At 47.1% G+C, this 251296-nt stretch overlaps 7 protein-coding genes, 2 long non-coding RNA genes and 1 other non-coding gene across 26 annotated transcripts; 7 read left to right on the top strand and 3 right to left on the bottom strand.

Moving 5' to 3' along the window:
* Nucleotides 1-8062: 8062 nt before the first annotated feature.
* On the top strand, nt 8063-11595 carry LOC144127607 (uncharacterized). Its single transcript, XR_013313552.1, has 5 exons — nt 8063-8562; nt 10409-10540; nt 10679-10747; nt 10872-10939; nt 11080-11595. It is a non-coding gene; the product is annotated as an uncharacterized LOC144127607 (long non-coding RNA).
* Nucleotides 11596-20780: 9185 nt separating this feature from the next.
* Nucleotides 20781-25511, top strand: LOC144129411 (uncharacterized). The gene is made up of 3 exons (XM_077663554.1): nt 20781-21106; nt 23896-24141; nt 24577-25511. The coding sequence occupies exons 1-3, from the start codon at nt 20861-20863 to the stop codon at nt 25276-25278; spliced, it is 1194 nt and encodes a 397-aa protein (XP_077519680.1). The 5' UTR covers nt 20781-20860; the 3' UTR covers nt 25279-25511.
* Nucleotides 25512-31499: 5988 nt separating this feature from the next.
* LOC144130026 (uncharacterized) lies at nt 31500-58900 on the top strand. Its single transcript, XM_077664067.1, has 12 exons — nt 31500-31622; nt 32270-32352; nt 32703-32823; nt 37801-37886; nt 42944-43075; nt 43730-43823; nt 45485-45743; nt 48360-48510; nt 49040-49175; nt 50871-51094; nt 52601-54082; nt 56922-58900. The coding sequence occupies exons 1-12, from the start codon at nt 31531-31533 to the stop codon at nt 58898-58900; spliced, it is 4839 nt and encodes a 1612-aa protein (XP_077520193.1). The 5' UTR covers nt 31500-31530.
* Nucleotides 58901-76465: 17565 nt separating this feature from the next.
* On the top strand, nt 76466-104108 carry LOC144127605 (neprilysin-1-like). Its single transcript, XM_077660585.1, has 16 exons — nt 76466-76695; nt 77054-77181; nt 78388-78456; nt 78524-78694; nt 79286-79632; nt 79872-80030; nt 80701-80822; nt 87266-87494; nt 87880-88056; nt 92291-92391; nt 92455-92513; nt 98015-98066; nt 98205-98272; nt 98773-99056; nt 102509-102582; nt 103958-104108. Exons 1-16 carry the CDS (start codon nt 76610-76612, stop codon nt 104055-104057), a joined length of 2226 nt encoding a protein of 741 aa, XP_077516711.1. The 5' UTR covers nt 76466-76609; the 3' UTR covers nt 104058-104108.
* Nucleotides 104109-104243: 135 nt separating this feature from the next.
* On the bottom strand, nt 104244-104319 carry TRNAS-UGA (transfer RNA serine (anticodon UGA)). The gene has a single exon. It is a non-coding gene; the product is annotated as a tRNA-Ser (tRNA).
* Nucleotides 104320-122988: 18669 nt separating this feature from the next.
* On the top strand, nt 122989-159308 carry LOC144129410 (uncharacterized). 8 transcript variants are annotated; one of them, XM_077663551.1, is made up of 12 exons: nt 122989-123124; nt 123913-124035; nt 125359-125478; nt 126542-126698; nt 129466-129593; nt 129922-129972; nt 130256-130366; nt 132815-133016; nt 136812-136991; nt 149167-149367; nt 150129-150343; nt 158918-159308. In XM_077663551.1, exons 2-12 carry the CDS (start codon nt 123928-123930, stop codon nt 159113-159115), a joined length of 1671 nt encoding a protein of 556 aa, XP_077519677.1. In that variant the 5' UTR covers nt 122989-123124; nt 123913-123927; the 3' UTR covers nt 159116-159308. The 8 variants fall into 8 exon arrangements, with proteins under 8 accessions (XP_077519677.1, XP_077519675.1, XP_077519674.1 ...); XM_077663549.1 differs by having other exon boundaries at nt 130253-130366; XM_077663548.1 differs by having other exon boundaries at nt 129904-129972.
* A 7900-nt stretch (nt 159309-167208) lies between these two features.
* Nucleotides 167209-205347, top strand: LOC144129405 (cholinephosphotransferase 1-like). Of its 6 annotated transcripts, XM_077663538.1 has the most exons (11): nt 167209-167449; nt 168868-169018; nt 171137-171266; nt 178133-178233; nt 183540-183684; nt 188013-188154; nt 188257-188341; nt 194251-194391; nt 195028-195174; nt 196013-196147; nt 201000-205347. In XM_077663538.1, the coding sequence occupies exons 4-11, from the start codon at nt 178204-178206 to the stop codon at nt 201255-201257; spliced, it is 1083 nt and encodes a 360-aa protein (XP_077519664.1). In that variant the 5' UTR covers nt 167209-167449; nt 168868-169018; nt 171137-171266; nt 178133-178203; the 3' UTR covers nt 201258-205347. The 6 variants fall into 6 exon arrangements, with proteins under 6 accessions (XP_077519664.1, XP_077519659.1, XP_077519660.1 ...); XM_077663533.1 differs by lacking the exon at nt 178133-178233 and having other exon boundaries at nt 167212-167449; XM_077663534.1 differs by lacking the exons at nt 167209-167449; nt 178133-178233 and adding an exon at nt 168211-168545.
* Nucleotides 196159-209190, bottom strand: LOC144129408 (uncharacterized). Its single transcript, XR_013313917.1, has 3 exons — nt 209000-209190; nt 206234-206381; nt 196159-200885 (listed from the first exon to the last, which is right to left on the bottom strand). It is a non-coding gene; the product is annotated as an uncharacterized LOC144129408 (long non-coding RNA).
* Nf-YA (nuclear factor Y-box A) lies at nt 206292-230058 on the top strand. Of its 5 annotated transcripts, XM_077663541.1 has the most exons (10): nt 206292-206310; nt 209413-209477; nt 212699-212911; nt 215977-216114; nt 221236-221283; nt 222834-222945; nt 223050-223168; nt 223960-224199; nt 226864-227052; nt 229703-230058. In XM_077663541.1, exons 3-10 carry the CDS (start codon nt 212750-212752, stop codon nt 229793-229795), a joined length of 1101 nt encoding a protein of 366 aa, XP_077519667.1. In that variant the 5' UTR covers nt 206292-206310; nt 209413-209477; nt 212699-212749; the 3' UTR covers nt 229796-230058. The 5 variants fall into 5 exon arrangements, with proteins under 5 accessions (XP_077519667.1, XP_077519666.1, XP_077519670.1 ...); XM_077663540.1 differs by lacking the exon at nt 206292-206310 and having other exon boundaries at nt 209330-209477; XM_077663544.1 differs by lacking the exons at nt 206292-206310; nt 209413-209477 and adding an exon at nt 209485-211369.
* Nucleotides 230059-232597: 2539 nt separating this feature from the next.
* Nucleotides 232598-236160, bottom strand: JMJD7 (Jumonji domain containing 7). The gene is made up of 2 exons (XM_077663545.1): nt 235278-236160; nt 232598-235044 (listed from the first exon to the last, which is right to left on the bottom strand). Exons 1-2 carry the CDS (start codon nt 235954-235956, stop codon nt 234782-234784), a joined length of 942 nt encoding a protein of 313 aa, XP_077519671.1. The 5' UTR covers nt 235957-236160; the 3' UTR covers nt 232598-234781.
* Nucleotides 236161-251296: the final 15136 nt, after the last annotated feature.

The raw sequence follows: 251296 nt of genomic DNA, 5'->3' as shown, positions 1-251296 counted from the left end.
GCGTTCCATTTCTCGGCGAAGCAGTCTCAGAAGACTGCTGTCTCATAAGACTGCTTCGCCGAAGTCCACATCGATGCAGGCTAACTTGCTGTCTAAAGATGGCGGAGCTGATGTACGCGGATGAGCGAGTCGTGCTCTAGCAGGCGTCGAACTGTACACGGAGTATAGGAAAGGAAAAATGTGAGTCATTCCATTATGTTATTTGGTACGCAAACTAGTGGCTAATTAATCTTCGTGGACGTGCGATTCCTAGCAGTGAATCACGCAGGAGAAAATCGTGCAGTTGAGAGCTTTGCTACAGCAGCGGACGCTGTAGGTCTGTTTACGTGATCCGGCATCTGACGATGCCGGATCTTAATTAGCACCTTGATTTTAGAGAATACTCGTCGCTGTCGTTGGTTTCCTCGACGGGCGTTAAGACGGCTGGCGTGACGGTTAACAAATGTATTCTTCTGTTGCTGTATTAGTTGCATCAACTCTTTCGCGTGCATTCCTTTTTATCTCTACACTCTCAGAACAAATACACCGGCATGTTGCGAATTGATTTTAGTCTTTGCAGGATTAAAGATCGCTACTGTATTTAGGTCTCTCGCTGTCTCCGAGTGCCACGTACGGCAGACAGTAGGTTTCATGTCACGTATGTGTTTTCCTGTTGTAGTGTATATTAGCCGTATCGCATTTCGCGCATATTGATTACAGTCTTTCGTATTCTTTCTTATGTTTACAGGACCGTCTGGACGAGCACGTTCGAGGAGCATGTACAGTTTAGCATCAATAATAAAAGAATAATCGCATATCTCTTTAGCGTCGTCTTCTGAGAGCGGCCCCGTCTGCTACAAGTAGACTGACCGATAGACACATCCACCAGTCCGGTTTACGCGCAAAGTCATTGCAGAAGAAATGTGTAAACTTGTTGAAAATACGTTTTTAATTATCGTTATTGCTCAGTTTGTGAAAAATAGTAGTACAACTGTTCATAAGCTTTAGTTACATTATTATGCCGCGAGGCGGCGTGAGCAGTAGACAATTTTAAAAAATTATATAAAGCGCACTTAGGACAACAGACAAGGGAGACCAAACAACACAAGCGCTTACTCGCAACTGCGCATTTATTCGAGAAACACACAAAAGGAAGAACAAACAAAACAAAAGCCATCGCGCAGGCGTGACAGGAAAAGTGCTCATACAGGTGCGTCAAGATAACAAAACTCTCTTTCATGCAAAACCACCATAGGGTCGGCAACACACGTGTGCTGATTCTTACGGATGTGATAGGCCTCTGAAATCTCTCTGGTTAGCTGATTAGGGTGTTGGAGCTAACCAGAGCTAACCAGAGAGATTTCAGAGGCCTATCACATCCGTAAGAATCAGCACACGTGTTGCCGACCCTATGGTGGTTTTGCATGAAAGAGAGTTTTGTTATCTTGACGCACCTGTATGAGCACTTTTCCTATCACGCCTGCGCGATGGCTTTTGTTTTGCTTGTTCTTCCTTTTGTGTGTTTCTCGAATAAATGCGCAGTTGCGAGTAAGCGCTTGTGTTGTTTGGTCTCCCTTGTCTGTTGTCCTAAGTGCGCTTTATATAATTTTTGAAAATGAAAAACCAACTAGCTCAGATGTCAATTCTGCTTCAGCAGTAGACAAGTTCCAATACATGGACATGTAGACTGCTTCCTAGACGTCACACTAGACGTCTTGTTAGACGTCTAGAGTATTGGAACGCAGCCCAAGAAAGCCATCGGGGGAGAAGAAGGCAGGCACGAAAGGTCCACTGCGCAGTCGTTGACACGTGATCGTTGAACGTACCCGCTTTGTTCCAACCGAGTATATATAGCTGTGTCTCCTTGCCTCTCCGTCCCGCGTGGTGTCCCTTCTTTCCGAAATGTATTCTGGTGGAAATAATCATTGGTCGCGATCAACACCGGCTTTACAATGAAAAATGTTGTGAAGAATTTAGACCTGAGTAAGTACCTGCATATCTGAAGTGTGTCCCATCCTATCGAATTGTTAGCGGATGATACACTTAAATTCCTGGTGTAATTGTTCAAAACAGAACGGGCAGCTAAATTCTGAACCTTTTCTAATTTATCAACATCAATTTTAAATAAATTCCAACATCTTATGCACTCATGTTTCAACAACTAAAAAGGTATTTTTTGAGCGTTCTTTTCTTCCGCCTTGTCTTCTTTTTATTTTATATTTTTTTTTGTACTTCAGCGCATCTTTTCCAGTGTTGTCTTTTTCTTTTTCTAGCGGTGCTGTTATTTATGCTCAAATTTTGCTGTTATGTGCATTGTTGCGACCCTTTCTGTGAATGCCTATTTATGATTAATATTTTGTGATTTCTATTTTATTTTAGTGCAATATCTTTAACCTTATAACAATGCTTTGTACTTACTCCCCCCCCCCCCCATGTAATACCCTCAAATGAGGGCCTTTGGGGTATTTTGAATAAATAATAATAATAAATAAATACATTTTGCCAGCGAGACTGCAGAAGACAAAAGCAACGCTTTTGATAATCCATCAGGTCCAGGGGCTATCGAAGATTTCGGTTCTTTTAGTAACAACAAAATTCTGCGCTAGTCTAAAATAATATCATGCATAGGTTCAGCGCAGAATACATCAAGCCGTGCAGTGTCACGGCAACCAACACGAGTGGAAAACACAGGACCGAAAAGTGCACTCAACAATTTGCTTTATCGGGATTATCATAAACTTAAAAAATATCCTAGTCAAGAGGTGGGATATACAGTTCATCATTTCCATTTCTTTTAAAAAACTGCCACAATATTTTCGGGCATTTTTCAGTACTCCAGTTAAAAGAACTAACTGATACATCCTTCGCTTCATTCAACAACGTTCTCATTTCTTTTGTCAATTGCTGAAGCGTATCCTTACGTATCTGCGAAGGATTCCCTCTCAGAGCTGCATATGCTGGTTTTCTTTTATCATCTCGATGGACACATCCTAGGCGTACGGGCGGAGCGCCTGCGCGCACTGGCGTACGCTGGAGCCTGTCTGCGCATGCGCGAGACGCGTCGCGCGAGCAGGGCGCAGATATCTGTACATGTCAGATGTCCGCTTACGGGGTCCAGTTTACAACAACAGGAGGACCGCGGGGCTCTCGGGGACTCTTTTCTTCATGGCTTGAAGCTCATTCAGGTTCCCACACTTTTCTTCGCGGTTTAAGTTGTCCTTTCAGCGCCCTTCAAATCCCCTTCACGCTTGAAATTCTTTCCGTCGGCTCGAGACGCTCGAGAGGGGGAACGAGCCAGCGCTGGGAGCATGGAGGCAGCACGGCCGGTCTTGAGGAGGCGCGCGCTTTTCTTACGGCCTTCGCAATGCACGGCCGCCTCGATCACGCGCGCGCGGCGGGGCTCGCTCCGGCCGTCACATTCAGCGCGCACCCCATTGGAGAGGTGTAATCGGAGAAGTTCCCTCGCGCGCCGCGGAGCGGCGCTGTCCTCCCACTCCGGACGATGGGTCGGCAAGCTAGGAAAGTTAAGGAGGACAAGGACGGGGAGTTAGTACAGTGCCAGGAGTGCGACCGTTGGTGTTACTTAGATGAGACAGGGTTCGGGAGCTTAGCCGAGGCGGGTGAGGCTAGCTTCGTGTGTAAGATGTGCAAGCGGTTTGGGGACGCCGTTCATGCGTTAAAAGGGGAATGGGAAGCTGGGTTTAATGCAGTTAATGCGGACCGGCAGGTCGAACGAGAGGATCGGATTAAGCTGGAAGCTCAGGTCGCCGATTTGATTAAAAAGGAGGAGAATAATGCCGCCCTGTTGAAGCGAATGGTGGGCGAGATTAAAGAAGAGCGGGAAAAGCGGACCCAGCTAGAAAAACAGGTTGAAGCGCTTAGGTCGCGGCCGGCTGGGCACCCCAGTTCGGAGAAGTTTCAGGTGGAGGACGAGGCTCGTCGATCGTACAGTGCTGTAGTCCAGCGAGCATTGAGTGAGAAAAATGCGAACGAAATGAAAAAGGTTAAAGCGGGCATGGAAACTCGCGACAATAGCGTACAGCGGCAGGAGAGTCAGCTAGAGCGATCCGGAGGCCAACAGATGGAATTAGGAAGCGAACGTTTGGGGCACAGGAGAGTTCTGGTGGTCGGGGACTCGAATGTAGCGAGGGTTGAGGGAGGCGTTCTGACGGCAGTGAAGGCAGACAGGCGGGTGCAGGTGGAGGCTCAGTCGGGAAAGTGCATGGTGGATGCAATGGCCAGAGCCCGGGAGGTGGTGGTGGGTAGCATGGATGGCGAACACCTTGTGGTCATCCATGCTGGTCTCAATGATGTACTGCAGGGGAGGAGCCAGAATCTTGAGACGCAGTTGGAGGTGGGGATGCGTAGGCTTAGAGAGGCCTCTGAGAGTGTGCATGTGACCATATGCACAATCCCAGAGGTCCAGAGGCAGGCTCGCGAAACGGAAAGGAGGGTCGTGGAGACTAATCGGGTAATTAGGCTATTGAGTCGACGACTAAGATACGAGGTGATGGAGGTCAACAGGGAAGTGTACGAGGTTAGGCCCCACCCTTTTGCACAGGATGGCATCCACTACGGTGGTGCCACTGGCAAGAAGGTGGGTAGTAGGATAGGTCGCCAGGCAACAGCTTTTTTGGGGGGACCCAGAGCTCTGAAGGAACCAGTGTAGAGAAGGAAGAATTAAGATCAAACGGACAATGGAACCATAGGGGAAGAAAGAGACGCAAGCGCCAGGGCCAAGTTAATTCAGATATAGGTTTCATTAACATGCAAGGTGGCAGGAATAGACTGAAATGGGAGGAAATAGAAGAACAGTTAAGACAGGAGGAATTAATGGTATATGGTTTAGCGGAAACACATCTTAGAGACATGGAGCAACCACCCTGTAACCCAGACTACGCATGGGAATATTGCAATAGAACAGAGGGCAGCAGAAAGGGAGGTGGAATTGGGGCATTCATTCATAAAAGTATGAATTTTCAAAGGGTTAGACTGGGATGCAGGGAACATTTATGGCTAAAAGGAACAGTGGCAGGCAAGCAAACACTCCTTGGCTTTGTATACCTGTGGACAGGGGTTAATGCCAAAGAGGAAAACAGGAAAATGTTAGAATGTATTGCAAGCGACATTGATGAGCTAGGAGGAAAGGGCGAGATAATTATATTAGGCGACATGAATGCACACATAGAAGACCTGGATGGGTACACGGATTCGACAGGAAGCATGCTGCAGGACATGTGTGACAGGCATGATTTAGTTGTATGCAACAGCACCGAGAAGTGTGAAGGGCTCATAACATGGGAGGCGGGGAGTCTGCACTCGACGATAGATTATGCACTAATGTCACAGAGGATGTATAACAGATTAGGGGTAATGAGCATAGATGAAGATGGTTCCAGAAGTCTAGGTAGTGACCACAAGCGTATCAAGTTGAGCTTCAGAAGAAAAAGCAATGTAGGACTGAATCAAGATAAACAATCAGGGGGAAATTTTTACTCAGAAAAGCAATTGGAAGTAGCAGCCAAACAAATCGAGAAAGTAATTTTTGAGGATAGTGAAACAGAATGGACTTATACCAAATTAACTCGATTACTGGAGCTAGAGCTAGCTAAGGTGGGAGTAAAGCTAAAAGGGAAAAGATGCAAACCCAAGAGTTGGTGGGATGAGGAGGTCAAGAGGGCAATAGAAAAGCGCAAGGAAGCATCCAGGGAACACAGATATTCCAAGAAGAGGGGGGAACCAAAACCCGAAGTAGACAGAAAATGGGATACCTTCATAAAGTGTAGAAGGGACGCATCCTATTTGATTAATGAGAAAATTAGAAGAAAGGGTGCCCAATGGATGTCAAAAGTAAATAAAAAGGATAGAAAAGCAGCCCAAAAATTCTGGAAACATCTAAATGCAATGAGTAATAAAACTAGGCTAGAACAAAGGTTTATTGTTACAGATGAGGGTATTCGACTAGAAGGGGATGAAGCAATAAAACACATAGGAACAAGGATGACGGAAAAATTTTCAGCAAAGCACGTGGTACATAATTTATCGAAGGAGGATAGACCGGTTACAGCAATAGCTTCACTTGAGCAAGGAGAGTGGGAAAGGGCAGAGAAGAAGGTTCCTAGTGGCACATCAACAGGACCAGATGGTATCCCGATTATGTTGATAAAGAAGTTAGGACCAAAATCCAAGCAAACATTAATACAGGTAGTGAACAAAACGATAGTGGATGAGAAAGTCCCCGATGAATGGCGATTAAGTAGAATGAACATGATATATAAGGGAAAGGGGGACAAAGCAGACGTAAGTAACTATCGCCCCATAACAGTGACGTCTGTGGTTTACAGGGTGGTGATGCAAATTATAAAGGATAGACTGCAGGCTTGGGTGGAGAACGAGGGGGTGCTAGGGGAACTACAGAATGGGTTCCGGAAACAAAGGAGGTTGGAGGACAATCTATTTTCATTGACACAGTGTATAGAAATTGCGGAAAAGGAACATAGGCCCTTATTGCTAGCATTTCTGGATATTAGGGGAGCCTATGACAACGTTACTCAGGAGCATTTGTGGGACATATTGGGCACATTGGATGTGGAAAATGGAGTAATTAATCTTTTAAAAGATATATATAGAGGTAACAGAGTGCTCATAAAATGGGAAAAAAATGTATCAGGGCCTGTAGAGATACAGCGGGGGCTTAGACAAGGATGTCCTCTGTCCCCTTTGTTGTTCATGTTGTACCTGCAAGGTTTGGAGGCCAAGCTAGAGGGGAGCGGACTAGGTTTCAACCTATCTTTTTTCAAGCAAGGGGAATTGATTAAACAGACATTACCGGGACTAATATATGCGGACGATATAGTGATAATGGCTGACAACAAGGAAGACCTGCAGAAGTTGTTAGACATATGCAGTACAGAGGGAGATAGATTAGGCTTCAAGTATAGTAAGGAAAAATCTGCAGTCATGACATTTAATGAAGAGGGCGGCGAGCATAGAATACAGGAGTTCGTGCTAAAGGTAGTGAATGAGTACAAGTATCTTGGGGTGTGGATAAATAACAGTGTTGAGTATCTGACAGAGCATGAAAAATATGTAATGAATAAAGCTAGTAGGAATGCAGCTGTCATGAAAAATAGGGCACTGTGGAATTACAATAGGTATGAGGTGGTAAGAGGGATCTGGAAAGGGGTGATGGTCCCTAGCCTGACCTTCGGGAATGCGGTCCTGTGTATGAGGCCAGATGTTCAAGCAAGGCTGGAAATTAGGCAACGGGGAGTAGGGAGGTTAGCTTTGGGAGCACATGGCAATACACCAAATCAGGGGGTACAGGGTGATATGGGATGGGCGTCTTTCGAGAGCAGAGAGGCTAGCAGTAAGATAGCATTTGAGGAACGATTGAGAAGGATGGAGGAAAAGCGGTGGGCTAGGAAAGTTTTCAGATACCTGTATATAAAGAATGTTGACACGAAATGGAGAAAGCGAACTAGAAAATTGACAAGCAAATATCTGGACAGCAGTAAGGGGGCAAATCAGCAATTATCGGTTAAGAAAAAGGTTAAAGGAACAGAGAGAGCTTTGTGGAAAACAGGGATGCTGACGAAATCGGCACTAGAAACATACCGGACCTTTAAACAGGAAATTGTCAAAGAAAATATCTATGATAATTGTAGGGGAAGTTCTTTGTTGTTTGAAGCCAGGACTGGAGTTTTGCGGACTAAGACGTATAGAGTCAGGTACCAGGAGATAGACACTTTGTGCATTGCGTGCGGAGAGGAGGAGGAAACGGCTGAACACTTGATACTTTTCTGTAAAGGGCTTCACCCTACAGTGGAAGGCAGCGGGGCTGACTTACCCAAGGCATTGGGGTTTAGGGATAGTGAAGGGAAAGTGGATTTTAAGAGGTTAGAAGTAACCAAGCGAAGGTTATCTGATTGGTGGCTAAAAGCAAGACAGGAGTAAAATTTCACAAGACATGGCTAGGTGGCTTGAGCCACCGCCCGATGTAAAGGGTTCAGCCGTATCCATCCATCCATCCATGCAGTTGCGCGACTGTTATCCTCGCACCGCTCGTAACACTATTCGCAGAGCGGCGACCACGTGCTCACGCTGACGTAATTTGTTCCAAACCGTGTCTGCTCATACCCAACACATGAGTGGGAGGGGGACAGCCGCTCCCATCTTGAGCACAGTCTCTTTTGTTATCCCACTGAGGGGGTATTGTGAAGCCCCCACTGGGAGGTGGATAGGGCCGGAGGTTCCTCATATTGAGGGCAGTCTGCTTTGTTATCCGACTGAGGGGGTATTGTGAAGCCCCCACAGAGGTGAGGAGGGGTGCTTCTAAACGGCCCTCTCGTGAGGCTCCTGCCACACGAGAAGCAGCTTTCCCGCAGAGCTTGGAACAAAATGGCGGACCTTCGCGCAACTCTGCTCCCTGCGGGAGCATATACAGGAACATTCCTGCCGACGGCGTGGCGGCATGACACATGCTTGGAGAAGCGCATACATCGGAGGGTGCACGTGTGCAATCTGCCGTCAGCTTCGCTCTAAAATGTGTTGACAGCCAGAGGAAACCGCAAGGAAATCAAGGTACGTCTCTGTATATCCTCAAATCAGGTTTACACAGTGCACGTTGTTTTTTGTAGCATAATACGATGCATGACTTGATGTGCCGCATTGCACGTGTATAGAAATATCTATTCTGGCGAGTGAGCTGCCGCTGTGCCTAAACGCTGCCACTACAACGCTCGTCTTCCTTTCTTTTTATCTCTTTTCCCTTGAAAAAAAAAAAAACATTACTGTTTCCGAGCTTTCCTTTCAACGTGGCCCCTGACTGTATTCTGGGCTTGTCTTTTGAAGTACATTTGCTCTAGTTTCCTGCTGGACAAATTATATACTTGGGGCCCTTCCACGCATGGCTTTTATTTTTTTACATTGTGTAGCTTCAAGCGAACTTGAGTGGTGTTGGGAGTAGGCTTCCCAGCCCTCAAGTGCTGCTGCTGAACGGGCAATGCTGCTATCACCCATGGGTTATGTATTATCGCGTTGTTCGAGTCACTTCGATTCAGACAAAACATTATTTTGATAATCAGGGACTTTGACCTCAAGGATAATTTCCAGTATTTTCAGGAACATGCCACATTGCTGCGTGCCGTGCTGCAAATCTAGCACAAAAAAAAAGCTTGGCTTAAGCTTTCATGAATTCCCAGCTGATGAAACTCTTCGGCACGCATGGCTGAAAGCTGTATCGAGGAAAGCTCCGAATGATAAGTCCTTCAGCAGTGTCGTCTGCTCTTTGCACTTCTTGAGCAATGACTACCGTTCTGAGTCCGCAAAGATCCGGCGTCTGAAGCGGACTGCTGTACCCAGTATTTTTCCTGGATACCCGAGCAATATGCAGCCGCAGATAGCAAAAAAAAAAAACGGCGAAAGTTGGAGCGGGAGCAACCACCTTGCGCACTTCCTAAAACAAATGATAATTTCAGTCCAATTAACTGCATTAGTGAGGAAAATTGGAAAACAACCGAGGGCCATGAAGAAAGCAGCCATCTGCTGTAAACAGCCAAACACTGAATTGTGTTCTTCAGGCTAATCCTTAAGACTTTGAAAATCATCGCCCAGCTACTTCAATACTTGAATGTGCTACTCAAACAAGTGATGATATTGTCCCCCATAAACATTCTGATGTAAGAGAAATAAATCGGTTGAGGGTGCAGCTTTTCAGGAAAATAAAGCAATTCGAAAACTTCGCACAGAAAATGAAAGGTTGAAGAAAAAACTCAGTGATTTTAAGTCCAATGCAGTGCAATCTGCATTGAGGAAATGCTTGAAAAAAGTGGGCACAGCAAAGTTTTGCCTGGACGACTGTATAGTTGAGCAGCTAGCAAACGCTTCAAGGCAGCGTCCTTCTTGGTCACCGGATTTTCTGAAGGAGTGTGTAGTCCTATACTACGTATCGCCAAAGACCTACCGTTACATACGTAACCGAGGCCTCCTGAAGCTACCCTAAAAAAATACTTTGCTCCGGTATGTTGGGAAGTCCAACAATAAAAGTGGAGTCACGCCGCTGATGAAAGAGCGTCTCATGCAAGAAGTCAAGCAGCTAAAAGAGCAAGCAAAGATGTGTTCAGTAATTGACGAAATGGCCATAAGCTCAAAATACATATATGACCGCAAAATGAACTGTTTCTTTGGTCATGAAACAACAAAGCCTGACGCCATCAGCCAAGAACATGTAAGCAATGTTGTAGTTGCTAATAAGGTGTTGTGCTTTGTGGCTGCAAAATTAAGTGCATTTCGCTGTATGTCAAGTTCTTGTGGTTTAATTTCACTTGTTCACTAATTGTAGTCTGTGCTGACCATGCAAGAAAATTTTCTTGGCATTTTCTCCTTCTGATGTCATTTCTGTCGTATTCGTTTTTTTTTTGTTCTCCAGCATGTACACTGCTTCTACATCAACCCAATTGAGCAGAGTTGATCCAGCTGTGTCAAGCGGGACATATTCAGGACTGAACGCATCGAGCATTCCTCAGAACACCTTGGCTACAACCAGTAGTGCACTACTCAGGTATGCACATCCGCTGCAGCACCATTTATTAGATGTCAGTTCTTCAAAAAGGACGCACACTTCTTTTGGTTCTTTTACCTCTGTACATCACATATAGTGGTAACCAACTTCTAATTTTTGCACTGTTTTGTTTTTCAGCTTGTCTGAACCACCCGATATTGCGGATGATCAAAGCAGTGTGCCAGCAACTAACGATTCCCAACCTCGGTATGCATAAGCCCCAGCTCCGTTTAAAAAATATGTTTTTGAAGCTGGTGCTGTTTCCCCGTGCTTCTGTACCTTTGTCATGCCGGGCAGTAATATATAGTTTCTGTACCGTTTTGTTTTCTAGCATTTGTGAACCATCGAGTTCCGTGGATGATGTCAACAGTTTGTTGGCGCCCTTGAAAGTGATGCCTTGTAAGTAGGCGGACTAAATGTATTGCGCATTCAGTTTAATAGCCTTTCGAGCTTATTACCTTTTCAAGCCGCGGGATTGGAGCTCCATATTCCATAATTAGTCCTGATATGAGCACTTTGTTCTTACCTTTCTTTTTCAGTGCAGCGGCCACCTTGAACAGTGGAAACCGCTGCAGTAGCATACGTCGCCGGTTTTGTCGTGAAAGCGATAGAAGAACAAAGGATTTGCAGTGCCTGCCCAAGACTGAATGATTCGGGACCATCAATGTCATCAGTGATGGGACTTATTAACCACCAAACTAGAGGGGGTTTGGTGTTCCCAAAGGCTTACTTTGCGGCTGTTCTTGTAAAAGTAAAGAAGGCCATCGACATCGCAGTGCCACATATTGGCAGAAACGATGTGTGCGAGAATATCGCGGCAATGCATCTGGACAGCTGCCCTATTTTTATATGCGACGCAAGAGAAGACCATGCCTCGATCACATCCTGAATAGTGGCAAAAAAAATTCATTAAGCCCCTCCTACCAAACATTGCCGCTGTTGTTACGGACAGAGTGGCTTATCGCAAAAAATTAATCACCAAGCCGCTCAGTCGAAAGGTCTTGCGCGTTTAAACAGCTTGAGCGCGCGCGAGCTGACTAGTTATTGTAAATAAATTCCTGCATACACTGGCTTTGTGATGCTGGTAATTTTTACCACGAATACAGCCATGATATTCAGGTATACAGGTTAATCAGAGCCACTGGACGTTCCTCTCCGCGGCTGTCGACTCAGGTGAGCAGATTCTCTCGTACAGGAGGAACCGCGTGACGAGCTTGCCTGATGAACATAAAATTGACAGCTCAGCGTGCAACATCGCTTGCCCATTTTCATCATATTACAATTGCCATTTTCCTTCTAGGCCGCTTTTTGACCGGTAAACGCGTTCTGACAGAGCTAGTACGTCATGTACGAACGTTCATGAATTTACAGGAAAAAAAATTGATTACTGCGTCGCCTCGTCAGTCGTAAGAAGTAATGCCTTTCCATGCTTTCATTGGCCTGCTGCGCCCAAACCCGCAGATATGATTGTTTTCCGGGGAGCACTCCTTCCGCGTGGCACCATGACTGCCCGCTTAGGGCAACATGCGGCCGTAGCGTCTGGAGCTTAGTAAAAAAAAAATAAAAAAATACCTAGCCTCAGGAGGCATTGGTGTTCTTGTGTAAATTTTCTTCATCGTGGTTCTCCACCACTGTACATCACGCAATGCGTCCAAGGCGCCGCAAATCGCCTCGTGCGAAGCCATAGCAGGGGAGGGGTCGGGCACGAAAGGAGCGGCCACGGACGGCCGGAGAACCCCGCCGTTGGTAGTAGTAGCTCTATGCCCCGCCGCGCGCGCCGATACAGGTGGCCGTGCGCAATGGGGTCTCGTTCCGCCTCCCGCCGCACCTAGGTGGGGTCGCCACTGGCCCACCGCTCCGCCACTGCGACCGCCGTTCACTCCGAAGGAAAACACGCGCTCGCTCCCAGTTCGGCCCGCGTCAGTGGTAACAGTCAAGCCTTTATATTTTTCCGCAAAGACCGCGTAGTCAGCCCCTTTGCCACGGGAGAAACCTGAAACAACGGATTAACGTTTGTGCGCTCTCTCCTTGAGCCCGACTGCGTTTGGTCGAGCGCATGCTTCGAGCACAGATGTCAACATATTTGGCTAAAAAGCAAGGCTTTCAGCTTCTATAGTTCGTCTTCCGGCAGGTTCTTTATGAGTGTGTAGAATAATATGCGGCATGTAATACTTGGATGGCAAGTTTCAAAGAGGGAAGGATTCTGCAGAGCAAATATAGCTCCTGAAATTTCAAGCGCAGCTGCTTTAAGTTTGCACAACAGCGGCATTAGCAAGAATTCATGGTGCTACCCAGGAAAACCCTGGCTGCAGGTGCAGAGCACGTTGCAAGCACGCAACGTCCAATATTTCCTCTTGGAAAGGCATTTTGAAGTTTGGCGGCGTCTCACGACGCCGCCCCCCTTCCCCCCCCGCACACACACACACACACACGACGACGCAAAAGTTAAGTCACTTGTTTACAGCAACTGAAAGCATGAACTGCCAGGAAAGCAAAATTAGTTAAGAACTGCGCTCTGTCTAATAAAATCGGCCTTTACGAGCGAGCAGACATATAGGAAGCAATGACTTTCTTCTGCATATCTGCAGCCTCGTCATCGCTTTCGATAAACCTCCCGTGAGCATGAACTTTCCTCACGTCATTCTGGAAACAAAGTAGCACCACAAAAAGAAGTTTTCCGCAACTTAACGGAGCCCCGCTAAACCTCACAGCAATGCGTGTTATACCAGCCGGCTTAGCTTATAATGTAAGGGACTAAAAATTGAGATTTGCGATGATTACATATTAATAAAAGTCCCTGAATTTGAGAGAATAGAGGGCATTGGGCATTCGACTGCATAATCAGAAATCTTTCACAAATATATTTAAACCAACTATTTTAGGGCGCTTCAGGACACGCCGAAGGTTGAACATACGTGAACAACAATAAATGACGCTCTTTATGCTAGCTGAAGTCACTCATTGTACATACATACTTTCTGAAATTGCAATATTCAGTACGCGTCAATATCCGTGGCAGCATACGCAGATTGTAGTGGTTGCTTCTGTTACGTTTTATTAACGTTAGTCAGGCCATAATGACGGCAAGGAAGCTTTCGTCAAACTCGAAAATCGTTTGTTGGGCTATCTCGTGTCCTCGAACAGAAAACATGCAGTTCGGCAGTGCAGCGATAAAACAAGCGCTCGGTCAACGAAGGTCATAATGACGGTCGCTCTTGGCCTTGCAAACTTAAAGGCGACAAGGAACTTGAAACATTAGATGCCTAATGCGCTTACGACAGTTTTGAAGATGAATAGAGACTTGCACGCGGCTACAGTCATTCCAGATAAGTCTGGTGGCCTCTTGTTTGACAGCAAAAGCGGAAAGGCCGCGTGCCATTGGCTTGGAGCACAGAACAATGCATTACAATGTTTCTTGACACTTGCTCGCACATTAGTAATTAGCATTCTTTTGAGATATCGATACAGGCCTCTCGTTTAAGGAAGTTGTGACGTATATGAGGGTGAAAATAAGTTCATTCAGGACGTGCGAAAAGCGATATCGGCGTAATTAAGTACTATATATATATAGCTTCCAGCAATCCTGTAATTTATTTGACAAGTCAACGACTCAAGTATCGTCTCAAGCCACCAGCCACGGCGCTATCGGATTTACGGCTTTAGATAATTTTTCTTTAGAGAATTTGGAGAATTTTCCCGCGATATAGTACATATTTATGGGACGAGCAGAGAACTTTCGTTCTCTGAGTTTTCACTATCTTCCCCTTCGCATTAACTTGTCACTTAATCACGGACCATGATATATACGGGATGAAATGATAAGAGTATTTCCTTCTGGATTTAAAACCATAAATGCTCGACATAGTTCCGAGGAATGGGAGAGTGATTTCTCATCTTAAGTGTTTTCATCGAGCAAAGTTTGTGACGAAGAATCTGTGCACATGTGGACTTTGTTGCAGATACGCAGCTTAAGCATCTGCAGTTTGTTTTCTTTAATTTCGGTGCTGCGCTCACCATGAACCAGCGGGCTACAGCGCGAAACCAAGGAAAAGCCACTCGCCACCGCAGATGCAGGCGGGGAGCGAGTGGTGGGGTCGTCGCGCCTCTAGCGGGGTCGGGCGGCGTAACTCCCGGCGAAAAACTCGCATTGCTTCCGCTGCGAATGCGAAGACCGTGGATGGATGGATAGAAGGTAGGAGCGTCCCCTTTGAAACGGGGCAGTGGTAGTTGCCACCATGCTCAGTTTTTTTTCCTTAATTTTTGTTTAACTCTGCGGTAAGTTGTTAATAAAATTCGCCATTTTCTTTAAAATACACCTTCCTACACTTTAAAACTTATGTCACCCCTCTGCTTTTGAGCCACCAATCCTCCAATCGCTTTTTACTAATTTCCACCGCAGATTTATTTACATGACTATTGTTATCTCTAAACCCTAAGGCCCCGGGAAGAGTGACTGTGCCTGCATCGACATCGGGATAGATACAATCACATTTTAGAATGAGGTGTTCTATTGTTTCTACCGATTTATCACACACAGCACATGTGTCATCTTCTTCGTTAAGTTTCTTTCTGTAGCTGCGCGTTCTAAGACACCCTGACCTAGCTTCAAAGAGGAGGGCACAGCCTCTTGAGTTATCATAAAACGCTTCCTTCCTGATCTGCCTTTTCCAGCATCGATATAGTTCTACACTATGCTTCTTTTCCATTGAATCTATCCAATTTTTACCTTCGACGTTTTTGACCTGTCGTTTAATGCTCTTTCTTTCTCCTTCCTCGTCTCTGGCAAACTTACTGGCCAGCTTTATAGTTCGTTTCCGCCACTGTGTGTTAACGCTCTTTCTGTACAGGTATTTAAATACCTTAGCTGCCCACCTGTTATCGTCCAATTTCCTCAGGCGTTCTTCGTATAGTACTTTACTCTGAGCTTCCCGTGCTTCGAACGTTGCCCAGCCCATATCCCCTATACTGCCTCGTTCGTGGTTTTCCCGTGGGCACCTAGTGCTAATCTTCCAACAGTTATCTGATTTACTTCTAATCGCGACTGAACTTCAGCCCTTAAGCATAGAACCGCATTCTCGACAGTAAGCCCCAGCACCATTATTCCTTTCTAAATACCTCTGAGGACTTCATACCTGCTGTACCCCCATAATGCCCTATGTTTCATTATTCCGGCATCTCTTCGCCCTTTTGCTATGAGAGACTGTTCGTGCTTTTCCGTGTACATACGTTCTTCGTTTACCCATACCCCGAGATATTTGTATTCGGCCACTCGGGGCATTTCATGGCCTTGTATTGTAAGCTCCTGATCAGTTGTACCGTTGAAAACCATCACACCTGACTTAGTTGCGCTAAAACTGAAACCCAGACTGTCTCCTTCGTCTCCACAGCAATTCACCAAAGTTTCCAAATCTTCCTGGCTATCTGCTAACAGTAAAATATCGTCCGCATACATTAAACCCGGTAGTCGTTGCTCAACAACCTTTCCGCCTAATGTGTATGAAAGATCATAACCTAGATTGCTTCCTTGTAGCCTCCTTTCCATACTTATCATATAAAGCATGAACAGCAGCGGTGATAGAGGACAGTCTTGCCTTAATCCTTTGTGTACCTCGACAGTGGTCGTGCTCTTAATTCCTTCCCATGTTATTTCAACTTTATTTTCTCGATATATTTCCTGTAGAAAATGAATTACCTCATGACCGATACCTTCACCTTTTAATATGTTCTGCAGGAGTTCCCTGTACACGTTGTCGTATGCACCGCTTATGTCCAGGAAGGCTAAATACAGAGGTCTGTTTCCCGCCTTAGCTATTTCCATGCACTGGGTAAGCACGAACAGGCTATCATCTAAGCGCCTACCACTTCTGAACCCGTTCTGAAGTTCTCCGAGCATTCTATTACTTTCTACCCATGACTGCATTTTTATTTTCACTGTCTGCATCGCCAGCATTATGTAACTGATGTTATCGTAATCGGTCGGAAGGATTTTATGTTCGTCTTATTGCCTTTCTCTTTATAAATCAAATTCATTTTACTGTTTTTCCAGCTGTGCGGAATTTGCTGCTTTCTTATGACTGCCTCCAATAGGAGGTATTCACATGACGTCATCCGCAAGGGGCGCTAGTGGCCGGCACGGCATTCGCCATGTTGGTGGTCGCGCGCGCGGCAGCCGCAGCATTTACCTGGCGTGTGATGTGTGAAATGTGAGTGCATTTAGCGTCTCGCCGCAGATCATTTCTGTCCGACCCGTAACACCGTGTGACTGAGTGGATACGGCGTGAACTGCGCGATGCAGAAAGAGCAGGCACGCTGAAAATGTTACATTTTGTGAAAACGTCGAACCGTAGGAATGTGCAGGTGCCGGCGTGGTGTGCGACGTACTACAAGACGGCTGCCGTGCGTTGAATTCATCGATATTGAGGTCCGCCTTGTGCACGGCGTAAGTTTGCCGACAGGCCGAAGAATTAAAGTATGAAAATCTATGAGAGGGGGCAATTGCTTGACAAGCGGTCGAGCCGAACATCCGTGCTGAGGGTGCCGACGGCCGAAGTGCCGTTTTTCACATAGGTGAGTAGTTAAACGTGTATGTTCGTTTAGCTAGCTTAACTTGTCATCTCTGTCTGCTGAAAGTGACATGTTACTACTGAATGTAGCGGAATTGCTGCACATCGCGTTGCTGCGAACCGGCCTACAGATTCCAGGTCTTGTGCACTGGAAGCAAGGCTACGTTTCTTCAATCAAACCTGCAAAACATTCTTGTGTCTGCCATTCGTGCTGCGCGAGTGCATGACAGTATTTGCTCGACCATTTTGTCGCGTAAACAAAGCAGCTATGACACAATATGCCTTTTTGCTGAAACAGTGAGTATTCGGCGGTTCGCGGACTACAGCCGCTGGAAATATGAGTTTCAGCAGCGTCCGCTTAGGAATATGGGTAATTAATCATGTGCTGTGTTATCCACTATGTGTGCTGCATGAGTAGCTGACAGTTATGAACTGATATTAAAAGCTGCAAGTCGTTTACATTCTTGCGTGCAATGCAGCCGGCCAGTTTTGCTGCCGAGTTGCGGCACGCAGCTCAGTTAAATCACGGCACAGAATTCTGCTGGAAACTTTATGCACAATAAGCATTCTACAAAGAAAATTGAACGTTGTCGCATTTAACAACGTGCAAAGATGTTACGGATCACCAACAACACAGGCCGGATACCTCACGGCGCACCGTGACACTGCGCGAGCTTTCGCGAAACGACCACAAACATGGCGCGTTTGCCGCGGCGACGCTTTCGCCGTCTGGTAGCGCGGCCTCAGTGAATACCTCCAATACTTTGAGAGCGCGCGCATCTCGAGACCGGCCGTGAAGGTGGATGCCTTTTCGACGCCCGTCGCGGCGCAGCGCTGGGCGCGCAGGCGCTCCGCACAAACGCCTAGGATGTGTCCATAGAGTGGTGCTTAACGCAAGCCTTTTTATTAAACCAGGGCTTACTTTTGCTGTGCCCTGACGTCCTCACCCAGGACGGAACATACATGATCATTTTCTGAATAAATGCGTTTCATAATTCTATCGTGTCCAGTAGTTGCTGTCAATGTAGCAAAAGAGGGTGCGACCAGCGTCGACAGAGGCGAAAGCCGAACTGGCCGCCCGAAGGACAGAGGGGACGGTGGGGTGTCCACAGGAGGGAGTGGCTTCCCAGAACAAGAGGGCCCGCCGTGGGGGGGCATCTCGCGAAGGGGGGCAAGTGGCCGTTAGAAAAGAACATTGGTGATGCAGAAGAGAACCAAACAAGGGGACACAACAAAATCATTTATACTGAGCGATTCCAATAGTGTTTCAAATAAGCCATAGTAAGCATCCATTTCAAGTGAGATTTCTACTATAGGAGCCTTCTGGCAGTTAAAGATATATCCTATTGCCAATATCGATGTCTTTCACATATTGCAGTTTCATATCAATCAGAACAGCATCGTGATCACTGATGCCGGGTATGGCAATAAGCCAGGCTTTGCTCACATTAGGATGTTAGTCAGCAAGATGTCTAATACGTTATTCCCACGTGTTGGCTGAACAACTAGCTAGGATAATGCGAACGAATTACACCTTTTTAGCATCACCTTGCCTGACGCAGAATTTGCACCGAACATGTAATGTATCGGTACATGGACATGGAGTATACCATAATATACACGGAGTATATATGGCCACGCAAAGTTGGAAAAAACACTGAACAAAAACACTTCACACGACAAATGAAAAAGTGATAACTTTTAGGCTTTGTTTAGGTACTCTTCTATATACCAACGTTCAGAATCATTAGAAACATACAATGCGCGATGTCGACACTGTAGCAGTTTCAGTCCCTCAAATGAGACCCTTGCGCGGGACTCGGCACACAGCAGTGTACGACATGTGTACAAATATTCTTTTCAATGCGAAAGCAATACTGAATGCCTAAATGCGCTTGCGTCTACTCTCGACCACGAGATAGAGCATTCCCTCAGTGGCTGACCGACGGTTGCATCAACCACTAATCAGAGGCGGCCAAGCCTGGACAAGTGTGAACGAGTTGCAGCGAGGCAAGCTTACGCTGGTCGTGTCAGCTCGGCGTCTGTCTTCGGCAGGGCGCCGTTAAAAAGTTTTGGAACAACAGTGAGGAGGAAGCTTTAGCCGCATGAAAACGGTAGCGATATACAATTAAAAAAAGTAAAGAAATTAAAAAATGAGAGAAAAGACGAAACACATCATCATTCATGAAGAATACTCCCAGCTAACATCTTTTGTTGCGCGAGCTACACTCGGCTACCACTCGAGCATTTCGTGGTGCATGGGAGAGGCCAGTTGTGCGCATGCGCCGTTACCATGGCAACCGGAGAGGAGCAGCAGATGCGGCGTGCGCTTCGATCGCCGTCGCCGCGCATCCGCTCCACTGTCGGAATGCGCCGCGCGCTGGGTCGCCGTCTCGCCGCCCTGTCACCCGCGTCGCATGCGCAGCATTGCGTATAAAAGGCGGAGATGTAATGGGATCACAACGTTTGACATGTATGCGGAGAAGGAGAGTCCAGCCGCTGCTAAACCAATGGGAAGAGTAAACTTCCGATCCTGAGGTTGTCGCCTGACACTTGGCTACTCAACAAAGAGAGAATGAGCGTAAGAAGGCGAAAAGAGAAGCGGAGACGCCCGAACAGAGAGAGGAACGCCTTGCCAGACGGAGACGCCAGACTGCTGAGCGTAATAGACGGCGCATAGCCGCCGAGATGGAGCCTATTTGTCTCTCTTTGCTAAACATACAGTCACCACAACAAGATCAGCCAGGGAAACGTAGCTCCTGGCATAGCCGAGCTAAGCCAGTGCCAATTTTTTTCATTGAAGTCGACACCCGCAGACTGAGGCCGACCGCTGCTCTAACTACGTCGCTGCCCACAACGATAGTTTCTGTGATAAAATTGTGGGTAGTGTCGAGAATTATCTTCCCGAGAGCGAAGCACTTTTCCTTTTTTTCTTTGCCACAGTCGCGGTTTTCATCCGCAGTGAGTGCATGATTGAGTACAAATCAGGCTCGTTTCTAGCATCTGCATGCTCTACGCCAGGACTAGCTTCGCTTTTTGCATTATATCTGTAATTTTCTTACTTAATATTTCAGAAAGTAAACTGAGTATGTTCTATGTTGGCTTCCCACTGCTGGCAGCAGGGGCGGCCTCAGGAGATTTGTGGTGGGAGTCAACATTACTTTTAGTAACGTTGGTGGGGGAGAGGGGGAAGGTAGGTAAATGTTGGGTATAGCATGCTGCCATTGTTGAATTTCTTGCCGTTAAAATAAAATAAAGAAACAAGATGCAGTGGGCCCGTGGCGAGGGGCCAAATACGGGGCGCACTATTGTGGCTGCTCTATCGGGCTGCACTATCGTGGGCTCAAGACGTAGGCCCCACCTGGCGGCCACACTCAGCCCGCCTGCCCTAACTACCAACCCTCAAGTGGCAAATAAAGTTGTTTTCTCTCTCTCTCTCTCTCTGTGCACTATCGTGGTCTGAAGAAAGCGCTCGACAGATTTTTCCGTACCCCACAAAATCTTGGGTTGACGACTTGGCCCTTGGCGCCGTCACTGGCTGGCGGTCTGAGAAACCATCGCACCCTTTGAACCAAACTGACGGCTTCTTGCACAGAAGTGGAGTTTCGTACGCGCGCGCACAAAAAGATGGCTTCCGGTTCGAGCCCCAGGGACTTCCGCAAGGGCTCGGCACAAGTTTAACGAGCTGCTGGCGTCCGGTCTCCAAGCGTGTCCGGTGGTGCATGCACGCTGCTGCAGAGTCAACACACTGCACGAGATGTCGACGACCACGGTGGTCCTGCTGCTGTCCGCAGCCCTGTCCCTGGCGGCTGGCTCGTTTTCCTGCCCCAGTCTGGAGCTGTGCAGTTGCGTGGAAGAGCGCGTGGACTGCGCCTGTCCGCTGGGGGACGAAGTGCTCGACCTGTTCGCGCTCTTCGAGCCGGACGTGGAGTACATCGGCGTGAGGCACTGCGGCGCCGTGTACGTGCCGCCGTACCTGGTGGCCAGCCTGTCGCTCCAAGAGGTGCGTGCTCCCTCCCGCTCACTGCGTGGCCGCCGTAGAACCATACTTGACAGATCGCTTACGTAGCTGCATGTATGTGAACGCCAGTGTAAGGTATTCGCGGAAAAAATGCGGAGGGCACTTACGACTGCTTGCGGTCCGTGAAGGCGAATGCCTCATCGTCAGTTTGTAAATATCGTCGCTGGGAACGCCTGTCGCGAGCTGGCCTCTAACATGACCAGCAGCTACGTGCTACGAGGAATGCTGTGCGACGGACGGCCGCGTTACAGTAATTGGGAAACGAAAGTCGGGGAAAGGCGTACAATTAATCATATCATCGGTTGGAATCCCTTTCGCGAGCTAGCCTGCAACTTGTCTAAGGGGCGTCTGCTATGTGCGACGAGATGGCACCACCCAGAACACTGTGTGACGTCACAGTTTTGATACGAATGTCGGGGAAGGTACATCGTCGTCGCACTCGCCGCGTCGATGTAGCTGCAGACGCCGTCCCACCATCTCTGGAGCTCAACAACAACGACGGTCGCCGGCGGCGGAATTTCGCCTAACGGGGCTCGTGAGGCCTTAACAGACATCCAGGGGGCGCTATGCATAGGTGGCGATGCCTGCAGCTGAGAGGCTCAAACTGAAATGCATGGTGGTCTTCCGGGGGGCGCATTATAAGAAAGAAGCAGCAAAGGAGAACATACAGGATTGACACTGACACGCGCAAGCGTATAATAATAAATAATAATAAGCTTCATTAACATAAGATTTCCACATAAGCAATACATGATAGGCCAGTCAGAGCCGCAGTAGGCATGAAGGGCAGGCCGGACGGGCAACGGCAACAAAGTGGAATACCGCGAACAACACGGTTTGTGTTGAAGCATTTCAAGCAGGAATAAATACAAGAAAAGGACTAACAGCAATGAGGAGAGAAATTGTTAAAAAACAAACAAACCACTTAACTTACGCTGAAATATAGTGTGAGGTAGCACTCCTAATACAGAGCAGCCAAACAGGGTCATGTAGTGATATAATACATAAAAACCGTCTATATTCGCGAACAAACCCGCCGCGGTGGCTCAGTGGTTAGGGCGCTCGGCTACTGATCCGGAGTTCCCGGGTTCGAACCCGACCACGGCGGCAGCGTTTCGATGCAGGCGAAACGCTAAGGCGCCCGTGTGCTGTGCGATGTCAGTGCACGTTAAAGATCCCCAGGTGGTCGAAATTATTCCGGAGCCCTCCACTACGGCACCTCTTTCTTCCTTTCTTCTTTCACTCCCTCCTTCATCCCTTCCCTTACGGCGCGGTTCAGGTGTCCAACGATATATGAGACAGATACTGCGCCATTTCCTTTCCCGCAAAAACCAATTAATATTATTATTCGCGAACAAAAGTAAACAATTACATTTGGGATCGAAACGGAAATGGAACAGAAATATTCGCACATCAGCAGGTTACAGGACATCAAAACCACGAATCGCTCTCTTCGCGCTCTATCCTTAAGAGCCAGCACAATAAGTGGCATGACAGTATATCCTCTAAGGCTCCGATCTTATGCAGTTAGGTAGGATTTAAGTGAACTTGAAGAAATAAAAAAGGCTGAAGGCTAGAGTACGAAAGGTTACTGCGACGAATAATTTGTTTCAGTTTGAACTTGGTCTTCACGCGAAAGGCACTTGATGGTAGTTGAGACAAAATGGTTTAAAGTAATCACGAGTGCGCTGACCGTATCTGGTTGAGCAGCGAGGCACCGAAAACGAAATTTAGGCCGGAGGCAACGCGCAGGAACATGTTCAACTTTATACCTAGCTGTGTGACCGGAAATGTCTGAGGATAGCGTTTCAGCGAGAAGGGCGTTGAAATTTGAGCGCCTTAAAGCTTTGAAAAGGTCAGAGCCGGAAGGTAATCCTGAACCGTAGCTAATAACCTTCAGAATAGATCGAAGCATGGAGTTTAATCTATTTTTCCATGGAATCGCGCAGTGACCAAGCACCAATGTCATAACGGAGTATGCTATAACCCAGAGCATGTAAAACCATTTTACGAACTGACAATTGCACAAAATATCTAATACTGTATATGTTCCTGAAACTGCACGAAGCCTTTAACATACGTAAGCCAGGTGGGAATTCCAGGCGAAGTCACTGTCAAGTAAGACGGCCAGGTATTTAACAGATGAGACGTATGGAACGGGCGAACAGGTATACAAGGACTGAGCAAGAAAACGGGTGAACCAGCAGTGGGCGGTTAAACCTAACTTTCTGCAAGGGATTGTGGAAGCAAATAAGCTTTGTTTTGGAGGCATTCACTTTAATTACATTTTTATCGAACCAGTTCATAACGCTAAACGTCGCATCTTGCAAACGGGAGATTACATCTGAAAAACGAGAATCTTGAGACAGGATAACTGTGTCGTCTGCGTACTGAAAAATATGGGTAGGAATAGCAGCGGCGAGGTCATTGACATATAGATTAAAAAGAAGCGGACTTAATACGGATCCCTGAGGTACTCCAGCTTTTATCAAAGTTATATTACTCCGGTACTGTGCAGTGGAGTCCAATTGTGTTCTATCCTCTAAATAGTTGGTGAGCAGTTTTAGAATTTTAGAAAATTCCCACGAAATCCGAATAATGAGAGCTTAGTTAATAAAATAATATATGGCATACACTGTCGAAAGCTTTGCTAACATCAAGAAAGAGAGCGCATGCAACCTGGTTGTCTTAATTTATTAGGTCCGAAACATCCTCCAGGAGAGCCTTTGCCTGCATGGCATAAATAAAGCGTCTCTACCCCGTGCATGCAGTTCACGCTGACCGACATCGATCGCGTGGTGGTCCGGTCGCTGGCCTTCGAGAAGGTGTCCGGGCTGCGGACTCTGCGGCTGCGCCACGTGCGCAACCTCACCATCGAGCACCTGGCGCTGCACGGGCTGCGAGGCACGGAGCTCGTGGAGCTGGACAACGTGACCGCTCCCGAGCTGCCGCCGGCCGCCCTCGCGGGCTTCTCCGACGTCCAAGGCATCACCGTCCGCAACTCGCGCTTCGGACAGGTTGGTGTGCTCTCGGCACGTACTGCCGTGGATCGATACATTGGCAGCAGGCGAGGAACCCAATCGGTTCTCACGAGTCGCTTCGGGACCGCGAATGAAATAATTCTGTGCGGCAAAGTGTGTATCTTTCTGTCAGTGTCACACAGTTTCTCGTTTTCACCTTTTTTATTAGCGTTTACTGCTTGATAATTTTATAAGGGGCTTCCAGAGTGCGTGACACTCTTTATGTGTCCCACACACACACCGTTTAGGTAAGTTTAAGAGAACGCTCAGAGATGTGGATCATCAGTGGCTGTACGTGTGATTTCTTGTGCTGGCCTTTGCAAACGCTGTATCATTTGCTGTAGCCGTTGGTGTAATGGTCGATGTATTGCAGCGCCTCTAAAAGAAAGTGCAGTCATCCAAGTTCACACTCATGGCTGCGCCGGCGTGCAGGTCCACCCTACGGCGCTCCTATTCGCCAAGGGCAAGTCGTTCCGGCTCGTCAACACAACCGTGGACCGGGCGCAGAATGGTTCGCTAGTGTTCGACTCGGTGAGCACGGTCGAGGTGGTGAACTGCTCCTTCAGCAACGTCAGCGGAGCACCGCTCTCGGCCACCAACGTGAGCGCGGTCGCCATAAGAGGGTCCGTGTTCGCCGACCTGAGAGATCGCGGGGCTCTCCTCCTTCTGGGCAGCGCCAATGCGACCAGGGTCATATTCGAAGACAACCGAATAGGGTTCGCCGGAGCCGGAGCGTTGGCGCACCTGTCGGCGGGAAAGAGCGTCTCATTTGCCAGGAACGTCATTCGAGCCATGGGGGAAGGATCGCTTCCTCTGGGACAGAGCGTGCAGTTCGCCAACAACTCGCTGCCGTGCTTTTGCAATGCTTCCTGGATGTGGGGGCAGGAGGGAGCAAGAAGCGGACACCAGGAGGCCATCACTTCGAGCTTCTGCTCGGGTCCGTTGCCAGTGGCTGGGCTCAGGTTCAGCGACGTCGAGCCTGTTCCAGGCAACGGGACCTGCCGACTGGTCAGCCGGAGGCACAAGGTGCTGGCGCGCCTCAGCGGACTGCCCAGTGGATGCCAGAGGCCACGAGCAGCAGACGGCGGACTGGCTCCTTTAGTCCTTCTCGTGGCTATCGTGAGACTGCACTGATCAAAAAGAACGAAGAAGCGTATGTGTCTTGAAGGCAGTATTATTAGCGGTGGTTCGAACTGACTTTATATAGTTCTGGTTGATGTCCTTGTTCACCGAGTTTTATGCATCATTAGCGCGTTCTCTGCGTTTTTGAGATCGCTCTTGGAGTATCGCACATCTGTCTCATCACATCATCTTTCTGCTCTTATTGTGAGGACATGGTGAATAAACCCTCTATTGTATCTTGTGAAGTGGACATGTGTCATGCAGGTGAAGAAGGGAGCCACAGCTTGACTGATATCTTTGATTACAGTGAGAGCTGTATCAGCAACGTCTCCCAGAGACACGTGATGAGTGTTTGCCCGCGAGCACGTGACCACCCCCTGGACGTGCTTCCGCTACGTTTGTGGTACGTGATGGGTGGCGTGCGCACTCACCCATGATCATGAGGCCGTGCACAGATCCCGCTATTGCAGGACCACCCGCTGAGCAGGTGATGTCAAAAGTAAATGGAAGGCAATATAGCAAAAAAATTAATTCCGTCGCCCCCATTTCATGCATCCTTGAACAGATATTTGCAGCCTAATTGTGCTTGCGTGAATTACACTGTGTATCAATAAATCTCTGCCATTCCCGTTTTTCGACACAGTCGCCATTCAAGGAGGAGGAGGAGGAACAACTTTATTCAGTCAACGGTTTCAAAGGCTTTAGCCCTCATGGGCCGGCATGGTCCAGTCATTGACAGTTACGCGCATTTCCTTTCCTCAAAACCAACGAAGGGTTTAGACTGCGAACAAGAGAACACTGGGAACCATAGACTATTTGCTTCGTGCAAGCGGAGTCCATGAAGTGCGCCGGGAACGCGATCGAACCGTGGACCCCAAACAGAAGGTTGAGGTGCACATGAGCGTATAGCCGCCAAAATGAATCTGCTACTCAAGACCTCTAAGCCACTGATGCCAATCAGCTCTCGCTGATTAATGCGCCAAGCCGAAGCTTACATAAATAATATTTTGTCTAGTGCGAAGCCGTAATTTCGTGTCGGTTAATATGGGACAGATTAATCGGTCTCCGTGTGTTCGAATAGGTCTGTGCACCGTTTCTGCGTCGTAGCAACCGCACATCGTAGTTTCTTGCTGCGACTTCCTGCGGCGATGTCAACAAACGATTGTGCGCACATTAAGGGAAAGGCTTGCTTCCTGCGGGAGCTGCCCGATAGCGATACGATAGGGCCGCGTCTAATTGGATCGATTGCCCCATCTTTCTCTGGAGGCGCCGGAACCCCTTTCCGTGTTGCGAGGACTGCCAATTATATACCATCGCCGGCTACGTGTGCGTGCCGCCCCGAAGTTTCCGCCGTGCACATATCTGCACAGTGGCCTAGTCCCGCTAGGCCTTGTGCTAGCCCCAGCCTGCGACGAAATCTGGGAAATTATGAAGATGAGTTTTATGAGAAAAAAAGCTTTACACTTCTGACTTTTGTGCATCTTCCACATTCTACCCGAAATGGTCATACTGCAGTGATACTCAGTTGTACATCCCCGACGAGACCGCCAGTCAACCTGCTTTGGCTTTTTAATAATCACATCGCAGCGGCCAAGGTACGAGCACTGCAGGATCAAGGCCTCCACAGCGATCTTAATGGGCCAACGGCAGCCGCCCTATATATCTCCTGACCTGACTCTTCCTCTTATTGGAATCCACTCCGCTTTGTTCTGTCACAGCGGGAATAACAGAGGGCATGAAGGGCATACGCCATGAGCTTTCATCTCGATCTACCGCGTTTGCTCGCATAACTTGCGCGCTTTTTTTCCCCTGAAATTAAGGCTTCAAAAATGGGGTGTCAAATTACGCTGAGATATCGTGAGCACGTCCTAAAATCTCTACAAAGGTCATAAGGCGCAATGTATACGGTATATTGCCGCATATAAGTCGACCCCGCAACTCGATCGCGCCCTCGCTGGGCAAAAATAAAATTAAGACGCATACGCCTCTCTCCCCGGGCACGCCCCACCCGCGTTATGCAGTTCGAGTGATGGCATGACGGCGCGTGCGCATCTCGAAGCAATGAACGCGGGACGATGTAATCGCAGAGCCCAAGGCGATAAAACGGCGGCAAGCAGAACGGCCAACGCGGTTCGGTAGTTTCGGACTACGTACGCTCCGGAGGTTGCCGTGCTCTCTCTCTCTCTCGCAGCCGTTCGTTCGGGAAAGCGACCGACGGCGCGAGCGAAGCGGCGCTCAGTTGACCTTTCTCCATCCACCGAAGCCAATTTACAGACGAATAACCGATTTTTTGTGACGCCACTCACCGGCCGTGCCGATCTTCCCACACTGAGCGCACCCGCGTGCATGCTGCATGGTGTGCTTGCGCAGCAGGGAGCGCAAAGTATGCTAGTAAATGTCTTTTTTTTTTTGCTTTTTGAAAAATAGAGGTAAAAAGTTGGGGGTAAGCAAATTATGCGAGTTGCGGTGCACAGTCCTTCTCTTGGTGGTCACTTGATTCGTCAAGCGGCAGCTGCCTGTCAACTGGTGCGGTAGTTCAGGTCACTGAGTTGGTCCACGATGACATCAGAGCCAGCATTTTCTGGTGTAACCCGCGTTTTCTTATTGGCCGCCAAAGCCGGACGAATTCGCTGCAGGAAGGTACACGGGATACGGCGGCCGTCGTATAGTGAGCGGTCTTGGGATGCGAGAGTGGGGAAAGGAGGAATAATAATAAAGGAGGAAGAATCGAGTGTAGCCTACATGTGCACGGTTTCGTGTTCTGGCAGGGTCAGAACTCAGGCTATGAGGGAGGCCGTAGTGAAGGGCTCCGGAAATTTCGACCACATGCATGGTGTTCTTTAACGCGCACTCGCACGCACATTACGCGTGCCTCTAGAATTTCGCCTCCATCCCGTAAAAAGCTGGCGGCCCGGTAATGCCCTCGCACGCGCACATGTCGCCAGCTGGCCCGCAAAACGGTAACGTAAACACGGTAAAGATATGTTATAACTCTCTAATGAGCGCTGCGTACGCAAGCTTACTGAGTTATGCCTCTCACTGCATAGAAATGCTTGCAATGCATACGTATTTTTGTTTGCAATAAAGGCTGGGGCATGTGCCATCATCATCACTAGTTTTAGCCTCACGGTAACTTGTTACGGGAGAGAGGGTGTGCTGGCGTGCGCAGCGCCAACCGGAAAGTCCAGCGTCCGGCAACACTGTAAACAGTAGCGTAAACACTGTAACGATATGCTATAACTCTCTAATGCCCGTATATGCGGAATCGGCCATTCTCCACTTTACATTCACATGCCCGTGCCAGTCGTCATACCACTCCTGGCGCAGTGGTAGAGCGGTTGACTACCTGCGATGGCGGGTGCTGCCACCTGTGGGGCTTGTGCGACACAGGTTGCTTGCACTTACGAGCAACCTCTCCCGACCCTTCATTTTTTCATTTCATTTATTTGTCCCTTAAAGGCCCGAAGGCATTACATAAGGGGGGGCGTACATACAGGTTGGAGGGTAGTAGCAGAGAACACAAAAGAAAGAAAGGGGGAAAAATACACGGGGTACCAAAAAAGTGTACAATAATATACAAACTAAAAGCAAGAAATAAACATACAAAAAGAAAACAAGGAACAATTGGCACTTCGGTGTCGCAGTATGAATATGTTTATGAGAAGTGATTAGCCAGTTTCTCGCGGAAAAGGCGGCGATCGGAGCATGTTATTACGTTGTCGGGAAGGCCATTCCAGAGCACTATGGCGTCGGGAAAAAATGAACTGCTCATTGCGGAGGTGCGGGTTTTAATGCGTGCGATTGGGTTACTGTGGTTTAGGCGGGATGAAGTACGTGGGGGTGGCTGCAGCAACAAATGTCTTGGTGAGCGATAAAAGAAAGAGTGAAAGAGGCATAGACGGGAAATAACACGGCGAGTTGCTAGTGTTTGAAGGCCGAGGGATCGTTTTAGTAATGTTACGCTGGTATTTCTTGAGTACTGCGAAGTAATAAAACGGGCGGCGCGATTTTGAATGGCTTCAAGGTCTGAGATGAGATACGATTGTGATGGATGCCAGACAGATGACGCGTACTCCAATTTAGGACGTACGAATGTTATGTATGCCAACTTTTTTACTTCAGGTGATGCAGATTTTAGATTGCGCCGGAGAAAACCAAGTGTGCGTGATGCTTTGGAACAGATGGTCTGAATGTGTGTTGTCCATGACAGTGATGATGTGATGTGTACTCCTAGGTATTTATAAGATGATGTTCTCGTGACGGCGACTGATTTTATGTTGTAAGTGCTATCAATAACTGTGTTTTTGCGAGAGAATGATATGGAGTGGCATTTATTTAGATTAAGAGGCATGTGCCATTTGTCACACCACGCTGAGATAGTGGTTAGATCCTGTTGAAGAGCGGCAATGGCGCTAGCGCCGTGGATGGGGCTGTAAATTACGCAGTCATCTGCGAATAAACGTAGCGTTGATTTTGTGTTGATCGGTAGGTCATTGATGTAGATGAGGAATAAAAGAGGTGATAAGCCTGCACCTTGAGGTACGCCGGATGTTACGTCGGAAAAAGCTGAGCGACAGTTATTAACACAGGTGAACTGCTTACGTCCCTTAAGGAACTGCTCTAGCCAGGAGAGCAAAGTTTGTGGAATGCCGAGCGATGACAACTTAAAAAGAAGAAGATTATGGGAAACACGATCAAATGCTTTTGAAAAGTCGAGAAAGATAGCGTCGATCTGGACAAGGTTATCTAAGTATTGTAGAATGTCGTGGGTGAATTCGGCGAGCTGGGTCTCACATGACAGCTGCTTCCGGAAGCCGTGTTGATTCGGATAGAAAAAGTTCATTGATTCTAGGTGGGTCATAAGATTGGAAAAAATAATGTGCTCAAGTAGTTTAGACGGTATACTAGTGAGGGAAATGGGACGATAGTTGTTAGGGCACGTGCGGTCATCCGCTTTAAATATGGGTGTAATTTGAGCTTTTTTCCAATCGTCAGGGACAATCCCGGTATCTAAGGATTGCGTAAAAATTAGATGCAGTACGTGGCTAGACAACGAAATGGTATTTTTTAGTAGCTTACTGTTAATTTGATCGCAGCCGGCAGATGTAGATATTTTCAGTGAGGCAATAAGCTGTGATACACCATCAGGGTTAATTTCGATTTTAGGCATTTCTGAGAGTGAGATTTCTGGAATGTGTTCATTAGCAGCAACGTTAGCAGCGGAAAAAACTGACGTAAAGTAATTGTTGAGCGCGGTCGCACAGTCATCGCTTTTGATTGGTTCTCCATCAGCATCTAGGAGTTGTACATGGCGATCTTGTGGTTTATTAGATAGCATGCGCCAGAATTTGTTGGGGTTAGAGTGAAGGATTGATAGTAAATCTTGAGAGTAAAACTTATCTTTAGCACTTGTCAGTTCTGTGGTATACTGTTGGGCGCACAAGCGATATTTTTCCCATGCTAAGTGACTATTTTGAAGTTTTGCTGTTCGATACAGGCGCTTCTTTTTGCCAAGGAGAGACTTGAGGCGTTTGTTAAACCATTGATTCTTGGTATCTGATTTAATAAGTAGTGTTGGAACGTGCTTACTTTCCAAATTTATCTGCCACCTGCCACGGTAGCCAGTTCGCTAACTATCCGGTGGGCAGGTTGTGATGACGCCACAAGGTCACGTCACCTTGTGCTTCTCACAATCCGACGACGACGCCGGATTTTTTGCAGATCGGGAGCCTTTGTCGCCATCGCGTTAGAAGGAACTCCTTTACTTCTGAGGGGGGTGGGCTTGTCCCGCATCCGGCATTTTTCTTTGGCCATTTCATTCGGTCTCCTGACCTTTTAATAAAGGATCGAATTAGTCTGTCAGAAAGCTGGACAGTTTCATGAGAGGCCATCCTACACTCCTCCAACAGTGTTCCCGCCCACTGCAAATCTTTCTTACTCTCTTTCTTCCTTTCTTTCTTTTTTTCTTTCTTACGTCCTCTCCTTTTATCTTCACCTTCTTCCTCTCTTCTATCTTACTATATATCCTTATCTCTTTCTATCTTAGGCGGACACACTTTTTCACCCGAACTGAATTTCACGTGGCGCACAAAGGCAAAGCGTCCCCATGCTGGTGCGAGCAAAGAGGAAGAAGGTCACAAGTCCTCACGCCACGCGCACTGCGGGACCCGTGGCGATCAACGCGTCTCGAATTCGGTCCACGTTGGCGGCGGTTCCTTTCTTCAGAAGCAAAAGTGGTCCTCAGCTAGGTTACCTGCGGAGCTGATGACGGCTGCCCCACTGGCGCTCCTCCTTGCGACTGCCGGGGCACTATGCGGGCTTCTGAGACCGGTGGCCGGCCAGTTCGAAGGCATGAAGTGAGTCGCATTTATGCCACCTCTCTGCGCTTCGTCCCAAGCAGGCAATGCACGCGAAAACGCTTTCGGCCAGAGAAGCCCCTTGCAACCCTTAGACACGTGGCGTGCTCTTCGGCGGCTGGTTGGGACGTCCCACCGCTCGGCTTCCAAGACAAGCAGTGCCTAAAGATATGCCTAAAGAAGCATGCGCTGATGCACAACGTGAATACAGTCATCGCGCTCCCTTTGCTTTGTAGCGAAAGCTTCACTACGCTATACGTAAAACCGATTTCGCCGTGCGTTGTCGGTCGACCTTCAAGTGAGCCAGAGGTCAAGTGTGGCTATATAGGCCTTACCATATGTGGCCCACCATGGTGTCGCACCACGTGACCTTGGACCTTTCGATTCGCCGGTAGAGGGCGGTAGAATAGGCCACAGCATTCATTGGGCGACCAACCTCTCGTGATAAAGGCGCGCTGGATAGGCAAGGGCGCTGCCTATCCAGTGTGCGGAACGCACTCAACATTACTGACGCCAAGCCGCATCTACTTGCACGATACACCACAGCTTTCGGTCTCTAACCAGGTTCAGCCGTTGTTAAACCGCAGCTAACGTTTTAGTGCGCCCTTTTGAACGCCTGAACTTTGTTTGTGTGCGTGTATACGTAGCGCCGGGGATCCGTTCAAGTTGATTCAAGTCGCCCATGACATCCACAGCGACGTAGCCACACCTACCAAGAGTCCTGAAGCAGGTACGCAAGGATATAAACTAGAGGCACCACATGCATGCTGCTGGTACGGCGGTTATTTCTTCATATTCTATCCGTACGCTGCTGTCTGCGCATTACAAGGAATAGAATTTGAAGTTATATTGTTGGTATATTATGCGAAAAATGCCAACATCCTGAAGGAGCGCGTACAGCTAAAGCACCACATTCAGAGCTGTCTTTGCTGCTGGAGTTTTTATGCCGGAAAAGGGGAAGCTGATGACAGAATTCTTTCAGGTCAACGGCACCGCTGCGATGACTGTTACGTTCTCTTCTTTAGGGATTTGATTTTTAGGCAAGCGCTTAGAGACTGCTCTTTATTTTCCACGTATCAGGCTCCACCGCCGAGGGCACCAGCAAGGCCTCCAGTGAAGAACCAGTGGCGCTTTATGGTTTCGGATCGCAATGCTTTCGCGACGACCAGTGCAACGCGCTCCTTGGTCTGGCGTGCATCAGGTGAGATACGTCACACGATTGTACAAGAACGCTTCCACGCAGGAACGGAAGGCTTTCTAAAGAGAAGGAAACACGTCTTGGCTGAGGACGCGGGGTCGGATCCCGGCCGCATTTTCGGTGCAGGTGAAATGCAAAAAAGGCCGTCTGCTGTCCGACTTTAGAGAACCCCAGTGTTGAGAGTTAAGACGCAGGCGTAGTTCAACCGTTTACTTCGACGGCAACGATCCGACTACTCGCAAAAAGTGAAACATCGTTTATTCCAGTGTATAGACCAACACCGACCTGTAACGTATATAAGCAAGATGCGGTGGCTCTGCTGTAGCTGGCTGGAACTACTGGGCAGAGGCTGACGAAACCTTATTGAGCATAATGGTAGGAGATTGAGGCAATTTAGCTGTGCAGACCTTTGGCGACGCCGGCCCATTCGACGGCCTTGAACTGAATGTCGGGCCATTGCTGGACCTTAGCTTATCCCAGGCTTCTTTCGAGGGATCAGGCAAGAGCTCTGAGTGAGGCTTACGGGCCTTGCACGCCCAGATCATGTGGTCGAAGTTATCTTTCTCACCACAAAAGCGGCAGGATATACTTATTTATTAATTTATACATGTACAGTTTGGGTTGGGGACGGTCCCCGTCTGTTGTTGTCCCCACATGACTTGTTATTGTCTGGTCAGTGTTTTATGGGGTGGTGGGAGTGCTCTTAATCCTTTGTAACGAAAAACTTGGGGGTGAAAAGTAGGTTTAGCGCCGATAGGAATACATGGAAGCAAACATTTTCAGAGATGTTTTCTGATTTCACAGTGCACCTATGATGTTCCTTCATGAAGAACAACCAAATTCATCCTAGGACATGTTCTGAAAGTATGAAGCGTCATTTCAAAGGCGATTTACATTTAACATCCCTACGCATGGGCCGTGGCGTAAATCCACGCAAATTTCACGGGGGTACACGGCTCCCCTCCCACATGCAGCCGACCTAACAAGCCCGAGATGCAGGTGTAGCCTGGAGTACGGACAAAGCCGCCTCCGTCAGCAGAATTAAGTCTAGCTAGCCGACCGGGGGCGTTACAGAGGAGCAAATTGCGGGGCCGACGAGGGAAGGTTTCAAAACATCCCCTAGCTAAATTAAGGCCCTTACCGCCCAGCTACAAACCCTGCGTAGTGCCCCATGCGCATAGTTAAATGCGGCACGTACGCTGTGCCGCATTGTTTAACGGCGGATGCTTTCCAGTTAAGCATAATGGTATCTATACTTCTACGTTCCTGACCTATGAAAAGCGCACTAATTGAAGACGCTTTGTATTTTCGTACAACCTTTTGCGTAACTCACGCGGATGCGGACTTTGGGGTTGCGAATCGCTCTCTTGGGATCTGCATACAGTGTTTAGACCTTATAAAGCTACCAGCCCTGCTCGACGGAGAGCTTTCTCCTTATCTGAAAAACACACGATTCCACACTTACACGACGCAGTCTCCTCGCCGTGTAAGTAAAGCGAAGTCTGTAACAGTGCGCTATAATGAGGATGACAAATGGAAAGGAGGCGCATCGCAGTCCATGGGGCTTACGAGGGGAAAGCGTTACGCTCGCGCTAAAGCAGTTTTTTTCTTCTAATTTCTCTCCTAAAGTGTTGCCTCACGGACCACTGGAAAGGGTGGCATGCAGTGCTCTTTTTATAACCCGACTTTTTAGGCTGTGCCCAGAATGAGTAGACACGCACTCGTCGCTTACTAACCCGATGTTTCGCTTGTGCAACTTTTTAAGCAGCTGCACAGATGTCTGCCCACTGCTTGTTGTATTTCCCTTTTTTAAGAGCGCGAAGCTTTGTCGTGCAAAGCAAACGGACCTGCACGGGCAAGGCCGAATGAGCACCGTGCCAGGCCGGTTATTAGATATTGACAGCGCGCCCCGGTCATGTTCGGAGCGAAGCAGCGGCGATTAGGGCCGGGCACGGTCTATGTGTAGATACCACTCTCTGCGAATCCTCTAGCACCGAACATATTTTGTAGCTTTCCTCGAATCTAAAGACTGCGCTTATGCATTCCAGTTCAGAGGATGTGCTATTTCTACAGCATTTAACCAGCATCGCTTTCCCGCTCTATAATCAAAGCCCCATGTTCCTTTGTTTTGGCGCATGACGTGGGCCCGAGATGGTTGAAGGGACATTCTCAATTTTCTAATCGGACCGGTACTTTTAAGCAACTGAAAGGACGGCGGTAGACATTGATCAATATGTATTTTACTTATTTGCTTTTTTAAAATAAAGATGGCCAGATGATATGATGTGGTTTTATGCATGCCGCTAAGACGATAGTCGCAGCTGTCGGCGCGTGTCTCGCGCACTATTAAAACATTCGCCAGGTCCGGACAAGAGAAAGACCCCCGAAGAAAGCTTCGATGGTTTGCGCGGTGCCGACCTTCCAACGCGCAGGACTACCCTTTAACATCTTCGTCTTGATCACAGGTAGACTCGTTTCCAGAAAAGCAGAGACTTGAAGTTAAATTAAACACCGAATCACACGTAGTCATGACATGTCCTTTGATTGTTGGCCGATTGTAATCATGGCAGCGCTGTTTGTTGAACATCTGATTGTGCCGATCCTTTCCGTGGAAGAGAAAAGGCCTCCTCGCTCGCATGCCGGTCCCCCCCCCCCCCTCGTGATTTACGCCACTGCGCATGGGAATGACTCCCGTTGCGTATACATATACACACACTAAACACGAATTACACGAGATGGGATGTTTATCGGCGTTCGTCTGCTATATACGGAACGGGAGTGCGGCCCGTACAAACACATGCAAGCAAAACTTTCAGAAATATTTTTCTCGTTCCACAGAGTACGCAAGGAGGTTGCTGTTCAACAGTTGGCGAATGCTTTGAAGAGAGTGTGACAAAGTATGGTTCGTCATTTCAAAGTAATCTTTGTAAAACGCCAGGATAAATGTGTGCTGTGACATAATACCCCAAAAGGCGCACTATCCGCTAGGTGTTTCCCCGAATCGGTCAAGCTTCTCGTGGGCTACGTTTGCTCACTAATAGAATAGTTCCAACTAGATAGCCTATGCAGCATTGCCTGAAAAGGCACTCCTCAAAAGCCGTAGCAAGAAAAGAGAAGCACGTGCCCATTGCAGCAGAGGGCGCCGCAGATGACACACCGGCTGACTCCGGCTGCTGCGTAGCCAGCGCCGCCTATGGGTGTAAACACGGTGTTACTCGTGGTCGATTCCTGTGTCGCACTGTTTGGGGACTGCCCTCAATGTAAACGTATACCTAGAGTGTCTAAACTGAACGACAGTACTTGCGTTGAAACGTAGCCCCGTACATCGGCATACACGAGAAGCTTGCGCCATTTGGGGAAACGCCCAGCGGATAGTGCGCCTTTTGGGGTATGTCACAGCACACATTTATCGTAGCGTTTTACGAAGATTTCTTCGAAATGACGCAGCATACTTTGTCACACTCTTCTTCAAAGCACCCGCCAACTGTTAACAAACAGTCGCCTCCATGACTACGCTGTGGAACGAGAAAGGCATTTATGAAAGTTTTGCTTACATGTGTTTGTACGGGCCGCACTCCCGTTCCGTACACCCAGCCGGGAGTCATTTCAGTGCGAAGGGGTTTTAAATGTACGTCGCCTTTGAAATGACGCTTCATACTTTCAGAACCTTCTGTGGGATGAATTTGGTTGTTTTTCACGAAGGGACGACATCACAGGTGCACTGCAAAATCAGAAAACTGTTTTGAAAACTTTTGCTTCCATGTATTCCTATACGTGATGAGAATACTTTTCACCTCCGGCCAGTCGGAACTGCCTGCCGCGAACCCCCCGCTTTGTTTATAAACACGGTGTCGGTCTGTGCGATAACACTCACATGAGTGCTTCACATAACTGCCGTTGAGTCATGCGCAGCCTAACATAAACACTACAGTCGCATCCGGCGGTGGCTTCACTAGTACAGGGACCATGGCTGAACGAACCAGTTTTCTCGCCTGGCAGCGCCGCTCTCTTGAGTTATATAATAGCGCGTATACAACAGCCGTGCGGTGGGAACTTATCCGGAATTCCCCCACTATATCATAACCCACGTGCAGTTTTGTAGCGCTAAACCCGACCTGGTACAGCATACCGCCCTGATCCACGAAGGCCGGGGCCCTAAAACAGTCCGAATAAAGCTATATGTCGAATAAACAGGTCCAGACATGACTTTATTGAGCCTGTTGGTGTGACAGTGCAGGGAGGGGACTGTCCCCGATCAGCTCATGAGAATCAGCCGACGCCATTAGCTGGAAGGGGGGTCCTTTGACGGGGAGAAGCCGCTTTTATGAAAAGGCTGCAGGCAGCGCTGTTTCAAGTACATTGCCAGAGTGTGTTGTAGATGCGAGATCGACATTCGACGTTTGTTTATTTATAATTGTGGCGTGAACATTCTGGACAAGCGCATCTATGAATGAGAAATTGTTTGTGAATGGAATTTTTTCATAAATCGCAAGACTCCCGGACCACTGTAACATCTATACCCTCGGCAGGTTTGCGTTTTTTTTATTTGCTATCGTCAAAAACGGCCACCATTGCTGTTTTATGGCAGTACTGGACGTAAGCAGTGGATAAAGTTTTTAAAAATTTGCTACGCATCAATGTATACCTTCAATGTTTCCATAACAGTATACATTACAACATTCAACAATTGCCTCACAGTTATCCTGGACTAGATCTGGAGACAACTATTGCCACCATGCATGAGAGATGGGATCACTTTGGTTGGCGAGGCTGCTGGGGCGAAACTTGCCGTCGAGTCCTGTGCCATATATCAGGCTCAGCTCATTTTGACACGACGGAAGCTGTCGGAGATGTTCGACCGCCGAATGCTCTTGCTGGAAGGGGGAGCACTGAGGGCCTTCTCGTTCCTATATCTCTCTGAACCGCCGCCGACTCGATGCATAGCGAACCCGACTGATATCATCTGTTCGCGTGTTCCAGCAACGAGAACCATGCACTGTTCTGCGCATGCGCACCGTCAACACCCGTGTACGTCAACGAGGGCGGCGTCCAGAAGTGCGTGCGAGGTGAGTTCTTCGTCGAGAAGTTTGAGAGCGCTGCACTAGGCGCATTCTGAGGCCCGATCGAGACCAGAGGCTTTAAGCCCCGGCCCGGTCGGGGCCCGCTCACTGCTGAGCCCGGGCTCGGCCAGGACTAAGTGGCCGGCAAAGGCGCTCAAATCGCAATAACGTTTCGTGGACACAAGGACAACACTAGCTAAGGCGGATATCGCCCACTCGGCTTTCTGATCGCGTCTGTGAATAGCTCCGAGAGCCAAGTGAAAAGGGTTGCATATACGCGCAACCTCTTGAGTGCTGTAAGCTTTTCGCGTGCCACAAAAACTGAAAAGAAGCAATGAAAGCGAACGAATAGTAACAAGAATAACGCTAATAAGGGGCGAAACTATCCATTTCGCTTCAAACTTTCTTGGAGGCTGTTGTTCAAACTATAGTGTACTAACCACACCAAGAAGGCAGTAAAAAAAGAAAAGCCTGTGGACATAGCTTCCTTTGTCGAGTAAGTCATCCCTGCCAGGTCTACGGCGGGTACACAGGGGTGGAGGGGAGACGCCGTCAAAACGCATGCGAGCAAACTCAACTTCAGGGGGCGCTGCGAAGTCTGGCAACATGGCATGAGTGGAGGTCCACGTATATCTCGTCTCTTACGACTGTATGGGCATTACTTACTTGTGCCGAAATTTTCGCTGTTTTGTGCGAGGCTAATCGCGTAATCGAGGCTAATCGTAGAAAGTATGAACCAACTAGCCCACATTATAATCCTCTTAGCAACACCATCGCTGCCTGTTCAGTGAAGCTGCTGCTGCTGTTGACGACGGCCCTATGAATGAAAAGGAAAGCGCACGGGCCTGCCCACTGGCTCAAGCCGAGCCACTACCGCTGCCACGTGCCGAAAGTAGGAACAGCAGAGAGTGAGGGAAGCTGGCCTGATAACTCCTTCGCCACGGCAGAGGACCATGACGCTGTTCCGGTTCTCGGTCGACGCTCGCGCGATAACCTTCAAATCGCGCTAGACAGGACTGCTGCCGCGCGTTTAATTCACCGATATCGAGGCCCAGCTTACGTTTTCCGACGGGCCAAGGAATTAAAACATACAAATCTCGGAAAGGTGTCATTGCTCGACAAGCGAGCGAGCCCAAGAGCCGTGCTGAGGGTCCGACGGCCGAGTTGCCGTTTTTGGAGAGGTGAGTAAATGAACGTGTCCGTTCGTTTAGCTAGCTTAACTTGTCTGCTGAAAGTGACGTGCTACTATACTGAACCTATAGCGGAATCGCGTTGCAGCGAACTGGCCTAGATTCCAGGTCCTGTGCATTCGAAGCAGCATTCGAAGAGAGCGCATGACAGTATTTGCTCGGCCGTTCTGCCGCGTGAAGGGCAGCTATGAGGTTTTGCCTTCCTGGTGAAACGCAGTCTGTGAAGCTTCAGCAGTTCGCTGACTAAGGCGCTGGATATATGACTTTCTAAGGCGCCAGTTTTGGAATGTGGGCAATTAATCATGTGCTGTTTATCCACGATGTGTCCTGCATGAGTAGCTAACAGTTATCAACTGATATTAAAAGCTTCAAGTCGTGTACACTCTTTCGTGGAGCGCAGCCGGTCAGTTTTGCTGTCGAGTTGCGGCAGGCAGCTCGGTTATATATCACGCCACAGAAAAGTTCCGTTGCAAACTTGGCACACAATATGCGTTCCACAAAGAAAAGTGGACGTTGGCGCATTTAACGACATGCAAAAGAGATTACTGGCAATTCAGGCGCACCGCGGCACTGCGCGAGGTGACGTGAAACGACCGCCAACATGGCGCGGTGGCCACGACGACAAAGGACCCCCTTCGAGCCAGTGACGTCTGCCGATTCTGATGCTCATGAGAACGGGGTCGACGCCATTGGCTGGAAACCGTGAAAATCCACTTGTTTTTTGAGTTCCTTTTCAATATACCTCGGGAAAACCAGCTTTATGGGCTGTGGGGAAAACATGACAAAGCCTAATCCTCAACTCGCTCCTGTACTATAGGAGCAGCACAGCCCAATCATGGCGGCACCCGTCGACCTCTCTTTGAAAAGGTTGCTTGCTATACGCGCTGCTCGGATAGGTAACGCCCATGTCTCATCACTAGGTTGTCCGATCTTTTTATTTTGTGAGGCTTTTAAGTGGAATAACTTTCTTTTGCATGCTTCGATTTGAGTATCTCTTTTCGCACTGGAACGCACGAGGAATCCATTTAATAAGATTAATCAGCATCGCGGTGCATGCCCCCTTAACAGTTGAATACACGCTCGTAAAAACGAGCCGCGTGTCAATGCGTTACAATTAACGCCCCACTAAGAACGCCGCCGTGGTGCCGAATGTGGCGCTCCTTCTCTCCTGTCGTTCATGGCGTCCGAAGTTACTTGGACGAGAGACGCTCATTGAACGCGAATTGCAAGCGCTCTCATTCTGGGCCAACGAACGCCGGGATTCTTTCAGTTCCGAGGCGTTCCGGGCAACGGTGAAACAAAACTGGGCTGAGGCACTTGAGACTGCTTACGTGTGGGAATGCCATTAATGTCCCCGGGTGCATTGTTGATGTTTGTGCTGCATGCATTAGAGCTCTTCTTTTCTACGAGTTTGCGTGATTGGTTGCGCACCAGACCGCGCCCTGTCGCTGCGCGGCGACGAGGTTGGCCGAGTTTGCATGTCGTTCGTGGACGCGGTTGCGTCACAGTTTTGATCGCAAAGACTTAGGGAAGACATGCAGTTTAAGGTGCATATGTCGTCAGTTCGAATCCCTGTTGCACACTAGCCTCCAACTTGAATATACCACACGTAAGCTATATGCAACGAGAAATCACATGACACCACCTGGAACGCTGACGGTATACGTGTGTCACAATTTTGGCGCGAATGTCGAGGAAACTGACGCTACATGGAGGTCGGCCAGTGGCGAGTGAATATAGACGAGCGACATCTACAGGATTGTCTCAAGTGGTGGTGCTCCGCTTGCTACGTGCGTCGTACGACCACTTGATAACGTCACCCCATTTTTCTGTGCCATCTACACGCGTGCACATACACTCCTCCTGCATGCCGGCGCCGTTGTTTCAGTACAGGACTTCTGGGGCGCTCTCAAAGGGAGCTCTCACTATTGAACAATGAAATTTTGTGTTTTGACGCTACGTTCGTTTGGGACACACATGAGCAGACTCTTAAAAATGACATTGAGATCACGCCTTACGCTATAAGATTTCTGCCTCTGATAAAGGACCTCCGATTTCCATGTGAACTTTACGTGTTAATAGGTCTATTTAGCGTGTCCGAAAGCCACATGATGGATAAACACGCACAACTGCCGCGTTCAACGAGGTTCGCAGAACAGTGCATTTTAGCGCAGGAGGTATATGCTGCACAATTTTAACCTCCTGACCGGTTTCTTGACCTGTGCGCTTTCCGGAATTTTTATGCATGTGCCAGCGAGCACATGTATTTCTGAATTTTCCCCTTTTCTAATCGTTATTTAGTTTTTTCTGAAGTATTCCTAGCGTCATACTACAGCCCGCCTTCCTTTGCTTATTTCCGTCGCGTGCAACAAAGAATGTTCGAATTCTGAAAAAAAAGGTGAACCATTTGATACTTTCTTTTTTCGTAATAATAGTATTACTATCTTGGGTTTAACGTGTCGAAGTGACGCGGAGGCTCTTAGCAACGCTGTTATGGATGACTCCATATAAACGTAGACCAGCTGCGGTTCCTCAACGTGCGCTCAAATCGCACATCACAGGGGCGTTTTCCATTTCGCTGCCATCGAAATGCGGCCTCGCCGCAGGGGTCCAACCCCCAACCTTGGGCACAGCGGCCGAGCGCTACAGCCAATGAGTCATCATTTAGTGTTTGCTTGCTGTCTGAGGAAACGAGTGTTTCCGAAAGCGAATGTTGCACAACGTGGTCGGGTCGTTGCGCCTACGTTTCACATATTTACGGTGCACGACACAAATAAAGGGAACATGACAGAAGCCAATAGTCGCCGGTACCAAGGAGCATAGGGGATTATTTTTATATGGTGTTCATCAACGGGAGATTAAAAGGGTAATTATATGGAGGTTGCCCAGAAAGGCGACCGCGGCCACATTTATTGAGGGCTTCCGGAGAGGAGACAGCAGCGGAGCTACACAGGCGCTGGTGGCAATGCCATTTGAAGCGAAGGGTCATCATCGTCTTTATTAAGGATGTTGGCCAAATGTTTAGGCGAATACCCGTAGGTGGAATAGATTTGTATAAAGGAGTAATTACTCATTGCCATCCACCCAAACGCAGCCATGCGGCTGCAAACTTTAACTAGGAATTTTCTGAGAAAGCTGTATAGCTTTCCTTTGTAACCGCCTGGCTGCGCTTGGGTGGGTTGCAGTGAGTAATTATTACTTCCTCATTATAAAAAAAATTATGCCGTCTTTTTTACACTGCGTATGTTACACCAGCACCTATACCTATAGGTACGTAGTACCTGTACATAAAGTATTTTGCTATTGCAAGGACACAACAGGTTGCCATTGCTAGAAAACGCAACTGCGAATCCTTTTCCTAAAGAAAGTAAAACAAATGCAAGGGAACGCTCTTAGTTCCCGTGCTCCTTTAATGCTCGGTGTTTGGCATGTGAATGATAGCCGCTTATGCGCCTATCATAAAACAGTGAGAGGAGGAAATATATAGGCGGTCGATGTAATGCAGAGGTGCGGAGAATTAACAGATAAAAGATGGCGCGCTATTCTCAGGGAGTGGAAAAGTAGCCGGGGGTGGTAGAGGGTCTTGGTACGCGAGTAAAAAATTTGATGGGCAAGATAGCCAAGGCTGGCGCAGGACTAACTGGAGATTGTTCTGACATGGTAGAGTTGCCGAAAAAAAGCACACACACAAGAAAGGTATTGGGTGTGTACGTCTTGTGTTTTGTGTGTTTTTCGAGCAACTTTACCATGCCAGGAGAAATACATCAACAAGCCCGACAGCATGTTCTACCAACGGTATCAGCGTAGCGAGTCTTTGGCCCGCAGATGTGGACGTGCAGGTGATGTTGTGCCAGCATCCTCGCTCTCTCGCAGCCAAGAAGCTGTACGAGGCGTGCGTCACGAACCACGAGTGCAGCTTCGGCAACCCCAACGTGCAGTGCATCAACTTCTTGTGCAACTGCTCGCCCCCTTTCGAGCTCACGCCGACACACCACTGCCTGCTGCGTGAGTATCGTGGCGCCCGTATACGCCGGCTCTTTCTGTCATTGAGGTACCCGAAAAATCACACAGTGCATGGGACAGAGTGCTGCGATGAGTGACACTCAATTGCCTTCCGGTAATGCATATAAAGAGATCAATATACCAAACTTCGAAGTCGGGAATTATTCTGTAGATTTTGCCTATGTATACAATTGGAGATATCTGTCGTGAGGTGTTCTGTTTAACTGCGCTTTACTTGACTACATGAAAAATGAAGGCTCCAAATAACGGGGACACAACGGTACACGTTCAGGGACTCAACTGCGCCACCACAATTTATAGCGCTTTTTAATCTCGTACAAGCGAGACAAAATTTTACAAAACACTCAAACGGCAATCGAGGCGTATACATCTAGGTCGTGTACGTTCCAATGATCGCTTTATTACAGAAGTGCGCATATTAGAGAAGCCAAATTCCGCCTTCACCTCGCCAAGTGTGATCTTGATTCACCGACTGATAGCGGAGCTGTGCTCTTTGAGACCTTTGACCCCGGCAGCGACGACAAGGATGAGCTTTGGCTGTGCGTGCAAGTTGGAGGTCGCAGACTCGATCGTCAGTTCGAGCACAGACCATGGAAGTCGCGCAGTTTTTTCTCATGTCTCTGCTCTCTTCTCCAGCGTCGGGACAAGGAGGCAGCATTTTCACCGTCGCCCTGACCGTGATGCTGGCATTGGCGCTACTGCTTCTTGCCGGAGGCTACGCTTACCTCAAGTAGGCCTAAGCATCGTCTTGCATGGCGGGGTTTACACGTAGCGCGTATAAAATCAATCAAAGCGACACGCCCAAGCGTGCGTGATCTGCGTGTGGAGGTGGCTTAACGAGACTGTTTTGTAATCACTGCAGGTGCACGCACTGATACAGCGCCGCAGTGTCGGAGCAGACACGAGTGCATGATCAGGGGGACAGTTATGAGAGGCTGTCTGTAATCTCTGGGCGGCCTAGCATAGCATTACTAATTAAGCCTTTCTCGAACGTCCAACCTTTTAAGGCAGCAAGATTTTGCTCGGATTGAAGTTGGATAAAGATGGTGCGAATGGGGCATGGCCGAGCAAATACGTACTCGGCGTTGTTCTCAGTGACGTCGTCATCCTGCCAAGTGGCCGTCTTTCTGGTCGGTGACGTGGGGCGCTGCCAGCCAATCAGGGCTCTCGTGCTTCAACCTATTCTCATGACGTCGTGGCTAACGCCCTTTGACCTAGTGAAAAGGGACTCACCACTTCGTCATGAAAATCGGTCTGCCTAGAGGGCCTCCTTTGAGGGGCATCTGCCGGTTCGTTGTGGAGTTGTATATTCTAGTGCACTATAATCCGACTATTGAACAGTTCTAGTAACGTCACAGGGTGTGGCAGATGAAAAGAGACTAACCACTTCGTCATGAAAATCAGTCTAGGCCATTAACTGGACGGCCTCCTTTGAGGGACATCTGCCGCGTCGTTGTTGAGTTGGATCCGACGTATAGTGTACATGCATTATTCTAGTGCACTATAACACGACTACTGAACCGTCCTAGCTACGTCGCAGGGTGTCCGCACTCTCCCGGTGGTCACTGTTGGCATATTCGTACTCAGAAGTTGACGGCGGAAGGCTGGCCACGTAGACAATTTGGTCTCGAGATTCTCACCGCGTCCGGGCAGCGTCTTCAAGGCTGAAGTACAAGTTCCGCATTTTCGCAGCGTCGTCCCAGCCGTTGAACCACGACTGCACATGATCACAATGCGCAACTCATGATCTCGCTGAAATTTAAAAAAACAATAACGCGACCTGTATCTTGGACCTCCTAACGGACACTTTTCCGAAAATGATTCCAAAATGGTCACTTAGTACATGTGTTGGTACCTGTCTGCAAACCAAATATCACATGAGCGAGATCAGTGGCTAGGGCGCTCAGCTACTGAAGCCGAATTCCCGGCTTCGAGCCCGGTGCTTCGATGGAGGCGAAACGCGAAAGGCGCACTTGTGCTGTGCACTTCCTCCTTTATCCCTTCTCTTATGACGTGGTTCAGGTGTCCGCCGAGTTCTGAGGCAGATACTGCGCCATTTCCTTTCCTCAAAAACTGCCCGAAAACACGTCACAAGCTGGACCCGTCATGATTCACAATCGGCTTATGACGAGCCTCCAAGACCTCGCGCAGAGTCGCCTTGGTGCGCAAGATCGCGCCGTTCGCTCCAGTCTTCGCGCCCGGTTCTATACCGTGGCGCGTATGTGCGACGCTCGGTATGGAGAAAGCAATACGGGGCCATTACCGTCGCTCCTCCTCTGTTGTGTAAGTTGTGTAGAGCGAAAGATTCAGGAGGGTGTTTTCTTTGTCTTCACAGCACACGGACGCAAACTTTAGTGCGGGTGTGTAGGGGACTCCACATATTCCCCGCAGGATGGTGCGCGAGCGTGACAGCGGCACCACCAGCAGCAGCAGCAGCAGCAGCAGCAGCAGCCGCAGAAGATCGAAGCGTCGTCGCCGGACCACGGAGACGTCGTCCACGTCCTCGACGGCGCGCATTCTGGGCAAGGAATTCAGGCCCTGGCCGGAGGACGACGGAGACTACGGGCCGGACGGAGGTGGCGCCGATGAACCGCTGCGCCCGCGGGATCCGTCGCCGCCGCGCCACCCGCCACGCTACATCGCCAGGAAGGTGCGCACCAATGCAGGCTGCAGCTATAGCTAGTCTAGTCTGTTCTAGGAGCACCAATCAAGGGTATAAGCAGGTTCATTAAGACCCACTCGAGTACACCCAAAAGCAGAGCTATGCTGCCTTCTCAAATTTTCGCATTTTAACTAAAATTGCACGGACCATAGCGCATTTATGTTACGAAGATGCGGAAAAACGGTATTGCGTTCCTTTGATGGCAGCGCTCTGGTAGATTTTGATCAGTATTTACGCCATTGTACTTCTATTTAAGGAGTTTCCCATGAAATGCACCTAACGCATATAATTCGGTGGGCTCTAACGCAGTCCCCACCTCCAATTCATGATCTTTCCGGCTTTCCTCCATCTACAAGCTGACCTTGTTAGCGGACCATGGCGGTAAGGTCGGCAATGATCATACGTACGTTGCAGTTATGGATAAGGATGTATTATCAATTGCCACAATTTGAGAACCTGCATATCTAACCATATCTTTCTTTTTATAGCCTGTGGCTGCGTTCATGTGAATCAGTAATGAAAGGTTTTAATGAGTAACAGGATAGAATAACCATTCTGCTTTGTCCTGTCTATCCGGGCTGAAATGGCCCGGAAAAAAATCAGCGGCGCCCAGATATGAGCGCACACGGGCACTGGTCATTGGCATACGCCATTGCAATGGCAGTGCAGGTAGGGGCCCAGGCTGCTTCGCAAAGCTTACAAAGCGACCCTGTAGGTCCCCAAGCGAGCAAATTGGCGGACCTTATCGTAACCAACAGCTACCTTTACTCATTTGCTATAGTGTCCTAGTTCTAGAGCACTATGCCTTACGCCATCCTAGTAATTCCTTGCAGCACTACCAAAGATGCTATGAGTGCACAGGCAACTTTCTGACGATGCGGAATGTAGTGCAGTATAAAGTAGGTATACGGGCATATTGCATAGAATGCTTTAAAGTGTGCATGCGCCAAACGATAGTTCATATCGAGGCTTAACGTACGCTCGCGTTACGTACGCTGTTTTCCGAGTATATATCTTGCGCGACTTGTGCGTGCTCTAAGATATCGTTTCGACAACGGCGGTGCCCTTCGAAGCAGAAATCGTTGCCTCCAACTGATTTCGTCTTTTTTACTGCTGTTTCAAGTACGTTCACTGACCATAAATGGGGCACCGTGCTTTTGCTTCATCTCATTTCGCTCATAACAAAACTTATGAGCGATAAATTTGCGTTTTTTTTTTCATTTAGAGGGACAATTCTGCCGCTTCTAGTAGTTCTTAAGGGGAGCACCGGTTTGATAACAAAATGCTTCCCGTTCTAACACTCAAATGGCACCACTAGGCATAGCTTATCGTTGCGTCTCCGTTATGCAGAACTAAACGTGCGAATGTGAAAAATGTCGTAACGCCCTGAAAAATCTTGCGTTTAGCGTACATAAGCGGGCATACGCTTACGGCACGTAGACAGCGTCAAGTTTTGCTCTTTTTCTAACCATATCTCTACGCCGCGAGTAGACGACACGCAGACGACTGACTGTTTTTGGAGGTCTCTGCCTTTAATAATGCTGAAGTAAAGAACACTAGGAAGCGCATCTAAGCTCCCAAGTTGAACGGCTCCTTCTAACGAAGCCCGGCAGATCTCTACTGGAGAAAACAGGCTGCCAACATTGCTTCGAGAACGTCAAAGAGGTCGTGGACGTCCCGGACGAAATTGCGACGTCCTGCGAGGGCCTCCGGCCTCCACGGCACCCGGAACTGCAGGAGGGAAGCCAAAGGTCTCTAAAAAAGATTGCCGGCATGCGTGGTCTACGCGGACGCTGCTTGCTATGCTGGAAGATGAGCGGCTGCTGGTGGACTCCGCGTACAGAGAAATCGCCATTGCAAGCCTACCGAGGCTCCAGCGATGGCCGTCGGCAACGCACGGGCAATGCCTCGGACCGTGATCGCCGCAGCTTGCACGAATTGCCTGAAAGGAAAGGCCATGCGACTCATTCATCAGCCAGGCCTGGGGCGCAGGTTCCGGAATCAAACATTTACATTATGGGTACCAGGACGCGCGGAGTACTCTGCATGGGAACCGTGCGGCTGACGCCATCGTTTGAGGGGCGTGGCTACCGGAGTCTGTACGCCAATGGTATTGCGTAATACTGGAGCACATTAGGGGCAGTAGGCGACTATATACACACCACCTTATCCTAAGCTGAGCAAACAGGAGGCGACACACTGGCGCCAGCTTCAGACAGGCACCTTTCCGTGCCTATACATACCGAGCAAAATTCATCCCAAAGTGTATGAGGATAGATGTCCACATTGCGAGCACAGGGCGCCACTTTTTCACACCACGTGGGCCTGCCAACGTAACCCTTCCACATTGAAGCAGTGTGATACCATGCAGCACGCTCCTGAAGGGCACTCACCTTTATAGACGGGGCCCGTGCGGCGGCTATCTGCGTGGGGGACCTGCACCAGAAGAAGGTAGTCCATCGAGAATCTCTTCATAATACCGTGTTTTGTTTTGCTGGCACTTATAGGCGGCCTGCACATGTATACATATAACTCTCTTATGCCGAAGGGCGTATTTGCTCAATAAAAAAGACTCATTCGTTCAGGTGTCCCCGAACGTTGCAGATCGCGGGTCTGTCGACGGTGAAGGAGCGCTCTTCGTCCGACAGCGAGCACGCTGCCGAGGCGGCCGGCGGGAGCTGCAGCTGCGACTCCGGCGACCGCAGACGAGCCACGCCGTTGCGTCGGAAGAAACGAAAAGGGGAGCGAAAAACCAGTACGTCGAGCTTCAAGTCATGCATCGCCAGGCCATTAGCTGTTGGGCAAAACACTCAGTCTTAGTGCACTTCGGAAAGCGAGGCTTGGAAATGAACAGCAGCAGAGTAGTAGTCTTTATACGACGTTGCGAATCCAGAACTGCCGCTCGGGCTCCGTGCGATTGTTGAGGAGCGTTAAAAGATGTGGTCTCGTCGTTGGATGTTTTGTACGACTTTTGCAAGACGTTCTTAGCGTTATTCGCGCAGCGCGAGCACGGCATAGACTTAGCCACTGAGATTTTTAAAAAAATTTTTCTGGCGCGGATGATTCTGAATTGCGGATGATTCGGAATGCTCCAAAAAGTTGACGATCTCCAGTCGCCCGTTGCCTTTCGATTACGTCATCGGAAGCTTGCAAGGTGTCTGTGTTGAAGAAATAGGCTCGTTGTAGGCGCTACATGCCTAGTTCACATCAGGGAGATTAGATGCAAAAGTGACGCAGCATGTTCTTGCTTGTCTTTGATGGTGAGACCCGTTTCTTTCATTCAGGAGCCGAGCTGGAGTGCAATGCTGAACTCAGCGGCTCATCCCCCATGCACCTGCTTCGACCCAAGGACGAAAAGATGCAACGGGTCCTCGACAAGCAGCAGGTCGTGGTGACCATCGAGACCCACAAAGGAAGAAGGCAGGCCATCTCAGTGTAGTTTTTGTCGAGCAGTGTCATACATGAGCGAGACAGAACTGAATCTATTTCACGACCACCGAACAGGGCGCAGTTCGCAACCACGATGTGGTTCGTCTATGGTTTCACACGCGGCAACAATAATAATGAAAAGCGCTAAAACCGTTTCAACTCGAGCTGGTCAGTTTTTCTATCATCTGGCATACACCTGCGTCTGTTTAAAAAATAAAAAGCCAACGGAAAGGCGCGGCATGATGCAGGCCTATAGTGGAGCAGACAGGCCCCTTCTATCCAGTAAAAAAAGAGGGTCGATTTGCATACATGATAGTAGTAGTAGTAAGTGGTTTTATTAAAATAATAGTAATTAAAAGGAAGAAGATTTTTGCTGCATCTGCCATCGATACTGAAGCACCTGAGCTGAGGCAGCGGAAATAAAGGATAGCAGGCAGGATGGAGAAATGAGATGGAAGAGTTGAGGGGACAGGAAGAGAGGATAGGGGGAGAGGCAATATACGCAGGCTATTTACACAGTAAGAAATGTGCATACATAGCCCAGATGCGAATTCGGTGCGCTGGCAGTTCCTTTTCCACTTCGTTTCCGGTGGATTCATTGTTCGCAGGTGGAAGTTGTTCGGATAGCGATAATAGTTTGATGCGTGGAATTGGTCACTTTTAGCTTTATATCCCTGGGGCTTCTCATAGCACTCGTGGTGCAGCGCTTAATAAAGTCACGTGACTTTAGAGCTTCCAAACCGGCCGCCTCGCGGACGCTTAGGGTGCCTCGATGCGGCCGTCTGCAGTGAGCGAAAAATGCTAATACGCAATAGATGGCAAGCTATATCAGTCGGACGTTTTGTGCACCGTTCTGCAACTTTCTCATTCAAACTTTTCGCACATATTCGTGCTTGCGAAGTTGGTTAATTAATCTTGACTAATTATGCAATTAAGGACAATACAAAAATAGTGTGACGATCCATACGATCGATAGCCAGCAACACGCATATGGTTGCTTAAAGTTCCGCGGCATATTTTTAAACCACGGCTATTGTTTAGCTGGGACGTCCCGGTGGGCAGAACACACACACACACACACACACACACACACACACACACACACACACACACACACACACACACACACACACACACACACACACACACACACACACACACACACACACACACACACACACACACACACACACACACACACACACACACACGCACACGCACGCACGCACGCACGCACGCACACACGCACGCACACACGCACACGCACACACACACGCGCACACACACACACACACACACACACGCACGCACACGCACGCACACACGCACGCACACGCGCACACACACACACACACACACACACACACACACACACACACACACACACACACGCACGCACGCACGCACACACGCACACACACACGCACGCACACACGCGCGCGCACACACACACACACACACACACACGCACGCACACGCACACACGCACGCGCGCGCGCGCGCGCGTGAATGAAAAATGCGGGAAATGGCTTCTATATATCTAAGTGCTATGGCTCTAAAAATCCCAGACATAGAGCACCTTTCAGAGCTCCTTTAACACTTCACCCTTGGACCAGATGTCATAACTTGTGACAGCGGTCCAACGCAGACAGACAAGGAGAGAAGCAAGCCTGTGGCAACGCGCAGGTCCAGCCTCCTGGGAACGGGGCCGAGTCCTCCGCCCGTCATTTCGCTCCGGAGACGCGAGGCGCCCCCGTCGGAGTCCACCGACGACTCGTTCATGAAGGACTTGAAGCGCCGGCGCAGCCTCAAGGCTCGTCTCAGCGACGACCTCGGAGCGACCACGCCGACGAGGCAGTCGGCGTCCGCGGCTGAGCCACTGGCAGCAGCGACGAGCGGGGCCGCTGCAGGTACTGCATGCGCTAGTTTACCCACCTGTCGGCCCTCGATGTTCACGAGTGAAAAATGTCATTCACGACCACCGACGTCCGGGTTGCGGACAGGCATCAGAGTGAGCACATGGCCGTGGCGCTCGTTGTTTTCTTCGGGCGAGTAAAAATGAAATCACCATCATCAAGGTTTCACGGGACCATTGGCGGACGCTGCGGCATGCAGGGTCTAGGACAGGGGCGAAGGCCTTGTGACGGAATGGCCCAGGTGTTAAAAGGAAGGGCAGAAGTGGAAGAAGTGCGTCCATGCTGGCCGTGAGGTCTGTGTCTGGTCAATCACCGCAGAATTGACACAGAGAAATTTGAGGCCGGTTGCAGGACTCGAGTGTGCGCTGCAGAAAATGCCGGGCTCAGAGACTGTATATATGCAGAACTGTCCGACTGGTCCTGGCCGACGCACTGTTCATACTGCAGTATACCTTGGCTAAGGTGTACCAAAACATTATTTTACTTGACACGGCACGGCAAGTGCCAGCAGACAGCTACTACAACGAAAGAAGGCGACACAGTTCCAAGGAAAACCAATTTTTAATTCTAGCATGATGTCCTTTTGAACAGTTTTTCTCACTTTTTTCATGCGCTTTCTCATGACAAAATCAGGATGCGCGGTTATGGCAGCTTCAGGCTGTAGCTAATGAAGCAGTAGAGTACCATCCTGACCCCGAGAGACTGCCATGACGATCTTTCCTTTCTGCGAAGGCTGTCTTGAACACGAGTAGAGTATAATCCTTGCGCATCTAGTCCATTTTTTCTCACTTGCCTTTGGTGAGGCTGCAGTCACCAACCGCCCGCAAAAGAAGCTATATTATATTGTGGGCATGTCTGTGTATTCACGCACATATCCGAAATAAATTTGATTTCAAGTGAGTACCAAATAATAGCCGACTATTGGGCCGGTACAATGTGCATCCAATGCCGTCATGTTGCTTTGCAGTCGAATTTTGACATTTTGAGCCGCGTTCACAGAGTGGTAATAATGATGCTCGGCTGCTGGTCAGAAAGACGCGGGTTCGATCCCGGCCGCAGCAGTCGAATTTCGATGGAGGCGAAATGATAGAGGCCCGTCTACTATGCGATGTCAGTGCACGTTAAAGAACCCCAGGTGGTCGAAATTGTGCGGAGTCCTCCAGTACGGCGTCCCTCATAGGCGGAGTCTGTTTGGGACGTTAAATCCGAGAAACCGAAACCGAATTTCAATATTAAAAAAGACTGAATGTTCGAATAATCCTAATTTCGAATTAAGAGGAGCCCGGAGAGACTCCCCTAACTCATGCGAAGCTGACGAGAAGCGTAACTTGTATGAAACTAGAGATTGTAATAGCTGAGTTCGGATTGTCTTAATTCTAATAGAATTCCAACTTATTCCACTTCCCTGATATATGGAATCGGTGTCGAATATGACTTCAGGATGGCCGCATTTCACCTGCTTGTCTATGTCACTATTGCATTTCTCGTTTCTTTACTTAGGTGCTATGGTCGGCATCAATGTTCCGGTTCATGTATTCTCCGCGTCAACTAAGACAGTGAAGAAGCCTTACGCGGACGTCCAGAAACGGGATGACGTCCCCTCGCAATCTACCGAGAACGCTGTGACCGTTGACAAGATCTCGCGAGCATGTGGCGAAGCTGAGCCACCTTTGCAGTCCAGAGTGGACGGCGAGCGTCGCAGCATCGAGCCCGACAAACGCTCGCTGACGGCACCCAACACGAAGAGCCGGCGCGCATCATCTCCCGCCGCTGTGCTGATAGCGAGCGGCGGCGACGACGCCCAGCAGAAGCTGTCGCCCGCGGCTGAAACCGCTGCGGGGGGCAGCGTGGTCCAGCAGGGCGTGGTCGTGAGGGGCGCAGTTTTTCAGCAGAGGAGAAACGAGCGCCCGGAAAACAGCAAAGACGACGACGGCCCTGCCGCAGCAAAAGTTTCCCTGAAGGATGCGATGGTTGGCGCTAGCTCGAGTGCACTTACTGGCTTTAAAATCGTGAATCCTGAACCAAAACTTGAGCACCAGCACGTGAAAGCTGATGAGGCGAGAGTGCACCGTAAGCCAAGCGACCAGCTCAGTATAGAACAAGTGGGAGAATTAGCCCGCCTGCTTTCAGGACTCATCAGAAAGCACGAGAAGATGGCGCGCAGCAAAACGGTTGCAGACAATACGACTGGAAAAGGCCAGCGACACCGAAAGCAGGAGCGAGGCGTCAAAAACGCTTGCATCGCCCGAGGTTCTGAACTGCCTCAAAGACAGCGGGCTGAAGAGACCTCAGAGGACCGCACTGAGGTCACAGCCAGCGATATTAAGCAAGAGTCAGTGGCGGAGAAGACCACTGCCCCGCCTGCCCAGGTTGGAAGCAACATGGCAGATCACTCCGAACAACAAATGTCAGCTGCACGCTGCACAAATGAAACGACCATTACGACTACGGAGGGCGCTTTGAACACAACTGCCACACCGAAGCCACCGGAGCTGCCAATCGTCAAAGGGCCCCCGAGGCAGAGTTCATTCGGCCGGGTGAAGTCGCAAGAGAAGCTCACTCTGACGAGGCAGTCCTCGACGCCACTGACGGACATCGAGAACAGCGCCGACGATGAGAAGTACGGCAGCGACAGGATAGGCGGTAAAATACCGCAGCCCATTCCTGTCGGCGTGCCGCAAGACCACCGCGGTTGGGTTCCTATCGGAGCTGCGTACGCGGCCCAGGCGATGCCCGACAGGCAGGCGGCGCATGGACTGCTACTTGGAGATACCAGTGCAGCCAGGGACGTTTCGCTCACTTTCTCAGATGTTCGAGGGTCGGAGACCACGCCGCCACTAACGATGCAAAAACCTTACCAGGAATACATGGCAAAGCAGCTTCAGCCTCCGGTGCACTTCGCCGAGAGGCCTTTCGCGGATATCCTTGCCAGCTTGGAGAGCGACATGACGAGCCTTCGCAAAGACGACGACGACGACAAAGGTTAGCTCAGCTGAGCTTGTTGCGTTATCCACAGGTTGTTGTTTTTTTCTTGGAGCGTGCGAATATTGAATTTTCCTAATACAAATCGAATACGAATATAAAATGTGCCTTGGAATATCGATTATCTGTTTAGTATAAAAATATTCACAAACAATAGCCAGGTTTTCTTAATTTATCGTTAGAGTGAATGGTCTTTGTAAGAAAAAAAAAGCTAGACTGACTCAGTACCATGTTTAAAAAATGCGACGTGCGCAGATATGTGTACTCTTTTGTTAGACAGCACTGCAGTTAATGAAGAATGCCTAAGTAATTTGCAATTCGCTGATGACTGACTTGCTAAATCACTCATGAGATGAGCTGCAAAGCATGATCAATGAGCTAGACGGGCAGAGAAGAAGGGTATGTCTTAAAATTAACATGCAGAAAACCGAAGTAATGTTCAGCAGTCTCTCAAGGAAACAGCAGTTAAAAATAGGTAGCGAGGTGCTGGAAGTGGTAAGGGAATACGTCTACTTAGGGCAGGTAGTGGCCACTGATCCGGACCATGACAGGGAAATAACTGGAAGAATAAGAATGGGGTGGAGCGCATACGGCAGGTTCTCTCAGATCATGTATGGCAGTTTACCAATATCCCTCTAGAGAAAAGTGTACAACAGCTGTATCTTGCCGGTACTCACAAATGGAGCAGAAATGTGGAGCTAACGAAAAGAGTTCAGCTCATGTTAAGGGCAACGCAGCGAGCTATGTAAAGGAAAGAAAGAAAAATGATAGGTGTAACGTTAAAAGACAGGAGGAGGGCAGAGTGGGTGAGGGAACATCACGGGTTAATGACATCCTAGTCGAAATCAAGAGGAGGAAATGGGCTTGGGCAGGGCATGTAATGCGAAGGTAAGATAACCGCTGGTCCTTAAGGGTAACGGAGTGGATCCCAAGAGAAGGCAAGCATAGCAGGGGGAGGCAGAAAGTTAGGTGGCCGGATGAGGTTAAGAAGTTTGCCGGGATACGGTGGCCGCAGCTGGCAAAGGACAGGATTAATTGGAGAGGCGTGGGAGAGACCTTCGCCCTGCAGTGGGCGTAGCCAGGCTGATGATGATATGACAGCATACAACCAATAATGTGGTTTCAAAAAATTAGTAACGTATGCGATCCACGAATTGACACATGATTCGGACTTTAAGGGACCAAAAGAAATGCCCCTATTATCCGAAGGTCGACTTATAAAATGTCCCGCCCCTCTCTGCTGCCTCTTGAAAAAGAAAAAAAAAGAATGGCTGGGCATTCAGCATTGCTAAGCACAAAAATTATGTGAAAGCACAGTTTTTTGCTGGTGGACATCATCGTCATGTACCTGAAAGGTGTCCACTGACCCAGGTTGCCAGTTATGCACGTCTTCTACTTTTTCATCGTCAATGCCAATTTACCCAAGAGAGAGAGGGTTTATTGATATGAAAGGCAGAGGTTGGCCTGAAAAATAAATATCTGGCCTGCTACTCTGCTCTGGGGGACGGGAAGAGGAGATAAAAGAAGGTCACGATGGGGGACGATGATGATGGGAGGAGGCAGATGAAAAACTACTTAAAAAAAAAACAAGGCACACTTTCTGACATTACAAACGCGAGACAAGGTCCGTGAATTTACCCAATGTACACATGCGGCCTATGCTCCAGTGCCGCCTTTCTGCAGCAATTTTGTCAATGCCAAAGCGTATTGGTCTAGTGCTGTGTTCCTGCCACAACGTTGTCCACGCGAACGCATGCAGCGCACATCTCTCTGTCTCTACCGCCACATAGCTCAAAGAGTGAATAACGATTTGACAGTAGCGCTAGTTGACGAAGATGATGAAGTGAAATGCGCAGCGCGACAGTGTTGCAGTTTAACACGAGGCGGGGTCGGCTGCCGCGATAGTTCATCGCTCTCGCGCAGAGGCCAGCGGGGCTGATCTGTTAGCGGATATTTGTTTGAATTACTTTTGTTTATTTATTTCACTTGGCACAAACACAACAACATTGCGAGATCTTGCTCGAGGTTTGCACATCGCTATAGTGCTCTCGCACCAAAAGGAAGCTGCCGTATAAATGCGGTCAGGCGAAAGCCCGTGACGATCGAGGGCGCACTTTAGGCGTCCTGGTTGAACAATGTGGGCGCAAACGAGGGAAACGCACTCTTTCGAAGTACTCATACAGTTAAGAGGTGCCACGGTAGAAAACCGTCGGCGGGCGTCTTGACTGCTTCTAAAAAGAAAGAAATGCCTCCCAGCTGGGTTCGCACGGCGAAGCTCGGAAAAGCGAGAGGCGCCCTAGTCGCGGCCACTGCCCCGGTGTCTGCTTCGGTATGCTTTTATCCGGGCTTTCTCCCGCTGACCAAGACGAGGTGGACAAGTGGGTATATGTAGCACGCGCCTTCGCTTTGCGATTGTTCGATGCGGGTGGTCGGCCGTCTTATCACGCGTGATATGTGAGAAAGCCCACTTCGCATCATGTTCAAGTCTATCAGTGTCCGAATGTACGACTGGTCCACGCGGTAATCGACGGAAAAAAAAGTCAAGTGTACAGGTTTGTGCAGTTCTCCTGACACTTTAAACTTCGGATAATAAGTCCTGGTCTTGCCACGGTCAGATGTATGAAGGTTGGCGCGGTATTCGACCGCTGCGGGATATTGAGAAATTTTAGAAAATTTCTCGGATCGAATATAAACCGAGCAACATAAATAATCGGCTCGTATTCGAATATGCGCACACACTTTGTTTAAGCCCTTTCTTAGGTCTTAAACACGGTGTTTTCTTAGCGTCCGTGCATGGCGGACTCTGTAAACTGCACACGAATTTCCCGCTCTTCTTCAGATGACGTCCAGAGTGGAAAGGCAGTCAACAAGTCACCACTAGACAGCGTCGCACAGAGCTCGACGCAGTCGGGCATGAACGACGATAATAACCTTGACGAGGCAGCCATCAACACTTCCTCAAAAGAGCGGAGCGACTCGGGGACTGCTGCCGCGAGCTCAGACGTTGTCGAGATGTCGGGCAGCGGGAAACCCAATGCGGCGGTTTCCTCTAAGGTCTCTAACGACAGCAGCGAGGCGTCCAGGGAGGTTGCGAGGGCACTGCTCACCTTCTGCGACTCTGACGAAGGCTCTGTGCAGCCGTCGGAGTCCACGTCGTTGTCATTCCTCTCGTCCAACTCGAGCTGCAACGTGCTGCACCGTCTGACCGACTTGGTCGATCTTCCAAGGCTGGAACGGAGCGTGGCGACGCATGAAACAGGGGACGGTGTCGTTCTCAGCATGCCGCCGAGGGTGACGTCATCTTCGGCGGTGCAGACGGAAAACTCGTGGCAGCCTTCAAGGAGCGAGCGCGGCGCCCAGGCACACCTGCTGCCGCCGGGTCGAGCTGGCTTGCCCCAGCTCAGGAAGGCTCGGCGGCGTGACACCGCCGCCCGCGTGGCCACAGATCGCCCCTGGACAGAGGACGTCAAGAAGGTGGTCATGCTGGGAAACAAGCACTACCTGCGGCAGCACGCGGCGCGCTATCCCGTGGCCAAGTCGGCGACCACCTTTGACGAGACGCAGTACTTGCTCTTGCAAATCGACGACCAGGCGCAGCCGGTAGATGGCGCCGCGTCTCGGGCATTCCTGGAAGCTCCCTGCAGGATGAGCCTGTCAGGGGAACTGACCCGGGGAAGCTGCGAATCCACGCTGGAGGCGTTGCTACGGCGCAGCACCGTTTCCTCGTTGAAGGACATCGGACGGTCCGACGACAACTTCGAGCCGCTCAAGCTGAGCGAGTTAATTCTGCTGCAGCACCCGGCCGTTGGTCTAACTGCGGTCGACTTTGCCATAGCGTGGCCTCCGCTGAGAGCGGCTCCCGCTCACGCGGAGCACATTGGCGGGGAGCTGCAAATTCCGGCTGAGAGCAAGGAGGCTGTAGGTTTGAAAGATGAGCCGGCGGTCGAGAAGCGGCAACATAAGGCAGCTACCGAGCCGTTCTCGGTGGCCCACGAAGAGGTTCACAGGAGGCGTCCCAGCCTCACCAAGTCGGCGGCGAAGCTCGGCGTCCCGGAGAACCGGCCGGAGCGAGAACGTGCCCTTGCGAAGAAGGGAGCAGCGGCGACCCGAGCGGTGGAGCCGACGGTTCATTTTGCCGGGCCGCTGTTTTCGCAAGCAGCCGTCGTTTTCTCCGACCGCTCGGTGGCCATACGCCTTCCAGGCAGCGTTTTGCCTGCCACCACTCTGCCCAGGGTTGGTGCAGCGATCCCCAGGAGCCGGCAGCTTCTGCTGGCCAGAACACTGGAGGAGCCCAGCTTCGAGTCCATCTACAACGCCATCCTGCAGCCTCCGCCGCAAGCTCTGGACCCGAGCGCTCCAGGAGACGTGCCGTGCTCGCGGGCAACCTCGTCGTCGCGGGCGGTCTCGTTCGACGACTCGCTGACCGTGGTGCCCCTGGAGGCGGCCGACATGGAGTCTCCGGCGCCTTCGCCCCTGCATTGGCGCCAGCTGAGGGCGCGCCGCCGGTCCAGCCTCTGCCGCTCCTTGTCGGGCTCCCGCCTGCACGCCGCAGAGAGCGCGGATACAGCGCGTAAGATGAGATCTCCCCGGCTGCCATCATGCGCCGCCAGCCCGGTCCCACGAGGCAGCGGCGCGTCGAGGCGGGACATGTCGCCTTTCTATTCGTTCGAGGACACTGGCTCCGAGCTCTCCTTCCCGCCGCCAGACTCGACGAGCAATTTTCGCTGGTCCGGCTCGGGCCCCAACTCGCAGCGCAGCAACGACGACGAGCGCCGCGGCCAAGCCCAGGGCCAAGCTGCGGGCCAGCGGCCCGCTTGAGCCGCGGCCTGGCGCTTGGGCTGCTTTTAATTACGCGTAGTTGTCAATAAATGCTCTGAGCACTATCGTGGTGTGCCGTCTGCGGAGATGGTTCTTCCTGCGGCGTCGATTTTGTCGCCTGTCGTGCAAGCAGCCTGCCGAGAACTCAAGTTTGATCTGTTTAGGTGCACCGCATGACGAGCCGCTGCTTGGATACCTGTGGGGCATAACAGTCAGCAGAAACTAACTGACGCAAACCACAGCGCGAAAACGGAGAAGGAATGCACAAGACAGGACGGGCGCTGAAGAAGGGATCGGTGTCAGTCCTGCTGTCTTGTGTGTTCCCTCTTGCCTTCGTTCTTTGAGCGTTTCCATCAGCTTTATGCCCCGACAAAAGTCCTCATTGAAATGAGCAGAAACATTTGCATATCGCTGTGCAGATGCCAGAAACGACCTTTTTGTTTCTTGTGGCAGGTTTGTCAAATGTTTAGGGGAATCCCCTAAGGTGGACTAAATATGTAATAAGGGAGTAATTATTCATTGGCATCCACCCAAGCGCAGGCCTTTATTGTGAGCAGGATCGCTTACACAGCACCATATCTGAAATGGAAGAAAATCGAGAACAAGTTGGACGTCATAATACGCAAAATATATAAAAGGGCACTTGATATCTCGGTCAATTCAGGAACAGAAAGATTACTACACATGGGCATTCGCAATACTGTAGTTGAAATTATTGAAAGCAATATTCGATATCGCAGACGATACGGCTGTCAGTAAGCAGGACAGGAAGGGACGTACTCGATAGAGTATAGGGCTCACATGCGTTTGGTACACGGAGGACAGAGAGGTCTTGGGTGATCAGCTTAGAAGCAAGATCGAGGTGCAGCCCATTCCGAGAAATATGCACCCCGAATTTCACTATAGTGAACGTCATCAGTAGAACATGGGGCGCGATGGAAGAGGCAATTTATGTGGACGCGGCAGGAAAGGTCAACGGGATATCAACGATAGCATACATGGATGCGCAAGGGAAATTAGTTAATGGGGCATCATTTCGATGCCAGAGAATCTCGCCAGGCTGAGGAAGCGGTGACAGCTCTGACGATGGTTTCCAGGAGGAGGAGGGACTTTGATGGAACAGGAGAGCTCTGTCTGGTTGTAGGCCTGGCATGGAATGTCTCGTGTGTAATATGCGGACTCCGAGACTGCACGTCGTAACTTTACAAGAGGAAGGTAAGCACGCAAGCAGAATACTCAGAACTAAAGAAAACACAGACTTTAAATCGACAGTCACACGGGATCCAGGACGCCGTCTGAGGATGTTGGAAACGAAGGCGCTCACGCCGCTGCCCGCGCGCTACTACCCCGAGTCCCCCAACATTCGCAGGAACATAATTATTGAGAACCGCTATGAACCTAAAGGGATTTACTCCAACTTTTGAGATTAACCAGTAAAATCGAATACTTCCGCCAAATTCTAATATATGTTCCCAAATTCGTACTATCCGCATTGCGCCTTCTGCGGTAAAGTGGCTAACTTATATTCCATATGGTATGGGCATGCCAGAAAAACGCAACTATACCAAGCAAGAAACAATAACCCAACAGCTGAGGACTGGGAGGCGGCGCTGTCCAGCTCACATTCGGAGGACCAGCTTTCGCTGGTGAACCGGGCAAGAGCGGCGGCAAAAGCCAATGGGCTCCTCCATGGACCCAACCATCCTGCATGCATTGAACGCTTCTCTCTCTCTGTCGATGCGAACAACACAGGGGACGAAGAGAAGGGCCCAAAATGCGCAACGCCAATAATTCCCCATTTCAGCTGGGGCTAACATTCACCAGCAGTGCTAAAAAACTGGGACCTATAGATGTCGCAAATACGAGAAATTAGCAAGTGAGCGTTTATGTCTTACATCGTCGCGATCCATTTTTTTTAAGCAACACAAAATGATTAACAAGGGGAAATGCTTTTGAAAAATCTAAAAACAAACCAATTACCATGCATGTTTCTTGACTCAAAATTTTGTAGTATGAGCTATTTCTGAGCGAGAAGATCTAATTCGGCCAGTTTGTTTTCCCGACAGTCGCATTCAGCACCAGTGACAATGTTATACTGATCAGTGAAACCGGAGAGTTGTTTTAGAATAACTTTCTCCGGGCCTTCAGAAAACACAGGTAAGACTGATATCGTGCGATAATTTCCCCATTTCATTTTTGTGTCGTCGTCCATAGGACGCGGGAAAATGCCAGACAGTGAAGAAACATTGAAGATATGCAGTAGAACAGAAGATATGAAGTGGAACAGTACGACATACGCGAGTGCGTTTCATTCCGGCCTGACTGTACTTTCAGAGTACCTGAAATAAACTATATACCGAATAAATAATAATACTAAAAACGCGTTCACGACGTGGTATCTTAGTTCACAAATGTTGTAACGACGCAAAAAATACTAAGCACGATTATGATTCTCTCTAATACGAAATTTGAGCGTAGATCTTTCGGCGTCTCAAGCTCTGTAGACTAATTGTTTTGCTTTGTTGGCTAGTGGCAAATCTGGCGACGATATTAGTTCAATAGCAGTATTAGTTGGAAAAGACGACGATGTACAATGCACAGCGTGCCAGAATGTGTATTAGTTCGACATCAGTATTAGTAGAAGACGAAGACGATGTGCAATGCACGCCGCGAGAGTGCGTTGCAGTTTCACACGAGGCGAGGTCGGCTGCGGCGTTCGCCTATAGTGCTTTCGTGCAGTGGCCATCGAAGCTGATCTGTTCGCGGCGCCGCGAATTTGAATCCCATCGAGGCAATGTTTATTGTTATTTATTTATTGTTCGGCGCCATTACACCGACCGCGGCGACTCGGCTCAATTGACCCCCGAACGGGTGCTGAAGAGCTGCTCTCCAAAAGCACCGAGCAACCCTGGTCCATATATGAATGGCGCATTCTGTGGCGAGCTTGAGCAAATTTAAGCCGCCGGAAGTTTGATGGTTTGTCCCGGAAATGCGAAAGCATTATATGGTAATGTCCCGTCAGCGAAAAAGTGTCCGCAAATTTTGTCCGCATGGTTATGTCGTTCTGTGGAGATAAATGTGCAATAACGCGTTAAGTAGATCATGAATTTAGACAAGTTTGGTCGATGAATTGTAATTAGTCCATTAAATTTAATTAATGAAAATAAACTGTGTTCAAAACAGGTTTTGTGTGACTGATTAGATGAAAAACGATGTAAATGCGTGAAAAGACTTTCTTAGTATAAAAAAATAATAAAATAGAACAAAATAAACACAAATAAAATGAAAATCAAAACGAAAAATTTCAATAAAAAATAAAAAATAAAGAAAAATGAAGTGAGAAAGAGGGAGAGGCTTTTGCATTTCCGCTCTTAAGCAGACTTAAATGGGCTCCGATGAAGTTTCGGAATGCCTGGGACGTGAAAGCACGCCGTTTCTCGAATATTGTCCAGGAAGAATTTTTTAATGCGCTTTGTAGAAGCTGAGTTATCTGTAGTCAAAATTTGAATTTCAGCGTCTTCGCGCCTTTCCCTCTCCTCTCGTCACTTTTACAGACTGGAAGGTCGGCCTCAGGAGTAACTCTGGCGCGATGCGCGTGCCCCTCGCGGCGAAATGGGCAGACCGGGTGGGAGACGCGCGCCGGCCCGCGCCGCTCAGGTGCGGAAAAACTGCCCGGGAGCGCGTCGTATTCTTCCTTCGCTGTCGTTGTTCTGGTGATATTCTGTGGTCACAGATGAATTGCAGCGCAGGAGTCTGCAATAGCACATACTTGAACTCGCCAGGGACAATGTTTTTCACGTCCGCAAACAAGTTCTACGAAGAAAAGCGACAGGAACAGTGGATGGCCCTAAAAGAGAAAAATAAGGCACTCTACAAACCCCTGCATTCGTAATTTTTCTCACCATCTTAAAAGAATCAAGCTATTCCGCAATGTTGCCCTCGTATTTTCTGTTGCCATTTAGCCTACGCGACAGAAGGAAAGGGCCTGCACTAGGAACCGCAGAACGCGTCTGGTGGCGTGCGCCGACGTAGATAGTTATTCCATAACGCTCCGTGGTTTGATCTATATTCTCCAAACGGGTCACTGTCCGCTATAGCATGCGTAAGCACCAGCACCATGTAGAAAAAGTAATGAACTGGCACATTGGCGTTCGCTGCAGTGACCGTGAAATACGGAAACCGCATCACCAGATTCATAGTGTGTATATTGTGTTTGCTTGACATTTAGGTCGCCAATTCAAGTGATTTCTTCCAATATGTGAAAAGAAGTAGCCGGCGCCGCTGTCAGGCACCAATCTTCGCTGTCATATCTGAGCAAATAAAATAAACAACATATACCTTTGAAATTACTGCACAAGAATACGTCATTGTTCCGTCTACCGAGAAATGCCGCTTCTTCAAACCTGGCAAGTTGGCCGATGTAAGGTTTTGATCAGCTTCCCGTATTTCAATGCGTTGTTTTCTGATGTCTCTCTTGCTTAGAATTGTATTTCAATACGTTATTTTTTATTTCTCTTTCTTGAATAAAATAGGTTCATTTGCTTTAGTTTTTTTTTGTGCGTCCTTACACTCCTTGTCCTTGTTCTTTTTTTTTCTCCGCACCTACACCCTTTTCTTCCAGCTCCACCGCCGTTTCCCTTCTCGAGTGGTTTGACAACCGCCCCCTCCCTTTTCTCATTTTTTTCTCTACCCGTCCTTCACTCTCCTCTTCCTGCCTTGTTGCAGTGCTCTCCTCTAATTGTAAAGCAAGTCTTTGTCAGCACTTTTGTTCTCTTTTGATGATTGTAACTTTTTTTTTCCGGGGAAGTGCCCCACAAACACTCGGCTTCGACACAGGCTAAAATGTGTTCATTTTCCAATAATAATTCAGTCTTTGAGTAAAACGATAATAAATTTTATAGTTGCGATGATTTCCTCTCTGACCATACAGACGCGAAAACAAAAATTTTTAAGTCAGGTGTATCTTGACGGCAAGTAAAAAAAAAATTCGAATTCGTATGTTCCAGTCGGAACATTTGTAAGGGTCTGCCTAGTATGCTGAATCAGCGACCTCCTGTGCGCATACCAGTGCGATGTGGAGGGAATGATCAAAGGGCGTCTTGTTGATGTTCGCTGCGGAGACCGCCGCTACATGCCGTCCTTTAAAGACTGTTCTGTCATCAGGAGGAGTGGAATGTGCCCCACAGGAGAGACAATTGAAACCTTTGAAAATAATTCTGCCTGTCTACTACGTGAGTTACCTCAATTATTCGCACAGACAGGGAGATGTCTCTATCTGTGAACCACTTCTCCGTTTCAGCTCCCCGTCCGTTCATTCCTTTTCTTCTTCTTCCGCACCTTTTCCTTCCTCCTCCAGGGGCGCCTTCTTGGCAGCGTTCTTTTTCTTTTCGCTTTCTGAGCTTTTGCCTAAGTACGTCCCCACCTCTCACAACAATCTCCCTCCGGCCGTCCCGTTCGGTCGACGTGCTTGTGGCTGGCTTTGTGTCGCGCTGTACCACACGTGGGGGCTGCCACAAATCTGATTCTGTATTTTTCTACTTCTTTTTTCATCGTATTTTCTTATCCCCTCCCCTTGGTTTTGTTGTGTTTTTCTACTTATTCTTCGGCACCCTTATCCTTGCGTCGTCTGCTCTGTTTCTCGTGCTTTCCTACTTGGAAACACACGCCCAGCATAAAGCCAGGGCTCGTCCTTGTCTCTCTGTCTGGTGTATTCATGTTCCCGCACTGTTTATCCATCGCTGTGTCACTCCAACTAGCCCAAATCGCCGCCACCTTGCTGCAACAATCCCGAAAACCTTCCGAAGGCCGCCCCATACTAGGCGATCGCCCGACCCAGGCGGCCGCGACTCTCCCAGCGGATTTGCTCCGACGGCCACCGGCGGCGCTGCCTGTTCGCCGAGAGTGCTGCCACCTGGGTTCCTGCACGGTGCCCATAGGGGAGAGCTTCCTGACCCGCCGGAGCTACGCGGCTTATTGGCCGCGGCCATTGTAGCTGCCTGACGTCTGAAAGAATCTAACCAATAACCATCGCCCAGCATGTATACGTAGATGCGAGCGACAGAGTAGGGTGTGAGCATGAAAAAGTCGCCGAGAAGGGCTCGACAACTTTCGCACGTGATTGCGGGTCCTCTGCTGCGTGTAGAAGTGTATTATTCGACTCAGTTGTTCATGACAACGCAATGCAGTGAATGAGCAAGTTTATGTCCTCTCCTCGGAAGGTGTTTCAGAGTCCCTTTAAGTGCAATCCTGTATTTTTTTCTTCCCAATGCAAGCAGTCATGTCTTTCGTCCGTAGCTTCTTTGCGTTGCTGTCCTTTAGTATGTGCAGTAATGTCGCAGGAATCGGAAATTTGAACGCGAGAAATGAAAGCATAGCTTGGAGAGCCATGTAATTTCAGACAAACCGAGGGGAAAAAATTCTCCGCCAACACTGTCTAAGTGTTCGACATAAGAGTATTAGCTACGAGAGCTTAAAGTGTTTACATCGGTGTGCTCCGCAAACGTGGAGAAGACAAAATCGAAACATCCCTTGGATGAATGGATGGATGGATGGATGGATGGATGGATGGATGGATGGATGGATGGATGGATGGATGGATGGATGGATGGATGGATGGATGGATGGATGGATGGATGGATGGATGGATGGATGGATGGATGGATGGATGGATGGATGGATGGATGGATGGATGGATGGATGGATGGATGGATGGATGGATGGATGGATGGATGGATGGATGGATGGATGGATGGATGGATGGATGGATGGATGGATGGATGGATGGATGGATGGATGGATGGATGGATGGATGGATGGATGGATGGATGGATGGATGGATGGATGGATGGATGGATGGATGGATGGATGGATGGATGGATGGATGGATGGATGGATGGATGGATGGATACGGCTGAACCCTTTACATCGGGCGGTGGCTCAAGCCAACTAGCCATGTCTTGTGAAATTTTACTCCTGTCTTGCTTTTAGCCACCAATCAGATAACCTTCGCTTGGTTATTTCTAACCTCTTAAAATCCACTTTCCTATCACTATCCCTAAACCCCAATGCCTTGGGTAAGTCAGCCCCGCTGCCTTCCACTGTAGGGTGAAGCCCTTTACAGAAAAGTATCAAGTGTTCAGCCGTTTCCTCCTCCTCTCCGCACGCAATGCACAAAGTGTCTATCTCCGGGTACCTGACTCTATACGTCTTAGTCCGCAAAACTCCAGTCCTGGCCTCAAACAGCAAAGAACTTCCCCTACAATTATCATAGATATTTTCTTTGACAATTTCCTGTTTAAAGGTCCGGTATGTTTCCAGTGCCGATTTCGTCAGCATCCCTGTTTTCCACAACGCTCTCTCTGTTCCTTTAACCTTTTTCTTAACCGATAAATGCTGATTTGCCCCCTTACTGCTGTCCAGATATTTGCTTGTCAATTTTCTAGTTCGCTTTCTCCATTTCGTGTCAACATTTTTTATATACAGGTATCTGAAAACTTTCCTAGCCCACCGCTTTTCCTCCATCCTTCTCAATCGTTCCTCAAATGCTATCTTACTGCTAGCCTCTCTGCTCTCGAAAGACGCCCATCCCATATCCCCCTGTACCCCCTGATTTGGTGTATTGCCATGTGCTCCCAAAGCTAACCTCCCTACTCCCCGTTGCCTAATTTCCAGCCTTGCTTGAACATCTGGCCTCATACACAGGACCGCATTCCCGAAGGTCAGGCTAGGGACCATCACCCCTTTCCAGATCCCTCTTACCACCTCATACCTATTGTAATTCCACAGTGCCCTATTTTTCATGACAGCTGCATTCCTACTAGCTTTATTCATTACATATTTTTCATGCTCTGTCAGATACTCAACACTGTTATTTATCCACACCCCAAGATACTTGTACTCATTCACTACTTTTAGCACGAACTCCTGTATTCTATGCTCGCCGCCCTCTTCATTAAATATCATGACTGCAGATTTTTCCTTACTATACTTGAAGCCTAATCTATCTCCCTCTGTACTGCATATGTCTAACAACTTCTGCCGGTCTTCCTTGTTGTCAGCCATTATCACTATATCGTCCGCGTATATTAGTCCCGGTAATGTCTCTTGAATCAATTCCCCTTGCTTGAAAAAAGATAGGTTGAAGCCTAGTCCACTCCCCTCTAGCTTGGCTTCCAAACCTTGCAGGTACAACATGAACAACAAAGGGGACAGAGGACATCCTTGTCTAAGCCCCCGCTGTATCTCTACAGGCCCTGATACATTTTTTTCCCATTTTATGAGCACTCTGTTACCTCTATATATATCTTTTAAAAGATTAATTACTCCATTTTCCACATCCAATGTGCCCAATATGTCCCACAAATGCTCCTGAGTAACGTTGTCATAGGCTCCCCTAATATCCAGAAATGCTAGCAATAAGGGTCTATGTTCCTTTTCCGCAATTTCTATACACTGTGTCAATGAAAATAGATTGTCCTCCAACCTCCTTTGTTTCCGGAACCCATTCTGTAGTTCCCCTAACACCCCCTCGTTCTCCACCCAAGCCTGCAGTCTATCCTTTATAATTTGCATCACCACCCTGTAAACCACAGATGTCACTGTTATGGGGCGATAGTTACTTACGGTCTGCTTTGTCCCCCTTTCCCTTATATATCATGTTCATTCTACTTAATCGCCATTCATCGGGGACTTTCTCATCCACTATCATTTTGTTCACTACCTGTATTAATGTTTGCTTGGATTTTGGTCCTAACTTCTTTATCAACGTAATCGGGATACCATCTGGTCCTGTTGATGTGCCACTAGGAACCTTCTTCTCTGCCCTTTCCCACTCTCCTTGCTCAAGTGAAGCTATTGCTGTAACCGGTCTATCCTCCTTCGATAAACTATGTACCACGTGCTTTGCTGCAAATTTTTCCGTCATCCTTGTTCCTATGTGTTTTATTGCTTCATCCCCTTCTAGTCGAATACCCTCATCTGTAACAATAAACCTTTGTTCTAGCCTAGTTTTATTACTCATTGCATTTAGATGTTTCCAGAATTTTTGGGCTGCTTTTCTATCCTTTTTATTTACTTTTGACATCCATTGGGCACCCTTTCTTCTAATTTTCTCATTATGCAAATAGGATGCGTCCCTTCTACACTTTATGAAGGTATCCCATTTTCTGTCTACTTCGGGTTTTGGTTCCCCCCTCTTCTTGGAATATCTGTGTTCTCTGGATGCTTCCTTGCGCTTTTCTATTGCCCTCTTGACCTCCTCATCCCACCAACTCTTGGGTTTGCATCTTTTCCCTTTTAATTTTACTCGCACCTCAGCTAGCTTTAGCTCCAGTAATCGAGTTAATTTGGTATAAGTACATTCTGTTTCACTATCCTCAAAAATTACTTTCTCGATTCTTTTGGCTGCTACTTCCAATTGCTTTTCTGAGTAAAAATTTCCCCCTGATTGTTCATCTTGCTTCAGTCCTACATTGCTTTTTCCTCTGAAGCTCAACTTGATACGCTTGTGGTCACTACCTAGACTTCTGGAACCATCTTCATCTATGCTCATTACCCCTAATCTGTTATACATCCTCTGTGACACCAGTGCATAATCTATCGTCGAGTGCAGACTCCCCGCCTCCCATGTTATGAGCCCTTCACATTTCTCGGTGCTGTTGCAGACAACTAAATCATGCCTGTCACACATGTCCTGCAGCATGCTTCCTGTCGAATCCGTGTACCCATCCAGGTCTTCTATGTGTGCATTCATGTCACCTAATATAATTATCTCGCCCTGTCCTCCTAGCTCATCAATGTCGCTTGCAATACATTCTAACATTTTCCTGTTTTCCTCTTTGGCATTGACCCCTGTCCACAGGTATACAAAGCCAAGGAGTGTTAGCTTGCCTGCCACTGTTCCTTTTAGCCATAAATGTTCCCTGCATCCCAGTCTAACCCTTTGAAAATTCATACTTTTATGAATGAATGCCCCAATTCCACCTCCCTTTCTGCTGCCCTCTGTTCTATTGCAATATTCCCATGCGTAGTCTGGGTTACAGGGTGGTTGCTCCATGTTTCTAAGATGTGTTTCCGCTAAACCATATACCATTAATTCCTCCTGTCTTAACTGTTCTTCTATTTCCTCCCATTTCAGTCTATTCCTGCCACCTTGCATGTTAATGAAACCTATATCTGAATTAACTTGGCCCTGGCGCTTGCGTCTCTTTCTTCCCCTATGGTTCCATTGTTCGTTTGATCTTAATTCTTCCTTCTCTACACTGGTTCCTTCAGAGCTCTGGGTCCCCCCAAAAAAGCTGTTGCCTGGCGACCAATCCTACTACCCACCTTCTTGCCAGTGGCACCACCGTAGTGGATGCCATCCTGTGCAAAAGGGTGGGGCCTAACCTCGTACACTTCCCTGTTCACCTCCATCACCTCGTATCTTAGTCGTCGACTCAATAGCCTAATTACCCGATTAGTCTCCACGACCCTCCTTTCCGTTTCGCGAGCCTGTCACTGGGCCTCTGGGATTGTGCATATGGTCACATGCACACTCTCAGAGGCCTCTCTAAGCCTACGCATCCCCACCTCCAACTGCGTCTCAAGATTCTGGCTCCTCCCCTGCAGTACATCATTGAGACCAGCATGGATGACCACAAGGTGTTCGCCATCCATGCTGCCCACCACCACCTCCCGGGCTCTGGCCATTGCATCCACCATGCACTTTCCCGACTGAGCCTCCACCTGCACCCGCCTGTCTGCCTTCACTGCCGTCAGAACGCCTCCCTCAACCCTCGCTACATTCGAGTCCCCGACCACCAGAACTCTCCTGCGCCCCAAACGTTCGCTTCCTAATTCCATCTGTTGGCCTCCGGATCGCTCTAGCTGCCTCTCCTGCCGCTGTACGCTATTGTCGCGAGTTTCCATGCCCGCTTTAACCTTTTTCATTGCGTTCTCATTTTTCTCACTCAATGCTCGCTGCACTACAGCACTGTACGATTGACGAGCCTCGTCCCCCGCCTGACACTTCTCCGAACTGGGGTGCCCAGCCGGCCGCGACCTGAGCGCTTCAACCTGTTTTTCTAGCTGGATCCGCTTTTCCCGCTCTTCTTTAATCTCGCCCACCATTCGCTTCAACAGGGCGGCATTATTCTCCTCCTTTTTAATCAAATCGGCGACCTGAGCTTCCAGCTTAATCCGTGCCTCTCGTTTGACCTGCCAGTCCGCATTAAGTGCATTAAACCCAGCTTCCCATTCCCCTTTTAACGCATGAACGGCGTCCCCAAACCGCTTGCACATCTTACACACGAAGCTAGCCTCATCCGCCTCGGCTAAGCTCCCGAACCCAGTCTCATCTAAGTAACACCAACGGTCGCACTCCTGGCACTGTACTAACTCCCCGTCCTCGTCCTCCTTAACTTTCCTAGCTTGCCGACCCATCGTCCGGCCGGCTACGCCTTGTGAAAGCCCGCCAAAATTCCTATGCCGATAGCCCTCGACCCTGCGCAACGTAAAAACCCGCTAAAAATTATTCTCACACACCTCCGCTGGCCTCCCTACCCTTAACTCGGTTTAAAACTACCGCCCGACAGCATGTATACAAGTGTAAATACCAAAAACACTTAGCTTCGGACGTAGTCGCTGCAGCTCCCAGCCACGTTGCTCCCATGCCCAAGGGGCGCCATCTACCACATGGGTTTTGCACTATTATTGTGATTTATAGCCACCTAGTTTCGCAGTGTCCGGTGTCTTTCCTCGTTATATATGTTAATAAATTTTAGAAACGAGTGCATCACAACACGACGAATCGTTTGACAGCATCCGGAACACCTGGCGACAAACGGTTCGGCCGTAATGGCCGTCTGAAGGTCCTCGGAATGCACGGTTTGGGGGCGGAAAGGTCGTCATTGCGAATACCACACATACCTTGGGCTTCATCTCAATAAGCAGTATTATCCTCAGGAACACGCCAAGTCATTTGACACCACTTCGAGCATTCTGCGTCAAACGGTTAGCCCCCGAATTTTATAAATGGTGGTTCGGGGGGGGGGGGGGGGTCCCACCTTGATGGCCGCTCTACTGCACATATATAACGGATCGAATGTATAGGAATCAGGCAGAGAAACCAGCAGAAGAGGACGCGTACACAAGAAAAGGAAATCACACGGACGACGCTGGAGACACAACTCAAAATTTTTACTTGGTCAAAGAACCGAGCAGAGCAGGGCGCACATGCGCGTGAGCAGACAACGCCGACAAAAGGGAGAAAACAAAATATAAGGTAAGGTCAGTCATTAAACATACTGCTATGTTGGCCGTGGAGACTATGTCCCATTCATGAATGGGTATTCTTTGGAAGAAAATTTGACGTATCACTGACACAGTCAGTGCCGGATTCCAGGATTTCACGTTCTATCTGCTTTTTGCCTGGCCGATGATTTTTACACTCATGGTCAGGGAAGTACAGTTTTTACATTTATTACAATGTTAGACTGGCCGCATTATCCGGTTCCAGTGTTGTGCGATGCCGTTTTAACCACGGTCATTAATGCATTGGCCAGTCTGGCTGATATTGGGCTTACCATATGACAGGGGAAACGAGTAAACAACGTTGGTTGTGCATTGGTTTGATGCTTGACTTTACAATCTTTTCTTGTGGTCTTCGCAGAGATACGTGAACATAATGAAGAAAGTTTGTGGGTGCTGAAAACACAAAGTTCACACCGTATTTCATTGCCGCCTTTTTGATACGATGTGTTGCCCCGCCGCGGTGGCTCAGTGGTTAGGGCGCTCGACTACTGATCCGGAGTTCCCGGGTTCGAACCCGACCGCGGCGGCTGCGTTTTTATGGAGGAAAAACGCTAAAGCGCCCGTGTGCTGTGCGATGTCAGTGCACGTTAAAGATCCCCAGGTGGTCAAAATTATTCCGGAGCCCTCCACTACGGCATCTCTTCTTCCTTTCTTCTTTCACTCCCTACTTTATCCCTTCCATTATGGCGCGGTTCAGGTGTCCAACGATATATGAGACAGATACTGCGCCATTTCCTTTCCCAAAAAAACCAATTATTATTATTATTATTAACTTTGTGCATGTAGGGAATAACAGCAGGCCTCAAATACTGACACGACGCTTCTTCGTTGTGAGGTGCGTGCTGTAACATAAGCTTACGTGACAGTGACTAAGCAACTGAGACAAGGATCAGTTCGGGGTAACCGGCTGACTGGAGACGACCAGCTTGTTCAAAGAAGCTGTTCTGCATAACGTGGGGGCCCACTGCAGTGGCTCAGTGGTTAGGGCACTCGGCTACTGATGCGAACTACCCGGGTTCGAACCCGACCGCGGTGGCAGCGTTTCGATGGAGGCGAAACGCCCCGTGTGCTATACGATGTCAGTTCACGTTAAAAGATCCCCATGTGGTCGAAATTATTCCGGAGCCCTCCACTAAAGGAACCCCTTTCTTCCTTTCTTCTTTAACTCCCTCCTTTATCCCTTCCCTTACGGCGCGGTTCAGGTGTTCGCCGATATATGTGAGACAGATACTGCGCCATTTCCTTTCCCCCAAATCCAAATTCCTTCATAACGTGGGGGCAGCTTTTTCGCAGGGCATTTCCTAGACAGAGATTGGCTATACCCCCTTTCACTAGTTTTGAATGTGACGAGGTGTAGGGTAAAAGGCCTTACTTTGTTCGAGCAGCGTATTTCCAGCAAACGTGGCCATCGTCAGAAAAGGTGAGAAGCAAGTCTAAAAACCGGATGTTGTCGTTAAGTGGCACCTCATGAGTGAAGCTCAGGTCAGTGGAAGTGTGATGAAAGATCGATAAAATGTCATTGGCTGCCGAATCGATGCTGTCAAGAGGAGCAGGTTTTAATAAGATTAAGAAATCATCAACATGTCTAAAAGCCCTAACAATTGCCAGAGCTTCAGTATTAAGCTTGTTAAGCAGCACATTGTCAAAACTAAATAAAAATATTTGGCACAACACAGGAGCTAAGCTCGAGCCAGCAGGAATACCGTGCTTTTGTATGTATCTGCGATCCTCGTGCTCTACAATAGTAGATGACAAATAACACGTTAAAAGTTCCAGAAACGAGTCGACAGATAGGCACGTACTGTTCTGAAAAGGAATCGCACCTCTGCTTTCAATGAGGTGACCCAGAGTCTCAAGTAACTTCTTTTGCGGTACCGAATAAAAGTCCTCGACGCCTATGTATATGGCACAGAAGAGGCATCCATTGGGGTACTGGAGATAAACTCCACTGCGCTCATTGAGCACTGGACTGAAAAAGGGTCGTCAGGTGCGAAGGGGTCCAGTGAGTATTTCAAGAACTGGCCGACAATTTTTTGCCCTCGGTAAAAATGGCCCTGAGGGGTAAGCCGCTCTTGTGCGTTTTTGTGGCAAAGAACATTTTCAGGACATCAGTCTTCTCATATCTGCTCACTTCTTTCAGCATACCTTCTAGATGCAGGTTCTCAGCAAGATCCGGGAGATTTTTCGAGGATCTGCAATCCTGACATGTCCATGCTTCGCACTGAACAGTGGACATTTTTGTGTATGCGCTTGCAGTAACCGCGGAACAGTTTTTCTCTATGTGGTAGTTTCAATTACAACCGGAAGAAGGAACTTGCCCTCAACCGGTGGCGAGGCGCATAGCGAACACAAAGGCAGTGCAGTCAGCGACAAAAATAAGGGATCGGATGATCCGCGGGGTCATTAGGGCCAGTTGCCCGGTCTCGGCGCCTCCCCGCGGCAGCCCCCCTTTGAAACTCTCCGCCCCCCCCCCCTTTTTTCCGGTGACGGGCGGCGGCAGAGCGCGCTGAAAAGGAGCCACCACCCGATTTAAAGGGTTCAGCCGTATCCATCCATCCATCCATCCATCCATCCATCCATCCATCCATCCATCCATCCATCCATCCATCCATCCATCCATCCATCCATCCATCCATCCATCCATCCAACCATCCATCCATCCATCCATCCATCCATCCATCCATCCATCCATCCATCCATCCATCCATCCATCCATCCATCCATCCATCCATCGTCATCGGGTCAAGCACCCCTGACAGCAACAGCCGCGCGCTTTTGTCCTCGCACTGTTTCACGCCGGAAGCCCCCGGTCTTTACAGACACCGGACGCGACGCGACCTTGCGACGGGCATCTCGTGGGAAGATCTTGAAAAGCAGTAGTCTTGTCAAGAGGGGAGCAATGAAAATGACGGATGGGCAGCGGTGGCCATATTTGAAACAACCCCGACGAACGGTGTTGAAGCTAAGCCGCGTATGCTCACGAGGACGCTAATCCCCCCGGGAAAGTCGGGACCGAGCGGACAGTCGCACACAGCGGAAGCACCCCGCGGGAGCCCGATGACAGCTGTAATTGCGGAACGGCGCCAGGGTTGACAAGCTTCGACGAAACCGATTGCACGTGCGGGCACAGTTGTGTGGTTGTTTTTGCTTTTCTCCTTCTGAGGGAGAGTTGGAGTAATACTGTGGAAGTATGGGGCGTGGCACATAAACCTGGTGGGCCAATCTTTTCGAGGGTTCATTCCCGGAATTCTATTTTCTTATAGCAATTTTGATGTTCTTTTCGTGCTGTGTATTTTAGGGAGAGGGTTTAGAACCTTGTCGAAACTGGAAGGCGTGCCATGCAGTTTGTAAACCAATCATGTGCTAGTTTGTTGTGATTGGGTGATGCAAGGGATGGGCCAGGCTCCTAGGTCTTTAGAACCGGGCCCCGGAGCCTGGAAAAAGGGTTCTGAGCTACATTTAGATCCCTTGCATCTTCGGCGATGCCAAGGAGGGAAGATTTTCCCTTAGCCAGTTCCATGTAATCATGCTTGCCGTTTATTGTTGTAAATATGTGAATTCCTGTATAAAGTTTCAGTTTTCCTCCCTTCAGTCAAGTGTGCCGGATCTCGTCTGTTATACCGTCTCGGACGGCGGGGAACCTGTTGTGGAGCCCGAAGGAACTAACCTTAACTGGCAGTTTAAATAACTCACATGCCAAAAAAGAAGCAAAACTTCACTGACACCGGCCGATATTGCCGCTGACTGCACGGGGGACGCAGGGTTTATATACGCTGCGACAGACGCCACGTGGACCGCGTTGAGTTGCTTTGCACCAGGGCATGCTGCGAGGCCACTCGGAGGACCGCTGAAGCCCAGTGCGCATGCACCGAAGAGCGTCCAGCATCTGATGGCAGTGATGGCATGATCCTGGGGATCAGCCTGGACAATCTGCCAAAAAGCGACGCAAAGCTTTAGTGGCACTGAATGAAAAATAAAGAAGGTCCTCAAGGGTAGGCTCCTACTTGCCCTGGAGGCCACGGGCCTGAGCTTCACGGAGAGCTCTGTCCGCTGGCCGCGTTTTATCATTTCGTTGAGCACCCCGCACAGCGGCCTCCCATGAGGAGGGGTATGGGCTGGTTATTGGGGGGGGGGGGGGTAGTAGTTTACGGGAATAGCCTTGGCCGCCCCATATGTGGAGAAGCGTTGGAGGGTCAAGGTAGGGTGGTAAAAATGAAACAGGTAGGGTGAGGTGTAACAGTTTGTCTGCAGTTGTCGCCAGACCGCACAGAATTGTTAATATAATGTGCAGTGAGGTGGCGGGGGGGGGGGGGGGGTTAGGCGGCTGTGTTTGCAACGGGTGGCGGTTTGGTCATATTTGAGTAGAGCCCGCATGGTCTCCTGTCTTGGTGGGTTGGTTGTCCGATCTTCCGAGGCCCTGAGAGATAGTACTCGGGTCAACGCATGAGCACACTGATTGCCCGGCATCGAGACTTGCCCAGGAAACTGCGTTAGGATTCTCTCTGTGTGTCCCGGTGTGAGAATGTGTCGGCTAGTTGGGATGATGATACTTTTGTGGTACTGGCGGTACGCAGTTTCGAAGTCGGCGCAGATTTGTGTGCTATATTGAGGTTTTGGGTAGCGTGTATGAGCGGCAACACGATGGCCGCGCCCTCAGACTCCGTAGGGTTGTGGGCGTGGAAGGTGGCTCCTGTCCCGATTGCCAGTGCCATCCTGACACGCGGTGGCTGCGGTGTAATTAGACGGTTAGGGCGTGTTGGGCCGCTTCCACGTTAAGTATGTTGATTCTGCCTCTGTAGTGCGTGGCATAGCATGCAGGTCGGACCTGGCGTCTGCACCTGTGTAGCTCAGGGCTAATATTTCTGGGTGAAGGTTTGAAGAGTAGTTGGCGCCGGATGTCAGATGAGACAATTTGATAGTTGTGGGCAGGCGATGAAGCAGGTGGTGTTTGTCGGTTCCTGTGTGAGTAAATCGATGTATCCGGTTGCTTCGTTGGGCTTCGAGGAGTTCCGAGATAGTGTTGCTCGTTGCAACTAAGTGATGTGCACGAGGGCGCACTTTGTAAACAGGCACCACGGCCTCGGACGTCCCTGGACCTCGTCCGCAAAACCGGGCACCGCACAGACACTTGCCCGTCCAGGCCTCAGAACCGAAGGCAGTGTGCAGATTTTTGCTCCTTTTTTCGGCCCCATTAAACTGCTGAGCCAAAAGCGGTGCTGCCACTGCGTCCACACCGGTTGCCTTCATCGTCGTCGTCGTCCGTGGCGCTGCGGTGCGCGCGCCATGGCGCAGTGAGGGGGCAGCCGGCATCGCGAGCGCCGCTTCGGAACCACTGCGAGCCTCGCTGAGCCCGTATGGCCTAACGGAGGGACCAGACAAGCTGCCAGGCGCTGCTGCTGCCCGCGCTGAGACGCCACCATGTCCACCTTCACCACCGATCGGCGAACCACCACCACCACTACGCCGAACGCCTCATCGGCGGCTAGGCCGCCGCCTAGGACATGGTGAGCGGCGGCATTCCTGCCCAAAAGAGCCCGCCTGCAAAATCACACGTTCGTGTGGTCCTCGTTTGGGCCATGGAGAAGTTGCATGGCTTCACTCAGTGCATCTGTGCCCAACAGCCGACGCTGCGCACGCGATAAAACTGTGTTGTAACGACGGTAAATAAGGTCTGTGAGGTCGTCGGTAAGAGCACGAACTAACCGCCGCTGTCCAGCTTTTTCGCCAACAGCCCCAGGGCGCATTTTCCCCCTTTTAACCGGAGGCTGTGTTGTTCTACTTCGTGGTTTCGTGTTCATTGCCCTTTTTCGTTGTTTTTGTGTCTAGAGTGGTAGCTCTGGAGAGATTTTCGTGCGACCGCAGGTTGGACATGATCGAGGAGAGCCCCAACCGACGCAAAATCGAGGTCGGACTCATCACCAGCATATGCCTGGTGCTGCTCATCGTCTTGTCCCTCACCCTCTTTGTGGTGCTCACGCTGCAGACTAACCGTGAGTTGGGAGAGCGGACCTGTGCGGTGGGGGCACACGTGCGAGAGTGTAACTACGGGATACTGTCACCTATATATATATATATATATATATATATATATATATATATATATATATATATATATATATATATATATATATATATATATATATGTATGTATGTATGTGTGTGTGTGTATATATATATGTAATAACGTGACAGTCTGTTGGCCTTGTCAGTTAGGGGTGGGAGCCTCGTCAAGCTACTGAGTTTGTGGCTTTTTGCTCCTACCCTAGCATTTTTTTCTGCTCTTCAGGACAAAAAATGCTGAATAAAGTTGATTGATTGATTGATTGATATAATTCTAAGCTAACGATAAGTGTCTGAATTCGATGATCTTAGTTGATAGCTACTAAGGAGTTTTCTAACTGCAGTGAATAAGCGCACAGGTGCTTTGTCAGGACGGACGCAGAAGTACGACCAAAAGCCACTCCTGAATGTGATTGGCCAAGCAACTCGTTCCGTCATGTCGAACAGCGCTGCATGCATTGTACTGAGCGGCAGAATCGACAGCAGCAACGCTATGCGACCGGCAGTGAGGTTAGAGTATACTGCAAGACGAAGCGGATGCAGTCGACAAGGCCAGGCCGGTCAGAGACACGAAGTGAGGCCTTGTAAGCCGAAAGACACGGGCGGTGAGTTTTGTGGGCGATACCGCTGGAAGGATTCCGAAGCAGCGGTTGGTACGTTCTTTGTGTCCGCCCGATATAAACTGGAAAGCTATAAACCAAGATTCAAAACTTCATCCGCACCACCAGCTCCATCACCCGAATTGGATCCAGAAAGATGCCCTTCCAAATAACCTCCAGTCGCTTATTCTGTTCTGCACCCAGCCGCGACCACGTGATTCTGCAGCGAAGCTTTGACACCTTAAGTGAAATAATAATGCGCGCGCTTTGAAACTGAACGTAAGGGCAGTTGATGCAAGCCTTGTTTTTTTTTCCTAGAGGCATCATGCACGATGTGTATCATCTATCACGTCAGTGCAGATTCTGGAATAATTGCTGCGTCAGGTTACTGCAATATTTGCTGTGAACATTGTGAGCCTCAGCCGAAAAATTCGGAAGGAAGGTAAAACGTGTTTCCAAGCCGGCGTTGCACGGACAGGTATACGCATGCCATTCAATCGATCGCGTGCCTTTATGATGTCCTTTCTCTCTCTCCAGCCGTGAACAAGGCGCCGCTAAATCTCCAGAATGCAGTCTTTTGCGAGAACGCAACGTGCTTCGAGCAAGGTATACATGGATTGAAATGAGCTCCGTCGTGCACACGCTGATGGCGCTGCCCTCCCCCTGCTCGCAGCTCGGCGCGTCATGGGCTACGTGGAGTGGAGCCGCGAGCCCTGCGATGACTTCTACACGTACGCGTGCAAGGGTTACCACGTGAGCGTGGCCAATTCGGCCTCCAAGTACCCCATCACTCAGGGGGCCCAGGAGCAGCTCAGAGCAGCCGTCGAAGAGGTGCTCGCCAACTGTGAGTGCGACTTCATTCGCTTGACAACGTCCGCAAATGTTGTCTCCGTGGACGCAGAAATAACTAGCTTGAAATTCAAGCCAGGCGCACGTTGCGCGGGCGCACTGCAGAACTGGTGAAGCACCATGAACGTTGGTCACAAAGTGGTTGGGCGAACATAAAAATGGCGCTCAAAGGACGGTACCATGCAGGGTCAGTGCACTTCGTGTAACTTTCGCTTTTGCCAGAGCGGCATCACCTGCAACCTTAAATCGTTTTGGCGTCGCTCGGCCATATGCGACCAAACGAGTCTCTATCGAGGAGTGCCAGGCAAAGTAATTCTGTTTCTCTGGCTCTTCCTGGCTACGCGAACGTGCATTTAATGCGGAGAGAATTGCATTTTCCTGCCAATCAATTCAAACTCTTTATGTCTACATCGAAAGAGACTCACCGTTTTCAAAACAATGAACGATTCGATGCAGAAAAACTGTCTATGCACCTAAGTTCACTCGAGAAACCGGCCGCCGATGGTGACCTCTGTTTTCAGTGAAGGTGTCCTTATTATGATGCGGTAGTATGTCATTATGCAGTCATCGGCCCGTTTCGTTGCAGGGCATGCCAACATGAGGCCGACGGACAACTTCTACCTCCGGTACGGGGTGAACCTGTTCCAGGAGTGCATGCAGGGGGTGACCGACGCGAAGGAGCAGCTGCAGAGTGTGTTCGCCGACATGACGTACAACCACAAGCCCTTCTTCCTGCCCAAGAGTTTCGACCTGGAGCCGCACACGCTGGCGTCGCGCGTGGGGCGCAACTTCTGGTTCTTCCCCCTCATCACAGTGCGCAAGGACGTGGACCTCGAGAACCGCCAGCGCATGATCGTGCACCTGGACGAGCCGGAGCTGTCGGCTCCCAGGGCGCTCTTCGAGGACTCCGACTTCCAGCGCGAGTACCTGCAGGTGACGAATGAAAATTAATATATATGAAGCCCTCAGAGCAGTCCCGCACAAAGTCTGCCATGCCGAAAAGAGGTAAAAGCCAAGCAGTCCTTGTACAAAATATCTGCAGTTACACGCGTAATCGCGAGAAGAGATGACGTTATGATGGCGCTATCAACGCAAACATCGTGCTTTCGTTGAGTTTCCTCGACATTCGTCTGTGACTCCCTTGCTCACGCGATGTTGCTGCCTACCTCTAGGCGATCCGCGACCTGGCCATTACGCTGGGCTTCGACAACGTGAACGAGACGGCGCGTATCTTCAAGCTGGAGCAGATGCTGTCCAAAGGCACCACCAGCCCGCGTGCTAGAGCACCCTACTACAAGAAGGTCAAGCTTGGCTCACTCTTCCTTGACAAGGTAACAACCTTTGCGGTGCCACCCGCTGGAGAAGCAAATGAGAGTCGTAGCATAACGCGTCCAAGAAAGACAGAAAGAGCCAATCATCTTTAGCGTTTGACGTATGCTAGTAAAGCAATAATGCACTGCCCCCTCTCTTTCTATTGAGAGAGCACCACTCACGGGGCCAAACCCAACCAGTGCAATCCCTGAAGTTGAGGCTGCAGAATATTTCCGCGACTGAGATTTGAGCAGACCACTGCACGCGTGAGCACTATGCTATTGCCGCAGCCAATCACGCCTCGTGTGAAACTGCCGCAAACTCGTGCTGTGCATTGCACGTCGTAGTCAAACTTACACCTGCTGCGCGAACAGATCAGATCAGCTTAGCCTAGATCAAAGCTTAACCTGAGTGTAATATCGTCGCCAGACGTGCCGACAACCCAGCCATGAGCCAACCAGTCCAAACATGTTTCCGCATGTCTCCACTTTTTTTTTCTTTTCAGACGACGCGACAGTCTATGATGTTTCATGTCGCTGCCTTGTTTTGTTTTTCTGTACTGGGGCATTTACACAACTGATATTTTTCTTTGTTTCCTTTTAACAAATTCTTATGTTTTCTTTTAACTGATACCACAGTGACAGTTGTCGCTGCGCCACTAAGCGAAGCCTCCTCATTGGCACCACGCAGTGGAACATCTACATGTACCTGAGCAACGTGCTTGGCGAGAACATGTCTCCCGAGGATGAGGTGGCGCTGCGCTCCGAGAAGTACTTCTCGCGCTTCCTCAAGTCGCTGAAAACCACCGAGTGGTGAGTTGGCACGCCTAAGGCAACAATTGATCGGTAAAGTTTCGCCAGTGCCGTGGTTAGAGACAAACCACTGGCGAAACGGAGGTGTGTTTCGCCTTTGGCGTCGTCTGCCCTTTTCAAACAAGGTGAGGCCCGCTCGCCGTTCTCCGACCACGTGGGATGAGACTACAGCGCCTGCGCTCTGCTACGTCTCCTCGATGGTCAGTGCGAAAGCTAGACGAGGGACAGAAGAGACAGCGCTGCTGCCAACTGTTATTCAAATTGTATTGGAAGCACAAGAAACATACACCCGCCAAAGAAAAATATTTAACACATGACATTTCGAGACCCGTACGGGTCCCTTGTTCACTATGAGGGTGGGCGGAATGGGCCGCTTCTTATAAGCGGACTTGACTGCACAGTGAGTGGGCGTAGATATCGGGGAGATTCCCTCTCGTCCTGTTGATAGCATTCTTGGTCGTCTGTATGTAAAATGATTCGAGAAGTAATCGTGAAGATAAAGGTTTTTTCGTGTCAGAGATTGTGGCCTTCTCCCAGTCAATGGAGTGCTGCATCATTTGGGCATGCTCTGCAAGTGCGTTGGAGGAAGTGCGACCTTTCTTGACGTCATACTTGTGTTCCCTTATTCTTCTTTTAAAATCGCCTGACTCGCCAGTATATGATGCATCGCAATCCTTGCAGGGGATCTTGTATACAACGCCGGGGTAACATGTGCGCTCTAGGCGGTCCTTCACGTGACACAGCTGCTGTTTCAGCTTGCTGGACGGTACGTGCGCAATTCGAACGCCGTATTTGGCAAATATTCGCGCCAGAGCCTCACTTGTACCCCGGGAATACGGGACAGTCGCGCGTTTCTGTTGCCCAACAAACTGGGGCTGAGCAGGTTCCTTACGGCGGCGTTCTTGATTGTTTAGCATCTGACGGGGGTAGCCATTATTTTCAAGATCGACGCGAACTTTCTGCTGCTCGGAAGAGAGAAGGCCAGGACTAGAACATAGACGACCAGCTCGCTTGAACAGAGCGGACACGACGGAGCGTTTGTGGCCTATGGGATGGGCAGATTTTTGTCGATGTTCTCGTTCTCCGCACTCCCGATGGGCACGCCACTACCGTATACCGAAAGCCCACACATACCGGCAAGTACCTCGATAGTGGCGCCGTACCGCGGCCAAACTGTTCTATCTGCCACTTGGAAAGCCTTGGGCATTCTAGGGGCTAGGGGTCTGCCGTCTTTTTCTATTGAGTTCTCTTCTGTCTTGCGCGTCCCAGAACGTCTAAGTAAACCTGCCCTGCGTACGTAAACCGTTTGTCGGTGACATATTTGGCAGAGCAACTGGGTAGCGTCCCATGCACTGTCAGCCGCAAAAGTTTGCGGGACCAGCGATGTGTGGCCGAGCGAAGCAAAGCTAAATCACAGCAAAACTGCATTGCCACGTTACCCGCCACGGTGGCTCAGTGGTTAGGGCGCTCGGCTACTGATCCGGAGTTCCCGGGTTCGAACCCGACCGCGGTGGCTGCGTTTCGATGGAGGCGAAACGCTAAGGCGCCCGTGTGCTATGCGATGTCAGTGCACGTTAAAGATATCCAGGTGGTCGAAATTATTCCGGAGCCCTCCACTACGGCACCTTTTTCTTCCTTTCTTCTCTCAGTCCCTCCTTTATCCCTTCCCTTACGGCGTTGTTAGGTGTCCGCCGATATGTGAGATAGATACCGCGCCATTTCCTTTCCCCAAAAATAAAAAACCGCGCCATCTGCTGTCACAGAGCGTGGTGTCCTGGTTGCTTCATTGTAGGTGGGGAGCGGCTCTATATTCTGCTTCCCTCTGCGGGGATCACTGCTAGCGTGGTGTCGAGGCACGCCTGCTGCAGCAGTACCCTCTAGGGAAAGCTGGCGGCTCCATCCAGAATGGACGCCCGAGGCATGCCGGGAAGGCAGCACCCCGGATTGATATCTAGTGGCTTGTTGGCTGTGCTACGGATTTGATTTTTTTTTTACTGTTCAGCTTCGTTTTCATATATTGTAGCTTTTGCTGATGTTTTGTGCGCTTAGCGATTGTGTAGTGAAGCTACGCAGGCAATTGATTTGAAATCTGAAGCATCCGAAGGCGCTTGACTCGAAGTGAGCTGGGCACAGTGCCCGCTTCCTGCTAGGACTAAAGTGAGTTTGTCCCCTCACTGGGAGCCATTCACGCAGCAAGCTGGATTTTGCTCAGCGGGAACCTGTGCTACTTGTTCACTGAAATGTGAAAGAAGGGAACAAGTTCTTTTTGTTAACTGAGAACTCGGCAGTCTGCAGCCGTGACCACTCTGCACATTTCTCGTAGGACTCTCAGAGACACTTTAAAAGCGCTAAGTACTTCGGCAAGTGCGACTTAGGTTAATCGTGCTCGCCGAGGATTGCGTTTGGTTCATTTCCAAGATTGGCGGTGGCCGCGCATTGGAATAACTTCCACTTCATTCCTGCATGTTGCACTTGTCAGCATGTAGTTAATTGTCAGTGGTAGGAGAAGTTTCCGCTTCCTAATTTGTTTTTCTTGGCAAAATCTGTAATGGCAGCGCCAGGACATGCCGGCATTTAGTGCGTGCTTGCTAACTAGTTCCTCATAGAAAAGCGGGGGCTCGGGCAAGCTTCTCACGGAACGAACATATCCTATGCGCGCATGGACATATAGGACGCGTCCCGCAGTAGCACACTACATGAATGAAACGTTTATATTTTTCACAGTGCGAAAATGTCAGCTTCTAAAGTGTAGCATTTTAAGAACTAAATTTTTTTTTTCCAAAAATATTTGCTTTAACAAGCGTGTCTGTTAAACGCAAAAAAAAACATTTCCCATGGTTCGATATATTTGGCCGAATGAAGAGAAAGCCCTCTCTAGCCATGGGCATATTCGGTTGTCGTTTACGCCTATCTGCTTTCCTGCTAATTTACTGCGATGTACAGTTGCCATATTTTATTACAAGACAATGATTACAAAACAACGCTTTCTTGCAATGTATGTTTTGCAAAAATTTGTATTTCTGCAGTCGTAGTCATGTTTTAGGGCGCAGAAAGACAGCATGGCGTCATGTTCTAGGGCGAAGCCCTAAAACATGACGCCATGCTGTCTTGCCGGCATTCCCACGGTAGACACCCTGCCCACGGTGGATGAAGTGCCACTTAAGAATCTACAAACTCTATTGTGAGCCACGACACCCCGCTTTGTGACGATAGATGGCGCAGCAGTTCAGTTTTGAAAGACAGCAGGGGGTACAGGGTGATATGGGATGGGCGTCTTTCGAGAGCAGAGAGGCTAGCAGTAAGATAGCATTTGAGGAACGATTGAGAAGGATGGAGGAAAAGCGGTGGGCTAGGAAAGTTTTCAGATACCTGTATATAAAGAATGTTGACACGAAATGGAGAAAGCGAACTAGAAAATTGACAAGCAAATATCTGGACAGCAGTAAGGGGGCAAATCAGCAATTATCGGTTAAGAAAAAGGTTAAAGGAACAGAGAGAGCTTTGTGGAAAACAGGGATGCTGACGAAATCGGCACTAGAAACATACCGGACCTTTAAACAGGAAATTGTCAAAGAAAATATCTATGATAATTGTAGGGGAAGTTCTTTGTTGTTTGAGGCCAGGACTGGAGTTTTGCGGACTAAGAAGTATAGAGTCAGGTACCAGGAGATAGACACTTTGTGCATTGCGTGCGGAGAGGAGGAGGAAACGGCTGAACACTTGATACTTTTCTGTAAAGGGCTTCACCCTACAGTGGAAGGCAGCGGGGCTGACTTACCCAAGGCATTGGGGTTTAGGGATAGTGAAGGGAAAGTGGATTTTAAGAGGTTAGAAGTAACCAAGCGAAGGTTATCTGATTGGTGGCTAAAAGCAAGACAGGAGTAAAATTTCACAAGACATGGCTAGGTGGCTTGAGCCACCGCCCGATGTAAAGGGTTCAGCCGTATCCATCCGAAGGGGAGATTTGCAGAAATTGATCGACATCTGCGGTGCAGATGGCGATAGGTCAAGTTTATACTAAAGAAAAATCTGCAGTCATGACATTTAATGATGAAGGTGGCGAGCATAGAATACAGGAGATCACGCTAGAAGTAGTGGATGAGTACAAGTATATTGGGGTGTGGATAAATAACGGTGCTGAGTATCTGACAGAGCATAAAAATATGTAATGAATAAAGCTAGTAGCAATGCAGCTGTCCTGAAAAATAGGGCACTGTGGAATTACAATAGGTATGAAGTAGTAAGAGGGATCTGGAAAGGGGTGATGGTTCCTAGCCTGACTTTCGGTAATGCGGTCCTGTGCATGAGACCAGATGTTCAAGCAAGGTTAGAAATTAAACAACGGGTAGTAGGGAGACTAGCTTTGGGAGCACATGGCAATACACCAAATCAGGGGGTACAGGGTGATATGGGATGGGCGTCGTTCGAGAGCAGAGAAGCTAGCAGTAAGATAGCATTTGAGGAACGATTGAGAAAAAGGGGGGAAAAGCAGTGGGCTAGGAAAGTTTTCAGATACCTGTACATAAGGAATGTTGACACAAAATGGAGAAAGTGAACTAGAAAATTTACAAGCAAATATCTGGACAGCAGGAGGGGGGGGGGGGGAATTAAGCAATTATCGGTTAAGAATAAGTTAAAGAAACAGAGAGAGCTCTGTGGAAAACAGGGATGCTGGTGAAATTGGCACTAGGAACAAATAGAATATTTAAGCAGGAAATGGTGAAAGAAAATATCTATGATAACGAGAGTTTTGCGGATTGAGAAACACTGAGTCAGTTACCACGAGATAGACACGTTATGCCATGCGTGTGGAGAGGAGGAGGAAACTGCTGAGCACTTGATACTCTAAAAGGCTTCACCCTGCAGTGCAAAGCAGCGGGGCTGATGTATTCAAAGCATTGGGGTTTAAGGACAGTGAAGGAAAAGTAGATTTTAAGCGTGTAGAAGTAACCAAGCGAAGGTTATCTGACTGGCGGCTAAAATCAAGACAAGAGTTAAATTTTACGAGTCATGGCTAGGTGGCTTGAGGCACCACCCGATTTAAAGGTTCAGCGTTATCCATCCATCTAGCTTCGCTCGGCCACTCTTTGCCTATCCCGCAAACTTTTTCGGCCGACAGTACGATGACTTGGAAGACACCCTTGACGCTAATTCTCAACGCGTGGATTCAACACCCGTCCACCAGGCAAGTCGCCGCCTGCGAGGCCTACAACCGGAGTTGGGCCAACTGACAACACTGCTGTAAGGACAATGACGTCCGCCAGCAGAGAACTCAGCATTCCGGGAATGCATGCTTCACGCGTCTTGGTCGCCGCCATCGGTCCACGGTGACAAGTTCGAGGACCTCAAAGACTGGTTGGCCAGCTTGAATCGTGCGGCGGGCTTCAAAGAGTGGGACGGCGAGCGCAACTTCTTGGCACTGCAGGACTCGGTCAGGACGTGGTTTGAGGATCACGAAGCTTCCTTCAACTGGGAGGTTTTCCGCCGAGAGCTGTTAGCGACATTCAGTACCAGCGAGAGAAATGAGAAGGCTGAAGTCGCCTTGCACCCGAGGTCACAGCAGCCGAACGAGAGCGTCGCCATGTCCATCGGGCCGGCCCTGCTATGCCCATGTGTAGAGGGGCAGTTGTTTGCTGTGCTGGTCCGCGACCCGCAAAGAACGGGGGCCGACTTCGCCAAGGAGGCTCTCTGCAGGAGCGAGGCGCGCACTATACGGCCGTGCATGCCAGCCGCTCACCTCTCCTGCGAGGCTGCTCGCCGAGGAGCCTTGTCCGTGGAGAACGGGGGCGCTTTGAAGCTCCACAGGCGAGCGTCGCTGCCGTGATGAAGTTGGGCGAGTTGCGCAGCCGCCGGCAGATATACGTGATGACCTGCAGTGGTGCACTACGAAGCCTTTTCCCCCTGTGCCTTCTCTGCGGTACCCACCATGAGTAAAGCGCACATGGGGCTCTGCTATCACTGCGGGGAGCCCTGCCCCTACCGCAGAATGGGCTTGAGGGTGTAAACCCGACGCACCTCGACCGCGCTACGGTGCACGGCCGCGGGATGTCGAGCAGCCGTTGCCATCCCCGAGGCGGTTCTCTTCGTCCTCTGGCCAGTTCAGAGGCACGTCGGAAAAACGGAAGGCGACGTCCTCCGGTGGAAGGGCCGCCGATGGGCTGTGTGTGGGATAGCTGTTACGTTGCGCTGCCATGTTGCTTCCTTTTAGTTACATTGCTTTCACTGCACATCTAAAGTTATGCAGCGTAGCATAAACGTATACCTCAGTTATTTGTTTTCAAGGCTACGCATTGCAGCATCGCGAGCACTAGCTGGGCGCACAGGAACGCGGGCATTGGGTTATCAAAGCAAGGTCGCCACTGACGTCGGTACAGCGAACGCTCCTTTCTTTAAAGTGCGCTGTCGAGCGACGCTGTGGTGGCTTTCCTCGTCTCTGCGCGCAGGGGAACGGTGAACAACTACATCGTGTTCCGGCTGGTGCAGTTCCTCAGCCCACTGCTGATGCCCAAGGAGTCAAAGATCCTGCAGTTCATGTACAGGTACGGCCACGCTCTGCGCCCACCGCCCTCCAAGCGCACCCGGTGCCTGGATATCATGGAGCCGTACTTCAAGCCGCTGCTGCTCACCGCAGCCAAGATCACCTTCAAGGACACCGAGACCAAGCGCGCAGAGGTGAGGCCCTCTTTCGTTGCAATACATTTCTTAATTGCCTTGAACGCGCGTTATTCGATGGAAGTATACTCGTACTTACAAGCACTTCTGTTGTATAGTTACGGAGCACCGCACGCACAAGTGTCGCCTACTATTCAGTTCCTGCCACGTTTACGCAGATTGCAAGGCAGCCTTATCCAACTTCTTTTGTGGAAAAAAATAAAAATGATTGATTAAACTAGCACGCTCGAGAGAGAAATTATTCTGCGGTGATACCGCGTGTTAAATAAAAAATGACCAAAGTAAGGAGTCACTGCATTCCTGCATCCCACTTGGCTCAAACGCCTACACTGCGTCCGACAGCGCCGAGTGACAAACACACCACACTCTCGCCCGCTACACGCAGGCCAGCCGCGCCATCGCCAACCTGAAGGAGTCGTTCAAGCGCATGTCAATCAATTCTTTCTACCCGCACACGGAGCAGAGCACGCTCAACAATAAGCTGCGACGCATGCGCATCTACTACTTCTACCCCTACGAGACCAAGGAGCACCAGTACATGAAGCAGTGGTACCGCTCGTGGGTAAGCTTCCCCGCACAGTCTCTTACAACGCTGTAGTTTCTTTTTTTCAGGATCCGAACATTCTTTGTTGCATGCGACGGAATTAAGCAAAAAAAAAAAACGGTTTGTAGCAGCGGCAGAGATATTTTAGAGGGAAAAATGAAACAGTGATTGCACAAAGGCGCAATACGGAAATGCATGCGCGCTGGCTAGCATGCGATAAGACGCCCAGAAAGGTACCATTGCAATGAAATGTAACTGCGATGAAATCATTATGCTTATGAAAAGGAGGGATGCCAATCGCTACCTAGCGGCTTCGTCACGCTGTTCTCGGACTGCTGTCGCACTTGGCATTATTGATGTCTGAGACAAGAGTATTATACTTGTTGGTGGTGTCTACGGCATTGGTGAACCATTCACAGCAGTCCGCCTCGGTGAGAGGTGAAGGTGGGTGATTGTGCATCTTTACCCGTGAGTGCCCAGATGTGCTCCCACCGGATCCAGGATAGAAGCTGCACACGCACGCGCATGCGCACGCACACGATCACACCGGCTGTTTCTAGAAAAGAAGCAAACTATACGTACTCTAACCCCGAGTGCAATTCGAATCACTATCGGCGCAACAGAGAAGCTTTGTCTACCGATCCCTTAAGCTAACCGGCCTTCTCCGAAGCCCTTCTGTAATGTTGTTGCTTGGAATATCAGGTACTTCCCTGCCCTCCTCACGCCTTACTTCACCGGGTCGAATTACGCACGCGCCACCGTAAGGACTCATTTATCTTCCCGCGCATCAAAATTCCGGAAGGCGCACATGTCAAGCAAGGAGGTTGAACTTGCGCACCACATACGTCTCGTGCTAAAAGACACTGTACGCTGAACAGTGACCTCACTGAATGCAGCAGCTGTGCCTGTTTATCCTTCATGCGGCTTTTCCATTGTTATTAACACAACAAGTTCACATCACAGGCAGAAATCTTTTATTCCCTTTTTTGAGGCTCTGCCGGTGTATGTCCGGAAAGAGCACAGCATCACGACATGACACAAATCATGTCATTGTTTAATAGTTTCTCGTTGCTCGCACAGGAATTCACTGACCAGGGCACAAACGTCCCCTTCGCGCGAAGGCATGACCTCGTGCCTGAGGTCCGAGATTGAAGTCTAAAAAAGGTTTTTGCGGCTGATTGGATCTGCATACGCTGAAATCACTTTAAAACAAAGAAAGGCTGCACGCACAGGCTCGTCCAAAATATGTCCGAACGCGGCTCAGCGTGGCCGCGCTCTACGCAGCGTCAGGGCATCGACACGAATCGGCGCAGGCGCACCGGGGCCCGGAGGCGGCGCTTCGTGTCGTCTGCTCCAGTGCAGAAGCGCACTGTGCTTGCATTGCAGTCAAGCGCACCAGACTGTAGGCTGATAGCGTCCGAGCCGACCGATATGGCGTTGCGGGAAAGCGCACTTCTCTCATTGCAGCGCGTTGTCTATTCTTCGGCTTGCAACTCAGTGGCCTGTTTTCTCAGTGCCACGATGCCGGTTAAATATATGTATTGTCGGAAATTTATAAGCCCTGCTATTGTTCGGTTATGCGGCTTACCATAGCGAATCAGGTTTCTTGGGACGCCGATAGGGCCCCGAGCGATGACGACCGTGGGGGGAGGGGTGTAATTTGCATTGACATCGCGAATTAAACAGCTCCTTCGCGTTTGACTTCCACCCAAACGGGGTCTCTGCAGCTGAAGTCGATCTCAGGTGCCCCGATACTGCAGTCGGACGGTCTCCATTGAGCCAGCTTGTCCAGGCCTCCTCAGAGCTTTACCGCACTATGCAAGTGACGTGGATAGCGGAGGACGACTTCATTTTATGTGCGCGCTGTGTGAGGCGGATGAGATGCTTTGCAGCAGCTACTAATCTCTGTGCAGACCGATAAAATCAATGTCATTCTTCTTGGTCGCAGTTCTCTCGCACGAAAGTGTTCGCAGACTGCGCCGCTGTACATCGAATTTTATTAAAGAACTGATAAACATCATCAACACTTGTAACGAGTTTTAAAGAAATCAGAATACGCTTAACTCAGCACGAATTTTTTTTTTATGGATGTCATTGATGCCCTGAGCACTAAGCAGGCTGTGCGCAACGCATTTGAAAGCTCAGGCGACCACTCACAGGACCTATTCGTAGCGCGTTGTAATAGCCTGCCACGCTGGTCGCTTTTTCTGGTGGTCCGCTCTGATTCCAGACAATATAAAAGCGTGAAGCCAGCAGTCACCAAAACTGAGGTTGCGGATCGGCGCGTGAGTACCGAATTTCGATGGATGATAAAACGCAAGTATCCTTAAGGGCTGTGCGGTGTGCGTGCACGTTAAAGACCCCTCGTGGTTAATAATTATCTGAGGCCCTATCAGCGTCTCAGATAGACTGAATTGCTTTGATAAGCCGCATAACGGAACAATAGCAGGGCTTATAAATTTCCGGCAATACATATATTTTACCGGCATCGTGGCACTGAGAAAACAGGCCACTGAGTTGCAAGCCGAAGAATAGGCAACGCGCTGCAATGAGAGAAGTGCGCTTTCCCGCAACGCCATATCGGTGGGCTCGGACGCTGTCAGCACGCAGTCTGGTGCGCTTCACTGCAATGCAAGCACAGTGCGCTTCTGCGCTGTAGCAGACGACACGAAGCGCCGCCTCCAGGCCCCTGTGCGCCTGCGCCGGATGCGTTAACTCTCCGCAGAGCGCGGCCACGCTGAGCCGTGTTCGCACATATTTTGGACGACCCTGTACATGGGCAGAAGTGTAGTAATAGACCGATCAGAACCGTTGTCATCTGCTTCTGGAAAGGCTGTACAGGTATTCCAAGGAAAAGCGAAGAGAGAGGAATGTGTCAGCGGAAAAATTTCTCGCGACCATATCCAGAAACGACAGATGAGCACAGGTGATGCATGAGAAGGTGTGGCTCGCGGTTTTGAAAAATAAAAACCCTGAAACAAAAGATAATGGAATTTTAAAGTAAACGGCAAAAACAAACCCCTAAATGCTATCGCACTTCCTTCGTTAAGCAAATGATAAGAAGGCCCAAAATTTTGTTATTTGTTTTGCCTCAATGATATTGATGGCGTAATAAATCGGTTTGAAAATCCGCAATTACCTTCGAATACAGTTATTAATCCTACACTTCCAGCCTTATATAAATTTTCTACCCTTGAGCCACCAATCTTCCATTCGCTTTTTGCCAACTCCTACCACTGGTTAATTTATCCCTAAACCCCAGGGCCTCAGGGAGAGCGAATGTGCCTGCATCGACATCCGAATGGGCACCACCGCATTCTAGTATAAGGTGTTGAATTGTTTCTCCAAGTTTACCACGACTGCACGCGTACAGGGGCGGCAGAAAGAAACGCGAACAGTGCGGAACCAAGGCGCTCCGGTGTTCGCATTTCTTTTCATAACGCGTTTTCTTCGGTGGTAGTAAAAAGACGCAGTAGTCGTCCGTGATGCATTCTAACGTCTTTTTCTTACCGCCCAGGTAAAGCACGAACAAAAGAAATTCAAACAGCGGAGCGCGTAGGCATCGCGTTGTTCGCGTTTCTGTCCATTGCGATAGTAGCGCCGCAGTGGGCAGCGCGACATGCTTTCCATGGCTTAGAGTTGGGGAGAAGTTTAGCGACCATAAGGCGCTATTGAAGAACTCTGCAGCAGCACCCTGAAGTGAGCCCGCACACAAGGCGAACCTACGCAGGCGGTGCAGCTAGCTGAGGGCGCTCGCCGGCCGCACGGCCAACCGAAGGGTAACATCGCTCGACATAACATCCAGGAGGACGAGGAATGCGCGCTTGACGACACCGCCAAGGAATGAGAACCTTCGCGACTGTACAGCGTCAGCGCCGCTCAGGCGGGCGACAGGAATGCGTCTGGGCCACGACTCGAACAACACTCCTCTCTCGTGGCACCCTGGCCGGGGCTCTAACGGCGCAACGGGTCGCTCGATCAAGAGGCCCAGTCCCCACAAAGCACCCTCGACTGCCTTCGTAGTCTAATGCGAAGCTGCGCGAGAACGTGCGATACGTGGCAGCGTGTAGGTTTCAAGTCGTAGCAAGGCTCTTCTGCAAAATGCAACTCTCACTGACTGTTCTGCCTGGGAAATGAAGTGCGTCCTGCGCTTGACACGGGAAAGGTTTTGGCGTCGAAAGCTCTTTCTGAGGTCATTCATACTTTGTGCCGTTTCACAAACCTGTCTTTCATTGGCCATTCCGAAACGCAGAAGAAGCTGCAGTACAAGTACGGACAGATTGTCAAGAGTTTCCGGAATGCTGGCTTCGAATTCGCCAAGTCCCAGGCGCACAAGACCATCCAGGATTTCGAGTAAGCATTTATTATAAGCCGGGGGTCCTCAAACCGCAATTTTCTCTCCACTCGCTTGCGCAGGTGGAAAGGTTCCGTATTCCAGCAGGACCCGTTCTACGACGCGGACAACAACGCACTTTGTGAGTCGTCTTCGTTTTGACACTTTTTGTCACACAGGGTCAGTAACTGGTTTTCTGCTTTATAATTGCTGACAGCGTTGTCACGCGGTTGAGGAGGACCATTGGTTCTTTAATGAAAAATTTTATGTTCCCCTTCATTTCCACCTAAACCAGGGGTCTCAAACTCGTGTCCCGTAGAGCTGTGGCCGGAAGCCCGCCGGTCCTCCAAGTTTTATCTCCTATTCCGAAAGCTTGTGCCAGCTGCACGAGTCAGCTTCGTCACCAGACTTGTTTTCCAGCTGAAATAGGCCAGCAAGTTACGTCCGCAGAAGGCACTCATTCCTTGCTCCTTAACCTGGGTTGCTTTCGGGCGGACGTCAGCTGCCTTCAAGAGCACGCAAGCAGCAAGGTGCCGGACAACGCTCTACTTTGTGTATTTTGTAAAAAGTGTACAGAGCTCTCCCCTGTCCTTTCTTGCTATCGATCCCCTCTATACTTCTCCTCGCTATCGTCTCCTTTTCACACCCCCCGGCTCCAGCTCGGGTGCACAAGATATTAGATAGCAATTGCCTCTGCCGGCAACACCATTTTCCTTCACTTTTTTTCTTTTTCTTTAAAATAAACCACCACCACAACCCTTGCTCTTTCACCCCTAAACCAAGTAACAATCTCACTCCCCGACGGCATGGGGATAAAGGCCAGCCTCCTTCCTGTGTAGGCTTCGCTGCAGAGCCACAGAAAGTTGTCCGGGAGTGGACAATTTCCCCACCGGAGTGGAAATGTCTGGCGTGTAAACTTAGCGGCAGTAACCTCCTAACTTTGCCATTATTCCTTACTGTGAATCACTAACTTTCGTCTTTTACGACGCGAAACTATTGAGGTGGTGATGAAAGGCGCGGACGATGCATTTCCCAGTGCCCACTGCACAGGTAATCTGTAAATTGACTCATTACCCGCCTCCCGGGGCGCACCAGCAACAATGCTGTCTTGTTAATTCGGCGAAATTGCATTCCTAAAACGAGACGGGCAACTAATGAAAGATCAGGGGACGCCGAGGGCACACGTACCTCAGATTATTCACAAAGCATGCCAGTGAGAATCGGCCGCCATAGCTGCGTGTTTCCTTTCTTTTTCTTTTGTAGTGGGGGAGGGGGGAGTGGTGCCTGCAGCACTTGTTAAGTTCTCGCACCACCTTACTGAAACGAAAACAAAGCCATTAATTTCTCTTCTTCCATTAAAGCTTCTCTTTATCCGAAAAAATACCCTTTGACCGCAGCGGTGGCCAAGTGGTTGAGCATCCGCTTCGCATGCGGGAGGTGCGGGGTTCGATCCCCAGTGCCGCCGGGTACCCACCGGTGATACAATGGGTACAAGCTTTCCCCTGGTCTGGTGCTCGGCTTATTTAGGGTGAAATGCTTGGGAAATGGGTCTTCGACCCCACCTTGAGAATTTGAAAAATACCTTGTGCCATGGCGCTCTTTGGCCATAGATGCCCTTGCGCCATAAAAATCCATCATCATCATCAACAATTTCTTCCCGCTCAAGCCTCATTCACTCTTCCCGCATTCCTGAAACCGCGCTCTTACCCTTGTGCACATTTCCTCGTTTTAAGCAGTTTAACAGTAAAATTGCGGCTTTGAAATACCACGACAACCAAAGTGGGAAAGTATTAAGGGTTACACGTTTAGCTGGTGGAGATTATCATCTAATAATCTAAGCAACCGGTGACCAAGGAATTCCAGGTGAGTGTTAAGGCACGCGAAATGAAGACAAATTTAAGCTGGGCAGCCCATTTGCTTGTTTCCTTCAGCACATTCAGTGAATAATCGCAGTGTCATACAAGAGTTCCTATAAATGCATAGAGTTTGTGTTGTGGAGTGGCCCTCTTATAGCCAGAAGTTCTTGTTGCATGCACCGTAGCCTACATGCCGCCTGAAGGCTTTGAAATCTACATACCGCGTACTAGACACGCTTTTCTGGGGAGGGTTTTTGCGGTTTTTTCTCTTCCTTTATGACATTATTTAGAAAGCTACATTAGGCGCGTCGCCGTACCGAACGCCACTCGGCGATAGCCTGCTTTAACTTGTTTCACTTTTTCCTAGGCGCGTGCGAATGTTCGGAGACTTTCGAATACCGAATCGAATACCTTCAACGAACGAAATCGTGTCTGTTCCGCCTCCATCGAAAGGCGGCCGCGGCGGCTGCGTTTCGATGGAGGCGAAACGCAAAAGGAGCCCGTGTGCTGTGCGATGTCAGTGCACGTTAAAGATCCCCAGGTGGTCGAAATTATTTTGGAGCCCTCCACTATGGCACCTCTTTCTTCTTTTCTTCTTTCACTCCCTCCTTTATCCCTTCCCTTACGGCGCGGTTCAGGTGTCCAACGATATATGAGACAGATACTGCGCCATTTTCTTCCCACCCCCCCCCCCCCAAAAAAAAAAAACAAATATTATTGTCTGTTCAAAATTATTCGAAACGAATCCAATATGCCCTCAAGCTTTCGAATACTTTTCCAATAATTTATGCCTCATTCGAACAAGGCCTGCCGCATTTCTCATCCACGACTATTCCAGACACGAGGCGACGAATGCCACTATCATGCTGCCGCGATCGGTATGCGCTAGGTTCGGAGCCGCGGTGCGGCCCATTCGCGTGGTGGTGTTCGTAACACATGGCCTCAGAGATTGGACGACGATGCGGCAGGGCGCAGGCAAGTACGCGGCCTTGATGCCTGACCTCGGAGGTCATGCCTCATACATAGCTCTCGGCCGTCTCATGCACTGAGATGTGGCGGTAGTTTGTTATCTTCCCTTATCAACAGCGAGAGGTACTTTTCATGTTCGCATAGCATGACGACGATAAAGTGAATACATCGATTCGTGCTGCAACCACCCAAATGGAACTCTGTGTTGCGTCTTTCAACGGATACAGCTATAACTGCAAAAACAGCGCTTCGCTTTTTATCAAGATTGCTCAAGAATATTCGTACAAGTATAGTGAATATTCGTAAAAAAGGTCGATTCGTATTCGATTTGGTTCTCTTCAGTTGAGATTAGAAGTAAATCAGAGAGCTGTGGGAAGATTAGCACTGGGTGCCCACGGGAAAACCACAAACGAGGCAGTACAGGGGTATATGGGCTGGGCATCGTTCGAAGCACGAAAAGCGTAAAATGCTATACGAAGAACGCCTGAGGAAATTGGACAACAACAGGTGGGCAGCTAAGGTATTTAAATACCTAATGCAGAAAGAGCGTTGACTCACACTGGCGGAAAAGAACTAGAAAGCTAACCAGTAAGTATGCAGGCCACACAAACACGAAGAAAGAGCATTAAACGACAGGTAAGAAACGCGGAAGGTAAAAACAGGATTAATGCAGTAGAAAAGGTGCATAGTAGAGAACTATGTCGATACTGGAAAAGGCAGATCAGAAAGGAAGCGTTGTATGGTACGCCCAGCTACAAACAGAAATTTAATGAATATGACGCTTGTGCTGTGTGGGGTAAATATGTACACACAACTGAACACCTCACACTCGACTGCACAGAGCTATTGCTCGACTGTGATGGCATCCACCCGGATGTCGATGCAGGCAAAGTCACTCTCCCTGATGCCCTGGGGTTTAGAGATAACAATGGTCATGTGAATGAATCTGCGGTGGAAGTTAGCAAACAGTTATTGGTAGATTGGTGGCTCAAAATCAGAGTGAAATGAGGTTAGAGGTGTGGGACTGAGAACGTATTTAAAGAAAATGGCGAATTTCAATGCCAATTTATAACATAGATAAAAATAATGAAAAGTCGAGCATGGTGGCAGCTGCCACCACCCCGTTTCAAAGGGGACGCTCCTATCTTCCATCAATCTATTCATCCTTTCATCCCTTAACCCTTCATCGCATTCCGTTGCTTCGAGTATTCCATCATCCTCATTTCAGCATCCGTAAGTGGACAGCCGGAGAAGTGTTCTTGCTTCATTCGGCAGGGAGACTGACGACCAAGTGTCGATAAGGAGGCTCAGAGCAATATATTAACATTTCCCTGGCAAGCCGTCAGTACTGAGGTTGAGAACATTCCTCGTTTCAGAAGGGTCTTGCTGTCCCAGTTGCCCCGAGTTTCGCACTTGTCTCTTGACCTGCGCACAGAACCCGGCTTTGTCGCTGTTCCGGCATTTTAGCTCGGCGTTCTCTTGAAGTGTCACAATGGTCGGTAGACCCGCAACGGTAGCACGGCGAAAAACCACCCTCGTGCCAACTATTCTCTGCACGACCGAATCAGCTCCTTGAGTTCGTGACGGGTCTGTTCGATGTGTTTGCCAAGCTTCACGGCGCGGCTCAGTGTTCCTTCAAAAAGAAGACGCTTACGTATTCGTTGCGATGCTGTTCCTTCAAGTAGCTGGTAGCCGAAGTCGCAGCTTGCGGAGAGCTTGCTCAGGGCAGTGGTATACGGCCGGCAGCTAGCGACGTTGTCGAAAGCGGTGTCGCTCCATCAGTCCGTTGACGCTCGTGGGGAAATTATTGTCAAACCGTGCAAGTGCCTCGTCGATAACATCGGTGTCGAGCTCGGTGTTGACATTTCCTTTGATGACGCGGTAAGTAGCGCCGAACTGTAATACGTATATCGCTGCCTCTGGTGCATTCAGTAGGATAGCTTTTCTTTGTCTATGCACGAGTCCCTCGCCACCGATTCCTCTAAGTAGGTGAGGAACGCAGGCGTCCACTGTTTCCACCGCACTGATGCGAGACTTGGCGTAGCAAGAAACTGAGGCGGCGGCGAGCTGCAGTGAATAGGGCAGCCATGCGGCGGACGGCACAGGCAGCGCGGCGAGGCCTAACCTGCCATCGTAGCTTCGGGGCGATGCTGGCAGGCGTGTGGCAACTCAGCTTTTCCTCGTCGCCATTTATGCTGAATCGCGGCCCGATGAAAAAGGGCTCGAAAAAGACACCGGCCGGGGAACCTCCACTAACGGCGAACAAACAGAAGACATCGGCCAGCGGGCGCACAGTGTTAATGGCACAAGAACTTAGCTCGAGTGGTTGCCAACACGCAGCCTGGAAGAACTAAATATGGGAACACAGCGGCAAAGAAAGCCGGGCACACGGTCGTTCGTGCAGAAAGGCTAAAACAAGAAAAAGAGGCTGATAAAGACGCTCCCCTGTGCGGCCATCATTGTCTATATGAGCCGTCCTAGATTACGGTACGCCTTTCCTGAATTGCATTTCATGCTCACATCTACTCTGGACGGCGATATAGTTAGTGGATTTTTTTAATTTTTCCTGGGAGACCCTATTACTCAACCACGAAGCTGAACAACGCAAAGTCATCGGTCTCGCCCTGACCGCCGCCGAGTCCCAAGGGATTCCGGCCGACGGGGGTTTAGGCTGAAAGCCTTCTCCCCCGTCATTTCGGAAGGGTGCGAATAAAAGTTATTTCACTCTTGCTTGTTGTCTTTTGATACTTCTTTCAGTGCGATTTCTTTTTTTATCTTGCTAGTCTGCTGCACTTAATTTCCTGCTTTTTTTTTTCAGATATTCCCGCAAGCTTGTTTGAGCCGCCACTCTATTACGGCGACTCGTTCCTGTAAGTTAGCGTCCTGCAATGGCTCAGTGATGTTAACTGCAGCGAGGCCACTATACGGACAGCGTTTTCACTGGTTTTTGTCGGCTGCTCAGAATGTTATGAATCTCAGTTGTATTGCTTTTCTGCATCTGCGCACAGGCCTTTCTCGATCCCCATGTACGGCTGGCGAATCGGTGTAAAGATGTTCCAGGCCATCGACTACCGGGGTAAGACGACAAATTCATTCGAAATGCGATTAGTGGCTGGAACGTTGACTGAACATCCTATAGGGGCTCGTGCACACGGCCTTACCTTACCTCATCCTTCTTTTTTTTTCCGGGCATGCTTGCAGACAAGGAATATTAACTTGAGACCTCAGACTAGCAACGCCAGATGAGATAAATGTGACAATGATTTTGTATGCATTTAAGTGCCTGAAATTCATTAGCTTGGTGATGAAGGGTCCTGGGCCCTCACCAAGCTATACCTTATGCCATGCCTTGGAATTAAAGGAAGAGCACATCTTGCCATTGTTAATACGGCTGAATTTATTCATTATTATCAACTGTACATAAGAACAGCCTCTTGTGTTATGTGACGGAGGTGGTGGGCGCACAAGCTAAGCTGCACCCTGGTATCGTATAGATGTGTTGCTATACATTGTGCTTGTCCCTGCCTGCGGGCATCTGAGGCTTCAGTAAGTGAAATGAAATGAAACGTCACGCAGGCCGCACCATCACGGACAGCGCCCAGTACCGCAACTGGTGGGGCGAGACGCTGATGTCGCGCTACAGCGAGGTGGAGAAGTGCTTCCGCGTCGCACACGACTCGCTCAAGCTGGCCGACGACTCGGAGCTGTACGACCACATCGCCGACAGCGCGGTGGTCATCGTGCTCTTCCGCGAATACAAGCGCATCGTTCAGTCCCGCGTCGGACCCGAAAAAGACATCCGACTGCGCGATATCAAGCACTTCTCCGGAGACAACCTCTTCTTTCTCTCGCTGGCCCACGTGAGTTTGCTTGAGGAAAGAAGTGTGTTCGAGCTGCTCTGCTCGCACAACCACTGGCAGCAGCTCAGAATAAAAGCTGCGCAGCTTGTTCGTTGCTTAGGAGCCCGCGATCGATACCTAGCCTTTATGACGCACCGAGATGGACAATGGCGCGCGCGTATAGCCCTGCAGCGGAAACAACAACGCGTCCCAATCGTGTTCAAGCTTCAAGGGAGAGTTCTCTCTTCTGCTCTTCCTCGCTAGCGGTATATACGCTTTGCATATTCTGTTCGGGCTCGTGCACACGGCCTTATATACCTTGCCTTATCCTTCTTTCTTTTTTTAAACAGTGCTGCGTAGGCGCAATTTCATCACAGATATTTATTTGCGTTGGCACGCCTGCTTCTTTCTTGCGTCATCACCGCTGGCTCTGTGCAGAAGATAAGACTTACTCGCCACCAGCCCGTTCTTTCACGCCTTGCCCCATTTGCAGTCCGCATTAAAGGAGCACGAAAAAGGAACATTGAATCAGGCTAGACTGATCTGATAGCAAAATATTGGTTGGCGTCAGTTTTCTCCAAACTAAATATGTCATTTTTACCGAAAAATACGCTTTTATAAGGCAGAAAATTGCGTAAAAATGATGTACATGACGCGCCGCCACTGGAAGATTCGTGCAACGGCGATCACTGACGTATTCATGAACGAACGCTGTTTCGCCGTCTCGTGGGCAGTTGCCGTCCAACTGCGGGGAGAGCAGCGCGCCGAGCACAGCCGATAGTGCGAGGGGTTAAAACAGAACAAACTAGACGACGGCGAGAATAGTTTGGCTTTATGGTGTTTCACGTCCCGCCGCGACTCAGGCTATGAGGGACGCCGTAGTGAAGGGCTCCGGAAATTTCGACCACCTGGGGTTCTTCAACGTGCACTTACGTCGTACAATACACGGGCCTCTAGCATTTCGCCTCCATCGAAATTCGACCGCCGGGGTCGAACCCGCGTCTTTCGGGTCAGCAGCCGAGCGCCATAACCACTGAGCCACCGCGGCGGCACTTCGGTGAGAATAACTAAGGATGCGGCATTGAGTAGAACAGGTCTTTCTCATGAATTGAAAAAGCGAACCTGGTTTGACGCGAAGTTTCACGTCCAGAAACATATTCAATAACCTCGGCAGAATTTTTTGCCTGAAATGGGTCGTATAAAGGAATCGCACTAAGGTGCCTCTGCATGAACATTCCCCTGTTAGGAAGCGTACTCCGGTACAAAAGCCCTGGACGGCATATAGTACAGACAATCCTTGTGGATTTTCACCGAAATTGTGTTTAAGCGAGTCGGTTTCCATTGTGAAGAAGACACTAAGCCTGTTTTCACGGCAGCGTTTATGACTTTCCTTAATTTTTCCAGGTTAAGCTCTTCGCAAAAGGCCTGTTTTTTTTTTAATTTTTGCCTTGGTTACGAAGGCCGTCTAAGGAACAAAGTTTTTTTGTCTTAGCCTCATTTGCCTTGTTTAGAAGTTAGAAGAGTTCGTAGTTAGAAAACCCGCTTCTTCGCCAAAGCATTGTCAGCGGTGCAGTAGATCAGAATGCAGCTAAGATCTGCTGACTAGCAGACTGTTTGATTAATATTGAATAGTTAACTTTTTAACTATTGCTGATAGGCTCCCTAATTATTGAGAGGCGTGTAGCCCACCGTTAGTAATATCCAAATCAGTTTTTGTAATTTCGAAAATGCTGTTCCCCTTGGCGCTGTGACCCAACAGATTTTGGCTATTTCGACGTGTTACGTGCACTGGAGAGGTTGCTTTGCCTACAAGCTCCTCGAAACCGCATGTATTTTGGCGCGATGTAGGCAATTGCAATCACACTACAAGGTATCCCTGCGCGGGTCATCACACACTGAGTGCGCGCGAGGCTGGGTTTTCCTCGAGAAAAGCGTTCAACCATGCAGATGATGTGTGTCAGTGACGCGCCAATTGCCTGCCGACAGCCACAGCCGGCAGGCGACAGACTGCTGCTTGGCGGAACGCACTCTCGATTCGTTTCCACCGTAGGAAACACAGAAATCGCAACGACCACAGCAGAGTCCATCTCATCTCAGAGGTTGTTTGCGACCATTTACGCTTACTGCGTGCTAGTCAACTAACACGCGATAATCAAGAGCTCAGTGTGCCGCTTGATGAGAAATGCGTGTGCACTTGATTTTTTTTTCATTCAGATGTGGCGTTGAATGAATAGGTTATAGAGAGCACACAACGCCGAAGGCCACACGCTGTCGTTGCCGATGTATACATGTGCGTCCTGCCCTCGGCAATCTCCCTCTTTTCGCACCCACCGAGCTTGCAACGTTGATTCAGTCTTCTGACGTTTCCTTCCCCGCGCAAATGCTTCATTGGCAATGTACTCTATACCTTGGCCAATCCCCCCCACGTGGGTATGTGCCATATTACTTGAGGAGAAGAAGAAGAAGAAGAACGAGACTCGGATGCACGCGATGCATCGGAAAGGCCCCATCGAAGTCGTGGGAGGCCGCCTTGCCGCCGTGAGCGCTGATCCGTTAACTTCCAGTTTCCAGCCGCGTTTCTGGTCTTTGGAAGCGGCCACTTCGATTGGTGCAAATAGAAACTGCGTTGCCGCTGTTAATTTTTCGCGGGCGCTTTGAATCGGGAAGTGACTTTCGTCGGCGGTTTTCTCAGCAACGCAGGCCCCCTTTCGCGCGCAACGTCGGTATAGTCCCCCCCCCCCCCCCCCCTTACCCTGAGTAATATTTCCTAGCTCGATATTTCCCTTAAAGTAAACTTGAATTCCTACTTTCTCTCTCGCCTCAGTGCAGCTTTCGACAGCCCAGGACAAGCCTAATAATTCTGGCTGAAAATGCCCACCTCGCTGATCCAATGACTTCGCGTTGGACTGCTTATAGTTCCAAGATCGCCAACTCAATTCCGTCCGCAGCGCGTCGATTTTAATGGAGACGGTATGCAAAAACTTCCGAGATCTCTGTCAACTCCAGGGGGCAGAAATTAATCCGGAGCTCTCCACTATGGCGTGTTGTCTTGTTGCCCACACTGTGGCTTCCAGAGGTCAAATGAATGCATTATCAGCAGCAGCAGCCCACTTCAAGACCTCAGTCCGCAAATCTCATCCTCACTCCTGACTCTCTGTCACCCTGTGCTGCGTTCGTGTATGCCCTCGAAACCCATTCCGTTACCCACTATATTCCCTCCTCAGAGCGTGCCCTGCCCAAGCCCATTTCCTCTTCGTGATCTCAGCTAGGCTTCCCGGACCCACTATTATCTCTCCCTGTCTTGTAACACCACCGCTATCATTTTCCTCACCACTGCTCGCTGTGCTGGCGTCAGTTTAATTTAAAGCCTTTTCGCTAGCCGCCAAGTTTCTGAGACCTAATAGATGAGTGTTAATTAAGATCTAATTACTCGAGACTAAAGCTAATCGAGTATTTCTGCTTCGTTCTTTCAGGGCGTGTGCACGCGGATCTTCAGCGATGCATCGCAAGTGCAGAAGAAAGGCGGAAAGCGCACTGCTCAGGAGAGGTGAGGCTGATATGGTGAACTGCTGCAGTCGTATAGGTACGACAGAGAGATTAAGCACAGCAGAGGCCTACTAGTCTGGATGCAGTACGGGGTGCTCTTGCGTCTCCTTTTCTGTTGTCTGTTGTGCCTTACGGGGAGACCGATGAGAAGATGACGTCACCGGAAGGCGGAGCTCCCTACGCTGCGCCGCATTCACACATGCAGCCGGGAGCCAATGGCAGTTTAGGGACCATAGCTCGAGCTAACTTGCGTAAGGAGGGTGGGCATCATTTGAAGCCTACGTCACCGCACCGCCTCTCGAAGGCGTGATGTGCACTCACTCTCGCCTGGAGACGAGGGGATCATAGCCTGTGCGAATACTGCTTTAGACATGCCGTACTTTGTTGCTTAGTTATTTCGCATTACATTTCGCAAATGTTCCAGGGTATGCGGTTGGTAAATATCTCGACCGGATATAAATGTGATACTACCTAAAAAGATAGCAGTTGATAACAACGAGTCCCGGTCCGCGAACAATAAACGAAATCAGCTCTTTAACGTTTGACTATATATTAAACAAGCCGTGGCATCTAAACTCTAGAGCTTTTGATTTTTTTCTTGTCATTACCTTCGTGTTCATATAACGAGAAAAGTTTTAACAATGGGCTAATTTTTAGTCGTGGAGGAATTCTTTGCGGTGGTCCTGACTGCAGACGATACATCATTGAAGCTGGCTGCTCCTAATCCATGGCGCTGACAATGGAAGGAAACGACCTGCGCAGCAGTGAGCTGGAATGCATAGCATTGAAAGAAGCATCGTGCAATAGCACAAGGGAGAATGTGCCTCTTCATTGCCTCTTGTTAACCTACAGGCTCGAGTTTCCACTTCACTGCAGCGTACAAGATGCGCGCCAAAGGAAATAATGCACGGTGCCTCAATCAAGGTTCGAGCTGCATGATAGCGCACCGTGCTCCGCTCCTCTTTAACCCTTTGTTGCCTTGCCTCTGCAAACCGCGTGTACGCCGAACGGTATCGCCGCATCCGGAGAAGTGTATACAGCGCTCACTCTCCGACACACCACCGCCCTTTCTGAATGTTTCCAGCCTTCGCTAGCTTTGTTCGCGACCCGACATACCCGAACAGTCTTGCACTTCAGGCCTCGGGGTTCGCTTTCGAGCGGCGTGCTTTCGAAGTGACGGCACACCACAGCTACAAGCCTTACAAGGAAAAGGAAGACTCTTGTTTTCACTTCGCTGGAACAAGTAAAGCTTATAAACTCAAAAGCAAACACCGTGGCCTGATCACTTTTGACCGAGGCTGAACTATGCGCTGCCCAAGGGCAGAGCTAGCGTTTCGCCGCGTCCAAATCTCTCTAACCCTCGTCTCGCTGCGCAGGCTGAACATGGCGCTGACGCACTGGCCCAAGTTCAAGAGCCTCTACGAGTGCCCGTCGAGCGCCCACATGGTTCCTCAACGAAGGTGCATGTTTTGGTAGACGCAGCGGGACCATCGCTGCAGCAAATAGAACCTGTTCCCATTCCACTGAGCATCGATCGTGTCTGACCGTGCAGCCCTTCCGGCTAAGCAACTTGGACCGACGAAGCGGACTTGCCGAGCGAACAAAAGTAGTATTAGCGGAGAACGTCTTGAAACCCCGCACTGGTTTCAGAAGACAACCACGTGCCGCCGGTGGGATCCGAACCCACGACCTCCGAATTTCACGGCCAGTGCTCTACCAACTGAGCTACGGCAACGGCTGCCCAATCTTCTGCTTTCGGGTGTATTTATGTGTAGTGTAACCGAACCTTGAGAGAGTTAACCAGCGCCACCTTCACCCATAGCGGCGGGCGTAGCACGTCCTGTATTAACGCGAGTGCCGTGGGTTCGGATACCACCGGCGGCATGTGGTTGTCTTTTCTTCTGCTTTCTTTTTAAATTATCTTTAAGCGATTAAATGTTTGCAGGATTAATCTCTGATTAATGAATACTACAAATTGGAAAAAAAGTACCCCATGCTCTTTGGTTTCGGTGGACTTCAATCATGTATGTCATAACGAGCACCTCTTTTCCTTTCACTTATATGATTAATATTTTATCGAGGGCCTCGAATCTGGCAGCCTTGATACCATAGGTGTAGCATAAGAGGGTTATTGCACAGATTCTGCCCTCAGCGTTCAACCACGTTCCTACGTGGCAGGCACTGTCTCCTTCCGATTAGACACACCTCGTTAAACGTCGCGCACCTTCTGCACCACGCTGTTAGAAGACTCAACACCGATGATACAGGCCAGGAAAGCTGAAAATCGTGCCAGGGCCCATCAAAACTTGCCGAGCGGTTTCGTCATAACCTGACGACAAACACGTTTCCCATTATTTAGGTGCTGTCGCTGGTAAACGATTATGCCAAGCTCTCGTTGCTGCACTTTGTTCAGCTGATTTATTTTTCTTCGTGCCGCGAAGACATTCCAACCACGTACCCTCTACTATATAATGTGCGCCAGCTCAGCGAATGTCCTGGCGCCGTGCCTGCGCGTCAGTAAGCAGAGAAGTATAGCGGCTGCGTGGCGCCAAAGAAAGGAGCCTTTTTACTCTTTATTTTCGCATTGCTTTTAAACAAAGGCTCATTTCGTTCGCGTCATGCAGCCACATTTCTTGATGGCATGCAGCAGCGGGGATAGGGGCTTGCTATCGTGTTCACTCGTCCGCGCCTTTCTGCGCGCTTTAGAACTATATACCCAGACCCTGCTGCCTTCATGAGGGAGGCACGTACCGGCAAGCCTCTTGGCACCTGGAGGAGACGGGAGCGAGGCAGGCGCCATCTGTAGCTCCGACTCGCCCTCGGTGTTAGTTTAGGGACAATGGGATTAAAACGAAGTGCTTATCAGGGGATGAGGTTTCTTGCTTTGAAAAGAAAAAAACGAAGGGCACTTAGTATAACGCGACAGCGTAGTGGGTCAGTTCCCATATATGCATCATCCATCCATAGGTCCCTGGCAGTCCTCATGGTCCAGGCTGCTCTTCCCGAGCGACCAATCATTAACTGGGCAGGCAGCAGCTTGCTCACTGTCCGGTGGGCAGGTTGTTATGACACGGTAAGGTCACGTGACTCACCTGCCTCATAGATCGCTCTCTATGGGGACCACTTATCAGAGCCATGACAGTGCGTTTTCGCTCACAACGCCGACACCGGATTTCTGGTCAACGGGGTCTTTACGATATCGCATTAAAAAAAAAACAAAATAGTTAAATGTGTCCTCGAATAAGGCTGCATGCTTAGCAACTACGAATCAGCAAGATGTCATCGCATCGTATCATAAATCTACGTTAGTCAACACCATCCAGAAGGAAACTCGACCGTGTGCATGATTTTACTGCGGAATAAGCCAATATTGAGAAAGTATGACCATTCAGTTTCAAACGTGTCCTCAGCTGTCCGCCCTAGATCAGTGTGGCCTAACGTATGTGGGTGTGTGCTGTGCATTACTACTCATATTTTCCGAGGCCGTTCTACGATTATCTGACACACACTGTTACACATTGTTACACACATAACTAGGGTAGTCGACCAGGCACGGTGTGGATTGAAAACCGGTACTTACAAGCACATTTCTGCGCTGGCGTGTCGTTTGTTGCCTTTTTTTACGTACGCTACCAGCTATGATAATTTTATGCATCAGAATGTATATTTATTGATTTGACTGAATGGTGCAGTGATGTGCAAGCGGTAACTGGATCGGCCAGCTGCAGATCGAAGGTTGTCCAGGCGAAGCGCGTTTTTCAATCGCCAGTACGTCTTAGACATCCGTGCACTGAGCTTGCTATTGTTCCCGTTAAACGCATTTCGTGCAAGGGGATGTAAGCACGACCTCCACCAATTTGTTTCTATTTCCGTATGTACCTCAGATGGGTCCGCGGGGTTAAGGGCTGACCGTAGTATCTCTCTGCTGTTGATGCCTACCTGAATCACAGCAATATATACACGATTTTATTACATTCTATGACACGTGGCCAAACGGCTACGCGACGCTGTCACATGCGCCGAGAGCTTGCAAAGAAAATAAACGCGAGTTCGGTCCGCAGAATTTGTGAAACCTAGCCTCTCTGCTGATATTGATTCAATCTTGGATAAATTAAGCGAGAATACTTTTTTGTGCGCCAGACAGCATAAATCATGACAAAATTTGTTTTCCGTTAGCCCTGTGACTCAGTTGCGCTCACAACGATAATTTGTTGTGACCGGCGCACCACGTAGCTGGCGACAAGAAAGCCCCATTTGTGGTGGGTGCTTTATGGCCGGCAAGCAGGATTAAGAGCGCATTGGAATTGAAATTGCATGCTCGCTGTGCACATAATACTTGATACTGATCAAAAAACTTTTCTCTGTGATGGAACACCAAGACGGCAACGATATAAGCGCGAGCGCGTGCTACTCGCCGGCACAATTAACATGAATGCCGAACTATATGTCATGATTAACGCATCAGTTTTATCCCTTTGATAAAGCAAAGACCTGCAACACAACCACGCTGTGGAAGTATGCTGGACAACGTTTTTCTAACGCCCGAAGGGAAGTAAATCGCGGCTATATGCAGGCGCGGCCGCGGAGCTGCCGCCGCCCCGCAGTCCCCAAAGAAACGCCCGCAACGCGGCGCGCCAGTCGGCGGAAAATGGCCGCGCCCGAGAGCGGCTCTGGATTCTGGTCTCAGCGGCGCAGGCAAACGATGCTTGCCCCTGTCTTGACTGACGCCGAGCCGAGACAAATGCCATTCCTGAGGGAGCCCTCCGCGCTTCATTGTATAGTAATCTGTCAGGGCGGCTACGGAGCCATCGTCAAAGTTCTGGAAGGTCGATGAGCCAGCATGAGGCGCGTTGGCTGGCGGGAGGGTATACAGCGCTCCGTTGGGGAGACAAGCGCCACCGGGTGGCTGGCGATCAACGGTTCTTCACAAGGCCACTACCTTTGTGCTTGCCAACCGAAGAGCTCCCCTCGAGCCGACACTGCCCCTTCAGGAAACCTCCGGTGACGGTGGGGGACGCGACGAGGAGAGCGTGCCCCTCAGGGCTCTGTTAGTTAGCCCAGCATATATAGTGAACTAGAATACGGGTTGTGGAGGCAGTGAGGAGTAGCGAGGCTGGGACGGATCCCTTTCCTGCCGCGCCGTCGGTCAAAAACGGCAGGCAGCAGAGGTTGTTACGGGGCTCAACACAGGGGAGATTGCGCGACAGTGACCCTTCCGGTTTACCGTAATGTCCTAAGCGTGGGAACCGCGAGGAATCATAACTAAATGTGCTGTAAGGAGGTGCCGGATTGCCCGTGAAGGAAGAGACTCCGTGGCCTGTCTAGTTTTTTTTTTTAAGTTGAGAAAGGGTTTCGTGTGCACTATCAAAGTTGCAGGGCGGGACGCGCGATTAATCGGTGAGCCAGTCGCTTTTGCGGAGGTCGCATGCCGTAACAGCGGACATGTTTAAAACTTCGAGATGATTTGATGGTCTTTTTTATTTTGTGTGGGGAAGAGTTATTAATACTGATAATGTTCAACGGGGCTACTGTCACCTTCGCGCACTTATGCGTGAACTACCAGACACCCTTAAAGCGTGTGAGGGTAGCGGTACCGGTCTCTAAGGGCTGCCCTCGACTCAGGGTGGCAAGCTCAGCTAGGCTACCAAGTGATAAGGGGGTGGTCGTTTGGTGCCCAGTTTTCGCCGGTCGCAAGCCAAAGAATGGGTCGGAACCGAATGTTCACAAACAAAACAAACTTCATACACCAAAGAGTCGATAGAGAAGTATTTCCAATCACTCGTAATAACACACAAAGCGATCTAAATTACAATTCAAAGCGTGAAAAGTAACGCACAAGAGAATATATACAATACAAGAGAGATGTTGCACTAACTCACGAGAGAGGTAAGCAATACAGAACACGATTTGTTCATTGCGCACTGCGACAGTCCGACGACCGGTTGATCACGATGGGCCGTCTCGCATACTGGAGCCAGGTCCGTGGCTAGTCGACAGCAGTGTTCTCCGGGAGTCGGCGGGCACGCTTCTCCGAAGCTTGACCTACAGCCCCGGCCGACACACAGCGCTCAACGCCCTTCGATACAGGGCGCGCACATACAGTATCTCATCCTCTCGCCAGGCGCGCGTCGCCATTGGTCAGGCGTCAAGACGGGCTGGCAGAGAATTCAAGTTCCTTCTTCACACCCGACAGCGCCGGCGCGCGAGCGAAGTGCAGAGGGCATCACTTAGTACACCCGAGGTTACGCGCTCTCCATTGGTAACTGAGGTTCGTTTCTCAAAGGTCCGAGAATCGTATACGGCGGGCGCGAAATTCTTTCCGCGCCGCGCGGGCTATCCGAATCTGCGCCGCATTTTGGGACAGTTGCACGCAGGAAGGAACCAATCGTGTTGAGGCTTGCTGCTATTTTATACTTCCTGAATGTGAGATGGACTCCCGGGGGATCTTTGAATGTAAAGTCTTCTGCATATATGGGAATTAACCCGCTACGGAGCTTAAGTGTCCTCTCCATTTTTTTTTTTGCACTGCTCATGTGTTAGCGAAGGAACCATGAACTCAATCTAGAGTTCGACGCAGTCAGCTACGGGTGGCAGGGGCAATGGGACAGATCACGAAGAAATATTGACGGAGAAAAGATTAATTTTGGAAGCAAAGCAGGCGCGATTGAGGGAGCTGGAGGCTGAACTGCAGAGGCTAAACTAAAATTGGACCGCTTATTGGAGGATGTGGAGCTGAAGCTAGCTGAGGCAAAGTGATATAGTAGGCCGGGTGGGCAAAACACCAGACAAAGCCAGCGGTTATGTTGCCTGTGCTAGAAATTGAGATGGTGTGCGAATCAAGCACAAGGGAAGAAAATTCCCTGAGAGATGAAAATCCTTGTAATATGTTCTATGATCTGTTCTAGGGCCTCTATTTTTCCTAATCTATATTAATGATCTTCCTAATCTCATAACATCATCTATCAGGCTGTTCGCTGACGACTAGCTGTGTAATATACAGAGAAATTTCCAACCCATCTGATACCTTAGTTCTTCAATCTGACATAACATTTCTGCTTGTTGCGACACTTGGCTAATGAAGCTTAATGTATCTAAATGTAAAGCAATGAAAGTAACACGAATACCTTACAAAGCTAACCCGCATTCATATATATTCTAAATGGCTCCCCATTAGCTTTTGTTTCTGCATGTAAGTATCTTTGCGTATACATTACCAATGACCTCTCATGAAAAAAGCATATCGAACACATAACTAATAATGCGAATCGCATGCTTGGTTTCCTTCGCCGTAACTTTTCACTTGCTCCGGTTAGCTTAAAACTACTTCTGTACAAGACGGTCGTCCGATCTAAAATAGAATATGCGCCTTCCGTATGGGACCCTAACATCAAATCACTGATTAATGCTTTAGAATCTGTTCATAATCGTTCAGCCCGTTTTATCTTGACTAACTACTCTCGTTCGTCTTGCGTCACACTCATGAAGCGAACTCTAGGCCTTCCAGATCTTTCACTGCTGCGTCATCTTTCTAGACTCTTCACTTTCCACAAAATATATTACACAAATGAATCGCTAGAACAAAATCTTTTCACTCCTCAGAGTTATGTATCATCTCGTATTGATCACCAATTCAAAGTGAGTGTTCCAAGTTGCGGAACTAACCAGTACTTTTATTCTTTCCTGCCTAAGACCAGCTCAGACTGGAACCACCTGCCCGCCTGCATCGTCTTCATCCCAGAACCAGAAGCACTCAAATCTGCGCTTCTTCATCACCTACATTAATATCTCTCCGTTTGTATTTGATTTTGATTAATCACTTACCCCTCCTATCTGTAACGCCTCAACGGCTCTGATAGTAACGAAATAAATAAATAAATATGGCTAGTGAAAAGAGCCTTCCTAGGGAATGTCGCGATGACGTAGACAACGCATTGATAGCGTGCGCCAAGTTGCCGCCTGCTTCGCTGGTGGTCCTCGAAGAGCGGGATGACGGTAAGGACGAGTGCCCTGTAGTAAGGGAGATCAGATCCCTATAACAATCTCAGGCAGCCGGCAGTGAAGGTGAACAGCAGCATTCAGATGACCGTTATGATGGGGAGTTGGAAATGCCCGCTACGAATCCGGATGGTTCATCCAAGTGCGATGATCTTGAGGGCATAGAGGCGGTGCCCCACCGATCGAGCGAGGCATCTCAGTTTAACGAGGTGGCCGCAAGCGAAAATTGGTCGGGCAACACGTACGACGGGAACGGAAGGACTATGCAGGTGCATCGCTGAGGATGTGTAACGCTGGGTGACAGATCGTGAAGTGATACTGTTGGGAGTGTAAAGAAGACGACGGGCATATGCGCGAGCCGCATGGTCATCGCCTGGTGCACGCTCCTGGCAGGACTAGCTGGCCTCGGACTGCTGTTGGCCCTTCTCTCGTTAAGAAGCTTTTGCGAATAAATCCCACCTTACATTTGGTGGAGTTGCGCCATCCCCTGCGCCATCTCCCACCGTCAGTGACATGGCTTCTGAACAGCGCAACGATCCCTGGGTTCGTTTTCTTCTGGACTTTCTCTCCCACCCATCGGCGGTTAAACCATCCCGCGCGCTGCGCCGTCAAGCTTCCCATTTTGAGATCCGAGATAACCTCCTTTATCGCTGTAATTATCATTCTGATGGACGAAAATGGCTCCTCATCATTCCTCGCCACCTACGGTCCTATATCTGCTCATGTTTTCACACTGACTTGCACTGCGGTCACTCAGGCCTTTTCAAGACTTACACGCGCCTCCGCCTCCGCTACTATACTGGCGTGGCATGTGGTGGTGGTTGTAGTTTTATTAAAAATAATAGCAAAAAGGAAGGAAAAGATTTTTGCTAGCCCCGGCATCTGCCATCGATACTGAAGCACCTGAGCTGGGGCAGCGGAAATAAAGGATAGCAGGCAGAATGGAGAAATGAAATGAAAAAGGTGAGGGGACAGGAAGAGACGATAGTGGGAGAAGTAATATGTACAAACTATTTACACAATAAGAAATGTGTCCAGGTTGTGCGCGTGATTAGTTCATTTTAAAGGAATTAAATCACACATGCGCACAGCACTGTGTTGGTTACAACTGGAGTGGGGCGTCCAGTTATTAATCGTTCAAGGTAGAACTCGCGGAGCGTTCGGTCACTGCGTGTAACTACCTGACGGAGAACAGACGGGACGTCAAGCCCGTGTGTTCGAGGAATGCACAGAGGCTCACCAAAGTTCGCTCACGAGTGCGCGCACTGCCCTGCGGCCACAATAGCGTCTTGATGGAGTCTGGTAGTATGCCCTGCGCCCTATAGGCCGCAAGCATATCGCGACGAGCATCGGCGAACGCGGCACAGTGAAGGATCAGGTGTTCTAGTGTTTCCACTGCACCGCATCCGTCACACACATCACTCGTTGCGATTCCGTGACGCACCCGTCGTTCCCCGGGCCACAAGCAGCCAATGCGCGCGCGGAGGATCATTGCACGTTGTGACCGTGTAAGTGCGCGACAGCCGATGACACTGTCGATGCGCTCACCTCCCGCAATGCGTGGGTCGGGGTGCTGCTTTCGGAGATGGTCATGGATGGCCGCACGCACGTCCTCCAGCGCAAGGGGCAGATCGCTGGCAGGTAGTTGGTGTGCAGCGGTCGCGAGGTCGTCAGCTCCTTCGTTGCCTACGATGCCGCAGTGACATGGGCACCCACTGTGCACGCACGGCACAACCTCTCTGTGCGAGGCGCTCGATGCGCGAGCGAATTTCCCGCACTAGTGAGGTACCGCGGCCGTTAGATTGCAGGCGGCTGAGGGCGGCGCGGGAGTCGCACAGCAGAGCACTCCTGGGCGGCGGAGGGCCGAGGGTGAGCAGCAGGTCCAGCCCGAGCCGGATCCCCATCAACTCCGCCGTGGTGGAGGAGCCCAGGAATGCTGCGTGTTGCTGGCTGTGCAGTCGCAGGGCGGGGATGGTGGCCGCCGCAGCAAGGGAGCAGCTGTCACGGGCCATTGAGCCGTTGGTGTACACGAGGAGATGGTCCTGGAGCTCCTCGTGTATGACGGCTCTGGCCAGCTGCTGCACAGCACAGAGGGGCGTGCTCCGCTTTCCCGCAATGCCGACGATCTCTCGCTGTACCTCCGAGGCAGCAGGCCAGGGCGCGCAGGAGCCGTAGGGGGGTGGACCTTGTGTCAATTGCTCATACTCGAGCAGCGCCGGCGTGGCATGTACAATTTCGTTTTGAAATACGTACGCTCGTGCCTCAACTGCCAACGCCGCAAGACACCCACTACCCGTACTGCTGGCGAGTTGCAGCCGCTATCTTGTCCGCCTCGCCCTTTCGACTGCGTTGGCATTGATTTATATGGACCCCTCCCGTATACTGCTTCTGGCAAACGATGGATCATTGTTGCGGTCGATCACCTCACGCGGTATGCTGAAACCGCCGCGCTCTCTGCTGCCACGGCACAGGATGCGGCATCCTTTCTTCTGCGTCGGTTCATCATTCGGCACGGTGCCCTTTGAGAACTCCTCAGCGACAGAGGCCATGCCCTCCTATCTGATGTCATGAAATCTCGGTTCCGTGAGTGCAACGTCATCCATCGGACTTCCACCGCTTACCACCCTCAGACCAACGGCCTCACTGAACGCTTTAACCGCACTATGGGGGACATGCTGGCTATGTACGTCGGTTCGAACCACGCGACCTGGGACCTTATTCTCCCGTATATTACGTTCGCGTACAATACTGCTACGCATGCAGTCTACGGCGGGATTTTTTCCTTTCTTCTTCCTTTATGGCCGCCATTCCTCCGTTCCCACTGTTCTCCCCTACCACCCTGACGCATCTGAGTGCACCACCGTTTCCGAAGCCGTCAGGCACCCGAATACTGCCGCCAGATTGCCCGGTCGCTCACGACAGCTACCCAGTCCCTTCAAAAAACGCGCCACGACGAAGATCAACGTCCCCAGCATTTCTTGCCCGGCTCTCTCGTTTGGCTATGGATACCTCCCAGTACTCCTGGCCTCTCCCGGAAACTGCTGGCTAAATATCAAGGGCCCTATCGCATCTTGGAACAAACATCTCCAGTCAACTATATTGTTGAGCCCCTCACGCCGTCACCCGATCTCCGACGCCGCGGCCGTGAGACTGTACATATCCAGCGCTTCAAGAGATACTACGACCCCGCTGTCTTGTCCGCCCCTTAAGTCGCCAGGATGGCTCCTCTTCTGTCCGGGGGCCATTGTAAAGAATACGAGCATATGCGCGAGCCGCATGGTCATCGCCTGGTGCACGCTCCTGGCTGGACTAGCTGACCTCGGACTGCTGTTGGCCCTGCTTCCGTTAAGAAGCTTCTCAGAATAAACCCCACCTTACAGGAGATTTTAATGGTCACATCGTGCCTGCATGCAGATGGCTGCCAGGACCGGAATGGGGAGCTCTTGCTTTGTTGTGCTCAGAAACTCTCTCTCGCAATCGCCTAGCTCCGTCCAGACTGTGAGAAGAATGAACTTGGTGCAACCGCAACACTGGTCCACTAAGACTACGCACTTGTGTCCCCGAGACTGGCAGCTCGATGACGCGATCACAGAAGTTTGCGACTCTCGTTCTCGGCCTTCGCTCGCAATGCAGGCCGCCTCAGCGGCGGCGACCACCGAGTCAGTCCGTATAGCGGGTTGACGCCCTAAGGCCTCGATGCATAGCGAACTTGTCCACGCTTTACGCTTGGTCACGCACACACACATGGTGCAGGATAAGTGGTCGGCCCACAAACCGTGGTTAGACACAGTGAAGGGTCGAGACGCCGACGCCTTTCACCAAAAACGCAGATTGTTGAGAACAAGAATGCGTAGCGCAACCTTTGGCTGATCAAAACCTTAAGAGCGTAAGGCAACTCCACGCCGCAAAGGTTCTGGACATACGTCCGGTCTCTGGACAGAGCTGCCCCCTGCCATCTCCACCAACTGACGCGGCAGCAAGGCAGTCGTTCACCGAGCTCTGCGAATTCCTCACGCTGCACTTTTCTCGTTTGTTCGGTTGCCCAAATCCGGCTGATCATACCCACCTGGTCGACGTGGCAGCCAGTCCCACTGACCCGCCTTCGGCCGAAGGAATCCAGAGCCAGGATAGACATCGCTGGGCACTCTCGACACTCATGGTCGACCGGGCCCGGATCAGTACTCGCACAGCTCCGGGTCCCAACGACACGCCTGCATGTCACTCAAGTGCATAGGCGCTGATTCGTGGGAGCAACTTGTCGCATAGTCAAGGGTGCGCCTCTTCCCGATGACTGGCATCAGGGCAAGGTGACGCTGGTCCTCAAACGGTGTGGCGATGCAAGCGACATCCAGGACTACTGGCTCACCGTCGTGACCAGCGTCCTGTTGTGACCTTTTCGCGCACTTTAGCGTGTACTCCCAGGCACCCTTAGAGCGTGTGGCGGTAGCGGTCTCGGTCACAAAGGAGATGCCCTCGACTCAGCGTGGCAAGCTCTGCCGAAGACCAGCTACCAAGTGACAAGGGGGTAGTCGCTTGGTGCCCAACTTTCGCCGGTCGCAAGCCAGAGAATGAGTCGGAGCCAAGGGTTCCCAAACAAAACAGTTTATACAGCCAAAGAGACGATACAGAGGATTTCGCAATCACTCGTACGAGCGCATACAAAGTGATTTCCAAATACAATGCAACTCGTGCAGTGTAACACTCGAGAGAGATTACAGTAGAACAAAAGCCTTGCATCTAAAGTGAACTAACCCAGCTAACAGAGATACAAACAAAACACAATTTGTTCACCGGTCACTGCGACAGCCCGACGACCTGAGGAACACGACGGTGCCGTCCCGCATGCTGGCGCTCGCTGCCTCGCTGGTCCGTGGCTGGGCTAGTGGTGTTCTCCCGGGAGTCGAGAGGGCGCGCTTCTCTGAAGCTTAAACGGCGGCTCGGGCTCACAGACAGCGGTCAACGTCCCTCATTTATAGGCGCGGTCCGTGTCTGTTCGTTAGCGCCAAGGCAGGCGCGCACATACACGCAGTATCGCATGAAATACCCCGAGTGGCCGAATACAAATATCTCGGGGTATGGGCAAACGAAGGGCAGATGTACACGGAAAAGCATGATCAGTCTCTCACAGCAAAAGGGCGAAGAAAGAGATGCTGGCATAATGAAGCATAGGGCATTATTGGGGTACAACAGGTATGAAGTACTGAGAGGTATTTGGAAAGGAATATGGTGCCGGGGCTTACTTTCGGGAGTGCGGTTCTGTGCTTAAGGGCAGAAGTTCAGTCGGGATTGGAAGTAAATCAGAGAGCTGCTGGAAGATTAGCACTAGGTGCCCACGGGAAAACCACTAACGAGGCAGTACATGGGGATATCGGCTGGGCACCGTTCAAGCACGGGAAGCTTAGAGTAAAATGCTATACGAAGAACGCCTGAGGAAATTGGACGATAACAGGTGTGCAGCTAAGGTGTATTTTTTATTTATTTAAATACATATACAGAAAGAGCGTTGACTCAGACTGGCGGAAAAGAACCAGAAATCTAACCAGTAAGTATGCCAGACACGAGGACGGAGAAAGAAAGAGCATTAAACGACAAGTCAAAAACGCGGAAGGTAAAAATTGGATAAATTCAGTGGAAAAGAAGCATAGTGTAGAACTATATTGATACTGCACAAACACTCGCGGCGCGCATTTTTACTGGCATATTATAGTTTGGTCACTAACAATCAAATTGCGGTGACATTTTACGGGAGTGTTTTTACTAAGCCGGAGTGCACAGGCACCGAACGAAAGCACACCTCCCCCGTGAATCCGTGATGTGACCGTATCCGCAAGCATGCCGTTGCATGGTTATCTCCACTGCCGCTACACCGCTGCCGTAGAGGAAATATTTATTTTGCCCTAAGTATGAGGCACACCCACAAAATTTTAAGAGACAACAGGTTACGGGCGTATTTCTAAACTGGAGTACGCAAAGCACGAAGTCCGCTGCTCACGTCGCGGGTGCGCGTCGCCTGCCGCCTTCGCTTGCATGGAGGTTGCCCACTAAGCGACGTCGCCGCGCAGCCTCGTCGCGTCGCTCTCTTTTTCGCGTACATGGAGCCCATGCTTTATGACAACACAAGAGGCATTGCCCCCTTTGAAGCTAGGCCAAGGTGTCTTAGAACGCGCAGCTACAAAAAGAAATTTAACGAATAAGACGGCACATGTGCTTTGTGTGGTAAATCTGTAGAAACAACAGAACACCTCATACTAAAATGTGATGGTATCCATCCCGATGTCGATGCAGGCACAGTCACTCTTCCTGAGGCCATAGGGTTTAGAGATAATGGTCATGCAAAATAAATCTGCGCTGGAAATTAGCAAAGAGCGATTGGAAGATTGGTGGCTCAAAGGCAGAGAGGTGACATAAGGTTAAACGTTAAAGAAAGTTATAGTTAAAGGTTGAAGCTAAAGGTTAAAGAAAATGGCGAATTTTAATAGCTTCCAACTCAGTTAAACAAAAATGTAGGAAAAAAAGCTGAGCATGGCGGCATCTGCCATCACCCCGTTTCAAAGGGGAAGCTCCTACCTTCCATCCATCCACTCATACATCAATCAACTGCACAACTTCGTTCTCCTTGTCGCGCGCCCAAAAACCGGTTTCCAGAACGTTCCAGATCCTTCTGGCGTTGCGCCGTCGTCGACGCGAGATAAAAGGGGGAGGGCATCACTTAGCGCGGTCAAGGTTACGCCCTCTGTGTCGACACTGAGTAGAAAGTACTCAGACATTCTACAAAAATCGACGGCTCGCGCGGCCATGTTTAAAATTCCTTTGGGGAAGAGTAAGTAGCGATGGGTTGGTCAACGACTGCAACTGCCGCGTCTTCGCCCGTGCAGGCTGCGTCCATCCATACGGCATCGGCTTCCGAACCGCAGTATTTGTGGAGAGCTTCCGCACGAGCTATGCGACGGGCCAAGTGATAGGTGTTCCGAGGGATGGGGTTTTACTAAGAGCTGTGTGTGCATGGCAGAGGCACTCCGCACCCTCGTCTACCGCAACCGCTTCGAAGACCCCATGTACATGCTCTGTGTTGCCATGAATGGTGTGGAGCGGAGGCCGACACGCGAGAGCATTCGTCCTCGGTTTTTCAATATACGGACTGTCCGGTGGAGGGAGCGGAACTCCCACAGGAACTCGGTTTCGACGCGTCTGAGGAAGACGGTGACAATCACGATGTGAGTGCGAGTGGCAAGGCAAATGGACACATCACGGAAGAAAGCTCCGCTGTAACCAAATAGCGACTGACTGATCAAGTGATGTACTACTGTGCGTCGGGCCTGACTTCTCAGATCGGCAGTGCGTGTGTGTGCTTGTGTATGCGCGTGCGTGTGTGCGTACGCGGCTAGATCGCTTTCTGTTATTTATATGTACTTTTCTACTCTCTCTTCATTTCATCCTTACCGGCTGGGACACCGCCCTGGTGTCCACCTTCTACAAAGGGATTAGCCATCACATCGCTATCATCATCGACAAAAATTCTTGGTAAAGATCTTCTGCACCTTTTCTAACAAAAGACACCTTCAGCGTACCGTTAGCGGCGCAGTTTCTAAATATTACGGTGCCGCCAGGGAAAGCTGGCACCGCCGTCTATGCGAGTTTCTACTTATTCACCGCAGGAATGCCGGGAAGACGAGGTTTCGTGTATGACTTGGCTTGTGTTAGGCCGAGAACGTGGATCGTACTTACCTTGAAATTGGTAGTTGCGCTGCGAGGCTCTCCTTTGTGCCCACATTAGACACTTATAGCATAGCGTGATCCATTTCAGCGGGGCTGCACTGCGTACGCGCTGATTGGTCCCGATGCGGCAGGCGTGCGCACCGCTGGCGGTCACGTGGCGAAATCTGGCGCCCTCGGGGCTTTCTGTGCACGCGCAGTTGCACCTCGGGGAAAGCTGGCGCCCCTAGAGGGAAAGCTGGCGCCCCGCCTATGGGAGTTTGCATTGAACTTCCTCGAGACCACCTCAGCCACCATGGGTGCTCAAAGCATCATGGGACAGAGAGCTACCGACTGCAGAACCACGACTTTTGGCCAGAAAATAATGAGAAAACAAACGTTGTTCGATAATCAAGAATGTACTAACATTCAATATTCTGTCTATATAAATTGCAACAAACTGGCAGAAAAGCATGTAAAGTTTGCCCAAAATAAGCGATGACTTGCTCTCCTATTGGCCATTATTGTACACCACAAAAGCCAACATTTCGTGCTTAACAGGCGCACTTTTAAAAAGAAATGTTTTCAAAAAAATAAATGTCGCATAAACACTTTCAGAGGTTTTTTTAATGGCAGTTCGGAAAGCAGAAACCTTTTATTGGCGTCGTATGCTGTTGTGTTTTCACTACTATATGGCTTTTGCACGTTACGTTTGCACCAAAGTCGTCTGCGCGCGGAGCGCGCCGTGGATACGGAATGGGACACCTCAGTAAAGCCACTCTGTGGTGCCCTCTCACATAGGAGTCAACGGTAATGAGGTGGCAGACAGTCTTGCCCATAAAGCTCTCTCAAGGATTTCATCAAAAAAAGTACCTCAAGATGGAAAAAGTGTCTGCAGGAAAACGGTGCTCGATCACTTCAGTGCCCTGTGGAGTGCGTCCCACAAGCCATGTGTGACCAAGGGACTGAGAAGATCTCAGGCGACCCTTCTACATCGAATTCGCACGGCCTCTGCTCGCACTCCTGCATGGATGCATAAGACCGGCATAGCATCGTCTCCGCTCTGCTCTTTATGTGGTGTGTGCGGGGATATCGAACATTATATTATGTACTGTCCAGAGTACAACGCGGAAAGGCATGTGATGTTCGTTTCGTTCAAGAAGACAGGAACCCGTCACAGCACGGTGCAGGACATTGTCTACCCGAGTGGAAACCAGACTTGCAGAAGGGAGGCTGCACGCCTTCTTTTAACATTTCTGCAGAACACGGCTCTTGCCTCTAAATGGTGATAGCAGGAGCGGACTATGGCCTACTGTGATTGAATGTGTGCGTAGATGGTGTCTTCCGGAGTGGACTACTTTATACTGTGAGTGAATGTGCGTATGTATTGTGGCACTACAATGGCCTATGTTCTACTGTGACTGAATATGTGCATAGATGGTGACTTTTGGAGTGGACTGTGATGTGGACTGTGTGGATTGATTCTGTGCATAGATGGTGACTGCGGGAGAGAATGTGTGCTATTATAAGAGCCTGTGCGCATAGCGGAGTAGATGCGGCATTGTTAATATAGAAGGGACGCTGCGGTGGAGCAATTGCCGGCAGATAAAGCAAGGCTAACCCCACCTGTAGCATTCAACACCTCAACTCAACTCAAACTTCCTGAAAAAAAGAAGCCGACTGTCCCGCACCAAGTAGCTCAACGGCCTATGATGCTCTGAGCGCCCATGGTGGCTGAGGTGCAGCGCCGCTAGCTTTCCCTCTAGTTAAGAGTAAGAAACTCTATGCCCTGCATACTATGCTCCATGGACACTAAGCACCACGGGGTTCATTGACTATATATAGCCTATAGTCGGATACAACTTAAAGGGGCTGTGAAGGGGGCTCTAATAAAGTTGCGGCTTGCCTGGGATATTGAAGCACGCTGCTTCACGAATAGTGTCCAGCAAGGATTTTTTAAATGTGCTTTGTAGAAGCTGAGTTATCTGTAGTTAAAATTTGAATTTCAGCGTCTTCGCGCCTTTCCCTCTCCTCTCGTCAGTTTTTGCACGCTGGAAGGTAGGCGCTCCTTCAACGACACCCCTCTGAGAACGGAGCTTCCCGACCCGCCGGAGCTAAGAGGCTTATTGGCCGCGGCCACGGTAGCTGCCCGACGTCTGAAAGAATCTTTTCATGGAAACAGCGCAGCAGACGGGACCAAGAAAGGAAGACAGACACGGGCGCTGTGTGTGTTCCTTTCTTGGTCCCGTCTGCTGCGCTGTTTCCATGAAAAGAATGTACCAACTAGTTCGGCTTACTCCTTTGTCTGAAAGAATCTAACCAATGGCCACCTCTCACCTTGTCTACGCAGATGCGGGAGATGGAGGAGGGTGCGAGTATGAAAAAGTCGCCGGGAAGGGTTCGCCAACTTTGACGCGTGATTGTGGGCCGTCTGCTGCGTGTATAAGAGTATTATTTGGCTCTGGTTTTCATGGCAACACAGTGCAGTGATTAAGTGATTTAATGTGCTCTCCTCGGGAGGCGTTTCAGAGCCCCTTTAAGTCTGCAGTGAAGATCCGCCCACATGAAGGACCGGCGCACAAAATTCCTCCACGGCAAAAAGTAGTCCGTTGTTAAAACTTCTCTTAATTGTCGCCTAAACAAGAACCTAATCAGGAGAAAATTTTACGAGCTCTAAACTTCTGATGCCTGACTTGTTTAATGAAGTCAAATATTAAAGCTGATTTCGTTTACTTTTGTGACTGGCAAGCGGAGTGGTATTTTTTATTTCGGATTGTGGTTGTTTCTGTGGAGTCGTTTTTGGAACTTCTGACTTTTTACCTGCAATCGACTTCTGTCGAGTGGGAAGGAAAACTGTTTGCTCAGAAAGCTGGGGTATGCATAGGTTCAAAAGTAGCACCGGTGTTAAGTAATATTTTTCTGTGTCACGTTGACAGGGCGATAAATTATAAATTCAGTGATTGTGTAAAACAGGTGTTCAGGTATGTTGATGATTATTTAATTTTTGTAGAGCCTACAAATTTCAAGGGCCATGTAGAAGAAATACTAAGGGTTTTTGTTAGTTGTGGAGAAGGTTTAAAGTTCACCTTTGAACTCCCGGAGAACAACGAGCTACAGTTTTTAGACTTAAGATTGGTCCTGAACCCTGATCATGTCTGCTGGTCTTTTCAACAGCGCTCAGCGAAGCCCTTGCTTAGTTATCGCTCAGCCCATTCTAAATTAGTTAAAAGTGGTATAGCCGTTGCATGTTTAGGATCAGCACTTTCGAAATCGTGTGTGCATGGAATGAAGAATAGTTTTAATCAGCAGGTTGGTAGATTACAATCGGCAGAATTTCCGGAAGAGGTAATCGTGCTTGCTTGCAATAAATTGCTGAGGAAACTAAAATCTTTCAAGAGTTGCCATCCATCAGAGCCGTCAGGCATGAAGAGGCATACGGTTATACCATATCTTCATCGTTTGTCACACAACTTAAAAAGAGTAGGCGCCAGATATGGAATTCAAGTGCTCTTCTCAGCCCCGCAAAAGCTTGGAAAAATTTGTGCCATAATAGATAGGAAAGCAAAGGCTAAAAAACAGAAACCAACCGGGAGTAGAGCCTGCAAAATAAACCACCAAAAGAAGTTTACGCCATGTGCTGAAAGCGTAGTGTATGACATTGAGTTTTCCTGTGGCAAGAAATACATTGGCCAAACGGGAAAATGTGTGAACACCCGTCTTCGTCAGCATCATACCTCGCTAAATGGCCCCCCATCGTCCAACCTTGCATTACATTTTAGAGATTGCCCCCTGAATAATATCCCAGGTTCCCCCGACAAAAAAATGTGCAACCCTCTTTTCCATGAGACAAAAGTTGTTTGCAGGCACAGGGATAAATTGACAAGGGAACTGTGTGAGGCGTATCGCATCTACGCGAATGGTGATGCATGCGTCAGCACACCGTCAGTGCTTCTTCACGAATGTGAGATTAAGTACCTAGATTCGCACGATTAGAAATATGTTAAGAGGGGCGTGTTCCCTGGTTGTTTTGGGAGTGTATTAATACCTGTGTTTTTTTCCAATAAACTTTAGTTGTTAGTCAGCGCTTGTCCGTCTTCTTCTGTCTTCTCTGTGTCTGTCGTCGCTGCGCTGTTTTTACCACGGCTTAAAGATGCACCAACTAGCTCAGTTGTCGGTTCTTCTGCAGTACGCCGCGGATCGTGGCTCAGTGTTAACAACTGCTTTTTTTTTTTAAACTTGTATCCTACTATAGGCTCTGATTTTCGCAGATAAAGTTCAGCTGTCGGTCCCTATAAGAAAAGTATTACGTTGGGGTGAAATTGAAAAAAAAGAAAAAAGGGAGGGGGGTTACGTTGAGGTAGGATGCTACATGTACATTCCTCACGTGAGGAATATCTTAAGTTCGAACTTTCCTTAGAACGAATGGTCGAACCTTTGTAGGTGCTGCCGCAGCTGCTCTCTGTACGGTCTGAATGAACTGAACTGTCGTAAAAAGTGTTTGCACAACTGTTTTATCATCACCACGAATATGCAAAGGCGACACAAGTTGCCCGCTCCAGTCAAGTAAGAGGCACACGTACGAGTGGGCATTACTCGTGCAACATTTGCATGAGCAGAAGCGTGCACAGTCGATACTTTAGAGACAGGTAAACAAAAGACACCGTGTCGACACCGTGTCTCCGACACACAGGGAGAGTTAATAAAGGCTGCGATTTATTCTTCCACTAGCAAGCAAAGAACATCGGTATTTTAAGGATTTTAATTTTGCCAGCAGCTGTACACTGGTTGCGCCTGGCCACACTGTTCTGTAGCCGCCCTGCGGTCGCCATTTTCCTCTCGCTGTGCATGGTGGGCAGGTGAGTTCCCAGTGTTCAATTTTTACCCAAGATTCTTGAGTGTCTTCGCATGTGTCGAATCGTTGGTGTTGACCGCTGGGATTGAACGCTGCGTCGAATGTGGACAATTTTTTGCAAGAAATCGCCGCTAACAATCGCTTAAACTGCCGCATATGTACAAAATAGTCTACAAGGTCGCCATTTCTCGAAAGAGGATGCCGTCACGCCGTTCTTTAAATGGTAAAACATGCCCGACGAGTCGCTAGCCCTGCCCGTTTTCTTTTTTTTTCCCCCGCCCGCTACCAAAGCTGTACGGTTTATTTAGCGCATTGCGACTGTAGTCTAGAGTGGCTGTCTCATGTGTGGCGTATATCGAAGAAATTGGAGTTTCAAGCGTGTATGACAAGCTTGACAACTGCGCTTTCTAATAAATACCGTTCTTGTCTCAACCAGGTCGCTGTCCTGTTTTTCTTTGAAGTTTACCGCTGTAGGTTAATTACGTTTGTTTAATCTTCCCGAATAACTTAATAGTCAGTCTGAACACCCGTAATAGCTATGCGTGTATTTCAGAATGCTGAGCTAAGTAGCTCTTAAGCTTCCCTGAAACAAGCATACGCTCTTTTAAGTTGTCCCGTTTCTGTACACTGCGAACGTAAGGCCATGGAAGAAAACACTGTTTCATTTCAGTGCGCGGAAGTTAACTTCATGCGCCCTTTTATAAACAGCCGCAGCGTTCGTAATCATTAAAAAGGCTATAATTTTATGCGCCTCATATTAAATACCTGCTGACTGGCGCATGTGCATTACAGGCATAGCAGCCCCGAATGGATGACCAAGAGAGCAGTGAAGGTGCCATTCGCGAAGACAGCACGGAGGCTGACAGTAATGTTCAGGAAGTCGTCAGTCTACTGCTCACACCTAACGTGACGCTGGTAGGCGGACCACGTTTGCTTGGATGCCGTTTTCTGTGTCTGACATTTCTTTCCAGTCGTGAGAGAAATGAAATCACCTCGTTACAATCACGGTTTTTTAAGTGTGCCACTACATTGCAGCTTGAGGCGAACGGTGTTATAAGCCGTTTCATTATTGCGGCGCAACAGAATGCTAAACCATGAGTAGTAGGTTCTGGAGATATTTTTTTTTTTATCATTGCAAGCTCTGTGGAACATGCATTCTGGTTTTGAATTCCAAGAAGTCCGTGATTGGAGTTAGGATTGCGGGTGAGGTATTTGGCTACCCTCTAGGGGAACACTGCACAGCTGACAGCCTTGTTTCCTCTGACATTTCTCTTTAAAGAGATACCGAGGACAACTCATTTTTTTTTTTCGTGGAAGGCCCTTGTGTGGCTCTTGCTGCCAGTGTGGATGTTTGTCTAGCAGCAAAAGGTGCATTTGAAAGTTTTCCTGCCTCATAATTTGAATTCATGATGGCTACGATAAAAAAGGACTCCATTATCACCGCTTTGAAGTGAGTGTTTTTCCTAGCCTCTGGCGCTCTCGCAAAAAAAACTGTCTAGATACTGCAGGTTACATGCATTATTGGCCGCTGGTGGTGACACACCTATTTCATTTTTTTTAAATTTTATTTCTTGTAAAAGATTTGTTTTAACGGAAAAGTAGCACTTTTTTTAAAATGCAGTAACCCATCGCTATGGGCCAGCTTCAACTTATGCTCAGTGTCCCTCGTTTAAGTGTAAATGTTGCAATCATGTGTTTGCATTCTACTAAATAAGTTAATGCTGTCGAGTGGGCATATCATTTATTACATTTTGCTATTTGTCATATGAGGGCAGATCTGTTGAGAGTTTCCCCAAGCCGGAGTTCTCACAAGTATACCTAGAGTAAGGAAATTCCTATTGTATGCACAGTTGAAGAAAATTAGCCAGAAATTTCTTGTATGCTCCTTAGTCATGCTTTAGTTTTGAATAAAATCTTGTGTCAAACCTTTTTTCCAAGAAGCGTGTTCAGCGATTACAGCCAAAATAAGCTTTATTAAACAAGACACATTGTTGCAAGAAGAAAAATGATGTACTGAAGGGTCATGTTGATATTGAACCGAGGGGAAAGCATCGCAAATGACTTTTGGTTACAAGGATGCAATTTTCTTGGCATGTACTCCATATAAGATTCTGACCACAGTGTTTATAGCGGGTGCATTGCCTTGTTTGAGATCATGTGTTTGCATTGCAGTTCATCGTGTATTTAGGAGTGTGGCAGACCAGGTCGGTTTTTCCCCCCTTTAAATGCGTGATACAGGAGGAAGATGTGACAAGAGCAGTAGCTGGTGTGGAAGAAGATGCGTCTAACCAGTGCATCTCTTGTGACCCCGGGGGAGCGGAGGTTGCGTCTGCAGTGGCCACCTTAGGTCTTTCACACGTTAGTATACCACTCTTATGGTATAATTCATGGGAGAATACACTGTCCACTACCATGCATTTGGACAAGACTTCGATGGAAGGCAAAAGTGGCCTTTTCTGCTTTTAAATCAGCTTCTTTCAACGAGCCTTTATGGGACTTGTGGTTGCAATGTGCTGCATTGACTGGATTGGGCATTGCTTAATAAAAGGAGACTGCAGGCACTGCAGATTTTCTGCTATGCATCACTTGCACAGAAGATTGCATCCATCTACCTCTCCTGTTTGTTAAATGTGTCTTCCTTGAATGCATGCCTTGGAATCATCCAGTAGATATGTTATGATGCATTGACGGCAAATTATTTGGCTGGGCCTCATCTTGGGGTCACTTAGTAACACGTCATAGTTTTTCATTTCTTTGCAATTTGAAGAAAGACTACACATTGTAAGGAGCTTTAAATTCTAGTATAGAATGGTAGTGTCACTAATGCTGTGGGTTGCACAGATCCAGTAGTGAACTGTCTACGGTTTGTGGCTCCAGAGAACAACTGACTCTCAAGTTTTTATGGTTTTTTGTTGTTATTTATGAGGAAATGCACAGCATGCTAGTCTGATGGGCTGGGTGTCACAGAAATGACTTTACATGTGCCTTTGCATCAATTTCTTCCTGTGTGTGCAGATGCTTTCTTTGACGCATGCCCATGATCCTACCTCTCATAATAAAGCATGATGTAGGGAGTTTGTATTGCCCTCTGCCGGATGTCGTAGAATTCATTGAGGCCTCAGTCTTATGCAGCATTATCTAGTGATCTTGCGCTAGTCACTGTCCTCTTCCCAGATGTACAATTTATAGAGGGCCCCACATTTTGGTGTCCCCAGTCTTGTTTGTCTCATTCCGTTTTTTTTTTCCGAATGAGAGAGATCGGAAAAGCTTCTGATAAGCAACTGGCAAATGCCATGCAGGAGGGAAGTCTGGAGCAGTGTTGTTGGCATAGCCCAGGCAGTAGTGTGGTGCTTCCTTAAATTCACAAAAGGGGTGGCCGAAGCAGGTTTCACAAGAAAAAATGACCAAACGTCTTGCACAGGAAGTGGACCCTTGCGGCCTTGGAGTCAAGCTGGAGGATGGCTCGACAGCATTTCTTCAGGGACTGGATGGCAAGCTTTTGGGTGGAACCACACATGCCATCACACTGGAAGATGGCTCGACAGCTTATATACAGGCTGGGCCTAGGGGAGCCATAGGTTGGTCCGAGTCAAAACTGCATTCCTACTGAGCAGCAGTGTTGTAGGCATTACCAAAAAAAAGTTACCGAATACATTAGTCGTTACGCTAAAAAGAAAGGAACGCGTTGTCGCCATAAGTTAGCTACAAAAAAAGGTAACGCGTTACTGTTGCCAAAAAAAAGTATCGCACGTTACTTTGCCATTACTCCATGGCCATCAGTTTTAATCAGTGTGTCTTCGCTGCAAGAACTCACGATAAAAATTTTATAAAGCTCATATTTCACATAAAACTTCTAGCCCAATCAGCGATTTCAGCCGAAATCTTGATTTAACGAGAATATTTTGCACTAATGTGTAGGAGCTTACCAATGTTATAATGGCCTAAAGTTCCCTGTAGAGTTACATGGGATGGCTTCTAACTCTGTGGCACATGGTGAAGCTATTTTCTGAATGTGACGTTAAAGGCAAAATGACACTTCATCATCAATTTTAACTTAACAAAGAAAACATTGCTGAACTCTCAACAACTTTGCAGTAATTCTTAAAAATGTGATGTTCCAAAATAATCGGCATGCTTCCACTATTTAGAGAGCTGTCTGTGTGAGTGGTTTTGGAAGGGAAGGTAGGTGAATGCAAGTGTGTGGATGCATGTTCGTGCACATGTTTCGTGCTTTATGGGTATTCTGTCTTTTTCTTTTAGTTGGGTGCGTCATTAAGGGCAAGAGTTTTCTGTCATACATGCGAGCCGCAACAAGGGTCGTCGAGAGCGCCTGTACATTTTATTTATTTGCAGCATCACCTTAGGTGCTCTGCGCTTTTTTTTTTTTAAATCGGGCCGGAGGGGGACAATTGGAATAAAAAGTGATTAGTAACGTGATACCCCACATCACCGAAAAATGTTAACGTAAGTATGTTACCCGTTACAGTTCCAAAATGGCAACGAGTACGTTACTAAGTTACCGAAAAAAAGTTACGCGTTACCGGTAACTCCGTTACTTGTAATGCGTTACCGCCAACACTGCTGAGCAGTGATCAATATTTTACTTTATCACAGTGCAAAGGATTTTCTCGTGATCAAGTTTTTTGTCTTTTTGTTCTCCAAAACCACTTCCATCAAGAAAACCATTAAGCCTACCTTATTTAAATGTAGATGCATTCTACCATGAAAATTGTTAAGGGGTTTTAGTCAATGGGTGGAAAAAATTGACAAACATTGCAGTGCAATAGAAGGGACAGCAGACAAATGTTTGTTGAAGCTTGTCACTGCGTGTTGCTAGTTGAGGTAGGGTCATTTTAAAATTGGGAAAACATTGCCAATTAATTTCTTGCAGCTGCCTTTGTTCTGCCATTGTAGGTGCTGTTGTTCTATTGGCATAAATCTTTAGCTACCTGGAAATTCAGTTGTGGCTTGGCATAACTTGTTGGCAGAGGATTTCAAACAGCTGTGTGAATGCAGAGAGGCAGTATAAACCTTTGTATTGTTACCACCATTTCTAGTGTACTACGGTGTAGTTTTAAAATTGCTGCAATCCATAACATATAGGACATCCCTATCCAGTGTTGGAAAGAGGACCAAAGTGAGTTGCTGGCTCCCTGGAAAGCGTCGTTAGCATGCACCTGCATCATATTATAAACAGTGTGCCCATGCTTCACTTCCCGTGCTTGCTCGTTATTGTTATCTCAAGAGGTGCAGCAATGTGGCACCATCCGGAGTGTCAGCCGCTTACTTGCCCTGCCGTAAGATGGTGTTTATGTTCAGGCATTATGTATGTTTGTAGCATAGATGTTTATATATGAGATCGTTGTCATAAGCCCTTTGCAGTCATTAGTCTGGCTCCATATGACATAGAGTGGCCATTCCGGTCGTGGGCCAAACAACAACTGCAAATCTCTCTTGCACCTGGTCGACCTATAAATTTATGGCTTTTCTTGCTGGGCATGCGCCATGTCTTGGGGCTCCTTCAGCATTTCACTGCTTGCCTACTGTGTTCCTCCGCCAGGATACTTGTTGATCCTGAAGGAAGACTGGTGTTTTGCTACTGCAAGGCGTTTAGCAAACAGCAGAGTGCTTTGAGTGGGGTCATCCATGCAGTGCCATATTATTATTAGAGCGTAAGCCTTACTTGCCCAATTGAGTGAAAACCTGTCTCTATCTCTCTGTCTGTGTGTATGCATACGTGCGTGCATGTATGCATGTGTGTTAATGTTCGATGGTACCCATAAAAAGGTGGTGCCCTCGTGCATCCTGGCAGGTGGTGGTTAATGATAGGTCACACTAGGTTGCTCAGGAAGAGCAACCTGGATCGCATAAATTCGACCGGTGGCAGCACCTTCCATCCCAGGGCAGTGTCGCACCACTTAACCGCTGTACCACTGAGCCAGGAGTGATCTGTACCAATTCTGCATCTGTGGGCACTGGCCCATTAGCTATTGTGTCATACCCTTAAGGCAGAGTGTGGGCCGCAGTATTGCGGCGACTGCCTCCATGAAGTTAGCACGAGATCAGAAGGCATGTGGCGGTGCTGCGGCAGCGGCTACGTAAAGCCATGCAGAGATAGAAGCATCGGGTGAGCAGGTGCATTTAGGACGCTCAAGCAGCCTTAAGTGTCTCTGCTAAGGTACCAGCAGATGCAGGTGCTGGGCATAAATAAATGCTTCTTTAAATACGTGTGCACAGATGTGTTTATTCATGAAATATGTTAAATAATTTCCGCCTGTAAATGACTGCAAAGTCTGTACTTATGCTTGTTTGGCAGCAGTTTGGTGTTTTCTGTCTTATCTACAGAGGGCCTTCAGGCAGTCACTCTGGAAGATGGCACAACAGCGTACATCTCTACTACAACAACTGCGGAACAACTGTTTGGCTCTGATGTATCTGAGGCTACTCTTGGTCTGGAAGGCATTGCTGCTGAGGTGTGCCTTCTTCTGTTTCCTGTTTTGAAAAAGCTTTTGTGTTAATTACTTCAAGTATCTTGTCACACAATCTGGGATTTTGTTTGCAGCGTTTTAGTGATTTCACATGGGAGTACATTTATTGGGTTGTTTGTGTGCTTTCCTGCCAACAGCTGTAGTGAAATCGGGATTAAAGCATTGAGCGATGTGCAGTTTGGACCAGAGATGTTCTTGAAGCCCTTTGAGTCAAATATTATCGTATACTACGTTGCATTTGCAAGAGTAATTATTTAGAACAACAAGTGTCCCTAACCCTTACTGTGGGAAAAAGTGCAATCAACTCATGCAGGCATCAGGTGACCACATACAAGAGGAGGAGAGTGGCTCGACACCTGCAGATGTGAGTAGTTCCTTGAAACATACATGGCCCTTAAGCTCAGAATCCTTTTGTGTACGTCAGTGAATTGCCCTGCCTCGCTGTGTCTGCACTTGCTGTTGGTGCAGGTGAGGAGCATCCAGGCATGCCAGTTTTAATTCGTGGCACTCTTGCTTAGCTGTGTGGCGCATGGTGGGCACCACTTTTGCTCCTGGCTTACCTCGGTGCTTATCTCTGGTGCAGTGTGCACACTTTCACTGTTGCTTGCATCTTCATTTTCTCTCTTTCTCTCTTTGCTTTACAGCAGCTTGTTCACATAACAAATGGGAGCACCACAAGTGCAGCTTCCAACGAAAAGGCATTTATGTGCGCCTACCAAGGCTGTGGCAAAGTGTACACAACATTTCACCACCTCAAGGTATGCATCTAGCTGCATGTGGGTCTTATTGTCTCCAACGACTGTTGGACTTTGGTGATGTACGGACAGTCTAAACCTGTTCTTTAGCTCAATATGGCTCAAATAATTTTTGTAAGATTTACTTTTGAATTTCTGTGACGTTATAGTTGCAGAGGCTACTGTGAACTTTCTCAGTGAGTGATGAGTTATGAATATAACGTTGGGCATGAGTGGCTTTCGCAGCATCCACGGGTTTGCAGTTGTAATGTCTGGGCCATTGAGACAGCATGTTCAGGTCAAATTCTGTAGTACTATATAGAGGACTACATAAGCAGATGTCTAAGACACTGCTAGATAATTATGCAGCCAACTGTCGATGTAAATGTGATGCACAGATGCAGTTTGGCTTTGAAAAAACTGGTGCTCCGAGATGTGGCTGTTTCTGTTTCTTGCTGCTGCATCAGTTAAAAATGAGGGCACCCTCTTACAAGCAGGTCATTGATGTGGTCTTGAGCTGAGCACCAACAAGACAGAACTCTCCATTAGTCTTGGCTATAACGGAGTGGAATGCTTTACCTGGTAGCATAGTGACTATTAACGAATCATCATCTTTCCGTTCATAGTTACTAACATTTCTTGAATCAGACGCAGCATTGCAGTCTGTTTGAACTTGCCGTCTGTACCTGTGCTTTGCGTTGTATATGTACATATTATTTTTGTTTATTGCAAACTTCACCATGTATAAAACTGACCCGGTTTGATATTTTACGCTTTGTTCTTTCATTCTTGTTTTTCCTCTATTTGTGTTATGTATGCAGTGAACACTTGTGTATTTTTGTTATTTGCTTTCCTCCCCTATGTAATGCCCAGCTGGGCCCTTAGGGTACTTAAATAAATAAACAGACACATCACATGCTAGAGGCTTCATCTAGAACTTGATTTCCCAGGAAGCACTGCTGTTCATACTTTTTTGTAATTCATGAAAACAGTGTTGCAGTTTATACGTATTCTGCTGTTCCATACTCCTGCTTTGGGCACAGGGTATTGCACGTCATGGCTTCAACTGCCACTGCGCTGTTGCTAGGGCAGTGTGAAGAGCAGTGTTTTGGTTCGAAGCGACTATTTTGAATACTTTTCGAGCACAGAAAAGGTTGAATGCCACAATAGGCATCTTTAGAATCATCTGTTTTTCGAACACACAAGGCCATTATGTGAAAAAAAAGAGAGAATGCATTGAAGCTTTGTCACACTTTGAAGCTGTGTTGACTTTCTGCAAAAATGGTCATCAGAAAGTGAGGGAGCCGACCTACATGGGCTACCAATGTATCTGCGGGGTATGTGACTTATGTGTGGGGCCTTGAACTGCTGCTTGCGTCATTGCACAGCTGTTACTTTTAAGTGGTGATTCCATGACGCCTGCTAGGTGTCTGCATCGTACGCCCGTTGCCACCCTGTGTTAGGCATCATAAAGGCTAGCTCCCCTTCGTGTTCGTGCAGTTGCGCTTGTTTAGAGAATTTCAGGTGGAGAACAGCGGCTGCGGCAGCTGCAGTCTTTCGATTAGAGAGGTTTAGCACCTGCTTCCATGGAGAGCCACTGCGCAATGGCAGATCTCCCCTAGTACGCCACAAGTCGCTGGCCAGCTGCTTTCACGCTTGCCCCCCTCGGGACCAGGAATTGGATTGCGCTATGCTAAATCTCTGTACTAATGCATGCCGTCATGCCGGTTACAGTGTGCATTCGCACCACAGCTGGCCCCGGCCACAGGCACCTGGTAGGTACAGATCTGGGTGGCACGCTTCCGCCTGTTTGCATCTGTTGCCACGAGCATGCGCAAAGTTCCGGCATACACATGAGAGCACAAGCGCGGAGTCGCAGCTTTGGTTTCAAGCACTGCGGTGCCATCCTGCAGGAGTGACGTTGAACCAAGACCACACGCAGCAAGAGTTCCAGAAACATTATTCGCTTGAGACGAATACTTCTAAATTTCAGTTACCAAACAATTGGATTGAATCGAATATTAAATACTTTGCTATTTGACCAAATATTCGAAATTATCGAATATTCACACATTCCTAGTCGTTACCTTCTAGCTACCACTGCTGTTACTTCTACTGCTACGCACAGCAATTCTTTAGCTGACTACAGGAGCGCTCCTCCCACGGAAAGAAATAAGATCATTGGTCATGATGCCAAGCTGGCTGACAGCATCAGATAGTGCGCTCATGCTGATGAGGTTATTGAGCTTGCAGACCACAATTAAGCACTTTCTGTTATGGCCCTTGAAAGTAAAGCTCTGCTGCTGTAGCGCTGAAAACTGCTCTGATTGAAGAAAGTTTGAAGGGTACATTGGGGCCCACTGTTCATGAAAATTGAGTTTGATGCATCTTTACTTTGCCAGCAATGGTCATTTGTAGTCATGAGCTAGCTGCATCTTTTTATTGTAATCAGATTAGGTTGATGTGCGACAGGTTCACGGACGCACACACACGGGCGACCGGCCCTTCAAGTGCCTGGTGGATGGCTGCAACAAGAGCTTCGTGACCGGCTACGGCCTCAAGAGCCACACACGTGTGCACACAGGCGAGACACCGTACAGGTGTACACATGACGGCTGCACCAAGACCTTCAAGACATCTGGGGACCTGCAGAAGCATGTGCGCACACACACAGGTCAGTGGTCTTTTGATAACCTTCTGCAAGCCTTTATACTGTGAGCAGTTTTACAGCGATAGCTTTAATGGCATGAACCCCCATATCTGAGACATTGGCATGGACACCTGCAATAGGTCTGTGTATCATTGGTTCCAGTAATGAACTCTGCGATCCACTGATTTATCTGTTGCTCGTGTGACCCAATGACTAATGGTTCAGACTTAGCCACTTGCACCATGGCCCCTTTAACAGCTGCTACTAAAACTCATGTCACATTGTGGGAGCGCTCATTTCAGTTTGTGTGGGTTTGGTTACTCAAGATTTGAAGGGATTTTGCACATTCTGGGAGCTCTGCTGTATTCTTCCGGAAGGTGGGCACTACAGATCCTTTCATGGGTTGCCCATTTGCTTCCAGAAGTTGCATTGTGGTACCTCTAAAACATGTTTTATTGTGTTTTGTGAATGCTGACTCCCTTTTCTTTATATTCGTGAGGAGAGCAACTCTATGCAACTGATTGGTATCTTCCATCGTTTCAGTGCAGCTGGTAGTGTTGTTCGTGACATTATAAAAAAACCCTCCCAGGCAAATTTTGGGGAATATTTATTTTGATAAAACTCACCTGCCTAGCTTGCCTGGTCCAATTGTAAATTCAATACCACCACAATGATGTGTGCTTTTATTATGTTATCACTCATAATAGCTCCCCTCTTTAAGGGGCCCCGAAACACATAATCAGTGCATTGTTTTGCCTGTTGGTTGCATAGAATAAGTTATAGTGATGCTATTAGCATTGGTCGTATTACGTATACTCCGGTTTTTAATAGTTTAATTAGCTCGCAAAAACAAATTCATGGCGCTGACGGTGTCACCATACAGTGGCGGTTTTTTAGCAGTGGATATGACATCACTTGGCAGGAGCTTAATGATTGGACAAACAGTAATATACTGCAAATTGTGTTAATAAATAGGGATAAGTTTTGTCAATTTTTTGCGTTTTATACTGCATCAACAGAACCAACTTGTTTACCTTAGATAACAGTGCTGTAAAGCAAGCAAAACAAAAATACGCCACCAGAGGCTCTGGCTACTTTTTGCATTGAAGGACTTCGTGCCTCTCTGCACACATCCTACGATCTAGCACGCCAACACTTATGGCTATTCTTTATGTATCTGAGAACGGCGTTGCGGAATCGATCCGATTGAGCCATTGCACTCAACAAGCGTACGTTTCGGTCCCAAGGAAGGATGCAAAGAAAAAAGCCATTCGTTTCACATTTAGCAGTGCCCATCGTGAGCTTGTGTGTGGATCACCGGGCAGCGGCGCCAGATGGCGCCACGTTCCCTTCAACAGCGTGTGCGCCTTGCTTGCCATGACCAATCAGCGCGTTCCTAGCGGCGGGCCAGGGTAGGCGGTAAGCAGTAGTGGTAGTGGTACGTGCTATGCTAAATGTGCCTGTTATCTTGTGCAGGCCGTCAATCCGTCGCAGTATCTCGCACTTGAATTCGGATCCAGTTCGGATCGCGTTCGGATCCGTAAGTCAGGGAACGTCACTGATCAGTGTTCTCTTCTGCACCTGCGACGTGACAATGAAGCATCGCTGGGCCAGCTGGGCGTTCAAGTGGTTTTTGTAACCATGAAAACGGCGCTATCAGCCTTGGCAAGAACGAGTTACAATGATTAGGCAACCATGGTGTGCAAACTTCCGCGACAAGCTCAGATAGGGTGTTATGATTGGTCGCACTAAGTGTCATCATTGGGAGAGTAAAATGGGAATGGGAAGCCGCATGAAAATAGAGTTGAGGGCAGAATTTTGTTTGCTTGTATTTTGAAATTTCCTCATTGAATAACTCCCGTTCCTATGCATCGATTCCTGTAATTCTTTTTGAGTCAGCATCTGTGTGACATAAAGAATCCATCTGAAGTATAGCCGGCATCCGTTCAAGCAGTGTTTCGCAGCTCCTTTAATAGCTCATGCAAGTGTAAGCAGAGTGATGCTGGGTTGTCATTTCTTTGTCTCATAAGGATTAAAAGCTCTCAAGCATGCCTGAATTTTTTTAATGGTAGCTTATACAACTTAAGCTATATCGTACCATTACAGTTGAGCATAGTGAACCTGATAATTAGCGGATTGCGTTTGTTGTACACGATGTTCATATTAAGTGCACTGCCCGTATTGCAGCCAAGAGTACCAGTTCTGCCAAAAGTGGCATTTCTTAAAAATTGCACAATGCGCATTTGTTGCTTCAAAGCAAATCCTACCACAGCACATTCCAGGCTCTGCTTTACAGACAAGAATCTTGATACTATTACGAACCTCGAGTTAACAAAATTCACAAAATAACAAATTTTTTCGTTTCCCTGCCTCTGCCCCACTGAAAACCATGTATATTTTTGCGATTTAATGGAGTAGTATTGCACCGCACTTTTGATGTAACAAAGTCCTCGCACGTCGCAACGCACCTATCAGTAGCCTCCTTGACAACCAGATCAAGATGAAAACTTCAGCTCAGACTGACTGCGACTTGCATGCACCCATTTATGGACAAATGTTGCCGCTGCGCCATCTTTCATGTACTGTCATGAGCATTATGAGCAGGAACACGGGAGTGTGTGGCAGATAGCCTCAAACTCTCCTTGTGGCGACGCACGGCGGCCGCTTTTTGCAACATTGTGGAAAGGGTTCTGCTGCACTGCCTGCTCCTGAGATATGAAAGAATGCACCTCCTTTTCCACTTTGTTTCTGTAAGCGGCTGCGACATATCACTAAAAGTACTAGAGTTCCAGAATATTGGGTACACACTCTTGTGTTCCTGCTCATACTGCTCATCATATAGTAAGTACTATACATATAAAACCCACAGTGGGCATGCTCCACCACCAGCCAACTTGTGTACTGCAGCGAAGCTTGCCACCTGCCATTGGCACGGGCGTCCCTGTTGCTGTGGGTGCAGTATATCAATTTTTCGTGTCGGTTATTTTCAGCTGTAAAAGTCCGTAATGCTCGTCTGGGCCTTTTTTCCTTCAATATGTTGCCAATTAGTCTCTTTTGAACGACATCATCATTTCCGGGTGCCCACTATGCCAGGTGTCTGGTAGTTCGCGTTTTCATATTATCCGCCACGGCTTGAAAAATTGTTTTAATCTTCCCGAACTGTAACGTATGGTATATAACACAGTCTGGCCGTGGCATTTTTAAAAAAGTCGGTTCAACTGTAACCGGTATCATCAAGATTCTACTTATTTACATGGTGTCATATACCGTAAGTGTTCTAAAAACCTCTAGTTCTATTTGGACTGCTGAAAAATAGGAACCTCGACTCAACAAAATTCGCGATGTGTGCAAGTTTTCGGCTACAAATATGACTTCACCGAAAGTAGCAGAACAAAAGTACGAGTTGAGTTGTCAGTCTTAGCTGTTATTCCTGGGCCCATGCAGCAACAAACTGGCACAGCACACTAGCACACAAAATTTATCATCTGCACTGTCTCCTGTCTGGAGATTGACACTGCTGTTGTTAAGATTTGTTTCGTTCTTTCTAACCCTTTTATAACATAGTGCTTTAAGTGCAGGGCAGAAGAAGCGTTCCACAATTTTTGTTTGGTCTTGTCATCTGCAGATTACTTGTTACTGGTTGGGTTGAGCACGATAGAGCATTGTTACATGGTGAGTGAGGGATATAAATGTGCCCCTTTTCTTCCAATAAACAGGTGGTAGTGTGCGCATGTGTTGTCCTTTCCTTTCTTGTGTTGTCGTCAATGTGCCGCAGTTTTCTCAGTCATGCTAAGACTGTTTTGTCCTTTGTCTGTGCAGGAGAGCGGCCTTTCAAGTGCCCCTTTGAGGGCTGCAACCGTGCCTTCACTACATCGAACATTCGCAAGGTGCACATGCGCACACACACCGGCGAGCGCCCGTATGTCTGCAAGGAGGAGAATTGTGGCCGCTCATTTGCCAGTGCCACGAACTACAAGAACCACATTCGCATTCACACCGGTTAGTCCACTGGGCTTCTGTTCACCCAACTATGTACTAGCACTGGTAGGCTGGAAGTGCCTTGTGATGACGTCCTAATGTCAACTAAAGTGAAGTGAACTTCATAGCAAAACTCAATATCTGTCCATTCCCAGGGCTGTCAAAGTAGCATTATAAAAGGTTACAATTAAACCTGGATGTAACAAACCTCCGTATAAAGAATTGTTCGATATAGCTCAGACCATTCATAACCTAGTCGCTTATAATGCGGGACCACATTGTATGCAGCACTTTGTGACAACCACTTCGCTTCCTATAGAGTTCAATGTATTGGCGTACCGCTTAATACGTGGCAGCGTGTAACCGAAGACCGTATAGTGCGGTTCCGGCGGGCGTGAGGAGCGTGCTTCCCAGATTGTGCAAGAAGGGGGCAACAGGCGGGGCGGGGGAGCATTGTCAGCGTGGTTCAAGGAAAGACTGAAGGCAGGAGAGGATAGAACAAAAAAAGCAGGCATTTTTCCTCTCACTCTCCGATGCGTTTCTGTTGGGCACGTGATGGCACGGCCAGACGAGCATGCTGGAACGGCAGCCGCAGCCACATGGTATGACGCTGCAAGCGCTGCTTGTATCACGCGCGCATGCGGCAGCGTCATGTCACGCCTGAGCCCATGAGCGCAATATGTGTCATCGCGGGTAGCGAGAAGTTGACAACGTAGGCATGTCAGCTGACAACGTGAGCAAGTCTACCAGCCTTGGCTGTCTTCAGTTCTGATGGTGTCTGCACCTCCGAAAGCCAGGAAACGGCAAGCTATCAAAACCAAGCGGAGCGTTGTGAGGCATGTCGAGAGCGGCTTGAAAAAGGCCACGGTGGCAAAAAAGTATGGTGTCGCCGATGCTACTGTGTCCGCCATTTGGAAGAACAACGACAAGTTGCGACAACAGCTGCAGAAAGACTCTGCTTTGCTTCCAAGGAAACGGATTTGTGCGTCGAAGTAGAAAGATGTCGCTGCTTTGTTTGCACGGTTTCGCAAGGAGAGCGTTCCTGTGAGTGGCTTCATATTCAAAGCCAAGGCCAGGTGCCTTGCAAACAATTTTGGGCATGATGGTTTAACCCATTGAATGGTTGTATTCAGTGTTTCAAGGACCGGCATGCTCGTCGTCGTCACCGACCCCGACGGCGTTGTGTGTGAAGTAGCCGCCACAGATGAAGACATCGTGGCTGCGGTGCGTGGTCGCGATGAGCCTCTAGCCGAGGATGAGCCCGACGAATTGATTGAAAGTGCAGCAGAAGTTTCATGCAAAGACGCGCTCGACTATTGCAACAAACTGCGACTCTACCGCGCGCAGAGAAACCTCAGCGAGTTAACTCTCGAGTGCTTCACTGTTTCTGAGGATGAAGTCATTAGCAACGCAGTTCAATCACAGCACCAGACTAAAATAACGTCGTACTTTCATTCATTACAATGCTTCAACAGAAAGATCAAATAAATTTCTTTGTTGCCTGTGATTGCAGTGTTGTGCATCTGATGCATTGTCAGGTGCACTTTGAAAGGTAGGCTGGCCGTTCTGAAAACGCGAATCCGTGGAAAAGCTATGTCTTTTTTACAGTGCAGTACCGTTTATAATGCGGATTTTCCCGACTCCCGTGGTATGCGTTATAAGCGGTCTGTGCTGTATTACGAAGTTTCTCAATTCCCCAACTGCCCGCATTGAAGCGTATGTATTTGAGACCTCCATGTAACGAAGGTGTTGTGGTGGTTGACCTTGATATAACGAACTGGCTCGCCATCTATCTGTCAGCTAGTGTTGAGTTATTCAAAATTTGGCAGAACTACGCGAAAGTTTCGTGACGTAAAGCACGAACTGATATGAGAGGAACACCGATTGCAACGAGCGACCGTAGTCGACATAACGTGCTGGCACTTTCCCTTTTGGAACTTCATACCACGTGGTATTGCAACAGTTCATGCTCAGAAGCAGTGAAAAATAATAGGGCATAGTAAAAAAAGAAACGATACAAGCAGTAGCAAGCGGCGGGAGCAGGGATGGTGGAGAGCGCCGGAGACGCAAAGAGAGGGGTACGTTTCCTGGGGCAAGAGTGAGGGGAAGTCCGAGAGAGGGAACATGCAGGTAGAAGCACATGCCTCCGCGGTTTGTCTACGGCTGTGGCGTGGCTGCGCGCGTTCTCCTCTAGCTCGGTTGTGGTGCCCCCTCCTTCCCCACCATCCCCACCCCACTCGTAGCAGCATTGCGTGAGCCATGGCAGAGGAGGCGGCAGTCGCACTCGCAGCGTGACCGCTAAACATTTTTCTATGTTTATGACTTGGAGTAAGCTGCTTTCTGTGAACATTTTTAAGGTCGTTTCACCTACATTAATTTATTTTTCTGGTTTCCGTTCTGCAGTGTCCTTTCGACTCTTCTCGGGAAAACTGCATGTAACGAAAACCTGGATGTAACAAAAACTCTTGGACTTTTTTCAGCTTCTTTATAGCCAGGTTTAACTGTATCACTGTATCATTGTCAGTCCAGCCACTGCCACTGTAGGACAGAGACCTCTCCCATTGAACACGTTATAAACTTGTTTTGCACCTGCTGTGGCCTTCCTGTCCCCATTAAAACAGTTACAGTGTGGTGGCGCCTTGCTAGTTATGACATGCAAATCCAGTGAATGAGATGATGTAGCCTTAAAGAAACACAATATTGGGAATTCCAGCTGGAACCCATATAACAGCACTGGCAATCAGGGCTTAGCCTCCTTTGAAAAGGTATTTTTTTTTTTTTTTGCATCAAACCAAGTGGCTCTAATGCACCCAATGCGCAATGTTTTGGGCTTTCTTTTATTTTTTCTTTTATTTTTTGCCGCCGCGGTGGCTGAGTGGTTATGGCGCTCAGCTGCCGGCCCCGAAAGACGCGGGTTCGATACCGGCTGCGGCGGTCGAATTTCGATGGAGGCGAAATTCTACTGTGCGATGTCAGTGCACGTTAAAGAATCCCAAGTGGTCGAAATTTCCGGAGCCCTTCACTACGGCATCTCTCGTAGCCTGAGTTGCTTTGGGATGTTAAACCCCTAAAAACCAAACCATCTTTTATTTTTTGCATCAGTATAAGCATTCAGTCTCTTCGTGTTAATTCAGTCTTTTAAAGATGCGCCAACGTGGATTCTGAGCTCTTCTTTTTACCACTGGGACTCGATCTACATGCTCCAAGCATACTAAGAAATTTCAAATTATTGTCCTGTGCGGCTGATTTCCCTCTTAAACTGAATTAAATGTCCCAGCTCCTGCCTTTTTTTTTTTAATTCACCTCCGAAAGGAGGAGGAGTCAGCCAATGCATGGAGTGCCTTTCAGCCAGTCTTGTGGCGGCTTGCCACTCTGCCATCGGCGGAGTGATACGTAAAGCAAACGTAAAGCAAAGAGTCCACGCATATTTTTATTTCCGTGGGGCTAATTTGCGGCTATGCTGTCTACAACTGAAACTATTTATTCAAGGAAATTTAAAAAACAAAATAAAAGAAATAGCGAAGCCACCATATGACTGGCTAAAAGGCTCTCCACGCTTTGGCTGACTCCTACTTTCGGAGGTGAGTCAAAAAAAAGGCGGGAGCCGGGGCATTTATTTTGATTTAATAGAGAAATCGGCCGCACAGGAAAATAATTCGAAGTTTCTAAGAATGCTTGGAGCGTATAGATCGAGTTCCCGTGGTAAAAATACGAACTTAGAATCCCCTTTAGTACACCTTTAAAATTTTACTTTACTTTGTGAGAAAGGAAAAATCAAGGCATAAAGCTACACATGACTTCCATTGTTTTTGAACTTTTTTTTTGCTTAATTTAACCATGCTCAAAAGTCTGGACATCAGTGCGTGCTTCTTTCTTTTTTCCCAAGGAAGAACTTTGTTGTGTCAAATATCAAATAATTAGGACTAAAGGCTAGCAAATATCAAAATTTTCGAATATGGGTTGATTAGGAATATAAAGAAAAAATGCCTTTGAATTTGTCATGTGCTGGTGGGTGAGCTGACACGAGGGGACGAAGTGTGTGTGTTTATACGGCAGCCATCTTGACAGAAGACAGTCTTCTGTGCTGTCTCAGTACTTCTGTGCCGATTGTTCGTTACTGTACTGAATGGAGCATCAGAAAACTGTTCAGTACGAAAAAAATGGCAGAAAAAGATAAATGGGCAGACATCCTTATTTTTTTTTTCACAAAACAGTGTATGGTCTTTGCAACTGAAATTAGACGAATGTGCTTAATTAGATATCATAACAGCATGCAACCTGTAATGTGGTGATGCAAAATGAGTTGAAATCGTAAATTTTCACATGACTGGCAGAACCAGAAAAAACGTCCGATGCCCCCCTCCCCTTCGAAAAAAAAAAGAACTGTCATAAATGTGAAAATGCAGTACATAAAGCCTTGTCCATCGCATAAACAGCAAACACAACCCATGACAAACACAAAGTTTCGGCTGGGTGGAAGAACAAAGCGGATGTAAATGAGGAGAACGCACATTGGTGTCAGAATGGCAAGACTTTCTAAAAGGAGGACAGAAATGACAAGCGATACGCCAGTAAGTGTCTGAAAGTGGCACGCACCTGGGTGAATTTCTGGTGAATGCGCGACTGATAGTGTGGAGCTCGGAAAGCGAAACTATGTAGCCACAGGCTATTTTAGCGCGAAAGTGCTACTTCACTAGCAAAGGTGAAAATCCTGAGCTAAAAGTGCAGCCAAAACCTTTGACGGGCCAGTGGCTAAGGCCTTGCGCAGCTGCTTCGTCAGTGTGCGGAATCGGCACCCCCCTCCATCCCCAAATGCTGGTAGCACAACTGCGGCAGCAGCCTCACCACCTCCACCGCGGCTCACGCAACTCCACTATGGGAGGGTTGGGTAGAGTGGAGGAGGCTCGTAGACAGGCCACAGAGCCGCCCCTTCCCACATGTTCCCTCTCGGTGTGCCCGGGTCCAGGAAACCGACTCTTCGCCTTGCGTCGTCAGCGCGCTCTGCCATCCTCGCTTCCGACATGCGAGAGCCATCGATGCTAGAATCACGCAAGCAACCACGTGGCTGCGATGGATGCGCGCTGCTTGTGCCATGTCTTTTCATGTGGTCGTCGTTGAGGCGGCGTTGCCTCAAGTGTTTTCGTGCGTCCTACTCAGTTTAACTATGTTCAAACCCTACCATAGCGGCAGGAGCCTTCCTATTGTCATTTCGCCTTCTGTTTGCATATGTCAGATGTGCAAGAGCTACAGTGCAGTAGGTGGGATTTTTACGTGATCACTTGTCCTGCCGGTGACATTTGGACTCGGCCTCCCTTCAGGAACCTCATCCAAGCAAAATTCCGCAAGTGGGCTTTTTCACATAGCATAGTTGAAAAAATGTCGGAGCCCACGCTAGGAGAGTTGTGGAGGCAACAGGACGGGTGCCATGGATATGGGCGTTAAGTGTGAAACACATCACGGAAGGATCAAACAAAAAACCGCCTGCTTTCGCCTTGCAATTGTTCAAAGCTTGTATCTTGCTTTCATCAAGTGAGTTATGTGGGAAAGTCCACTTGCAGAATTACGCATGAGGTCCAAGCCTAGCAGCATCTGAATGTGCCTAGCAGCGTCTGAATGTGACCGGTCTACACGGTGAAGGACACAGAAGAAAATGGAACAAACACTTTGTTCAGTTTTCCTGACCATTCACACTGACTCTTCGGATAATTTGCCCATATATTTGGGTTTTGCGACGGCCAGATTCGTGCAGGTCGGCAGTATTCAGTTGCTGCCGAATATTTGGAAATTTTCGAATGTGCATTCTTGGAATGGAATATCAACAGAAAATTCTGAGGGCTCTTACATCTGCTTATGTGGAGGAATGGGAAAGCATGTGTTTTGAGGAAAGGAAAGGGCGCAGTAGCTCTCACATCTCCACATCTCATTGGACACAACCATGCCTTAAAGCATGCAACTGAAGGTGCATATGCCATCGGTCCAAACCCCTGTCTCAAGCTAGCCTCCAGCTTGACTAAATCATGATAGCTATATGCAAAGAGAAATGCTATGACAACTCCCGGAACGCTATACGATGAACAGTTGCTCAAAATTTCGATGCGAATGTAGTCTGCAATGCTGCCACTGCATTGAGGTCAGCCAGTGATGCCATTGCTGGGATTTCATCTACATCTTTATGGATTAAAGGGGCCCCAAAACACATTTTCAGTGCATTGTTTTGCCTGTAGGTTGTATAGAATGAGTTATAGTGATGATATTAGCATCTGTCGTACCGCATTTACTGCGGTTTTTTATATTTTAATTAGCTCGCAAAAGCAAATTCATGGCGCTGACGGTGCCACCATACAGTGACGGTTTTTAGCAGCAGATATGACTTCACTTAGTAGGAGCTTGATGATTGGACAAAGAGTAAATATACTGCAAATTGTGTTAATAGCTAGAGATATGTTTTGTCAAGTTTTTGTGATTTATATTACATTAACAAAACCAACTTGTTTGCCTTAGATAAAAGTGCTGTAAAGCAAGTAAAACAAAAAATACACCACCAGAGGCTCTGGCTACTTTTTGCATCGAAGGTCTTTGCGCCTCTCTGTCAACATCCTACGACCTAGCACTCAATACTTACGACTACTCTCTATGTATCTGAGAGTGGCTTTGCGGAATCGATCCGATCGAGCCATTGCACTCTGTAAGCGTTCGTTTCGGTCACAAGGAAGGATGCGTTCGGTTCACATTAGCAAGCAGTGCGCATCGTCACCTTGTGGAGGATCACCAGGCGGTGGCACCAGATGGCGCCACGTTCCCATCAACAGCATGCGCCCCTTGCTCGCTGTGACCAACCAGCGCGCTAGGAGCGACGGGCGATGGTAGGCGGTAAGCAGTAGCTGTACGCGCTATGCTAAATGTGTCTGATATCTTGCGCAAGCTGTCACACCGTCGCAGTATCTCGCGCTCGAGTTCGGATCCATAAGTCAGGGAACGTCACCTATCAGTTTTCCCTTCTGCGCTGTCGACGTGACGATGAAGCATCGCTGGGTCAGCTGGGCGTTCGCATGGTTGTTATAACCATGCAAATGGTGCAGCCAGCTTTGGCATGAACGAGTTACAGAGAACAGGCAACCATGGAGTGCAAACTTCCGCCACGTGCTAAGATAGGCAGTTTTGATTGGTTGCATTAAATGTTGTCAAGGGGAGAGTGAAATGGGAATGGGAAGCTGCATGAAAATCGAGTTGAGGGCAGCACTTTGTTTGCTTGTATTTTGAAATTCCTTCATTGAATAACTCCCGTTCTTATGCATCGATTCCCGTAATTCTTTTTGAGTCAGCATGTGTGGGACATAAAGAATCCATTTGAAGTGCAACCGGCATCCGTTCAAGCAGTGTTTCGCAGCCCCTTCAAGGGGTGAAAATGGGCCGGTGGCTGGGGATTTGGTATGATGTCACATTCACTTGATTTGGTATAACGTCACTTGGCATCATTGTCACATGACTTGGTAGGATTTCATCACTACTTATATTTGTTAGTCTTGGTGGTGCTTAAGTACATTAATTGGCAATAATTACTTGTAATTAATGTCAATTATGTGATGTCGTCATCTTTATCCCCTGACTCCTCTGCTCGTGATGCTGTTTCTTGCAGACATGACATTGAGATTGGGCCATCTAATGCTCTCGCATTAATAACAAACATATTGTATTCATATACAAAATTCCAAATATTTGCTCACCCCTACTAAAGACATTAAAGTTTTTTTAGTATAGTGTATGAGTTATGCGCTAGCATTTAGTGGGAAGTTAAAGTGGAAATCGCATGAGCACTTTTGAATGCAATGATAACACAGGCCGCCCGCAGTGGTGCCATCTGGTGTTAAAATGTGAAAATATTTTGTGCTCTATTTTTTGCACTTAGCCAAGGTTATCCAAGTTGTAACGCGTAGGTAGCCAGCTCCATGGCCAGTTCAGTCGAGCCAGAGCCTAATTTTTTTCAGGTAACTGAACCAAGCAAGGCTTTTAATAATGTCATGGTGCATACTAGGATTCTTTCGGACCCTTGCTGTGTACTGCCAAAACGGTTACTATTGGCAAGGCTATGACTACCTTTGTGTAGGAATCCAAATCAAGGCAATCCACTCAGTGGTGTCTTGTTAGGGTCAGCGTTTTTAGATAAGGGCAGTTGAAAAACAATAGCGGCGGCGCGCCAGGGAGCAAAGCGGACCCACACGGTTGCCACCTAGGCGGTGGCGCTACAGTCTCTTTGGGATGGGCGCTTCGCCTGCTACTTCCAATTTGAGGAGCGTCAGCAGACGGGGACTCACGTGCGTACAGAAACGTATTTATAATGAATACAAACATAAAGTGCACCTTGAGCTCTTTTGTATTAATGAAACAAGATGGCTTAGTAGCATTTATAACCATAACCTTAGCCGGGCTCGTTGAAGACGCGTTAGCAAACAGCTTATCACATGCGTATTAGATACGCATTCAAGAAGTAAAGCTACCGTGATTCCATTATCGATCACTTTACTTATAGAAAATGCCTCAACCACCAGGACTATTATATTTTCATCTCGACGCATTAAAACAGAGAAAGTGGCTGAATAAAAAATTAAAGTGCGTATGCCACAAGAAAAAAAAAAGAAAACATTTAGTGTCTTTTTTTCTAGCTTTTGCCAGGTTTTATTTACAGACACTCAGCATTTATTGATCTAATCAATAGAGGAAAGTTTACCATCTACTTTGCACAACCGCATATTAGACACGCGAGGAACCCAAACTACCAGGGGGTAAGCGGCACGTTGTGTTTCTTTGATTTTGCCCTGTGGAATATCGGAAAGAAGGGCTTTAAGTTCCGGCCTAGATCTACAGCCAGAAGCTCAACCCCGAGTATCCTGGCCTCTCGTACCGCAGGCGTAGAATGCACGCGAACTTTGCAATACGTAGACGAGCGCGGCTTGAAGCAGCCGTGCCCGGCGCAGACGATGCGAGGCACGAGTCAGTGTAGACCTGTTATGCAGCAAACTGTACACGTGACTAAGTGCAGCCAATGGGCGTAGCGGTGGCGAAGAGAAAACCAAGAAAACTAATGTGGTACTGTCAAAACCCTAGAGATGGCGCTCGTGTCTCTTTGAGATGAAAGCGGCAACGGAAGTGGGGCTGCATCCCGGGGCCAAGTTTTCCAACTGTCCTTATCTAAAAACGTTGGTTAGGGTAAGGAACAGTGGAATCCTCATAGAATCAGAAATAGGGCAATTTTATCCCTCATTTCTTCTGTTGTCAGCGAGAGGAGGCAAAGCGAATATTGCGAGTACCATTTAAAGGCAATGAATATGCCTAAAAACCCAATAGCATAATGAATTTTCTTCGAAGCGGAAGACGTGGGTGCCGCTATGTTGACAGCGCACGTCTAGCGTAAGAAGGGCACTCATCAGTGCACTTAGTTTACACCGCAGAGGCCACCAGTTTGAGTCAATGGGCCCATTCACACTTGCGAGTCACAAAGGGCATGCGACCAGGCAGCAGCTCGACAGTGCCATTGTTCACACTTGCAAGGGCAACCTCCATAAATCCTTCTCGTTCGATTCTCGTTTGCAATGAGAACTCTCAGGATTGATGTACGTTCGCATACTTTCGAGAGTTTCATCTGCTTTGGCCGAGTCTCCTGCGCTCGCACTCGGTCCTTTAAAATGCTCTGGTCCCTCGTTATTCACAATGTACTACGACGACATGAGCGAAGAGGAGGATGTCGTGGTGGTTTTGATGTGCACCATGGCCATACAAGTGTCGTGGTGACATACGGGCGCGCTTATTGTGGCCGGCCTGAGTCATTCTTAAAAAGATCGTTGGTCAATACCGAGTTGCTGGTAGGAGTGATAACTGTAATACAAGCAAATTTCTTCTGATAGCCGCTTTGCCGCTGCTGCACAGTGTGGCTTGCCTGGAGTCTGTTAACTTCGCTGCTGAGGACGTCGCAGAAATCAAGCGTACCTTTCCTTTTTTAAGAGATGGGACTCGCAGTAAAACGATTAGCACCTTTATTACAGCACTAGCTAGTACCACAGCTAGCTAGTACCAAAGCACCCTCGGTTGCGGCATCAATGTTAAACAGGCTAGACTTATTGACGACTAAGGCAGCCAGGGAGCAGCGTGGTTTGTTGCCCGGCACGCCCATGGGCGGCGTCGTTGCCAAAAGCTTGGCTCGCTTGCTGTTTGGTTTAGTGGTTTGCGACGCGTGGTTGCAAGGTTGGAAAATCAGGCATCATGTGACTGGCCTGCGACTGGCGTGCAACTGTCGCTTTTCAAACAGTGTGACCATTTGCGACTGTTGCTTTTCAACCATAATGGTTGCATAACCTCTACGACTCGCTAGTGTGAATGGGCCTTATAGCTTGAGGTTGATCAGAAGAACTTCAGTGTCAGTATTTTCTGTCTTGTTCTGTGGAACCCTGGGATTGGAGTGCTTTTTGAGGTTCCCTTCAGCATTTGAATGCATGCATGCTTCAACCCCTCCCCTTACCCACTTTATTTGGAGACTAATTATTGCAGACTGTTTTGTTGTGTAGCCAGTCATCATTACTGTAGAATCTCGGTGATACAAATCTCACGGAGTCGCGAAAAAATTCATATCTGAAATTTTATATCATCCAAACGAACAAAATTCGTATGCAGCGCCATGAAAAATGCAATCACACAGATCTGTTTACAGCTGACGGGATTTATTCACTGCTGTGCGGCCACAGCTCGCTACTTGCGGTGCGTACCGCACGATTAACCATCACAACTTTGGCAGTGTGTGGGTCGCGCACTGCGCGCGGTGCGTACCGCGCTATTAGCGGTCGCGACTTTGGCGATGTGCGGGCAGCACTTAGTGCTGGAGGGTGCGCACGTTCGTATCATCCGTCAGGCGAGAGACAGTGTTTGGAACATCCGAAATTTCGCACATCGTACACAATGCACTCTGGCTGGGGAATTTTGCGAATTCGTATCATTGCAAAATTCGTATAATGCGGGTTCGTATCACCGAGATTCTAGTGTAGTTGAATTTCTCGAGGTCGGATGGGAAGAAATGGAAGCCAAAACCTGTGGGCCCTTTCTTGAAAGCTGTTGGGGCTGAAAAGGTTGCGGACTGGAAAGCTTTGTCGTGTACAGGCACAGTGAAGGCAACATCGTGCATTTGCTTCAGAAACGAACTGCAGTACGTTTAGACCTCTTTAAATGCATTGTGAGCTGTTGGTATTATCTGCGACATCACACTATCACTCAGTGCGAGAAGTGAAACTTGACAAAAGAGATGTTGCGACTTGTGTTTCATAACATAAGGCACTTCGCAGTGAGACATGAAAGCAGTTTGTTAACATTTTTTGACAGGGAACAATGCAGAAAACAGTCGTATTATTTATTTTTTTGCAGCATGACTGAAAAACAGAGTTTCAGCTATTTATTAACATGTGTTGCAGCGCGAACCACAAGAAGGGACGACGACAGACAGAGTGAAAAGTCTGCACGTCGCCGCAGAAAACCTTGCGCGCCTGCGTTCCAAAAAAGCACAATCGTTGCTCGACACAATGATCAGTGTGTTAGGGAGATAATAGAGGCGGCAAGTATTGCTCGTGCAGAGGACAGGTGTGTAAGCATGCCATCAGTTGTTCTAACCAAGAAAGAGCTGAAGTTTCTGGATCGATGGTGATTGTCCTAATCTCCTATGCCTTTCATGCTGATTGCCTTGCCTGCCCTTTCCTGCTGAAGGTTCAAATGTGTATAAATGCGTGGCCTATCAGGAAAATAAATAGTTGGAACAGCGCTCTTTTCACTCTGTCTGTCGTCGTCCCTTCTTGTGGTTCGCGCTGCAACACATGTTAGATATGAACCAACTAGCCCGCCAAGCAACCATTCTGGAGCTATTTATTAGCTTGGGAGGTGTGTGTCATGGCACTACTTCACGCAATGCCCACCTTATGTTGCTAGCATTGCCACATGTCTTTTCTTTTTCTATATTTCACAAATAAGTAAAGATTGGATCTTGCATGGGAGTTAAATAGGGACCCCTGGGGCTTGCTCTACAATGTATAGCAATTAGGGAAAAGAACTTTAGTGCCCCTCTAATACTACATGCAGTGTGCTGTTGAAGTATATTTCATGCTTTAAAATGTGAGCGGTCTGGTATATGTTTTCTGCAGTACTTTTCATTTTTCATGCCCTGCAGGTGAGAAGCCATATGTGTGCCTTGTAGCGTCATGTGGCAAGCGCTTCACCGAGTACTCTTCTTTGTACAAGCACCATGTGGTGCACACACACAGCAAGCCGTACATGTGCAACTTGTGTGGGAAGAACTACCGCCAGACCTCCACCCTGGCCATGCACAAGCGTACTGCTCATGGCTTGCTCATGGACGACACCCGCCTTGGTGTGTTGAAGTTTTGCTATTTTCTTTTTCTCTTGCTTTCACTTTTTATGCCTAGTCAAAGATATGGTGGGAATTGCTGTTCAATGTAGTGCTGTCATTTCCAATGTCACGACTCTCTTTCAACTGTCTCATTATTTAATATGCATTTATTCCCGTACTGTGTCACATACGTAAAAGGTGGGCCATGTACAGTAGAACCTCCTTAGTCTGACACCTGGTAACTCTGAAATCCGGATGATCTGGACTGCTGACGAGGTCCCGGCTAATGTCCAGTGTAAGTCAGTAGCACTGGACACTAAATAATTTCGACGCAGCTGGGCTCACACCGGTTAATTCGGACAGATTTTCGATGAGGCAGTGTGAAGTGGTATTACTGGCACAGCAAGGGTCAACCTGTTACTGAAAAGCACTGAGGCTGCATAGTTTCTTTTGCTTTTCTTAGTTTCACTCCAGACTGCAGTGACCATGGCCCGGCCATGCATTGACTAGCTAGTTGAGTGCATTTTGCACAGTATTCAGCATTGATTAAAGCGTCTCGTAGCCCAGAAAGACGCGGGTGCGATGCCAGTCGTGGCGGTCGTATTTTGTTGGAGGTTAAATGCGAGAGTCCCGTGTACTGTGCGATGTCAGTGCACATTAAAGAACTTCCAGGTGTCGAAGTTCTCCGTAGCCCTCCACTGCAGTATCCCTCATAGCCCGAGTCACTTTGGGATGTTGAGCCCCATAAATCTAAACCATTTCTTTGCGCTTATTATTGGCAGAATTGGGCGAAGATGAAGAGGAACTGGAAGACCTGGATGAAGCCGAAGCCATGCAGGACGATGAAACTGTGATCGAGCCAAAGCCGAGTGGGAGGCGGCGCAGAGGGGCACACATTCCCACAGCAGCGTCTGCTGCAACCACCCTAGTGGTGCAGCAGGCCGGGTCTGGTGCTGGCAACACTGTGAGGCTTTCCTTTGACCCACAGACATTGCAGGCAAGTGCTTCTTTGGCAGCTCTCCATTGCTCAGCAGGTCGAGGAGAGGTACTCATGGCCACCTTGACCACATGTTTCTGCTTTATGTTCCATCGGATTCAATTCAAGTCTGAATGCGTTTATTAAGGTGACAGCATTAAGGTTCCCGTTATTAAGAAAATCTGCCGGCAGCATTGGGAGCAATAAAGCACGTGTCCCACCTGCCACCTAGGTCACATGACCTTGTGATGTCATCACAACCTGCCCACCGGATTGTGAGCAAACTGCCCATTGTGGCAGTTAAATTAATGACTGGTGCAAAAGGTTGCAGAGGTAGCTGTGTTTGAAGTAGCCAACTGCCAGGGTACTGGTGTAGTATTGCGTAACGAGTGCACCACTTTGCCAGTAGTGGTATTGAGGGCTTCCGACGATCTGTGGATGTAATGTAGAGAATGACCATGTCTGCAAAGTGATAAGCAAGGAGGACCCAGGGACCCATTAACACTATCGCGCCATGCCCTTAGGTAGAGCCTAAGTGGCCCCTTAAGTTTTATGACCATAAGGTACACAAATTCAGAACTAGAACCAAGTTGTTGTAATCAGTGTTTTTTTTTCCACACATTACTCGAGATTAGAGTGCTTGGTCTTCATTTTGCATTAGTATTGTTGACAACAATGTTCGTATCATTATTGTAAATTGCCTTCTTGAATTCCTTGCATTTTTCCTCGAACTGTAATGCCAGACATGGCGCTGGGGGTGAATAATTAGCTATAAGTTCCCTTTAGCTTCGTCAGCACCTAGGAAAATGATATAATGCTTTAACCCTGACTCCTTCAGCATGTGCAGTGCAGAAAGTCTTGCTGATGTTTGCGTGTGGAGAGCATTTATTTGTTTATTTATTTTTTGTACCCTCGGGGCCGGAGGCATTATAGAGGGGATTGGTTACATAAAAACAACGTATAGTGCAGGAAAGTAATTGATTGTACAGAAATGGATGGCTCCTAGTTATACAATATTATCTAATGAGTTCTTGATGTGCTGGTTAATAAAATATAATGCAGTGCAGCAATGTAGTATAAGAACTGGTAGTGCAAACATACAAAAAATATAGATGTTCCTACTTACAGTTAAACCTGGATATAACGAACTTAATTGTAACGAAATCCTTGATGTAACGAAGTATTCCAGTTTTCATAACTTCGCGTCCATAGAACACCATGCATTTTTCACCTTAATATAACAAAGTAGATTTTGGTGCACTTTCAATATAATGAAATTTTGTTGCTGGCTGGAAATGCACCTGCGGAAAAATTGTATTGCGGGCGCGAGCGGTTGAGCAGAGTGCGTGTGCCGCACAGCTCTTATATAGAGTGCATAGGCAGACGCAAATATGACGCCGATCATAGTGGTGAGGGCACCTCCGGCCGCGCCATCTGGGGCAGTATGGACGAGGCTGGCACGAGCGACTGCGCAGCTTTGGCAGCCTGCAGGTCAGTCTGCGGCTCTTGCTAACTCGGCCCAAAATCGGCGCCAAAGGCAGTGCACTGCGTTTATCGCCTTTACAGATGCCCAATCGTGGTAAAAGCTTACAACAGGATGATGACGACAGTAAAAACCAAAACTCAAGACGAGTGCGTAGTTCCCGTCACCCACGAGGTTTTTGGCGTGATAAGACGTGCTGAGGCGGCTCGCGAGCTTGCAACATAAGCAAGACGTGTATCACGCTGTTGTTGCTGGTGAAAAAAAGGGTAGAAGTAAAGGAGCACTTTAAATGCAAATACTAAAGGCTTTTCCTGTGAGTTAATCGCAACGTATTTTTGGCAGTTTCTAAAAAGTAAAATCAGCACACTGCTGATTTTACCGACTTCATTAAATTGGGGTTTAACTGTACATGTTGAATAGAAATTAGTGTTAGAAACAGCACTGCTGGAAGAGAGTGGATGGCAGCCATGTAAGAATGTGCTGAGAGAAAAAAAAAACGTAAGCCGTCTAAACTGTGGTGTTTTTTCATGTCCTTCTGCTATGCGGAATGACATCGAAATTTATTAGTTTTGAGGGTAAGCTACCAAGAAAACTGTAGTGTGAATGCATTTTATCATCAGACATGCCCGTATTTGAGATTTTTGAATTTTTTCTAGCTTGCACGAAGCTTGCAGTCCGTTATGCATAGTGACATGATATCTTGTTACAACTAGACTTAAAGATGCAAATGTACCTTTGATGTTTTTCTTTTAGTTCATTTTCTGAGAAATGCTATTGTGGTCATAGGCATTAGGCACCTAGAAAACGGGCAGACAGACCTGACCTCTGCTGTCACAAGGCAGGTACTTCAGACGACACACTTTTTTATTAACCCTTGGATGGTTGAATTTTTTCTAAAAAGAAAGACTCTCAGATGGTCAAATTATTTTATTGCGAATTTTTAACAAAAGAAATGAGTAAAGTTGGGAAGAAACTTGACAGAAAAAATTGACTGGATGGTTACCGCTGTGTAACATGAGATTTGTTCAGGTAGATAATGTGGTAGTGACTTCATTTGCTCTGGAGCACTGTTTTTAGTTTTCTCGACATACTCTCTTTTCGACTAGCCCTCCTTTCCAGTTGGCTGCTCTATGCGCGCAGCATCACCAATCACCCTCTCAGGTGGTGCGTTTGCTATAGCTGCTGTAGATGGACCTTGCTACCTCCTTCCGTTCTGTCCCTCCTTCTTCCATGGCAGCCACCCTCCAGTTGCACATTCCTATGCTCTCACCAAACCCTCCTCCTTCCATGGTGGCTCCCGTGGCAACCACCCTCCTGTTGCACCTTGGTCTCGCCATACCTTCCTTTGTCCATGGTAACCACTCACCAGTTAAACTTTTTCTATACCAGGTGTTTTCAAACTGGGCTCCGCGAGCACCCGCACTGGCCTGCTCCCCTTTCCGCTACACTTCTGGGGTGGGGTTCAGAGCTGGTTCCTTAGCTGGTTCCTCAGTTTCGTGCCGTTGGCATTGAGCCTGTCCTTCATAGCACGCACCTTGGCAGCGCGCCAGTAACTGCGCCATGTGTTTATGCTTTGAAAAGAGCACAGGTGGCTGTGGCTCCCCCAGCGAAATTGGCAGTGTGCCAAGACACTGCTGTGTCTAGCTGTGCCAGCGCACGTATGTTTAGAATGCCAGCGAGGCTGTGTGGAAAAGGCATGGCGCTAAAGGTGACCTATGTTACATGCGCTCATACGTGTGTGGCAGCTGAAAGTGGGCCGCACTGCCGTGTTGGCCAAATCAGGCCAAGTCAAAAAACGATGCATGAGCGTCTAATTGGGCATTTTTCCGGTCAATTCGACGGCTTCGGTAGCGCTAGGGCAAAGTTCTGCTGCCGGTGAGCCCATTTGTGCTGCAAAGCCAGTATCTGTCAAAATTAGGAGAAAAAACGTCGACACTGCAATGATGACAGAGCAGGGAGCGAGGAGTGGCAGATAGCCAAAGAGAGCTGGACAAGCCATCATGTGATTGCGTCTGCAGCCCGGCCAGTCGAGTGCGCGAATGCAGGGGAACATGTCTTGCAACTATACTTTTCGGCGTTCTTGTCTTGGGGTTGGTAATCTTAGCATGAGCGAGAGATGGGCATTAAATAAGCAGCTGATTACTGAAAGCTAGAAAAATAATACTTACAAAAGCATATGAAGCAGAAAAAAAAAGGCTGCAGATGGTTTATTCACAATCAACACCAGCCGATTGTGACGGATGGGTGGGGTTCCTTGTCACAAGTTGAAGACTGTTGGGGTTCCTCGAGGCAAAAAAGTTCGAGAACCCCTGTCCTGTACTCTCGCCATACCCTCCTCCTTCCACAGCAACCACCCTGTGAGTGGTTCCCATGGCAACACACACACCGACTGCTACTAGTGCTACTACTACTACTACAATTATTATGCAAAACCCAGAAACAAGTACTTAAAGGGGCCCCAAAACACATAATCAGTGCATTGTTTTGCCTGTTGGTTGCATGGAATAAGTTATAGTGATGCTATTAGCATCGGTCATACCACATATACTCCGGTTTTTAATATCTTAATTAGCTCGCAAAAACAAATTCATGGCGCTGACGGTGTCACCATACAGTGGCGGTTTTTTAGCAGTGGATATGACATCACTTGGCAGGAGCTTGATGATTGGACAAACAGTAATATACTGCAAATTGTGTTAATAAATAGGGATAAGTTTTGTCAAGTTTTGCATTTTATATTACATCACAAAACCAACTGGTTTGCCTTAGATAAAAGCGCTGTGATGCAAGTAAAACAAAAATACACCACCAGAGGCTCTGGATATTTTTTTGCCTCGAAGGACTTTGCGCCTCTCTGTACACATCCTATAACCTAGCACGCAGCACTTATGGCTACTCTCTGTGTATCTCAGAACAGCTTTGCGGAACTGATCCAATCAAGCCATTGCACTCTACAAGTGTCTGTTTCGGTCCCCAGGAAGGATGCAAAGAAAAAAGCCATTTGTTTCACATTTAGCAGTGTACATCGTCAGCTTGTGGAGGATCACCGGGTGGCGGCACCTGTCAACAGTGCGCGCTCCTTGCTCGCCGTGACCAACCAGCGCGCAAGGAGCGGCGGGCCATGGTAGGCGGTAAGCAGTAGCGGTAGGCACTACGCTAAATGTGTCTGATATCTTGCGCAGGCCGTCACACCGTCGCAGTATCTCACGCTCGAGTTCAGATACAGGTTGGATCGCGTTCGGATCCATAAGTCAGGGAATGTCACTGATCAGTGTTCCCTTCTGCACCGTCGCCATGACGATGAAGCATTGCTGGGTCAACTGGGCGTTCAAGTGTTTGTTGTAACCATGAAAACGAGGCTACCAGCCTTGGCAAGAACGAGTTACAGTGATTAGGCAACCATGGTGTGCAAACTTCCGCGACAAGCTCAGATAGGGTGTTATGATTGGTCGCACTAAGTGTCGTCATTGGGAGAGTAAAATGGGAATGGGAAGCTGCGTGAAAATAGAGTTGAGGGCAGCATTTTGTTTGCTTGTATTTTGAAATTTCCTCATTGAATAACTCCCGTTCCTATGCATCGATTCCTGTAATTCTTTTTGAGTCAGCATCTGTGTGATATAAAGAATCCATCTGAAGTATAGCCGGCATCCGTTCAAGCAGTGTTTCGCAGCCTCTTTAATAGCTGTCGCTGTAAAAAATTTTGGACAGTATTATGGTGCCAGCTTCACTGAGAACGGCAAAAATGTTCAATAGTATTTATGGGTATGGTAGTCCTTGAAGCATGGCTCTAGGGGCAGTGTGTTGGCGTACACATGACACCTTCGCTGTGTGCAGCTGCCTTGGGCAGAGGTCTGGAAGCTCAGTAAACCAGGGTAGGCATAACACCCTGCAGTGTCAGAAATAAACAAACTGAGGACACTGCCAGTAAAGATGAAAATCAACTTTCACAGGCCTTTGCTAGAGAGTGCTAGTAAAGATAAAAATTGAGTTCTGTGTGCCTTCGTTGGGATTACATGGAGAAACTGAAACCATGAAAGCACATCACTATGAACCGCGTGACATGCTGAAGATCGAAATCAGTTCTTCTCTTTTGCTGCTCAAGAAGGGTGCATAAGTCATTTGCTAGCGCTTGCTAGTCCTAGTGCTAGTCCTAGGAGGTGGCAGCACCTCCCATTGAGCATTAAAGAGCCCCTTGATCCTGAAAGTAGCAGCACTCTCCTCCCTTCAGCCGCTCTCGTGCTCAGTTCTCCTCCAGTTCCATTCTCCCACTGGCCGGCACACTGTACCCGCCTGCGCTCGCGAGAGACTGCGGTGGGGTCAGTGGAGTCGCTCGTTACTTCGGGGTGTATTTTTAGCGGCATGCGAATATTGAAATTTTCGGATACAAATTGAATAAGACTATGAAGAATCAAATCAAATATCAAGGATTATCAAATATTTATTCAGTATAAAAAAAATATTTCAGAAAATGATAAAAAAGCAAATGTTGTTGCCCTGATTAATTTTTTTTTTTCAAAATATTTTACGGTCTTTGCAGCTGAAATAAACAAAGCTAGACTGACTCGGCACCGTATAAAAAACCTTGATGTGCACAGAAATATATGCTGCTTGATTAGACAGCATAACAGTATCATACATGTATGTGATGTTGTCATGCAAAATGAAATCCATGAAAATGACAACAGATGGCCATAATTCGGAGTTTAAGGGACTGTAAGACATGCCCGGATCTATAAGGCAGCTCCATTGCACAAACTCCTATAAGTCGGTGACGAGCACCCAGTTTTGACATGCTGGAAGAACGATGTGACAGTAAGTGAGGGGAGTCATGTATAAAGAAAGGAACGCCGACCAAAGGTAGTTGTCAATACGAAGACATTTCGGCTTTCATACGGAAGCCTTGATCATTGGGCGGAAAGCCCAAAGCACCTAAGAAGCGAGACAGCGAGACTGCTTCTAAAAAGGAAAAAGCAATGACCAGCGACACGCCAGTCAGCATCTGAAAGCGGTGCGGAGCTCGGACTGTACTACTGGCGAATGGGCGGGCTGACAGCTGCCGTCACCACGGGCGAGTGGCGAAGCACAGAAGCCGAAACTACATGACTGGACTATATTTTATCACTGCAACAAGGGCCCTCCGATCGTTGTCACGCTGGCCGTTACGCCCACTTAAGAAGTGCTCGGGTTACAATGCACCATGCATTTGCCGGGATTTTTACACGGCTGCTTGCCCTGCTTGACTTGCCCCTTTGGGAGGGAGCCAAGGAGCCTTCTGCAAAGTTCCGCAACCGGGCTTTCCCGCATATCATAGTTGACCAAAAGAGTTATGGCAGACCTCACGCTAGGAGAGTTATGGAGGCAACAGGACAAATGACATGGATGTGGGCATTAAGTATCTAACACATTATGGAAGGATGAAAGAAAAAAAGCGCACTTTCGCATTGCGATTGTTCGAACTGGATCATTGGTCGTCTCGTTCGCAGCACGTGCAATATGTGAGAAAGCCAACTTGCGGAATTTCGCACGATCTCAAGCCCGGTGGCGTCAGAATGCGATCGGTCCATGTGATAAATGACAAAGAAGAAAGGGAACAGGACCTTTGCATTGTTTTCCTGAAACTTAAAACTCTATCGTAGGATGATTTGCCCAGACATTCTGGTTATGCCACGGTTGAATTTATGAAAGTCTGCATGGTATACGATCACTGGCGAGTATTCGGAAATTTTTGAATATTTGGAAATTCTCGAATACCAATTTGTTGACTATGAACCGAATATTGAACATATTCAATTTGCATTCGAAATTTCGAATATTCGCACACCCCTATGTTTTATAACCTGTCATGTGCAGACATCTTGATGGCTTCGTAAATGCCAGACAAGGTAGATGGGCAGCTCTTAAAAATGAAGCGACGACCATGCAGATTCTGTCTAAATGGCACATTTATGAATAATTCTGATATGCACTGAAGCAGAAGGAGCAGAAAATGGACCTGTACAGTTAATTGTAGCGTCACCAGTCTTGGGCAGTGGAAAGAAGGCATTACCCGAGGGCTGATCGGTAAATATGAATAGTATACGTGGTTTTGATAATAAGCAGGCTGATTCTAACGTGTCATTTGGTTGCCCTACGCAGCAAATGCACTGTGTTACATAGTTTATAAGGTCATAAAGCAGGGGAGAATGTAAAGGAGTGACATTATTTTTCCACAGCAATCAACGCTCATCGAACCACTCACTCAAAGCAGGGTCCTTCATTTCTAATTTATTTCTTCCACGTTTTTGTAGTGTTATGATTTTCAGTAAAATGGAGCTGAAAACAATAATGCGGTTATTTAAAAATTTAGTGTCAGGAACCACCTTGGATATTATTTTTAAGGCATTCAGATTGAAAAAAAAAAATTTACTTTGTATTTACGCTTTTCGGTCATTGCCAATGACCTTGCAAGAACGAAATCCGCCACCATACATGAACAGCAAAAGCCATCAAGGGGTTAGGATGCACCGGATGTGGTTCATGAGCAGTCCTATGTTATCGTATTTACTCGTCTAATGAACCCACTTTTTTCCAGAAATGTTGACATCAATTGGAGGGGGGTTTATCACATGGGGAAAAAATGTTTAGACATTTTTTTTTGCCAGAGCCGAAATTTTATATCATACGTCTAAGCATACACTGGTGCTGCCGGGCATGCAGCAGTGCCCCGAGCAAGCCACCGCTGCCAGCATCTCTGTCAGAGGTCCACAGCATTTTGGCGCTCTACCAAATCTTCCGAGTGCGCCAACCCCGCAGAAGCTCTTGTCAAAAGATAAACATGCCGTGTTGTTATCGGTGCACAGTATCTTTATGTGCAGCCAAGGTCTGCACTACAGACGGCGTGAAACAGAGGAACATGCTAAGAAAAGCTAGTGCCTTAAAAAAAAAATGTATGTTCTCGGCGGCAAAATAGGGGGATGGGTCCATTACGCGAGTAAGTACGGTACTTCAGGTTAAAGTGGTTAAGTGGTGCATACAGGTTTTAGCAGGACAGCTTAGATATTGCCTGGTGTAGCTCGCAGAGCAATGGCTTGGCTAGATTCAAGTGTGACCTGCCTTCTTTGTTATGATTGCAGGGGGAAGGCACACTAGTGCAGACGGCGTCAGGACAGCAAATCCTGCTGGTGGCTAACCCTGCCCAGTTGTTGGCACTTCAGCAGCAGCTCGCACTTCAGCAAGACCAAGGCCTGGCTGTAACTGACGAACAACAACAAGGTGGCATCCTCGGAGGGGAAGATGTAGTCATCACTACAGCTGCTTTGTCCGAACACTGAGCCGAGGCACATCTCCTCTTACTTTTCTTTTTTCCATCCTTTTTGTAAAATATGTGTAAATCTATGTACAGGTTAGCCTCATAATGCACAAACATTGTGTCCCTTGTAAGAGGCTTTTTGAAGGGTGACACTTCAGGCGCTGTGCGCTGGAAGTGTCTCTGATTGTAGAAATAAAATTGAGACCAACACACAACCTCTGTTTTGATGCACATTGTGTTGCAAATATGCTATATGCTGTGTGCATCTCTTGAACTTGTTGGGTAATAGATGCAACTCTTTTTTCCCTCACTCATTGCACAGGTTCTTTTGCTGTAGCTTGTTCTAATGTGTGTACCTAATTGCCTTTGACTCCAAAGTGGATGAACTTGTCTTGTGCACTTCCTTTGAGGTGAATTACATTAAGTTAGGTCAAATCAAATGTTTATTAGTGCATCGAAATTTGTTGAATTACATTAAGCTCAGGTCAAATCAAATGTTTATTAGTGCATCGAAATTTGTTACTTAAAGGGACTATGCAAAGAATTCAAAGTCGCTTGAAAATCTTGTCTGTGTTTAGAAATGATGCTAATGAGCATTCACACCAAGCATAGGTCTTCGGAACTGAGCCGGCAATTTATTATAAATTTAAAAAAAAACACGTTTTTTAAAATTCGCAGGCCGATTGGTGTGCTTGTAGTCACCAATTTTGGAACTAAAATCGTGGAAGAAAGACGTCACTGTACCATGACGTCGCCAGGCCACCACGCGCTCTCATTCGCTGGAGCCACGGCAGCCACGACGTCACGGGCACACTTCCGGTAGCCGTGAAAATCGTCTGCTCGTGCCGCCGCGCGACCCTCTCGGGCAAGCGCGGGCCAGGGCATTGCCTTCGCGCATATGGTTTCAATTTTCCTCTGCCGCCTCCTTCTGTCGGGAGTTCCGGAGCCACTCGCACTGCTCTTCATGGGCACGCATAGGGCTCGATGCCCATCACAGCCGTAAGAGCGAGCAGTCGCACCTCGAGGTCCGGGTTTATTACTGCTAACTACAACAGACGACAAGCAAAGAAACCCGACGTGCGCTGCAATCCAAGAAGGTGAAGAGAGATCGGAGAGATGCCGCCACGCCGCCGACGCTGCTGCTGGGGGGCTAGGAGCGACAACCGGAAGTTGCAAAGCGAACGTCATCTGATGACGTATTCAAAGGCGGGGCCCACTCCCAGACCTGTTTTCTTTATTTTTGTCTGGTGCCCCACGTGTACGAGTTGAGGAGGGAGAGGAGGTTTTTTAATCGTCTATATCTTCGTTGTTATTGATGCTAGCTTAAAAATCCTTGCGTTGGGGTGACGAGTGATGAAATGCCTATCTCTCGTCTGCTTTATGTAATCTCAATTAATTTATTGCATAGTCCCTTTAAGTGAAAATGCAGGAGGTCCCATAGCTCATGGCTGCACTGGGACCTCCTGTTAGTGTGAATATGAAAAAGAAAATACATTGAAAAGTACAACAGCAGTAGTTGATGCTTGGGTAGATAATTAGTGCTGCGAATGATATTCATAAAACTTGCTATTATACAAAGAGTGACTAATGTTTGGAAAAAGTTATACAGTATATATATTGATAATGCAGATATACAAGCTAACACAGAATAATAAATATAAAGCATTTATTCAAGTAATACAAGAACAGCAGCTGTAGCACTCATGAAATCTTCTGCAAAACAGAGAACAAATATAAACACTAAGTGTGACTATATAAAATTGAAGCTAATAGACAGCTTTCAGGCTTCAATTTTTGTACTTGTTAGCCGTTTTTTTGAATACGTGCAAAGATGAATATCTTAGTGATAGCTGGCAAACTGTTCCACAGCGACAGAGCAGAAAAAATGATGGTGTGCTTACCATAATTTGTGAGAACAGCTGGTAGTAGAAAATGATGTGTGACAAACCTTGTTAAGTGCAGATTAATAAGAGCATCTTTTTTAAATGTGTCTGGTGGAACTTGGTTATTGACAGATTTGTAAATGAGAATCATGAGGTGATAGCTAACTAGGTGAACAATTAGTTGGTATCGCATCGATATGAACTGAAGGTTATAATTGCAACTGGCTTGATTTTGGACGTGCTGCAACTGTGATAAATGCTTGTGGTAGGTGTTCCTCTGTGATGTAATACAGTAAGTGAAGTGACTGAACGAATGCGCAATAAAGCGATATCAGCTTTATATTAGCTGACATAAAGCTTTATATTCGGCGATGCTCGGTAATTTAAGTGAACTCTTACATTGAAAATTTTGTTGCATCAATGCTTTTGTGTTATAGCAGTGCAAAATACAGGGCTTAAAGTCTGGCTCCATCAGAGGCGGGTCTCTAGTGATTCGAGCACAGGTGGAGAGGGTAATAGAGGGGGAGAGAGCGACTGGCAGCCTGTTTTACACATAGTTTTATACAAATGGGAGAAACAAATTTAAGGGTGGTTTTCTTACTCAGTTCATAACATAGTTTTGTACAAAGTGCATGGAGAAATCATCAGTTAATGACACACCTTAAACAAGTGATCCCCACGCTCTACCAGTGTGCTCTATGGTATCTGAAGTAAAACATCTTGCACTGAAATGAAACGGAAATTCTACAGTATGCATATTTATAAAACCAGTACTTTACAGTATTTTTGGAAACGTGGAGAAAGGTAGCATTTCTGAACATTCACGAATGCCCAACGACAATGACGGCGAGGCCCCCCAGAGACCTCTCTGACTTTTAGTCCTAACGAAATGGTTATATAATTTTTCATATTTTCAAAAACTGCCTTGCTGGCTAGCATCTTATGATTGAGCATTGCTGAGGAAGATTGCAAATGAGATTTGAAAATAATTGTCGTTAAATTGTGTCTCAGTACTGTAATTGTGGCATGTGGCCGAACCCAGCATGCTTGTTGTTTCAAGCCATGGAGAAGCGAAATGAATTCAGCATGGTCTCCGAAATGCAACTGCTTTAATCCTTCTGGTTTTTGCATCAGTATTTTGATTATGCAGGATGTGGCAATACTGAGTGTTATTCCTGATGGACGCACTAGTTTGGACTGTTCCATAGCAAGAACTGTGGGTCTAATACGAATGTGAAAGTAATGCTCAGTGCCTTACCATAAATTTAGCCTTTTTCTATATAGATTAAGTACAGCTGGCCATTTAACGCGACCGCCAAACAAATGGTCGCACAGCGCTTAGTGACAATCGCGGGGCGGTGAAACTGGCTGCAAATGGCACCGACACTTGTGCCATTGGTCAAATACAGGTGGCATTTGAATGCGGTCAGTTCCGGTAAAAAAATTCAGGGGCACTTTGTTGACCTAAAGTGTGAGGCAAAAGCCTTTAGCTACTGCTAAAGTCTTTTGTTACTGCTTGTGTCGCTGATGTGGGGTGAAAATGTTGATTAAAGACTACACAATTGTTGTGAGGGCACTTAAGTCTGGTTACGTGCAGGAATGCTTTCGCGAACGCAGTTTTTTTCCACGACGGCAGTACACGTAAATTTTAAAAATTTAGTGTTATTTTCTTTTCTGTTTTTATTTTGTTTTCTATTTAAGTTTTAGTTGAACTTTTTATTTCTTTTTCTTTATTACTTACTTTCATTCATTTTGATGTTTTTATTGCTTTATTTTGATGACATCATCTGTTTGATTGACAGCTATCACACAATCTTCAAATTGGTAAGGCAATTTAAAAACGAACTAATGAAGATAAGTCGATTAAACTTCACTCACTGCACAAGTGTATTTTCAGCCGCAAGTGGCAAAAATATTGATGCTATGCACCCCAATACACAGCAGATACTCATGCCCAAAATATCCAAGTTGTCTATATTTAAAAGCTGGCTGAACAAATACAATTCAACGAACGCATATTCTGAGACGATTGGTTTAGTTTATGGGAGCTGAACATCCCAAATCGACTAAGGCTGTCACACTTTTTTGCGAACACACCCAATGGCGAGTTATGAGCCTATAAAGGCTTCTGCCTTAATACTGATAGTGAGGTTTCGTACCAGTAAAGACTGCACATGCCTTGAGCCACAGTAGCGCAACTGTAATGAAACCGATGATCGATGTCCGCAATACATTAGACGAACCACGTGCACGGGAGAAGCACTAGGACTGGTGCAACACTAACAATTTTATTCTTCTCAAACCAACGCATATGTATACATTTTTCCACACTTGCGCAAGTGAACAAAAAATTCCGCTCATATGAGATTACTGACAACGACGCAAGCACAAAAACTTCAATTCGGCTGAGTACAGTGATATGGAAATATTGCTGACACATCCTTAAGCTTTTTTCTTAATAATGCTTCGAGAGCCAGCCGTGCGTGTTCATTTCTGCTCCTGCCTAGAATTGCTGCCTCTTGGAATTGTGGTGCACAATTGCTGCAGTTAATAATTTGCGACACGAGATGTGCACCTTTGTCACTATTGTTCCTTACATTTAGCGCGCGCTCCCTGAGTCGCTCATTTTTGCAGCGCCCTGTTTTCCCGATGTACGTCTTTCCACACGAGATGGGAAAGCATACACGACTCCAGTGGTGCAAGGGACAAAGGTTGTCCCATGCCTGATTTGGCAGGCATGCCTTCCATCACCGCACATGCGGGAGCACAGCTTAGAAAGCTTTTTGTGTGTGTGTGTGTGTGTGTGTGTGTGTGTGTGTGTGTGTGTGTGTGCGTGCGTGCGTGCGTGCGTGCGTGCGTGCGTGCGTGTGTGTGTGTGTGTGTGTGTGTGTGTGTGTGTGTGTGTGTGTGTGTGTGTGTGTGTGTGTGTGTGTGTGTGTGTGTGTGTGTGTGTGTGTGTGTGTGTGTGTGTGTGTGTGTGTGTGTGTGTGTGTGTGTGTGTGTGTGTGTGTGTGTTCGTTTGAGAAGAGTAAAATAGTTGTTAGAGCTGCGCCAGTCCTTGTGTTTCTCCCGTGTACGTGGTTTGTCTGATGTTTTGCGCACACCGATCATCTGTATTATCATCATGCACCAACTAGGCCCAACGGAAGTGTTACTAACGATGCCGGTTTACATTAGGCCCCCTCGATTCACCTGTACCAGTTCTGTAAAATTCCGCGGCGGTGCCGCGAGCGTGCAGCGCCAGTTCCAGAAGTTTAAGTTCAGCAGCGTGGCGCCCAAATCAACGGTGCAACCTCGCGGCAGCTAAGCGAAACCCAGGTGTGTTCTTTCTGAAGACGACTGAGGTGAGCGCGCCGACTTGCATGTTAAGCGGTTGAATTGCAACAACGTGCATCATGCGCCGCATGCACGTGTTTACTTTTTAGTTAGCATAACCGGCTTCGAGTACTAATATTTTTTTAATACAAAGGATAGACGCCAGTGACGGGTCCGTCGAGGGCACGATGGTCGAGAGGTGCAAGGTGCTGGCGAAAGCCGCCGTCCCCACCACCTCGCCGCCTTCTCGGGTGGCCAGTCACGTCCCATAAGAGTCGGCGGGCCCGTGTGAGGCACTGTTCTCGTCGACGAGTAGAATAATTTGAGCACCGCACAAGCCGTCGTCTGCTTCCATGGCGGCTGCAGCTGCACCATTTCGGCACCGACCACTGAGGAAGTGCTTAGTTTTCCTGAACTGTACCTGCACAACGTCTGCACTTTTTTTAAACGAATGACATCGTGCAGACGGCGCCATCTTGCACTGCTGTAACGAATGGCGAAGTGCAGCACCGCGAGAACCAGTTCACGTAGTGCAGGCGAATCGAACGGACCTATTGTGTGGTTTTCGCAGGCTTTGGCAAAAAAAAAAAATGAGATCACCGCGACACCCACATTGGAGGAATGCGTAAGCATTGACGAGGATTCGAACCTGGGTTATTGCGGCCACAACGCAAGGTACTAACCACTACGATCACGGCTGCCCGGGAGGGACAGATGGCACGGGGTCACGTGATCACCTGATCCAATCCAGAAAGGAAAACAGTAGCGCCGAAAAACACAGACACAGTAGAAGAACGACGTAGGACGAGCGCTCGTCCTACGTCGTTCTTCTACTGTGTGTGTTTTTCGGCGCTGCTGTTTTCCTTTCTGGATCGAAATGAACCATCTAGCCCAAATAGAAGTTCTTTTCAATCAATTCGTCCAATTGCTCAATTGCCTCAATTAATTGCCTTAATCAAGTTCCATCATTGACCACTTTGAGTTTTCAAACTTGGCGCCACGCTTTGTATTCAAATTTGGTGCCATGTTTCGCTCCGCCCGCTTTCGGTGTTTTCAAATTTGGCGCTACTTTTTCTTTGGTCCCGCTCACTTATCGGACATTTTTGGCGTTTTTGGCTCTAATTTAACTAACTACCCCACATGAACCTCATGATTTCCGCTGCGAGGTTTTTTGATGGTCTATCTAAATGCAGCCATTCTTTTTCTTATAACGTTATCGTGATGACAATTAAGCTCGTGATTACACGAAACCATCGAGTTTCTTACTGTTAACTAGAGGAGAAGCTGGCGGCCATGGAGGAAGTTTTCCTTCCTCCATGCTCTATGACCTGAACCACCATGGGCGCTCAAAGCATCATGGGACTAGTGAACACTACATGGGACGATGAGCTACTGCGGGACAGTCAAATTTTTTCGGGAAAACATAGTGGCGTTACTGATATGTCCCATTCCGTATCCACGGCGCGCCCGGTAGTAGTAGCTCTATGGCACGCCCCACGCGTAAAAGTAGCGCGCAAAAGCCATAGTAGCGAAAACGCAACAGCACACGACGCCAATAAAAGGTTCCTGTTTTCCGAAGTTCTGTGAACCTCCTAAAGTGTTCATGCGACAACATTTAAAAAAAAACTTATTTCTTCTTAAAAGCGCGTCTGTTAAGCACGAAATATTGGCTTTTGCGGAGAGCAAGCGATCGCTTTATTTGGGAAAACTTTTGCATTTACTTGCTTTTCTGCTCGTCATGATATTTTTAATGAAGAGGGCGGCGAGCATAGAATACAGGAGTTCATGCTAGAAGTAGTGGATGAGTACAAGTATCTTGGGGTGTGGATAAATAACAGTGCTGAGTATCTGACAGAGCATGAAAAATATGTAATGAATAAAGCTAGTAGGAATACAGCTGTCCTGAAAAATAGGGCACTGCGGAATTACAATAGGTATGAAGTGGTAAGAGTGATCTGGAAAGGGGTGATGGTTCCTAGCCCGACTTTCGGCAATGCGGTCCTGTGCATGAGGCCAGATGTCCAAGCAAGGTTAGAAATCAAACAATGCGCCGTAGGGAGGCTAGCTTTGAGAGCGCATGGCATAATACACCAAATCAGGGGGTATAGGGTGATATATGGGATGGGCGTCGTGCGAGAGCAGAGAAGCTAGCAGTAATAGCATTTGAGTGGGCTGGGAAAGTTTTCAGATACCTGTATATAAAGAATGTTGACACTAAATAGAGAAAGCGAACTAGAAAATTGACAAGCAAATATCTGGACAGCAGTAGGGGGGCAATTAAATCAGCAATTATCGGTTAAGAAAAAGGTTAAAGAAAGACAGAGAGCTCTGTGGAAAGCAGGCATGCTGACGAAATCGGCACCGGAAACATACAGGATTTTTAGGCAGGAATTTTCCAAAGAAAATATTTATGATAAATGTAGGGGAAGCTCTCTGTTGTTTGAGGCCAGGACGGGAGTTTTGCGGACTAAGATATATAGAGTCAGGTACCACGAGATAGACACGTTGTGCGTTGCGTGCGTAGAGGAGGAGGAAACGGCTGAGCACTTAGATTTAAATTTTCTCTAAAAGGCTTCACCCTGCAGTGGAAAGCAGCGGGGTGATTTATCCAAGGCATTGGGGTTTAAGGACAGTGAAGGAAAAGTATAATTTAAGCGGGTAGAAGTAACCAAGCGATGGTTATCTGATTGGTGGCTAAAATCAAGAGAAGAATGGCTAGGTGGCTTGAGCCACCGCCCAATTTAAAGGGTTCAGCCGTATCCATCTATCCATACATTGATAGTTCAGCCTTATCCATCCACTCATCCACCCAACCTGCCACATGACTTCGCTTCCTTCGCCTCCTCTGTGGGCTCTCTGCGGCTCACCGTTGCCCTCTCTCAATTTCTGCCTCGCACCTTACTCTTCCCATTCTTGGTGCTCTTGCCACTCTCACATCCTCATCTGCGTGATTCGAGTGGCCGATCTCTGCCCATCGTCTGGCGGATAAGCAGCAGCAGTGCGCTGCGGAGTTGCGTCGCGTTCTTGTCGTTCGTGTCTGTTTTGCCAGTTCCGAAGAGGCTGTGATACCGGTGATAGTTTAACCGTTTAACCACGCAGTTTGTTAGGCTGTTCACGTGCGCTACACAGTTTGTAATCAATCTGTCGTCTTGTGAAGTGTGAGTAACCGCCGCTGTCCTCTGTTTTGCGTGTTCCTGTCCCTGTTTTCTTGCGCCGTTGTAATTCCATTTAAGATATTCACCTACGCTCTGCGGGCCGTGGCGTGCGGTCTTGCTGCAGTTTTTGTTTGACGGGACGTGACGCTGATGTTCTGACTACAAATCAGTCGTGCTCAGAGCACACCTACCTACTCGATCCGACCCGTTAAAAACTCCGAGTGAAAAATTGAAAGTTTCTTTTTGGGGATAGGAAATGGCGCAGTATCTGTCTCGCATCTCAGCGGACACCTGAACTACGCCGTACGTACTGCATCGAGCAGTTTTGAGCGTCTTGTTCTTTGCGTCGGTATTAATTATCCGCAACTCTCCCTGCTCATTTATGTTAGGTCTTGGTAGCTCGATCGAGACGTTGTTTATCTGCATTCATTGATCATTTTTCATCTCCTGGAAGTGCTGCGACTTTTCTCCGAAGCTACGACCGGACGTGTGTTTCTGAAGAGTACGGAGGAAAGCGTTAGCGTTGTCTTTGAAATTCGAGGCAAAAAAATTCTCTTTGCCAAGGACGAAACACTTCGCAGCTGCAGTGCTTCGGCGTCCTTGGGGGGTGTTTTTCTCACGCCGGCAGCCAAGTCTCGGCGCGCCTCGGCGTTGCGCAAATGTTTTGAAAATTTTCCGCCGCGCGTCACGATGTGGGCAGCCTGGCCGGTCTGCCTCCTCGCCCTTCAGCTAATCGCATGCTCCCCACGTGCGCTGACAAAATGCAGAGCGCAGCGCTTTTGCAAGATTTCTTGCTCGTTTTGTGCGTGCAGTCGGGCCAGAAAGTGCGGCCATGAGATATGTCAGATAACGGCTACAGTTACACAGCACCGCTCGCGCCTTGGCTCAAAACGGGCGGATGTGAAACCGTGATCTCCCGAGTGCGTACTAGATAAGCGGGGGGAAATCGGTCGCGTGCCGCGGGGCCGGTCGTATCTGATAACACGAACGCGTCATTTCCTACAAGTGCCGCACTTCGTATATTGTTCTTTCGTGGTCAGCTGCGTTACGACCGCGGTTCTTCCTGCCTTGGACTGTTTGCTCAGTGTTGTCCCAGACGGTGAGAACCGCGTCGCCGTGGTGGGGTGGGCTTTTTGCAGAACGTAAAGTTTCTCGTGTTGCTTACTACGCGTCGTAATCAATGTTGGATTCCAGTGGGAATTAGTGCGGTGTTATCTGTGCGTCCAGATGCAGTGAGATCGTAAACAGTATGCATGATTACTGTGACTGATAAGTAAACAATGAATTGAATGAATTACTAGCTGTGACTGATAAGCAAACAATGAATTGAATGTGTGTCAATCGCTGGTCGCTGTACTGCCTTTCTTCAGTACATGTGTGCCCCAACGGATGCCACCTTATGTGCTCGCTCTTCACTGCAGGCTTCATAATGCATCTTGGTAAAACAACCAAGACACGGGAGAATTTTGGTGGATGGGTGCTTCCTGTGGAGCAGATGGACAATCTTCGAAAGAAGCCGTACATGTACAATGCAAGTGCGGGCTCAGTCTTGGAGCTTCTTTTTCTGCAGAGGTGAGCACCAATTAAGTGGCATATGTTCACCTGTGGCGTGATGTGATCGAGATGTTTGCATTCCTGGTGTTTGTACGTCTGTGTGTCTTTTGTAGCAATGTCTGCATATACTGGGTGTCCCAGCTAACTAGAGCCAAGGGTTAAAAAATCAATCATTAGAGGCAGGCGAGTGAAACCAGTTGCATATATTGGTGACATCCACTTTGCGCACCACAGACATTTTTTTGTTTCGCAAATAATCAATAATTTAAGTTTAATTATCTAAATTAATAAATATTGACTTTAGACAGCAAATTGCACTTGAAGAGTAGTTTAGCACCTTCAGAAACACCCATTCCATCATTTACGATAAGGATACACTCACGTCTGTCTTTTTTTCCCAGCTCCAAAGAAAGCCCGTGAAATACAAAATAAACCACGTGACTAACGCACTTGCGCGCCAAGATCGTGCTGCTCTCAAGCGTGGATTGAGCAAACGAAATCACCTGCAGTCTTGACTCAACGGCCCCACACCAGCGGCAGGCCGATAAGTTGGCGGCAGCAATTCACACCGTCATATGTGTCACTGGCTGACGCAGAACCACCGCCAACATATTGGCCTGCCGCTGGTGCGGGGCCGTCTAGTCAAGGCTGCAGGTGATTTCGTTTGCTCAAACCACGCTTGAGAGCAGCGCGTTCTTGGTGCGCAAGTGCGTTAGTCACGTGGTTTATTTTGTATTTCGCGGGCTTTCTTTGCAGCCGGGAAAAAAAGACAGACGTGAGTGTATCCTTATCGTAAATGATGGAATGGGTGTTTCTGAAGGTGCTCAACAACTTTGCAAATGCAATTTGTTGACTAAAGTAAATATATATTAATTTTGATGATTAAACTTAATTAAACCATTAATTAATTGCACTACAAAAAATCGCCTGTGATGCGCAAGATGCCTGTCACTAATATGCAACTGGTTTCACTCGGCTGTCTCTAATAATTCATTTTTTAACCCTTGGTTCTAGTTAGCTGGGACACCCGGTATACCCTTCCTTCTTATAAGTGTGTTTACTCGCAATGTGATAAGTATCATGGTGAATCTGTGTCTGATAAGGATGCCATAGGAATTGAATGAGCTTTAAAGGGGCTCTGAAACGGCTTCCGAGGAGAGCACATTAATTCACTTAATCACTGCACTATGTTGCCATGAAAACCGGGGCCAAATAATACTCTTCTACATGCAGCAGACGACCCACAATCACGCGTCAAAGTTGGCGAGCCCTTCCCGGCGACTTTTTCTTGCTCGCACCCTCCTCCGTCCCCCGCATCTGCGTAGACAAGGTGAGAGGTGGCATTGGTTAGATTCTTTCAGACGTCAGGCAGCTACTGTGGCCGGCCGTAGCCAATAAGCCGCTTATCTTTGGCGAGTCGGGAAGCTCCGCTCCCAGAGGGGAGTCGGCGAAGGAGCGTCTAACTTCCAGCGTGCAAAAAGTGACGAGAGGAGAGGGAAGGGCGCGAAGACACTGAAATTCAAATTTTAACTACAGATAACTCAGCTTCTACAAAGCGCATTTAAAAAATCCTTGCTGGACACTATTCGTGAAGCGGCGTGCTTCAATATCCCAGGCATGCCGCAACTTTATTATAGCCCCCTTCACAGCCCCTTTAAACTATGGAATACTAAATTCAGTGACGATGCTGTGAGCCTGACAACATCATACATGAGCAGGTTTACCTTTGGGGGTTTTGTGTGCAATTGTATGAAAGATTTATGTGTAAGAAAATATGAAACTATTATTTTATGAAAAAAAGAAAGGCTTGGATGGTGCACCGGAAAATGGGAGTCGTCATACTTTCCATACACTTAAAGACAAATTCTCTTGTCGATGCGTTGGCTATGCACCCTGAGGCTCCCCCTTCCCTAGTTCCCTTTGTGTGTTTAGTGGCATGTTCTAGTTTATAAAGAGCAAGCCTGCTGTTATGTCAAGTAGAATTAATGTTGGGGAGGTTTTTAAATTAATCAAAAACATGAACTTTCTGGTCACCTGTCAGAAACTAAAATTTTCATCAAGAGTGTAATCTGGCTTTCATCAGAGAAAAAATGGTTCTGTTCCATCTAGCAATAAATAGTTCTTTTAATCTTGCAGGTTTTGGATGTGGTGCCTGCAGTTCGTGCCTGAGAAAGTTGCCCCATGTGTTCTCACATGTTCAGGACTCTTAATAAATGTGTGTTGCTGCTTACTTCTACTAAGCTACAGCACTGATCTTCGTTCGGAGGTGAGCTTTCTTTTTTCTTCAAGCTCATATGTTTTTCTGGAACATATTTCGAAACATTTGTCATATAGCTACTTATCTCACACATAGAGCATATTTGTTGTAAGGGTCCTTCAGGGCGTAAGAACAGCACTTTGAATTGAGCTCTGCTTCTAGAGGCTAACTCGGAAATGAGGTGACAAGGCAGCATAACATTGGAAAGGCAAGAGCTTTCTTGAAAGGCTGTGGCTGAGGGTACGTCGGACGGACCTGGTACATTTCTTCCCGGAGTACGTCGGGCAGACCTGACCAGTATTTTTCAGTCCGGCCATTTGATTCTCGCTCGGCGGTCTGCTCTCATTGCGCTCCTTTGGATTACCGTCTACGAGGATAGGCATACATTTGGTCCAAGAATATTTACTTATAGGCCGATTGGCGTTCAGTGCATATGTATACTTCGAGGGTACCATGCAGTGAACTGCTTACGTGTTCTGCTACGCGCATTACAAACTGTGACTGATCCCCTGGTTGCACCGTTTGCAAATGCCGTTGGGTTGCGTCATGTGAACTGCAAAATTACTCCTTGTTATTTGCAGTCCAACATATGTGGGACTCGTGTGCACTTCTGTAGTGTGCCGAAGCCCGCTTCGCGAACTTGCGGCAAGTAGCTGCAGGTCCTCCAGTCGAAGTTGAGTGCAGACCTCATCAGTGCTGCAAGTCATGTGGCGATCGATGGCTGATGTAGGCCGTTTGGCTCGCGTTAAGCCCGAACCAGTGGTCGTTTAAACTCCATGTGCACAAACTTTCTTGCAAAAGACCAAGCTGCGAGCAGCTCACTTTCCTCGTCTCCCCCTCAAAAATGTTGGTGTTTGCCTTGAAGTGTCTCCTACACGGTTCCGGCTTTGCGGTTGCTCATCCCCAGTGGCCCACTGTATTGTGATGGAGCACATCCTCAACTTGGCAGGTGCGTTGGCGTAGTCATCACTGTTAGTAACCATAGCCCTCAAATAAATTCGACATACTATTTCTTGTGCCATGGCTGCGAGGCAGAATCTAAAACTTTCATCAAAGATTTTGCCAGTGAAGGAGCTAGGATGATATTTATTGCATATTGCGGACGAGTGCTCTGCATGATGAGACGCATGTTCTGCCGATCGAGCACCTGTATTTGATACTCGAGTATGAGTGCTCGATCCTTAGCAAACATACCGCTGCGCTTCACGAGACTGTGCACAATTGCCGCCAGCACAAGTGCGGCCAATATATCTTGCTGAAATTATGAGCAAAATGAGGTGACAGATTACTAGGCTGTTTACTAAGCCGGAAGAAGGCTCCAAGCGAATGCACATCTGCTGGCATATGTCGCTTCGCTTACCGCTTGCATATACGATTCGGTGTGAGTGATGGTTGTGCTTGCCACCCGGTCCTGAAGACGCCTGTCTGTGCGAATTTTGGGAGCCCTGACAGTGTTTCACTATATTTGAATGCAATTGCATGCATTCATGATCAAGGATCCTTCATGCACGTCAGATCGTTTTTGTTGCAACGGGCGGATGAGCTAGATCTGATTCATTGTTGCAGCATCGATTGAGCGACAGCCGGAGACATAAGAATGGGCGAAATTCTCTTTGCAGCTCATCAAAAGTGATGAATGTAGCATGCACTTTGCAATGCAAACACTTCGCAGAGCAGTTCACGTTGCAAGCACTGGCAGTATGATACGCATACGTTGGACGCGATGTTAGCTGTGGGTGCAGTCTTCTAGAAGGCTGTAGTCATGGACCTAGAGTGACGTCTGTCGTACCTTTAATGAGAATGAACTGGGTCTATCGGACGTATCTTTAGACACTTTGTTCTCTAAATGCTAAGGTCACAGTAGCAGATGTTTTGGTTCCAGTGTACTGAGAATGCGAAATCAGTGCATCATCATCATCATCATCATCAAGACTACGCCCACTACAGGACAAAGGCCTCTTCCATACCTCTCCACTTAATCCTGAAAGCATTGCAGTTAAAATTAATCACTGTCTGAGCACTCTTCTGCTTTGTTCAGTTTGTAGCTTATGTCAACTTCAATATTAGTCATATTCTTCTTGTTCCATACAGTGAAGGGCTGCTGCTAGCTTGTACAAATGTGGGAGTGTATATGTTCTCTTGTATCTTGGCTGCTGTGATATGGCAACATTTAAGAGAACCTTGATTTCATCTTTGAGTCGTCGCGGCGAGCGGACGAACTAGATCTGATTCATCGTTGGTTCATCATTGGGAACAGGTGGGGATAAGAGTTCATGGAGAATACCTAAATAATCTGTGATTCGCTGATGACATTGCCTTCCTGAGTCACTCGGGAGATGATTGCAAAGCATAGTCAATAAGTTATACAGGCAGAGCAGAACGGTGGATTAAAAAATTAAAGGGGGCCCGAAACACATAATCAGTGCGTTGTTTTGCCTCTTGGTTGCATGGAATAAGTGCCGCGTATACTCTGGTTCTTAGCATTTTAAATAGCTCACAAAAACAAATTCGTGGCGCTGACGGTGTCACCATACAGTGGCGGCTTTTAGCAGTGGATATGACATCACTTGGCGGGAGCTTGATGATGAGACACAGTAAATATACTGCAAATTGAGTTAATAACTAGAAATATGTTTTGTCAAGTTTTGTGTTTTATATTCAATGAACAAAACCAACTTGTTTGCCTTAGATAAAAGCGCTATAAAGCTAGTAAAACAAAAATATACCACCAGAGGCTCTGGCTACTTGTTTTTGCATCGAAGGATTTTGTGCCTCTCTGTAAACATTCTACGACCTAGCATGCAACACTTATGGCTTGTATGTATCTGAGAATGGCTTTGCAGAATCGATCCGATCAAGCCATTGCACTCTATACGCGTTCGTTTCGCTCCCAAGGAAGGATGCAAAAAAAAAAAAAAGCCGTTCATTTCACATTTAGCATTGCGCATCGTCAGCTTGTGGAGGATCACCGGGCGGCGGCGCCAAATGGCGCCATGTTACCGTCAACAGCGCGCGCTCCTTGCTCGCTGTGACCAACCAGCACGCTAGGAGCGACGGGCCATGGTAGGCGGTAAGCAGTAGTGGTACATGCTATGCTAAATGTGTCTGATACCTTGCGCAGGCCGTCACACTGTCACAGTATCTCGTGCTCAAATTCGGATGCAGTTCGGATCGCGTTTGGATCCACAAGTCGGGGAATGTCACTCGTCAGTGTTCCCTTCTGCGCCGTTGACGTGACGATGAAGCATCGCTGGGTCAGCTGGGCATTCATATGGTTGTTGTAACCAGGCAAACCGCGCTGCCGGCCTTGGCAAGAATGAGCTACAGAGAACAGGTCAACCATGGAGTGCTAACTTCTGCGACGTGGTCAGATAGGCTGTTTTGATTGGTCCCCCCAAGTGTTGTCATTGGGAGAGTGAAATGGAAATGGGAAGCTGCGTGAAAATCGAGTTGAGGGCAGCATTTTGTTTGCTTGTATTTTGAAATTTCTTCATCGAATAACTCCCGTTCCTATGCATCGATTCTCGTAATTCTTTTTGAGTCATCATCTGTGTGACATAAAGAATCCATCTGAAGGGTAACCGGCATCCGTTCAAGCAGTGTTTCGCAGCCCCTTTAACATGCAGAAAATCAAAGTAATGTTCAGCAGTCTATCAAGGGAGCAGCAGTTCACAATTGGTAGCGAGGTATTGGAAGTGGTAAGGGAATACGTCTACTTAGAGCAGGTAGTGGTTTCGATCCAGATCATGAGGTGGAAATAACTAGAAGAATAAGAATGGGATGGAGTGCATATGGTAGGTTCTGTCAGATCATGAATGGCAGTTTACCAATATCTCTGAAGAGAAAAGAGTACAACAGCCGTATCTTACCGGTATTCACCTACGGGGCAGAAACGTGGAGGCTAACGAAAACGGTCAGCTGAAGTTAAGGACAAAGCATTGAGCCATGGAAAGAAAAATGGCAGGTGTAACGTTAAGAGACCGGAAGCGGGCAGAGTGGGTGAGGGAACAAACACCTGTTAATAACATCCTAGTCGAAATTATGAGGAAGAAATGGGCTTGGGCAGAGTATGTACTGCGAAGGCAAGATAACCACTGGTCCTTAAGGGTAACGGAATGGATTCCAAGAGAAGGCAAGCGTAGCACAGTGTGGCAGAAGGTTAAGTGGGTGGATGAGGTTAAGAAGTTTGCGGCCGTACAGTGGGCACAGCTGGCAAAGGACAGGGTTAATTGGAGAGACATGGGAGAGGCCTTTGCCCTGCTGTGGGCGTAGTCATGCTGATGATGATGTTTATGCAGAGAAAGCAGAGCATGTTTATACGTCATTCAAAAGCACTTCAAGGAATTTTTTCCTGATTGGTGAGGGAGGGGGAGGAATTTGGCCTGACCATTGGAAAATAATTTATTGATCACCATCTTTCATGGTTCATTTGTTTAGATTTTCTGGCTGAATAACTCAGTTTTTAGGAATGCAGACTGTATTCTGTACACACAAGGCAATGAATCAATAAAAATTTTCACAAACCATTTGTGGTTCTGTATTAAATGCAACAGTTTCTGTAATCAGAAAAATACTATTTGTAAAGACTACATGTAGTGGTTTGGTGACCCACTGTTTTTTTTTTTTATGAGGAATGGCTGTCTCGAAGGCTATGACACACTTATATGAAACTGGCTTTGTATAATATTGGTGCTCACAAAAGTGTTATTAAAGTAGATGTTAAACCTCTGTTCTGTAACTTCAGCTTGAGCACGCAGCATGCATCTGTGATTGTGAAAAGTGTACAGCTGGCTATAGAAGTTCCTACACCATGGGCAATGTGGTGAAAAACAACTGAATTATCTTGCTGCATGAGAATGCTGGCTCAATTGGACTGGCACAAGTACTGAATGCACATTTTGATTTTATAGGGTTTATGCATGCATCAGCGACAAGGAAATTCCGTGTTTTTTCACAGGGCATGTGTTCCAGAAATGCAATGCACTTGCTGGAACTGCTAGCAACACACTTGTGCAAATAGAGAGAAGGCTATGCAAAAAGAGCACCTATAATGACAGAGAATTGATGACAGTGAGCTTGTGTGAATAAACAGGGAGCCCTCACAAAATGAGCGTTTCTTTTAGCATTATTATGCTCTGTGGCACTATTGTGCATGTTGCTCTCGCGCTGCCAAGGGCAGCTCATTGCTGTTATTCCCGTGCTGTGTATTAATAGCCCAAGTGGCCTCCCTGCCTATTGGCTAGCTGAGCAACTTGTGTTTGGGACAAAAACACGTTTTATCTTGGCTTAAATTGTGCGGAGACCATCGCCAGAAAATATTGGAGCTTGTAGAAGAATATTCAGGCTGTGGACTTCTCAGCAGTTTACTTTGTAGTAGGTCTGTTTTAACCTGTATCTGCTCAACTCTTGTTAAATGTTCAGGATTCTTGAACATGCCGATATTTAAAAGAAAGGTTTAATTCATTTATTTTTCTTTTCACAAAGAAGGAAACTGAGGCTAAAAGCTTTAGTAGCAGCTTTACCAGGGCCCTGGCACCTAGTAAATATGGTCACACAGTGGAGTTGAAGGCAACAGCAGCAGATCCAGAAAGATCAATACATGGGAATGCACTAACGAAGTGAGAAGCAATAACTTTTTTGCACATGAAGATAAAAGTAACATACATTGTATCACATAGCAAGAAACAACATTAAAAATACAACCTTCAGGACAGCAAAAGATTTTCACAGCAGAAACAACTATTACACTTGTTAGACTGCTTAGATTGGTCAAAACACTCGGTGGTCAACTTATTTAACAAAGTAGGCGAAGTGTAACATAGACTGCTTATACATTGTGCCTGGTGTGTAGGGACGTACCATTTTTATCTATGTCGCACGAGTCGAACTAAAAGATTTTTCTGTGGTTTTGCAAGAAAGATTATGATTAAGGTGCCCTACTTTTTGTGGTGGAAAATTTTAAATTCCGCAAATTGAGAACAAAGAATGTGGGAAACATCGAATAATGCTTCAAAATGCGCCTTGCTTTATATTATGAACCAAGGTACAATTATATTGTGTTAATTCTGTTCTTTTCTTCCGAGCTTTTCAAGGTAGCTAAAGCAACCTTTGCTATTGGGCTTTTTAAGCCCCCAAGGGAAGCCAGCATTTCTAATTACCTTGGGGCAAAGCATGCAGCATGCAATTGCAGGGGAGAAGTTTGTTGTGGATAGGGAAAGAAGTCGGTGTGGGCCGTTAAAGCAGTAAAGGGCAAACGGAAGCAGGACTGGGCAGTGCGAAACACGGAGTGGCGGGGGCACCACGGTGATGGTGACTGCTGCTGCATGGGAGGCTGCATACATTGAAGTATTGGAGACTTTGGTTTGCTCTACTGGGGCATGCACATCTGAAGCGTTGCCTCGTAAATAACATTGACGTATTCACCACTTCTTTATCTTAATTAGCGTGCAGTCCGTGTCTCTTAGGGGGTCTGTCGGCCTATGGTTGGTGTGAATAGCTTGAGATATTGCATTATAACTGTAATGATATTTATCTTAAAATTCTGAGTTATGAGACCTCCTTCTCCCGTTATATTCATATAAGTAAGGTAAATAGTCATTTTTTCATCATACTGCCGTTCCTACTCATTCTGATGTAACAGCAATGCATAAAAAATGAAAATATGATTGCTAACAATTTCACGAAAATGCTTATATTCGCAGTTCTTTGTGGAGTTACGATACTGATTTTGGTTTCAAAAATGTTCGTTAGTGTAAGATCAACCTGCAATTATACAAATAAAACACTGGTAGAATATCATATTTCAGAAACAGAGCACTAGTGGGGTGGGAATAAGTTATATTAACTGTGCATTGAACAGCTCTCTTTTGTAACAGATACAGCCTGGACAAGTTTGTGACAACTGTGGTACATCAGATTATGCAACAGTATTGGAGAAGAGAAAATAATGATGCGTTGTAAAGTTAAACTTTTACTGGTATGTTTTTCATTCTGTATATAATACCAACAGCTGATGATAGTTTAGAGGCTAGGTACTCTGTATGTTCATTCCAAGTTAAATTCTTTGAAAACATCTTGCCACCACCTTTACGCAGTCAACCAGTTCAATGGGTCGCATTCCTAAATGTATTCTAATATTTCCCAATTGTTGCTTCCCTCTCAGTATATCGAAACAACTTTTGATTTATTTGAATTTATTTTTAAACAATTGGCTTTTACCCAAGTAGGCATGGCTGAATGCTAAATTTGCCATTTGTTCAATTTCAAATTTATTATCGGCCATTACAAAAAATGTAGTGTGCGCACCTTGAGCACAGAGACTTAAATGTAGAATAAGTGTGACCCAGCAATGCTACCTTGTGGCACATTGGCGATGACAGCTTGTTTTGAAGACCTAGTGTCACCGATATCGGCAGTATTGCCTAGGTGTGATTTAAGTAGCTCTAATGATGCTTGGGGAAACCTGCAAGAACCAATTTTTTTTTCTTTTTGCTTGTTAGGGCCATATACTGATGGGATGCAACTACGCAGCAAACAATGAGAATACTAAGAATTTTGAAAAGAAATGGTGCCAGTGTGCTTTGCAATGCTAGGTGAGGGAAAAAGACACGCCTCTCTGTTGCTGCTCTTCTGAATGCTATGACAAAAATGCAAATGTGCAGTTGTTAAAAAAAAGTACTCGCACTTTTGCTGAAAACATTGCTTGATGCACAAAGGTTTTTCTTCCTTCATTTTTCAGGAGTGGATTCTCAGTGTTGTAGGCATCAACGAGAGACTGATAACGTTGCAAATTTAGTTCCCAGTACCTTTCTTACACAGTCAGTTCAAAACTCATTTGTGCTCATAATTTTTGCGTCTAATGTGGAAGTGCCGACAGCGGATGTGCAATGCATTGTTGGCAGCGTCCCTGTATTCCTACATTAAAGAGGGGGCAGCAGGAGTTCCACCAAATGGAGATTGTGCAAATCAAGTGCTCTGAATCGATTAGATAGCTCAGATTCATTGAAGGTTTTCAATACACAAAGGGGATGAGCACAAACTCTTTTGTGCTCTTGTTGATTTATAATCTCTGCGTTTTCTGTTGTTCAGAAGCTGTCAAATTAAGCAGCATTTGAGGCAAAAACAAGTGCACTTTGAGCTGCTCAGTACTGTCTGCTTTTGTGACCAGAAAAGTATTGCTTGCTAACTGCTATGCCTTGCCATGCGTGGTTAATAGGATAGTTTACTCTGTGGGCTTTGCTGCCCTCATGGCGAGGTGTATTTTGTAGTTTATGTGTATTGTACGACTGCTGCTTTAGGCTTGCAGCAAAAGCCACAAGAATGTTGGCTGTGGATTTACTTTGTATTTATTGAATAAAGTCATTGCTGCTTATTTAGCTGTGTTTGTGTGGAATCTAGTGAAGCTGCGCATTTTGTGGTGTACCGCAATATTTTTTCTCCTAACAAACATGATCATTGCAATATTCATTGCCAAGGTTGCCACTGAATCTGCCTCATTGTCCAGTCACGAGTGGCCAGCTTTCTGTAATACCCCTCGGCAGAATGGCATGCCAGCTGCTTGCATTCGTTCTTTTCTTTCGGCTGTTTGGGAAAAAACTACTGCCAGCTCTTCTAGCTGTTATGTACAGATGTGAACACCTAGGAAAGGCATGCACTGTGCTTGGTTGTCTAATACAGACATAGATAAACTCTGGCTTTGCATATGTCAAAGCCTGAGCTTATGTGCATTATTACAAGTTGGTTTAGTATTGATTAACTATTGCTGTTCACAATTTAAATATTCCTTAGTGTTGGAAATTTAATTAGGTATTGATATTAAGGCAGTTATCCTGCACCAAGGATCCGCCATGCCAATTTGTGCACAGGCTGTGACGAAATATGCACAGTGGCTGCCAAATCTTAATAAATGTTGTTTCAAATAAAAGCTGCTCTTTGTGAATCCTTTTCAAACTTGCATAGCACTTTGTTTGAGTGAACTTGTATGGAATTGTGTGCGTAAATGAGAAAAGTGGATGCAACTTCGTAATTACCGAACTCTTCAATGAGCATAAATGATCAGCAAGCTTTGGCATAAGCTGTTTTTATCTTTGATAACAAAACAAATCATGGAAGTTCCCTGGAGTGCACGCATAAACAAAAATGCCATGTGCTAAAGCAATGTGCGCACAAGTATGTTGCTGAACTCAGCTATGCTTAGACATGTGCGCATTACAAATGGCCGCATAAAGTGAAAAAACAAAAGCTGCCGGCCAATTTGAAGTGCATCTGTGACAAACTGACAACAGTATCGACAGTCATCTTCATTTCTATGGTGTGTTGTCTTCCTGATTAGTTCTCTGAACTGTTTTGTTGCCACAGAAAAAATGACTTTTTTTTATCAGTCTCACATAATTTTTTCCTGCAAAACATGTGAGGTGCAGAAATGCGAAATTTTCACGAAAATGATAGTAATAAAATGTTCTTTCGAAGATGTTTGTTTCAATGCAAGTACTTTGTGTGAATACATATGCTAAAAGATCTGTAAACACGCAAAGTTGGAAATTCATAAAAAAATTGTATTTACAAGACGGTGTGTCTTGAGTAAAATATTAACATTCGGGAACATATGAAGTGTTTCCAGTATATTTTTTAACTAGCCACTAAACGTTTGAGTTTATAATGCAAAAACATTTAGAGCTAGAAATTTTTTTCTGGCACTACATGAAAAAGATATTTTCAAAGTGTGTTTGGTATAAATTTTTCAGAACAAGTAAAATGTTTTCAAAGTAAAATGTAATATATCAAAATATAGCTTAATAAATGCACTTTTTGACATTATCAGTTTGAGCTACAGGTGTTTCTAATGCAGTAGCAATTGCAGAAGCACACAAATATATATCCAACATACCATTGGTGACGATCTACTCGCATGAGAATTACAAAAGGTAATGCAATGGTACTTCCTTTAGTGATCAGATAAAAAACTATAAAACGGTTCGACGTTGGCAAAATTTGTATTATAACATTTCTCGTTTTCGTAATTTTACCACTGTTTCGAAGCCGCTCGCGGCGATTGCAGAGGCTGCAAAAAACTGAGCGGCAAGCGTGAGCTAGGTTGGCTTCTCCACAAAGCACTGCAGCACGCGATGGTGGCAAGTCAAATGCTAGCTAGGGTGGCTTCCTCACATCACAAAAGTGGGCAAGAAATTTGATGCCAGGATGACAGTTACCGCTGTTGTCGCTACTTCCCCTCCATGACAGTCGACGTGAGCAGTGGATGGCTGCTGGAAAGCTATGACAACCGACAATGTCGCCGGTTCCGAGGCACTCAGGTGCAAGAGGCCACCTCGAGGGAGACCACCTCGCTACCAGCTGTTCTTGCTATTGTATCTTTTGTGGTGCTGTTGGCAAAAAAGAGATAAAGCGGGAACTGTGGCAGTAACGCTTAGTGCATCACCACTATGCATTTGTGTAGTGAGGAAAAGCTAGCCGCCTGCCAGCCGAGCGGGCACAGCTTGGCACTCGACAGTTCGATTTATCCATTTTATGGCAAACCGCGCTCGATATATAAATTAAAAAATGCATCTGCATGTTGAAAATGTTTAGGAGTACTTTGATATAGCCAATAATTCATAATATTCATGTTTGTTATAAGGAGGTGTGACTGAATATTGCTTGAAAATGCTCTGCAATACTTTGATTTTACAAGAAACTATTTTGGCAGACGTGTTGGATGAGTTAGGACCAGTCTGAAGACATCCACAGTTTTTGCAAACAGCTTTAGGCTATTACAAAGCGTTAATCTTAGGTCGGTACCCTGATTTCTAGCGGGCCTGAATTCTAATTCTCCGCCGCAGTGGCCCAGTGGTTATGGCACTCGGCTGCTGACCTTAAAGATGCAGGTTCGATTCTGGCCGCGGCGGTCGAATTTCGATGGGGGCGAAATTCTTGAGGCCTGTGTACTGTGCGATGTAAGTGCACGTTAAAGAACCCTAGGTGGTTGAAATTTCCGGAGCCCTTCACTACGGCATCCCTCATAGCCTGAGTCGCTTTGGGACGTTAAAACCCCCATAAAACCAAACCAACTCTATTCTTTTTTGGGCCGGAGGAAGTAAACCCTGCCCATATGATGTCGAGATACTACAGAGACCAGACATATCATTCATTACATCAGTGCTATCCGTAAACTGGCTTCACGTGTGAAAAAAGAAACGAAATGGAAAACAAAGCCTACGGGCAGACACGTGGCCATGTTTCATGCTGAGGTTGAGTAGTTTCTTCATTAGAGCCAAATTTCGATGGTGTAATATAACCGTCAGTCACTGCCGCATGAAGCACCGAAAAAAATCTGCTCCAGATGCAACAGAATCGCGTGAAGCAGGTTTTTTTTTCCGAGCGCGCGCCGTCTCTGCGGCTGACGCTGTCCCGCGAGAGCACAACGCTGGAACCTCAATTGCAAAGACATTTGAAAAATCACCGCCTTGTGGGAAAAATACTAACTACACAAGAAACTAGTGTAGAGTGTTAAACTAGACAGTGTTAAAAAATCCTCAATGGCCCAAGCAGTGCTGAATCACACTTTGAATCCCTCGATCACCGGTGATTGATGCATAGTAGTATGGTAACGAAAGGGTTAAAAAGTATAGGAAAAACAGCGTATTCAGTTGATGTTCAGTTTCAGTAGTTAACTTTTACTGTCTGCTGCAAACATGCCTTTTAGTAGTTTATGCCATGGAATTTATAAACTTAGTAATTCATGCTGCACTGGTTCATTTATTCTTCCTTTTTGGTGCACAGATCCAATCACACTTGCCTACAGTGCATGAGTGCTGCACTGTGGTGCCAAGGAAGTGAGGTCTGCCTCACCTCTTTCTTTTCATTTCTTCATTCTGCCTGCTATTCTTTATTTCTGCTGCCCCAGCTCAAGTGCCTCTGTATCGATGGCAGATGCTGAGGCTAGCAAAAAAAAATCTTTTCCTTCCTTACTTTAATTACTATTTTAATAAAACCACTTACTACTACCACCACAGTCTTGCGTGTGCTGGTGCAGCCATGTAGAAACTCAGTTACAGGATTGCTCGATGGCATGCCACTTGGGTGCTGTAGACAGGTGTGATCGGTTGCATGTTGTGCGGCTTTTGAAAGCGTAGTGTGGCTTTCTTGCTGTCATGCGGGAGAGTTTACACACTGTGGAAAGACCTGGTGCTGCCCCTCCTCGTCTGAAAATGGAAGCGGATGAGGGACTAACAGGCCGAGGGCTGCTGCCCCGTGTTCTTTCTCTCTCTCTCTCGTTCCGGTAACCAGGCACCTTGGTGGACCTTTGTGCTGTGTGCGTTGTCTATGTTCCTGTACCAACTGCTGGATGCCCTTGATGGCAAACAGGCCATCAGAGTGCAGAACACCCCCTTGGAGGAAGTGTATGACCATGGTTGTGATGCCCTCTCTACTTGTGAGTGTGCTCTCAACATGCTGTCGTTCTTACTCAGCCTAAGTGGAGTGGGACTGTGCATGTACAAATGAAACTACCTGTTGGTGAAAAAAAGCGTCTCTTAAGGTGCTTATTTTTTTTTTTTTCCTGACGTATTTAAGGATTTAGTCCCATGTAAAGTGCATTATGCACTTTGTTCTGTTGTTGCTTTCAGTGCAGAGGGCTGTATGGAAAGCTCCTGTTTTTTTTAAGCGTTGTTTATTGCCTTGGGGCATAAAAGGGTTGTAATGATGGATGAGGAGGATGCTTAAATAAATGAAAAAAAGTTTGCTGATCTAATGAAGTCAAGGAGTGAACGATGATGTGATCCCTGCGTCCAAGCTGTGCATGAATCAGGATTGTTCGGCGAGAAACCCGCTGCCGCCAGGTGCCGAATTCTCATCGGCTTCAGTGCCGGCCAAACCCACAGCAGGTGGTGAATGTCAGCCTCATATTCCAAAGCACTGTTCAAAGGTCCTTTATTGGCATCTTTTGTATGTGTTTCACTTAGTTATATTCTTGCGTTGTAGATCTCTCAAGCACTCCTGATAATTTCCTGAGTCTCCTCCAACCGTTTTGTAATATTGGCTGCAGCCATAAAAATGGCTTTCTCCACAAGTCAGTTTCTTTATATATTATTTACTCATGAGTGAATTGTTGAAAAGAAGAAAAAGTTATGGGATCAGTTGAACAATTTGTGCATTTCACGTGCTGCACAAGGACTGCAACTGTGTTGAGAAGATGGCAGGTTTGATGATTGATTGGTGTTGCAGGGTTTCACAAATTATATGCTCTGCACATTTGATTTTATGAAGGGTATACAAGCTGTCACAGAAACAAGAGAATAACTGTATTAAAGTAGGACTTGCGATTTGAGTGCAGTGAGGGATATTTAGCCCACGTACCTTCTGATGAGCCTGGACATTTTTCTTTCTCAAGTTTATTTTCATAAAATGTGTTCTGCTTGGCTAGTTATGTGTGTTGCCTTGAAACAAGCCAACAGTCAAATTTTTTCCTGCTTATTTATCTTGGATATTGTTTTTCATAGCATTTAATCAGGGGCCCTCCCCCATGCAATCTTGTAACGGTACAGCAATGCAATGATTTTCATTCAGGCTAAAATAAGAGTAAGTGCTTTTACTGAAGCTATTTTAATGTCTCCATGCAATTATTTACATTTTTGTTCTGTATAGCTGAGCACATTGTAAGTAGATTGAGGTTGTTCTTTCGTGCAGCTAGTAATAATGTAGAGTAGCAGGATCTCTCCCTCTTGGAAAATGCAAAGGAAATGTAGAAAACTATGGACATTTTAACAGCGGCCCTCTGTGCTCTATATTCTGCTGAACGATGAGCGCTGCCATGGTGACCGTTCGTTGGCATTTTGGCAGCTTCACGGTGAAGGGCCGAGCTGTGAAGCATGTCAGGTGTAGTGGAGCTCCTTCGTCCATATGTTATCACTGTTGCCTTCCATGTGGCTGTGTGGCATTGTCAGTCTGGCAAAAAGGGTTTTCTGAGCTTCTTCCTGCACAAGGCTGAGGTGAATAATTTCGTTTTTTTTTTGTCTATTTTGTCTATCTCAGGCTGTCGTGATACCTTAATTGTTAATGTTCTGCGCAAGTTATACATACTGGAGTGTCAACTCTTGTGAACCACTATGTTGCTGTGGTAACTTAAAATGAACTGTCAACCTGTATGTTTATAAATTGAGTTAACTCCTTGAAATTTATTTGCTTCTTGTGTAGCAAAGTTAGTTTTTGTTTTGCTACTGTATGATCCTTTTTCACTAGTCACAGGGCAGCACTATCAAGAGCTGCAAGTAGTAACAGTTGACTGGAAGGCATTTTTTTTTTTGTCATTACACACAAGGTTTAATTTCTGCTACGCACATACTGTAGTGTTGTGCAGGTGTGGCCTGATGTGGTACTGCATTTTATTGTTTTTTTGCAGCCTTAAAGGTAGTGACTCCAGAACTCTTTTTTTCGAGGGGGGCCAAGACTGAGTTTATGTCATGATTTATTTGCTTATTAAGTTTTTATATTTTTGTTTATACTTTTTCTTAATTTGCAATTTTCTAAGGTGTATTCGTTAATGAATGTATAACTTGAACAGAAATAGGCAGCTTTATAATACATAAACGCAACAAGCGATCGACTGCATTCAAAAAGTTTGCGCATAGTCTATTTTAATTCTGCTAATCGTGCTCATGAACTTGAACAGAAATAGGCAGCTTTATAATACATAAACGCAACAAGCGATCGACCGCATTCAAAAAGTTTGCGCATAGTCTATTTTAATTCTGCTAATCGTGCTCATGAACGGGGTCAAACAATGACTTCTATTGTTTCATGATTGGTGTGTGTTAATCTAACGAAGTACTTCACAACTGGCTACAAACCGAGCTAGCTCAGCCCCACTGGGCTTTACATCATTAATAATGTCCTAGAATTGAAGCACTGGGCAGAAATCTGATCTGAGTGCAAGCTGTTGGGACTGCTCCTCCTGGAGAAGTGTTGAGATGGTTACTGCACTCCCCCCCCCCCCCCCCCCCCCTTTGTTCTGGTGTCCCTGCTAGAAAGGGACACTGAGGAAAAATTGAAGCTGGCTTATATTGACAGATGACAGCATTCTGATAACAAGGAGAGCGCTTTTCACTTAAAATGGAGATTTTATAAGCTAGAAAAGACTAAAAAACTAGGGGTGTGCGAATAGCACTTTTTCCAAACCGAATTGAATACAAATTACGTAGGTTTGCTACCTAATCGCATAGGAATAGTATAGCGAAAAACCTAATCGAATATGAATCGAATAGTGAGAGAACTGAATCGAATACAAATGACATTTTTACACATGTTCGCTGCTTGTGCAAATATTCATTGAGCAATCGTGAGAAACACCGAAGCACTGCTTTCACAGTTATTGCTCGATCTTTAAAAGAACACTGATCTCCATTTGGGGGTTTGCAACATGAAGTCAGTGTATTGACTTTACCATTGTCATGTTGTGCATGTAGCAAAAGTACCTTTCGCTTTTGATAACGGATAACTAGCACCATATCTTGGTGCTTGAAATAAGCGAGAGCTACAATGAGGCATGGCCTCTGAGGTCAGGCATAAAGGCCATGTCTGCTGAACCTGCCTGGGCCTTGCCGCATCGTCAAATCTCTGAGGCCATGTATGAGGATTATGAACACCGCCATGCGAATAGACCACACTACAGCGCTGAGCCCTCTATCCCGCGGATACTGATCTTGGGTTCATGGTACGTGGCATGCACGGTCCCTATTTTTGGAATAGTTGTCGAAAAATATGGCAGGCCTTATTCGAAATTTGGGCCTTGACAACTTGGACATAACCAATTTGTTTCAAATAATTTTGAGCATGCACTATTTGATTCGTGTTTGAAATTTCTGAATATTTGCACACCCCTATAAAAAAAGAAGTATAGGTGTCGCCATCACCGGCCAATTTCAGAGTGAACCGTGTGCTGCGCCAATACTGGACCACAGATCCCAGAGGCTGTGCTGCACTGTCATTCACTTCAAAATGGCACCAACAAATACTCCTTAGTTCATGAGTTTGAATCGAGTGGCGAGAAGTTTTTTAATTATATTTTCTCAGGCAACTTTTGCTGCCAGACAGCTGTTAACTAATGCAGAAAGAGCTTGATAATCTATTTTTACTGAGAACAGTAACCTGGTAGAGATTTCCTCAGTGTCGCTTTAGGTGATCTGCAACCCGAGTTTCTCAGTTTGGATGATGGCGTAAGACAGGCGCTCCAACTTTGGCACGCAGCAATACATTTGGCAAGTGCTACAGAATGCCCACTGCTTGTCTGGCGCTCAGCATTGCACAGCACTCTCTCCCTCCGTTCCCTTTTGCTTGCTGATGCGGCTTTACGCACGCTTTCCTTCTTTTGCGTTCCTCCTTGCAGAAGTAGCCACAGTAACATGCCACCTGCCGACATTGCTGTAAAACGAAATGCTGTGGCAACTAATGGTGCAGCAGACACATGCGCTTATTTTCAGAGAAGCGGTTGCACGGCGGGAACTTTCTACCAGTGGGAACGCCAAATCCGAGCTCCACCAATCAGATCAAGCTTTCTCTGATGTAGTGAAACTGGTCCCCTCTTATCAGCAAAGTTGGCGCTTCTGTATATCTTACTCCGTAGTTTTGATGCATGTGAGGCAGATAGTGGACAGATTGCATCAGCTGCATGCATTTGTGTCTTTTGAGATATGCTGCGTTCAGAACTTTACCCATGGTACCAGATGCGGTGTATGCTGACTTGAGCTTTTTTCTCTCTCTCTCTAGTCTTTGTCACCACATCCATCTCAATAGCCATGCAGTTGGGTGATTCTCCTGCACTGCTGGTCACTTTTTTTTTTCTATCTGCTTTGGCATTTTACTCCACCCACTGGCAGGACTACGTTACTCATGTGATGGTCTTTGGCAAGTGAGTTGCTTTCATGTTCTTCTTCGTACCACCAGTGTTGGCTTTCGATATTTCACATGCTGAGTAGCTCTTTGTTCAATGTGGTTTTCACTCTCCTGCTAGGATTGACGTCTCTGAATGCCAGTGCTCCATGATGGTTGCACATTTGTTAACAGCTCTTTATGGCCAGAGTCTATGGATGAAAAATGTAAGTGAGCATTTTGTCTGCATTACGTGCAATAACTGCATACATGCGTAAGATATTGCTCTCATGTCCCAGTTTCCCTCACTAGCATCCCTTCTAAAATTCTTGAACCCTTTATATCATTATGCTTAATCTTCTACCCAGATTAATGCGACTTATTTTATCCTCATTAGCATGGCTCCAGGAAATCACACTCGTGTGAGACATGGCACGCCGAGTTCACCCAATACGTACTTGAGTACGTGGACATTAAAGGGGCTGCGAAACACTGCTTGAACGGATGCCGGCTCTACTTCAGATGGATTCTTTGTCACACAGATGCTGACTCAAAAAGAATTACAGGAATCGATGCATAGGAACGGGAGTTATTCAATGAAGAAATTTCATAATTCAAGCAAACAAAATAATGCCCTCAAATCGATTTTCACTTGGTTTCCCTTTCCCATTTCACTCTCACAATGACGACGCCGGGAGGGACCAATCGAAACAGCCTATCTGAGCACGTCGCGGAAGTTTGCACACCATGGCTGCCTAATCGCTGTAACTCGTTCTTGCCAAGGCTGGTAGCGTCGCTTTCATGGTTATAACAACCACTTGAACGCCCAGTTGACCCAGCAATGCTTCATCGTCACGTCAAAGACGCAGAAGGGAGCACTGATCAGTGATGTTCCCTGACCTTTAAATCCGAACTCGAGCACGAGACACTGCGAATGAGTGACACCCTGCACAAGATACTAGATATTTTTAGGATAGCGTGTACCGCTACTGCTTGCCACATACCAAGGCCGCTATATGCTGATTGGTCACGGCGAGCAAGGTGCCCGCCGCGCTGTGATGGGAACGTGGCACCAACTGGCGGCACTGCCCGGTAATCCTGCACAAGCCGGCAATGTGCACTGCTAAATGTGAAACGAATGGATTTTTTCTTTGCATCCTTCGTTGGGACCAAAACGAACGCTTTTAGAGTGCAATGGCTCGATCGGATCGATTGCGCTAGGTCATAGGATGTGTACAGAGAGGCGCAAAATCCTTCGAAGCAAAAAAATGGCCAGAGCGTCTGGTGGTGTATTTTTGTTTTACTTGCTTCACAGCGCTTTTATCTAAGGCAAACAAGTTGGTTTTGTTGATGTAATATAAAACGCAAGAACTTGACAAAACGTATCTCTATTTATTAACACAATTTGCAGCATATTTACTGTTTGTCCAATCATCAAGCTCCCGCCTAGTGATGTAATATCCACTGCTAAAAACCGCCACTGTATGGTGACACCGTCAGCGCCATGAATTTGTTTTTGCAAGCTAATTAAAATATTTCGAACTGGAGTATACGGGGTTCGACCAATGCTAATAGCATCGCTATAACTCATTCTATGCAACCAAGCGGCAAAACAATGCACTGATTATGTGTTTCGGGTGCCGGCTATGCATAGCCACATGTCATGCTGCTAATAGCAATTGAATGTTTTGCCAGTAAATTACCACACCAATGCAGCTTTGGCGCAGTTCCTGAAGAGTTTTGACAAATTGGTCTGATGATTGATGAAATTATATTCTGTGGCACCACCGTAACCCAGTTAGTTACTGACACCTGAGCAGACCAAACAAAAGGGGGTGACGGGAAATGATCGCCTTGTACGCTGCATTTATGGATCCAGCACTCGTTTTGAAAGCACTTCGATGTTGCACCGGGGCTAAACTAAGAGAATTACTGCCCAGCACTTTGTGAAGCAGCTATAGCATTTGTTTTCATTTAATTGCCACACAAGCATTAAGGCGGAGTATTGAAAAAAAGTTTGAATGTACTTTATTTATTTATTTATACGTACACACTGCAGCCTTAATAAGGCTATAGCAGGAGTGGACAGGGAGAGAAAAGAAGTCATCTAGAAAAATACAAACGTGTAAAAAACAAAGAAAATAAAAATGCCACTAACAGGCGATGGCCGTTAAACACTTTTTTATGGGTAGCGAGCAGACGTTTCCAGGCAGTGAATTCCAGAGCCCTGTGGCCAGGGGAAATAAGCTGTGTTTGAACGCCTCAGTGTGGCTAAAGAAAACGTTCAGGCTATGGGAACCTTTAGTGAAGGAAGGTTTGCTAAAGTTCAAATAATTGTTTAATGAAGGAAGTGCCAAGAATGAACCAGTGTGTGTGAAAACTTCAAACATTCTAGGCGGCGGTGAGATGATAGTGCTGTGAGACCTGAATCTTTATAACGGGAAGAAGGGGAAAAATCTCGGCCGAAGTTGTGAAAGATGAAGCATACCGATTACTTTTGAATTGATTCTATTTTTTTTAATATCTGATTTCTTATGAGGATTCCATATGATACAGCCGTAATCAAGAATGGGGGAATAAGCTTTATATGTCAGCAATTTGGTATCCTTTCGGGCCTTACGCAGTGTACGGTGTAGGTACCCGAGATGTTTAAAAGCTTTGTTACATATGATATCAATGTGTTTTGACCATGTCGTGTCTTGAGGAAAATGAAGACCGAGGTGTAGAATTGATGATAAAGTGTCATTTTGTGTTTATAATTTCACATTGAGAAAATGGCTTCACAATGTGCCACAGAGTTATAAGTAGCGTACAACTTAAAAAAACAGCAGTTTGTTACACTGGGCCGCCATCCGCTTCATTCTGTATTATTCCGGTAGTCGAATATTAAGTGTTTGGCTACATCAAATAATTCAAGTATCAAGATTCTAAAGCTCATAATTATTTTCTTGTGATAAGCTTCTTGTTTAGGTAACGAGTAACATTTAAGCAGCTGACTACTTTTTCGTCGTGGAGGAATTCTGTGTGCGGCGGCTGAATGTGGGTGGTGCTTCACTGCAGACTTGAGTTGTATCCGACTCCTTTAGGCCACTTCAGCCGTTATACTTAGTGGCATGGGCAGGGACACTTTATTTTTCGTTCTTTTTATCATCCCACAATAATTTTTGTCCTTTAGGCCACTATAACATTGCTAAGCTCTTGCACATTTGTACAAAGTATTCTCAAATCAAGATTTCAGCTAAAATCGTTTTTTGGGCTAGAGGTTTTATGTGAAATATGAGCTTTATAAAATTGTTATCGTGAATTCTTGTAGCGAAGATGCACTGAATAAAATTTATGGACATGGAATAGCGGTAAAGTAACATGCGGTACCTTTTTTTGGTGACGGTAACAGTAGCGCATTAACTTTTTTGCAGGTAACGTAGGGCGGTAACGCGCTCCTTTTTTTTTTTTAGCGTAACGAGTAACTTAATTAGTTACTTTTTTTCGGTAACTCCTTCAGCACTGGTCACATCCCACATACACATGCACATGTTTCTCTTATGGCGTTTTAAACAACACATCAGTCTTGCAGCCTAGGTGCCATTGGAAGTCTGGCAGTTCTGACTGTGCTCTGAGTAGTCTAATACCAAGCTTGTTGCAGTGTCCAAATAAGCTGCCTGCTCCCAGCACTCAAACAACTCTCAAGTTTTTACCACTCTACTACAACATTATTTGCAACTTTGATTGAAGTGTGTATTGTGCCCTTTAACTGGCAAATTATTTCCTGAAAAATATATCAAAATCACCAAATTGTTCTGACAATTCTATGGCAAAAATTATGGTTGTCAGGCTTAAAATATGTGCTATAGCAAGAAATGTGCTTGCCATGAATGACTACTATCCTCTTTTATGGAAAATTTCAGCCGACACAATGGCCAACTATAACTTGCCTGAGGCAGTGGGAGCAGCGCAACATCGGCCCATAGGAGTGTGACTTGTCATGAAAGACTGTATAGCGATATTGAAAATTATGAGTACAGCTCGGGATTGGCGGTTAAAGGGATAATTAAAATATGTGTCAAAGGATGTTGTCGCGTGTTTCTAAAGGCATAGGGACAGAGCATGGAGGAAGGTCATATAGAAATAACTGTTGTAACTGTAGCTGTGAAATGTTTTGTGTACATTAGTGGTAACACCCAGAGTTAATTTATTTTTATTAACACTGACTTACCAGACTTTGGCTCAGGTCTGAAGAGGATTTATTCTCACCATATGATATTTCTGTATCATATGTACAAATCTTGTTTGTAGAACATGTTGCTTGCAAGACTGCAGAGCCCGAGTTATGTTTTTTATCTTTGCAGGCTTAGAAATGGCACTGTAGAAGTGTGGAAGGATGAACTCAAGGATACTGAAGTGAAATTTGTTGCAAAACTCCTGCTCTTTCATTGGGCTTTCAGAGCTGATTTGAGGAAATATTCGCATTGACTCATATCCTGTGGAATATCGTGTGGAATACCCTAATGCCCTATAGGCAGTTTACCCCTGGAGCACCGCAGCTGTGGTAGTTCCGAATGGGGTATAGCTAGGTCCCTGGACAATTCGGCATTGGGGAATTTTACTGGTTTAGAAAATTCATTTCATTTCGTTTTATTACCTTAAAGACTCTGTACTTTAAACACATGACACCATCGCTATCATGGATTGCATATATCGAAATCATTTGCTCCGAAGCCTCGCGCGTTCTGGGCTACATGCGGCATAGTCTCAGCGACTCATCCCCAGACATTAAAAAACTAGCATCTCTCACGTTCGTCAGACCAAAGCTCGAACACCTGTCAGCCATCTGGAACCTGTCACAATCATACCTCGCCGCAAACCTTGAAGCCGTTCAAAACCGCGCAGCATGATTTGTCACCTCGAAGTATTCAAGACATTCCGGCATCACCTCAATGAAAAGAGACTTCGACTTGCCGTCCCTCGCATCATATCTCGTCTGTGCCTTCTTCACACGTTTTATTATCACCCACGGTTCAGACATAAGCTACTAACAACACCACTAAGAAGATCTTCCCATAAGCCACAGCCAGTCTCTGGCACGAATTTCTACCCGCACCTTTGCAATGAATAGCTCATTTTTCCCTCATGCAATAGTCTTATGGAACTCCTTGCCCGAAAACACAGTCGAATGCACAGATAGAACTCAATTTCGTAATGAGCTAAAACTTCAGCCATCTTGAATAGACTGCACTCTTTGTATTTTTTTTGTTACTTCGCTTAGTTGCATTTCTGTGCCTTAGTGTAAGTTTTGTTTCTCTTGCTCTTGCTTGTTTGCTGCTATTTCACTTAGATGCATTTCTGCATTTTTTACTGTATTTTTGTTTTTTCTTGTTCTTGCTTGCTTTTGTTGTATTTTGTAGCTTTCTCTTCACCTTTTTCCGTGTTCGAGAAATATACATCATGTTAATTCACCTCCCCTTATGTATTGCCCTCGGGTTCTTAAGGAGAAAATAAATGAAACAAAAAAAATTAAAAGTGCTTTAGTAAATATTATTAGCTGTTGTAAAATAATAAATAATGGACCTTAATTGGTGATCAAATCATCTGAATGGCAGCTTCGAGACTCCCAAGTAGTTATAGCAGTGGATAACAGCAGATATACTGTCTCCAAGTCTCTTTTTTATTTTTATTTTCTTTTCTAAATGGGGCCAGAACTAATCTAACGATCACAAGGTGGTTACGAGTGCGTAATGCGAATGTTTTGAGCATCAGCTGTGGTGTGACAGCAAAGAAAGAAGCCGGGCATAGGGCATGCTTGCACTCATCCTTGTCCAGCGGTGGGTTTTGAACCCAAGCCACCTCGGGCACTCTTCCAGTCTGCCCTCTCCTTTTTGACACTGCAACCCTCTCCACCAAAATTGCCAACCGGGGCAAGTGGCACTGCAAATGCTGACGATGACTGCGCGAAATTGAGGAAGGAGCTGGCAAGATATAACGCTCGGACAATGCACTAGGAGCTTCGTCCTTCCGGCTTATGTAGCGTTATAAACTGAGTCCTGTTGAAACAGCATGCATTGAATCTTCATCACTTAACAAGAAGCCGATTGTGTGTGGTACTTTCTCAACCATAGCTTTCCTTTTCTTCTTTACACAGGTATTTTATGGCATTCAGCTGCGAGAGATCCTGATGCTGTTCTCTTTCTGTTGCTTGGCCTTCGCAACCCTCAGTAACATTCACATTGTCCTTGGCGGCAAGACCCCCCTTGACAATTTTGTCAAGATTCCACGTCGTACGGTATGTGGTTATAATTCTGTATTCATACACTTACCACGCTTATGCTGCACTGAGCCAACTTGCTTTGGAATGTATTAAATAACAAGCTAGCTGTAAGACAAATCTTCTTTATGGCATACAGTAGTTTGTGTTCTGTGCTTTCCCGCCAGGTGAACATTTCCAACTGGGTATCTGCTGGTTCAACAGTGCTGGGTTATCGGCACATTCCCAAGGGCCAATATCTCTCGGAACTAGCAGCTGCTGGACCAGTAGGTGCCCTGGGAGCTCTGAAACATTAAAATAATTTCTGTTTGTTTGGGTGAACAATTCGTACTACTCCTTGTTTTCTGAAATATTACAATGAAATGCTAAAGTAAGAGTTTTTAAATGCTAAGCATGCTCAAAAATTTAAGGAAAATGCTGGCGACCTAGTACGCTAAAATGTCGGTCACCCTGCAGGACTATGCAGACGTGCCTGTAGTGGGAGCGCTTCAAACCCTACTCGGCAGGCATAGTATGTTTGCATTTCCCCACAAATTTTCTCTTTACAAGCATGTTGGTTCTGCTGCAGTTATAAGCTGTTCCCTTGAAAGTAAGGAATCTTAATTTAGTGCTGCTTAGCATTCTGTAATTTTGTCATTTCTCTATTTGCTTTAGGAACGTACACTGTACCCATTGGCAGCCCTCCTAAGTCTCTCTGCCTGTTTGTGGGCCACCTTCAAGGCTGGTCTCATGATTATTCATCCAGTGATGTTCCTGCTCACATACGGCTTCGCTTTTGCAAAGATCACTATCAGGCTAGTGGTAAGCCCACCTGTTGACACTTTTTTTTTATTTTTCATGTGGCAGGGATTTCTCATCAGTGTATGTGCTTTGTGCTGTCTTGTGTATGAATGTCCATTGGAATTGTGTTTTTATGGGAAAGGTGTTTTGTCATTTTTTGCAAGATCTTTCATTTGTCATTGAGGAAGCCGCTGCACAGTTCACGATCCTGTTGTTTTTGGCTTACAGAAATTATGGCCAAGGACACTGTTTAGGTAGCTTTCTTAATGGAAAATAATTGTTCAACTGTCACAGATGCTTGAATTGGCATGAAGCTACTTGCATACTGGTGGCATCTGTTGGCTGAAATGAAAAGATAGCCATTCATGTGCATTTATTTAATTTTCTTTGGCATGCACAGTGGTCTGCTTTGCTGTTGCAAAATGAACCATCACTAAAGTATGATGCAGAAAATGTGTGCACTGTGCTCCTAGGTGCTGCCAGTACACATACCTTCATCAGCCCTTGTACTTTTTCTTTATTTTTTTTCCCTTTTGTTTTGTTGTTTTGGCCATCTGTTCATGGGCTGTTGGGGACTATTCCTTCCTGCCTGCTATGTTCCTGTTCTGTGGCTTCCAGCAATTAGGCTGTCGATATTTAGCAGTTGAATACTGCGCTTCACATTGTGTGCTGCCGGTTTTGAGGTGTTGAGCGGATCGTTGCTCTAGAGCTGCCACGGTGGTTATGGTGCTTGGCTACTGACGCGAAAGATGCAGGTGTGATGAGTGGGGCCCGATGGAGGCGAAGTGCTAGAGACCTGTGTACCGTGCAGTGGGAGCCCTCCACTCCATAGAATCAAAACCAAACCGTTTATGTGCAGATGACGACGGTGTCGTATGGTGAATTGGACCTGTGGGACAGCAGCCTGGTGGCACCACTTTTTCTCTGCCTCAATGATCTGCTCAGTGCGACTTCTCTCTCTCTGCCCATCTCGTCGGCGCTTATGTGCTCCATGGTAAGGCTCCTCTTAATGCGCACAAATGGGCCAAGAATGGGTGTGTGGGTAATGCTTTTTGAAAATGATGAAAATTGATACAGCTCCATGAACACAGCACTTCAACCAAGGTGAGGCATGGTGAATCATATTGCTTGCATTAAATTCCTTTGCACTTTGCAATGCGCAGCACTTGAGCCTGCTTACACATTTTTCCAACATTCTACAGTAGCTAAAGTGACTTGATGTGTGCGTTTGGGTCCTTTGCACCCACTAAACGGAAAGATTGCATGAATATACGATAAGGTTGAGATTATTAGGATCATGCAAGCCTGCTTATTACGCTTCGGCTTGCACTTCGAGGACTGCAGGCACCAAATTTTTACTTGCGTGCTTTCTTTTTTCAAATGATACATTAATATACATGGATCACCGTGTGATATTTACCTATGACTGCAAAAGAGTTTATAATTGAATTTCTTCTGAACACTGCTTCGGTTTCATCAAACGATGGCTGTGACGTGTAGTTGACCTTTAGGTGATACGGGGCATGATAAAAGTGGCAATATAAGTTCTGATACGTCACTTGATGTCACTCCAGCTATTGAAACAGGCTGGTTTTGTAGGGAATTAAAACTATTTATCAGTGTTTATATTGCAGGATATTTTGTGCCTCATGTGACCTAAAAGTCAGCTACATATCAGAGCCATCTTTCGTCTGATGAAACTGAAATTGCATGAGAGAAGAAATTCAGTTATAAACTATATAACGATTGTAGGCGAATACCACGCAGTGATCCATGTATTCCACTGTATTCCAACGTATCATTTGAAAGAAGAAAATAAGCAACGAAAATTAGATGTCTGCATGTAGTCTTCTTAGTTAGCCTTAGGCAGCAAGGTCTAATCCCAGCTGTTTCGGCCACATTTGAATCGATGTAAAAAGACCCATTTTATGTGTGATGTTGGTGCAAATACTGGACGTTAAATTGTTCAACATTAGTCTGGAGTCTTCCACCACCCACGTATCACCATCATCACCGCCGCCTCTTTGTTATCCGTGAGCGTATGTGTAACGCAAGCCATGTACCTTGTTGACCATACAGTTTGAGAACCCAGCTGCTTCATTTGTACAGATGAGTGCAGTTATGGGGATGGAAATCGGAGAAAGGGTGCATGGTGCAGTTTAAATAACTTGGGACAGCTGACATGGTCCTGGAAACAGCCTGCAGTCTAGCATATACTCGGATACAACTTAAGTCTGCAGTGAAGCTCCGCCCATGTTCAGGACCGCCGCACAGAATTCATCCACGACAAAAAAGTAGTCCGTTGTTCAAACTTTTCTTGTCACGTAAACAAGAAGTTAATAGCAAAGAAAATCTTTTAAACTCTAGAATTTGGATACCTGACTTCTTTCATAAAATGAAGCATTAAAAAGCTGATTTCATTTACTTTTGTGACTGGCTAACGGAGTAATTACGCCGCGGACCATGGTTCAGTGTTAACAACTGCTGTTTTTTTATGTTGTATCATACTATAGTTAAGCTCTCGCTCCTGATAGAAATGATAGCATAGGAGGGCCGCAGGGTGCGCAAGTCCTGTGATCAGCAACGTGTCTGAAACTCGCACCCATCCAGCCCTATCCTCTTCAACATTAGTACTCTTGGCTTCCTTTGCTATGTCTACTGCTCTCTTCATAACTGCCTTACATAGGTTTAAACATGTACACTCGCAGAGCACGCCAAGGCCTTGGCTGCAGGTTGGCAGGGAAAGCACTTCCTTGGCCAGAAAGTGAAAATTTTAAGGGGGATGTGGCTTTCAACATCAACTGCCCTATCTTTTGATAGATTATGATAAAAATTTTTCTGCTTGTTAGTGATGCTTTGAAACTTAAATGCATGGAATTTCAGCATTATATCTGGAAAATGCCACACCCAAGAATGACTTAAAGGTGCACTAAAGAGGAATCTGAACTCGTCTTTTTACTGCAGGAACTCTACCTACACGTTCCGGGCATTCTTAGAAACTTCGAATTATTGTCTTGTGCAGCCGATTGCCCTAATTAAATCGGATTAAACGTCCCGGCTACTGCCTTTTTTTGAACTCCATGCGGTAGGTAGGCGGAGTCGACCAACGCTTGCAGTGCCTTTCAGCCAGTCTAGTGGCGGCTTCAATTTTGCTTTCATTTAGTTTTTAGGTTTCTGTGGATAAACAGTTTCAGTTGCAGACAATATAGCCACAAATTAGGCCTACGGAAATAAAAATACACGTGGACTCATTGATCTACGTATCACTCCGCCGATGGCAGAGCGGCATGCCGCCACAGGACTGGCTGACACGTTTTTTGACTCCTCCTACCTTCCGCGTTGAGTTAAAGAGAAAGACGGGAGCCGGGATGTCTAATCCGATTTAATTAGGGAAATCGGCCGCACAGGACAATAATTCGATGTTCCTAAGAATGCCCGGAACTTGTAGATGTTCCTGCGGTAAAAAGACGAGTTCAGATTCCTTTTTAGTGCACCTTTAACAATGTTGAGCAGTTGAGTGCTGGTGCCTCCTGTCGGGCTGGCAGGTTGTCATAAATATAAAAATATAACTGAGAGCTTTTTATGCATCTTTTCTCTTGCACACTTTGCAAAATGCTTGCAGACTAGACAAAATGCGGTCGAAGACTGGTTCAACATTCATTGTATTTCTGAAAGCATGTTGCGCATAATGACATTGCATTCATTTTCAAACTCAGTGAAATGAGAACACAGGAAGGTGGACACACACGCACGCATGCATGCACATACACAGAGCACAGTTTGAAAACAAACGAAATGAACCAGCTGGCCTCCAGAAGACACTTCTTGTAATGCCATTCTTAGAATTTTTTTTTTCCACGACACAGATTTTTTCTTGTTTCCATTTTTTACAAAGCAGCTGGTATAGGCATGTCTAAACTCTAAGCAAGGTGCCGCACAAAAAAGCTGCACCGCATCAAAGTGAAAAACCATGGCTGTCATTGCATATAGTGGAGTTCTGTGAATGCACAAAGCAAATGGGGTCAAAATAGACAAAACAGTTGTGAAGAAATCTGCTGCACTAAGTGACCATCTAATCAGAAAACCTGAACGGAGACAAAGATGATTTTTTTTAAAGTACTTCCCAGTGGATTTCAGCAATGAAACCGCAGGACAGTATAGAAAATGAGGCATGTGAGTGTGTACAGTATTTAAAAGAAAAAAAACAACAACTTTTTGTCCATTTTTCACGATTTGAAAGCTGCGTCCATCCGTTAATGCAGTGCCACATCATTATTTTTTTTTGTTCACTCTGACCTCACGATCTGCGGTTGCAAACTGTTTAAGATATCTTGTTTCAAGTGCTGCTGATGATGGCTACTATTTAGACCGTTTTTTCCGAACAGTGTCTCCTGTTGTATAATACCAAAACAGTTGCTGGTTTTGCAGTTAAAGGTTGGGAGACAAACATTTTAAATGTACCTTTGTCCTCATATGGTGGCACCACAGAGTGACACTGCTCAGACTCTTGTTCTGGAGCACTTCTATAATAAAGTTTTCTAAAGAACTTAAATTGTCGAAACTTGGCATCGCTGCACAAATTGCAGCAAAAGAAACTTGCGAGATTTCTTCACTGAATAAACATGCAACGAATCAAATCTTTCTGTATATTTTGTAGCACAGTGTACTAATCATTGTACTGCATTAGATATGCGTAAACTGTTTCGTTACCACACCACTATGCGTCGGTCACCGGCGATCGACAGATTCAAAGCGCGATTTCAGTGCTACAGGAGTTGTTGCACCAACCAATAGGTTGTTTAGACACTCTAATTTACTTCCTTGCGTAGCTTGCGTTTTTCCCACTAGATGGAGATTTTTGAAACGCCTTTGAAGTTGAGGGTCTGGCGTAGTGCACTCGCAAGATGACGCACACTCGTAAAAATCTTGCATTGCGTGATTGTGCTGCATCTGTGGCAGATTTTTTTCGATGCATCAAGCAGCAGTGCCTCTGACGATGATATTGCATCATCGGATTTTGATTCCGAGAGAGAAACTGGGCAACCACAACACAAAACGTGGGAACCTGTCTGCCTATAGGGTTCATTTTCCGCTTCTTGCTTGTTTGCTCATTCCTGGAGCCGGTTTATGCATCACACTGATGTCATGAATAATATTTCTGGTTTCTGTATTGTCTCGTCATCATATAGGCTAGATTTAATTCCAGCTACCCTAAATAAAATACACTTCAGGCCCAGGAGAAATCGGGGTACCGACCTCGGATTGATGCTCCATAACAGCACTGAGCTGTTCGCGAAAGCTGTGGATGTGTTCTGATTGGTCCTAAATCATTCTAAACGTCTTCTGAAATACTTCCTTGTAGAACCGAAACATTGTAGAGCATTTTCAATAAACTTATCGTCAAACCTGGTCATAACAAACACGGATATTATGAATTATTAGCTATATCAAACTGTTCCTAAATGTTTTCAACAAACACATGCATTTCTTACTTTATATATTGACCGCGGTGTGCCATAAAACAAAGATATCGAACAGTCGAGCGCCAAACTGTGCCTGCTCGAATGGCAGGTGGCAGGCTTTGCCTCACTCCACGGGTGACTAGTGGTGATGCGGCAAGAATTCGCGCCACGGTTCACGCTTTATCTTGCATTTGCCAGCAGCGCCAAAAACAGTACAGCAGTGAGAACAGCTGGTAGCCAGGTGGTTGGTACCCATTTGTGCCTCTTGCTCTGAAACATATAGAAGACAGTCATTTTGCTCATGGTATAACAAAAGAGTTAAAACGGCTCTGACACTGTACAGTTAATATAGTTAATCACTTGTTTTCTTTCCATCTCTTACAGGTGTATAGCATGATGGACTTTGCACGTTACTTGACTTATGCCAGCTGGGACATGCGAGACGCACTGGATGTTTGGATATTTTCCCTCAAGTACCCTGCTGGAGACCCACGACGCCGCAGTGGTCAGGATGGTGTGTATCTCACGGGCCTCAACAATGAAGAGCTGATTCAGAAGGCTTTGTCCTCTTGTGCCAGCACAAAGCATAAGGGTGGAAGGCTTCAAAAGTGTCTCAGCCGTAACAAGGGGTGCTTCAATTGAGGGCAGAGGAGAGCCATGAGTACTGCTTTAATTATTAGGATTGCCTCACGCTGCATAGGCTTCGCTGTCAGTGTCTGCCCTGGACCAGTGAATTGAGGTGGAGGAAATTGCATGCGCATCTGTATTTTCAGGACGTGAAAATTTATTGGAAGGAGCTTGCACTTACAAGGGTCATGATCGAATGCACGTGCAAAACTGATGACAGTTTTAAACTGAGCATCTTCAAATGAACATGATGCCTTCAAAAACATTCACTTGTCTGTAACAAGCATGCAATAGTTTTGTGCATTTGTAAAGGGAGGCACACATGTGGTTGTAGACTTTCTTCAGTGTTGTACATCACGCATCAAAGTGAAGAAATGTTTAAAAAAACTGTGCATTATGCAATTACTGAAGAAAGGGTGCCAAAAATGCAACTTACGGTTCCACCAGCAGAAGCTGCACACAATGCTAGCTTTGGAAGCAGGAAGCACCCATAAGAAGGGCTGCAGGAAAGAGCGTTGGCTTTGCATAGCAGCATGCTTTCTGACCTTTTTTCGTTACCTCTGTTAACTTGCAGATGCAGGCCATTCAGTCTACCGTGCCTGTGCATAATATTGTAGAGATTATGTTTCTAGCTTTTTAACTTCTTTCCACACTTGTTAATATTTTTCTAATGCAGTGGACTTAGATCTTGGGCAGTCATGCAGTTTTATTTTTAAACCCTTGCAGTTGTGTTCAAAGCCAGTTGCACTATGGTGTCATGCATGTAGGTTTTTAGTGGTGGCTATGGATCTCACTGCCTTCAAGAAATCAGAGATGTGCTGGCATGTGCGGAGGCCCACTGTTGGGAATTGAGGCTGCTGTGAAGCTGCATTTCTTGTTTTCTCATTTGCTATTTCTTTTACCTTTTATTCTTAGGGCTGTATTTCAAATGGCTTTTGAAGTTATTTGCCCATTGCTTCAGAGCAATCACTAGCTGCAGCACAGCATGCCTTGGCTCAGCTGATGTGTGCTGCTGCAGTGCAGTTGAATATGCTGCGTTTTGGAGCACACTCCTGGTGTTCTCTGGAAGCACAGTGAGTGCAAGGGGCAGCGTTTTAGTGCAGCAAGCTAAATTGTTGGCAGAGTGGAAGTGCATGCATGGCAAGAGGTGGTAGCCGTCTCTGTAAGCATGCCAGAGCTCACATCATGCTGTGGACAGGATCCACACAGCGCATGCTTGTCTGCACCATTCAACCAGGGCAGTGTTGTACTTGAACACTGCTTTGTCAGCAGGTTTTTTTTTTTTTTGTACTGTAGTTTTGCTCATGAAAAACTTTGAAGCCATGCTAGGTGTATCTGCTAGTCGGGGAGTTGCCGCAGTGTTGGCTTTGGTTAGACTGGTGTTTTTGCATTATGATGCTACGACTAGTTTGTTTAGGAACAGGTGTTTTCTGCATAGTGTTTCATTTCATCAGCCTGGCATTTGAATGCCAGTTCTGTTTTCTTTCCCAAGGAAAGGCTGCTATATTAGTTTTTTATTTAGCCTGGCTCTTTTGTGCATGTGTGCATGTGTACTGCACAATGTTTACATTTTATTTTTACTTCACAACTCTAGGCGAGAAAAAGTATGATGCAAGTAGAAAAATGGCATAGATTGAATGATATGCAAGCTTAATATATGAATTGGTGATCATCTTCTTTGGAAATGAGAAGACCAGGAAAGTTTTAATTCACTGGTTTTGCTGTCATATTTTATTTGTACTGTACTCAAAAAGGCTGTTGAGTTGGGTGTAAAGGGACTTTGGTGACAAAATTCAGTCATGGTTTGAAGTCAGTAATGGCACTGGTCAGTAGTAAGTGCATGGACCTGTGGCAGCTAGCTGTGATTCTGTAAGAGGTGCTTTGAATTCGTGCAAAGTAGCGGGCTGCAAAGAGCTACATAGGGAGGCACAGGTGAAGCAGTTACATAAGATGATGGACTGAGCTTATTTTATGTAATATAGACGAAGGAACAATACAAGAAGTACTACAGCAGCGGTTCATCTGGCTTGCCCATCTGTATGTGATGCCCTGTTAAAACACTGAGCATTTAACTAGTTGTGCTTAAATTGTAGAAGTGCCCCTATGTTGCGTCTAGTACCCACACCCCTATGTGGGCATGATTCAGTTCGCAAATTGCTGCAGGATGAGCATAATCATCTTCATTAGATGTTGGCATGCAGCAGTGAAAGCGCATGGCTTCTTTAAAAGCAAGACCTTAGCAGACCCACTGGATGTTTTCAAGGACCACAAAGGATCTGCGGACTCCCATTTGATGACTGTCACCATATTGAGTCGGCAGCTGCCAGCAATATTGAGAAGTGATAAATGTATGGCAAGCACATCAAGATTGCTGTGTGGGGAAGGAAAGTGCTCTGCCGAGACATGAAGGGTTGACAGCGAGAGGTGTGTAATACAGTATCATTATTTCTCTTGAGAGTGGCCTTCAGTGCACAGGCGTGCGTAAGTCACTTTAGTCTTTTCTTCATGGTGCAACTCTGAGCTGACATCAAGAGTTTTGCTCATTTTTTCACTTATATATGAGTGTTATTAGTTTGTACTTGCAAGTTTTGATCATTTTGATGTTTTGTGTTCTTTGCTTCCTTTCCCCATGACTGTAGCCAGGTAAGGCGTGCTTGTAATGTACTTATACTTAGTGCGAGCAAATTTTTATTATTAAGCAAAAAAAAAAAGGCTATTGATACAAGCATTCTGTGTGAGATGATGCAAATGGTGATATTCATGGTACCTGAACCTTCTCCTTTTCTGGTGCACAAGTTGCTAAAAAAAAGTGGTGCTTGCTGTTTTAACAATACTTATTATTTAGCCCAACTGTGTAGACAGAACTGCTTTATTTTTACTTGCCCAAAACACTGTGGTGCCATAAAAACAAAATAGTGCAGTTACTTTTTGTTTATAGCGAATAAGTGCCATTTCCCATTAAAGATACTTCATTTTAAAAATTGTCTTCCTTAACAAAGTGCTGAAGTCTGATGCTGCAAAAATGCTTTACTGCCAATATTAAACATACTTAACCCATATGTGTTGAAACTTCAGAAATTAAAAAAAAAATAAAATCTTTATTGCATGCAGAATGTTTCACTTCACAAATCAGAATCATCCTTTTATTTGTGAAAATATTTTTCTCAACAAGGTGATGGTTCGGGTTAGTAGGTATGCGTTATGATCCATAGCGCAGCAACAAAACGGGACAAACACAAGCGCTAGTGTTAGTTAGCGCTTGTGTTTGTCCCCTGTTTTGTTGCTGCGCTATGGATCATAACGAATTTTTCTCAACACAGGCTTTTGAGCTGTCCTACAACATAGGAGACGAATTTGCAACCAGATACGTAAAGCTTCAGACATTTGACATCAACTTTAAAATCTCGTTTCTCATCATGTGCTGTGGTTTCCTTGCGACTATATGCAAAAATTGTTTTTGCAGAATTACAATGTATAGTTGATGGGATCAAATTTCAAAAATGGCGTCCAGAGTAGGCTAGCAAATCTTTCTGGATGCATACAATGTGCAAAATTGAATGCTCACAACACAACTCATGCACAGGGAAAGTTTAAACCCTCTTGAACCTATGACTTTGGGCGCATGCTTTTACACAATAAACTTTTAGAGTTACGGCACAAAAAAGTGGTGTCCTACATGTAGGATGCTTTAATGTCACCTGGTCACATTTTCTGGTTTCTGTGAGTATGCTAAATTTGTGAAGTTGTCCAAAAGAGGCACTCTTTAATGCTGTGGAGATGTTAGCCTGGCTATGCGCCTGACATATGCTGCGCCAGGAGGTTGTTCACGTATGATATGCAAGCAAAGGAGTGGAGTCTTGTGATAGATGCTGGATGAACACCTAGGGTTTTTATGAATGTACTGTATGATGAGAGATCAAATTAATGCCTTGCAATCTTCCTTTTTTACATTGTTCACGAGTATGCAAATATGTAGTTTTTTCTCGTATTGACAGTGCTGTGTACAGTGTTGTACTGCTGTTTTGCATTACGAATCCAACAAAAGTGCCACCTGGTGCGGCCTGCATTTGTTACTTGCTTCAATAAAGTTTTATATATTACTGTTTACTGGCATTAGATATTTTCTTTTGCAGCGAGAATGCCTTTTTTGTTACGTGTTTTGACATTCTAAATTGTGGGCTGCAATGTCCTGAAGTGAAACATGGGCAATGAGAGATGCCGTAGCTCTGGATTAATTTAAACTGCCTGGGGTTCTTTAAGGTACACTAGCTGATATCACATGGACATCTTTTGCGTTTCGCCTCCAGTGAAACGCGGCCACCATGGCCGGGATGGGTGGGTTTTTTTAAATTGCCACTTGAGCGCGCACCACACTAAAGACTCTTCCATAAAATTTTACCTTTGCCTCCACTGGGGCTGCCAACATAAAAGTGTAACAGAAATTATGGGGAAAATCAAAGTAATTGATTCAATAGCATGCATTTTGCGGCTCGAGCATTCCTTGTAGTTTGATGCAACCCTGCTGCTATGGTTTAATTTCCCACTGTTCTGTTTGACTCCATGCACACAAGATGGTGCTTCACTGTGCCTTTGTTGCGCATCGTGTTTGGAAGCAGATGAAAGATGAAGATGACATGCAAGGCAAAGCACGAGAGACCAGCAGTTAAACATGCAGGATGGCAGTCTGCGGTCGTGGTGCTGTGCGCTGCAAGACATTCCAAAGCAATACCACATTATTTCAGTATTTCAGTGAATGAAGACGCGTTCAGTATTTTCTGACTTCATACAAAGAAAACACTTTGTTCCCCACTGTGCAGAAATACCCTTTAAGTTCAACCAGGTTTTTTTTTTACTGGCAGGTTCTCTTTATGGAGCTGAAAAAGAAGAGTTTTTGTTGCAGGTGTGACCCACACCTTTGTCACCCTCTTTGAAAAACCGGACAATGCAAGGGGACAAGGAAAACTGCATCTACCAAATCTTTCATAACTCACTTTGTTTTCATTGTTGACAAGTAGTGTCGAAAACGTCAAGTGACAAGGAAGCGATAAGGCACAACCACTTTGCAGATGTAAGGCAATACACTGTAAAGACCTCTTCCGGTAGATGAAAAAATTTTGGCAGTTCATTTGACAGTATCAACTGAAAAAAAAAAAAAAAATCAATGGAGGAAAGGATTTCTTTGCTCACAGAGAAACATGAAACTACTTGGCTTGAAAACAAGTGAGAGAGGTCCTTGCCAAAAGTTATTTGTTCGGGACGTTATCTCCAGACTGGATCCTCATATAAAAGTTTCAAATATGCAGTGGAAGTCCTGTATATTCGTTCGTGCACAGTACAAAACCTGCTAAATATAGTACACTACCTTCACTGCAAGAAAGACGTTGCAGACAGTGGCACGTGCGAATACAGATGGGTCACGGCCACCCCACAGAGTGGTTAACGCTCCCATTTTGCCTGCCTTGCTGCTTCAAACTGAATCGCTTGTATAACAGCAGTCCAGTGGCACACCAAGGTATGTGCTTGGTGGTGTGGACGTACAGAGGAGAGTGCTTCTGTACACCACGATAGTTCACCATGATAACTAGGTTTGTGGTGCAGTTTCTCTATCGCATTTGACACCATGATCAAAGCAACACAAACATGGTCCAGTAACAAAGCGAATGTTATGTAGCGCCCTGTCGAAAGCCTTGGCAAGATTGCTCTGCAACATGGCTAATTTGCTGTCGCAGAGCTCTTAAATGCTCCCTGATGCTTGGATATTGGTGTATATCATCCCGTTCTTAATACCACGTCTGGAATTCTCTCCAAAACATTCATCAAAACCTTGTAATCGACATTTGTTACAGTCTGTAGAATGCGACGGCACGGATTTGAACTTCCTCTTTGCTTTTGGGAATAAAAACCACACGAGTGCCTGTAAAAGAAGGCAGCAATGGCCCAAGCATGAAAGACTATGAAAACACTATGCAAGGCTGCAGCGATACCAGATTTAAACTTCTTATAAAAGGCAGCAGTCGGATTTTTCCAAGTTCAGTTCGTCAATGGCTCTTTCGACTTCACCGACGGCGGTCTCTCAATTGCTGTTTTAACATCAGTGTCCAGTTTAGGCATGACCAACAAAATTTCTCGAATTCTGGGTTTATGCGGTAGTCGACGCCTGAAGAGTCGAGTATAGCAAACTTCGAAAGCACTCTCCTTACCAGACAGGTCGTGTGATGTCATCCTGTTATCTATCTCCAATATCTCTTGCATCTGATAAAGAACAGTTAGTCGCTGCCTCGCCAGCCGCAAGCTTTTCTCCTTGTGCACATATTATTGCTCCTCTTACCTTCGTACGAAGGATTTCCCACTCGCGCCATACAGTATTAAGTTTTTGACTTTGGAGGATGGTGCAATCCCATATGATGCCATATTCCTGCTTGGTTTGCATGCAGCATTGCGTAGGGCAATGGTTTTTTGTGATTGGGATCCCGCGACCAGATCAGTATGCAAATTTCTGTGGCAAGTGTTATAAAAGTTCATGATGTGATGAAGCACAGAGACTGCTACAATGACATTGTATTGCTGCTTCGAAATCTAGTGCAACCGAAGAAGTTTGACTGTTTGCTGGCAGCTAAGAGTGCTGCAGTTTTGCAAATAACCACCAGAGAAATAATGACACCAACCCATATTTATTTATTAGCAGCCGCGGTGGCCTCGTTGGTTATGGCGCTCGGCTGCTGACCCGAAAGACGCGGGTTCGATTCCGTCCGCGACTGTCCAATTTCGATGGAGGCAAGATTATAGAGGCCCGTGTTCTGTGCGATGCCAGTGCACGTTAAAGAACCCCAGATGGTCGAAATTTCCGGAGCCTTTCACTACAGCATCCCTCGTAGCCTGAGTCGATTTGCGACGTTAAGCCGCCATAAACCATTTATTAGCAGCCCAACAATTCGAGAACAACTCGGTCCCCTCTTCATGGGCGACCGAGATGAGTGAGTAGCAGGAGGCGGCCTTTAAATTGCTTCCCCTTTGTTGTCATAGCGAAGTCTATTAAAATATGTATTAATATGGTAATGAATGGCCTTTGCCATGCGACTACAGAGGGGAAACGAAGGCCGCTTCCTGCTGCTGCTCGCTCATCTATCAGTGAGGTGACCGAATTGGTGTCATTATATCCAAACTTATATATTTCAAACCCAACCAGACGGACTTCCTCTCGAAGATGTTCTCATTCAAACTAAGTGACTTGCATTGCATTGTATTCACACGCCTTTGAATGAGATAGAAGAAAAGGCGACGATGGCGTAGTGGCCCCGGTGGTCAAAATGCAGCAGCCAGCGAAGGTGGTCTCTTTGCTTGGTTGGTTGGCCTCAAATAAAGCTGGCATATGCCCACTACGGGGGAGTGGCCAAGACACTGGCGGTTGGCCTTTTTGAGCCGCCCCGGGTTCGAATCTCGCTCGTGGCCAATTCTATCTTTTTTTTACACTCCGAGAGGGTGTGACCCGTTTTTTACTCCAATGAGGCTTCTATGCTATCCCAAAAAGAGCCTGGAGGCTGGATGTTGAATATATCGGGTCCTTGGCTTCCTACTCAGTGAAACGCAGATGACGTCCGTGTAATCACTCTTGAATTACTCCGGCCCACTTACAAACTCAAGCTACACAAGTGAAGTTCGGACAGAAACTGCTGAAACGAAAGAGCTTAAACCGCTTAAACTTCCCCTCTAGCAGCCAAAACCTCAGTTAGCGCCATGTACGAATGATTGGCGCTTACCGTTCCTCTCTATGCATTGACACACTATAAAGAAACTCTATGTACTAAACCACCACCCCTTCCTCCATGTTATCACCGCCAACGTTTATAGATCGTAGAGTTTCATACTATTAATAGTTAGAAACTCTATGTTATAGATATATCACCGCTAGTGCGCCGCTGCTCCGACGCACGCCGCCATCTTACTGGCTCTTCCCGGACGCGCTGTTCACCCCTCTCAAATTAGCGTAAGTTGCACCTTATAAACTGTTTAGTGAGCCCTTCCGCTTCAAAAACAACACATAATTGCGCATTTTTATGACGGAAGTATTTTGGTACATTGATAACATACAGTTGTGCCCGGAAAGTTGGTCGCCAATAAAGACGAAGCTTCTTGTTTTTATGACGAATGATTTCGTTGTTCATTGGCGCAGGTTTTCCATAGTCAAGCGGAGCCAATCAAGAGAACCTCCCGCTGAACCAGTGCGCTTCTACGAATGTAAGTTGGCAAATTATCTTCGATTTAGACCGCGGGTGCTTCGCTTGGGATTCGCTGGCGCAGTGTTTGCGTTTTGGCCCGTGTTTTCCTGTCTGGATGAATATTTTGCAGACGGAAAATTCGAATGGTGGTTACTGCCAAGGCAATGGCGCTCGCATGTTGTTTTTCCCCTTCGGGACAAAGCATGCGAGGAATTCACTTCCCGCAAACTCTTGGTCGCTTTCCTGCTTCTGCGCTGTCTTTCTTAAGTGCACATGTGAAGCTTGGCGCGCTGCAGAAAGCTGCAAGCGTGCACCGTCTGCCGCCGTGTTCGTACTTGAGGTCATCACTGCAAACTTCGTCGTCGCGTAGGGAGATTTTATCCATTTGCATGTTGTTAGGCCTACCGTGCCTTCGGATATTTCCACTTCCGTGGCTAGTGAATCCTTCCGCTGAGCAGTTGTCCTTGCACTTAAGTGCGAGGGGAATACCTTAACGTTAGTTCGCTTGTGTTGAAGGAAGGGGCGCCGGAGGAAACCGATCAGCTGCTCAGATCGGCATGACACAGTTTGAAGTGACCCAGCAGCGATGGCATGTGTCCCGTTAGGTGCGAATACCCCACCTTTCCGCTGCAGCTGCGTGTCGGCGCTGACGTTTAGTGCGCCGTTGGTTAACGGCTGGTGTCATTGCTTCGTGCCATCTGTAGGTTTCATGACTGCGTTAACTTTCGCCTCCTCTTCTGACTAGTACAGCAGTGCTTAAAAATCGGTGCCTCAGTAAATTGGTTTGAAACTGTGCACTACGAGCGAAGCATTGTGAAAGGCGGCTTCGCGCCTGCTGTGGCTGACATATAAGAGAACACTTGCGGTCACACATTTGCACGAAGGATATCTGATGGTTGGAACATTGCGAGCTCTAATGCGTGAGTCGGGAATGCTTCCGCACGCTTTATGCTTCGTTGCTGGAACCTATGAAAATTCCAAAGGTTCCTAAAGTTCAAAGCAATGCTGCAGCCTCTTACTACTGATGCACGCCACAGGGTACAGTGGTGTTTGTGCAGACTGCTGTTTTACGATTGTAATACCGCCAATGACATGCTAATTTCCAATTAGTGCATGTGATCTGCTGTTTCGTGTCGTGGTAGAGAACGTGTTGAAACGGCCATGTGCATTACCAGAGGTGCCCGAGGTGGTGTGTCACTGAAAGGCAAATTGCAGAACTACTCAAGCACAAAGTATTAAAATGAATTCAGGAGCAATCCAAATAACAGTCCACAGTATCTGACAAGTGACATTTATTTACTTACTAGCCGCCGCGGTGGCTGAGTGGTTATGGCACTCGGCTGCTGGCCCGAAAGACGCGGGTTCGATCCCGGCCGCGGCGGTCGAATTTCGATGGAGGCGAAATTCTAGAGGCCCGTGTACTGTGCGATGTCAGTGCACGTTAAAGAACCCCAGGTGGTCGAAATTCCCGGGGCCCTTCACTACGGCGTCTCTCATAACCTGAGTCGCTTTGGGACGTTAAACCCCCATGAACCAAACCAATCCATTTATTTACTGGTATCGAAGTATATCTTACTTTTGTCTTTATGCAAGCGGCAAACCAGGGATGAAAACATTGGACAGATTTCTGTGAAACCACAGATTTTGGAAACATTTATTATTGGGACTAGCGAGTAGTGGGCTAAATATATATGCTGGTGTATTGGGTGGAACATGTTTATTTGTTTAAGGGTTACTTTGTGCCTGTATTCATGAAAAAAAGAAGTGCTGAATTTAATAGCTCTTAACACACTGCTGGTCAGTTGAATCGGTCAAAATGTTTCTAATATTTGTTTTTTGGCTTCGCTGAAAGTCGATGGCCGGACCCCAGAGCACAGTACAGCAGCTGTGACAAGTTAACAGGTTAAACAAGTGAGAAAAGTGAAATTGTGAAATATGGTTCTATGTGTCTAATATTATTGAAGGATATGATGAGTTTGTAAATGGTTTTTCTTAGACTTTAAGGATACCTGTATATTGTTTTGCAACCTTGAGCTTTGTGTCTTTGGTTTGCATGCAGGAAGGTTCGTTCCAAATATTATGCAAGTACTTCATGTTGTAATACAAATTAGCAACACGGCAAGGGAGCATATAATTGCACAGAACACAGTCCTGATTTGACTAGCAGCAGTTTCCAAAAAGATTTTATTCTTCTGAGCAATATTGTGTAGATGTTGCACATGGTAGGAGATAGTTTCATACATATGTCGTGCAAAAGGAAAATTTAGTCTTCTGAGGGGTTCTTTGGTGCTAGTCATGGTGATGAGGAGTGAACTAGTACCCATGTCTTGGCCGTAGAGGATAATGCAGTGTCCTGTAGTCAGATACAGTTCAAGAACAAAGTGGCAAATGCCCCTCAAAGGAGCCCCTTCAGCCAGTGGAGTTGACCGATTGCCTTTGATCTGCTTGCATGAAATCGCAGGGGGTGGCAGATTTAAGGGAAATAACCACGGCTTCTTTGGATTAACCGTGGGGTCGTGAAATTTGGTTGGCGCCATTGGCTGGAAGGCCGCACTTGAAGGTCATCTGCCACTTCGTTTTTGAGTTGTATCTGACTATAGTTACAGGAAAGGGGACGTGACAGAGGCACGTGCACCGTCTTCCAAAGGAGCTGCTTTTAAAATTTTCTGTAGGCAGACGCAAAGGTGCAGCTTCTACATTTGGCCAAGGCTTCTTTTAATTGCTACTTTTTGCGGGGGATAATTACTTCCTGCCATTATTTGTAGTGATGCTTTGTCGATGTGAGTGAACAGGCCAGGCTGATAGAGAGGATGGAAATGTTGAGTGGATTGGCATGTAAACAAATGAAGTGATAGAATTGTATATAACCATGAGGGCATGTGTACAGTGCGCATCTTGCAATGTGGCTTCAGTGGAATATGAAAGGAGGGATGACCTTCATACTGATGCAGTCCCATTCATAACTTATGCCTTCAAAAAAGTTTGGGAGCAATGTGGGTTCATTTGGAAAATACTGACAGGGCCACTTTTCACATTGGTAGAGAAGCTAGGATTGAGAAGTGGGCCTGTTGGTACAGGTGTATTATTCTGTATTGCAAGGGAGATAGCCATGGGCAGATGGAGCAGTGCTGTGATGCCTTACTGTTTTCAGTATGTCTTGTGGGCTCCAAATGGGGCCTCTGAAGTTTAGTTGTGCACGGGGCAACAGACTGCAATTCCTGATGGCTGTTCTCTTTGCAGTGTTGGAGGTTGAGGTGGAGATCCGTACCAAGGGCCTAAAGGGGGGCAGTCATGCAAATGGAGCAGTACCAGGTGGTGAGCTCGGTGGGGGCAAGCCCCTCGCAGGGCCAGCCCCTGGCTGTGGCCGCCACTGACCAGCAGCAGCAGCAGGTGGCCGTCATGCAGTCTCTCTCTGGGACACCCATTGCCCATGTTGCCACCGCACAGCCGCAGGTGAGTACGCACACACCTGCTTCCTTGATTGGGGCTGGTGGCCGCTTGTGCTCAGCACCTAGTAGAATCAGACATGCACTTAGCTGGCCACTTCAACCGAAGGTTGTGAACCTGAGTGTAAGCACACTCACAGTTCGGCACAAGTGGAATCTGAAAAGAAAGGAGTAATGCCCAAATTTTGAAGGATTCAAAGAAGAAAATTATTATGTACCCATGTTCAAAGGGCAATATCAAAATTTGTCACTGTGGCTAAAATTTGTGGGTTTGTCATGTAGGCAGTTAATAAATTAGCATTTGGTCCATTACGCGCAACTAGTCAGAGTTGTGCGAAAGACCAAATTCAAGAATGAACTTGAATGCCTGAAGGAATGTTCAAGGAATGCTTTTATTTTCTCTCAACATTTGTCACAAAAAGAGAGGTGAGGAATTGTTGAACGCCGGCAAGAAGTCTGACATTTGCACCCCCCTTTTTCTTTATGTAGCTGGAGTACGGTGAGGCCAAATGTTATTGCAGAAAGTGCCGGTCGTTGACGTCGTCACACTTCGTATTCAGGCTCAGTGTTGAAATGAGTAGATGGTGTGCGGAACAGGATGTCGTGAATTTGCAACACTTGGGACACATTGAAGTTGGCCTGCAACGATTGATTCTACATTCTTCCAAGGGGCACTGAAAATCTTGTAAGCTAGAAAAAGCTAAAAAATAAAACAATGATATTGCCGCCACCGGCTGTTTTTCCACGCAGTGCTTTTCTTTATTTGAATTATCCACTTCCAGCCAGTGGTTGAGGGAGTCCAAACAATTTCAACATTATTAATGTCATGAGTTTGAATCAGGTGGTGGGAAAAAATATTTCATTTCCACTTCAAGGTTTCTCAGTAATAAATACAATATGCTATCACTAACTTCAAAGGGCCAGAGAGTTTTGTTTGAATTATCACAAATGTGCCATAATATGATCCTCTATTTAAATTTAGTTCACTATGCAAGTGTCGCTGAATGCACAACATAGCATATGGCTGAAAAGCACTGATGTCTTCACTCAAATCACCAGTCTCGAAATTGTTGTGTGGTGGAAAAAAAAAAGTTAAAATAATGCACTGGTTTCCCAATAGAGTAAAACCACATTAATTGGGAGCACAAGGGACAAGAAAATTAATTATGTACCTGAAGGTTGAATGGTCGAATGGCTACAAAAAACTTACCAGAAAACAGTTTTGCACCACAGCAAATTTAACTATGTAAAAATGAGCAATGGTCATCTGCCTTTTACTGAAAACTGCGTGGCACTTACAGTTTTTCGGCAATCCATCACGCTGTGCTGCATGCCCACTGTTGATTGTATCAAAGCGGGACGGCTCCAAAATAGGCCTTCAGTGGCTTTCTTCATAAGTGTGACGCAGTAGTGGCTGAGCCTCCACACAATGAGCAACTCGTGTGAAAGCACTCATATGCTCACCAGCACCGACCAAGAATCCTGTCATCTTAGGATCTTGTGCTGTTGTCTAGCAACAGCGACGCCACGTTAGGAGGTTAAAAAAAAAATCACATCAATATCCACGACTGGGAGTCGAACGCAGAGCGGCGCGAACAGATCAGCTTCAAAGGCCACTGTGCAAGACCACTAGGCAGTCACCGCAGCCGAACAAACCTCGTGTTATTGAACACTCTTGCGCTGTGCTTTGCACATCGTCGTCTTCACCAACTTCCATCTGTGGCACGAACAGATCAGATCAGCTTAACCTCAACCAGAGCTTAACCTGAGTGTAACTTCGTCGCCAGAGGTGCTGATGACTCAGCAAAGCAAAACCATGAGCCATCCAGGCTATACACATGCTTTTGCACATCTACTACTTGGCTTAACCACGTGAAAACCCTACCAATTTTTTCGGCACACATGACCACGCAGAGAGAAGCGAGACACCTAAAAAGAAAAAAGGACCAGCTGCGTGTCAATCAACATCCGGACTAGCGCGCAGCTGGCCTTTGCTCGTTGATGCCGATATCATCACGAGCTGGTGGCAAAGCTCAGAAAACGAAACTATGCGGCGATGGGGTGACTCTGATCGACACAGCCCCCCTTGGACCGTATCCAAGTTAACCAGTTTGAGGGGCCGAATTTTCAGCTCGCATGCCGCCGCAAACCTGACCTCGGCTGTCGCTCTGTTGCTCACCGGGAATGTTCAAGCAAGCTGGAAAGTAACTGAATTTAAGAGAACTTGTGATGTGAATTAAGCTGCTTTGAAAATATAGCCGATGCAGCAAAACTTTGAAATTTGTTTGACTGAACTGAAAGTACAAATTATCTCAAGTGCATTTTTTGCCTCGCCATTTGAGTGAACTGGTGTTGCCATCTGCTGGAAAAGGACAGAACCCAAGAAGACCAGTGGCACAGCATTGTCTGCTTGTCTGGCTGAGCTTGCTCTTCTGGTGGCCAGGCCAATTTTTCATTTCTCTTGCATTGACAAAGCAAGATACAGTGAAAAATCCTTACCTGTGCAAAACAAACCTGAAATTTGAGCATGACTGTGCCACTGGTATTTAAAAAAAAAAAAATTTTTGATGGGTGTTGAAATAGAGGCAGTTTATAATGCTTGAGAACTTCAGAAGTGAAACAATTGCATCTGTATCTGTTTAATGGGTGCAATAGCCTTGCTTATACTGCTTGCTTTTCATTGCAGATTGTTTAAATGCTTACAAATGCCTGATAACAGTGAAGCATGCTATAAATTTTTGTGCTTATATGACCCTTGCTTTACTCACACTTCGTAAAGCTGCAAGCAACTATACTTGCTTTAAATACATTGTTAGTCGGCCTGTAGTTTGTGCAATGAATCTGTTCCCAAACAGATGTGCGACAGGATTTGTCTCGTATAAACTTTTTTGTTTTCATATCGCTAATCTGGCACCCAAGCAGTGCTTGATTTGCAAGGTGCCCCTTAGATAAAATGGAGAGTTGAGCTAGTTGGTACATACTGCTGGGAATAGCAGCGCTGACACGAGGGACAAAGAAGGAAGAAGACAACAGGACCGGCCCCTTATATGAATGCCTTCTTTGGCTTCTCAGGTGCTGCAAGTCTCCCAAGGCAACGGGCAAGCACAGCTTCTGCAAGCCGGTGGCCAACAGATTATGGTGCAGACACTGCCAAATGGCCAAACCGCGGCCATCCAAATACAAGGACAGCCAGGTCAGCAGATACCACAGGTAGGGTGGCATAAAAGTAGATATACCGAGTTTATGGTCTGTGAGGGCAGATTTCCGCTGAAAACGTTTTTCCTCTATAGTTCGTACTTGGAGTAGAATCGACTAACAAAAAACTACCTTCAGATGCTGTTTTGTTTTTTGTGTCTGAATCTCACTCACCTATTTAATTGAAGTTATCCACATTCCAATGTTTTTTTTCTTTTTTATTATTATTATTTAAAATTGGATTCCTTGGTTTGTTTCAGCTTGAGTTCTTTTGCATGCTTGATGTACCTTCAGTAAAAGATGCCATGAATGCAAATGCACTTGCACTTCTTATTGGTAGCACTGCAGCAGTTTATGAGAAGACTACATTATCTTTGGTAGTGCTTACTTGTCCCTGAATTGGTATTTATATATTTATTTTTAGTTATTGAAACTACACATATGTGCCCTCAGATTTCCAGTAGCGCAAGTGGCATTTGCCTGTGCGTCAAAAGCTGCCGATGTCAGCCGGAAATGTTTACCATTGGAAAGGTTGTAGGTGTGTTTGTGCCCTTTTCCTTTTTTTCCAAGCTTGCAGGCTACTAAAAAGTGCGGCTTTGAAAGTTGCAATAGGTTTAGTCGCAAAAAGTCAGTAGAGGCACGTGTGCGTGTGCACGCAGAGAGAGAGATGGGTTTTTTTGCTCAAAGGGGCAAGCAAGGGTTATACCTTAATAAATAACCGTGTTCAGTCTGAAGTATGTGAGGTTTCACTTATATGTATAGTGTGCAGGCTATAATATAGAAAATCTGTGCGCATAGTGGTTTTTTGGTTTGAAGCAAATTTAGGAGCATATAGTAATTTTCTTCAACTAATTCCTAGCCATACATTTTGCCATGCACAAAAACTTGGTCCACAAAAAATGTTGAATGGCACAGTAGGAATTTTCAAAATCATGTATTTTTCGAACACACGAGGCCATCATATGAGAAAAAGAGAGATTGCATTAAAACTTTTGCACACTCATTGAAGCTGTGTTGACTTTCTGCAAAAATGGGAATCAGAAATTGGGGTAGCCAACCCACTTGGGGTACCAATGTATCTGTGTGAGACCTGTATGTGGGGCTTTCAGCGGCTGCTCATAATTATGATTGTGTTGTTGCGCAGCTGTTGCTTTTAAGTGGCGACTCCATGACACCAGATAGGCGTCCACACCACACACCCATCGCCACCCTGCGTCAGGCGCCTGAAAGGGGCACCCACCTCCATGTGTCTCATGCTGGCTCCCCTTTATGCTTGTGCCGTCGCGCTTGTTTAGTGAATTTCATGCTGAGAAGAGCAGATGAGGCAGCTGCAGTCAGCTCAGACTCGTTTTGCGGAAGTCAAGGGAGCCGCGTGTCTTCCGATTAGAGACATTTAACATAGCGCTATCCATTTCCGTCGGGAGCCACTGTGCACGCACAAATCGCCCTGAGGATGCCACAATGTGCCAGGCACTGGCCAGCCTTTTACACTGTCTTGCCAGTTACGGCGTGTGTGCACTGCGGCTGGTGTAGCCACAGACACCTGGCAGGTACAGATCTGGGTGACATTCGTCCCCTGCTTGTTGGGGCGTTGGTTGCGCGCGTGCCGCCGTGCGAGAGCAAGGGTTCCAGAAACATTATTCGCTCAAGATGAATTTGTCGAAATTTCGACTACCAAACATTTGGGTCGAATCGAATAGTTTACTATTCGACCGGATATTCGCACACGCCTAAATATGCACTTATAACGATACCAGATGTAACGATCAAATTCTTTAGTTAGATGAATTTTATCAATTCTCCAATTGCCCCTATGTAAAAATATACTGTATATAAAGTTAAAATTATTGGCCAAATAATGGCTACAGCAATAGAATTCTGGCCGCCCTGGAGTGTTTACCAACAAAATGTCTGAAAGTTTGATAAAAAAAAAGATAAAAATTGAATGGGACACTTCAGCTCCGCCTTAAAAGTATGACGCGATAGCTTAATGGGCTAATTCCCATATAAGCAGAAGGTCATTCTCTAGTTTACATTCATAGATCATTGGGAGTCCTCGTACAACTCCCGGTGCAGTGGCGCAGCGGTTAAGCAATACTCCACTGTCCTGCGATGGCAGGCGCTCCCAGCTGTGGGCCTTGAGCGACCCAGGTTGCTTTTCCCGAGCGAGCAATCATAATTTAACTTCCACCTGCCATGGTGGGCAGTTTGCTCACTATCCGGTGGGCAGGTGGTGATGGTGCCGCAAGGTCCCGTGACCTAAGTGGCCCACCTGCCTCCTAGGTTGCTCTCTCGGCTTCACCTGCCAGAGCCATGCCCGTGATTTTAACGCTGTCGCATGAAAAATATATTGAAGCAAGAGATGTGAAAACTCTGCAAATGGACCCGCTTGGCGAAATCTGTGGGGGCTTTGTGTATATGACCTTGGGAACCAAGCGCTATCATCGTCGCAATTGCTGAGGGAGGAGGCAAGAGCTTGCTTGCTGCTGCCACGCCATGCTTTCTCACCAAACATAGTTTCCACCATTTCTGCTAGTTTGTGCATTCGTGAACTGGGTAGAAATGACACAGACTAAGCGCAAGGCGATGCCTTTGACCTCTCCCCACACCCTAACTTCTGTCAGTGAAATTGTTATTTTGGAGCGAAGGCTCCACTTCTCGCATGCAAATCTGAACGTCAAATGACACTTGGATTTGACCTCTAACTGGTGGCTCGCCGCAGGTGTGGCTATGGTGTCATAGCATGTGACTTGTCACAGCAGTTACCACTTGTTCTGCTGCTGCGCCGGTGCCACTCCAACCGCTCACTCTCGCCAGTTGTGCCACGTGACTAACCATGTAATTCGCTCTTGCTGAGTAAAAGGCAGCACTCGCCACCTTTGCGGTACTACCCCTGTGCGGTACTGCCGCTGTGCCAAAGCTAAACTGTGTCTAACCATGCTTAATCAAGCTTTCGCTCTGTATAACCTTTCTTAGCTGAGTTGAGCCACAGCTTTTTTTTTTTAAGCTTTAGGTTTTCTTAGTGCATACCTCCGTTTTGCGTTGTCCGCAGCACAGATCTTAGCAGCGCGCCGAGATGATGTGCACAATACATCACGGCGTGTTCATCTTTTGACGGGAGCGCCAAGATGTTGTGTGTGCACCCTTCACAAGAGCGTCGGTTGGGGTGGCTACACGCATGGGGGAATACTCACTTGCATGGGGGAATGCGTGGGTGAGTTTAATGTTTTGCCGGTCCAGATATAACGATAATCGATTATAATGATCTGATTTTCCGGTTTTCTCAATATTGTTATAAAGTGGATTGCAGTTTATTTTAATAGTAGCAAGCAGCTTAGGTTATCTTTTACTTTTTGTTATATACAGACATGCAGTGCTCCCAATGTGTCTATTTTGGCATATATATGGCCATATGAGGTTGCTTGGGAGCTGCAACAATTACAGTATTTTCTCGGAACTGCTGTAACAAGGCTGCAGTGGTGAATTTGCCGCTGTGGGCAAATTCACCTATGTAAGTGAATTGGACTATGTAGGCTGGAGTACATGATAGAATGTAGAAATAAGGTTAGGTTAAAAAGTTAACTCTTCAATTTCAACTATTGACAACCGTGCATTTTCAGCCGCACTGCTGTTGAGTTTTCTTGTTTTGCAGGCACAGGCTTGAGCAGTGAGCGGTGTATTCTCATATTTACCAAGTCTTCAGTATCCAAACGACACCCTCAGAATATGGCAATATGGCAGTACAGTAAAAGCTCGTTAATTCGAACTTTAGGGGACCAGAAAAAAGTTCAAATTAATAAATGACCCCAGAAAAGCCAACAAGAACCACCTGCATCATGGTAAATTTATTTGGTGAAAGACTGAGCAATGGATGCTTACTTTTAGATGAGAATGGCACGATGATGACTTATTTTTCATGTTTCCATCAGTGCTTTATCCCGTGCATGCTGTCAAGAGTGTCGAAGCAGAACGGCTCCAAGTGGTAAGGGCCTCCCTGGCATGGAGCTCCACCGCTACTGCGTCGTACCCCTCAAAAACTGGAGTGTCATGTGTAAAGGGGCTGCACTGTACAAACTGCAAGCAGCATGGGGCAAGCGCACAGTTTCGGTGCACTGGAAGAACAGATGAACCATGTGGACGTGAACAATCACTGACACCAAAGCAGCGAGAAAAATTGTGGGGATAAAAGACCAGCGACATTCCAGTCGGGGCCTGAAACAGCTCCCAGCTGAGCTCAGTTGGCTGGCTGATGCTGGTAGGCATGAAGCACGGAAAAACAAAGCCAAAACTATGGGGTCTGGCTGTTCTTGGAGACAGGAAAGTCGCACCTGCAGCTGCATGCACTCTAGAGGTGTGCAAGCGACTCCAGCATAGAATCAGGTTTGAGTTGTTCTGTTTTGATGATTGCTTGCCACGCCAGACTTAACTGGGCATGGCCTCCCTTTTCGAATTCACCTGTACGAAACCCATAGCGTCTAAACTGGTGAGCTTGCAACGCATAGACTTACATGGGACTCGGCCAGGACCGTGCCAGCAGTTCGAATTATCCAGGCTTTTTAATTAATGTGGTTCAAATTAACGAGCTTTTACTGAAGGGCACACAAGATGGACTATTTCATTGACGTAAACAGCATTGTGCGAGGCTTACACCTATATTTGTTTCATAACAGTTGGTTTATTGTTTGTTGCACTGTTTAGGTAATGCGGCTCTCAGTCATTGACAGCTTTGCACCAAAAGTTTGTTAGCTTAGGAAGCAAAGTGCACATTTGGTTGCTGCAGTAAACTAAAGAAAGGCTATTATGCCTTCAGTCAGCCAGTCGAAGTTGTAGTGGCAGTACCTTTTGCACTTTTGAGAGTAATTTGCTGACTGGGTGCTAGATGAATGTTTCCAGAAGCATCACAAACAGCTGGCTATTCTGCCGCAGGGTCCAATTTGTTTGGCAATTCGTTGCAAAACCTAACCAGTGTACTTAGAGGCAAGTGCCCATTCTGTAGGGAATTTGTGCAGCTTTTGTGAATTGCAAGAACATTTAAAATTACCTCTTATATGGCAGTTTGATGCCAAGGAGTAAGTGTGTAATGGTAATGTGAGACCCTGTTAGTTTGCTGCTGCAGTTAAGCTGTTCTTTCTGCAGCTTCAGGTGATCCCCATCAGCCAGCTTCAGGGTCAGCAGGGGCAACAGGTGAGTGCCTTCATAAGTTGCTAATGGGAATGCGACTCTGTGTCATCATCATCGACGTGAAAATGATTGCCATATTTTTAGAGTGCAGTAGACTTCCGTTAAGACGAATCCTTGGATAAGACGAACAAGTAAAACCACTTGGTTGCCTTCCCACAAGACTCAAAGTAAAAAAAAAATCTGCTTAAGACAAACTGTCATGTCATTGTCAAGCTAATCAAACACCTAACCTCGTTAGCACCTGGGCAGCAAGAAATGAATTAAAACTAAATATTGCAAAAACCAAGGCTGTTATGTTTCATCCAAGAAATAGAGTTTATTTATCACCGCCGATTGTCACTGACCGCATAGAGATAGAGGTTGTTCAGGGTTACAAGTCACTCGGTGTTATTTTTTCTAAAATTTGTCCTGGGATGCACACATAAATGACCTCATCAAAGAATTTTCTAAAACTATAGGTCTCATGTGCTGACATTGTTTCATGTTTCCAAGAGCAGTTAATATTATGCTTTAGAACTGCTTATTCTCATCATCACTCAACTATGGCGCACTTGTTTGGGGAACCACTACAAAAGACAACATTCATAAATTCCATTTGCTACAAAAATGTGCCATCCGCATAATATGCAAAGCGCCCTATTTAATTCACATGCAGGAGATGTACAAGCAGCTAAATATTGTGAGCGTAGAATCTATGTGCGACTATAGACATTCTAAGAAATACAGGTTAAAAAGAACCAAAGGGAATGACACCTTGAAGTTACCGGCAAATCTTGAAAAATACACGCCTATGTACCCAATGCGCAACCCAGATGAATGGAAATTGAGCAAATGCTGTACAGGATACAGAAGGCAAATGTTAAAATTTAGACTGCCAACATTGCTGAATGATTTTGCAAGGGACAGCAATAGAGATTTTGACTGTATTTCACTGAAGAGCCTGCGGAATCAATATGTATAGGACTGAAATGTCGTCATGTTTTAAATTTTGAAACTGTCTGCGCATTTACTTTTTTTTTGCTGTGTTCTTTATTGCTGATGTCTTCGGATCATGCTGTACGTATGGGTAATTGTGTACGTTTCACCATGTTAACTAATAATTTCATTACAGTGTGCTTTATTTTCATGTATGCTCATGTTTGACTTGTGTTTCTATTCTTCTATCACACCCATTTTTTAATTATTTATTTTTAGCCACTGCAGCATGTAGCTGCTTACTGCTTGCCATATATTGGGGTACGAGCCTTAGTCAAGCCTTCTGGCTTTTTACCCGTACCCCAAACATCTCTGAGATGTTGAATAAACATTGTATTGTTGTATTGTATTGCATTGTACTTATGTAATTTAAAACATGCATAGAGACATAATGCTTCATAACGTCCATTGAATATTCCGTCAGCTGCAGCTGTTGTAGCCAAAGGTTGCCTTCCAGCACAGCTCACATTCTCAGATCTGCACTTAAGCTTCTAAATGTTTGAAAGTGGCCTTATCAGCACTGCAGAGTGAATGTGGCTTTGGGACTCACCCTCACACAAATAGCTCTTTGCTTACAGATCATTATCCAGCAGCCACAGCAAGGCCAAATTCTACAGACGTCGGATGGCCAGACGCTTGTGTACCAGCCTGTCACAGTCGACGGCACAAATTTTGTGCAAGGACCAGGAGGTATGCATCATTTCAGGGAGAAACTTGGTGCTTTGCCAGGAGCACTTGTAAAGACGACGTTGCTGTGGGGCATGCTGATTGATGTTGCTCTTCTTGGTCTCCAGGCATAATCCAGATTCCCCAGGTAGCATCGGCAGGTGCCCCACAGGTGGTGCAGGCAACGCAGGCAGCACCACAGGCTATCACCCTCAATTCTTCAGTTGGCGGAGGCAATATTGTCATGGTGGGTGGTGTGTCTTGCTTGGCATCTGTGTGGCTTGATGCTTCTGCCTAACGTAGCTTCCCTCAGGCACACCATGGATAAAACATCTTCCTGGCGTCTCCCTTTCTCTTTTTTATTTATGATAGCAGCATTGCGGAGAATACCTGTTCTTTCCATGGAATACTGTGGCATTGACTATTTGTGCTGCACCAACAAAATTTGAACGTGCGAAATTGGCATGCGGAAAGGAGCACCCACCAGCACTGCATGTCACTCCATGGTGCACGTCACATTACCTCTCCCACGTAGCGAGCACCGCAGTGCAAGGGGCACAGAGAAGGTTGTATGATATGTGTTCCAAGAAGTGACTTGTAGTGGTGAGTGTTGCTTTGTGCCTGCAAAAAACATGCACTTTTTAAGTTGTATCTGATTATAGTGAAGTTCAGATGTTTTTTAGGGGACTCCCACAAGGTGGAGTTGAATGTCCGCAAACACTGGCATTACTGTGCCACAGAAGCCATATCTATAGCTCAAAAAATCTGTTTTTATAAATAGTTGGCCACATTTGCTGAAACAGCCTGTATATAATGCTCAGCCAGCTGCAGTCTAGGTTGCCACACATAGCAAATCATCACTCGGCTACTTGCTAAAGAAGGAGGAAAAGGAAAAGTGGATAGTTGGGTGCCCGGCTTACTGCAGCTCAGGCAGGGCACGCAGTTCTTGGAGCATGCACTTGCAAGAGTACGGTCAGAAAAACGCTCTTTTTGGGTTGAAGTTGGGCCAAGAGGATAACATGAGCAATCTTTGGACAGGTGGTGCCCAACCACAGTGCTGTGGCGGCAGCGCAAGCAGCCAATGCTGGGGCTGCGACCCTGCAGGCTGTCCAGCGTATTCCGCTGCCAGGCACCACCACGACGGCTGCTGCTGCTCCTGCTGACATGGTGGAGGAAGAACCCCTGTATGTCAACGCCAAGCAGTACCACCGCATTCTCAAGCGCCGCCAGGCCAGGGCACGGCTTGAGGCTGAGGGTCGCATACCAAAGGAGCGCAGGGCAAGTTTTGCTGCCCTTTCTCTGCAGTCATTAGTGATGAAAATAGGCTCTGAAATGCACTTTACACTGCTAATGCATGAGAGTTGGCTCTTGGGCTTTCTGCGCATGTGTACAGTTGGAAAGTAGGACTGCACTAGATTAAACAGCTCAGCTCAACACCACATCTGTGTGACCGAGGCTATACCACTGGAGCCACGATAACAGTCGGCTGGGCCGGAAATCTCTCAACCCCACCGTTGTCAGTAAATAAGGAAACAGTGAGTGAACGGGAAAGTGAGTGAGTGGTAGTGAGTGCAAGTGTTCTTAAGTGTGAGTGGGATTAGACATCAGTGTGAGTGAATGGTTGCAAGTGTGAGTGGACTTGAATGTTGGCGTGAGTGAGTGGATGTGAGTGTGATTGAGCTACCTCTCATCATTTTGAGGTATGCAGGCAGCATCATGTTGAGTAAGAACAACGCACGACGTGCTGTAAGGACGCAATGCTGAATTAGAAAATTTTCGTGACTTCGCTGGTTGTTGCGATTATGTGACATTACCCTAGGATAACGTTTAAAAATACGGTTTCAGTGCAGCACAATCCGTGCCCCATTACCGTGATCTGAGCATGTGCAGATTGCTCCAAGGAACACACACCTGCCACTGTGCAGGGGCAGCTAAGTCCCCACAGTACCGGATTGCACTGCGCTAAAACTCTCATAAATAAACACGATTCTTTTCTCTTTTACGCGTCGGTTTTTGTTTGAAACATAGCTACTGAAGACGGCAAAAGATGGCGTGCGGTGGCGTGTCATTTTTTGCCATGTACAAGTTGCACCGACGAAAACTCCAGGAAGAAGCCATGACTTATACACGTAAATATGGTATATATCTGTGCCAAATGACCGCTTTTCTATGTCAAAAGGCACTTTTCACATAAAGTTCATACACTATTCCAAAATGGGTCAATGGGGCCATCGACACCAGCACCGTCAAATGCATCAGCCGATGCATTCCTTTCGTTTGGAAGAGCAATGCTACAACAAGCCGTAGTTCTCAAGATGCGCTATTTGAACTTGAGTTTTTAACTATACCTCAAGAATCCTCGAGTTGGCGTGGCTACGCTTCACTCTTATCCGTTCATAAAGATTGGTAAATCCATCCAAACGGTATGACGCGAGAGCATCAATAGGTCCCTTCATTGGCCTGGGATACTCTTTGCATATCACTTAAGACACAGACGCTGTTCTTAATTTATTTTTGTTCTTTTCAAATTTTTATTTTTATTTCTCACAAGGCCTTTCTTTAATGAAAGTGAAAAGAATGTTCAAAAATCAGTGATGTGAAGGACAAACTGCAATGATGAAATTGTATTGCTGTTTCGAAATCTAACACAACTAAAAAGTTGGAATGTTCACTGCCAGCTGAGAGGGCTGCAGTTTCGTTAATAACCACCTGACTTGTAGTGCATTTGTATTTCCACGTCTTTGAAGGCAATAAAGAAAAAAGTTCTTCAGTGGTCGAGGGGTAGCATGCTCAGCTTCCAACTCGGGAGCAGCGGTCCCAGCCACAGCTCGACTGTTTTCTCTTTCTTCAGAGGTACTATGTAAAGGCGGTGGTATGATGTCACGACACTGTAGACCAATGAGAAATTGTTAGTGATGTCACTGTTCTACTCTGTGATCATTGTGGGTTGTTTTAACTACCAGCGTGACGTTGAGTGGCTGTGATATCACAACCTGTGGGACTTTGTGCTAGCATTGCTTGCAGCAGTGATGGCAGCTTGTTTTCTTTTCTTCCTCAGTTTTGTCATCATCATTCGGGCTGCTGACCATCTATTTTTGCAAAGGTGTTCTCGTCGGTGGTGATGCCCCTCTGAAAGGAGGGGGAGGATATGAGTGATGTGCTATGAGTGATAGTAATTTAGCCTGCAAAGCTTTTGTCGTTGTCCTTTGGTAACAACAAAAGCTGGAGATTTTGGAGTGGGATATCCTGGCCTCACTTTTTCTTTATCCTTGGGAGAATCCTTTTATTTTTTTATCTGGTCAATGTTTTCAGCCTCGTGTGGCCTTGATTGTTTTTCGGTTAAATGGACACGTGCGTACTGCTGTAGTGTAGCTTTTTCTAATCTCATGTTGTTCAATGACTTCGTGAACAATTGCTCATTTCTTGAAGGCTTTGGCAATTTACATCCTGCAAGACAGTGGTGTTATCACAGCACACATTAAATCGGACTGTTTAAGGGCTTCAAGGCATAAGTCATCAGAATTAAATATCTTGCACTTTCTGCACTTGCTTGCTTCATTGCCCCAGTCGTGCAGTTCAGATGAGTGGCAAATGCACGAAGCGCCTGTATTCTGATGGACTCAGACTCTGGCAAGGCATATGCTGAGGAATTATTTCTTTGCCATTTTCCACGAGAATCCTCTCATGACACCTGTCACTCAGCCAGTAAAGATCTGCCAGTTGAAGCCAGGAAAGCGGCTGTGTTAGTGCACAGTCTGAATTATTGGTCGTGGAACCATGCGTCCTGGTGGCAGCATGGTGTTTTACTCGAATTATTCAAAAATTTGTATTAATGAGGCTTGGATCAAGCTTTCGCTGTACTGTCATCATTGTGCTTGTTATCATTAATGAGTAGTGACTTGATTTTGTCTCACAACTGGGGCACTTGTTGGCACATTGCAGAAGTACCTGCATGAGTCCCGGCACCGGCATGCGATGAACCGGATCCGTGGCGAGGGTGGCCGCTTCCACTCGGGCAGTTCACGCAAGGATCACGGAGAAAACTCTCCTGGTGACCCTGGCAGCAACCACAACTCTGTCGACGGTTCCTCTCAACAGGATGATGTGTCCAATGGGCTGCACTCCCTTGAGGTGCATATAACATCATTCATTCATTGCGACTACAGTCGACGTTGGTCTTAATAAAGTAGGCAAGACGGCATAATGTTTTCAAGCAAAAGTAACATGTGAAAACCGTAATACCGTAGAAACCCATAGTTAGGTTTTTCATGGTAGCACGGAAAGAAAATGTACCAGCCGGAAAGCTTATGCAAGCTGAAAATAGCTCATGAAAAAAAATGGTATGTTGTTGTTAGCCGTCTTGTTTGTGTGTGAGAGAGAGAGATAAAAATACTCCTCTGGAATTGTAGACGTTGTAGCTCTCACAATCATTCTACATGTGCAGAAGGCCTGAAACCCTGTGCAATGGCTTCCCATTTGCCTGTGCAGCTGTCTCTGGAAGGAAGGCAGTAGTGGAGGTTGTGGACTATGTGTGCTTCTGTGCTGTTTTTGCAGCGGCTGGTTTAATCCCTTATGATCGTCATTAATTGGAATCTAGACATTGTGACTTTTAGGCTGTAGGCCGCAAGCAAAGAAATCAGATGACTGAAACAAAAGCTTTGGAGTTGACCTGGGTAACTACATTGCATACACGCTGCCCGCATGCCATCTGCTACGGCATATTTTCAGCAGGGATGGAACGTACTGCACCGCCGGCCGCTACAAAATTCACGTCACCCATAAGCATGCAGGGCATGGGTGTGCGTGCAGCGTGACGAAAGCTGCCAAACACGGTGGCTGTCAAGTGCCAGTGGAGTGTAGATCCCTGCTGTGGCCAACATGCTGTTGTTGTTCCGCTCGCCCTGTGTATAGGCTGTCAAAATTCTCACATGGGGTCAAGCAGAATCGCGAAATGGAATTTGGGACTTTCTGTGCGGAAACACTGCCGCATTTTTGATGGTAACAGCTGAGTTTGTATTGCATGAGTTTCTATGGGAGCTAGAGCGCAGGGCTGGTTCACGAAATCGTAGCAGCTGACAAAACGCAGTACTTGGGAATGTAACAATGGGGTTTATTTATTTATTTATTTATTTATTTGGTACTTGCATCGCCTTTCAGCATTACAGCAGGGGGGCACTTTCACATTCAAAAAACAAAAAATCATGCACTTAACGCGTGAAAAAAGGCATCATTAGGTAGAACATTAACAATATGTGGCGGCAAAGCATTCCATTCGCGAACTGTTCGCAGAAAAAACGAATAACGGAGTACGTCACCTTTAAAAGGAAATTCATGAAGCTTTAAATTGTGGTCCCTTTGCTTCGAGACATAGAAAGGCGGCTTCAAATATTTTGATCCGTCTATGCCAGTCTTGGAATAGAAAATGTTATGCAAAAATTTTAATCTCAGGTTTCTTCTTCGAGTTTTAAGTTCTGGCCACTGAAGATTCCTTTTGCTTTCCGAGACACTGAGTGTCCTGGAATAGTTTTCAAGTACAAAGCGGACTGCCCTATTTTGAATTTTTTCCAATTTGTCAATAAGTTCTTGTGTGTGTGGGTCCCAGCGCACTGATGCATATTCGAGTACTGTGCGGACGCGAGTAAAATATAGCTGTTCTTTGAGATGCTGTGGAAGGTGGCTGAAATTTCTTCTTAACAAACCTAATATACCAGCAGCTTTCTTTACGACGTAATTAACATGCTTTGACCACCTCAGGTCAGCAGTAAGATAAACGCCTAAGTATTTAAAATTCTGTTCTTTTTTCAAGGCCGCATGGTTGATAGTGTAGATATAAGCAGGGTAGGAACGCTTCCTCGAAAAGGTGACGTGTACACAAGTCGTCTGCAAACATTCTGAACGAAGAAGTAACATCAGCATTAATATCATTTATATACAACAAAAAAAGAAGTGGCCCCAGAACAGAGCCCTGGGGGACGCCTGAAGTGACAGAACCATAGTTTGAGGAGCGACCACCAACAACTACACACTGCTGCCGTAGGGATAGGTATTCAGAGATCCATACAATGACTCTTTCATTCAAATTGTAGCTGCGTAACTTAGAAACAAGGAGATCATGCGCAACAATATCAAATGCCTTCTGGAAGTCCAAAAAAATGCAATCAATAACTTTCTGTTTATCAATAGAAACTGCGATATCATAAGTAAACTCAACCAACTGTGTAGAGCAAGACAAACCTTGGCGAAATCCGTGCTGAGCAGGGTTAAGCAAATTGTGTTTAACGAGGTGCGACATGATAGAACTGTAAATTACATGCTCCATTGTCTTGCAAGCTATACTTGTTAGAGACACTGGCCTATAGTTTTCTACCAAATTTCTCGGTCCACTTTTATGGATAGGCACAACGCGAGCCAATTTCCAGTCTTTCGGCAGAGTGCCTTCTTGCAAACTCTTTTCAAATAATCGTGTAAAATACAATGACAATGTATCAGCGCAATTTTTGATAACTGCTGCTGGTAAATCATCTGGGCCGCTTGCAACAGACGGGTTCAGATTGCGCAATAACTTGCGAATTCCTGGTGTACTAAAGATAACTTCTGGCATCAGATCAGCACTTGCTGGAATCTGTATAGTGCTTTGTTTCATCCAAACATTCTAGATTTTAGCTCACTTGGTGAACTCGCTTGTTAACGTGCCTAGTGATCATTTCAAAAGCATGGTTTTGTAGGGCAGCGCTTATCCATACCACTTTCCTGATACTGAAATCTGTTTTTCTTGTTGCAGAACCAGACATCAAAGTACACCTTCACAGTCCAAAATGGACTTATCAATGTGATGCCTTCAGAACTTATGGTGGCAAGTGGAGACTCAAACTGACAGTCTTTGACCAGCAGTGCTCATCGTCACTCAGAGTTTGCATCTGTACAAAGAACACCTCACCTGCACCTGGGAAGTGCTCCAGCCACATGTACATATCTCAGAGACAGAAGCTACACACATTGCCGGTGCAAGACACACTTCATGTTTCTGCATTTGTGTGCGACACCTCAGCATCTGCTTGTGCTCAGTTTGCTACCAGTGTTCCTGAACTGTGTATGTGGAATGATAGGGTTCTACATTAAAAGTGCTTTTCTTTTTTCTGTCTTGTGCAGCACATTGAAAGTTTCTTGCTGGCTACATTTTGTCCGAAGTGCTTGTCTTGTGTGTGATTTTACCATGTGGTGCGCTGAAAACATATCTTCAAACATCTTGCACATCATCTAATAAGCTGTGTTTTTTAGGCATACAATCTATGTCCTATTGCTCAGAAGGAACCTGTTAATGTTGACATCTCGGAAATGCAATTGTGGAAATGAAAAAGGTAGATGCTGTGTAGTTTATGTACTTTCTTGAGGGGTGTGTGTTTGACTCACTTTGTGAGCACAAGTGATCATGCAAGTTGAGCCTGAAATGACTGTTCAAAGCGTATTCAACAAAGCCTTTGCCGTGTGTATGACCAGGCATGAAAAAAGCAGCGCAAAGACTTGCAAAAGGAATTGTACGCAGTATATTTGAAGTGCTTGTCCAAAGCCAATGTTCTTTTATTATAGCACTGATCTGTGTCTGCAGACAGCTTCTTCTTTTACCTGAAAGCATGGCAATATGCATGCTGTCTCATTCGGGCTGTTCTCGCAGTCATATAGCGTCACCTGTGTTGCAACTATTATACCATGCAAGAACCAGGGTGACTGGAGTATATACTTGAGTGTTTTGGTTTGTCGTGCATTTTACAAGGCAATAGTGAGTGCGACAGTTGTGAATACAGTAAAACCTCGTTGATATATTCCCGGTTCGTACGCTCAAAATCGTGGACATCAAAAATGTCCCATAGAGTTACACTATATTTTTCCCGATTAATACGTTCCCGGAAAACACGATTTCCCGGCTACTGCGTTTAAAATTACGACAAATGGTGTCGTATAATACGTTTGTTAACAAACCGCACAAGTGCAAACATACAAGTAGGCCGAACAAGAGGCCACGCGACATGTTTTTTGCGGCAGTCACCCGCCGTGGTGGTTTCTCAGTAGTGCCTCGATGCAAGGAGGCGAAGCATCACCACCATCACCAAGAAGAAAAAAAAAACGGCGCGCTAGCATTCGCGACGGCCGTTTCTGCAGGGACGCGGTATGAAGAGGAGAAACGCTGAGGTTTCTTCGCGGTACATAAGGGAAAGGAGGCGAAGCTTCTGCGAACTACAGCGATGCGCTTATATACGAACGGGCCGGGCCTCGGAAATGCAGCTTAAAAAGCAAGAACACGGCGACAATCAGCCGCCGCAATGCCTTTCCCACAGTACTGGGGAGCAAAGGGGCGAAGCATCCGAAAATGACAAGGCAGAGATTTTGGTAATTTTCGTCACTGCCGTCGACGGACTGGACACGTTACGAATTTCCTTCCGAGCTAAAGAAAGCGCGAACGCGGACTGAATTCAGCCAGCTCTGAAATAGGATCTGTTAAGCTCGTGTGCCAAGAAATGCCAATCGGCATATTTATAAAGTGAAATCGTCAGTAAATGTCATTTTACTTCATTCAGCAGTTACATTTCTCAAAATCAGGCGGTTTGGATCATACGTTTTTCCGGATAATACGTTTCTTCCAGCAAGTAAAAAAAAACGTATCAACGAGGTGTTACTGTACATGCCTGTATTGTACATTTTGTGGTCTTAGCAGCGTGATTTAGCTGATCAGGGTGAGTGTGCTGCCATAGTTTCCAAATTGTTCATCAAGTTGGTGCCTGGTTTTGGTTCTGTGCCTGCCCATCTCCTTTGCAGTTCTGTGATGGTTAAGAGTTAGTGGTGAGGGGCACACGGTTACTTCCCCTTGATCCACATTTGCATGGAGTGCAGCAGTGTAGTAAGGAGTCTGCTTACCACTTTGAGCTCTTCTCTTTTAGTATTTCTGGAAATAAGCACTCTTTGTACAAAAAACAAGGTCAGAAGTGAGCTGTTAGCCAGTAATTTGGCTGTCAGTAATGGCAAACATTAGTTATGTTGGCTTAATAACATGTTTGTAGCCACTGAGGGGTTTTAAACAACTCGTTTGTAGGCAGTAAGGTCTGCAACTCTCATGTTTTGGCAAAAGGAATGGTTGTAGAAGACACACCAATATTACTAAGAGCAGTTGTCGATTTTGTTTGCCTGCCCTCCCTGTACTGGTTGTTAAAAATACTGCATTCCTTGTTTGACCAGTGCAGCATGCAACACATGCACCATACTATCCTTTTTCAGGTGAGAACAGGCTTGATGGATGCTTGTTAATGGCACTTGCAGAAGTGGTGCTGGCTTTGTTTGGTATGAACTCAACAGGCAGTTTGTTGCCATCTTTTTGAAGCTCACAGTGCATGTGACACTTGCACTTTATTATCTGTGCAGAGTAACGCACCAGCACCCTTGAACTAAGAAGCGATGCGGGTCTTGAAATGGTAAAAAAATAATACAAAAATTTGATTTTGCAAAAATGGCATATTCGGGTTCAATACACTCTAAAGTACCTGTCTACAAAGTTTGGAGGTCTAATTTGACCTCCAGCTACTAAAAAAATCAATATATTTCACGCCTGTAATGTGCGGAAATGGCAATTTCAGAGCAAAATGCGGCAGAACACATCTGACTGCGTCTCCGATGGCCACCATCTGTTTTTATTTATTTAAATTTAATACTGTGGAGTCGCTTGACTCCAAGCAGGGGTGAGCACAGATACAAGTAAAAAATAAACAAGATATAGACTAGGGACATGCAAAAGCAAACATGATGTGAGAAATGCAAAAAAACAAGGGTTTCACATACAGAAAGCTCTCGAGTTATCAACAAGCATTTCTGCATTCGGGCCGACAATTCATACCTCTGTAATCGATTTGACAAAAAAATTAGTGAGGTATTGCTCACTATTGTGAAATCTTTTTGGGACGTCCGCATCCTGCCGTTTTCTGAGGCCTCAACGACGGCTGGCACGAGCACTCCAAGTGCGATTTTCTTGGCTTCATGTTTTTTGCCAACGCGACTAGTCTTGCGGAAGTTTTCATTTGTTTTTATGGCACAATTTCAGTTAATCTTGTACCATTGAATTCAGAAAGAACTAAATTATGGAGCTATGCAATTTATGGCTCGGCCAAACATATCAAATTTTGTGAACCATAATGTCGCCCAATTATTTCATAATTGTGGAGTTGGACATAATTGAACACTTTTATGTGATGATGTACCTCAGCAACATTAAAATAACATAGCTCCAGATGGCAGGCCTTTGGCTACAGCCCCATATTTTTGAGCGAAAGTATATTAATGAACCTACAAGAAATTAATTAGGCTTATATTTTGATAATATGGGAACTAATTGAGATATAACTTCTTTCTGGACAAGTTGGTACATCCCGATTCTAGAAAAAACAGCGTTAACACATGCAGCCACAGAATGGTACTGAACAATATACTGAAACATTTTTTTAAAGCGGTTTGAAGAAATACATGTGCGCATTAATTTCATTACCTTTAATAATAAAAATTTTCATTTCAGGACCCGCGTCGCCTTTTGAAGCTACCGGTACAGACAAAATTTCGAATGCAAACAAACAATGATTTGTTTAAAGGGCTAAAAGAGATACCATCTAGAATGTTTCCATCACAGCTGACGTTGAGTAAAACGTAATTTCATGTGGTTTTGAATGCTGTCCAAGGAGCAGGCCGGCATTTTCACCCGCATCGTAACATCGGGGTGCACTTGCCCCAATCACTGATTTCACCGAACCCACTGGTTGTTCACAGAAACAACTAGTGCTTGCCGGCGATGCCAACGTCATCAGGAATGTTAACAGCCAGTCTACTGTGACTTCATGGTACACTTCAGCGCTGGTGCTGGTCAAGACCAAAACTGCCGGTACAGAATTGGCAAATATTTATTCATGCTGCGTACCGGTGTTCCGAGCTCAATTTCATGAATACTAGGCCCGTAGACCTCTTTCAGGAGAGGAAAAAAAAAAAAAACAAACTTTTTTGTGCAGCTGCCCCACGTTAATAAGGTAGATTGTTGCATGATCACTTAAAATCGGCAGCAGAGAAGAACCAGACACAAGGAAGAAACACATAGACGTGGATGAAGCTGAACTGATAACTGAAGATCTGTTAGGAACGCCGCATAATATACACTGGAATAGTGAACACATCAGATGAGTTAATATTTGTTTGCACCGCTGTGCAGGAAATTAATATCTTTCTCTGCTAGGCACACTGAAGGCGCGCTGACGCATTGTTCTCCAGATTCACGGATTGCCCAAGCTTCCAAGATTTCTCGGGTTAGCTTGTCTCGTGCCCCATGAGCTCGTCTTTTTTTGATTTCTCAATGGCAAAGTGCTTATTTTTCTTTAAAAAAAAAGGAACCTTCCAGTTCTAGCTGCTAGTGCTTATTGCCCGCCAGGAAAGCTTGTACTTAACGCAACGGAGTAGTGGTCAACTGCGCATTGGACTAGGGCATATGCTAGCTGAATGGGTGGGAGCCTCGGTTTCAGTGGGAAGGTTCTTAAAATTGGTCGGCACGTGTGTGACCTGTGCTTTGATGGCGGGCTGCTTTCGAAGTTCACGCCACCTTCAATGACGTGCACTTTTCTACTTTGTACAAACAATTGCATTCCCTGCAGTGGTCATGATGCATAGACAGTGTTCTTAATCTGTATTATACTATTAAGTTGCCTGAAAATCTGTGCTTGTTACAATTAAATTTCCTATTGACAACATCGTGTTGTATGCTGAAGTGCACTTCCATCATGATTAATTTCAGCGTGTAATCTGTACTCGCAGCACACAAGTAATGGCTGCTTGAAGGGACCAGTCAACGAACTTTATTTAAATTGGTCAAGTCCTCTAAAAGCTTGTAATAGCAGTACTTGATGTCGAACTCCATGTCGTACCAATAGTTAATTGCAATACATCCGTGGCTCTGTCGAACATGGTGGAACCACAAAGATGGCAGGTACAACACGTCACCTGCACCAATCCTACATCTGACTGGTGATGCATGCCGATAACTCGGGTACTTGTCGAAGTCTGGATTCTCTGGATCGACGGGAATCCATGGCACTGATGTATCGTCCCCTGGGAAAGAAAATCCTTCCGGGTAAGCATTTCACAGTCTAGAAGCACACTACAAGGGGGAGGGTAGCAACCTTCTGTCTATGTTCCTGTGAATGACCTGACTCGCGAAACGTCGATAACAATATGAAAGCAAAAGTCCCTTCTAAAATTTAGCGTGGTTCGGAGTCTATCGCATATGCACGTTGGCATTAAATTTCGTAAACGAAACCACAGTGAAATGAAACTGACTTTACCTGAAGCGATTACGTCGAACCGACCGTCCACACCTTCGCGATATCTGCCCTGTTTATAATTCTCGTAAGGCACCCACGGCAAGTCTGTCGGTGGCAGTAAAATGAAATCTTTGTGGCCGGAAACCACACAGTAGATGTTCTCGTAATGGTCACGATGCATGGAAGTAACGGCACGCTCATCACCCATCCAAAAGTTCACAGCGTCCGGTGCCTTGCCGAACGCCTGTGTCGCCCAGTGAACATCCCTCTCAACGTCCCCCGTGAGTGTCACAAACTCATCCGTGAAGTTTGAGTTTTGCTTCTGGATGTAGAAGACTGCTTTTGACGGGTTACGACCTTCAAGAATGTCCAAGAACTCGCCGAATTTCATGGCACGTTCTTCAGGCGTCACAAACACACTCCCGTGGATGGCGTCGGCGAATCCATTCGGCGTGACAGCGACGGTGACCGCTAGATCTCCAATCTTATTTCTCAAATAGGCACGAGTCCACTTCTTTACAGCTTCCCAATGCGACACGCCACCGCGAATGATGACAGGCACACTGGGTGAAACCCACCGCCTGTGAAACTCCAATGGGCTGGGAACACTTGTGATTTCAGGCACCGACTGTTGGCGAATGAAGTCCTTGCAGTTTTCGTTGAAGCGTTCTAGTGCATCACACAAAGTTGCTAATTCCATGGCGTAGACGTAGGTCAGGAGCTTTGCGCACGCATCGGCTGCTACAACCAAGTACCACTAGTGTTCTAGAAGGAGTTGTTGTAGCATAGAGAAACACTTCATACTTCGTATGTTTCTCTTCATACTTCGTATGTATAGAGAAGCTACTTCGTATGTTTCTCTATGGTTGTAGTGGCAAGAGCAAAAAATTCGGTTGGCCGCGCGCGGCGCTGCCGTCGAATACCGGCTAGGTGCCTCGATGCCAGCGCCGGCATCGCATCGAGACACCCTATAATACTGGCAGGCTTGGGTGGAGAACGAGGAAGTGCTAGGGGAGCTACAGAATGGGTTCCGGAAACAGGAGGTTGGAGGACAATCTGTTTTCATTGACGCAGTGTATAGAGATTGCTGAAAAGGAATAATAATAATTGGTTTTGGGGGAAAGGAAATGGCGCAGTATCTGTCATATATCATTGGACACCTGAACCACGCCGTAAGGGAAGGGATAAAGGAGGGAGTGAAAGAAGAAGAGGTGCCGTAGTGGAGGGCTCCGGAATAATTTCGAAAAGGGACGTTATTCAAGAGTATCTGCGGGACATACTGGGCACATTGGATGTGGAAGATGGAGTAATTAATCTTTCAAAAGATATATATATATATAAAGGTACCAGAGTACTTATAAAATGGGGAACAAATGTATCGGAGCCTGTAGAGATACGGTGGGGGCTTAGGCAAGGATGTCCTCTGTCTCCTTTGTTGTTCATGTTGTACCTGCAAGGGTTGGAGACCAAGCTAGAGAGGAGCGGACTAGGCTTAAACCGTTCTTTTTTCAAGCAAGGAGAATTGATTAAGCAGTCATTACCGGGACTAATATACGCCGATGATATATAGTGCTAATGGCTGACAACAAGGAAGATTTACAGAAGTCGATAGACATATGTGGTACAGAGGGAGACAGATTAGGTTTCAAGTTTAGTGAGGCAAAATCTGCAGTCATGATATTTAATGATGAGGTCGGAGAGCATAGAATGCAGGAGTTCACGCTACAAGTAGTGGATGAGTACAAGTATCTTGGGGTGTGGATAAATAACGGTGCTGAGTATCTGACAGAGCATGAAAAATATGTAATGAATAAAGCTAGTAGGAATGCAGCTGTCATGAAAAATAGGGCACTATGGAATTACAATAGGTATGAAGTGGTAAGAGGGATCGGGAAAGGGGTGATGGTTCCTAGCCTTACTTTCGGTAATGCGGTCCTGTGCATGAGAGCAGATGTTCAAGCAAGGTTAGAAATTGAACAACGTTGCGTAGGGAGGCTAGCTTTGGGAGCACATGGCAATACACCAAATCAGGGGGTACAGGGTGATATGGGATGGGCGTCGCTCGAGAGCAGAGAACCTAGCAGTAAGATAGCATTTGAGGAGCGATTGAGAAAAATGGGGGAAAAGCAGTGGGCTGGGAAAGTTTTGAGATACCTGTATATAAGGAATGTTGATACGAAATGGAGAAAGCGAACTAGAAAATTGACAAGCAAATATCTGGACAGCGGTGTGTGTGGGGGGGGGGTGGGGGGGGGGGGGGGGGCAAATCAGCAATTATCGTTTAAGAAAAAGGTTAAAGAAACAGAGAGAGCTCTGTGGAAGACAGGCATGCTGACGAAATCTGCTCTGGAAACATACAGGATTTTTAAGCAGGAAATTGCCAAAGTAAATATCTATGATAATTGTAGGGGAAGCTCTTTGTTCGAGGCCAGGGCGGGAGTTTTGCGGACTAAGACATATAGCGTCAGGTACCACGAGGTAGACACGTTGTGCGTTGCGTGCGGAGAGGAGGAGGAAACGGCTGAGCACTTGATACTTTTCTCTAAAGGGCTTCACCCTATAGTGGAAAGCAGCGGGGCTGATTTATCCAAGGCATTGGGGTTTAAGGACAGTGAAGGGAAAGTAGATTTTAAGCGGGTAGAAGTAACCAAGCGAAGGTTATCTGATTGGTGGCTAAAATCAAGAGAAGAGTAAAATTTCATAAGTCATGGCTAGGTGGCTTGAGCTCCCGCCCGATTTAAAGGGTTGAGACGTATCCATTCATCCATACATCGGAGGGGGAAAAGCTGGCCGTCTGCATTGCTGCGTCGTTGAATTCAGCGAGTTTGAGCGTTGTCGTTGGGAAAGGGTGGCGCTTTAAGCTCGTTGGGATAATAAAAGCGGGTAGGCGTGTCCCTCGGAGACATACAAATGCAAAAAGTCTACAAAACGCGGGTACTACTACACACCCAGCCGACCGCGAACATTTCGCCTGAGTGGGGCACCCTGAGGATGCACTGCCAACCAAAGGCACATAGAGCAAAAAACCATCTGGGGCAGGGAAAGTGCACTGCAGAGCAAGCAGGCGGCCAGCGAACGCGGGCAAAGTTGAACAATTACAAGCGATGAGTAGTGAAGCTCGAGGAGGAGGTGAAAGAAGATTGGCTAAATGAAATGGCGGTGAAACCCCTCGGCAAAAGCACGAAACGACGGTAAAGCAAGAATGAAAGGGTGTGGACGAAGAGCAAGAGGAACGAACGGAGGTGTTGTAGAAGATAAAGTGAAACGTTTGGATCGGTTTTATGGGGTTCAACCTGGGGTTTAACCTCGTAACCTGAGTCGCTATTGGGACAAGAGACTCAGGTTACGAAGGACGCCGTAGCCGCTCTGGATAACTTCGAACCCCTGGGGTGCGTTCTTTAATGTGCACTGACATTGCACAGTACACGCGTGCCTTTGTAGCACTTCGCCTCCATCTAAATGCGACCGCTGCTGTGGCCGGGATCCAACCCGAATCTTTCGGGCCAACAGCCAAGCGCGCAGTCATAGATCAGTCATCACGGCGGCGAAAGAAAAGGGAAGCGAGAAAAAAATACAAAAAAGCGAGTGCTCATTAAGCATGAAAAAGAAGGCAATAAATAAAACTATGCGAAGCGACAGACAGGTTAGAGACCTACGTCCGCCGACGCGGACGGAAACGACATTTCCCTTTCTGTGAGAATGAGAGAGGGCTCGCTGATGCGGCAGATTATTTCTTTGGTAATGCGGCCACTTTTCATGATCACTGAGCAGCTCTCAAAGACTGGCAGGCAGCCGCAGTCCCTGCAGTGACACCGTCCGCCACGGTACCTTTGAATCACACTTCCCATCGTTTGAGCACCAGTACAAATTAGTGGAAGCGGGGCAGTTTTCTGCGTATATGTATCATGTGAACATAACAGCTGTTATTTTATTAGTGAGTATGTCCCATCTGAGAATGTACAGTCGTGAGCATAAGTGCAGAGACCACGGCTCCGGGCGCGGGAGCACCTGCGGGGCCGCACCGCGGCGCTGCTATCTCGTGCCGCACGCTCGCAGCGAGAGTGCCCCGAGTGACGACAAACTTCACCCTCGCTCTTGCGCAGGCGCTTATCACGCTTGATAAATTCCTAGTGCGGCATTCGGCTGCTCTACAGCTGACGGTCGCGACGAAGGGGAGCGCGCATCGCAAAGCGCCTAAAGTCTCTGAAGGGAAAATACGGCGAACTGCTCTCCTCCTCCTCATTTTTCAGCGCGCCTTGACGGTTACGCGCCGATGCGTTGTCTGTATTGGCATGCTGTTGGAAGGCATGCGCGGCTTACAATCGACTACCGAATCGCTAATTAGAGACGAATACATCGAGGCATAAAATGCAAGGCACTGTGGATCCTCGCTTTGAGCACACCCTTTCAAAAAAGTATTGAAAATGTTTGGCACTCACAGGCTCTTTATTGCCGTGAGAAATAAAGAATCTGAACTTAACAATCAACTAATGCTTAGTGCAGTTGCCATTAACGGCAATTACACTATCAGCTCGGCGCGGCATCGAATCGAACAGTGATGACACAACGTCGGGGCGAGCGCGAAGATACTGCCAGTCTTGCTTTACTGCAGTCCACAGTTGATCATCTGCAGTCGCGCGGAGATCCCGGGCCGCAATTTGCTTCTTGATCAGCCCGCACACGTTTTCGATGTGGTTCAGATCTGCATCTAGTGGTGGCCACTCCAGCGTGCGGATGTCTGCTCTTCCAGCAGTGCGCCTACGAGGCGAGCTGTGTGAACTGGGCTATGACCCTGCTGGAAAAGGAAGCAGCAGGAAGGAACGAAGCATTCGATGCGGAAAAGGGGGCCCAGGCCATCCTTGCTTATGGCACCTCAGACAATGACAGTGCAGCTCCCACTTGACAGGACGCCCGTTGTGTACTTGGACAGATATCTATAATAGGATGGTGGTGAAGAAGCAAAGGAAAAAAGCAAATCAGGTAGCACACAATCTATCTAGTCCAATGAAAGCATTAGGATAGATTACATTTGTCTTCGATAAAGAAATTTCTGACATGTTATTTCGCGTTCTCTTTTTCAAAGCCTAGGCCTTACCCAGCGCACATCAGCTCGTAAAAAAATGATACAGTGCTTGATGTTGAACCTGTGAAATATAAGAAATTTCTTTATCCAAGACAAATGTAATCTGTCCTAAGGCTTTCATTGTGCTAGATAGATCGTGTGCTACCTGGTTTGCTTTCTTCCTTTGCGTCTTCTCCACCCTCCTATTTTATAGATATCTGTCCGAGTACACGGCGGGCGTCCTGTCAAGTGGGAGGTGCGCTGTCGTTGTGTGGGGTGTCATAAGCAACGATGGCCTGGGTCCCCTTGTACGCATCGAAGGCTTCCTTTTCCAGCAAGGTCGTAGCCCAGTTCACACAGCTCGCCTCGTGGGCGCACTGCTGGAAGAGCGGACATCCGCACGCTGGAGTGGCCACCAGCAGATGCAGATCTGAACCCCATCGAAAACGTTTGCGGGCTGATCAAGAAGCAAATAGCGGCCCGGGATCTCTGCGCGGCTACAGATGATCAACTGTGGACTGCCGTAAAGCAAGACTGGCAGACTCTTCGCGCTCGTTTCTCGCGGCAATAAAGAGCCTGTGAGTTCCAAACATTTTTAATACTGACTTGAAGGGGGTGTTAAAAGCAAGGATCCTCAGTACCTTGTATTTTATGCCTCCATGTATTCGTCTCTACCTCATTATTCGGGAGTCGATTGTAAGCCGCGAATTCCTTCCAACAGCATGCCAATACAGACAAGGCATCGGCGCGGAACCGTCAAGGCGCGCTGAAAAAGGAGGAGGAGAGCAGCTCGCCGTATTTTCCCTTCAGAGAACTCAGGCACTTTGCGATGCGCGCTCCCCTTCGTCGCAACCGTCAGCTGTAGAGCAGCCGAATGCCGCACTAGGAATTTATCAAGCGTGATAAGCGCCCGTGCAAGAGCGAGGGTGAAGTTTGTCGTCACTCGGGGCACTCTCGCAGCGAGCATGCGGAGCGAGATAGGAGCGCCACGGTGCGGCCCCGCAGCTGCTCCCGCGCCTGAAGGCGGGGTCTCTCCACTTTTGCTCACGACTGTACGTACGTCCAAGCTCGAAATGAATGCTCTATTAAGCGGAAGTTCGTTGCGTTGTTAACTGCATCAAAATTAGCATATTTTATAATTTCATATAAAACGTTAAACTTAAATTTGAAAAACAGTCATTTCTAAGATTAGGCAGGAGTGACATGGAACTCAATTATAAGGTCTGAATGAGTTAATTAGTAGTGAAAAACAAAGCTTTGTGAAGCGAGTATTAGAAGAACCAGTAACAGTATGGGTTGACTGGCCATTATAATTAATGGCGCAACCAATTTAAGTGGACTTGAACAAAGAATAAGCACTGACACCATGGGTAGAAAATCGCGCACTATAAGGCGATTTGCATGAATGCATGAATGACCTTCATTAAATAGTGGGCGTCGTACTCCCATGCAGCTGATGCTACATCCGCCCATTCCATCAGCCATGAAATGTTCAACAATAAAATGGTAGCTGTAAAATCTCCTAGTAGCGTTATAACAACGTCTTGAGCGCATGATATTTTAATAGCATTATAAAATTTTCACGAATAAAACTACAGTCAGAACGGTGGTGAATTATTGCACATGAAAAAATCAAGGAACCGGTGTCCTGTGTTCTGAAACTCAACGAGTGAGCGAAACAGTAAAATGCACTTGCGGACTCATCGTTCAAGCGCTATCCTATTTAGTCTGGAAGATATTCCACACGACCTTCCTGAAAAAAAAAATAATGAAACAAAACCCCGGAAAAACCAAGATTGGCAGTTGCCTTTTTCAAATAGAACAAACTTGCATCCAAAAGTTGTAGTTTATGGTTTTACTATTCCAAGGGCTGTCGAAGGGGGAGTTAATTTTTGGGCATTGTTCCTCTTCCAGACGAAATCAAAAGAACAAATTGCGGCATTGAGACAGCGATATATTGGTTTCACATAACGCAACGCAAAGATTAAGCCGCTTAGGTGCTTGTGAGCGAACAAAATCAATTCCTCCAGTGACAGAAAGGAGCGGCGGGCAAATTTTCGAGGTAGCGGCCGCCATCCTTTGCCTCCCGTTGGCGCCGTCACTGAAACACAGCCACTCATTTCCCTTTGAAAGGTTAAAATAACTATCCAATCGTTTTTTGCATCTTCACTGGCAGCCAAGCGGCGATGCATTAAAAAAATGGGATACTGATGTGATAACGCCATAAAAAACAGCGCGAACGTCCTGTCGGCCCCTCGTAGCCGCGCAGCGCTGTTTCTGCTCCAGGAGTCTACGCCAGTGCCGCGGCAACCGCTTCTAAAGCCTCATGGGGAAAGCGCTGCTTTTGCCACTACAAAACCTTCTAGAACACTGTAGCCCCAACCTAAAGTTTGCCGCGCGACAACAGCGCCGTGCTTCTCCCGTAGCGGCGTAATTCAGAAGCGTCGATCGGGCGCGACGGCACCGCGGCCCCCTATGGGCTCTGTGCGCTGGTATGGTGGCGCCAGCAGCGACCACATCGCCAGAGCCGCCTCGTGGCACTCGCCGCGTTAACCGGACGCTCAGTCACAGCCAGTCTCTCGAGGGGAGCGCGAGCGCCTACCTCGAGACTGGCCGTGGTGGCCCTGCACATTCCTCCATGCCCGATACGTTTGCTTCAGCTTGGCCGCATAGCAGACGCGCGCTGACCGCGACGCCATTCTATGCCAACGCCTGCTTCTCTGCGGATTTCAACGCATTGAAAGCCTTGACGCCACCGCTGCTACATTTAGTTTGAATTGCGTTCAGGTTGGGCTGATCACCGATTCCGAGCAACCATGATTGTGTTGCAGTCCCGACGGCACTGCAATATCCGGCAGCGCAGTTGAGCTTATTGAGATTAATTAGGTACGTTTACAGTTTGAGAAACAAGTCTCTGATTGACTGAGATAATGAAATCAGCTATGTAATTTACATCCACTGTTTTAAGACATCCACTATGTGAATGGTCGGCTAGAATTGCGAAAAACCCAAACTTACTACACATATATATATCAGGTGGTAGTGATCTACATCCTGTAGGATCGACACTGCTTTACTTTGTGTATTCCCCTCAGAGAAGCATAGCTCTAAGCATACAAAATTACGATAGGTTTCTTGCCAAGTATCTTCCACAGTTAGAGGACTTTCGTTTCTGGAATTTCATGAAGGCACCAATTACATGAATTCTTTTGGCCCTAGTATTTTTCTTTTGGTAAATACTTAACTCTAGAAAGGCCGCGCGGTGGCTAGGTGGTTATGGTGCTCAGCTGCTGACCCAAATAACTCGAGTTCGATCCTGGTTGCGGCGGTCGCATTTCGATGATGCAAAATTCTAGAGGCCTGCGTACTGTGCGATGTCAGTGCACGTTAAAGAACCCCAAGAGGTTGAAATTATCTGGAACCTCTTACTATGGCGCCCCTTATAGTCTGAGTTGCATTGGGACGATAAACCCATTAAAATCAAAAGATTAATTCCAGAAGTTAAGGGTTTAGCGATGTTGTGAAATCCAAGTAATATATATAGGGAAATTTGAACAACTCTCTATTTTTGTTTTTATTCGTCCAGAACAAGATTTTAGATATCAGAAATGCAACAAATAAAGATACAAAATTTTAAACCACTCTAGGAAATAAAATGATACAAATAAATACACAAAAGCTTTGGTGAAACAATGTGAAAAACGACATAAGCACTCTCAGAAGTACGACGTCGCTCTCACAGCATACACACACGCACGAAAAAAAAAACTAGAAACACAGCTGACACGCTGAACCACAGATGAGCACAAAAAACGAAGACAGACTTCAGATGCTAGCTCCAAGAACTTCACCGTAGACCATTTCCTGTGACTGACTGAGCGCCTTCCTTCCCTCTACATAAAGACAAAGCAACTCCTACCAATGATGGCACGTTCAAAACACCCCAGTCAGTGTACACCCTTTCCCAGTTCACACTCGTGAATTTAATTACACAGTGCATTCATTTCCAGCAGACCCTCCGTTCATGAGCGAGCATGCACGATGTCCAAGGAAAGCGTTTAAATATATTCGGTACCTTGACTGCAGTGTTTTTATAGCTGTTATGACATTGGGTAAACACAGCAGTAGGCAGAGAACCCATAATTATCCAAGTTTGTTTTCGCCTTCGGACGAAACACCTCACCGCTCGCCTCGCTCACTGCAAACTGAACCAGAGAGCCGCGTTGGCTGCGTCCGCCATTCGCCCCCGCTGTTAACCAGGCGGCGCCACTCGCGCGCGCCGTACTGCAGCGCATGAATCGAGTCGTCGGGCAGAGCAAGGTCAGCTCTACTCGACGATTGCGCATCTAGAGTAAAGGCTCGCGCGAGGGCGGCAACGCCAAGGGTCGAGCGGTGCAGTGCGAGCGTGAAGCCGAGATCGTGCCACACCGCCACTGTTTCGGAGGAGTGACGGCGCTATTACAAAGCCTCCTAGGCTACTAGGCGGCTTTGGCCAGCACTGAACAAGTTCCAATTTCTCCTCCCGCCAACCCGACACGCTTACTCAACCGCGTCTACATGCATTTCGCAGAGAGGGTTGTGGGGTTTTAATTGGGGGGGATAAATACGTTCTCCCCGCTTAATCGCGGCTGACACAGTTCAATACCGTCAGACCCAACCTCTAATAAAGGAGTCGTGCTGCTTGCCCGAGGATTGCCGATGTCTTCCAGGCTGAGCGTGGTTGGCGCCCCTATTCCAAGGCACCACTGTCCCTGGCCATCCGGCATGCGCGGCTCACTAGGTCTCTTTGGACCTTGAGCTGGCTGCTGGTTAGCCGTTCCTCCCACTGCTCCGCATTTTCTCCTTGTTACCTCGGAAAGCTACATTGTGTATGCATTCCCATGTGATATGATACAGCGTGGGGGTTGCCCCGCACCACGGACATGTATCCCTATACTGCTCCGGATACATCTTATGTAGAATCTGAAGGTTGTGGAAGGCTCCTGTTTGGACTCTTCTCCAACATGTCGCTTCATATTGTGTTAGCAGAGGATGTGGCTGGGGATATTTGCGTCTTCTGCCTTTGATGAGGTTGAGGATAGCTGCGTACGTGAGCTCTACCGTTATCTCCGGGCCGTCCGAGGCGTTTGACGCACCAGCTCGGATAGTAAGCTCGCGAGCTAGCTTGTCCGCCTTCAGATTGCCTTCGATTCCGGCGTGTCCCGGTACCCAGCAGATCCTATGCTGGACCTTTTCGTTTGGTTCGCTGCGTTTTCAAGAGAATCCTTAGTGCTTTCTTGTTGATTCTTCCTACCATGTAGCGTCTGCACGCTTCTTGGGATTCTGTTATGATTGTGAGAACAGAAACCTCCCAAGGGTACTGGGCCAAGTACGAGTGCTAAAACGTGCAGCTCAGGACCGGGTGAGAGAAAAACCAAGGAGAAGCAGCCTCGTGGACCAATGCAGGCAACCCCTAAATAGCTAACCGCCAACGACAGCAGCTGGGTCAGACCTGGACCAAAAGTCACTAAAGAGGTGATCCTCTTTGGTGACAGCAACGTTGGTAAGATCACTGACGCTTTGAAGGAAGCCGTTCCCATCCCCAAACCAATGAGTTCTCTGCACAATCAAAAATTGGCTGTAGTTTAGCTTTGGTTAAACTTGGAGTGACGCGATAGATAGAGCTGGCTAAGTGTGGAACTTGGTCACATGACGAACCACGCGATCAGCCACGGCGCCGCGCTGCAGGCAGCTGCTCCGCACCACGTGACAGCGTGGCGGCGCCGCCACGCTGACGGCTCGAAATGCTACCGTAATGTAGCTATCGCTACAAACAAAACAGCTCCGACGCTGACACCAGACGCTTTCACCAGAGCACTTAGGCAGACCACCCAGCGGGATCGATCGTGTGCTCGATACCAGAAATCACCGCCAGGGGCGGAGAGGCCAGCGCGGCCATTCTCACCGTCAACGCGCAACTAGAGGTGGTTCCGGAAGAACAAACTCGGGCTCATCAACCCGACCAAAGGGTGCAGCCCTGGCATGTTTACAGGTGACGGGTTGCAAACATTCAGTGGTGCACTTTGCTGACCTAAAGTGCGGTGAGGCGAAAGCCTGTAGCGTGATGTTGCTGCTTGTGTCGCTGATGTGTGGTGAAGATGTTGATCAGACTACACAATTGATCGCTTCACAACCCTTTCTCTGACGTTCATTAGCGCGCGCACGCTTGGTTGCTGGAGACACAGGAGAGCGTCTATGCGGCATCCTTCCAGATTGTCTGCCGTGGCGGCTGAGTGGTTATGGCGCTCGGCTGCCGGCCCGAAAGACGCGGAATTCGATCCCGGCTGCGGCGGTCGAATTTCGATGGAGGCGAAATTCTAGAGGCCCGTGTACTCTGCGTTGTCAGTGCACGTAAAAGAACCCCAGGTGATCGAAATTTCCGGAGCCCTTCACTACGCCGTCCCTCATAGCTTGAGTCGCTCTGGGACGTTAAACCCCCATAAAAGCAAAACCAAACCTTCCAGATCGGCGTCCAGGAGGGGTCTGGCAAGACTGCCTGGGGAGCGCTCCTCTCTAACGACGGCGGCGCCACTCAGTGACGTCACACGCATGCGCAGTAGGCTGAAGCGCAGGTGCATTGTCTCCTGGAGTCTTGCGCATGCGCAACGCATTATAGTATATTGAGATCCAACTTATACGGCATACTACACCAACCACTAGTGTTGCTAATTAACTAAACACTAATTTACTAATAACTAATTAACAGATTGTTAATTACCTAATTACCGTTTAACTAAGTAGTGCACTTTATATATAGCTACGACATACTACACCACTGACGACGTTATCAGTTTGACAGCTATAGTGTGACACTCTTCTGCGAACATCCCCGCTGGCGAGTCATGAGCCTGTAAAGGCTTTCGCCTTAATACAGCCCCGAGGGTGTCCGCTTCGTAACGGAGAAGGTAATCCCGATCCTGCAGGCTTTTTTTAGGCCGCCAACGGGGACCACCGTTTCCCTATCTGACTCCAAAACGGTGTCAGCTGCAAGGTCAACATCGCTGCAGGGTGGCACAAACCGACGGTGGCAGCCCGTTCCCATGCCAATGCAACCACAGCAGCGGTTCTCGCTGGACTCCATCCCAGTACACGTACCCTCACCATTGGAAATGGCACCGCTTATCCCTTGCATGGGGCCCGCAGCCAGCTCTCCCCAACACGCGGGGGAAATGATACGCCAACACATGCTGCTGGCAAATAGGCGCTGGCACCGAAACCGCTACAAACGCACTGCCTCGAACGTCAACGTGGGGTTTCTCAATTTCTACGGGGCGACAAAGCCATCAAACTGGACGGAACTGTATACTGTAATCAGCAGCGAAGACATCACCACATAAGTTGTGGCGGAATTTCATCTACGCAACCCAGAAGAAACCCCGATTCACTCCGGATGGCACTGGGCTGGCTGCAACCGCACCGGCGATTGCCGCAAAGGGGGTGCGTGGGTGTTCTTTGGCGCGACGGCTCCAAATAGCCGCCAGTGACGGGCTCCTGCGTCGAACATCTATCATCATCATCATCACCTGACTACACCTACTGCAGGGCAAAGGCCTCTCTCAAGTCTCTCCAATTAACCCTGTCCTTTGCCAGCTGCGCCCGCCCGATGCCTGCAAACTTCCTAATCTCATCCGCCCACCTAACCTTCTGCCGCCCCCTGCTACGCTTGCCTTCTCTTGGAATCCACTCCGGGACCATCAGTTATCTCGCCCTTGCACTACATGCCTTGCACGGGAATAACAGCAACGAGCTGCCCTTGGCAGCGCGAGAGCAACATGCACAATAGTGCCACAGAGCATAATAATGCTAAAAGAAACGCTCATTTTGTGAGGGCTCCCTGTTTATTCACACAAGCTCACTGTCATCAATTCTCTGTCATTATAGGTGCTCTTTTTGCATAGCCTTCTCTCTATTTGCACAAGTGTGTTGCTAGCAGTTCCAGCAAGTGCATTGCATTTCTGGAACACATGCCCTGCGAAAAAATACGGAATTTCCTTGTCGCTGATGCATGCATAAACCCTATAAAATCAAAATGTGCATTCAGTACTTGTGCCAGTACAATTGAGCCAGCATTCTCATGCAGCAAGATAATTCAGTTGTTTTTCACCACATTGCCCATGGTGTAGGAACTTCTATAGCCAGCTGTACACTTTTCACAATCACAGATGCATGCTGCGTGCTCAAGCTGAAGTTACAGAACAGAGGTTTAACATCTACTTTAATAACACTTTTGTGAGCACCAATATTATACAAAGCCAGTTTCATATAAGTGTGTCATAGCCTTCGAGACAGCCATTCCTCATAAAAAAAAAAAAAACAGTGGGTCACCAAACCACTACATGTAGTCTTTACAAATAGTATTTTTCTGATTACAGAAACTGTTGCATTTAATACAGAACCACAAATGGTTTGTGAAAATTTTTATTGATTCATTGCCTTGTGTGTACAGAATACAGTCTGCATTCCTAAAAACTGAGTTATTCAGCCAGAAAATCTAAACAAATGAACCATGAAAGATGGTGATCAATAAATTATTTTCCAATGGTCAGGCCAAATTCCTCCCCCTCCCTCCCCAATCAGGAAAAAATTCCTTGAAGTGCTTTTGAATGACGTATAAACATGCTCCGCTTTCTCTGCATAAACATCATCATCATAAACCTGACTACGCCCACTGCAGGGCAAAGGCCTCTCCCATGTCTCTCCAATTAACCCTGCCCTTTGCCAGCTGCGCCCACCGTATGGCCGCAAACTTCTTAACCTCATCCACCCACCTAACCTTCTGCCACACTGTGCTACGCTTGCCTTCTCTTGGAATCCACCCCGTTACCCTTAAGGACCAGCGGTTATCTTGCATGCCTTCGCATTGCGTGCCCTGCCCAGGCCCATTTCTTCCTCTTTATTTCGACTAGGTATCATTAACCCGCGTTTGTTCCCTCACCCACTCTGCCTGCCTCCGGTCTCTTATTTTTCCTTCCATGGTTCGCTGCGTTGTCCCCAGGCGTCGCGTACCTCGCGGTTGCACGGGGGAAGCATGACGACCGCAACAAAGTGCTGCAGTGCGTCATAGAAGATGCAAAAAGGTGAGCACGAAGTAAGTACTGCTGGTGGGGGACTTCAACGGACATATCCAGCCCACCGGCGGCTACCAACCAGGACCGGAACGGGGAGCTGCTGATCCGGTGCGCACAGGAGCTTTCCCTCGAGGTCGTCAACCTCCGGGCCGACTGCGAGGGCGAGTTCAGTTGGTGCGACCGCAGCAGCCGCATAGATTGAGGTCCCTCTACCATAGACTACGCACTATAGTCTCCCCGAAATTGGCGGCCACACAGGTACACATAAGCCCTGTCTACGTGAACTCGATAGAGTCGAGTCAAATTTGATTGTCGGGTAAATAACCAATTGCCTGGTTCACGTAAACGCTGTCGGGTCGAGTAAAATAAGCGGCAGAGCGAGTCGAGTTAACTCGCCTGCAGGAGGTAGATTAACTCGCCTGACCCGTCTATCCAAGAACCATGTAAACGCACTCGGGCCAGGGAGTCTGGTAACAGAGAATTCTGGGAAAGATTTCGGTCATGTGATCAATCGACCGAAATGGCAGCCGCCGTCAGTCCCCGCGCTATTTCCACCAGAGCTTCTAGGACCGACCGGGAAGTGGAATGCTTTCTGGCACTAATTAATGAAAAAAAAAGTGAGCGAGGCGCTGGATAGCAGACGGCAGTGCACTCAAGAGGTGTTTAGAGACCTTCTAGGCCGAAATGGCCTATCTCGGCTACCACTGGACGTGGCAGGGCAACGAGCCCGATAATGTACCATCGTGGCAGAGAGCAGCACATTATGAACGCTTATCATGGCATCAGAAGGGTCATGAAAGAAAGCCGATGGAGAGTGAGCATTATGATCATGATCATCAGCATGATCAGCATTATGATCTTATGATCGATGGAGAGTGAGCATTACGAACGCGCGGGAACCCGCGGGCCAAAAACAGGGTCAGGGGCGAGTCGATCTATCGATCAATCAATCAATCAATTAATCCATAAATCCATCAATCAATTCATCTATCAATCAATCTTAACGCTGTCGCGTTAAAATCCCTTCCCTTACGGCGCGGTTCAGGTGTCTACCGAGATGCGCCATTTTTCTCTCACGGCTGAAGACGCCGACGACACCGGCTTTTCTGCGACACGAGCTCCTTAGCGCTATCGCGTTAAAATGCCTTCGTGGCATTAAGATAAAACAAATATTCAAAATTTGGAGGACGCTTAAGCTTCGTCTATGCGGGTGAGACGCGACAGCGTGTTGCAGCGTTGCCAAGGAGTGCACGGAACGCCATCGCCCGTTCGGCGCGACGCGTGGCCCGCTGAACAATTCCTAGGAAAGGACGCCTGTCTCACATATCTCGGTGGACACCCGAACCGGGCCGTAAGGGAAGGAAAATGAAATGAAAATTGGTTTTAAGGAAAGGAAATGACGCCTGTCCCACATTTCTCGCTGGACACCCGTACCGCGCCGTAAGGGAAGAAGCATTGCGCTGTTTCTAATAATAAAGGAGGAGGCGGAGGAGTGCGAGGAGAAGGATTTTTCGTGGACGGCCAACGCCGCCGACACCGGCTTTTCTGCGACACGAGCTCCTTAGCGCTGTCGCGTTAATAAACTGAACAAAATGCTGCAACGAGAGCTTCACATACTCGCTTACCAGCAAGAGCGCCTAAATAACATGGCTGCCTTATTAGAAAACGCCTTTATGTTCAGGTTGTGAAGAAGCCACTCGGCAAATTTTGATGTAGCTTGGCAGGTTTTAACACTCGCCTTTCAGCTTTCTTGGCCTACGTTCTTGGCTTTCTTAGCCTAGTGCGAGCGCCTGTGGTCTGGTGGACAAAACATGCGACTTCTGACGGCGTGGTGCAGAACGTGCGATGCGTACCGAGACGGCTGTAATCGG

Source organism: Amblyomma americanum, chromosome 4, assembly GCF_052857255.1.
Source record: "Amblyomma americanum isolate KBUSLIRL-KWMA chromosome 4, ASM5285725v1, whole genome shotgun sequence".
NCBI lineage: Eukaryota > Metazoa > Arthropoda > Arachnida > Ixodida > Ixodidae > Amblyomma > Amblyomma americanum.
This window is presented reverse-complemented; position numbering and strand designations above follow the sequence as displayed.

Excerpts from the sequence above, each read along its gene's own strand:
- LOC144127605 (XM_077660585.1), top strand. The coding sequence starts at position 76,610 with ATGTCCACCTTCACCACCGATCGGCGAACCACCACCACCACTACGCCG. Across the intron at positions 77,182-78,387 it reads GCTCACGCTGCAGACTAACC|CCGTGAACAAGGCGCCGCTA; the intron begins GTGAGTTGGGAG and ends CTCTCTCTCCAG. Across the intron at positions 92,392-92,454 it reads AAGACCATCCAGGATTTCGA|GTGGAAAGGTTCCGTATTCC; the intron begins GTAAGCATTTAT and ends TCGCTTGCGCAG.
- Nf-YA (XM_077663541.1), top strand. The coding sequence starts at position 212,750 with ATGCAAATGGAGCAGTACCAGGTGGTGAGCTCGGTGGGGGCAAGCCCC. Across the intron at positions 221,284-222,833 it reads AGGGTCAGCAGGGGCAACAG|ATCATTATCCAGCAGCCACA; the intron begins GTGAGTGCCTTC and ends CTTTGCTTACAG. Across the intron at positions 227,053-229,702 it reads ATGGGCTGCACTCCCTTGAG|AACCAGACATCAAAGTACAC; the intron begins GTGCATATAACA and ends TTCTTGTTGCAG.
- LOC144129405 (XM_077663533.1), top strand. The coding sequence starts at position 168,876 with ATGCATCTTGGTAAAACAACCAAGACACGGGAGAATTTTGGTGGATGG. Across the intron at positions 169,019-171,136 it reads GAGCTTCTTTTTCTGCAGAG|GTTTTGGATGTGGTGCCTGC; the intron begins GTGAGCACCAAT and ends TTAATCTTGCAG. Across the intron at positions 194,392-195,027 it reads TCAAGATTCCACGTCGTACG|GAACGTACACTGTACCCATT; the intron begins GTATGTGGTTAT and ends TATTTGCTTTAG.
- LOC144129411 (XM_077663554.1), top strand. The coding sequence starts at position 20,861 with ATGTCGACGACCACGGTGGTCCTGCTGCTGTCCGCAGCCCTGTCCCTG. Across the intron at positions 21,107-23,895 it reads CCAGCCTGTCGCTCCAAGAG|TTCACGCTGACCGACATCGA; the intron begins GTGCGTGCTCCC and ends CCGTGCATGCAG. Across the intron at positions 24,142-24,576 it reads GCAACTCGCGCTTCGGACAG|GTCCACCCTACGGCGCTCCT; the intron begins GTTGGTGTGCTC and ends GCCGGCGTGCAG.
- LOC144130026 (XM_077664067.1), top strand. The coding sequence starts at position 31,531 with ATGACGGCTGCCCCACTGGCGCTCCTCCTTGCGACTGCCGGGGCACTA. Across the intron at positions 32,353-32,702 it reads TACCAAGAGTCCTGAAGCAG|GCTCCACCGCCGAGGGCACC; the intron begins GTACGCAAGGAT and ends TCCACGTATCAG. Across the intron at positions 45,744-48,359 it reads CACGCTACATCGCCAGGAAG|ATCGCGGGTCTGTCGACGGT; the intron begins GTGCGCACCAAT and ends CGAACGTTGCAG.
- LOC144129410 (XM_077663546.1), top strand. The coding sequence starts at position 123,928 with ATGGATGACCAAGAGAGCAGTGAAGGTGCCATTCGCGAAGACAGCACG. Across the intron at positions 124,036-125,358 it reads TCACACCTAACGTGACGCTG|GAGGAAGATGTGACAAGAGC; the intron begins GTAGGCGGACCA and ends TGCGTGATACAG. Across the intron at positions 129,594-129,903 it reads TGGAAGGCATTGCTGCTGAG|TGCAATCAACTCATGCAGGC; the intron begins GTGTGCCTTCTT and ends TGTGGGAAAAAG.
- JMJD7 (XM_077663545.1), bottom strand. The coding sequence starts at position 235,956 with ATGGAATTAGCAACTTTGTGTGATGCACTAGAACGCTTCAACGAAAAC. Across the intron at positions 235,045-235,277 it reads GTTCGACGTAATCGCTTCAG|GGGACGATACATCAGTGCCA; the intron begins GTAAAGTCAGTT and ends TTTCTTTCCCAG.